We start from the raw sequence: 286,074 nt of genomic DNA, 5'->3' as shown, positions 1-286,074 counted from the left end.
CCCCTTCGGCTTTGCAATGGCCCCAAGGGTCTTCATGAAAGTTTTCACGGTCATGGCAGTTCAGCTGAGGTAACTGGGGCATTCTGTGTTCCCTTACCTGGACGACTGGCTTCTGGTTGCGCCATCCCTCGCCGAGGCTACATCGGTCACCTGTGCTCTCACCGCTCCCGGCATCTGTATCAACAAGGAGAAATCTGTGCTCGTCCCAGTGCAGACAGTCTACTTCACTGGTGCACGCCTGGGTTCTGTGGCAGCTCGGGCCTTTCTCCCGGCAGACCATTTTGACGGCCCTCGTGGCGACCCTATGCTGCAACCTACGTGCCACGGCGCGCTGCAGTCTCTATCTCCTCAGTCACGTGGAGGCCTACACCCACGTGATGCCATATGCCCACCTACACGTGTGCTGTCTACATCTGTGGCTCCTATTAGTCTCCTGACTGCCCCGTCGACCACCTGGATGCCACACTAATTGTCCCACGACCGATCCGTGCCTTCCTCGCCTGGTAGACTGACCCCCTTTGTTACCTCCATCCCAGCCTCCACCCTCACCATGGATGCCACTCTAGTCAGTTGGGTTGCACACTTGGACAGGCATGCCACCCAAGGGGCTTGGACTCCGCGCGAGGCCCACCTGTGGGCCATCAATGTCCTGTAGCTGCTGGCGATCTGCTTGGTCTGCCCCTTCTCCATGCTTGCTAGATTCAGATCCTCTGCGACAATATGACTGCTTTGGTATGCATAAACAGGCAAGGGGGCACCAAGTTCTAGTCACTCTGTGTGGAGTTCGTCCACCTCTGGAACTGCTGTATCTGCCACAATGTCACACTCCACGTGGCGTACCTCCCAGATACGCAGAACTCTCTGGAGGATGTGCTCAGCCGGACCTGGTACCTCCAACACAAATGGGAGCTACATAACCCCAACCTCCCTTCCATTTGCCATGCCTGGGCCCCCTCGCTGGGACCTTTTCACCACTCATGAAAATGGCAAGTTTCCCCTCTACTGCTCCAGGGAAGCAAAGGGGGCATGATTCCTAGAGTGATACTCTCCTCCTTCTGTGGCAGGCCGGTCTCCATTACACATTTTCCCCTCATTCCTCTTCTTCCCCAAGTCCTGCGCAAGATCCACCAAGACCAGGCCCCCTTCCTACTAATAGCGTCGTACTGGCCCCACCAGTTTTGGTTTCCAGACACTCCGTCTATCCCCAGTCCATCTCCCTGCACTGCTGGACCTCCTTACCCAGGACCAGGGCAGAGTGCAGTATCCCAGCCCAGGCTTGCTTCGACTGACGACCTGGTTTTTGGATGGGGCTCGCACGTAGACAACGCTTTTTCTACACCGGTGCAGCACATGCATGCAGCAGACAAACTTCCACACAAGCGTGCTATGCAGCGAAATGGGAGCATTTCACCTCTGGGCACAACGTTATCACCTCGCCCTCGGGGCGGCTCAGTCCAGGAAGGTGGAGACGATCTCCTAGAACTTACCTCCAGCTTCACCCTCAGCTCAGTCCTGGTCCACTTGGCGGTGCTGAGTACCTCCTTCCCACTGGTGGATGGCCACTCACTGTTCATCCACCCGACCACCACCTGATTTCTGAAGTGGCGGCTGAATAGCTTCTCACCGGTCCTTAAACCTACACCACCCTGGGACCTCAATCTTGTACTCCGCCCTCACCAGACCCCGCCCCTCCCCCTTCAAGCCCCTGGTCATGTGCTTCCTCTGCCACTTATCCATGAAGGTCATCTTCCTCTTATCACTTCTGCTAGGTGGGTCAGTAAATTGGTGGCCATGATGGTCAACCCCTTGTATATGGTCTTTCATAAAGACAAGGTCTCCCTAGGCCTTCACTCTATGTTTCTCCCCAAACTGGTCTCAGAGTTTCACCTCAACCAGTCCATCCACCTCCCCGTCTTCCATCTTAAGCTGCATGCCATGCTACACTGGTGGACAGGACCCTGCATTCACTTGACATCCACCACACACTTGTGTTCGACCTCGACAGAACCTGCACCTTTCACACCACTCCACACTTCTTCCTGCTCATTGCAGGGAGCGCTCGGGACCAAGCCCTCTCTTCACAGCGCATATCAAAGTGGGTCTCTACATGCATCAGAGAGTGCTGTGTGTGATCTAACACCCTATCGCCTGGCCAGATTACAGCCCCCTCAACGCGGTCACACGCAACACCTCTGCCTCCCCGGTAGACATCTTCTGGCAACATATGCCAGGCAGCGACATGGCGCCCCATGCATTCCTTCACCGCCCATTATGCTATCGCTCAGGCAACGGCAGAAGATGTGGCCGTGGGTCATGCCATCCTGCACATGGTGATACCTCTTGTGTCCTTGCACCCACCTCCAAACTGATCACTGCTTGATACTCACCCCGTTTGGAATACATATAGGGACCATCACTCGAAGAAGAGGAAGAAGTTACTTACCTGGAACTGGAGGTTCTTCAAGATATGTGGTCCCTATTTGTATTCCAGTATCCACCCCCTCTGATGCAGACCGGGCTGCTCAGCAGTAAGAGGGCGACTGAAGGAGAATTGCCCTGCCTGGCCTCTTATAACCTCACCTGAAGCACGAGGCAACACATGACCCACATGCAGATCAATGGACACTGCTAATGAAAACTTCCAGCTCTGAGCACGTGGCGCATATGCGCACTAGCGTTTGGAATACAAGTAGGGATCACGCTTCTCAAAGAACCTCCAGTTCCAGAGAAGTAACCTCTTCTTTTATTCCAAAAGAAATTCAACCTTTATTATTATTTTTTTAACCATTGAAATATCAGGAATGTTGAGTCTGGTCTTTCCAGCTCTGACTGCTGGGGATTTTTGGGGGTGTCAGATGTGTCTATTTTGCACTTTCTCCACTGTTAACCAAAGAGGTGGAGGTGCTGAATCTTTAATAGAGGCTTCTTTTCTTCCGTCTGTATGTGAGGCATTTGAGTCAAATGGCTTCACAAAAACAGTCTAGATAAAAACTGTCTTCCTCTCAATTATCCAGGTTTCACTTTCTTTATATCTGTGATGTCACAATGCTACCAGTTTTCAAACACTCCATAGAGTCTACCCATAGGAGTCCAGGGTAGACAACACATGAATGGAATGACCCAATGTAAAAAAATAAGCAAGCAAAGAACGCCTGGAGAACACTTTGGGCTTTTTATACATAAGAAGGGAGCAAAACAAATGGTTTCAATTTGCAGGTCACTGTTATCAGCTGCTTTTATCAGGCAGGGTATTGCCCCCTGAACACTACAGAAATACAGATCCCAGTCTGGTAACACTCATGCAAGTAATGTCATTGCAGAATGAGTCGACTCCTCGGAGCAGTGCCTACTTGAGGAATTGCAGGTTTGGGCCCTAGGAGAGCAGATGAGCCCGTTAATAGTTTGTATTGCAAAAGCATCTTTCAGCTGGGAGATCTCAAAGTGCTTTACAAACAATCATTATCCCTCCCAACACCCCGAAGCAGAAGGGGAATGTCCAGCACACTGAGGTTAAGTGACTTGGCAGAGCTACGAACAGAATCCAGGAGTCCCGACTCCGCCAGTCCCCAATATTTGTACAAGGTGGAAGTGTGGCCTAGGAGTTAGAGCCAGCTGCCTCTGGACAGCTGTCGCCGTTACCTGATATCCCAGCTGGGGTTGCACAGATCTGTCATTGGTGCTGGAGCCCCCACCTGTACCCAGGGCAATGCCAGTGAGCAACCCCCTACTCCAAAGGGACTCAGACACAGAGAACAGACTGGATATGGCTCCCTGGAACAAATAACAAAGACATGAGGGTGGGTAATTAACACTAGGAGAGTGAGAGTCTTTGTGTCTCCCTGCCCCGATGGCTGGTCCATGTGGTGTATTGAAAACTGTGCTTAAAATCATAAGCTATCCCTTTCAGAGTAAGGGGTTTCCTGGTCCTGATTGTAGGGGAGGGGGCTGTGTAAGGAAGTAAGCAGTGTGGGTTTTGTTGTGCGTGCACTGTGCAGTCAGTCTGCAAAGAACCCGCCTAGAGCAAAGTAGGGTGACTAGTGCCTCTCTGCCTTAGTGTGGGGGAATCTCCCTCGAATTCATGTTTGGTTTTGCTTACTCTAAGGTTCTGTAGGGTTTCATATGATTTACTGAATGTTTTGCTATGTTTGTTGTTGACGTAAGGTTATGGGGATTCAAATCAAAGATGGAGTGAACATTCAAATTGGCGTTTTCCATGAAGGACAGCAGGGACTCCATATTGGTACCCCATCTTCCTGGACAGTTTTGTCCGAACAGTAACTGACTGTGGGGTGACCAGTTCTAACTGGCTCCACCGCAGAATCTTCGCACCACCTAGGCTATAAATAGACTGCGCAAAACAGACATTCTTGCTGTCCGTTCAGAAGGCAGCCAAGTGCCGTATTGTTTGCGAGGGCGACAGACCAAGATTCATCGGATCCAGACGGCAACATCATCATCTTACCGGCCCCTTACCTGTAGTATCCTGGTTCCTGATCCATCCTCCATCTGTGGGTCCAGGTTCCAGCACCGCCTATCCAGTAACAACTTCCTTGGACTGAGCCTGGCCAGGGACAGCAATTGAAGGTCCTGGATCCAATGATCTCAAGCTGCAAGCAAGGCACTCACCATCATCAACCAGAAGTCATCAGACTGCAGTACAGTATTGGGGGTTTTAATTTTTTATGTTAGGCTGTTACCAAGGGAGGGGTCGTTTGGGGACATGAGCTTCAGGCTCAATCGGGGAAGCAACCACATCTGCGTGTTTATTATTGTTTGGTTTTCCTCTGATATCCCATACTTTGTTATTTATCCCTAATAAACCTGTAGTTTGTTTTCAAAGAATATCTTTCTCTCTCACTTTTATATTTCGCTGCACCACACTGGTGGGAGGTGGGACTGACATTACAGCTCCCCAGGTGATAGACCCTGAGTCCCAGACAAGAACCTGGGCCCTGTAAGCCAGGAGTAGATTCTTCCATTTACATTAGGGAGCAGCCTGCTTTCTCTTTGTTTTTGCTTCTTGTATGTTAACATTCTGGAATTTAAGAACTGAAGTCGTGTTACGTTGCAACCTTCCAGAAAGAATGTTTGAGGCTTTTAATCTACCTTCTCTGTTTTGATGTTGTGAACGTAACCCACAGAAGAGGTTAATGGATCTGTTACTGCCACCAGCTAAGGGGATTTTATCCTTTAACTCAAGCACTAGCAGCTGATGCTTTGAGTGAAGAGAGTCCTGGGGCCAACCCCTGCCTGTGGCCCTTCTGGGGTCAGTTACACGGGTATTTCACATTTACATTATTTCATCCTCCAGGCTTAGAGGGAATGGACTGAATTCCAAATGATGCATTTTAGAGATCATTTTGAAGATCTGTACAAAGAACCTCTGTCTGACCGGACTACTTACTCATTTCCTGGATTGGTCCCCTCACCCACCACTGCAGGTAACTTCATGTCACTTCTGACTTTAAGTGGCTGTAAATAGCAGCTCTCTGCTTTGCCAATGCGTAGTTTGTACATTTTTAAAAATAACACATGCAGAATACCTGACTGTTGCATGTACATAATATATGACTAACTGCACATGAAAATACCATGATTGCACATGGAAACTGGATAATGTTGTGTATGAAAATGCTCTGGATAAGGCTCCTGCAACAGGCTGACTTTTGTGCACCTGCTCTGAGTACAGGGGCTGGAAGAAGGAATTCCCTGTGTGAGCTGGTAGGGGAAAGGATCTGCCCTTAGGCCATGGAGTAGCAGCCCAGCTGCTCTGCAGTCACCTCTGCAGTTTCAGGGCTGTGCTGGCTCAAGCATGTGCTGGCACATCTGAGCAGTTGTGGTTCATAGTCCGTTTCGGTGGAGGTGTGCTTCACAACCACAGGCAGCTGGGACTTTCTGCACAAACTCATGCTTGCTCTTGCCCAGCAGAACCACAGCTGTTCTGTCTTACCCAGGGCCATCCATACCCTCCAAAAGGGCAAGGGCAGGATTTGTCCCTTAGTTATGATAGAGAAGCAGTGGGAGAGAGACAAGCTGCAGAATGCTGAAACTCTTCTGCACTGCATAAGGCCTGCACTAGTGACCTGAGCACAGGTCTGGGAGCCAGGAAGTTTAGGAGTTTTAATCCTGGCATGGCAATCAAATTCCTCTCTCATGTTGGGCACATCACATCATATAGAGCCTTGATTTTACTTGCAGTGCAACCAATGGCAACATTTCCTAGTCATTTTAGTAGGGGTGAGGGCAGGCCCTTAACCTCTATGGCCTTTTCTTCCTGGTCTCTGTAGTGTATAGGAATTGGATCGTATCCTTTTAAATAGCTGTGAGCCCTCTCGTGGTGCTCACTGTGTTCTATGGCTTAGAACGCAGACAGAGCAGCAGCATGTATGTAGCTAAGCCTGGCCTTTTGTGTAAAGTAAGTAGATAGGGTGATTTGGAGTCCCACAGTGCCCACGCAGTTTCTACATATTATTTTCTTGTGCAAGGCGAAAAACACAGACCAGCCTGTAAAACAGGGCCACAGTAATTCTTACCAGCAAGACAAATTAGTGTTTAAAAAGTGTGATTTATTATTAGTTTCCCCTGTATTGGATAGGCAAATGCTGTTAGGAATCAATAAAACTGTCCACAGCCTCCCGGCTGCGGCTGTGTGGTATTTGCACCATAGTGAGGGACTGTTGGCCAATTTAATCAGAGCAAATAGTTTCATGGACACTTTAAAAAAAAAGCACCATGGCTGATGAAAACTCAGCCTGCCCTAATGTCATTGTGTTGTATCCTGCTGATTTGGGGTTGGGGAGGAGAAGGGAAATCGGGGGGCTTCCAAAGAATGAAAGTGACAAACAGCTCTTAAATACTTTCCAAAGCAACCGCTTATCCCCACACTAAGCCTCTCTTTGTTTGGTTTCCTGCCACTGGCCTGAATGAGGATGTAGCACTGCACAATTGGCCTGGCACTATTGGATGCTAACACAAACCTGGCATGAAGAGGAAAGCTGCTCTCCTCCTCTTCATGAAACATTACGGCATGGAGCAGTCCGGCAAAGGAAGTTCCGTCCGGTTTGGGTTTAGTAAAGGACTTTTCAGTGCGGAGGGGAAGTAGCAGATAGAAAAGATGGGCTCTTGGTTAAGGGATTTGCCTGTGATTCAGATAGAGCTGGGTTCAATTCCTGCTCTGGCACAGACTCTCTGTATGCCTGGGGCCAAGTCACTAGGCCCAATGCTCATTGCTAGACACCAGTGGGAGTCAGGCACTTAAATACCTTTGAGCATCTGGGCCTTAATATCTCTGTTCCCTATTGGTCAAACGGGGATGATGTCGCCTTCCTCCCACCCTTTGTCTTGTTTTGGCACCTTTTCAGGGCAGGGACTGCCCCTTACCATGTGTCTGTGCAGCCCCGAGCACAATGGGGCCCTGGACTGGCTTAGGGCCACTAGGTGCTACCGTAATACAAATGATGATGCTAACCCAGGTCTTCTGACTCACAGCCTAGCGCCCCATGTGTGGTTAGTGGCGAGGGCGCTACACTGGAACTCAGGAATTCTTGGTTCTATTCCTGGCGTGGCCAGGGACCTGCTGGGTGAGTTCAGGCATTTCCCTTCTCTGCTTGCCTGCCCTCCATTTGGACCCATGCTACCTCCCACAACTATGAAACTCCAATGCCCCACTGCCCAGAGTCTCTTTAGAGTTGGGTGTCCTTCCTCAGCACCGATTCTAGCCTAACACAAAAGTCATCTCTTGTTCAACCCAGGGGGATTACTTTGTGATGACATCATCATCATCCCAGAGGGTGGAAGAACACACAGGTGGGGAGCAGTGTGAATGTCACAATATAGGGGAGAAGCCCTGGCAGAGAAAGTCTCATGCACCGAAGCTGCTGCTTGTACAGGTATCTTGGCGGGGAGGGGCTGTGCTGTGCCTGTCCCCAGATAGCATGGGGGCAGCTGGCGGGCAGCCCGCATTAGGTATCCCTGTCTGGGGACCCAGCAATATGTCCTGAACTAAATTCTCCACCTGTTAAACTCTCCTGTCTTCCTTTCATCCTGTCGGGTGAGCTGTGTATGTGAGAGAGATGATTTATTAGGCAGAAACTGCCCTGTTCTGCAGCTGGAGGAGCAGGGCCAGCCTGGGAGCCTAGCCATGGGGCTGGCATGAGCAGACAAGGAAGCTTCCCTGTGCCAGGACCCCCCCCCCCATCCCCTCCAGCCTTAAGCAGTACAGCTTTGGCTGGCTGGTGTGTGACTGCTAAGGGGGGGGAAGGAGGGGGGCTTTCCCAGAGCCGATTTGGACAGGGGGAAGAAGGAAAGCTGCCCCATCTGTCTCCCTTTCACCCAGTCCTACAGGTGCCTTCCCCTCCAGCCTCTCACTTGCATGCCACCTTGTTGCCCTCCCCCCCTGCCCCCGGCACATGTGGCTGTGTGTGAAGATGATTGATACCCACCCAGGGCTTTCCTGCTAGAAGAGGCCCCCTGTGGACCTGATCGAAGCAGAGACCACACACCCCAGGCAAGGTAACAGCGTGCCGAGGGGAGGGGGTTAGGGCTCCAGAAGGAACGGGTCTGGTGTCTCTTTAAGAGGCTGATCTCTGGCTTCTCTGCCCTGCTTTGTTTTACACGAAGGCTGGGAGGGGACGGGCTAAGGGGGAAGAGTGTACCACCTCTGCCAGCTCACTCGCCGCATGGCACTTCCCCCAAGGGGGGCACATTAAACGGGAGGCAACCCCGAGGCCAGGAAGGAATGGGAGCGCGAACCCGCAGCCATTGATCTGCTCTCTGCCCCCCGGGAGCCCCATATTTCCGGCCCCCCGGCTCTGTGTGTGTGGGGTGTCCTTTTCCTAATGCACATGTTGGAGCTGGAGGGGCTGGAATAATCCCCGCTGCGGCTGGTGGGTGAAATTGACACAAAAGAGCCTTGGAGGGTGAAACTGAGGCAGGCAGCTGGATTTTTCAGCCATTTCTTGCTGAGCTCTCGGGAGATCTGATCCGTCTCCGATCGATGCAGAGAGAGACTCGCCAGCTGCGGGGGTGGGAAGCCAGTGCGTGTGTGTGGCGGCGTGCGGGGGACGGGCTGTAACCGGGGGCCCCGAACAAAAGGCAAGTCGGGCCACAAAGTAACCTTCCCCCCTCCCTCCTCCCCCGCACGCGCTCTTTGCAACCCAGTCTTGCTGGAGGAGCCAGGCTCTTCGGGAATGCTTTGTGTCTGGCTGCTTTCGCTTTGGGCTCCGCTCGGGAAGGAGGAAAAAAATGGTGCATGATTCAAACCGGGAGAGAGGCGATTTTCTGCTGCCTGGGGGGGAGTGAAAAGCGGAGAGCTGGGGGAACAAGCGATCGGTTTGTGCTTTTGCCCTTCTAGCCTCCCTCCCCCCCATATAAACACTCGTTTCCCCCCCCTGTAGGAAGGGGCGATTCTTGCCCGGCGAGCCATGAACTGAAGCTGCTTCTTGGATTGTTTGTGTTTCAAGTCTTCCAAGCGCCACAAGTGAGCTGCAGATCCCTTGTGTTTGGAAATCTCGCCGCGTTTGGGGAAGGAGGCGGCGGAGGGGCGCTATGGCGTCTGGCTTTTCCAATGGACCCTGCGTCCAGACCGAAGCGGAGGTGGTTCACCTCTGCAGGAGCCTGGAAGTTGGCACCGTGATGACTTTGTTTTACTCTAAGAAATCGCAGAGGCCGGAGAGGAAAACTTTCCAGGTGAAGCTAGAAACCAGGCAGATCACTTGGAGCAGAGGGTCGGAGAAAATAGAAGGAGCGAGTAAGTGGATTCGTCTTTCTGTCCGTCTGTCTGTCTGTCTGTCTTTTTTTAAACAACACTGACCACTGTTGCCTCTGATTCCCCAAACATCTGAATATGAATACGGATTGGCAGTCTTGTGGTGCATGGAGGTGAGGCTGGCCCTGTGACGGGCTGTGTTTTGGCTAAGCGAGGATCTCTGCAAAACAGATGCAGCAGTGGAAGTTTCCCTAAGGCAATTAACTAACCAGTTTATTTTAAAAATCGCCTGACCGTTTTTCTCCTGTTTTCACTACTGGTATGGAAGTGGTAGTGCTACCCAAACCTGGATCTAAAACTGCCACCTACATTTCTACCTCGCTCCAGGTTCGGGCCTCTTGCCCATCCGGAATCACACTTATTCAGTTTTAGTATAAACACTTATTTCTCTCGGAGGAAGAAGTACATCTGTCTTAATCATCTGGTAATTCATCTGTTTTGGCCCATTTTATTTTGTCTCCCTCCCCCACCCCACCTCCTAAAACTTCAAACTGCAAGAGAAAAATAGATTTCCTGTTTCCTCAGGATTCAAAACTAAACGTATTGTTAATCCATCCTTGCTGCTGTAATGTAGTGTATCTAAGTTCTCATGGTCCGAGTACCTGAATGTTTGTGTGTGGGGGGGCGGGGGACGGGATTAAAGTGAAGTTTAAATTTTTGTGTTTTACTTGCGAGAGCAAATGATCCAAAAAGTCTGAAGTCTTTGGAGCTAAATTGGGTTATTTAACCTCCTGACCCACTTTTATCAAGTTGGATCCCCCCCCACACCCTACCATCTTTGATTTGTGTGTTAGTTGTGTGGGAATCACACTCCATGTACATACACACTCCTTTTGTTATCAGTGCCTGCTTACGAGGACAGCAGTCTAGCCACTTAAATGACTCTTAACTGTCTGTAGACCGAATTTTTATCTTAAAGCCATTAATTAGTTGGCTGCTTTGTTTACTCTGGTATTTAAAGTTGTGGACAGAGTTGGTAGGTCCAGCCCTGATTTTGATCACTACAGTGAGGTCAGACCTGAAGCAATGGAGGGCTGGAGAGAGAGATTTCAGTGCCAAATGGGGTGAAGAAATTAACGTTGTGGGTAGTGAGTCTTCTGCTGCTTTTCATTTTCCTTGAGCTTGATAACAATCTGCAAAACAAGAAAGCTTGTCTTGTCAAATAAGCTATTGAGTGACCAGTTTCTCTCTCTCTTGCAGGCACATAAGCAGATGTTGTCACAGCTGGGTGGTGGATTGATGAGTTATAATCCTCTTGTAAACTGTGCTAGCTAAACTGTGACATACTAATATAATTATAGCCAGTAATATTATATGGCTAGTGCTCTGATGTGCATTAGCTTGTAGGGGCTGTAGTCTGGTATGAAGTTGGTTCCAGTAAGAACGGTGCCTGTAGGCTAGGTCTAAAGTCACGGCTGCATTATTTGTATCTGTCCCTGCAATGTTTGTAGTACGAACTGGGCATCAATATTGAATTCTAAAGGAGAGCGGCTCTCTCCTGTCTCCTTCGTGAAACAGCGTGATAATTGATAAGGTATCTGGTTTCTGCTTCCTTGAGACAATTCTGTCTGCAAGCTAACCACCTGCTATTTGATTAGTTTGCATGGCTCATAAGTAAAGAGTGGTGTGTGTTAGTCTTTAGATGGGTGCCGTAAAAATCAGACACTAAATAGCACTCTAGAATGCTGGATATTTATTTGACTTTCATCTTGGTAAATGACTGCAAAAAGTTAGGATAAGGTTGGAGTCTGTGACAAACCCCCTCCCCCATGAAATATTTACTAACAGCACCTCTATATCTGAGGATAGCTAAGCTCTGTAAAACATCTTTACAGAAGGCAACCCAATAGTTTAAACCCCTCTTCTGTTTTTACATGTAGGACCTGAGGCATGAGAGAAGAACACTTCCTTTTTTCCATTTGTTTCCTTTGTGCATTTGACAACACTTTGTGTGTAGTGGGCCTCAGGGTTTGGTCCTGATCTTGCAAGCTGCTTTGTGTAGGCAGACCCATAAGCAGACCTGTTTGCTGGTTCAGGACCTTAGTCAGTTTTCCTTGGCGTTTGATGTGGCTCTTTAACACAAGGACAAGAATGAGAAAAGCATAGGAAATAGTGCACGTAAACCCACAAAGACTAGTAGGGGGCTCAGGTATTGGGGTCAAACCGGAAACTACTTTTAACTTCTTTCCAACTTGCTCAGGGCCCTTTTTAATTAAGTCCTCTAACCCCACGTGAGGCGAGTAAATATTATCCCTATTTTGCAAGAGGAAACAGGGACTGAAACACGCACAGTGACTTACGCAAGGTCTGGTCTGTTTTACACAGATTCTTATATTGCCCTCGTCACCCTATATATTAGCGCCTTCCGATGATGCATCGAGCGTCATGACTAACTTGTACAATGAGTCTGTGACAGACCCAAGGGTTGTCCCAATCGCATGTGTTAGCCACTAGATCACAGTTCCTCCTCGCAGCTTATTGTGATTCTGTCTTGATGCCCAAAACACAGAGGTTTGAAACATTTAATATTGCCACAGGAGTCTTCAGTGGAGCTGCTTTTCCTGCAGGACCAAGGGAGGGCAAGCAGCGCCTGTTCCCGTTTGTTAGGCTAATGCCTTATGAAAGGAGACGAGTCTCTGGAGGGCTGGAGCCCTGCGGCCTCTCCTCGCCAAAAGCGTTAGGGGTGTAAGTGAAATCTAAGCAACACGTTGGCTCTGTAACAGGGAGGGCAGCATGTTAAGATGTATTAGCACAATAAAGGGAGTTGGGCAATAGGTACATCCCCTGATTCCCCTTCTCTGTCACATCCAACATAATCTGCTGCTCTTCACTTTTGAGGCCCTTCACGGCCTATCCCCACCGTACCTATCGTCCCTCGTTCCCTTTCGAGCTGGTGGTGCTTGGCCCACGCTGCCAGCCTCCAGTTATACTTGCAAACAGGCACCTCCGCGCTTTCTCCTGTGCTGCCCCATGCACTTGGGAGGTGCTCTCCATAAACGTTGCAGAGCTCCCTCATTATCCCCCCTCACATCCCTCCTCAAAAATCCCCTTTGCCGTGATGCCTACAGCTCTTTGGGCTGCTGGTGTGCTGAGACCCCTGCCTGTCATGCTGACCAGTATTGGCTCATCCTTTCCTCGTACCCGCACCTGTCGGTATCCATATGTTGTCTCTTATCTCACACTTAGACTGTGAGCGATTTGGGGCAGGGACTGTCTTTTTTTTTTTTTTCCTTTCTCTGTACAGCACCTAGCACAGTGGGGTCCTGATCAATGACTGGGGCTCCTACTGCAATACAAATAATAAATGTTGGGGGTAAGGTTGGTTAATAGAGGTGAGGGAGGGTAGAGTTTAACTGCAACAGTTAGAGCTGATGGTGGGATGTGATTTCCCACTTCAGAGAGAAGACTAGAAAGGGAAGTGTTAGGCGGAAATAGACATGACAGGTTCCTGACTGAAAAGGGCTGAGTTGTTCAGTTCTGTGCAGAGATAGTTCAGGCGGCTGAAGCAATTGTAAAAGAGAGCCAGATGACGTCTTGTTTCAATAGCATCTTCCATCTGGTGCATCACAGGAGGACTTACAGACTCTGCATGTCCAGGGATCGCTGGACTCGCCGCAGAAATGCAGCTTCTCTGGGGTGGAATATGCCAGGCTTTCTGTAGTGCACAGTCACAGTGCTGGGGATCCTTACCTAATTTCACGCTGGAATTTGCAAAGGGGCCCAAGGGAGTTAGGTGCACATCTCCTGTTGACTTTAACACTATGTTACATTTTTCCTTAACTGTGTCCAATGAATTTTTATTTTATTGCCTTGGTCCAGTAGACAGGTTTGTTTGCTTTAAGCAAGTAGGTAAAACAGTGAGGGACTGACTGTCCATGAGAATTCTTCCCCTTCTAATGATAATATGTTATCTAGAGTTTCAAGATCTAGAGTATGTTAAAGTTTCCAGGATTTTTCAGATTTTTGAGGCCCCAATCTTGCAAAGATGTGGGCACTTGATTAAACGCCTACATAGAAGTAATGCCATTGACTTTGAAGAGACTATTCATGTATGAATTTAAGCAGGGGCACAGTAAGTCTTTGAAGGATTGGGGTCCAAGCTAGACCATTTGCTGTTCGATAACAAATTTCCTTCAGCTCCTTTGGGAAAGAAAGAATTTTTAATGGGTCATTCTAAAGTTAAGCGCCTTAATAAGAGTGGCTTGATTTTTTCAGAGTGGCTAAGCACCTGTAGCTCCCATTGCATTCAGTGGCCTCTGAGATTCAGGGCACTTACATTTAGGCACCTAAATATAGAATTATGTGCCTGAAATGTGAAAGGCCTTAATTCCTTTCCCTGTAGACATTTGAGTTTGATAGGTAAAGCTGGGAAACCCCTCCCCACACACACACTCTCCCAGGAACCAAGCTGGGGTGGGTAACAGACAAATGACTTGTAGGAAAGTGGGGGCTCATAACGGTGCTGGGAACTCAGCATGGATGGGAGTGGTGCAAATAGCACAGCTGTATTGTGCTTTTGCTCAGGTCCCATTCTCTCACACCAGGCTGCTGTGTAAGGCTTTCCAGGGGTGGCAGTTTTAGCAGCTTGCTCGTCTTTCCGGCTGGCTCAGCAGCTGACTTTGAGGCCATGACCTCCAGTTAGGAGCGGGCCTTGCACCTTTGGCTGAAGAAAGGGCCTGACCATTGGTGGTCATTCACATATGTAGCACTCTTAGCCCTGGGGTCCTCCCCTAGTACCAGCTGGGTTACATTCTGCCTCCCCAAGCTTCTCTGGTAGTTGTGTTTGTCGCTATTCCTGTTCTGCCCTGAGCTCTGCAGAGTTGTGACACTCTCTTAGTTTTGTTCACCGTAGAGGTGGCGGCATTTCCCTCCTGGTTGAAGTGCTCTTTTAGGGCCCAGTCCTGTGAGGCATTGAGCGTACTTATGGGTGCAGTGTGTTCTCAGTATGTCACAAGAACAGGGCCTGAGTGTGCTTTCAGGTATTCTGAGGCGAATGGCGCTATGTGAACCTGAGCTAGCAGGCCAACACTCTTAAACGTGGTGCCTGGAGTTAGGCTCATAAATCCCTATTTAGTCATATATGTAAAAGTGGCCTGACTTTCAAAGGTGCTCAGCACTCTTACTCAGGTGCCTAAATGTAGTCTGGATTTGATTGCCAATTAACTGGAGACAGCTAACCCGTTTGTAAAGGCTGGAGTGGAGAACTCCGCATGTCTGTGGCTGACCCAAGGCTAAGAATGCACCACAGCCGCGGATGCAGCCTGTCAGCACCCTCTTCCCCAAATTCCATCTGCTTGCCTCCATCATGGACAGACTGGACTTCCCCACATGCCACCTTTTGCACAGTCCTGTGAAACTACATACGGGAGGTTTGGGGAAGGGCGTGCAGGGAGGCTGGAGTCCTGTGGGGGCAGAGTTAAGGCTACTGTGCTAATGGAGAGGTGGATGTCTGGATGGGGAGTAGAGGATACGTATTGCTGGTACCCAAAATTCTTCATTTCCTTGCTTTGTAGGTTTTGCGTTAGATATATTACACAAAGAGCAACCTTAACTGACCCTCAGTTTTGGTGGTGTTAATTGCCCAGGTGTGGGCTTTGTTTAGTTAACCTCTCTGACAAAGAAACAGTTTCTTTCAGGCAGAAAAGGATTTTCAACCAGCTGGGCTCTGAGGAAGAATCTTTTCTGTGTGGGAGGAGCCATTGCTGATCCTGCTGTTAACCGTTCAGTTAGCTCCAGAGAGCTGCCCCTCTTGATGAAGGTCAGAATCCACTGACAGGAGCTGGATCAAACTTCTCAAACAAAAAACCTTTTAATTTGCAAAATGGTGGCTCCCCTTTCCAAAAATGAGAGATTCTGCAAACAGGCCATTTATCAATAAATATTTTTTTCAGCTAAAATAACTCAGCTAGCTCTAGTCATTACCAAACACTGCATTCTCGATGAGCAACTTCACACAAGATCCTGGTAATTATGAAATTGTTCATTCAATCCAGGACAAACTCCTCCACAGCCTCTCAGAGATCATGGTCTATGATAGATCAGCCCTTGATACTTCCTAATAGAGCTGGTCATAAAAAAAATGGTTGTCAGCCCATCGTGGTGTATAAGGCTGTCTGTTACGATGAAGAACTCTTACTTCTTCATTCTTTGTGTTAATCAATGCAGACCCCACAGTACTCCCACCAAGTGCATGTTTTTAGCTAGCTGCCATTTGTAACTTTTTAATCTGTAGGGGCTCCAAAATCATAACTTGGAATGTGAAACTTTAATTTTGTTGGCCATTTTTTAATCAATGAGTTTGTCGTGAAACTCCTTGGAAAATTCAAGGTTTGTTCCGAGATTCAGCTGAATTTGGAGCAGATAAATTTATTTTTCTGTAAAAGAAACAGGATGATCTCCTGCTTTAAGTGTAATGAGACTAGTCCCAAGTGGGTCATATCAGTTTGGGGAGGATCAGTGTCATAGTCTGAGCCCCAGCTGTGTGCAAAACATTACAAGAACTATATACATTTTTGAAATAATGTGACTTTTAGGGGGCCTGTATCTCAGGAGCCCCTTGCTCAAACAAATCCAGATTTAGACCACTAATCCTATCTTGGATCCCCATGAAGAATAGCAATTTTTGAGACAATCTGAGAAAGAATGTAGATTTCGGAGCACTGTTAAACAGCGAGTCTTGGTATTAACCTTGCCCACTGTAAACAGAACCCAGCCTCAACTCAATAATGGCTCCTCCAGAGTGAGAAATATAAACCACCTCCCTTCTCTGTACAGATACTCCACTTTGCTGTTTGTGCAACATGTATCTTATCCCATGCGGTTCATGAAGCTGCTACCAGCTATTTGTCAGATGGCAAAGGTGACAAGGTGCTGCTTTGTTTGTGGTGGGTAACGAAGGCTCACAAAAAAAAGTTTTCAGAGTAACAGCCGTGTTAGTCCGTATTCGCAAAAAGAAAAGGAGTACTTGTGGCACCTTAGAGACTAACCAATTTATTTGAGCATGAGCTTTCGTAAGCTCACGAAAAAAAAGTTTGTTTTTTTTTGGTGGCGGGAGGTTCTGCCTGTCTTTTTACCTTAAGTGTCGAGTGTAAATGATCTGGTCGCCCCTGGTTTTGCTGGAGGTCTCTGATGTTATTATTTGAAGGGGTGAGAGGGGTATTTCCATCTTTACCGAACAGATCTTTTCTCCTTACTGCTTAGTGAGGTGTTTGTGTTTAAATGTGGGTGAGCAAAGAACTCTCGTCTCCTCAAAAGAAAAAAAACAACAACATGGAAACGGTCTGATTAAAAGCTACTTCCCCTCTCAGTCAGATTCCGCTTGCTTGTCTGCTGTGTCCTCATCCTGCTACTTTTTCTTGTCCTCCATCGAGTCTTTCGGGAAGAACAGGCTAGACAAGACTTGTTTTTGAAAAGCCCTTCAAAAACAACCTCCCTCCCGTCCATCTTTCAGGCCTTCTCTAGATACCCTAGAGAGGCCAAGAAGGGACGCAGGCTTTCCTTCTGCGGGTTGCCTTTCAGGGAAGAGAGAGACCTGTGTTACGTGTGCGACCAGCACCGTTGCTCTGCCCACTGCATGCCTGTTCTGTTGGTCTCGTCCCTGGCTCCTGGGTGATTGAGTTATAAAGCGCCAGTTTTAATTTCTAAGCCCTGCTGGCTGAGAAGGGTTGCAGTGGGCCCCGTGCGGCGGGGATCAAAGTCTTATTAGCTGTGCGGTCCCTGTCGCTTTACTTCCAGTTTTCCAGGGCTGATGCAAATAAGATTTATGTTTGTTCGATTCTGCCGTGTGGAAACTTGCAGTCTTGCCTGTCAGATACGTGAACGTGGTAGTAAATGTAACCTGAATGAACTGGGTTTGAAATGCTGGCCTGCCTCTCTCTCTCTCTCTCTTTTGCATTGATTGTTTTAGTAGCTTATGTTTCGGTCGGGAGTTTTGCAGTAGGTTTAGTTTTTACAGTCTTAAACAGTCTTGGATCCCTGCACCAGTCATCTGAGTCACTGTGTGACCTCTTCACTGCTTTGTGCCTTAGCTTCTTCATCTGTAGAATGGGAACAGTAACTCTCTATCTGTGCCAACAGACTGGTGTGGTTACTGAATAACTCTGAAGTGCTTTGAGAACCTCAGGGCGAAGGACAGAGTATACTAATGCCATGTGCCTAGTGGTATTCTTCCTTATATTACTTAACCCTCCCCAAAGGCGGATAAAAAAGCCTCATTGGTATTTTTCAGATGGGAGATGGACGTAGTGAGGAGTGACTTGTCCTCCTCAAGTCTGTGGCAGAGATCTGGAACCCAGAGTACCGAATATGATAGAAAAAACGTGGCCAATGGTCTGTTCTCAAAGCTGCTTGGAACTAATGGAATCTCCAAAATTCTAGGAACAAGAGCTTTGCGGTTGAGGGGAAGAGAGAGGGTTCTTGGGACTCCACAGAAGTATTCCAGTTCATGTCGATTGCTGCAGCGTATTCCTTGCCCTGGGTGAAACAGATGATGTGACCGTTTTACAGAATGAAACACACCATTGGGCAGGGAGACTTGGTGGGGTGGAGGGGAAATCCTTTATGCGGCTGCTGTATCCTTTGGGGTCTCCTGGAGTCGCCAGTAAGAGAGAGACTGAATCTTTTCTCTACACCAGAGAGAAACTATATCAAACAACGTAAAATGGAATTAAAAAAAAATAAATCTCTGCTTTGGCCGCATATGGGTTTTGTTCTCAGCTGTGCTACTTTGTGCTACAGTCGTGTCTGTCCATGCTAAGCAGGATCTGGATAGGTTAGTGCCTGCTAATTCGCAACTGGGAGCAAGTAGCCCTCTGCTCTCCGATCCACAGCCCCAGCACCAGACTGGTGTGGCATTGTGTCAGCTGAGATGTAAAACCTGAGGTCCTGACCACTTGTGGTTGTTAAAGATCCCATTGGCAGAGCAGGTATGTTCTGGCCAAACTCCAGGTTGGCAGTTAATGTCCTGGACATCGATGGTTTCCTGTGGATGCGCTCATGGAATTTCCATTGGCATTCTTCTTTCTCTCCGTTTGCTTAGGGTTGCTGTGTGCCATTGAACAGGTGCTATGTTTTTCCCCTCCTCTCCAAGCCACTCTATGTGCTCCTGGCGCCCGTTAGCTAGCAGCACTGTGATCACGAGCTGCATGGCGATTGCTAGCGGCCACGTGGGATTTTTTTCAAAGCACGCTGAAAACATTGTTAGCAGCCTGGGTTGCAGATGATCGATGTGAGCATGTAACTGGATCTCTCTGTGGCAAAGCAAGACATCACTTAGGCTAAAACTGGGGCATTAGAAATCCTGGTGCCTGTATCATCCAGTCCATAAAACATTGCTGAAGGGAGCCAGGAAACCTGCCTGCCAGATGAATAATCTGATGATACGTGGCTGTTGCCATTCCCCAAACTGTGTGGTAACAAACTCAGGATGCAGTGAAGCCCGTCAGTCAAAGGGAGCATCACAAACCATCTCCTTGCAGAAGTCTGGATTTAATTACAGGTCAAATAAAGCTGCACTGGAGACCCTGGGGATGCAATAAAGCGCTCACGTGGGACAGCGGGGTTGCCTGTAGGACATAGGCTTAGTGCACTTGTCACACTAAGTTTTCACATCTTAGCTCTTTAGAAAGTAAGGCAGGACCTGTTGCAAAGGTCAAACTGGGGGGAGACCCATGGGAGCCTGTCATGTCTGTTGGAGAAGGTGTCTGGCTCTCATTTTGCTGCAGCAGAAAGCATCCGCATGTAAATGAGTTGACCAAACCCTGTTGTCAAACCGAAGGGAAGCAGCATCCTGAGATTGTGTCTTGTCGGGGGGAGGATTTTTCCAAAGGACCCATGAGATTCAGGATTACAAGTCCTATTGGAAGTCAGCAGGGCTCGTGCTCCTCAGTCCTTTCAGTGCTTTTGAACATCTCTCCCTAAAACAAGCTTGGAACATTTAGGGGGAAGCTTTTGTTTATTAAGTAAAAACCTGATCATGCCAGTGTGTGTGTCGAGCGTTCGTGACGTTCTGGAGGAGGACAGGGAAAAAGAGAATGTGTTGGGGGGGCGAGGAGGAGAAGTCGCACATGCACAGACTCTCACGCAGCATGATTTGTACTGGCAAATGAAAAATACTCTCAAAACCCTGTGGCCATCGAAGACCTCCACGCAGATGTGCATGAGTCAATCTTCTTAGCACATCTCTCTGTGTTTGGGATGTCTGTTATCACTTTCTCAACCTTTTGGCTAGGATCACGTGTAGTACCAGTTTAATATCTAAAACGTCCTTTATCTCGTGTCTGTGTCCTGCATTGCATGCAAGTGAAGGCGAAGATCTCATAGTTTCCTCTGTTGCTTCCCTGATTCTGTTCCATGAACATGTTGCCCACAGATGAATTGGCAAGTGGAGCAGGAGCGCTGCTGTGCTGACTAGCTATGCAAAGGATAGAGGCCTCTGAGAGAGGTGCAGGGGGATTGGCCATTCTGAAAAAAAGTATAAGTAGGGCTGGTCAATAATTTTCGATCCAAACTTTTTTTGATGGAAAATTGGGTTTTTGATTAAATGAATTTTTCCGGGACAAGCATTTGTTTCTGCAGAAAGCTTCAAGATTTTGTTGCAAATGTTGTCTTTAGGGTGTCACCAAAAATTAGCAACTTTCTGCAGGGGAAAAAAACATTTTCTGGCCCGCTCTAAGTGGGAACTCAGTCTTCCTTGCATTCCTTATTTGTATAGCTGGGGTGCTGGTGGCTGAACTGCATCAGGATGTGTTTTCTCTCTCTCCTTCTGTCCCTCGAAGTGGCTCTAGAGATCTGGAGTGCCAACTTTGCAACATTTTGTCCTGCTATTGCACATGCAGTGCGTCAAAATAGGAGCGTTCCATTGGCAGAATTCCAGAGGACCGAACTGATCAGTCCATAGTGCGAGGTGGCTTTGCAGAGAGAGATCCGCTCCTGAAAAAGTCCGAGGGTCAGATTCTCGGCTGATGTAAACTGGCACAGCTCTGCCAAAGTCAACATAGCTGTGCAAAAATATATGGCCCGTTGTCTTAATAAACAGTCTTATTTGTGAAAAGGAAAAGTCCACAGTGGATATAAATTGCTTCTCAACCTCCGTATCTGGTAAATGTGTGGTTGGCAGACCTTCAGAGAAGACATGGATGAGTGTTTCAAGTGAACCGAGATTTGTGTAGAACTTCCCCACATTGAAACAGGCCCTAGTTTTTCTCTAGCTCAGTGCTGAGGTTTTTGTGGGTGCAATTATCACTTCATTAAATGAAGCCCCTCCCTCCCCCCCCAATGTGCTTGGCACATAACAGGTAAAAAGACACGCCTCTCTGCTCCACAGAGTTTATTGTCCAAGCCTGCAACTGGGTTTGTGCAGCCAGAACGTTGTGTTCAGATAGAGCTGGCTGGCAAAACTGGGGCCTCGGTGAACAACATTTCCCCGGAGAAGTGGGGGCAGGAAATGGCTTAAATGTGGTTTGCTGATACCTCCCCCACCACTGCACACCAGACACGCTTCTGTTTAATAATAGGTTCAGTTTTTTAAAGTGATTTTTGGTGCTGTGTGGAGACTTGGGGGGACCCTCGTTAATCAAGGCTCTGCCAGTGCCTCTCAGTCTCGCCCCACAGCTGTCTGGACTGTCCCTCACACACAGGCAGACAGATATCTAGTTATCCGCAGAACGTACAAACGCTGCCTCCTCGGTGGGCAGAGCCTCCCCAAACACGTCACCCCCATGTCCCCATCCCTCCTCTGGCTCCCAGCCCGCTGCTGTTCCAGTTTAAGGCCTTGGTCCTGAGCTTCAAAGCCATCAGCAGGGTGAGGAACCCGTTGTGTTTGCGACCGTGTCTCCATCCACTGCAACAGCTGTACTTGTCTCGGGCAGTCTAGCACACACTGCCTGGGGTGGGAGCACAAGGAAGATGCAGATAAAGTGTTCTTAGGCAAGGAGAGTCTGTTGTGGGAGGAGCACAACCTGCCATTGCACCTGGGTCCTGACCTGCTGCAGCCCCATTTATAATCCAGTACCACCCCGTTCCCAGCTCTGTCAGTGGCCTCTGCAGTCCTGACCTGCATCACCCCTTACAGTCCAGTCGTAGGCCTGTGCTAAGAATATCAGTTGTGCTAGAATCTGTGGTGACTTCTGTGCCCTGCCTCTGTGTCCACTAGGGGCTCGGTTTAGAGATGCATCTTCTGTTGTGGTCTGAACAGGGTTTGAGCTGTGGCTGTCGGAAGCTGGAAAGAGGTAACTTGGGTCCTGTTTGCAGGGATTTGAGGGAGAAATCGCTTAGCACTCTGTTTCAGCAGAGCATCTATTTGTGTAAGGGCAGAAAGGAACCAACTACTGCAAAAGTCTGCTTTGGCTTAAAAATAGAAGCTGACCAGCCCGGCTGTACCATAATCTCCTTGGCCTAAATTAAAGGGCACAGTTAGTTGCATCTTAAAGTGGACCCTTCAGATTCGTGGTCACTTCAGTTCCATTAAAGGAAATCAATATTCTCCCACTGGGAGGGATAAAATGTTAAACACCCAGCTGTGTCACATACCTCCCCCACTTCATGTCCAGGCTGTGCAGAGACCAAGCTGTCTTCATCAGTCCCCTTCCCTGGTCTCTGCTCGTCAACACGTCTTGATTTCCAAGCTGATGCAAGCAGGTTTGGTTCCTGTTAAAGGCTATTTAATTTCCCTGCACTTCTCCTCCCTGAAAGGATTTCTCTTGGTCTGGGATTGGCAAGACATCAAGGCAGATTGCTGGGTCACTCTGATCTCAATGGGGAGATACTGGTTAGAGGCCGTTGTTTGAGTGGCTTTTTCCTGTTTACATGCTGGGTGAGGTGCCGGGTGATGATCAAAAGCCATGCGTGTGGTTGTCATGTTCTTCCTCTTCCCCCACTTCTGTGCCCTTGTCCTTTGTTTTCCTTAGGCAATATCTAGTATCAGTTTATCAGTGAATCTTAAAATCTCGGCATTTACTAGGTCACTTGTTTGTGCTGTATCTACTTATAATTGCTCCTCTCCTGTTTCGTACTGTTGCTGTGTTTCTGAGCTGGCCTCCACCTTGGTCTATGACCTTGAGCAAGTCACGCAACTTTCTCTGTGCCTGGTTCCCCCCCTTTAAAATGGACAGGACATTACTACCTCACGAGGATGAGGGGAGGCTTTGTTTGGGAGGTGCTAGGGCACTAGCTCAGGACAGGTGCCACGGTATCTGGGAGAAGCTTCAGTTACTTCAAGGACATAATGGATCAAAGGTTCACATTCTGCCCTCGGATCTTAGTGGCTGCCGCGCTTGTGCGTCTGAGGGCAGAACTCGCCTCTGAATTGTTTTTTCAGCCAATATCTGTTTCACAGGCTTGCTCTAAAGTCTCAGCATCGTTCATTGTATTGATTCTCATGCCTTTGTAGGCTAGATCGGTGGTTCTCAAACCTTGTCCACCTGCAATTTAGAAAACACCCTGGGTTCTTATTGTAACCCACCCCGATTTCACAACCCTCTGTGTCGAGCAAGGATTGGGGTTTTGATAAGGAAGTATGACACTGCTGGTGGTTTTGGAGGGTGAGATGTTGGCTGGAGTATTAAGGGGAGCGTAGCACCCACAAACGCCTCCCTGCCTAGCACGTGGCTCTGGGGACAGTGCCACATTGAGGGGCTGCTCCGCCTTTTGGAGCGCCGCTTCCCTTCCCTTTGACTACAACTGAGCATTGTGCGGGCCGAGGGTGCGGTGAGGTGGGGGATCAGGGCAGAGGGTGGGGGTGAGGAGGTATCAGGCGAGAGAGAGAGCAGGAGTGAGGGGACAAACCCAGAAGCTCCTGTTGGTGCGACCTGGCAGTTTGAGAAGCCCTGGTCGCAGGGGCAGGGGCTGGGAGTCAGGACCCTGACTTGCTGCGTGACCTAGCCAAGTCACGCAGAGGGGCCTGGCGAGCTCAAAATCCAGTTGGTCTCAAAACAAGAATTTAAAAGTAGTTTCAGGCCCTACACCTGTCCCTGAGCCGCTTCTGATCCCAAAGCGTCAGGAGTGTTGGAGTTTGCTCAGTTGCTGTCCATGGCTTGGCAAGATGCCCGTTAAGTGTCAGAATTTATTCCTGTTCTTTACTTACTCTCCTTTCCCCCACTCATTGGACTGTTTTTCCTTTCCTGACTTCTCTCTTTTCTTCCTTATCACCGATCGTCTTCCTGCATCGTGTTCAACGTCTTGCCCTGCCTCTCCCCTTGCAGTACCTGCTCTGGGGACAGACGGATTCATTCTCCCGGGCTATCTCTTTCTGCACTAAATTAATCCCTCCACCCAAAAAAACCCAAAACAAAACGATGAACCAAAATCCTATCCGAGCTGCTTTTAAAGGCACTGATGCCTGGAGCTGCTGTCATGACTTCCTAATTAGTATCACCATGGTCCCAGCATTGACGCCTCTCCCACGCCTTCGACCAGCCCCAAAGTATTTCCGCAGAGGCATAGCTGGCATGCTCCCGATGTCTCTTCTCCCAGTTGTTGAATTGTACAGCCCCATCCCCATCCCGTTAATGCCAAGTGCTGTGTTGCTAGTGGACCGCGGGCCTCTAGCTGTGTGAAGGTGTTACTGTCTGCAGTCTGGTTTCCTGGGCTCTGGAGAGAGCGGTGCCGCTCCTTCGTGTCAGTTCCTGGAATCAAATCTGGTGCTTCGGTTTCTTTTCCCTCCCCACCCCGCTGCCCCTCAGTCCCAACCCCCTTGAATGCTGAGATAAAGAACTGCATCAGAGTCACTCTATTGATCAGTCTTTGTCCTCTGCAGGACCTTTCCGATCTTGTTACCGTCGCACCATCTGCTCTGGAAAATGACGCAGGGCTGCTGGAGGGGTGGCGAGATTGTGGTACTCGCAAATCCTTGGCTGCTGCTTTTCCTCGGTTTTATTTTTTTCCCTCCAAAATGATGATCTTTCTGGGAAAGGAGGAAGGGAGGGGGTCGAGGATGAAGGCTTCAAGTACAGTGCGGAAGAGCTCACCTTGGGCCGCTCGCCTACCCTTCCAGCAGCCCCAGGACTTCTGCTGGATCCCACTTCCATTTAAGTTAGGGAAAGTTTTCACTGCTGACGTGAGTGGCAGCAGGATCAAGCCCGTGCTGCTTATTTATGGTGCCAGATGGACAGTCCCAGAGGACTGAAGTGCTCTGTGCAGCCACAGGATGGCAGGTACCAGTGCAGGCCTCCCTGCATTGCCTTAAACCTGGTCCGGAGGGACTGTCTCCAGGTCCACGTCGGCTCTGGCAAAATTTAGCCCCATCATTCACAATTGGGGCAGTTCCTCTAGTAACGGGAGCGATGAATGCTGTAGCATACACGGGGCTCTTGTCTGGTGCTTTCACCGCTTCCTTGCCCAACTGTGCAAGTCTAGCTGCCAGGGTGGTCAAAATGCCGCTGCCCTTTCTACACTGCAGCTTCCACCGTTGCTGACCCCAGGAGAGCTGCACTAGGGGAGAACGACGATGTGTTTCCCCTAGTGTCGCCAGAGCCTAGAAATGACCGGGCTAATCAGTTCCCGGGTCTCTGCTGAGCTGGGTGAAAGCTGTATCAATGTTCAGCGAGAATTCACTCACTTCTATACTATTTATTTACTAGGAAGCTTTACAAATCCTTGCCATGTAAATATCAGAAACAGAACAGTAACCATTAGGGGCATGCGTGGGGTTGGATGGGGGGAGCGCAAGCAGGGGCATCCCGCAATAATTGGCGGGGGCACAGAGCTCCTCTGCCTCCCTGGGGCCGTGGCAGGGGCCCAGAACGTGCCCCTCCAAAAGCAGTCAAATTTAAATTCCTGCGCACGCCCCTGGTAGCCCTTACAACAGGGAGCTTTTGTGCAAAGAGACCTTACACAGGAATTTTGTCAGCAGGTCTCTCTGTGTATCATATTGCACCTATGTTGTTTCTAGTGATTTTATGAAATTGAGTGAAAGCTCTGATTACATGTATTTAACAGACCAGGCACATCTCTTAAATGTTTTTATTAACAAAGCAAAACTTGCAGGTGTGCTGGGTTATTTTATTTTTTTGCAACGATTCACTCACTTTTTTTAAGCACTGCCACTTTGTCTATGTTTATCCCTCCTCTCGTGTTCACTCACCATGAATTTTCTGGCGGGAGCATTTGTGGAGACAGCAAATCTTAAGCGAGCACTGAAGAGTGTTTGTAGGAGAACAAATTTCAAATACCTCCTTGCCCCAGAAACCTCGCCTTGTACCAGTTCATCCAATCGGGGAATGGAACCATAGCATATGCCTTATTAAGAAGAGCTTGAGTTTCCTGTATGGAGTATTCATGATGACATGCCTCCAAACAAGACTGAGAACTAGTCAGAGAGTAACTTCAAGTAAACACATTAGAGGAAAAATCATCAGATGAACAGGAAAATTTCTTGAATAAATTATTTGCCACAAACTACCTATAGTTCTACTGCTAAGTCTGCCAATTGGCCTCAGTCCTGGTGGTGGGTTTTGTGGAAAGTCTCAATTCTCTCTCATGTCACGTGCACATATATATATACCTATATATATTCCATTTAAATGTAATATTTTCTGTAGTCCCTATACAGCATTTTACATCTTCAAAGTGCTTTAACCCTTCTAGCTTCCCCTTGAGGCAGGTAAACGAGTATTGTCCCAAATGGCGAAACTGAGTAAGGGAAGTGAAGTCAGGTGCTTAAGGACACCAGGTTTTGGTAGAAGAGCTGGGCTTATAACTCGGAGGTCCTGGCTCCTAGTCCTGGTGTCTAGTGCAGCTGTACAAAACAAACTCCAGCCTCTTACAATCTAGGACCCAGGCCCTGCTTGCTTGCTTTTTTAAACGAGGTTTTTAGGGCACTTCCTGGTTTGATGCTTTTTTGTGGTGTGTTTCTATTCCACTAGCACTGAAATGCCCTAGCAAAGACTGAAGGTATGTCATGCTCGGTGCTGAGAGGCAGTCCCCATCTCAAAGAGCTTACATTGTAAAGTAGGCAGGACAGATGGAGATGGGGAGGGGCAGCAGAGGCACCGGGAGGGGATAGTCACCCAGCACGTCAGCAGCAGAGCTAGGACTTAGAGCCCAGGTCCCCTGACTCCCAGGCCGGTGCCATATTCACTAGCTCATGCTGTCTCCCAGCCACTTGGCCCTACTCTCCGAGTCCAGCCGGAAGAGCTACAAAAAGCTGGGTAGTAGATACTGCCACGGGGGGGCGGGGGGGTTCTCCCATCGTGTAGCTCATCCGCTTCCCCAGGAGGCAGCAGCTAGGTCGATGGAAGAATTCTTCCAATGACCTAGTGCTGTCTACATGCGGCCGTAGGTCAGCTTAACGACGCTGCTCAGGGGTGTGAATTATTCACGCCCTTGAGCGATGTGCTTATGCTCTCCTAATTTCCTAGTGTCGACCTGGTCACAGTCTTGGCCTTTTGACCCTGAGACAAGAGTGACGGAAACGCCCAGCTCTCTTCAGAGTAGCTGCCTGTGTGTACGGTCCCTGTCCCTTTACTTCCTTTGCTTCGGGCTTCACATGGGCTTAATGAAAGCTTGTCATCATTCAGGTTCTTGGGTCACCTAGTCACTCAGAGGCAGCCTGATAAGGGTTCGCCTATTAGCCCTGCAGAAAAGCAGGTTATTTGGAAAGGAATTTTGTAAATTTCTCTGTAGGAAAGGAGTGATCGCTGAGGAGGTTCTCTGCCTCCTACCCTCTCCTGGGCCCATGGCACATGCATGCTGATCCAAGCCAGTTCATGGGTGGGGGGGGGGATGCATGGAATTGGACTATAAGACGATCTCCTCTCTCCCGAGCCTCCTGTGAACAGTTCTCTCCCCTTGTACCATGTTATAAACTGGAATGAAAAAGGATCCTCCGCTCTGAGGAGCTGAGTCATGTGGTTTGCAATCGGTAGTCAGCCCCTTCAGAAAAAAATCCCTCCTCCGTCCCTTTCCTGAGTTGCATATCTAACTGGGAACGCTGTCTCTAGGGCTGGACGTGCACTGGGTGAATGCTGTATGTGGGGGCGGGGCACGTGGAGTCAGGGCGAAAGGAGAGGAAGATCCTTTTCTGAGCACCCTCTCCTCCCACTTGAAGCCTTCTCTAAATGCCTGTTGCGTGTGACAGCTGGCTTCGGTTAGCAGGGATCATAAACTGTTTGTCTGTCCTTGCATCACGTGTTTCAGTTTGTTTGACAATGATTTGTGCAGGTGGTGGTGGGGGGACCGAGTGCTGGAGTGTACAAGACACAGAGCACATGAGCCAGAGATGAAGCTGAGGCAGCAACATCTCGAGATTAAGGCAGGAAATAGCAGTACCCACAGCGAAGCCACACGGAGCACCTGATGCGCTTACGGCACGGGGGAGCGTACCCCACGTGCTGCCTACATTGCTCTTCTCACAGCCGGCCTGCACCGCACTTGACAGGGGTTGGGAACAAAGGGCTGGTTCCCAGGTACAGCGTTTCTGCTAGAGGGACGCTGCCATTGCCTGGATATGCAAAACATCGTAGGAGCTTAAAAGTAAAGACCCTGCCCCGTAGACGTCTTTTGTTCTGTACTGCCTGGCAGATATTTATTAGCAAGGGACTCAAGCCTTTGTGTTCAGATCTAGATCCAGACTGGGACATTCCCAGAGTTCAGGGTGAGTGGGGAACTCTGGTGTTCCAGGTTGGTCCCATCTCGAGTATCTTATGATATTTGCATAGCACCTTCCATCCCAAAGGCATATACCTGCACACACTGTGTATGCATCCACTTCTGGGGTGGGGCTAAGAGGACTATAACAGCCATCTAACTGCACACGTCAACCAAATACACTAGCTTAGAGCAAACGCTGATTTGTTTTCTGATGGCTCCATTAATAGAACTCCTACTGGGTACAAATCTGCCGGCCTTATTCATGTTGTGAATGCAAGAAGTCCAAGTGTAATCTATTTATGTACCTGGCATCCCTCATAGTAGTATTAGTGCCACGATTAATGTATTTATCTTCACAATACCTGTGTGATCTTAGGACAGTGGTTTTCAACCTTTTTTCATTTGCGAGCCCCTAAAACATTTCGAATGGAGGTGCGGACCCCTTTGGAAATCTTAGACATAGTCTGCGGAACCCTGGGGCCCACGGACCACAAGTTGAAAGCCACTGAGCTTGGGAAATACTGTGCTCCCTATTTTTACAGATGGAGAATGGAGGCCCAGAGAGATTGTGACTTGCCTAGGGTACTGGAATCCTGCGACAGAGGTGGCAGCTGAACCTGGGTTTCCTGAGTCCCAAAGCAAATGTCTTTACCTGAGTCCGTGCTATCGCTTGTGCATTAAGTTAGAGTGGCAGAATCTGACCGTCCGTTCAGGAGAGCACTCGCGTTACTGGGGACAGTGCTGGGATGGTTATTCAACTGCAGAACAGAAGGGGGAGCTTGTCCATTGCATTGCACTAAAATAGCAGCTTTTCCTTGTTAATTTTTATTTCTCCTTGAAGGGGGAAGGATTGCTGGGTTTGGGGCTTTGCAGACACTAGAATCCAGAGATAACTTCCTCTTAGCGGTATCTCTCACCCAGGAAGAACAAGGATGTGTGGGGCCTCAACTGGGTTACTCTTGCCCCTGTTTAATAAACCAGACAGCTAACAACAGGGGGGCTGGAACAATTTGTATCGTGGGGATGCTGAGAGCAATTGAAGCAAACTGTAAACCCTGTACAGGATGGAAACCACTTGAAACCAGGGGGTGCAGGAGCACCTCCAGCATCTATGGCTAACAATATGGATATGCATGTCCTTGAGAAACTCAATAGCACTGGTGAACCAAAAAATGCTGAAGACTGGTAGGGGAATAGGTGTAGTGCTGGTGAGGAAGCGGTAACCCCAGTGCTTTCTAATCCTCCATCTGCAAGCTATGGATTAATTATTTTTTGAATTAGATCTCTGTTATTCTGGCACTGCCTGATTTACGGTAGAGGAAGGTGCGCAGAGTTTGGAGGCTGAGCTATTGTAGCTTTTAAAACCATGTAAATGTTAGTGGGGGAGACGTGATCCCCATCTTTAAAAATCTGATTCAAAACCTCTCCACTCTGGTTTATAATACGTGCTGAGGTTATTTCTCTCTTTATTTTGAATGAGATGGAAAAGGTAGGTCGTGGTGCCTCATGGCTATTAAAGATCTTACAACACTTTTCTTAAGAGCAGTGATGTTAATTCCAGCATCCTAGCCAAATTCAGAATCAAGTAGTCACTGCCTACCTAAATTCCCTTTGCAGTTACAGTTGGATGTGGTATTCTTTACTTCCTGACCTGGGCCGCTGTTCAGTGTTGCTGTGCACTGTTGAGCATCTTCTGCCTTCTACCCCAGAGGTGGCTGCATGGTGGGTCACTTATGCATAGATAGTACACAGGCTGCAAAGCCCCTGGGAATCTCTGCAGATGGAAGGGGCTATGTCAATGTGAGATGAGGGTAATATAGGGCTCAATACTGCAAGGTACTAAGCACTCTGGCCCAGCCAAGCAAAACATGTAAGCACATGCTTGACTTCAGGTAAACGGTTCCACTGAAGTCATGTGTGGAGTGTTTTCCAGGAGGTGGGTGATTTTGTCTAATGTAAGGAACTGGCGTAAGCTAACTTGATACAAGGACAGATGTGATCAGTTTTAAGTGTCTCCATACAGGGGTTTGAACCTAGCTTTATGATATTGCTCTAAAATCTGATTTTTAGTTCAACTGGTGCATCTTTCATGTATAGACAAGGCCCATATGTCTGACATGTCAGACTTCTAATGAAGCATCACCCAGAAAACTGCAACATTCCCTTTTCCACACACACCCTGTTAACGCTAACTGAGGAGAAACTTACCACTGGGTTAATTATTTGTTCCTCTTATTTCTACCAAAATATATTTCAAACCATACCACATTTTTATTTTCTTTCTCACTTCATGGTCCTTCCCAGGAGATTGTCTTTCAAATCAACCTGTCAAGCTATGGGGAAATTTTAAAATTAACATGCAGTCAGTGCTTTGGTTGAATGTGGGGTGTCCTAAAAGGTTCAGATGTTGTGTACCTGGACATCTTTGTATCATGGAAATTATGTGCCGGTTGGAAGAGTTTTAAATTTGAAATAACTTTAAGGACGATACAGTTTTCTTGCAACCAGAGATTGATTTTAGAAGGGGTACAAGGGGAAGACTGGGATAAGCTAATTCCTTCTAATTAAACCCACTTTAAGTGGTGGGTGATATTTCATAGGTAGGGCCCTTTGTTTTCGGTTTTTATTTTATTTAATTTTCCCCAGGAATTTATCCATGTTTAATACTACAACAGCCAAAAAGGTGCAAATCTGTGCAAAAAAGTTATTAATTTTTCTGGATAAATATTGGGGTTTATTTTGGTGGATGGAAGGACGGGGGGAAAGTGTTCAGTAGATTAATGCTTTGATGAGTGGAAGTCAATGTAGTTTGCTGCAGAACTAAAATAGAACTCAAAACACAATGCCACCTCTGAGTTTAAGAAAACAATATTTCTAATCCCAAATAAAACTTTTCCTTTGAATGAACAGTTTACTGTTGTAGACTTAGAACTATTAGCCTATAAATATTTACATTTAATAATTGGGCCACACCATTTGCAGCACAGACACTCAACTTCATCCTTTTCTCCTGTTTGTTTTTTTTAAACTTTTGAATACTTCCTTGTGTTCTGACACGTAGTCTGAGACAGATTTTCGTTTTCTTCCCGTTTTAGTGTGTCAAAACTTTAAACTGTTATCTGCTAACTGCTTGAAATGTGGGCATGAGATTCATCAGCACGTTCAGATTGGCACTTACTTCAGAGCTTGCATGCCTGCCTCTTTGTTTGTTGTGTGTATCTTCTAAACTAATACACAGCCTTACTTCAACAGGCAGCTTTGCATACGCAGAGACTAACGTATTATCGTAACACATAGAGCTCATGTAATGTATCGTATTTTCCTAATAAAACAAGTGATTTTTTATATATAGAATGATACAGAAGTAGGGTAAAAATTGGGGAAAAAACCCGCATAATACTTTTTAGTAAAACCCGGGATTTTTTCGGTCAAAATTGGTTTAAACTGAAAACGACGGGGCTTATTCGTGGGTGACAGAATTTTGGGTTACAAGTTCAGTGCACAATTATATAACGAGATTGAGTTTGCCAGTTTCTATTCAACCTGTATCCATGATGGATTCTCTCTTTTAGAGATCCATTCCAGTACTGGTCTAATTTGTGCCATCCCAGAGTATCTTTTGAAATGTGGCAGAGCCAGGCCTCCCATCTCAATTTGGTGGTCCAGCCATTCAGTTTTGATTCTTGGTTTCTGATTTGACCATAGGGATCTTTGAATAACTTTTTAAAATTTCTTAAAGCAATGTACTGTCTTATTGTAAATGACCCAAAATATCAATAACTAAAATCCATCCCCCCAAAACAACCCTAAACCCATGTCAATTGAGGCTAAGGAATGATGTCTAAAAACTTGACGGTATAATGGGCTTAGGTAAAGCTGATTTCTCTGTGAGGTCAAATGTTGACTTCTTTATTTAAGTGCTTGCCTGACTCTGAAAAGCCAATCAGTGTAATTATACTGTGGTGTAAAGGTTAACATCATCCAGTTAGTCTGACTTGGAGACAGGAAATCAGTACTTGTGCTCTAGGGATCCTTCCTTATGGGTAGGGCAGCCTAAGCACATATAGTAAAAAAAAGGCAGAGAAGACTAAGGCTATAGGTAGGTGGGGTCCATGAGACTAGCAGAGGCTGACATTAAGCATGGTTGTGGTTTGTTATAACCTGACCACTTCAAAGAAATTTTGTTCACCAGTACACAGACTCCAAATCTGACCTACCCTAATGTGGGATTCTGCCCTGTAAGCTGGCAGCAAAAAATGGTACTGTGGGACTCTCTGCATGTTGTGTCTCATTGAGTCCATGTTGGATTGGCTCAGATGACAAGGTGTTTGTTTTAACATCAAGCTGGGCTCTTTCCATCTCATGAGTGCAAGAAAACTCTCTCTCCAGGGTGCTCATATGGCCCCAATTATCCTAGTATCTGAGCTCCTCATGATCTTTACCACACTTATTCTCACAACACTCCTGGGAGGTAGAACAGTACTATTATCCCCATCTTGCAGATGGGGGACTGAGGCACAGAGAAGCTAAATGACTGGGCCAAGGTCATACAGGAAGTCTGTGGCAGAGCGTGGACTGGAACCCAGGTCTGCTTAGGTTAATGTCTTAACCACTAGACCATTCTTTTTCTCACCTCTCCTGTAATGTCTGTGCTGGGTTACATCTGTGCAGCCCCCTGCATGCTAATGGCTTTGAGTTGGCATTTCGGAGGTCCAGATTGGAAGACAGTGGATTGCACAGGTATAAATGAACATAAGAATGGCCATACTGGGTCAGATCAATGGTCCATCTAGCCCAGTAACCCAGGAACCTGTCTTCCCACAGGGCCAATGCCAGGTACTTCAGAGGGAATGAACAGAACAGGGCAATTATCAAGTGATGCATCCCCTGTTTTCCAGTCCCAGCATCTGGCAGTGAGAGATTTAGGGACACCCAGAGCACGGGGTTGAGTCCCTGACCATCCTGGCTAATAGCCATCAATGGACCTATCCTCCGTAAATTTATCTAATTCTACTTTTAACCAGTTATACTTTTTGATTTGATTAAATTTAAATTTAAATCATGATTTAAATCACTAGTCAGGAAGACTTGATTTAATCATGGATTTCTACATAAAAGTGCATTCTTGTTGGTTGTTATAACCTCAATACATATTCTTTATAACTCAGAGGTAGATGTAGGTTTCATTTTTAGAAGGTACACACTATAAATTTTTAAGTGATTTATTTTGAAAACTTTTCAAATTAGTTTTACAGTTATATCAGAAAATGAATGATTGTTTGGTTATTTCATTTACCAAAGATAATTGAAGCAGATATTTATGAAGTCGTTGGGAGGTGAAGTCCAGTTCAACAGGTTAATCATTAATATTTGGAGGATTTTCTTGCCATGCTGTATTAGAAGGAGAACATCACTAGACAGACATTTAAATTGTTTTATTTAACTAAAACAACAACGTTATGTATTTTGGATTTTTTTCTTCAACAGCAAACACATAATATTTTAACAAAACATGCATATGCATTCTTGAATTTAGTTAAACATTCAAGGTTTTTAAAATCAGGTTTGTTTTTGCTAAAATTGTTTTTAACTAAAATAGTTAAATTAAATGTTTTTTGTTTTTGTTTTTTAAATTAAATCGACTATGTCAGCCAGGTCAACATGAGAAACTTAAAATATTGGCTTCTGCAGCCAACTCAGTCGTCTTCACCTTCATTTTCCTGTTTTTTCATAATCTGGAAAAGAAAAACAAGCTTTCCTGCTTTTTCAGGTCCCAAACGATTTCTCAGTTTGGAATGAAAGAAAGAAAATATTCTTTCTACACTGGCAGAAGAAGCTACTGCTGTTAAAAGTGAGATTATCACTTCAACAGGCTCTGAATCCAAGTGCTTAAGTGACTTCCACCAGTTCACTGGTGTGACTTTCTTTAAAACATCATCAGCAAACATATATGTCTTGAATGGTTCACCCTTAGCTCTGAAGTTTATTATAGTTGGCATTATGGAGGGATGATTGCTGGATGTCCATGTCATAGCCAACTCCTCTTCTTCGGCAGTTAAGGTTTGACCCTGGTACTGAGTATTGAGAATATTTGCAGGAAAATGAGCTGGAGATCATGCTTGTCTCATTAGTTTTTTTAATGGTTGTAATTTAACTCTGTCATTGCATATTTCTCTTTTTAAGATCTCCCTCAGTTCCTTCCAAATTTCAACAGCGTCAGCAATAAAACAGCGATTTCCCTGCATTTTGTGCAAGGCTACGGAAATAGGCTTCAGGGTATTCAGCATGTGTTTCACATTTCCCTTAAGCCCAGTGTCGAGAACTTTGGCTGTGACGGTGCCATCTATTTTTTCACGATTTTGTTCACAAACTGTCATCAGATGAGGCCAGTTCTTGATACAATACTCAAAACAGTCCACTCCTGAGTTCCATCGCACGTCTTGTGGGAGAGTTCGCTTGGTTCCTCCCACTTTTTTCAGAGCAGCTGCTGCAAAGTGGTTGTTACGGAAGTATTTTGCAATTTCAACAACATTAGCCTTTATTTCTGGAACACTGAAGTCTTTGCCTAGGAGTTGCAATAAATGAGCACTGCAACCGTATGTTGTTCGCTTGGGACTCTCTTCACACTCTTCTAAATAGTTTCTTCTCATCTTGGATATATTTGCAGCATTTTCTGTGACCAAGCTGCGTACTAGACATTTGACTTTTTTTCAGTGTTTTATAGCTTTTACTGCTACTTCTTGTAAGTATTCTGCTGTGTGTGCGTTTCCTGATGTATCAATTGTTTCTGTAAGGAAGACATTCCCTTCTTCTGTTGTCATACAAGCACATACAACAGGATCATTGCGGACATTGCTCCACCCATCAAGACTCAGGTTAACAATTTTACCCTCTAGACCTTTTGCACACTGCTCAATTTCTCTTTCATACGCTTCATCCAGCAATTTGCCTGCGACATCTGCTCTGTTGGGTGGACTGTATCCTGGTCTTCATGACTGAACCATGTTAATAAAGTGTGGATTCTCAATCATACGGAAAGCAGAGTTTGTTGCATAAACAAACCGGGCAATTTTTTCATCAATTAACTCTTTTTGTAATCTGCTGGTTCTTATCACAAACTTATTTATGGTTGTTTCTGGATGATGGAGATTTTTTTCCCTTTTTGCTACAGGTGAAATACTGTGGCTATGTGACATACATGGTGTAACTGAAACACTATCATTGGCAGATAACTCTGAAACTATGGAAAATGATGGTGATCTTGAAGGTGGATAGTCTTCAGAATTCTGTATGTTGAGGATGGATTCTCCTAAACAATATAAATCAATACAGTTATTTAATTATTATTACCATACTGCTCATCTAGTATTACTCATTGCATTCGCTGACACTCAGTACTACTTTAAAGGTGAAACTATAAAAGGAAGATCTGCCTATTTCAGCTTTTTATTTTTTATCACAACTGCATCTAAAACGATAGTACCATAGAGTAACAACTATATATTTTGCTCAAACATGAGAATTCAAGAATAGTCCAGAAGGAAGACAGGCAGTCCTTAAGAAAGAAATATGAAATAAAAAAGTTTACCAACCTGAAGATCCTGCATGTTCAGACATGTTCCTTTCATCATCTTCAGCGCTGCTTCCTCCTGAGAAGGAACACTTCTCATGATGTTGTTTCATTTGGGCAACCAGGCCTTGCATTTCTTTGTTGCACTGTTTGCATTTTGCACGCATGCCTGTCTTACCCACAGGTAGAGGAACTTCATTAAAATATTCCCAAACTGGGTCTCTTTTACAGCCTGCTGCCATTATAGGTTTTCCCTTTTAGTGAGAGAATGGTTTGGTAGATCTCAAATCAATGAAGGCTACACTCAGAAAGACCTCAAGACTTCTGGAATATGCTGCTCAAACAGTTTCACTGTTGTTTCTACTGCCTGTCCCTCCCTTCTCATATTTATTTCCAGACTTCTTCTCTTTGTCCAGATCTATTCCGCCCCCAACAATCTTCTATTCATTGAACTTTTTGAAACTTTGCAATTTTAGAGAGAGGTAAGGGATTAACTCTGTGTACACAAATTTGCAGAGGGACAATAGGGTTGAGGTCTGTTATTTCTCACCTCTCTGTATTTTATTTATTTAAAAACATTTTTGCTGTTAACAAGCACGTTATCTCTGGAGACACAAATTCACAGTTTGAGAACTGCAAAATTAAGCATCTTTGATGATATCTCCTAGACTGAGGCCTGAGTCCCATTGGGTAGATAGAAAGATTAACCTAAATAATCTATACAGAAGCCCCTGGAACCCCATAAAATTGAGTCCCTAATCCATGAACTGTTGGAACTTATTTACAAAACTTTTCTTAAACATTATATGCATATATTGTCTCATACTATAGAATTAGAATTTATAATCCCTATTCCATGATGAGATATCTTTGAGCTACAATATAGTATCTTAATTAAAACTATCTTTAGCTAGGTTTTTTCCTCAAAAAGCATTTTATCAAAAAAATCTGATTTAAATAAAAATAAATAAATAATTGATTTCTATCCACCCTGCTTTTGGCATTCACAACATCCCCTGGCAACAAGGTTCACAGGTTGACTGTGCGTTGTGTGAAGAAGTACTTACTTCCTATTGTTTTTTTCTTTCAGCCTGCCGCCTATTAATTTTATTGGGTGACCCCCTGGTTCTCATGTTCTCTGCACCAGTCATGATTTTATAAACCTCTATCTATTCCCCCTTAGTCATCTCTTTTCTAAGATGAACGGTCTCAGTCTTTTTAATCTCTCCTCATATGGAAGCTGTTCTGTACTCCTAATCATTTTAATTGCCTTACTCTGTACTTTTTCTAATTTTAATACTGTGTATCTTTTATGAGATGGGGTGACCAGCGCTGTATGAAGTATTCAAGGCTGAGCGAACCATGGATTTCTTTAGTGTCATTATAATATTTTCTGTCTTATTAACTAATATTCCTAACATTCTGTTAGCTTTTTTGACTGCCATTGTACATTGAGTAGATGTTTTCAGAGAACTATCCACGGTGACTCCAAGATCTCTTTCTTGAGTGGTAACAGCTAATTTAGACCCTCTCATTTTGTATATGTAGTGGGGATTATATTTTCCAGTGTTCATTGCTTTGCATTTATCAACACTGAATTTCATCTGCCATTTTGTTGTCTAGTTACCCAGTTTTGTAAGATCCCTTTGTAACTCTTCAGTCAGCTTTGGACTTAACTATTTTGAGTAACTTAGTATCATCTGCAAAATTTGCCACCTCACTGTTTGTTTACCCCTTTTTCCAGATCGTTTATGAATATGTTGAACAGAACTGGTCCCAGTGCAGATTCCTGGGACCCAGCTATTTACCTCTCTCCACTGTGAAACTGACCATTCATTTGTACACTTTGATTTCTATGTTTTAATCGGTTACTGATTCATGAGAGGACCTTCCCTCTTATCCCATGACTGCTTACTTTGCTTAGGAGCCTTTGGTGTGGGACCTTGTCAAAGACTTTCTGAAAGTCCAAGGACACTATATCCACTGGATCACTCTTGTCCACATGTTTGTTGACACCCTCAAAGAATTCTAATAGATTGCTGTGGCATGATATCCCTTTACAAAAGCCATGTTAACTCTTCCCTAGTATATCATGTTCATCTGCGTCTGATAATTCTGTTCTTTCCTACAGTTTCAACCAGTTTCCCTGGTACTGAAGTTAGGCTTACCTGCCTGTCGGAGGCGATGCATGGGGTGAGGCACCACAAGGTCATGTCTGTCCTGTCCCCACTTCCATCTCCCCCCCCTTCCCCCCCCCCCCCCCCCAGATTTCTGCCTTCCATTTAGCACAGAGGTTTTCAAACTGTGTGGTGGCCGTAGGGGGATGCGCCCCACAGTTTGAAAACGGTCACGTCCTGCCAGGAACTGGTGGGAGCTGCTTGGGTCCCTGGCTCTCTGCACTGTGGGAGCCCGCCTGCCTTGCTTCCCGAGCTGTGCCACCCCTGCATGGCCAGGCGCTCCCCCTGCAGGACGGGGAGCACAGCTCCTAGCTGCACCCCGATGTGCTCTTGCCTCTCCCCCGAAGGAGACGAGCACCAGCTGGCAACGCCCCCTGGAGCTGGCCCCTGCCCACGGAGCCCGTCTGCCACGAGATGCTCCCCGAGGTGCTTGTTAGCTGGTGCTCCTGGCTCCGCTGCGGTTCCTCAACCCAGAGGTGACATGTGGAGTGGTCACATGCCCACCTCAAATCTTTAAATTGTGCCCCCCCGCCCCCTCACTCATCAAGAGTTACTCGTTGTCTCTGCAGCTTGTAATTCCCAGGATCACCTCTTGAGCCCTTTTTAAAAAAATTGGCATTTCATTAGCTATCCTTCGGTCATCTGGTCCAGAGGCTGATTTAAGTGATAGGTTATGTACCATGGTTAGTGGTTCTGCAATTGCATATTTGAGTCCTTCAGAAGTCTTGGGCGAATCTCACCTGGTCCTTATGACTTATTACTGTTAAATGTATCCATTTGTTCCACTACCTCCTGTAATGACACCTCAATCTGGGACAGATCCTCAGATTCATCACCTAAAAAGAATGGCTCAGCTTTGGGAATCTCCCTCACATCCTCCGCCATGAAGACAGATGCAAAGAATTCATTTAGCTTCTCCACAACAGCCTTGTCTTCCTTGAGTGCTGCTTTAGCACCTTGATCGTCCAGTGGTCCCACTGATTGTTTGGCAGGCTTCCAGCTTCTGATGTACTTAAAAAAAATTTTTTTTCTGTTAGTTTTTGTGTCTTTTGCTAGCTGCTCTTCAAATTACACTAGGTGCTGTTGGCATTAGCATGCCATAAACATCTTGTTGCTGAGGACATGAGAAGGGAGGAAATTAAGATTCTGGAAACCTTTGTGGAATTAAGAAAACATCATCACCCATCTCTGTGAAGCTAAACTTGCCCTGATCCACCCAGCACAAGGTTCCAGGACAAGCTGTGGACCTGACTTACAAGGAAAGCTTCAGGAACAAATATAAATGCTGTACGAACTGTAAAGAGAGAGCTTTCAACCAGCCCCAAGCAGTGCTTTTTGAGAGCAGTTCCTGGGGAGGGGAGTTTGGATGGATTGTAGGAATTCGACTGGTCCATAGAAGGCTTCAAACTTCTTCCTAGGGGGTCAGGTCAGGTTAGACACGACATGAGGGGGAGCTGATATGGGGCAAAACTCCGAAAGCAAAGTACAGTAGCCAGGTGTCAATGCTGTGGTAAAACACTGATATGCCGTCACCTAGTTTGAGAATTGGACTCTCTCCATGTGAAGAGACAATGGGCACTACTTCACATCTCCATTCACGGATAGAGAGCTTCTTAAGACCTCAGTCAAAGTTAAGGACCCCTGGATGGGCTTTACTGACGTCAGCGACAAAGACACTGACTCTGCTGTGCTGGCATGGTTGGGCCAAGCTACTTGGAGACTCGTGTTGGCTCCTGCTGAAGTGGGAGCCAGCCATGCGCAGCTGAGTGGAATTCAGAAAACCACCAGTGTGCATCAATCCTTGGTCACCATCTGCGTGTGGCTCACTCTGCTGCTCCCAAGGAGGCTAGAGACTCAAGGGGAGGACATTGTGGTTACTCAGCCACCAGCAGGTGATTTGGCTTCCTTCTCTGCCTCCTCCCTCTTTACTGATCAGTGCCCTGGGACATTGGCTGCAGGCTCTTTTGAGGCCAGTTTTACATAGGAAACCAGCACCAAAGGTTTAGAAACTCATGATGACTGCAGTCTGCCATCACTTTGATCCGAGGTAAATTTGGGTTCCCAAGCCTGGTGGGTAACTGTGTGTGTCTGAGTGGATCATCTCTCTGGTAGTGTGATGCGGGGCCTTGGCGCTTTCCATGCTGCGCAAAACGAAGAAGCCAAGGTCTCTGCCCCAGCATATCTACAGTGTAATCCAGCCAAAGTGTGTGTGAGGGGCCAGTCAAATTTATGTAAACATACTTGCTAATTTACATATATTTGACTATTCTTGGCCTGTTGGAAAACAAAGGGTGTGTTTAAAATAAATTTTCCCCATCTTCAGGCGCAGATGGTCTGTCCTGCCCCTGCAGCAAGGTCAGGGGCAGCTCTCTCCACTTTCTTCAGGGGACATGAGCCTCTCTTGTCCTCTGGAGTTCACCAGCACTCCACTCCTGGAGCTGCCCCACATCTGCCTTCAGCTCTGTTCCTCCTCCTCTGAGATCTGAGCCCCCTTTTCCCTGTCTCATCTTGCCACCCAGCTCTCTGCTCCCCTCTTTCCTCTTGGCTGACCCCTCTCCCATGGATGCTGATTGACATATGACTAATGCCTGTCAATATTTTAAAGACCAGAATCATCCATTACCTGGCTGAAAGAGACTCTGGACAACGGGCATCTCAAAAGAAGTCAATCTTCCTGGACAGGACCCATTGCTCTCTTCCTCCTCTGCCTGGTGCAGCGTCATGGTCATAGTTGTGGCAGCCAGCAGTCAGATCTTGGAGCAGGCCTGAGAAAACCACCCGCCTCCCCACAGTCTGAGTTTAGGCAGGTTTGCCTGCAGTTTGCCCTGCTGCGTGCTGTTCTGATGAGCAAAGGGGTGACTGCTGCTTCCTGGGGCAGGATGTTGTTAAAGTCAGTACCCCGACCTGCTTGCCAGAATGGAAGAAGTTGGGAGGTGGCGTAAGCAGGTAAGCTGTGCCTGGAGTGGCACTTGAGAGGCTAAGCAAAGCTGGGGTGAATCTAGTATTAGGCTTTCCATCCTTGAACATGTTCCCCAGAGTTGTTCCCTGTTCCAGAATCACTGGAAAGTGTCCAGATGGCACCAGTCTGGCTAGCTTCTGTTTTCTGTTTCAATCCCCTCCACCAGTCCAGGTGTACGCTGCCGCCCCCCCTTCCCTCCCCCAGCACAATCCTCCGACCCAACCACCCTCTTCCAGTTAATAAAGCTGCAGGACTCGTTCTGCTCATCCCAAGAATGCAGGTGCTAACAAGGCTTAGTGAAAGTGTAAACAAACCCAAGCGTGAGGGATCAATAACCTCTGGCCAACGCATTCCTTCTGGAAAACAGGCTCAAGCTTGCAGTCTGCGGAGAGGCTCTGGGCTTCCTGTTTCCCTTCAGGGTGGGTGACTGGTGTGTGTTTGTTTATTTGTGGCTCTTGTGAACTGAGGTGGGAGCGGATGGGGTTTATTTTATTGTCAGATGGGATGTGACAGTCACTGCTAGGGGTGGGAGGGACAGAGGAGGGCAAAATCCTTGGGCTGGAGGATTCTCCTTGGGGGAGAACCGAGGCATGAATGTAAGGGGCTGCGGGAAGCACTGAGCATTCTTGCCCTCTATCTGTTGATATGTATGGGGCTGATGAAGCTTAGATATGGACAGGAAAGTAACCCCTAAGTCATGTCGGCATCTTCCCTCTTTGGGAGGATACAGAAGGTTTGGGTGGATGGATGCTTATCAAATGGAAAGGAGACAGAATCATTCAGGAAAGCGTCTTGGATGTTCCTTCACGTGTGCACTTGTTCTCCGAGGAGTATCTTCCTCGCAGCGTGTGACGGGCCCAGGGAAGTTCTTGAGCTGCTAGGGGTGGCGGATGAGTAGAGCCCTGAAAAGTGGGTACTCTGCTGCTGCATGGTACAAAAGAAGCTGCTGAGAAGGGAGAAGAGAAGTTGTATGTGCCAAGCCCCACAGCCTGTTCCCGCGTTCTCTCCAGGTGCACATGCAGGAGTGTCTGTGCGGTTGAGAGAGGGCAGAACAGGCAGCAGTGAGCAGCTCTACACTCGGGGCTAGCAGTCCTCACACTGCTCCCTCGTGGGAGCAGAGAGAGACCAGTTTGTGCCGTGAAATCAGTTACTCCCAGAAGAGTGGGTGCTTGGGTTTCTGAGAAGCTTCTGGTTTGATTGGCTGTTCTCCCAAAGCGTTATATTTGCATGAATGCAAGTGTCAGGTTTGCACTGAGACCCCGGCTTTCTCCGCACTGACAGAGGCGTGGGGTTTTGTTTTGTTTTGTTTAAAGTGAAGTAATTAACGCAGGATAGTTATCTCGCTGCAAAATCTGAATGGAGACAAAGCAGTTGTTGTGTTTTACTGCAAGGCCTATAGGTGAGGTCAGCATGATACTGGCTGTCTGGGTTGACCTGCTCTAGTTTATCACACAATGCAACTGTGATTTGTCTCCACTCTGTTTTTAGAGCAGGACAGCTAATGCGCATTGGTGATCCCATGGTAAAAACTGACCTTTTCAGCCAGTGAAGACCAAGCTGCTGAGTTTCTTCTAGCCACATCCTGTAGTTAAAGTCCTTCGCAGGAATTGCCTGTAGCCCTTCACTGTGGCTCTCTTAAGCCACGCTGGACCATTACTGTGCAATGCTGCAGTATTGAGATGACCAGATGTCCTGATTCGATAGGGACAGTCCCAATTTTTGGGGCTTTTTCTTATATAGGCACCTATTACCTCTCACACCCTGTCCTGATTTTTTACACTTGCTATCTGGACACCCTATGCGGTGTCATCTTGAAAATGGATAAAACCCTGTAAAGAGCCCAGTAAAATACATTGAGCTGAACTCTCCAGGGAGTTACTTCTGATTTGAAATTAGTGTGACTGAGAGCAGAGGTTGGCTCCTTGCGCATTAAGTACTGCGTCAGGGGGTGGACGGAAGAATGAACAATATAGAGAGCTTTTAGGCAAACCATATCTTCGCTGCTGCTCTTCAATACAAGGAAGGCCCCCCATGTTTTAAGGAAGAGGCCCTGAATGGAATTCCCCTTGTATTGCAGACTGTGGGTGGTGATGACATTGGTAGGTAGACACATGGAAACAGTGTGTTTGGAAGAATTATTTTTGGAGCTGTTAGTCCATTTGATTTATATATATATATGAAGTTTGGTGCTCTGTGTCGACTCAGTTGACAGTGCTGTTGGGATTCTTGTGACTAGACCAAGATGGTGGGTCTACTTTGGCTGAAAAGGAGGTGGGAAGAGAAGTGTTACAAAGAGCTTCGTACAGTCCTGAGTGGGAGAACTGATCCCCTGCCACTCTCTGGGAACTGGCAGGAAGGCGAAGGTTGTGGGCTGGGGAGTCGTTAACAGTTCTTACTACAGGCTAGCTGTGTCCTATGACAAACAGGAGGCACACGGCGGTGTACGCCAATCAACTTCAAAGCGGTATCTAGCCCTGTCAAAAATATGGGTTCTTCCAAGACAGCTGGGACGGATGGCAACCCTAAATGGTTGAATCAGCAGTTGGGGGATCAGTCGCACCCTTCTTCCTTTGGGGTGTTTCACTGAAATGTGCGTGCATGTATAGGCGTGCAGTGACAAATGGATCCAAGTGGTGGCCTCTATTTCCAATCTTGTTTTAATGATATTTATAATCCACTCCACCGGTAACAGATGAAGAGTCACTCCCAAGTTACTTGAGTTGCAGTTAGCAAGGTGTTCCTTGCCGTGGTTTGATACATGGTCAGGAGTGAGCACGCTTGTTTGCTGTTCAGCCCAGAGCCTTCCATCGGTGCTGCTGTTGGCTGGCGTGTCAGATTTCCACCCAGCTAAATAAACTGCTCGAAAATGAAGGGACATGTTACTCCCCTGTCTGTGCAGCGAGTGGAGTTTCACCAGGGTAGAATTACAGCCCACGTTTGCTGTAAGCTGTATTCTGAATTGCTTGGAAACATCGGGTGTCTAGAAAATGTGACTCACAAATGTCATTATTTGGTTCCCCTGAGGATTAAAGAAACACTTTTCCAGGAAGCAACTGGTTCTTGTTTTCCGAGGGTAATCAAAATCCTTTCCCAGAATCTGCTTTGGGGAGGACAGGCAGTGAGGTGTCCCCTTGTCATTCAGATCCAGCCAGTCTATCTCCATTTACAGTGAACTTAAATAGGGCACAACTTAAATAGGTCACATCGAATTTGAAACCTCGCCACCCTTTTCCTTGTTCTAGATGCTGCCTTAAAGCGAGATCACTTGTCTGGGTGTGTTGAGAGGACCGTAGCTGGGATGTTCTGGCCCTCCATTCAGTGTTGGGACGCCTCCTGGCTTGCACTGTGTCCCAGCAGCATGACGCTGGGGCAGCCGAGTCTGAGGTGGTGAGGATTTCCACAGCCGTAAGCCTGTTCTTGTGCCCCAATCAGTCTGATCCTGCAGGCTGTTGGCATTCATTATAGCTGTGTGCTGTCTTCACGCTGATATGGTTTGGGCATTCAGGTTCTGACGGAAGTTTAACATGCCCCATTCCGCTGCTGCCTTTCCGCTGGACCCTTTGCCTGGGGGAAACAGGCTGACGTACCAGCTGTTCATAACCTGAGATGAATGATCATATATGACAAATATAAGAGCTGTACCGTGAGATTCCTGGTGCGAGCATCTGAAGTCTGCCCATGTCTCGGGTCCAGCCACAGCAAGTGGGATTCCACTAAATTATCGAAGGTTTATAATGATGAGCCCCCAGATCCAAGAAATAGCTGTTGTCAGTCATGCTGGTGATTTTGGTGATGTGGGAATCTGTTATTTTGTCAACGGGCTGTGAGAGGGCCATGATTTTCAGTCACTGCCACCTTCATCTAGGGTTGCTTCCTTCTTAGATTTGTCGTGTTGTACAGTCATCTCCATGTCCCATAATGATACTCTTGTGTCTGCCCCAGAGCAAAGTTGAGATTTTCTGTGTGAGCCAGATCCAAAGCCTGTTGAACTTATGTAGCAAGTGAAGGTTAGACCCTATAAAAATTGGGACAGGTGGTCACCCTGTATCCTCCTTCCATCTCCCTCCTCACCTGATCCTAATCAGGGGCTTGTATTTCTTTAAATGCTTCATGACAAGGATTTCAGTTAGGGGTTTGTTTTCGGTGGTTGAAATGATCTCCAGAGATTTTTGCTTTTTGTACTTTTTAAAAAATATTTGCTCTCTGGTAGCTGCTGAGCAGTAAAATACGAGAGTTTTCCTGTTGGGTTGTGGGGAGGGTTCCTTTCTGGAAGCAGGACAGACCTTGGATTCAGTGAAACCTCTCTCTGGTTCTGGAGGGAATAAGCCACAATTAGAACGCGGAAGGTTTTGTTTTGTTGGTTCCTACATTGTACTTTTCCTGTGGCCTGTTGAGTGCCGTCCAGATGTGTTTGGTATTCAGCCGTATCTGGCTGGGGGAGGGCCAGGGAAATGTGCTGGTGTTGCATTATTGTAGACAGTGGCTCTGGCAAGCTGAGCTTGCAGCTTTGCAGATGTATACAAACGTGGAGACTGCACTTGGGCACCTGGCACCACCCGGGGAGGCAAAGGCAGCGATTCCTATTCCTAACTCGACTCGCTAGGGAATCCATGCAAGGGAGGCATGGACAGAAGTGGCCTGTGTGATCTATTTTGGGTGGGAATGGTTGTAGGGAAGAGTGAAAGGGACACTGGCCGGTAGTTTAAACCAAAGAATATGATGGTTCTAAAAACAGCCCCTAATTAGGAGAGGAACAGATTCTAAATACATGGCGGCTCCAAGGCTATGGAACTTTGTTAAACTGGACTTGATTAAACTGAACTACAGGTTTTATGACAGGTTTCAGAGGAGCAGCCGTGTTAGTCTGTATCCGCAGAAAGAAAAGGAGGACTTGTGGCACCTTAGAGACTAACCCATTTATTTGAGCATAAGCTTTCGTGAGCTACAGCTCACTTCATCGGATGCATTCAGTGGAAAATGTATTTTCTTTTTACAGGTTTTATGTTTATTTCCATAATTTCAGGGGAGGAAAAACCTTATTTATACTATTATTATTATTTATTATTTGTTTGTTCTCTTGAAAAAAAACCTACAGCCCTAAATAGTAAAATGATTCTAAGATGCAGTTAAACTTGGGGGAGGGGGCCAAACTGTTTGAAAATGTGACAATGAAGTGTTCAGGAACTCCAAATAATCTTAACTCTGCCCCTGTATCCCACTGCTCTTGTATATTATCCATATCTGGCAGATGAGGAATGCTAATGATTGAGTACGGCAATTTGACAAGGCTTCACATTGGTTGTGTAACGGACACAAATAGTTCTGTATCTTTTGCGGGTGAAAGTGCCATTCATTGTGTGCCACATTCATTCTACTCTGTCTGGAAGAGCTAAGGTGCTCATGTGTCCCAGTTTGGTGAGTGATATACTTACAGTTAGGTTTGTGGTCACTGTTGCTAGAGTGGATGGGATCAAAGTGGTTGGCTATAGAGGCTGGGCTGTAAGACTTACAGTGTTAATTACCCTCCCCTTCATGTAACACATGGATTCTCAAATTGGGTGGTGGTGGGGGGGGTGTCACGTTATGATCACGTTCCCTTTTTTATGGCCAGGCTTGAGGAGGAGGGTCCCAAAACACTTTTCTGTTGTAACACGAGGTCACTGCATAGAAAGGTTGAGAACCACTTACAATGTGTGGAATAGTGATACTTGTAGAGGTGCCGGGGATGGCAATAGATGTGGCTTTTCAACTTCCGTTGAAATGATGGCTCTGGACTGTGTGTGTGTGTGTGTGTGTGTGTCTCTATATATATATTAGTCAGTAAGAGAAAATCGTGATAAGATCTTGACTCTATTTGGAAAGGTTTTGGTGTACGTGTAGGGTAAGGGCCGAGACGTTAGCCTAGCAATCTTGGGAAGGGGCTGAGAACTGGAGGAGAAAAACAGACTGTGGTCCAGTAGGAATTGTCTGTAGTGGGCAATCGGTGCAGAGGATGGTATGTCAAGTATCAAATGGCGTAGCAGAAGGTTGCAGCTTTCATGGCAAAGCATTGTGGCAAAGCATATATGCAGGGTAGACTGTGTCGGACATTTTGGCAGGGATTTGGAAGCCGCGTGAAGGCCCGTTTGCAGTAATTTACCCCTGCGTTTCCATCCAAACGTAACTTGAAAAGTAAATTTCAACCTGGCTTTGCTTTCACATTTTTAAAAAAGGTCTAAGAATCTCCCTGTCCCGCAAATTATAGATTTGAACTTTAAAACTGCAGCTTAACTAAACTGGGTGGGAGGGTGTTTGAGAATTTGGGAGTGTGGGAGTTTCTCGAGAATTTTCCTCTCGATGAGTGTAATACATGATCAGTGACACCTTGGTGTATATGTTTGATCTGCCTGGATTTTGATTCGTGTATTAAACTATGTCCAGTTCAGATCTTTTTGACCCTCTTCCATACTGTCAGTTCACGAGCAGGCTTGCTAAAGTTCACAGCTGCGTGATGAACTCTAACAGAGTATGAGCAACCAGGGTTTATAAACCCAGTGGCATTCTCAAAGTGTAGAAAGTGTTGTCCCGACTATGTCCAAAGCTAACCCACCAGACTTCACAGCAATAGCCAAAGGCACCATCCTTGTTGATTTCAGCGGAGTAAGCCAAGTTTAGAGATTCTAGGCCAAACCATGTTTGATGGATGACCTGAATGAGGAGGGGGTTGTGGGGAAAGAGAGTTGTAAAACATTTAAAAGTACAACCTCAAGTAGCCCCTGCATGAACAGAGCTGGTGGATCTCAATCCAGTAAGAAGGGATCTCCCCACAGAAATTTCCACCACCACAGCTGACCCTAGCTGAGAGTCTCTTAGCTGAGAAACCAAGGACTGAACAAGTCCCGGACATTGCAATGTCCTCTCAACCCCTTCGAGGGCAGGGCTAAGGTGCACAGCTGGGGTGAGAGGAAGCTTGCACTCAGCCGCTGGTGCTGGCTCTGCAAGGCTCTGTAACCCCCGTGAATGATAACAAGCCTCTTGAGGGGAGAGGCAGGTCAGGATAAGAACAAGGAAGGGGGTTAAAATAACTAGGGGCCAAACGCTCCCTGTGCCAGGCTTGGAGTAGGAGGTAATGCCGGGGTTGTTGGGAGGAGTCCTCCTTTGCCACTTCTCCAGGCTGTGGAGCAGCAGTGGAATGGCTCCGAGTCTGCTACCTGTAGTGCTGAAGCTGAGCTAGGCCCAGCTGCTGTTGCTCCCTGGCTCTGTAGGATCCGCCAGTCCCCACCTCACTGTGCGGAGGTGTAAAAGAAAACTGGTGAAACACAGACACTCCTGTTGCACAGGATCATTAAATTGCCCCCACACCACCATTCCTGCCTTGGCTCCTTGTCCTTCCACAGAATGGAGCGGGATTTACTGCAGGTGAAGCAATGATGAATGGTTTTATAAAGCAGCCTCCGCATCCCTGCCCTTCGACTTATCCAGGCAAATGCAGTTTAGGTCATGTCTGGGTTTTCAAAGAGTTAGGTGCCCAACTCCCTTAGGCCTTGTCTAGCACCAACAGCGTGTAATGGCTGCTAATGTCACCTGTGTACCCAGACCCTTGGATAATGATAGTCACGTTATCGGTGCCCTTCCCTGGGCCTTCTCTAGTGACTAAGGGATCCTGGGGGCTTTCCAACAGCCATGACGCCAATGAAAAGTGCAAGCCGCAGGGTTACCTAGAGAGGGCAGCCTACCTTCACAAGCCTAGGGATAGCATGTATCTGTACAGCTTCAGAACACTGAGTGGCCATTTACTAAGGAATCCTCCAGACACCTTTGTGAGCTGGCTAGGATTAATCACAGCCAGTTTTGCAGAAGGGAAAGCTGAAGTGAAGTGATTTGGCTGAGGTCATGCAGGAATCAGTGGCAGAGCAGAGAAATTCAACTTCAGCCTCTCCAGTCCTAGGCTAATGCCTAACAATTGGGCATGCTCTCCTCTCCCCTGTTCCCTCCTTCATTGGTGTGTTTGAGAACTCAGATACCCCATGGCTGTTCTGCTACATTTTCAGTCCTCTCATTCCCTTTTCCTTCCTCTTTTCTCCCCAGTCGATATTCGTGAAATCCAAGAGATTCGTCCAGGAAATAATTCCCGAGATTTTGACCGATACCAGGAGGATCCCTCTTTCCGGTCAGACCCGTCTCACTGCTTCGTCGTCCTCTATGGAATGGAGTTCAGGCTGAAAACTCTCAGCCTGCAAGGTGGGCAGTCCCTTCCATTAGCTTTGGATTTGCAGGGTCATTTTGATTGCATGCTCCTCAGGGCAGGGACTATAGTTTACCTGTGTGTTTTAGCATGCCCAGTTCTGCCCATCTGTCAACACAGTATCCAAGCTTTGGGGATACTTAAATATTAAATGAAGATGATGAGGGTGCTTGAATGCCACTAACTTCAAATATTCTTTTCACCTTTCTTATTGCTTGTTTACTGGAGCCAGTTGCACCAATTTAACTTAAGATCAGTGCCAAAGGCAGTGTAGGTGTTCTCATTTTGGTTTAAGGGTGGCTTGTTTCAGATTAGCATAGGTCAGTTAGGAGCAGGTTTAAACTCAAACTGAGACAAGCCACTCCAAACAGCTTCCAGCAGTGCTTTCGCTATATTGGTTCACAAACCAATGTAAGTTCAATCGGTGCACCTTTCTCCTGTAGACAAGCCTTGGTGGGCAGCCGTACTGGCTTCTGCATGTGCAAGACAATTGTGCCTTCTACACAACGATTGCCAGAACACACAGGGAGAGAGATGTTATTTTCTAGCTTCAAAGAGGATACAGCAAACAATGGGGAGGTTAAAAAGAAATCCACGCACATTCTAAAAATAGCTGTCGCTTACGTCTCCAGAGCAGCTGAAATGTCGCTCCTTGAAAACAAACAGGCCCCAAAAAACACCCAAGGCCTCGTCAGCGAGGTGGCTTAGAACGCCGAGCATGGAGGTGAATAGGAACTGGCTAGTCGTGTGTATTGAGAGAGATGCGGGCGAGAGCTTAGTAGTGAGAGCTGATGGCTGGAGACAATCTCACGGGGAGAACTGCTGTCTGAGGGAGACGTTACGGGGCGCTGTAGAGGCTCGGAGATCAGCAAGGTGGGAGTTACTGACAATGCAGGGAAGGGATGGGCCCAAGAGGGGAGAACAGATAGCAGTGCTGTATTTTTTTTATATTCGGCAATGGATGGTGAAGCAGGGGTTGACACGGATCCACCTTGTGGTGATGTTTAGGCCCCTGGCCTGGCTGGATCCACTTCCTCGTGCCATGCTGCAGCTGTGCCGGGGCTTCCTCCGTGGAAGCCAGGGTCAGTGCGGCTGCCTCGTATCTTCACGGACCCTGTTCTTTATTTTCACAGCCACATCCGAGGATGAAGTCAACATGTGGATCAAAGGGTTAAACTGGCTGGTGGGGGATACTCTCAGGGCCTCCACCCCTCTGCAAATCGAAAGGTAAGGCAAGCCTCAGGGAGGTGAGGGGCTAATGACAGCAAGGCGGGCACAGGGCAGGCAGCCGCTCTGCTGCTTTGGTCCAGTTTATCCTCGGAGCCCTTCTCCGCCAATGCACTTCAGTCCTCGCCCTCCTCCCTTTTTCTGTGGCTCCAGACACCATGGTCTGCACCAAGACGGCTGTCTGTCCTGCCCTGCCCTGCAGCATCCCAGCAACCCCACCCCGCTCTGGCAAAGCATCCGCATCCTCAGTGGCAGCATCGCCTTTTCCAGGCACGCTTTTGTGCTGAGTCAATTGTGTGGGAGCTTCTGGGAGCTGAGTAAGGAGCCGCTTAGAGCTTAGGCTGAGAGAGGCCCTCCTCATTCCACTTGTGATCTACAAAGGGTTTGAGCCCAGAACTCCCTAAGTGAAAGGTTTCATTGCATTGACCTGCTGTGGTACGTGATCTTCCACTCGCTCCATGATCAGGATGCGCCTGATCCTGCCTGCCAGTAGGAGTGCTGGGTGCATAAAAAATGTCAGAACACAGGTCTGCAGTGAGAAACTAACCTGCTTCCCCCGGGTGCAGCCAGGCATTCTGATGGGAGTTGGGGGATGACACCAAAGGGAGTTGAGGACAGTTCAGTACCTGGCAGAATTAGGCCTGGAGAGAGTGTTTGATACGGAGCAATCAAGATTTATGAAGTAAAACGACTGTGTGTGTGTGTTTCCTTTCAGGTGGCTCCGGAAGCAGTTCTACTCACTGGATCGCAACCGAGAAGACAGGTAAGGAGAGAGGAGCTCTCGTTTGCACAGATTTATGTATTTAGAAAAGTTGGGCCTGTTTTACTCAGTGCTCAAGTCTCAAAATTGAAGATGTCTCAGGTGCTCCTCACTGGGCATAAACTGTGAAATGCATTTAGAAACCAAACGTATAATAAGGGCATTTGCGCACCTCCTCCTGGTGCTGTCCCTCCTTCTAAAGATCAAAACTAAGAGCTTGGCTACAGAAACATTTAGTTGGTGTCAAGCTGGGGTGTAAATGTACCTTGCACTAGCCTGCCGTGCACTAACTGTCCATGTGGATCTTGCTGAAAGTGCATTAACAATTCCTTAGTGAGCTTTGATCTACCCTGCTTCGGCATGGGACTAGCTCAAAGCTCACTAAGGAATTGTGAATGCATGAGCAGGATCCACAGGGACCATTCATTTCAAGGCAGGCTAGTGTGGGGTTGATTCACACCCCAGTTCATCGCAAATGAAATATTGGTGTAGACAAGCCTTGCAACTCTTACTCTGGTGAGCAATTCTGTTGAAGTTCATGGGGCTTGCTGATCTGAGTGAAGCTTGCTCATCTGAGCTAGGTTTGTAGAATCAGACTCCTAACTTGTAACACTGACAGCATATGGGCTTAGTGTATTGGTGTTTCCCTCTGACTTTTAAAGGGCTTTGTCAGTTTTAGCTGAAGTCCAAAGCGTAGGCTGTGTGGAGTTTTTTAAGAGGCTTTCTATACCCTAATAGGAGTCTAAATCTTTTCATGGTTATTTGAAATACTCCATGTAAACAGTTTTTGTTTTCTATTGACCCTGTGGAACTCCTTGCCAGAGGATGTTGTGAAGGCCAAGACCATAACAGGGTTAAAAAAAGAACTAGATTAAATTCATGGAGGATAGATCCATCAATGGCTATTAGCGAGGATGGGCAGGAATGGTTTCCCTAGCCTCTGTTTGCCAGAAGCTGGGAATGAGCTACAGGGGATGGATCACTAGATGGTTACCTGTTCTGTTCATTCCCTCTGGGGACCTGGCACTGGCAGAAGACAGGATATTGGGCTAGACGGACCTTTTATCTGACCCGTAGGGCCATTCTTATGGCCCGTTCCCTGCAGTTAGGAATGCAAAACACCAGGGCATTGGGGTCTTCTGGGAGCCAGCAAGGGAAACTGAGCCATGGAGCCCCAATTGTCTCTGCTCAAAGAACCACACCACACGAAGCAATATACAGTAGCAAGAGCCCAGTAGGTACTAAAACATTTTATTTTTGTTACTCTCCCCGCCTCTCAGCCCCCATCACCCCTTTGTTTCTCACCCACTTGGCTTGTCTTTTAGACTGTGAGCTCTTTGGGGCACGGACTGCGCCATTGACAGTGTGTTTGTGCTGGTCCCCTCCTGGTTGAGGTCTTTTGGTGGGACTCCCTCCTCGCCCTCCCCTACCGTGAGGAGGGCTGATCTGAGGTCTGGGCACCCTGTAAGCCCTGCTGGGATTTCAGTGGTGTGTAGATCTGTGCACAAAGGTGAATTTCGCCGAGTGAGAGGAGCTTTGCCCTCTGAACTCCGCCACTGCTGACATGAGTTTAAATGGGTACAGTGTTCTTTTTCAGTCTGCCCTCCACACGAGAGTCAGCAGCCATCTCCTCTTAGGGCACTGTTCCCTGCCTCCTTTCATTTTCTGTGACACGGTTCTCCTTAGTGATGTTAACAGAGCACATTAACCTTTCGCTATTGATTTTTTTAAAGTGCCTTTCCCCTCAAGATGTGAAACATTCATCCATTACCGCTGAACAGTGAGAGAAGTGGTGCGGGGGAAGGCTGCGGAGGCATTGCTCATGCAGCAATGTGTGTCCTCACATTACAATAAGAAACCTGCCGGACTCCATCTGTCAAGGGTTGTATCTGCCCCGTTTATTTATCTAGACATTAATGCCATGCTTATTGCCATGGTGATTGAGCACCTGGTGGGATTAAATATCCCAAAGGATCTCCTGTTTGTCCTTTTGCCGTTCTGCTCATTGTGTTGTATTGCGGGAAGGCCAGCGAGTTCCACGTTCCACCCTGAGGCTTGTTACTCTAATCCCTGAGGGAAGCCACTGCCACACTCATGGCACAGCAGTCGGGGAATTTCTCTCCCCTGCTCGTGAGCTTTGCTCTTGCTCCGTGGCATGAGGCTGTCCTGGGGTTGTCACAGGTGTGTTTGTGTCATGGTGGGGTATCGCAGGCCATTTGCACGGAAGGCCTTGAATACCAGAACAACCCTTGACTCTGCATTTAGTGGGAAACCAGTGGTATGAACAGGTGCCGTGGGGGCATCCGTCGTCCTCTGACATTTCACGTCCCCTGCTGATCTGTGCCCTGCCAGGGGAGGGCCTGCCACCTCTGTCATTATTGCCCACTCTCCCTTCTGCAGTCTGTGAACCTGGTTTTCAGCTGTAGCTCATTATGACCCAGTGCTAGCTCTGGGCAGAAACAGGCCTCTGAACTCAAGCAGCATGGGCATAATCAAAGCTGGCCAAAATACAGGGCAGAGTATGTATAAGAGAGGGAGGGGAGTGCTTCATGTTGCTTGGATCCAGACGGACTTGTGTCCGTGTCTCATGGCATGGTGAGAGGGTTGCCTCGTCCATGCTGAATGTGCCACTTAGAGGACTGGAGAGATGATTAATGCTTGTGCAGCAGAGAGGAACAGAAGTGTTGTCTTCAATATATTCCAGCAGCGCTAATGCACTTAATGGACCTCTGTAATTGTTACTTGTTTTTTAAATATTTTAAAACTCTGTTTTCCGGTTTCCACTGCTCCTTGTGTGTTCTTGGGGTGGGGGGAGCAAAGATGCAACTGATTGGCTCATTTAAACAGAGTCCTTGTTAAAGTGAGGGCTAATGGGGTTTCTCTTTGTATGAGATGGTAAGAGCCAAATTACCAGGCTCAGGCCTCCAAATCTAAATGCTATATCTTTTGCATGTTTAGCTGGCCCTCTGTGTGTGAAAATTGGATGTTTGGGTGTTCAGCAGTTCAATCTGCAGATGAAAAACAGGTGCAGAAGTGGAGGTACAGATTTGGAGGCTAGATTAAAGAGAGATGAAAACATGGCCCTTATTTCAATGGATCCAGTCACACACACACAGCAGCTTTAAAGAGACCATCAGATAAAATGTGGTGTAAAATTTAGATTCTGTGTATTTACGTGTGCGTACTTGTACACACACACACACCCTGACCCCTCCCTCCACCCAGAAACCACCCGAACAGAACATGAATTCTTTCCGTATCTAAATCCAGAAGACACGTTGCTATCATTCTTTAAATATATAATCTCTCCATGGCATTTGAAATAAAATTAAGAAAATAAACTTTCTCCTTCAGTGTTTGCCAGTGGTAGCATCAGGCAAGTCACTAGAGCCTTCAAATGAAATTGACTAAAAGCAAAATGTGACAGTGACCAGTCTCCTTCTGTTGTCCAAGTTGTGAGAGGTGCAAAATGTTAAGCCAGGAGCATAAAGAGTGAAAGTAAATAAGATTTTAGTTCCTTCTGTTTTATAACAGTCTTACATACTTTTGGTAAATTAGTTGCAGAAGTTGTGGGGAGTTAAAAAGTATGGGGTGAAATCCTGGCCCCAGTGGGGAGTTGTAACATTGGTTTCAATGGAGCTGGGATTTCATCCATGGTTTTGAAGCTGGCAATGGCTTTTAAAAAGGGAGCAGTGAGCTGTGTTTTTAAAATAATGTTCTTTAAAAATCAGTAACAAACCAACTATCCATTGTAGCAGGTTCTTGGAAGCTGGAAAATAACATCCCCATCCCCACCACTTACTAGAGACCCTGACCTTTGAACAGGCATGTATTTAGTCACATACACGTGGGCAGTCCTGTTGGCTTCAACGAGGCTACTTGCATGTATACAGTTAAGCAGGTGTGTAACCAATTGCACGTGCAGGACCTAGTTTTATACCAACACTTTTAAAACCAATTGTGTGTATATGATCGGCCCGTCCCACCTCAACCCTCAGTTGCAGGTGCTGTAGGACAAACCCCCAAGTCTACAAGGTGTGTGCATCCCACAAATATACACACGCGCAATGGCTGTTCAGGGGTTATTTGGTCACTGTTTTTGGTAAGCGGGGGAGGATGTTAGTTTTTTTCCCTAAATACAGTCCAGAAAACAACGCTTTGCCTGTGCCTATGAAAAATTGCTCCTTTGGGGCGAAATTACAGTGTCAGGTTACAGAAACGTTTGGGATGGGTGTTTCAAGTTTTGCTCTGATTGCACCTATGTATAAATACCTTAAAAAGCCTAAAACTCAGGTCAGTTTATTTTCTATGTATTGAGATTTAAAATGATAAAAAAACACCTGTCCAAGGCTCTAGGCACCTTAACATAATTAATAATGCAATACATAAAATCCATATATAAGCTGTTTCCTCCTGCCGCAATCTGTGAGTGGAAAGCTGGGCACCTCTCTTATTGTGGTGTGGTGTCCTTTTTTCCTCTTATACCATCGCAGCTGGGCTGACCGCTTTAGTGCTGCCAACACCCACCCCGGGTCTGTGCTGCAAACCCGCCCTCCTCTGTTGTCATCTGCTCCTGCTAATGTTTCATTGGAACACTGCTGTCTCAGTAGTCTTGAAGATGTAGCAGAATGCTGCAGTGAACCAGCTAAACAAAAACCTTGAGTGGAAACCTCCTCTCTTGGGGAGAAGATGCTACCCTTGCAGGCTTCCCTTTCCCCATCAGTCATGTCCCTCCTCTTCTGGGGGTAGGGTTAATCCTTTTCTGTTTTCTCTCCCACGTCGGAAAGCAGTAACCTGGCAGACATAGGGCTCTTGGCTCACCCAGTGAGGTCTGGAAATAATAAATAGATAATTACTGGGTTCCATTTCCTGACCTAATCACTGGAGCCTGAGCATCAAACTGCAGGCCCTTAAGACTGGTCGTCTGTGAGCTGCATCTCTGGAGTGTAGCTGAAAAGGGGTTTTAACTGGATTAAATCAACCCTTTCCTGTTATACTACCAAGGGACTCTCTGCATTCCTCTGCCTGGTGAGTAGATCAGCACCAGCATGTTGCCAGGAGCAGACAGGTTCTCTGCCAGCAAATCATAATCTGAAACTGACTTGCTTGGGCTTTGTGAGTCAGCATTTGGCTGATCACAAATCTGAGAGAATTATTAGATGGGTGGGGGTTCCCCTCTGAATGTCAGTCTGCACTGGCTGCTGTGCATGGAGACTGTGTGGGCATGTTAGCTAATTAGCTGGGTGGCTGTTATGCATTGAGCAGGGCACACTGGGTATCACATTTCCATCTCCAGAGCCCGTACATATGCTCGCAAGCAGCCCTGGAGCCAGTGAGGAAACAGGGATAGCACCAACCTCTTGTTGATCCCCAAGGCGTGCTGGCTTGGAGATCTGACTCTCCTGCCCTCTCTGCATACTGGGGGTCCCTACTCCTTGCACAGGTTTTTCCCAACATAGGGGGCAATCTATACAATTCAAGCTGTGCATCTGTCTCACTGAACTGGTCATTTCCAAGTCCCAATGACTGCAGGAGGTGGGTGGGCAGGGGCCAGCCATGGCTTCCAAGCCCCAGTTTTAAAGGAACCAGTTTGGCTGTCTGTAGGTGGGCTCAGACTTCTGGCTTGTTTCCCAGAGCTGTTTGCCTTCGCTCCCAAGGACCTCACCCAGGCTGGCTTGCACAAGGATCTGAGAGCGGGCTGAGTGCTGTAGCACCAAGTCCACAGGTGATCTAGTGACTGATGACTAGTGCTCGGGGGCGGGGGAATGAGGTTGATAAGTATCTTGTGACACAGTCCTTACCGTGTCAGTTTATCATCCCTGACTTGTGGGGCAAGATGGCTGGGTTCTTCCCTGGGCTCTGAGAATGGCCTGCTCAGAGAATTAGAGTTTGTTACATAGGCATGTGAACTGGTTCCAAGCTGCCATGGATTATAACAGGCTGGGTTCATGCTCAGTGTGCTGTGTCTCTTGTCCTCCCTCTCTCTGTGAGCTCTTTGGGAGTCTCTGGCTATGCAGAGGTCCCTCGTGGCAGCGAGAAATTTCTGCTAAGTTCTCCATTGGCAGGGTGTACGGTGGGTGGGTGTGAAATGTATGTGTGTGTATATATATATATATATATATATAGTGGGGAGGGAATGGAAAGCAAACACATACACACATCTGTTTCTCATGCATGCATCATGGAAAATTAGAGTGGGGAGGCTGGAAAAAGACAGACTGTGCCAGTTAGAGCAAATATTTAAAGATATATGAAGAGCTTGTCTCCGCCTCTGACTGGTAGGTTTCAGATCTTATCTCTTTCCCAAGTAAGAGAGCTGCCTGGCTCAGTGCCTGTGGTACAGTAATTGGATAATCTTTCGTCTTTCCCATGTGGGTGTATTTATTGTATATGAAAGTGAGGGTGTAAGAGCCCTGTCTAGAGTCCCGCATGGTAGGAGCTGGTGCTCTGAAAGTGTCCCCAGAACAGCTCTGCCAATTTACCTGGCAGTCCTGTAACATGACCTGCTTTTCCCATCCCCATGGTGCTTCGCTGATGCATCTCACTTGTGACCACAGCACTTCCTGTTGCTCCGGTCCTGAATGCCTACTCAGGCTCTGTCCCTGCCCCTTCATCCTCAACTGCTGTGTCCCTTACTGGTCCAGCCCTGGGCCCCACAAACCCAGATCTGCCCCTCAGAACTGACCCACTCAATCCCAGGTGCTTCCAGCCTTTCGCTTCGCTTTAGAAATGAAGTGGTGTCTTGTTGGAAGAGAGAGACAGGATGCCCCCTGTGAGCAAGAGCCAGGTTCATGTCCCCTTGTGAGCTGGAATCCTTGTTTCTAGCGGTGAAGGCTAATGCACTGGCCTGGTGTGCCACAGCTACCTAGGGATAGGTTTTCTCTTACACGCATCCCATCCCATGCACACACCCCTTCATAAGCCCCAAGCCTCACCTCTGGCGGGACTGAGATCAGTATTGAATGCACAAAGTGCACATCGTATATTAGCATGAATGGGGAGCGACAGGTTGGGGCCCACCTTCCTTGTGGTCTGTCCTGTAATCTCATGGCTTCGAGTCATGACTGTAGCTTGTGAGAGCTGCTTCCTGCAACCTTCCCCCTTAGGTGTTCTGCTGGCTGTCGGTGATGGTCCCATTCCTCCCCTCTTCCTCTTTTGTTCTGAGTGAGGCCAGCTGATTGTTCCTGTCTCTTGGACCTAGGATGCCGCAAGCATGTGACATGATGGGTGGGCAGGGAGTTCCTGGTGAGAGGGCTGTGATGCTTGTGGAGGAAGCTCTGCAGGGAAAGTCACTCCCTGGCTGTAGCAATGTGGTTCAACACTGAGTTGGTGGCAAGGATTCCCCTAGCACAAGCCGTGCCCTTTTGCCAGGTGTCCGGTTTTCGACTGGAACACCCAGTCGAAAAGAGACCCTGGCGGCTCCGGTCAGCACTGCTGACCGGCCGTTAAAAGTCCAATCTGCGGTGTAGTGGGGCTAAGGCAGGCTCCCTGCAGCTCCCGGAAGCAGCGGCATGTCCCTTCTCCAGCTCTTAAGCATAGGGGCAGCCAGGAGGGTCTGCACATTGCCCCTGTCTCTAGTGCCAGCTCTGCAGCTCCCATTGGCTGGGAACTGCGGACAATGGGAGCTGCGGGGGGCAGTGCCTGTGGATGGGGCAGCGTGCAGAGCTGCTTGGCCGTGCCTCTGCCTAGGAGCCGGAGCGGGGACATGCTGCTGCTGTTTCCGGGAGCTTCCTCAGGTAAGTGCCGCGCAGAGCCTGCACCCCTGACCCTCTCCCACGCCCCAACCTTCTGCCCTGAGCCCCATTCCTCTCTATGAAATCCTCAGTCCCAGCCCAGAGCCCCCTGCTCCAGCCCTGGTCCCCCTTCTGCCCTCCAAACCGTTTGGTCCCAGACTGGAGCCTGCACCCCAAACCCCTCATCCCTAGCCCCACCCCAGAGCCCACACCCCCAGCCAGAGCCCTGATCCCCCTGCCCAGCCCTAGTCCCCCTCCTGCCCTCCGAACTCCTCAGTCCCGGTCCAGAGCCCCCTCCTGCACCCCAGAGCCCTCACCCCCTTCCGCATCCCAGCTCACTGCCTCAGCCCGGATCCCCCTTCTGCACCCTGAACTCCTCCTTTCTGACCCCACCCTGGAGCCCACAACCCCTCCTGGAGCCCTCCCTGCCCCCCACTCCAACCCCCAGAGCCAGCCTGGTGAAAATGAGCAAGTGAGTGAGGGTGGGGAGAGGGATGGGGGGATGGAGTGAGCAGGGGCAGGGCCTTGGAGAAGGGGCAGGGGCGCAGCAAGGGCGTTTGGTTTTGTGCGAGTAGAAAGTTGGCAACCCTACGTGCCTTGCTCTGCACAGGGCAGGCAGGAGAGGCGGAGGAGATGGATTAGCACCTTGCCATGCTCAACAGTGACCCCTGCGGCCACTTTAAGGATCTGCATCAATAGTCTTGAAAGGGTATCCTGACTAGACCTTGGCCACAATGCAGAGCCTCAAAGATGGACAGCTGCGAAACACGGGGGATCCCCAGAGGGGAACAGAGAGGGCCCGCTGCTTCCCGCAGAGGGGATGGCAGTGAAGGTAAAAACAGCTGACAAACAAATAGCGGGATGATGACACAGGAACAATCTCCCTTGTCTCTCCCCCCCACCATCCTGTGGCTCCTCTATTGTGATTCATTTCCTGTGGCTGATCCCAAAATAGGAGTCGCAGGTGGCATTGATCCAGCCACTGTGCGTGCTCCATCCTCCAGTGTTTGGAACTGCGCTCCCTTGGAATCCCTTCCCTGTCTGACCTCCGTGCTACCACCTTGGATGCCCGCTGAATCCCGGTCCTCCTGAGGCCCTGGTAGCTGTGTTTCGGGCATGTGGGCCTTCTCTCTGGCTTGCCCAAGACCTTGTATAGCTCCATTAAATATGTTTGTTCCCCATCTTTGTCGCACTGTCTTTCCAGAGGAAGCTGGATTTGTGCCGTTACCAGTGCTTAATTTGTGCCGGAGCTGAGGCCCAGCACCTCTGGGCTTGGCAGTTCGTAGCCCCAGCACCTCTGGGCTTGCCATGTCAGTTATGAAAGTAAAAAAATTGCTTAAGTACCTGCACCTAATTGCTTGAGCCCTGGCACTTCTTTCATTACAAATTAAGCACTGGCCATTAGGAATAACTTCTTCCTGGTAGGGGAGGTGATCTTATTGTTTCAGCTTTCTGGGTGACTCCGTGTCGCTGGCTCTGCAGGTTATTTTGCTGCTCGAAGGGGGAGGGTGGGGAGGGCTGGGGCCGTGTGTTGGGCCTGTTGCCTTTTTCTGCAGAATGATCTGACTCTCGTTCTCTGTTCCCTGAACAGAAGTGTGTCCTCCCCACGGTGTAGACGGCTCTCAGGTTAGCATCGCTTCGGGGCTGGTGCTGAAGGACGCCTGCGAACAAGACACACTGGCTTCCCTTCTGGGTTCCTGGCAGACATGAACTGTCTTTGCACATCACTGTTCTGTGGGCGTCCATGCCTGGTCTCCCCCAGACCACCAGAGTTTCCTTGCTGGTAGTGTCATCAGACTCAGCAGGAAAACGATACCAAACTGTGTCCTGGCAGTTCCCGCTTGTGCTGTTCACGACGCCCACTTGGGCCGTCTGTCTCTCTAGGGTTGCCACAGAGTCTAGTGTCTTCCCCCTTGGGGATCTCCTGGGTTTCAGTGGGAGGTCTGATTCATCGCACTGTGACTTTGCATTGCCTGAAGGACAAATACTGAATGCCAGCTTTTTTTTTTTTTCTTTTTGGCTGAGGCACGTAGGTTGTTCCTGGAGTAGCTGCATGGGCAGTTGTAGGCCCAAGCCCTTCCTTGTGTGGGACTGACATTGACCTAGGCGGGAGTGTGGTGCATGGCTGGCTTGCTGATGCCAAGCCTACCTGTTGGTACATGCTCTTGACTCGTAGGCCAAAGCCTTCCCAACTCATTTCACTGGGCTGTTTCCGCCAACTCTCAGCCAGTCTAGTCCTTAGTCTCTGTTAAGCACTAGGCCACTGCCCCATCAGAATCGGAAGGCATGGTGATCCAGACCGACTGAAGCCACCATAACCTGCCCATCTGTATCATTACCCTGATAGCCCCATGCGATGAAATTTAATAGTGTACGGTTATGCACTTAGGGGATAACAACAAGAATTTTTGCTATAACCTTGGGACTTATCAGTTGGAAATGGCAGAGGAGGAGAAAGACCTGAGTGTGTTGGTCAATCACAGGATGACTGTGAGCCACCTGTGTGACATGTTTGCGAAAAAGGCTAAGGCAGTCCTGGGGTGCATCAGGTGAGGTATTCCAGTGGAGATAGGGAAGCATTAAGTACCTTTGTACAAGGCACTGGTGTGACCTCATTTGGAATGCTGTGTGCAGTTCTGGTCTCCCCTGTTTAAGAAGGTTGAATTCATACTGGACAGGTACAGAGAAGGGATACTAGGATGATCTGAGGTTTGGAGAACCTACCATATGAAAGGAGACTTAAATAGCTTGGCTTGTTTAGTCTAACAAAACGAAGGCTGGAGGGAGATATGGTTGTTCTCTATAAACACATGAGAGAGATAAACACCAGGGAGGGAGAGGAGTTAAAATTAAGGGCCAATGTTGGCACAGAAAAGAACAAATGAGTATAAATCGGCCATCAACAAGTTGAGGCTTGAAATTAGATGAAGGTTTCTAACCGTCAGAGGAGTGAAGTTCTGGAACAGCCTTCCAAGGGGAGTAGTGGGGGCAAAAAACCCTAACATAAGAACAGCCATATTGGGTCAAACCAAAGGTGCGTCTAGCCCAGTATCCTGTCTTCTGACAGTGGCCAATGCCAGGTGCCCCAGAGGGAATGAACAGAACAGGTAATTATCAAGTGATCCATCCGCTGTCGCCCATTCCCAGCTTCTGGCAAACAGAGGCGAGGGACACCATCCCTGCCCATCTTGGCTAATAGCCGTTGATGGACCTATCCTCCATGAACTTATTTAGTTCTTTTTTGAACCCTGTAATAGTCTTGGCTTTCACAACATACTCTGGCAAGGAGTTCCACAGGTTGATTGTGCGTTATCTGGAGAAATATTTCCTTTTGTTTGTTTTAAACCTGCTGCCTATTAATTTCATTTGGTGAGCCCTAGTTCTTGTGTTATGAGAAGGAGTAAATAACTTCCTTATCTACTTTCTCCACACCAGTCATGATTTTATAGACCTCTACAATATCCCCCCTTAATCATCTTTTTTCCAAGCTGAAAAGTCCAAGTCTTATTAATCTCTCTTCATACTGAAGCTGTTCCATACCCCTAATCATTTTTGTTGCCCTTTTCTGAACCTTTTCCAATTCCAATGTATCTTTTCTTGAGATGGGGGGACCACATCTGCACGCAGTATTCAAGATGTGGGCGTACCATGGATTTATATAGGGGCAATACGATATTTTCTGTCTTATTATCTATCCCTTTCTTAATGATTCCCAACATTCTGTTAGCTTTTTTGACTGCCACTGCACACTGAGTGGATGTTTTCAGAGAACTATCCACAGTAACTCCATGATCTCTGTCTTGAGTGGCAACAGCTAATTTAGATCCCATCATTTTATATGTAAACTTCTTTCAAGACTGATAAGTTTATGGAGGGGATGGTATGTTGAGGTTGTCTACAATGGCTCATCCGTGATTGCTGTTAGCAAATATCTCCAATGCCCAGACATGAGACACTATTCAAGGAGGACTCCGAGTTATTATAGAGAATTCTTTCCCAGGTGTCTGGCTGGTGGGTCTCACCCACTGCTCCAAGACTAGCTGCCATATTTGGGGTTGGGAAGGAATTTTCCTACAGGTCAGATTGACAGAGACCTGGGGGTTATTCACCTTCTTCTGCAGTCTGGGGCAAGGGTCACTTGCTGGTTTGAATTTGAGTAAATGGTGGATTCTCTGTAGCTTGAAGTCTTTAAATTATGTTGTGAGGATGTCAGTAACGCAGCCAGAGGTTATGGGCCTGTTACAGGAGTGGGTGGGTGAGGTTCTGTGGTCTGCGATGTGCAGGAGATCAGACTAGATGATTGTGATGTTCCCTTCTGGCCTTCAAGTCTCTGAGTAGCTCCAGGTAATTCAAATCTAGGGAACAATACAGACTCCTGTAATGGCCCCTTCAGTACTGTATATCCCGTTTCGAGCTTTAGGGGCTCACTGCACTGTGTGGGCATGAAAGCTTATATGGCTAAGGATCTCCTCTTTAATCTACCCTGAGGACCCTCCCTGGCTTCCTGCCAGGCAGGGCTAGATGCCCATCTGTTCTGTGTTTGATGGTTGATGCCAGCTTGGGGTATTTTGGATGGTTACTTCTCCTTGCTCCCCTGCGAAAACATTCTGCTTTCTGGACAGAGCATTGCGGTTTGGGGGTTGGGTTCTTCAGTCCATGAAAGCAGAGTTGCTAACTGTGTGTGTTCCCCTCCTTCCTCTGCTGAGCTAGGATTTCAGCTAAGGATTTGAAAAACATGCTGTCCCAGGTCAACTACCGAGTCCCAAACATGCGGTTCCTGCGGGAGAGATTAACGGTGAGTGCTCAGGCTTTACCCTGACCGGTCACAATCCCTCTCCCCATCCCCACTCTAAACCCAAGGATCCAGAGGCTGGTGTGTAGCGAGGCGATAAAGGGTCTGTTGCCTTGCTAGGCACCTGTCTCTGGACCCACGGCAGCCTTTTGCCTGGTTTTAAACCAGTCCCACCTGTGACTATAAAGCTGTGCATGTCTGAGTGCCAGGCTTCCCAGCCCGTTCTTACCCTCTTGCAGTGAATGAAATGGTGCCAAATCCCCGTTCATGCCACTCCCTGGCCTCTATGTGGCCAGCTTGATTTTCTGTCCCATCCTCCTTATGCCCCTCCTCACCAGCTGGTGTTTATGGCTTTCTGACCTTTCCCATGTTTTTGTTGTCCCTGCTCCCTGAGATGCTCCCATGCTCAGAGGTGGGGGTGCACATACCCATGCCGCCTGTCGCACATCCTGTCCTGGCTGAACCGAGCTCTGAACCGAGGAGAAGAGAAGTTCAGCCCAGCAGGCTGCTGCCTGACCCTGCAGCCTTGTGCAAACACTGAGCTGATCCGGCAGCTGGCTGCGTCAGGTCACCATAGAACCAGGGATGGCCGGGTCGTGGGCAACTCGCAAACATGCTGCCTCAGTGAGGGCAGGGCAATGATCATCTGGAATGATGGAGCTTTATCCCCCCCTGTGCAATGGTCACTGAGGCCCTGCAGACTCTGCCACCCATGCGATTGGCAGGCAGTTCTAAACGATGCCACTTGAGGATCTCGAAAGACATGTGAAATTTGTTACACCTCACAAGACCACTGTGAAATAAGCCCGCATGAACCCCATTTTGTAGATAGAGAGCTGGGGCATGGAGAGGTGAAAGTGACTTACCTGCAGCTGCAAGAAGTCGGTGGCAGAGACGGAATAGAACCCAGGAGTTCTGCGATCTCAGCCCCCTACCCTAGTCACAAGATTCTCCTGCTCTTTAGTGCATGGCTGGTGTGTGAAGACTCTATTTATTTCTCACTCACCAGGGCCTGGCTGGGGTTTGAATTTCCTGTGAAGACTGCTGCTTCCCTCCCTGTAGCCTCCTGCCCGGAAGCAGCAGTGCGGAATAGGTTGCTTTTACTGCACAGAACTCTTTGCTTTGCAGATCTCCCGGCACCCACAGGGAGCAGAATATGTCTGAGTTTCCTCCTGCTCCAGCTTGTAAGCTGTGGGGGAGGGTGTAAGCTTGGAGGCAGAGTGTCTGGCATGCTGCTACAGTGGCAGGCATATTCTGCATCAGTCAGAGTTCACACCCTTTGCCTTCTGCAGGCAGAGGTATCGGTGAGACCCAGCCTTAGTGATGCTTGCCGGCAGAAACCCAGATCTGGGTGATAGGTTTCTGAAACATGTTTCTAGACCCTGTGTGGTGCCGCGGTGGCCCTCCTGGTTGCAGCACATGCACAAAAGGGCAGCGGGCATGGTTGGGCAAAATGTTCACCTTGCCCTCCCTGCAGGGACCACTTGCCCCTGCAGCAAGCCCCAGCGATGGGAGGGCTGTCCAGGCCATGAAGAGCATGGTGTCGCGTGTGATCACAGCTGCTGTCCTATTTCTGCTCCTCTTGGCTGCAGGATGTGGAGCAGAGGAATGGGGATATAACGTACAGCCAGTTCGCCCAGCTTTACCGAAGCCTGATGTACGACGCCCAGAAAACGGTGAGATGGCTCAAGTTCTCTGTGCTGGGGGTGCCCGGGAGGGGCAGAAACTTGCCAGCCGTGAGAGGAGATGGTTTGGAGTGACTTGGTAAAGGGAGCGATTGGCGTTTCTGGTACTTCACATACATACATGAACTCGTCTGCCCAGGACGTGTCTGTCCTGCATGCTTCCACCCTTTTCTCCCTCTCTCCTTCACTATGGGAGCATTCCTTGCCTTGCATCTTTCTCCTTCCCCTGGCCACTGATACAGCCGCCTGAGTGGGGCAAGGGAATGTTTCCCTTCCAGTGCCGAACTACCCTGCGGATGTTCCCCTTATTATGGCTTCAGGATTCATGCGTTTGCACTTCTGCTCCCTCCTCCCTATCATTTTTAACACGTTGCCCCTCTAGCCCAGGGGCGGGCAAACTTTTTGGCCTGAGGGCTGCATCAGATTTTGGAAATTGTATGGAGGGCCGGTTAGGGGAGGGGGTCAGGGCCTGGCCCCCACCTCCTATCTGTCCCTCCTGCCCCATCCAAACCCCCTGTTCCCTGACAGCCCCCCCGGGACCCCTGCCCCATTCACTCCTCCCCATCCAACCCCCACTGTTCCCTGACAGCCCCCCCTCCCCCAGGACACCTGCCCCATCCAACCCCCCCATTCCCTGACAGCCCTGCCCCATCCAACTCCCGTTGACCGGCCCTGGACCCCCGCCCCTAACTGCCCCCCGCCACCCCATCCAACCCCTCCTCTCATTCCTGACTGCCCCCCCTGGGACCCCTGCCCCATCCAACCACCCCTTCTCCCTGTCCCCTGATTGCCGCCAGGACCCCTGCCCCTGCCTGCCCCTTGCCGCCCCATCCAACCCCCCCTCCTTCCTGACTGCCCCCCAGGGACCCCTGCCCCCATTCAACCCCCTGTTCCTGCCCCGAAACCCTATCTACACCCCCACCCTCTGACCACCACCCCGAACTCCCCTGCCCTCGATCCACCCCCCCCCCCGCTCCCTGCCCCCTCACCGCGCTTGGCTATTCCGGCGGCACTAGTGCCCCTGCGCAGCTCAGGGCACCGGGGCAGGCCGGGCTCTGCAGCTGCGCTGCCCCAGGAGCTCGCAGCCCCGCCGCCCGGAGCACTGCGCCAGTGGTGGAGCGAGGGGCCGGAGGACAGCCTCCCGGGGCAGGAGCTCAGGGGCCGGGCAGGAGGGTCCCGTGGGCCGGATGTGGCCCTCGGGGCCATACTTTGCCCACCTCTGCTCTAGCCCCTCTGGCCAACGTTCCCCTGTGCTTTGTGTACGCTAGCCACATCATGAGGCTGGTTGCAACTATCAGAGCGCCCCTGGAGGTTGGGATTCTGGCCCATTTCAGTGCACAGGGAGGGGTCGGGGGAGAGCAACGTCAGTAGGGAAGGGAAAGAAGGCACATTTGGAGGTTAGCTGGCAGTGACTCCCCCCCACTTCACGCTGTGTGAGTGATTACCATGGATTGCCAGACAGTTGGCAAATCTGGAATCAATGAATCAAGTGTTTCATGGCATAGCCTTCACCTGCTGCACATCCGGATTATTCCCTTGAGGCTGTTAAGCGAAGTGATGTGCCCAGAGCTCTGGGATTTGTCTTTTTTGGAGGTTCTATCATCCTCCAACCATGTTTTTTCTCCCATTCAAATACGAATGGGACGATCAGACCCATCCTTGGCCCTTCCAAAGCTCAGAGGTTGATAACTTATCACTTCAGTGTGATTAGCTTGTAGGTTCCTGTTCTCTCTCCTGCTGATGAGATCAGAGCATTGTGGGCTAGTCTGTGGGCCTTAGCTGTGTCGGAAGGACATTTAACAAAGCTGGGCAGATCCTGGTGAGAGACTGGGTCCAGCGGCTGCACTTAATCATTGCACTTGGTTCCAGAGGTAGGATGGAGCAAGGAAGACCATTGTTCAGCTATACCTCTAAGATGGAGGGGCAGTGTATGGGAGGCCCTCACGCCTGGGGTGTCCTTGGCGGCCTGGTACAGCAATGCATTTGTGTGTCTGCCTCAGTTTCCTCTAGTGGGCTTCAGTGAGTCCAGTGAAGCTCATGTATGTTGAGCAGTGCCCTGTCAGGGGTGTAGTTTATTTAACTCAAAGGTGGCACGTTATACAAATAGGCCCCCACCCCAGCTTTTCTAGCTGGAGGGGAGAGGGGCTGAGTTAATCATGATTCATCAACCCACTTATGTCCAGCTCCCTTACCAGCAAGGTCCCATTGGCCTCAGAGCTTCTTCTGGAGCCAGGGCCTCTCATCATCAGCTGGAGAAGGGTGTCTCCTCTTGGGTCGGAGTCCCCACAGAGATCAAACTGGGATTACCCTTCCTTGGAACAGCCTGTAATCCCTAAGATCTAGGACTTCTGTTGCTCACTGGTGAAGTGCTTCCATGGGCAGGTTCCGCCAACACACGGCATTCGTAGCACTTCCCTTTCGGAGCCTCTCCCACCTAGCATCATGATTCCTTTCCCAGTGAGCCTCCTCCCCAGGCTCCCCGGAGAAGCTCTCCCCTTGGGAGCTTTCCTTCTGTATTGTGGAGAATTGTTCCTCTCCCCAGGAGCCCCTGGTCTCTAGCTCACCTTGACTGGGAGAAGCTGCCATTTATCAGGCCCAGGCACTTTCCTGTCTAAGTAATTGCCTCCCCGTTTCTCAGTGAGTTAATTAGTCCCAGGTGAACCTGAATTGCCTCCTTGTCCTTTATCAGAGGGGTAGCCGTGTTAGTCTGGATCTGTAAAAGTGGCAAAGAGTCCTGTGGCACCTTCTAGACTAACAGCATTGGAGTATAAGCTTTTGTGGGTGAATACCCACTTCGTCGGATGCATGTAGGCTCCTTGTCCTTGTGGAGCCTGTCAAAGGTAGGCTGAGCCCCTGCCCTCTTACTCCAGTCATCAACACGCAGCGAGGCTGGTTCCCCACCAATTTGCCCCTTGTGTTTCAGGCCTGGATCAAAGAGAATGTAAAATGCTCCTAAACCCAAATTCTCCACTGACTCACTTTGTACTGGTGTAAATGATGGCACAAGGCGCAGGACAGCAGTGAACAAGCCCAGTTACTCTGCGCTAACGGTGAGATTGTCCCGGGAACATTGGGATGTCTGCCTAATTGACAGGGGTGTGCGCCTAGTACAGGAGGGAGCCTGTATGTGCAGAAGGAGAGACAGACCTTTTCACCTTGAGTAGCTCTGCTTAGCGCAGGCTTTCCTCTGAAGCACTGTGGACCCGAATTCAACTGGTGAAGGTCAGCAAAGGATCCCAGGTTCCAGGGCCATGCATGTACCCACAGTATTAGCCCTGCTGCATTTGCGGTCTAGTCTTGTAAAGAAGTTGACGTGTGTGTTTCTTCTGTTGCAGATGGAGCTCCCGTTCCTGGAAAGGTAAATGCCTCTCTCACTTTGGGCATGGGGGGTGGAAGGCTATTTCCTTACACTTTCAGTGTGCATGGGTGTTGGCAGTTGTGTGGGAGCATGAGCCGTCCTGTGCGCACCTTGCTCATCAGAGAGGATTCTGCTCATGCTTACGCATGTTCTAAACCAGCATCTCTGTTGTGGAACCACTGGGGTCAGGAGGTGAGTATTGGAGACTCTCGCCTCTAGCTCACCAGAGACAATCCAGCCCAGGTCACTAGCAACCAAAAGTTGTCACCCTCTGACGGCTGTTTGTTTGGTCTGTGTGAACTAAGTTTGGTCTTGATCCAGTTCCTAGGGGACAACTGCCCACATCTCAAAAGCTGTCCCCACAATTGACGCTAACCAGCTGCAATGTTGACAATCTCATCAGAGAGGCCAAGGACTGTGTGGGCCACTGGTAAGGCCCTTTGTTTTCAGTTTTTATTTTATTTAATTTTTCCTGGGAATTTGTCAGTGTTTATTACCACAACAACAAAAACAGGTGAAAATCAGTGCAAAAAACTGTCAATTTTTCTGGGTAAATATCAGGGTTTATTTTGGTGGACGGAAGGACTGGGGGAAAAAATATTCAGTAGATTAATGCTTTGATGAGTGGAATTCAATGTGGTTTGCTGCAGAACTAAAACAGAACTCAAAACACAATGCCACCTCTGTGTTTAAGAAAACAATATCTCTCTAATCCCCAAATAGAACTTTTCCTTTGAATGAACAGTTTACTGTTGTAGACTTAGAACTATTAGCCTATAAATATTTACATTTAATAATTGGGCCACACCATTTGCAGTGCAGACACTCAACTTTGTCCTTTTCTCCTGTTTTTTTTTTTTTAACTTTTGAATACTTTCTTGTGTTCTGAAACGTAGTCTGAGACAGATTTTCATTTTCCAGAGACAGATTTTCATTTTCCTCACATTTTAGCGTGTCAAAACTTTAAACCGTTATCTGCTAACAGCTTGAAATGTGTACGTTGTGGGCGTGAGATTCATCAGCACGTTCAGATGGGCACACACTTCAGAGCTTGCGTGCCTGCCTGTTTGTTTAGTGTGTGTATCTTCTAGACTAATACACAGCCTTACTTCAACAGGCAGCTTTGCATCATACACACAGACTAATGTATTATTGTAATACATATAGTTCATGTAATGTATTGTATTTTCCTAATAAAACACATTATTTTATGTATATTTGGACGATACAAAAGTAGGGTGAAAATCAGAAAAAAATGAATAATACTTTTTGTAAAACCCGGGAATTTTTCGGTCAAAATCGGTTTAAACTGAAAACGAAGGGGCTTAGCCATTGGTAACTAAAGCCCCTCTGACCCTTAGAGGTCATCCCATCCAGATGGTGCTTGAGGTACATTGGCAAACCATGCCCTCACTTGCCCATGTGCTGTGGCTAAGCAGAAGTTCAATGCAATTGTGGAAGCTGGAGGTGGAAAAACCTACCAGCTCAGTGAGTCACTGTCCTAGAAGCCAGTGCAGGATTTCTAGCATCTTGTCTAGTCTAGTTCTGCTAGTCCTACGTACTGTCCTGATGCCTCTAGTATGTTTCACTCAGAGGAAGTTCTTGATAGTGAGCCAACATTTTTCTTGACTTTATCACATCACCCCTCGTTCTGCCCCCCGCCTCTCTAACAGTTCCTCTCCCTCCTTGATGTTTATATCCTTCATCTGTTTGTAGGCTGTTACCATGCCTTGTCCTTAGTTATCCCTTAGCCGTGCTCTTTTAATCTTTTCTTACAAGTCAAGCCCGCTAGCTCCTTGATTAATTTTGTTGCTCTTCTCTGGCCTGCCACTCTCTTGGTGCTGTATTGCTTGTAACATGGTGCCCCAGGCAAATGCAGTGTCCAGGCGCAGGTGGCTCAAGCTGGGGAGAGGAGCGCTTGTCTCTTTGTTTCCTGACATGATTCTGTTGTGTGTGCACCACCAAAATTGTCTCTCTTCTTGGTGCTGGGGTGGCAGTGGGGGTTGCTGTGTTGCTCTCTGCGGGATGTTGTGTGTTACTTGCATGTGCCATCCTGATCTATAATGGCTTCCTGCCTCCGATGGATCCCAGAGACCCTTCAGCAAAGCAATGAGATCACTGATTATGGATTCTCTCTGTGTCCTTCCCCCCCAGGTGTGGGGAGAGACTTGAGCACTCCAAGGTGTCCCTGCTGGAGTTCCAGAAGTTCTTACTGGAGTATCAGATGGTGAGCTCCCCAAAGGTCAAGCCAGAGAGGAGAAAGGGGACTCCACTCTCCCCTGATACGGCCAATCTGTAGGGAGCCAGTGTCCAAAGGATGACTCTGATCTGGTAGTGCTGAGTGCTCGGGTAACGGCGCGCTCTGCCCCTGAGGCTTCTGGGAGCACAATGCTTCCTGTCAGGAACGGCAGGCTGATTAAGGAAGAGCACTGACCATCTTAAGAAGGCATCTCACCTGGCCATCCTGGTCTGGGAACAGGGGAAAGTAGTGGGGGCAGATCCTAGTCAAATACTTGGGGAACGTGGAGGTTCCGTGATGGAGGTGGGGTGGGGAGAAGAGGGTTTGGTCTGGTCCCTTAGATCATGACTGTTAGATCAGTCCAAAGGGTTAAGGTAGCAGAAGCAGTGCTTGTCTCTACCTGTCTGCTCAGGAGAGTGGTTGTGACGGCCAGCAGAGTCTGACAGGCAATTGATTGATTTTTATCGCTGACTTTTCTTTTTAAAGTGCATCTTCTAAAGCAGAAAGCTAACGCATGTGCTGTGTATTTTGCAGACTGTGCAACCTCTCTCTATTTAGGTTCATAAATGGCACCCACCACTGTACTATTGCCCTCATTAATGCAATCGTGCAAATTAGACTTCATGCTCAGGGGCCCTGGCAGTTAGAGCACACACTGGAGAACCTAGCTGACTGCAGTAGCCATGTACCGGCATTGTTGATGCAGGTTGTAACTCCAGTGAGAATACTGAATATTTCATAGCATGGAGCTCCCCCCTTGCAGCAACCCCGTGTGTGCCTTCCTGGCTGACCTAATGAAAGATGCTGATGTGCCAGGAGAGAAATTGACAAAAAGGAGCCAGGTTGGCTTCTGTTGCCTGGCACCTCCCTCCACAACCTGGGTCTGTCTGGGTGGGGAGCGTTTTTCAGTAGCAGAGGACAGCATGAGCAGACAGGAATATATCTGAAATCATAAAAATCATAAGATCTAATTAACAATGGGGAGAGTTTCTTGGGTTGAGTTCGCTATTAGTTTACTTGATTCGTATTAACAATTCAATTCCCAGTCCTGGATCCTTTTCCTTTGAGACCCCTTTTTAATTTAAATCAGCAAATTAAATGAACTCAATGTGCTTTTTAAATGGAAGCTTCTGAAAATGTTCATTTCACACAAAGCAAAACTCTTCCTCCCCGTCCCTGTGTTTGCAGGAACTCTGGGCTACAGACACCCTCCAGGTTCAGGAGTTCATGTTTAACTTTCTGAGAGACCCACTGAGAGAGATTGAAGAGCCTTATTTCTCTCTGGATGAGGTGAGGCTCCGAGGAAACTATTGGTATTAAAAATGGGGTTGAGGGGGACTCAGAATAAGGTATGGGGCAGCTCAGTCAGTTGATCTAGTGTTCTTCATAGGGAGTGTGCCCTAACCTTTATCATGTGTAATGCTGCTTGAAGGGTCTGAGTTTCTCTTACATAGCATTGCTGTATGTGGTCATCCCGATGAATAGTTAGCACTCGATTGTCACCATGTTGCATGAGAGAATTTAAATGCCCCAATTCCCTGTGATTGGGACCAAACATTGGGCATTTGAACTTCCCACCAGAATGCTCCATGGGGCTCTGTCTGGTTGTGCTGACCTTGCAAGGTTAGGAAGACCCTTTGGGGTAGAGAATTATTTGTTTAATTGAATTATTTGGTGATTATTAATAATAATCATGCCACATAATATAGTCTATTAGTTGACAGAGATTAAATAAGGTGTTATGTCCCTTGCTGTGTGTAGATATGTTTAAAGTCCCACAGCACTGAGACCTTAAACAATCAACTCCCATCCCCGTCTGCCCATTAATTTCACTGGGGTTAGAGCAGGCCCTTTATCACTTTGCTGCCACTGGAGTCAATGGGCAGACTGCCATTGGCTTCACTGGGGCCAGGTATGGCCTGCACTGCATTAGGAACTGTCCCGGCCCTTGTGACTACGTGGGCTGAGGGTGGGGATGATCTGGCTTGCGTCTGCATCTGCGTCAGTTACAAGCCATGAAGTAAAATCCTTATTGTCCTTTGACGTCTTTTTGTTCCTTCTTGGGCAGATTCTCACCTTCCTCTTCTCCAAAGAGAACAGCATCTGGAACTCGCAGCTGGACGCAGTGTGCGCGGAGAACATGAACAACCCCCTCTCCCATTACTGGATCTCCTCCTCACATAACACGTAAGGACGGGGGAGAGGAGTCTCTCCCCAGCCCTCATGCGTCCATGCTTGCAGGCCTCCCGCTCCATTACGCAGTACTGAAATTCTCCCTTTCGTGCCAACCCCTGTGGCATGACGATTCCCTGGGTGTTTCAGTCTGTGGCCCTGTTCGTCAGAGACACCTCCCCAGTACTCCAGGCCTCCCCACTGCTAGATTCCGGTGGTGTTTCGTTCTGTGCATGGGCAGGAGCACCTCTGCGCTGGCTGCAGTCTGAGAGCATGGGCTGTTGTCCTATTGCTTTATTTACCATCCGCATTATCGACCTCCCCCGCCTCTCCAATGGGTTATAAGAAAAAGCCTGCAAGGGTGAGATCGACTGCTTGAAATGCTGCGGTGTGGAAAACCCTCTTAGAACCATGGAAACGGAACGTCCTCCTGCTGGCAAATGCTGATGGTGCTTTGTGTGGCTCACGGAGTGGAAGGCAGCTTGGGTTTGCTTCCCCGTCTGTTCAGTCACAGGTGCCATCAGCAGGAAAGGGCACAGCTCTGCAGACTGAGTTTGCAGCCCAGCAGGACTGAGGGTGGGTAGATCTGAACCATTCCTGTGGGTAGCACGAGAGACGGGATGGGTAGAAGAGGACAGTGTCTCTGTCGTATTCTAGCAGCACGAAGCCAGGTTGTGGCTTGCACCGGTCCTGCTCACTCCTATGATGTCCCATGCAGAGCTCTCCGTGTTCTCTTCCGTGGTGAATTACTTTATTTTGATGGCGTGTTTCTTTTGCGTGGAAGGTACCTGACGGGGGATCAGTTCTCCAGTGAGTCCTCCTTGGAAGCCTACGCGCGCTGCCTGCGTATGGGATGCCGCTGCATTGAGTGTGAGTACCTAGCAGGGGTTGGCTCCTGTTTTTCAGCACTGGCCATGAATTTTGTGCTGCCCTCATCTGAGGCCCGTGGTTCTTTTTGTGAAATGGGGCCTGCTGTGCCGTGAGTGAGCCAGCGCCTTTAGAAAGTGTGTGCCCTCGGGGGCTGTCCCGTGGGCCGTTTTTGGCAGGCATGGCCCCATCTTTCTATCCTGCTCCACGCCATGCCTGGCCTGTGGGTCACAGCCCACCCCTCTTTCCTGGGACCAAATAGCAACAGTGGGGATAGAGCTACCACCCACCTGAACCTTGTCCTAATGCCACAGCCTGGCACTCTGGGGCAGATTTTTAAAGGCATATAGGCTCCTAACTCCCTTTGGCAGTCAGTGGGAGTTAGGCACCTCCCTGCCTTTACCAGTCTGGCCTGTCATCTCTTCACATGCTTATGCTGTATTCCAGAAGGCAGCCTGCTGCAGTGGTTAGAACAGGGGAGTGGGAGGCAGAGTTCATTTTAAAAAACCCAATTGTATTTTCACAACAAATGTTAACAAAGCTGTTTCTTTTGGAATTTTTCACAGAAAATTCCGCATTTTTCTTTTAATTGAAATTTTTTTTCTAAATGAAACTGTTTTCAGTGAGGATCTTGATTGTCAGCAAATCGAACATTTAGTGAAAATTACACTTGTTTCTATGGAATATATTTTGATTTCAACCAAACCATTTTTAACTCAAAGATCTTCAGTCGAAAAATTTCAAGCAGCTCCATCAGGTGACCTGAAGTCTAATCTCCCTCCGACACTGACTGGCTGTGTGAGTGGGGGCAAGTCACATCATGGCTCCATGCCTCAGTTTCCCCATCTGTAAGATGAAGAGATTCACTTTCTTGGTTGTTATGAGACTCAGTCCATGGAAGTAGATAGAGAGCTATGAGATCTTTGCATGGAAGGTGCCACTGAAATGCTGTTAGCACTGTTATTGTCCTGGCATGCTGCATTTTGACACTCTTGCAATACCCGGCATAATGCTATGGTTGCATGTGCCCTCGCACTGAAAGGGTTAAGGAGATTTTGTTTGTTGAACCGTCTTGTACTTGTTAAAGTCATTGTTTTCTCAGAAAGATCCTTGATTTTCACCTCTCTCCTTTTCCCATCCAACATTGATTCCCCTGCAGAGCTAGCTTGGTTTGACCCGTTTTGCGCTGACGTCTTGTTTGCATCACTGAGTTTGGTTAAGTTTCCCATTGGGTTCTGTTTTAGTGGATTGCTGGGATGGCCCTGATGGGATGCCCGTGATTTACCATGGACACACCTTAACCACCAAAATCAAATTCTCTGACGTCTTGATGACCATCAAGGAACATGCCTTCATGACCTCTGAGTAAGTAGAACAGGTGTACAAAAGGCAGAATCTTCATGGGTCTGATCCTGATTCAACTAGGGTGAAACTCATGTTTGTGCAAAGGACACACCTGAAGCCTCCAAGCAGGGTTAAGTGAGCGTGAAGTGACCCATGCAGGCCTTTTGCTCCTCCTTCCCCCCCACCCCCCCAATGTGTTTAATTTGTTAGGTGCTGGGGCTCAAGCAATTTTTTTACTTTCATAACTGATGTGCCAAGCCTAGAGATGCTAAGGCTCAGCCCTGGCAAGCCCTGGCACAAATTAAGCACTGTTGCCCCCACTGCACAAGGGTGATTTCACCCGTAAAGAATGTCCTCATTTGGTCAACGTCTTGGGAGTTCTGTCCCTGGCTGTCTCATGGGATCACTTTGTGATGCTGAGCATGGTATTTATGCCTGAATTTTCAAATGTCAGTTAACTTTGGGTGCCCAACTGGAGACACTTTTGGTCCAGGTACTCAGAGGAGCTGTGAGCTCCCAGCTCTGGCTGAAGTCCGTAGGATTTATAAGTGCTTGGCATGCTCTAAATCTGGCGGGGGAGTGTTAACTGAGCACCTAGAATTAGTAACACTTCTGAAAATGTAGGGCCTAACTTCTCTCTAGGTTTGAACTTGCTGACTCTACTTGATAAGTCTGACTAGTGTCCTTGCTGATAAACAGGGCTCCTAGAAATCCATTTGCCATGGAAAAACACAGAAAAGCACAGAATTTGCGTTTTTACAGAGACTCTTTTTAGTTTTTTCATTTTGTGAAAGAGTAAAAACATATATTAACCATTGACTAAATCAGGGTCTCAAGCATGCGGCCTGCCAAGTAGCCTGCCCCCAGCCTACCTCCAGGCCAGGGGTGGGCAAACTAGAGCCCACGGGCCGCATCCGGCCCATGGGATTGCCCCCTGTGGCCCTGCAAGCCCCACGCCGCTCCCGGAAGCGGCCAGCACAACTATGTCCCTGCGGCCCGGGGAGGGATGGGGGGGCAGAAGGCTTCATGCGTTGCCATGGCTTCCAGGCACTGCCCCCTGCATCTCCCATTGGCTGGGAACGGGGAACCGTGGCCAATGGGAGCTTTGGGGGAGGTACCTGGAGGAGCGGCAACACAGCACACAGAGCCCTGTGGCCACCTCCCCCCGCCCCTGCCGGGCCGCAGGGATATGGTTCCAGCCCCTTCCTGGAGCGGAGCGGCGCAGGGGCCAGGGCAGGCAGGGAGCCTGCCCTGGCCCCGGTGTGCACTGCTGCCACCCCAGAGTCCGAACCCCTCCTGCACCCCAACCCCATGCTCTGAGCCCCCTCCTGCACCCTGAACCCCTCCTGCACCCCGCACCCCAACCCCCTGCCGCACCCTGCACCCCTCCTGCACCCTCCTGCATGCACCCTCCTGCATGTAGCAAGGCTGTAGATTACATTAGAAGGCAGACAGTTGTAGAGCACCTGGAAAGCAGGAAACATAAACTGAATGAAAAGAAACGAAAACAAGATGCTGAAACAGCAGGGCCACTAATAGCAGTAAAGAAACAATGCACTGTGTCTGGATCATTGTATTAATTGTATTTTATTATAATGATTGATGGCACTGGTAGACTTCGAACTTGCTTAAAAGTTGTAAACATGTCAATAAAATGTTGTGTTCAACTGATACCTATGTATATTGTGGCTAAGGAAACTAAAGTTTAGAGTTACATTTTTAATTGTGGAAAAATGCGGAGTTTTATGGTTTTTATTGGAGAATTTTGTTTTTTTATCACTGAAAACTAGGATCTCTGCAGATGAATGTGTCCACTGTGCAGGGACTAAATGTAATTTCTCTGGTAGCCTGGGATTTTCTGGGACAAGTGATGCTTATAGCCTTAGTTAGTGTCCTCTGATGTTGCAGCCAAGGGCTTATTTTCCCCTTTGTACTCATCATGTACAACTTTGTTCCGTGATGGTTTTTGTGTGACCCTCATGCACACATGGACAGTACACCAATGATCAGACACTGAAGTTCTTCTTGCTAAACTGGTACAGCAACAACTCTGACTATGGGCTCCTGTCCTACCAATGGCACAGATGTGATTGTTTCTCCACAAGAGGGCCCTGGTCAGCAGGAGGCACCAAAGAGCCTGCTTGTGTTGTGTATTATAAATACATTCACCATATTGGTAGTCTGTTTGGTTCCTACATGAAAGTCATTGTCCTTCTCTGTGTTGGTGGGGAGGAAAATTTTTGTTAGCTTAAACTCAACTGGGCAGCATCCTGCAGTTTTTTGGTAGGTGTCTCTGTTCCCGCTCTCAGCCCAGTCCTGAATTGCAGTGTACAGACGGACTCTACTGGGCCAAGGGGCAGAAAACTTCTGTTCATCTTGCTGGGGATTAGAGTGAAATCTATAATGTCCAGGGGATGAAAAGGAAGCTGAAACCAGACTGTGTGGAGAGTAACTTGTAGAGTTGTCTAGTTGGCAACTAGGAAATTCCTGCAAGTTGGTGCTAGTAGTTAATGCATGCAGTTACAGAATGTTGACCGTCCCCTGGTCACCACTCTGTTATTTAACCCCTTTGTTCCCTCCTGCTTTTCCACCTACCAGATATCCCGTCATCCTGTCCATTGAAGATCATTGCAGTATTGCACAGCAGAGGAACATGGCTCAGAATTTTAAGAAGGTTTTTGGGGACATGCTCTTGACCAAGCCGGTGGATATATCTGCTGACGGGCTCCCCTCTCCGAACCAGCTGAAGAGGAAGATTCTCATTAAGGTAAAATTTTCCTTGTGGCTGGTATCTCAAATGCAAAGGAAAGTAGGGGATGGGGGTGGGATCAAAGGCACGCTTACCTAGGCATTGGAAGGGCTCATCAGTGATTTGAACCTTAAAGGGACAGTGCATGTTGATTTTATTTGGGCCCATTTCCCAAGAAGGTTGGATTAGATTGGTTTTTCCTAGAGGCGCTAGAAAAGATCCAATCTGGATCCAGATACTAATTTCCCCAAAGTTCAGGGTGCTTTGGATTCAGGAGTTTTTTTTCCCCCTTGTCTCCAATGATCTGGTATTTGTACCGTGGGTCTCCTTGATCTGCTTCACTGTCTGGTTACCATGGCACCTTGCGCTGGCAGAGAATGCTTTCTACTCCGCTGGAAATGCAGGATGCTCTAAGGTGGGGAGGGGGCATGAAACTGAAAACTAAACAGAATCGGGGAGAGCCTCTAACTCCTCTATCTTATTGCCCCCTGGAGGCCACCCGGGAAATGGATAGAGACTGTTGTTTTTAAATATCCTGTGGGACTGAATTAGGGAATTCAGATCCCTGCTCTGAAATTCAAGTAACCTCCAGACAGAATCTCCTTCTGTAGTTTTTTGGAGTCATTTCTTTAGAACCTCAGTGGTTTAATTCTAACCCACTGGTGAGTGTGTGTTACAGATCTCCAGGGGTGCTAAGCCACAGAGGAATCTACAGAGCTTTAGAACTGGCTGTGGCCAGCTCATGTTTTAAGGTCTGGAGGGTCTCTGGTTCAATCCCTGGCATGTTGGCCAAGATGGTACTGTCACATAATCTCTATTATAGATTCTAAAGGACTCTTCCCAGAGCCACCATACATCTGGTAGGGACTGAGACTGGAAACTCTTAGGGACAAGGCCTGGTTTTGCTATGTGTTTGTGGAGCCCCTAGCACAATGGAGTTCTGGTCTATGACTGAGTCTCCTTGGCACCACCGCAGTACAAAGTGCCCAGTGGGGTTTTTGACATCACTGAATTTCTTGACCCTTCTCTGCAGCGTGGAGGGAGACCTTTTATCCATAATTATGATCTAGAGAAGGGGTGAGCAAACTTTTTGGCCCAAGGGCCACATCGGCATTGCGAAACTGTATGGCGGGCTGGGTAGGGAAGCCTGTGCCCCGCCAAAGAGCCTGGTTCCCCCCCCCCCCCCAGAACCTCCGAGCCATCCAACGCTCCTTGTCCCCTGACCACCCCCTCCCGGGACCCCAGCCCCTAACCACCCCGGGGACCCCACCCCTTATCCAACCGCCCCGACCCCTGACTGCCCTGACCCCTATCCACACCCCCACCCCTAACTGCCCCCCAGGACCCCACCCCCTATCCAACCCCCACTGCTCCCTGTCCCCTGACTGCCCTGAACCCTATCCACACCCCCACCCCTATCCAATGCCCCCTCTCCCCTGGCTGCCCCCCTTCCCAGAACCTCCCCCATCCAACCGCCCCCTGCTCCCTGTCCCCTGACTGCCCCCCAGGACCCGTTGCCCCTTATCATTACCTCCCCCCTTACCATGCTGCTCAGAGCAGCAAAGCCTCTTCACCTGGCCAGAGCCAGCCACGTTGCCTGGCAGGAGCAGTGAGCCAGAGCGCTGGTGTCGCGTCACGCTGAGGCTGCAGGGGAGGGGGACAGTGTGGGAGGGGCCGGGAGCTCAGGGGCTGGGCAGGACGGTCCTGCAGGCTGTAGTTTGCCCGCCTCTGATCTAGAGGGTACCCCTGGCAATAGAGCTGAAGAACGTTAAGGTCGCTCAGATCGGGGCATAAACAGGTGAACAATGTCTCTTCTGGGGCCGCTGCTTCCTCTAGGGTATTTGATCCAAGTGTCTCATTCTGCAGCACAAGAAGCTGGCGGAGGGCAGTGCTTATGAAGAGTTGCCAACATCTGTAATGTATTCGGAGAACGATATCAGCAACTCCATAAAGAACGGGATCCTCTACCTGGAAGATCCCATCAATCATGTATGTTTCTTTCTGCGGCTGCCACCTCATCCACTTCCTTCAGGTTACTTAGAGATTGTTTGCTGGGGATGATCAGCCAATCTGAGCTTGTAAACTAATGATAACTCTGCTGGGAAAATCATTAGCATGTGCATGGTAGGGAACCATCCTGCCTGGGTTTTCTCACTCCTCTGATTATGTGACACTGAATGTGCCTCATTTAATAGATCAGGTTCCATTACTGCAGTGAGTTATAAATTAAGTCCAGAATTTTCAGACCTGGGTGCATCTAAATCCATATTCAGGAACCTGACTAAACAGCCTGATTCTTATGGGTCTGAGCACTTCTGTTGTTTCAGTTTTACTGTGTGCTTTTGACGGCCTTTTCTCCAGTCAGTTTCCCTGGTTTTTTGTATAGATCTTTCACACGCATGTTTTGAAAAGGAGGGAAGTGCAAGGGTGAAACAACAGGAATTGCCTGGGTGACTCCGGGTCTAGTGTGGAACCTGAATCTACTCTGAACGTTGGTTTTTTAACTAGATTTCCAGTTGACCGTATCCCGTTAAAGTGTGCTGGGGAGTTCTCAGTCTGATCCCGCATGAGCATCAGTTTGCATCACCAAGCTACCCACGCTTTGATGCTGTTGTTGCTCAAGAGTATCTCTTGAGCTGAATTAGCAGGGTGTAGTTGAGCTGGTGGTGTCTTGGAAGCTTGTCTGGCTTGTACCTTTTATCAGTGCCATTGATCATTGTCTTACATGAGCCTTAAAATTCACCAATCACCTTCCCTCACTACCCCCCCAACCCCACCAACTACAGGGCTGAAAATCCATCCAAAGGTATAAGGTCTGCTGGGTGCTGTTTGGATGAATTCCCTGTACAGATCTTTCTTTTTCCCTACAGGAATGGAATCCGCACTACTTTGTCCTGACCAGCAGCAAGATCTATTACTCTGAGGAGACGACCGGCCACCAGGGAAATGAGGATGAAGAGGAACCAAAGGAGGTGAGGGAGATGCTTTCAAAGGGGTTGCCTATGCTCAGAGCCCCTAGAAAACCTCCATTTCATGGACTGCCCAGAAGTCGTGAAATTAGCCCAATACCGTGACTTTTCCGGCAGCAGGGAAGTGGAAGCGGAAGCAGGCAGCCACACAGCCCGGTCTCGTGCTCGGTGCGGCGCGTAGTGCATGGCAGCGTCATGTCGGAGTAGCTGTGCAAGGGAGGACTCAGCGGTTGGTTTCACGAGAGGCACAGTTGCCAGTGCAACCACCGCCGCTTGGCACACAAGCAGCCGTGGCCTCGGCAGGCATCCACACGTGCCGATCTCACGCTCGGTGCAGCTCGTAGCCTTCGTTCCACGCTGCAGCATTGCAGGCTACTGTGCCTCGGAAAAACCCAGCCCTGGAGCCCGCCCACGCCGAAACTGCTGCTCCAACATGACACTGCCCTGTGCTCTGAACAACACCAAGCAAGAGATCAGATGCCCGCTTCTGCATCCCCACTGTTGGAAATATCGCAGCAGTGCGGGGGCGACTCAGGGGCTGTGCAAGTTCTGTGAAATTGACTGCTTTACCCATGATGCTACCATGAATTTCTCCCCTCCCCCCGCCCCCCCAAAAAATGTCCTTGATTTTCTCAGGGCCTTGCGTATACTAAGTGGCCTGATTGTCTGAGAAGCTGATCTGAGCATTGATTTTAGCAGTGCTCAGAACCTCTGAAAATCAGGCTATTGCTTTACCCCTCTGTGCCTCAGTTTCCCTATCTGTACAATGAGGTTAATGACGTTTATGCAACCCTGGGGATGGTCTGGGCCCTGGGACATTCTACGCTGAACAGTTATGGATGTAAATAACTGGAGTCCCAAGGGATTTATTTTAGTGGGAAGGGGAAGGGAGTTCAAACACTCATGGTCCATAGCTGAAGGCCCTCTGCCTCTGAGAACAGCAGGCCCCTTCCACAGTGGGCTCAGCTGAAGTGCTGGTGCTCAGTGAAGTGGGAGATGTATCTCTGCCCCCTGCCAGGTGAGCAACAGCACTGAACTTCACTCTACTGAGAAGTGGTTTCATGGCAAGCTGGGGGCCGGGCGTGATGGGCGCCACATAGCAGAGAGGCTGCTGATGGAGTACTGCATAGAGACAGGTGCCCCTGACGGGTCTTTCCTAGTACGAGAGAGTGAAACCTTCGTAGGAGACTACACCCTCTCTTTCTGGTAAGGATTTGCAGCGCCTTTCACCAGCTCTGAAGTAGCCTTAATCCGTGATCCCTTATCAGTACCTCTAACTTCTGTGTCAAGATTCCTGGGTTCAATTCCTTCTCTGCCACTGATGTGCAGTGTAACCTGAAGCAAGTTACTTGACTTCTCAGGGCCTCAGTTTCTCTACCTGGGATGCAAAAATGGAAATCCAGAGTAGAACTTGTGGTTATTTTGTCTCTGTATTTGGCACTGGTACGACTCCTTCTGGAATACTGTGTCCATTCTGGTGTCCACAATTCAAGAAGGATGTTGATAAATTGGAGAAGGTTCAGAAAAGAGCCCTGAGAATTATTAGAGGATTCGAAAACATGCCTTATAGTGAGCGACTCCAGGAGCTCAATCTGCTTACCTTAACAAGGAAGGTTAAGAGGTGACTTGATCACAGTCTTGAAGTACCTACTTGGGGAGCAGGCATTTAATAATGGACTCTCCAGTCCAGCAGAGGAAGGTCTAACACGATCCACTATCTGGAAGTTGAAGCTAGACAAATTCAGACTGGAAATAAGGTGTAAGTTTTTAACAGTGAGAGTAACTAACCACTTGGAACAGTTTACCAAGGGTGGTGGTAGATTCTCCATCACTGGCAATTTTTAAATCAAACTGGATGTTTTTCTAAAAGATCTGCACTAGGAATTATGGTGAGGCAGATCTCTGGCCTGTGCGATACATAAATTACAATTATGAATAACGTGCCCCAGAAGATGATCCTTCCTAACTCAGGTAGTAAGCCATCGGCTTATGTCTTTAAGCATGTTGGATTTCCTCTTCCATGTGCTGCTGACCTCTTTGGTATGGGTGTACATTGATCACGCCTTTGTCCTGTTTAATGTAATCCCTGGACCAAGGTGGGCCATGCATCCTAGATTTCTTTACTGCTGGTGTCCAGTTTAGCTGGGCCATAGTCTTACAGAAATGACCAGCTAGCGATTAGCTTGAGCCAGTCACATGATGGCATCTTGCCCAATCAGTTTGCATTAGGGAATGGCTCTCTCCCTGTCTGCCCAGAGTCCTCACTCAGGTTGGATGCTGGGGCAGGCAGTCAAGAGCAAGCGTCTCTCTCTCTCCTTGTTCTGACCCAGGCGCAATGGGAAAGTGCAGCATTGCCGCATCCATTCCCGGCAGGATGCCGGCAGCCCCAAGTTCTTCCTGACCGACAACCTGGTGTTCGACAGCCTCTATGACCTCATCACCCATTACCAGCAGGTGCCTCTGAGGTGCAACGAGTTCGAGATGAAGCTGACTGAGCCGGTGCCGCAGACCAACGCCCACGAGAGCAAAGAGTGAGCGCAGAGGGGCTGGGGGAGTTCCTAACCACGTGGCTGCTCGGTGATCTCCTAGCGCGCTCCCCTCTCCACTTCACTTTGGCCCTGTTGTGCCCCCCCCCGGTGCTGGAGCATGAGGCAGTGCTCTGCGTGGTATCTGCAGCCTGCTATCCTGCCCTTCTGACCCTGAGCCATGTGGCATTTGGGGGTAGAGGGCAGGGATGATGCTTTGTAGGATGCCTCCCGCTTGCCACGGTTACCGGACCGATCTGTCCTACTTCTGTGCTCCTTTCATCCCCAGGCTGTCTCTGCTGAGGGGGTGAGATGGCCCTTAATCACTACAGATACTGTCCCTCTCTCCACCTCCTGTCCGTGTCACGCGCTCCCACGTGAACAGAGAAACCGCCACCAGTGGATTTGGTTACATTGCGTCATGAGAGGGACCTCGCCCTAGATTGATTCTGGGGCTCAGTCGGATGTGTCTGGGACACGAGCACTCACTCACGTCATGGTGTCTTTACCCAAAGGTGGTACCACGCCAACCTCACCCGGGCCCAGGCCGAGCACATGCTGATGAGGGTGTCACGGGACGGAGCCTTCCTAGTGCGCAAGAGGAGCGAGCCCAACTCCTATGCGATCTCGTTCCGGTAAGCTCCCGGGCTGGAAAGTGGGCGTGCGCATCTGTGCGCTCGTGGATGCATCCGTCCGTCTGTCTCATGGGGAAGGTTTTGTTTATGCCCTGGCCTTCAGCACTCAGGACTGATGCTGCTATGAGAGGGTTGTGTTGCTTTGGGTTTGGCTTGGGAATCTCCACCGCGACGCACCGTTTGCTCTCTCAAGCGCCTTCACTTTTCCTCTGTGTGGCCCCTTCCTTGCGCCCCTCCCTCGGCGTGTCGCCAGGTGTGGGGGAAATCCTCGCCCGCTCGTGCTTAGTGCACTATAAACCCCTTTAAATTGCCGGCGAGTTTGCATTAAGGGAGCCGTTTGTCTGGTCAGGGAGGTGTTCCTGCCGAAAGTTGAGCCCATGCAGATCCTCCGAGATATTCAGGTGCCTACTTCCCATTGATTTCAGTGGGAGACAGGTGCCTAACTGTCTTTTGAGGATCTGCACCGTAGTTCCTCTGCATTTGCTGTGATGAAGCGCTGCATTTGATAAGGGCCGTCAGGGTCCCTGTGTCCCTAATAGCTGTGCTAGTTCATGCAGACGGTTGGGCCACTGGATTCTGCAGCACCAAGCAGGGGAGGCCCAAATCCCTTCCCTCTGTCCCAATAGCCATTCCTGCTCAACCCTCACCTTGCAGGGAAGAAGAACCAGGCCTGCTGGCGCAGCGTTTAGACACAGGTGGCTCACGAAGCTGCCCTGTTCTGGGGATGTTCACCCCAGTTGCCTGCCATGTCGGGGGGTGGTTCTCCAGCTCTTGTCCCTGTGTTGTCTCATTAACGGGTGCAGCCTTCAGGATCGGTGGGATCATGCTTTAACTATCAGGGGGTTTCATAGTGGCTCGGCTTCATTGCAAGCTTTAGACACATCCCTGAGTTTGTGTCACCCTCTTCTGACCTGTGGTGGTGCTGCATATGCCATTCTAGTGCTTCGCTCAGATCTCCCCTCGCTCAGGGAGATGGGCATCTAGCTCCACAGCGATTCCTGGGTGGTCTGGGGTGGCTCGCCTCTTCCCTCACTACTGGTGCTAGTGTTCTCTGCTCAGCAGTGCTGCTGGGTAGTCAGGGTGGCCCCAGGCATGGATGGAAGGGGTGAGGGTTGGGCTGGGGATCTCATTCTCCCAAGTGGCTGCCTGGGAAGGGGGTTTCTCTGGCTGTTTGCCAAGCAGCGTTTCCGGTCGTCTCGGCCTGGCAGGGCGGAAGGGAAGATCAAGCACTGCCGAGTGCTGCAGGAGGGCCAGACCGTGCTCCTGGGCAACTCCGAGTTCGACAGCCTGGTGGATCTGATCAGCTACTACGAGAAGCACCCGCTGTACCGCAAGATGAAGCTGAGGTACCCCATCAACGAGGAGACACTGGAGAAGATTGGGACGGCGGTGAGCGCGAGGCAGGCCTGCTAACGGGTCAGGGGAGGAAGGGACTCAGCCCATCTGGAGCGAGGGCTTGGCTCTGATGGCCTGGTCTGGAGCCATTTGCCTGCCTCTGGCCATATGGAGGTTGAGCGAGTGTGTGGTACCTGCACAGCCAAATTAGCAAGAGGACCTGGGATCCCCCCACCCTATACCTTGGGTACGCACAGCCTGATGTGCAGCCCCAGAGCTCTCGTGGGCTTCAGCGAGGTTTGTGGGTGCTCAGCACCTCAGACCCTCTGGTCAGCACGTGAGTTTAGACAGGGTCTGTTTCCTACGCGCCAGAGCCCTTCTGCACCTCTAGCGTCTGTGGCCCTTTTCCGTGGTAGTAGCAAGAAAAGGGGCTAGTTCTCCCCGCAGCAGATGCTTGGTTTCAAGTGACAGCGTATGTGCTTTTGTTTTATAGGAGCCAGACTATGGAGCCCTTTATGAAGGACGCCATCCGGGATTCTACGTAGAGGCCAATCCCATGCCAACCTTCAAGGTATTCTCTTGCTGTTTGTCTTTACAGGTCGATTTTAATGGCCTGCTTGCCCAGCTCTGCCCCTGGGGCTTTCAGGCTTGCCCCACCATCCAGCTCTGCTCTTGGGCTCCCCCTCACCCCCAGTTCTGCCCCCCATCTCCCATCACTGCCATTCTGCTTGCTCCTGGGGCTGCCCCCGCTGCCAGAGGCCAGACCTTTGCTGAGGGGAAAAGAGGAGTTTCTGGTGGCTGGAAGGCTGGGCTGCGTGAAGACGCTTTGGAGGACCTGACCCACTGCCCTGCTGTCAGGAACCTCCTTCTCCTCCATCCCCAACGCCTGCTGCCTAGACAGGAGTCCGTGCTGCTGTGCCTGGTTCCTGGCCCCTCTGTTGCTCTCAGAGAGGGGGAGGGGGAGGGCGGGGGTGTTCCTGGCTTCGTCCCAGCCCGTCGCTAGAGTGCGTGTGTGTGGGTTTGGTCCAGTTCTAAGGTCGGGTCTGTTATTGTATCGCCGAGAAAGTCGGCCGAGCGTGGTTCCCTCAGCGCGCGTCCCCGTGGCATCTCATGGGTCTCTTCATCTGTCCTGCAGCCTTCGTGCAAAAGTGCAATGTGATCAAATAGCCCCCGGCGGCAGCGCTGGCTCCGGGGACTGCAGTGCTTTTGGCCCTCCCTGTGTTTCAGAGGGCTGCCTCTGAGATCTCCGGGAGGGCACTTCAGTCCCCACCAGTCGAGCTCCCAAGAGAGGGCAGAATCTGCTTTTCTCCTGGTGATCAGAACAGGGTGCCTGGGTTCAAATGATCTGCTCTGACTCCCCCTGCTGGCAGCTTCTGGAGGGGCATGATCTCCCACTGGCTGTTGTTGCATATTGTGGATTCCACTTCATAACAGTCCTGATGTTCATATTAGCAACTTCCAGTTAATGGCAACATTTTGGCTGGGAACCTCATTATTAATGGGGTTCGAATATTGGCAACAGGCATGCCGCTTACTAGCAACTTTGTTTCTTTTTAAGAAAAGCCCTGGCTGCAGACAGGGAAGGAATTGCTGGAATGCGCCTTCTCTGTCTGCAGCCCTTGAAACCGGCCTGCACACAGGGACTGCACAGGAGGTGAGGGGCTGGGTGGCAGGGCAGTAGCTGGAAGGGGGCTGCAGCCCAGTTGCCGGGACTGCATGGTCTGTCTATGCTCTTCAGGCTGCACCTTGCTGGGGGACTGCATGCAGGGAAGGAAGTGCTGGGACTAGCAGAGCCCCAGCCTCTGGAGAGCTCAGGAAGAGGTACGGTGCAGCCTAACGGCCCCCCAGTGCCCCCCTTCCTGCTGCTGTCCTGCCAGCAGGCAGGGCTGCAGCCAGGAAAGGCACCTCCCAGCATTTCCTTCCCTGGCTCCTGCCTCATGCACCTGCCTTCCGCTCATTAGCAACTGCCAGATAATGGCAACTTTTTGTGGGCAACCCAGGGGGATGCTAATAAGTGGAATCTCCTGTATTTCTTTTCATGGGGTTCCTAGCAGTAAGAGGAAAGAAACAAACCACACGTTGGGTTCCTGTTTTGTTTCTTTTTTTAAAATCTGTGTGCGAGTTTGTATCATTTGTGTCTCGTCTGCAAAGCACAGTTGCAAGGGCTGAGTGCAAACTGCATTATTATGTGCGTTGTGGGCCACTGCCTGTCTGACCATTTGACCGTGTAAATGTCCATTTGCACGTGATGTCTCCTGATCTGATTGTGCAGGGAGACTAAGTGCCCAATTGCGAACAAGCCGTGTAGAAAACCAAGGCCAAGCTGTGACCTGTATCTGTCATTGCTTAGTCCAATAGCACCATCAAGCAGGGCAGGGCAGCTATATTTCCTTTACTCACCTCTCTAGCAGCCAGGCACAGGAATGACAGAGAAACAAAATGCAACACCAAACCAGCAAGAGAGAAACTAGGGAAAATCAATGGCTCTTGCATTTGTGACGGCTGCCATCTTGGCCAGCACACCAGGGGTAGAACCAGGGTCCTCCAGAGCTCAAAGCTGCTACAGCTTGAGCTAAGGAACCCAGGTTCCCTAACAGATGTGTAGCCTCTATAGACAGGTACAGCTAGGTACCAGTAACACACTCTCAGCAGTGGGTTGCACATTGTCCTGTGATGGTTGCTAGATCCTGGCTCTTGGTGGGTGCCCTTAGGCGAGCGAGCCCTGCTTGTGGAGTGGTTGTGCGTAGGTTCTTTGTTACCCCATGATCATACCTGCCATGGCAAGTGGAAGGTGAGCACTTGAAGGAAGGAGGCCTCATGCTGGCCTTGGTGTCAGCTGCCCAGCCTCATGCCTGGTGGCCCTCTGTTGTTTTTGCAGTGCGCTGTCAAGGCCCTGTTCGACTACAAGGCACAGCGGGAAGACGAGCTAACCTTCTTGAAGAACGCCATCATCCAGAACGTGGAGAAGCAGGAAGGAGGCTGGTGAGTGACCGCTGTGTCTGCCCCTGGTGGATGCCAGAGGATGAGCTTGGTGACCTTGCACCCATCCTAGCAGTTGGGTCCCAAAAGCCAGCAGCCTCAAAGGAGAAGCCAGGGGTCTGCCAGGGTCATGGAGATGGTTGCAAAGGAGGGAGCATTGCTGCTGTCCTGTCCTTGTCCTGTAGATGAGCAAAGGACGCTGGTCTCTAGGACTGTCCATCTGGCCCCAGCACTCAAACCCTTCCTACTTTGGAGGGGCACGTGGGGCTGGAGAAGAAGTGAGTGAAATTGAGCGGAAGGCCACAGTAAATGTGGCGGTGGAAGGGGGTTGGGAGGGACGGGCCCATGAGCCTGGACAAGTGCCTCGCTGTGAAATGGCTGCCTGTCAGTGGAGTAAACTCCACCGCCGCCCATCAGCTTATAACGAGCCATTCAAAATACAGTCCACGGAAGTTGTTACATAGACCCTTTTGGAGGGCCATGGGTGTCCCTCTGTGCCCGATGCCAGCAGGGCTCACACAGGGGTGTGGTGAGAGGGGCCAGGTTCTGCCAACGCTGTTGGGGCCATACAGCCGCTCCAGGAGCTGGGCCCTTCCCAATGTGGAGCCTCCTTAGGTTTGTGTTCTTCTGAGATCCCAGGAGCTCCGGGGTGGCTCCCTGGGGCCACTGGGGACTGTTCTGACAGGGGCTGCACCTTTGTCTCTCCCAGGTGGAGAGGCGATTATGGGGGCAAAAAGCAGCTGTGGTTTCCTTCCAACTACGTGGAGGAACTAGCCAGCCCCGGTGGCCAGGAGCCTGACAGGGAGGTGAGCGCGTTTCCAAGTGCCTGGGAAGGGATGGCGGCGGTGCCTGCGGGAAAGTGGCTGTGTCTGAGCCAGAGGGCAGTGCTGTCCTCCAAGCTGCTGGGACACGTGCCCCATGCTCAGGGCTGGGGTGCTAGGGTGGCTCTGGGATCGGGGGGCAGGCTTGCTGCTGCACTAGTCAGCTCTGACATGCCGGCCTGTGATGCATTCCCAGCAGCAGCTAGATGAGAACAGCCCCCTGGGAGTCCTGCTCGGAGGCACCCTGGATGTGCCATCCTGCCAGATAGGTAAGCACTGGGGTGGGGGTGGGGATGGCAGCTTTCTCATTCGCACCCAGGCACGGATCTTGCAGGGAGCTCCCTGGTGTGAAGGGGCCTGGTTTCCCTCTCCGCCCACAGCAGCCCCAGTGCCTGGAGCCCAGTGCCTCCCCTCCCCTCCTGTCCCACCCTGCATCCTCTGGACATCTGGGGCACAGGTCTTGTCTGGAGGCTTGGGGAATCTCCTGCTTTGAGCTCAGGAGCAGCGCTCAGCAATGGACTCCGGGGTGGCGTGAGCCTGCTCCCCCAACTCTGGGCAGTGAGACCAGGAATCAAGCCCAAGCCTCCCCTAGATCACTGGCCCATTTCTCTCCCCGCAGCTGCTGCCTCATCTCTGGTCATCATAAACCTGGAGGCCAGCGGATTGGGTGCAGCTTGGGGCCTGGCCATAGGAAATCCACCCGGCACTTGTTCCTTCCCCTCCCCTCACTAATCGCAGTTCAGAGCGCAGAGGATTTGGCTGCGTGAGCGGTTGTGACCTTTCCCTTCCCTCCCTCTCCCATCACAGCCATCCGCCCCGAGGGGAAGAACAACCGCACCTTCGTCTTCTCCATCAGCAAGGCGTCCATGTCGCGCCTGTCCATGGACGTGGCGGCTGACACGCACGAGGACTTGCTGGACTGGGTGAAGAAGATCCGGGAGGCAGCCCAGACTGCCGACGCCAGGGTGAGTCTGGAGAGCCACTTTGCCCTGCAGGGCCCTAGCATCCTTGGGGATGGACGCCAGGCCCTCCTGGAGCTGGCTGTCATGGGAACAGCGGGGAGCATTCCTTTCCCCAGAGGGCTGTTCTAGGAGGCCAGGCTGGTCACAGAGAGGTAAAGATGGCTAGTTCTCTGGCGGGTGGAGGCAGGCCAGGGAGAGCCCTACAGTGTGGGGTGGAGGTAGGGCGGAGGCAGCTTGTAGTCATGAATTTTCATAGTGATTGAGGGGCACAAGCCCCACTGAAGGTCACTAGGACTTGTGCTCCTAAGTCATGTCAGGGGCTTTTGAAGTCTCCCTGCCCGCCCCGCAAAGGCTTTCAGGGACCATGGTGTTTCCTAGTGCAGAGCCCAGCAGCCTCTGGTCAGGGTGACTAGTGATCCGGTGACCCGTGCTAGCTCTGCAGCCAGGGTCACCGCTGGGCAAGTGCTGCCATTACTGTAGGAGCCTTGGTGACTTTGTCTCTCTCTCCTGGCAGCTCTCTGAAGGGAAGATGATGGAGAGGAGGAAGAAGATCGCTCTGGAGCTATCGGAACTTGTCATCTACTGCCGGCCTGTTCCCTTCGATGAAGAGAGTAAGTGCGGGTGCTGGTGCACAGCAGACAGGCTGCAGGTGCATTGTAACCCCACACAATGCCCCCTAGCACAACCTGGCCTGACTGCCTGTCAGAGGTGGGCTGAGATGCTGGGTGCAGAACCCATTCGATTTAAGCAGAGGTTTGGGGTTCAAGGCCAGACTGGAAATAATTTGCGGTCAAGCTCCTAAGATTCCAAGCCCCAGGTGATGGAAATCTCCCACAGCCAGCCGTTCTCGAGAGATTTCAGCCACCTGCCAACGGGATCTGGCCCAGAACCAAAGCCACCACAGTGGGTTCGGATCTAGAGATTCACGCCAGGCTGTCAAAGCCGCCCGGTGGATATTGAGACACAGAGCTCCCCTCAGAATTAATGGTGGCTCTGGCAATCTCAGCTGTCTGCCCCTGTGCCCGCACGCCCTGAGGAATAGCAGGTGGAGGGCTCTGGAGGATGCCCAGAAGCTTCTCAGATCTAGATCAGGGTTAGAGGAGGGAAGAGCTGTGTGGCCACAGATTGCCCAAGGGAGAGCCAGGGGAGGGCCAGGAGAGTGTCTAGAGCACGGGCTGGAGGAGAGGGGCAGTGGTCCAGGGGCTGGGCGTGGATTTGGACACTTCTCCAAGCCGCCGCCCCCCCTCTCCGCCACATCAACTGCAGGGTATTTGTTAGTCACACACTGAAGAGGCCTGTGTCAGGGAGTCAGCTTGCAGGTGGGAAAGGGAATGCCAACCCTGGTGGTCTCCTGGAGGTGGGAGCAGCTCACCCAGCCTTGTCCAGGGGCGATGGAGCTCCTGCATGATGAATGACTGCTCCGTGTCTCCTGGCAGAGATCGGCACAGAAAGGGCCTGTTACAGGGACATGTCGTCCTTCCCCGAGACCAAGGCGGAGAAGTATGTCAACAAGATCAAAGGCAAGAAGTTCCTGCAGTACAACCGGCTGCAGCTCTCCCGCATCTACCCCAAGGGCCAGCGCCTTGACTCCTCCAACTACGACCCCCTGCCCATGTGGATCTGTGGAAGCCAGCTGGTGGCGCTCAACTTCCAGACCCCAGGTAAGAGCTGCCTGCCAGGAGGAAGAAGAGGAGGGGGGCAGGGGGCATAGCTTGGGTGCCACACAGAGCTCCCAGTTAAAGGTGCCCTGCCAAACCCCGCTCCCTGAGGAGTCGCAGCCTGATCCCTATGTCGAAGGTCAGTCCCACCCAGCCACTTGCCCTTCCCATAAGCGCTTCAGGACACACAGGGTCACTAGCATGCGACGCCACCTGCGATCGCTGACACCTGAGTAGAAGAGTGGGATAGATGAGACTCCGTTTGCAGCCTGTCTGACCCATTCCCTCCTGCAGGCAGAGGGACTTCATTCCTCCCGGGGGCAGAGAACGCTCTGCGGCGATCACCTCCCTCTCTAGCACAGCCTGCGATTCTGGTGTTCAGTCCCAGGCCCCACATTACTGGGGGGAGACTGACCCCCTGCATAGGGAACAGCAACAGAACAGCAGAGGACTGCAGGAACAGACCAATGGGGAGAGAGAGAATGAATGAGGGCCTGCGTTGCAATGCGTGCAGGGGGGATGGAAGCCTATAGGTATTTAGGGGGTGGGGGGGATCCTCTAGGGCAATGGTTCTCAACCTTTTTTCATTTGCAGGCCCCTAAAAAATTTCAAATGGAAGTGCTGCCCTTTGGAAACCTTAGATATCATCTGTGGACCCCCAGGGGTCTACAGCCCACAGGTTGGGAACCACTGCTCTAGGGTGCTACAAGAGGGGATACCCAGTAGTAACAGGATGGAGTTAAACAGGGGAAACTGGACATCGGGGCAAACAGCGTATGATGTACCACGCTGTAGAAGGGAAGAGGTGGAGGAGCTCCCTGGCTTGGGACACTGAAGCCTAGGCTGGGTGACATGTCATTCAGTGCCCTGTAGGGACAGAGCCTATCCTGGTGCTGGGGCAATGAACTGTGCACTCCAATAACTTCTCTGATTGTGACTGCCAGTCCGTGTTGAAGTGATCACTCCCTGCCTGTCTTTCTCAGACAAGCCCATGCAGATGAACCAGGCCCTGTTCATGTCCGGCGGCCAGTGTGGGTACGTGTTGCAGCCGGCCAACATGCGGGACGACCTCTTCGACCCCTTTGACAAGAGCACGGTGCGCGGGCTGGAGCCGCTCTCGGTCTCCATCGAGGTTTGTACTGGCCTGCGGCCCTGCCATTACCTGGTTACTTTTCCCCTTATGAAGGGAATGGCTGTCCCTGCTGCGATCCCCAGAGTGTTGTGTGGGGGGAGTAGAGGACATCTGCCAACAGCTCTGTTCCTGGTTTGGCTGAGCCCTTGCTGGAGGTGAGGGGCCTGGCTGGAGGTGACTGGAGGTGAGGGGCTGACTGGAGGTGAGGGGCCTGGCTGACTGCGTGGGAGAGGCATGTGGAATCAGTCCTTTTAATCCTACCTGGGGATACTGGTAGAGAATTATGTTCCTCCCCTATGCCTGTCATCCTCTGGCCTCTTCTCACTCAGATTGTCACGTGCTCTTTATTGGGGAGGCTTTGTCCTGGCCCCGTTAATACCTGCGTGATTTGGATTTGGGCAGCAACTCTTGAGCCAGAACCAAGCCCAGATGCAGTATGCTGCCTTGAGTCTAGTGACAGGGTCTGCTTGGAAGCATAAGAGAGAAGAGAGAAACACCCCCTGGAACTGCCAGGGAGGAGCAGAGGAGAAAAATGACCATCTTCTGTCACCAGCAGGTGGTGCTCTGCCCCTGCAGGACCACAGACTCCTAGGGCAGCTGCTGTCCAATCACCAGTGTGATTCCGGCTTCAATTAGAAGCGTATGTGAGGGAGGGAAAATGCATGCACGCACACACGACTTGTCGCCAGAGTGATGCTCTCACAGGTGGTTCATTAAGGTTGACTAAAAACACCATGACCCCTTGCTCCAGGCCTGCGAAAATTGTAGGGCAAGACATGAACCGATTCCCCAGATATAAAGATCTTTCCCAAGCAACCCAAAGCAAGCTTTCCCCTTCCCCTCAGTTAAAGCCCCCCCGGGAGCCTGAGGAAGTAAACTAGCTTTGCAGTGCGACCTGAAGGTTAACAAAGATCAAGAGAGGCCCGCAGGGCTCAGCTGGTCTCTACAGCCAGGATATTGCCCAGGGGAGAGAGAGGCAGCTTCCCAGAGAGCAGGGACTCAGAGAATTTGGGGCTAAATCCCAGCTGCCTTTCAGCGAAGTGTTGCAGGTTGGTATCGTTATCCCCATTTTAGGTGGGGAAATTGAGGCACGGAGCGGCAATTGTTAACTCACTGGCCCAGCTACTCCCTGGGGTGCGTCTGAGGCCCAGCAGGGATCAAACATGTTGGGGGTAAGAGGTGGTACCCATTGCGCTTTCTCAGGCTTTTCATGGTAGTGAGAGGATTCCCCTTGGGGCTTAAGAAAAGCTGGGTCCTGGAAGGTTTGATGCCCAAAAGATTTACCGGGCCTACTGTCCCTCAGAGCCAGTGAGAGATCTATCCACAGGGAACGTGGGATCACCTCAGGCATGGCTTTCCCCTATGGTATCCCTCCCTGAGTCTTGCCTGAGCTGCTGATGGCCTATTAAGGGGTAAAGGCATCTGACACTGTGCCCTTTGTCCTTAAGCATTTAGCTATAATAATATTACATCATTCCCGAGCAAAGACCCCCTGATGTCATGTGGGGTCTAAAAGGAATTCCCCTTCCTGGAGGATAGTTACTGCTGTACATAGCAGGTGCACTGGGGAAAGGTTGCCTTCAATTGTAGCATCTGCTGTACCGGTAAGGCAGGATGGCCTCCCCAGTGAGGGGGCCTTGGTCATCCACGCCAAGATAGTGGTTCTGAACTGGCTAATAAGGGATAAAACCTTGCAGTCGAATGAAAAAGGAAGGAAGTGTGGGTTCCATGAATGGGGCTGGGAGGCGAGACATTTGGGTTGTATCCTTGGCTCTCTGCATGACATTAACCCTTGGGCCACATTCTCCACAGTGTGTGTAACAGGGTTATCTTCTGGACCAGAAATAGGGCTGATCCTGCTGTTCAGGGATGTTATATTCAGTAAAGTTTGCTGTGATCCTGAGCGAGATGTGCAAGGGAACAGAGTTGTTCTCGCCCCACTCCACATCAGTCCATTTATTCCTACCCCTCCACATCAGACAGTCGTACTGTGCCCCTCTCCCTGTGGGTTGGAGCCAGGGCCGCTCCACTGGTGAACCCCCAAGGTTTCCCCAGGTTGCTGTCTTTCTGCCCCAATACTAAGCACCCCTAGGAGATTGAATGGCCTATATTAGATGTCAGAAGAGTACTCAAAATCTTCCTCAAGCACATGGAGCCATATCGGAGGTCCACAGCACTTTTCATCTTGTATCATTGTCAAAGGGAAGGAGGCCTCTAACTCCTCCACAACAAAAAAGCATCAAGGCATCTATTGTCGAAGCCGATAGAGCCTCTGGAGTGAGTCCACCAGACAGCATTAGAGCCCACTCCCTGAGGGGTTCAGTGACCTCTTGGCAGAAGATCTGGTTCTTCACATAAAGAAATCTGTCAGGCAGCTAGTGACAATCAGCATTCACAAAACACTCAAGGGTGATGTCCTTTCTTCTTCGGATGCAGCTTTGGGAGCAGGGTACTTCTGAATGTGCATCCCCAGTAGTAATCCAGGCTCAGCGCACGGTTTTAATCCTCCTCCCACCCTGGGGTTGAGAACTACTTAGCATATCCCGCAGTATAGAGTGTTGAACGGGGGTGAGGGAGAAGAGAGGAAAAATTTCTTCTTACCTGTGAATTTGCCTTCTAATACCTTCCCTATTTGACAGTCTGGCTCACCTGGAGAAGGATTCACTTCTAGAATTGAAGTTACTGCTTCTATCCTCTGTTTTCCCACATTAGCATGGAACATGTGTGTTTGCATTAGGGAATATTGGTCTATTCCCTAGGGCTCTGTTACAGGTTCCCATGTTGGGCGACATAGTGGTATATGTAGTTAATAATGTTCAGCTTTGGAAGCTGTCATTCTGGGGTTCTGCAGAGGGTGGTCCTGCCTTTGGGCTGGCTGTCAATCTTTGTTCTGCTTGCAGGGGGAGGGGGAGCACCCTGCAGTACAGATTGTCAGACACAGTGGGTGTAAGACAATTCACAGGTCAGAAGGCGATTTTCCATTCTCCTCATTACCTCAAATTCTTTCTTTCTTTTTCTAGATCCTTGGGGCACGACATCTTCCCAAAAACGGGAGGGGGATCGTTTGCCCGTTTGTGGAGGTCGAGATGTCTGGAGCGGAGTACGACAATGCCAAACAGAAGACGGAGATCGTGGGTGAGTACCCGGGTTGGCTCTCCCAATAGAGCTGAGGGCACAAAACAATCTCGGGTGCAGTTTGTGCCTGCGAAAAGGGAGCCCCTGATAGAATGTGCTTCTCCCTGTTTGTAAACGGTTTCCCTTCCCATTGACCCTGGTGTGTGATCTGACACTTGGGCATGCATCTTCACTGGGGGAAGATAGTGTGTTAGCGAATACGAGGGAAATTCCTCTTGAAGACCCAGCACTTTGTAGTTTTAACAGGAGTTAGGCTAGGCTTCTCCACAGTCTGTACATCGACCTGCCGCTCTTCACCAGGATCTTGCCTCGTGTTAGCTGCCTCTGCCTCCCTCCTCCACACACACACTTTACTGCGGCTCTCACCTTTTGAGCCTGTAGGCATGGGGCCAGCGAGAGGCTTAGGAAGCCTCGTGTTCATGCTAAACATTCGTCCTGAATATACTGTGGGCGCCGTTTGATGTGGTGAGCAGCGTTGCACACCCTGCAGATAGCTCAAAGCTTCACTGAGCCAAGCAGGGGCTCTGTTCCGGTACTGCCTGGTGTGAGCTCAGTGCTATTGGGGGACATGTCAATGTGAGAAGCACATTTCCACCTGCAAACACCACAGTTCCTGTAGAGACCAAGACTGTAAATGAAAGAAGCTAGCAAACCTGCCCTCCCCCTCCTCCCCCCCCCAACACACACACAATTTCTCTGTTATTTCAATGTGTTTCCTCTGTATTGAGAGCACTTCGGGGATAGCCATTTTCATGGTTTTCCCCTCTATAGACAGCTGGGATGAAATTCACCACGAGTCACTTGCCCCTCTGGCTGAAAAGATCCAAAGAAACCTCCATCAGAGGAGCAGAAACCCTTATCTGTGTTCCCTTTGAAGGGATAACTTTTAATTCTAGTACTTGCTATTTAAAGGGGGGGAAGGGCACTGTCAGAAAATGAATATCTATTTTTAAAGGGGCCGACATTAAAAAATTCCAGTTGACATTGTCCCTTCAAAGAGTGTAACCCATGCCACACTGCAGGTGCTTGTTCCCCTGAGGGAAGCGTTAGGAGAATTCTTCCTCGCCTCAAAGCATGCTGGGCTGCTCGGAGACTCTTTGAATGATTTGCCATTTGTTTGAAATGCCAGCTAATGTAGAACTGAGGGTGACTGGCAAGTTTGCTGGACTCAGTCACACGCCAAGGCACAGTGGCAGGGTTTTGAACTTCGTGCCATACCGTCGAAGGAGGTGTGAAGAAATGTTTGTTTAACCGTTACAGCGGGGGAGTGGGTGTCCACTGTCCTGGGTTCACTCCCTGTTGCACCATGGACTTGAGGTGTGAAATGGAGCAAGTCACTTGAGCTGTCTGTGCCTCAGTTTCCCTCTCTGAGGTTTATAAACGCTGAACTGCCTGACTGAGCAGAATGATTAATGAATGCTTGTAAATAGCTTTGAGAACCTCTGGTCTGCTGCTGGCTACTTTCTTTTGAGGCGCTCCACAAGCAAAGGTGACTCTGGTCGCTGTTTCTTATGTTTTGATTTTGTGTCCTGAATACACAGTAGGCTAACTGCAAGGCCAGCTAGAAAGGAAAGCTGTATTGTGGTAGCACCTAGAAGTCTCAGTTATAGGCCAGGACCCTGTTGCGCTAGGTGCTGTACAAACAGAGCTCAAAGCCCAGAGCTCCTGGACAATTGTTGTTAGATCTGTATGTGCCAAAGGAAACAAGATTTCTGGAAGGTAGCAGTTTCCAGGGTTCACTCCAGACACTAAATGAGCCAAACTTCAAGTATATTTTTCTGAGAAATCAAACAGGGAGAAGCGTGGGGACAAAGTGAATGTTGGGGCTGGTTTTTGATTGATTGATTGATTGTGCTTTTAAATAGCGGACAATGGCCTGAACCCATTCTGGCCCCAGAAGCTCTTCAATTTCCAGGTCAGCAATCCCGACTTCGCCTTCCTGCGCTTCGTGGTGTATGAGGAGGACATGTTCAGTGACGAGAATTTCTTGGCACAGGCCACATTCCCAGTGAAAGGCTTGAAGACCGGTAAAGTTGTGTGTCTCCACGCGTGTGTGTGTCCTTCCTGCTGTCACGCAGACTTTGTGGCGGAAGGACCTGTCTCAGGGTGGGTCGGCAGCATGGCAGAAAACAGTGCTCACATCCCCTCTGATCTGCCCCTCTGTCCCTAAGTCCCCTGGTCACCTTCTGGGGATGGCGTAGGCCAACGGCCCTTGCTCCAGGTCCATCAACTTACCCTCTTCCTGGGTTGCGTCCAAACCCTCCTACATAGGAAATCACTAGGATTCTGCTGCACGTGGGATGCACCCAACAGACTGAGCTTTGCTCCCCTAGCCTCCTAACTGCAGAGCCATGCATATTGTGTGGAGGGCTCCGCTGGTGCCCTGCTCCCTTTAGGGATGTATCAGTTATTTGGTTTCTGGGTTCAGGAGGGCACTGGGGGAAGGGTGAGGCCTGTATCCCTTCAATTTACTTCTGAGCACGTGGCCTTGGTGCAACAAGCACCCGTTGTTGCCTTGGGTCATGCTCACAGGGCTTGAAATGGGGAAGAGCTTTTCAGATAGTAGGCAGCTTTTTAATCCAGCAGGAAAATGCCTAATGAGATCCACTGCCTGGAAGCTGAAGCTAGGCACAGTCAAACTAGAAATAAGGTGGACATTTAACAGAGGTATTCACCCATTGGAACCATGTGGCTAGGGACATGGTAGACTCTCCATCCCTTACAATCTTTAAATCCAGATGGGATGTCTTTCTAAAAGGGATGCTGTAACTCAGACAGAAGTGATGGGCTTGATGCAGGACATATAGGGTGAGAGCCTCTGGTCTGTACTATGCAGGTCACACTAGAAGGTCAGACCAGTCCCTTCTGGCCCTAAAATTGATGAATTTCACCTCCTATGCCGAGGGGCCAGCATGAAGTCTGTACACCACTCAAGCTTCCTTGACAGCCTCAACCTAAGGATTAAGTGGGCACAGACGTAGTGCTGGCTCCTCTGCACAGGGGTGTGTAAGAAATGCCCCATCTGCTTTGTGCTGATTAGAGCAAGCAGATGTGTGCCCGGTAGGGAGTGGCCGTGTGCATGAGGCTTTGCTTGTGCTGTGCATGGCCCCTGTTAGCCAGCCCTTCCCTGGGCTTCCCACAGTAACGGTTGTGCTCTCTTTGTATCAGGGTACAGAGCTGTGCCGTTGAAGAACAACTACAGCGAGAAGCTGGAGTTGGCCTCCCTGCTTGTTAAAATAGAGATCTTCCCTGGCAAGGTAAGGCTGGTCCACTTGAATATTGTCCTTCTCCGCAACACAAGAGAGCAGATACACCGATGGGCTTAGAAACCGAAGGTTGGCTGGTCCAGAAGGCTTTGAGCTCCCCTGATGACTAAGGGTATGTCTGCAGTGCAATGAGAGATGTGACTGCAGCACAAGGAGACGTACCCGAGCTAGCTTTGATCTAGCGAAACCGCAGCAGCACGGATGTACAAGGCCACCCTGCACCCTCAAGCAGCTCATCACCTCTTCACTGCTGTCGTCGCCTGGGCGAGCGAGATCAAAGCTAGCTCGGGTTTGTCTGCCCATGCTGCACTCGCGCCTCGGACTGCAGTGTACACACACTCTAAGTGAGACTGTGATTCCTTGTTTCCTCACCACTTCACTACTCGTACTTCCCATCTGCTATTGTACAGCCTGAGCGTCTCATCTCAACAGATCTCCCTTCTAAGCCGGGGTACGTCTGGTCCGTGCTTGGAGGAGAGACCTCTGTTGAACAGCTTGGCGCTCCAGGAAGCAGGGTGGCACTGCCTGCTGTGAGTCAGCACTGACTCGCCCTCTGTGCTGGAGATGCGATCTCCTGGGTGGCTCTTAAGGATGGGGCCCCGACCTCTTGGCGCTGGTTAAAGAGTCCACGGCTTTCTCTGCCACGCCCACTGCACAGCGGCACAAGCGGGGTTTTGAATGGCCTCCTCCATCCTAAAGACTCAAGAGGTGTAGTTCTTTAGCCCAGAACATCCCCTTCGTCTCTCACAGCAAACCAGCTTGATTCTTCCAAGCTGGTCCCTGTGTGAAACCCACCACACAGCTGGGAATAACTGGCAGCCCCTGCTCAGGAGACAAGCATGGCACATCGTGGACCCCTCTGCCCTGAGGGGCATTGCCTGAGCTGGGTTTATCCTAATGGGGGGAGGCAGGGGTGAACAGAGCTCTGGGGATGAAGCTTGAATGCACCTCCCTGTGCTGCACTTGATTTTCACTGGATCCTCCACTCTAAACCTCCCGTCTGACCAGGTATAGTTCTAGCTTCCAGGCCCAGGAGCCCCGCTGGCTTCTAAACTTATTCCCTCTAGGGCAGGGAAGAGGGAGAGAGGCTGGTATCTCATCTCCATTGGGCTGGTTCATGTAGTTCTGCCATGCACAAGTTTTGCCTGAAGGGTTGGTAATTCCCTTTCTAGCAGAAGGTCTTTTAAAAAACAAAATCTTGCCCTAAGGCCAGTGTTTGTCTGTTAAAATTGGGGCAGATGTCTAAAGAGCATCAGCACACCATTGCATGCGCATTTGCACATCTGACTTGGTCACACCATCTTCATGCTTGCACAACTACACAGACAGTTGTGGTTCCTTGCAGCACTGTTACCCTGGTAGAGAATGTGCGTGCAGTCCCAGTGCTGTGCTTTAAAAATCACTTCCCCTTGTTTCTGATTCAAGCAGGAAAATGGAGAAATTAACCTCTTCGGTGCCTCGGCCCTCCGAGAACGGACAGGAGACCCTTCAAGTCAGCTCCTGACAAACCGAGCCCGGGAAGGGTCCTTCGACGCTCGCTACCAACAGCCATTTGAGGATTTCCGGGAGCAGCTAGCAGACCATTTTGACAGCCGAGAGCGAAGGTAATGCAGTGGAGTTTTGGAAAGGGACTTGTTCTCTCTACCTTGAGCTCCTACAATGTAAACCAAGCATGGCCTTGGATCCAAGCTACCCTTGATTTTAATCAGTGCAGCTTCTATTGCCTAGTTGTCAGTTTTCCGTATTGTCTCCCTGTGATGCTGTCTGAATGTAAGCGCCCTGATCTCGACAGCCCATGGAGAAAGTTACCAGGAGTCCAGTGCGAACCAGGGAGGCGTTTGGTTTAGTGGCAGAGCTAAGACAGGGGACATCCTACCATTCATGGAGAGGCACCGGAGCCTGTTGTCATAATGTAGGTCCTGTGTCAGGGCTGTTGCAGCAAAGTCCCCACCTGCCCAGCGGGCAGTGCGGCTTCTCTGCCCACGCTGGTGCGTCAGGTACCTGCAAAGTGCCTGTATTTCATATTGAAGGGTGGAGGAGCGAGGTTCATCTGCAGAGTCCTGGCCTGCAGGATAGGTGTGTATCTCACAGGTTGCCATTCAGCCTCTTGGGCAGGAAGGAAGCCCTCATGCTATTTAACAGTAAGCGAGGAGTAGCTGGGGCTCTCAGGGCTGGCTATACTCCAGCTCTGCCAGGCTTCCTGTCACAGAGTCGGGTTACCAGGCTCCTGGCTGGGAGCTGAGAACCTTGAAAGCTCTGAGAGTCCTGGCTTAACCTGAGTCTCTGAGGGCTCCTTTCCATAAAGCTGGGAGCCTGGAATTCCTGGGACTGGCGTACAGGGTTTGGGGAAGCCCAGCCATGCAGACTGCCCTCAGGCTGGAGACCTCAGGGCTTCCAGACTCCCGGCTCGGGCTGCCCCGCTTAGGAGTCACACAGCCCATGCAGCCTCCTGGGCCAGGAGTCTGGAAGCCGAGGTCCTTGGCCAGTCCACATTATGGGGCTGCACCAGAGCAACAGACCCTGGGAGCCCCAGCAGCAGCTCTGTAAAAGGGATATTGAGTGACTAGCAGCCATGAAACTGACAAGAATGTCAGTTTCATGTTTCATTTGGGAACCAGAAGGTTTTGGTGTTTCTGAAACAAAATTTTCTGTTTGCCAAGAAACTTCAGCAAATTGGGTTTCATTCAGCGTCAGAGCCCACATTTCAAACACCTGAAATGTCTCTCAAACCCCAAAACACACACTTCTGCCAGCTCTATCGAACAATTCTGAGACAGACCATAAGGGCTTGACAGACCATAAGGGCTTAGCAGCCCAGCCTGTGGCCCAGCGCTGGAGCCGGGTGACCTTGCAATGACTGGGGTTATGAGTAGTGCACAGTTGCTTAAGGTCGCTGCCACAGAATTCATCTCAAGCCCCTCCCCTTTCCTCTCTTCCCCTCAGGGTACTGCGAAGGACCAGGGTGAATGGGGACAACCGGCTCTAGCCCAACTTCGCCTGCTGAAAAGCACCTCTAGTGCTTGTGATTATCACGGAACGCTGTGAACTGGTTTCTATGGAAACGTCACTGCTTTGGCCTACTTTCAGGCAGCTTTTCCAGTTTCTCTGCTGGTGTGTGTTTGAGTGGAGAAATTAAAAAAACCCCACCACCCAACCACCTCCTACTACTACGCCCATAATGAAGTGTATTAATGTGTATAGCCTGTCAGCTATTAAGGCTGGAGACAAAACTGTGTCTATAATCAAACAAACTCACTTTGAGCCTATGTCCTGAGAAATCTAGATCCCAGCCCTGCTCAGAAGCCGGTAGGGAAGCTTTTTACAGCATTAACTCAATGTAAATGTTTCCCACTCCCTTGAGGGACCTGCCTCTTCTCCCTCCTTTTACATGCCCCCATAGGGAGGTACTTTCTAAGAACCAGGCAGGATGCACCTCAGTCCTATTGTTGTTGTATCAAAGTACCTGTATAGCCTCTGCCTCTGGGTCCAGTAGTGAAACTCAAAGTTTACAAGGCCCCTCTAGCTTTAAATTACAATAAAAAAGTCAGTGTTAAGTGTGTAACGTCTCCACTTTCTCGAGGTTTGCCCTAGCTGCCGAGTTCATGCTCCACTGCAGAAGAGCACCTTGCGGGCTAGTGGCCACTCTTCAGTGCGTTTCACGCCAGCAGCTAGCTGTGGTTTTTGCGGGCAGTCTCTTTCACGCCTTCAGGCAGACCCTGGAGCTCGCTCTCTCTCTCTCTCTCTCTGCCCTCATGTTGCCTTGTAAACAGTTCAGGCATGAGGTCTGAAGTACTGTGGGTTCTCGCTCTCTGTCATCCAAACAGCACACCAGGTAGGGAATGTGCGCTGCGGAGGCCCTGCGGGAGCATTTCCAACTGACCATGTAGCAAGAAAATGGAGTTCAGAAAGCTGAGGCTCACCAGAGAAGCTACACAAGATACTGAGCCAAATGCAGCCCTGCTGGCAGCAGGTGCAGCTCCACAGAAGTTTCTTCCTACTTGCCATGCAGCCACCAGTCTGGTGGTTTCTGGCAGTGCTGCCTCTAAAGGAACACTCCAGGCTGCTGAAACTCACGTGACTGAGTAGCTCTGGTTTAGGTTAGGAGCTAGCAGTTGCAAATTCTGCTTTGACTGGTGGCTTCTCCAGCTGAGATTAAGACAAGTTGTTGCCACCCTTATTTTGGAGGTGGCAAAGCTTTGTCTGTTCTTTTAGAGTGAGAGGAAGAACAACTCTGGCTGAGCGCTTGCATGATCTGCAGAGTGAATGTGTCCTTTTCCGAACACAGCTGCTCCAGGGCTAGTGATAAATGGCTACTCAATTGCACAACAGGAACTCGTACCTGCTCTCTAGGCTGGTGCCTGAAAGATAGGTTATTCCAGCCTTCTAAAGGGACTGTATTTATCATGGGGGTGGAATGACAAGGCAGGATAACAGACCATGCTACAGCCCCTGAGGCAGGCTGTATGCTCCACTGCAGTGCACTATATTGTGTTTGACTCTTGACTGGTGTTACTTAAGAGCCATACTCCCCACTCAGCCTGAGGATTGTGTTCAGGTCACTCTTTTAAAGACCAGAATGTCCAATAAAAGTCCTCAACTTACTTTTTCCTCATTGTGTTTTGTGCAGAGGGGGCTGGATAGGGAGAATTGGCAAAGCAAACAATATGCCCTGGTATGTTCTTATAACAAGGAGCACATGTGCAGACAAATAGCTGAAACAGTGATAAACAGTCAGGGAGAACGTAGCACAAGACACCTAGGAAGGCTGCAGAGGAATATGGATCCTGCAAAGCCTGGACCAGGCTGCTTGAGGAAATTCTGTCGTGCTGTTTTCCAGGGGGATGGAAGAGTGCACGATGCGTAAGTTATTTGATTCCGTGGACCAATGCAGTAGGAAGCCCAGACAGTCCTTGAGCATTTGAGACCCTCCCATGCGCCCTAGGAACCATCACTTTCTTTTAAGTCTATGTGGGGGAGTCTAGCAGCATTGCTGCTGGGCGTTGGGCACTGCCAGGGTGTGTCTTCATGCTCTGTTGGGCAAACTGCACTCTCGGGAGTAGCCAGGCTCACTGGAAGGGGGATGACATCAGTACTGAAGGCCACACAGACCCTGGTGTCTCAATGAAAGCTTGTTTTTTAAAAAGAGGAGAAGGGTTAGGAGATTGTGATGTACAAATTCTGGCAAATCAAATGCATCTTCCACAGTAGCCATGATGCACAGCACTGGCCCATACTACCTTAATGCCCTGTGTTTCAGGACCCGTTGCTTGTGGGAACAGAGTGGTGATTGGAAGGCAGTCAGACTGAATGCTGTTAGCTGGGGTGATCCTAACTGGTACATCAGTGTGAACTAAAATCCAGACACCCCTCTCCTGCCTTCAAGGCTGTCCCTGTCCATATGCTCTCTGGAAGCTGATTTACATTCAGCCATCAAGTCTCTGGCTTTGGTGACACAATGGGGCAGCAGATCGAAAGTCATGGCTGCTTTTATATTTAAGTGGAGTTTTTATTGATTTAAATCTGGAAGTGCGTGTGTCAGATACAGAGGACTGAGGCGACCTTGCTTAGGGATGGTCTGGCGCAGCCAAATCCCCGTGGACTTCAAAGGGTTGTCTGTCCTAGAGGCTTACCTTTGAGAAGTGTGCTTCCCCCTTCAGGACACAGCTGCCATTCCACCAGGCACGCTCTCCCTGTTAGACTCCGCGTGCTGAAAGCTGGGCAGTACGTCTCACCACGCCCAAACAACTGGCTTTGAAAAGAGAGTTGTGACGAAGAGCCGCTGTGCAGGAGCTCTTGGCAAAGCACAAGGTAACATGCCTGGCCCTTTAATCCCACCGTTCCAACTGATACAGACATCACCACGCCGCTCCTGTTCGTATTTTATGCTCTTTATTTAGGAACAACTGAAAAGGTCTCATTTCATCTCACCAAACTGTACAAGCAAGCTCCCCTCCCCCACCCCCCTCACCCCCCTCCACATATACAAAAGTAAGGGAAACTTGTGGTTCACTTCTCAGAAGTGGCATTGTGGGAGCTCTCACCCTCAGAATAAGAGCATGTAAAGTCCATCGCAGGGGCAAGCGACCCTAGCACTAGTAATAACTATAGCCCACAGTCACAGTCAGCTTCTGTTTTTCTCTTTAAAACCTTCACCAAAAGTTAAAAACCACCTTCTCACACAGGTGCCATGTTAACCCTCCTAATTGTGGTCTTAAAAAAAATCCAAAATAACTTCCCCCTCCCCCATACAAAGACGACGACGGCCAAGCCTGTTCGCTGTCCCTAGCCACAAGGCCACCCTTATGAAAGGTCCCATTGCAGCTCCAATTCTAGTTTGCTTTGGATAAATCCACACAGAATCCCAGGTCACTCAGCATCAGGAGGATTTTAAACAAGACACCATCTGTGATTGTGTGGTCTGATGAGAAGCAGTGTGTTCCCAAAGCCTGACGTTTAGTGCCATGCTACCTATGTGGGGTGAAAAATTCCTGACAAAATTCCTAACAAAAATAATCAGATGGGGGCTGAGCAAAAGTGCAACTTTATCAAGCAGATTTCTACCCAGCTCTCTTCACTGGCACCAGCGAACAGCATATGGGTAATGCCATCCATCTACCAGGCCAGGACAGGTTTCCTTAAGGCCAGCCTTCAAATGAGTGACCAAGTGGAGTGGTACGTTCTTTGCTGAAATGAGGGACAGGTGTAAGAGATCCCTGCTGCATCTCGAAGAGTTCCGTTAATTTGTTTTCCTGTTTGTTTTCAAGCTTTTGTGGCACTAGTCTGAAATTCCTGGCAGATCCCATTGCCAGTAATGGACACAGCAGGAACTACCCTGGCAAAGAGAGTGACTGAATCCCCTTTTCATGCTGGCAGCTTCAACTGATGCTTATGTGTTTGTTTTGTAATCAGCTGAGAAATTAAAATTGATGCTAAGTTCCATTCCGGAGGTTAGGTCAATAGGGTTGCCTGTCTTAGGGACTGGTTTCAAACATTTAAAACACAGTTTCACTGTGAAGTAGAGAGAGAGGAGTTTAACGGTGTCACTGTAACTATGAGTACTACCATGCGAAGGCACAGTATTCTCATCTCTCACATGCTGATCTGTGCCAAGCTCTGAAAAACATCTTATCATCTGAACTACCCCCAGCCTCAAAATTTCATTTTCTGTTCAGGCTCTCTGATCAATGGCTCCAGCTTTATTTGGGGAAAAGGTTTTTAAAGTTTCCAATCATCAAGAATTGCTGCTCTATGAGGAAAAACGAAACTGCTATTCAGCCTTCCAGATCCTCCTCCTGAATTTATAGGTCAAGTGCTGACACCGACAGCAAATACAAGAGAATATGGTGTCTTGTCACTGTCCCGCTCACTGCAAGTCATGCCATCACATAAGGGTCGTTAAACTAGATATCCAACCTGACTATTTAGTTTCATACCACAGCTGCCATTGTGCCCTGCCTTTGCTGATTGATTCTCATGCTGTGAACCATTTGTCTTGGCAAAGGACACATAAAGGCCGCTGTAGAAGGGACAGACCATTCTGCTTTAAATAACTGAAACATCAGGTGCAAGTTCTCTGCAGATCGCTGCATTATAGCAAGGCTAAGCAAACATGGAGAGTCATAGGGCTGTGTCCATCCCGCTGTGCCATGTTTGGAACTCAGCTTAATTTAGGGGCCTGATTTTCAGAATTGCTGAGTGCCCACAGCTCTAGCTGAAGTCCAATGGGAACTGTGAATACTCAGTATCTTTGAAAATTGGGCATTAGTTGTACAGCCTTCCCTCTCCAGCTATTTTATACCAGGGGCATCACTATGGTATCCCCTAATTTTACCCTTTGTTCCCCGTTTTCCATGATTTGGCAATCCCCAGCCTTTCCAGCCTGTATTAGCCCCCCAAAAAGCAATCCGATAGGGCACATTCTCTCCTGTTCCAGTCCTTGCCGTGCTGTGCAGCAAGTGGTCAGCAGGGGAGAGAAAGCAACTATGCTCTGTACCACCACCTAGCGGTGCTAAGTCTGATTCAAACACTTCACTTTAAGAGTTACAGGGGTGTAGCTTGCGGAGTATATTTCCAATTCATGATCACATACCAAAATTGTTAACACAATCACCTGTTAGGCTGGATACCTGCAGGTAACTGTCAAATGCAGGCAGCTGCAAATGCCTTCTGTACATGAACCACTAACTAACCAAGCCACCATCCCAATGACTCCCTTGTGAAACTGGAACTAGGAACTAAGTTGAGGAACCAGGTATAATTAAATTTTATACTGTTTAAAAAAAAATAAATCCAGGATGCTAGCCAAAAATCAGAGCTTTGTCTAGCAGATCACTGCTCTTACTAACTAGCAAGCCAATTCTATTCCTAGAATCAGGAAAACTTACGATTCTTTTTAAAAATGAGACATGAATGGATATTAATCTGGATAGCAGGTTACTAAGCGCTTGAGTTTCTGGTTTTAAGCTAGCCCGCCTCCTATACAGAAGTCTAATATTCATAAGAAGGAAGCAACAACATAAGACTGAAGATAAAAGGATTTTTACAGCTGTGCAACCATCAAGTCCGAGTGAACATAGGCTCACTTTTAGCTGAGGGAGTTGGAGAAATTAGTTTTTAAAGATGTCCTCTCCTAATAAGTAAATGCTAGCTCACCCCTCCATCTACTCAATTCTCTCCTTGTATCTAGTCTAAGTGACAACTATTGTTGGTTAGAGGATGATAATAGTTAATACTGTCTAGGTGCAAAATTGTGACAGCATTTCCTGCAACACCAGGTGCAGAAGTGCGGCTGATGTGACTGTCAAACCACTTCACAGTGACCAAGAGCTGGTCCGCAATTGTTTCCGTTTCAGACGCACGCACACTTCTAATGTCCTGCACTAAACCCTACGTATTTTGGTATTAGCACCTACTTCATGTCAACCTATTTAACAGAGGCGTTAGATGAACCATGGATGACAATAGCTCTCCCTTCTTTATAACAAACCCTTTTGGAAATACCAACTAAAAATGTGTTGATAATAAACACGTGGGAGATTAAAAAAAAAGGAACCAGGTTTCTTTTGGTGGCTGGTGCTGAAGCTTTATCCTAGACCCATTTTCTCATTACCACCTTCACCATGCCTGGAGAGGTGCAATTCCAATCACCGGAATGCCTGCCTCGAGAGAACTCAGGCTGCAGGGAAGCATATTTGAAAATTCCTCTAACGAAAAGGGACTAAATAGCCTGATGTCTTTACACATCTACAAACGAGCATTTAGCAGCATTAACCCTTCAAGGCTGGGTTTTCTGGGTACACCATGGCCAAAATCCCTTCAGCTGACGAGACTTTTCCTTTTGTTTTCTGGGCTACTGTGGGACTAAAATCCAGCTGCAAAAAATTTCAGCCAGTGCCTGGAAAGAAAGATTTTAGAGACCCATTCACAGGGTGATGATTGAACATTTCCTTCAGGGGCCTGGAGATGGCTCTTTCTAAGTGTACGCCAACAAAGTCACCTTGAAGGGGCAAACTGTGTTTCCAACATATTTATATAGCACTCGGTAAAGTGTACCTTTTGAATGTACATCTTATGCAGTAAAGAATCAATTGCGCATTTGAACAGTACATGTGCATAGTTAAATACTCTTGCATGTATATAGACACTAGAGAGTAAATGACTTACCTGTATTTGTTCTCTTTAGTTAACGCTGTACATACAGCCATACTCTTGGGTCACCAGATTCCCAGCAGTAGCATCAAGAGTATGCCTTAGTTCTAGATGTTTCTAGATCTTCTCCCTCCCCGTCCCCTGATGATTCAGGGTACACAAGATGACAGTTGCAGGGACTATGTAAACGGAGGCTCCAGCAGCCATTGTCGACTAGACATCTCAGCTCATCAGAGCAAGAATGTAGGGGCTCAGCCATGCAAATGTTGAGATCACACCATTGAGAGGCTGGTTATTGTTGCTGGTATGCCTCTAACAAAGGTTTAGCGAGACCTGTACAGTTGCAAGGTTGTCTTCTGCATAAGGAGAAATGCTACTCTATCAGCATGGTTCTCTTAACTGACACAGACTGAACTAACAGGCGTAGGTGTCCCACTAGAGTCCTTTCATTCCCAAAAGATACTATGATTAAAGAGAGCTACTCATCTTAATTACTGAATAGTAAGGCCTTCTAAATAAGGGCCTGAGGAAAGGGGAACGCTATTCAAGAAGATGACTTAAGGTAGAAATAAAACGCTACCTTTGGAAGAGATGCTGGAAGAGATTTAAAAATACCAGCATCTCTTTAGAAACTTACACTGGATCAAGTCACTTAGAGCTTGAAACTCACCCATTTAATAAATATCTCCTACCACTGAGAACAAGGCCTTCCACGTTATGAAAACTTACACTACAATCAAAAATAATAAAGAAGCTGCTTTAAAGCAGTAATGGCCCAAGACATTCTAGACATATACAGATTCAAAAGGTATATGATTAAGTGAGCACTTAATATACCAGATAACTAAATATTAGTTTGCAACATATTTATATTCTCGTTCACAAAAAGACAGGACTACAGTTGGAGAACTAAGGAAGGTGACCTGGACCAATAAAGATAGGTTAATAGAATTAGCACAGTGGGACAAGACTAATTCAACTAGTGTAACAAGCAAGCTTCCTGTCTATGAAACTGGTTGCCTGCCTAATAGAGTCCTACTAGACAATGATGGCTTGAAACATTAGCAGAAAGCCAAATGTTTGTCTGTATTTGTTCTCTGAAGAACAGTTTGTTCTCTATAAACAATGAAAGGGATTCTAGAGCAGGATGGAAACATTAAGTGCTAGTTCTCAGTAATTAACGTGAGGCTTGGAGAGTAATGGGCTGTGGTACATTCCATCTCCTATCGTAAAAGAAATAAAATTACTCCAGCCTGCAGGGGGACAGATTACATCCAACTCTTTCTCCTGACCTTTGCTGGATCCCGACCCCCACTGGATATTGGAGAGTGTACAATAGCTTATTCCACCCCCATCCCCAGGGAAAGAAACCTACACCCACCCCACTGAATTCATCCTGTTCTTGATAACGAAGACTGGCATGTTGCTTCTCAGATCTTCTCCTCTCTTGCTCTGACACACATACTCTCACTCATGATGGTAGCCACCACTCCCTGATCTAGGGACCCAAGAGTCGGGGACATATGCAACACTGCCAACCGTTAGAGAACAAACACATTACAAACAGCTGAAGATAAAAATGTATTGTGCCATGATAGTCCATTTCTATGCAAAAAATACATCTATACAATCAATGTCCAAAATTAATTATGCTTGTCGAGGCGGCTGTCTGCATGTCAATAGCTGGTTCCATTATCTATATATGAATATGAAATCTGGAAGTTTATCCACTGGAAAGGAAACAACAGCATCCTACATCACAAGAGTGAGAAGATCTTACTGATGCCCTACTCTGGCCAACTGGTGTGTAAAATTCTAGATTAGGCTGCAGAGGACACTGTGCAAAGAGCCCGATTCTCTTGCTCTCCCTTTCTGATGTGCTGTACTGAAAGGTCTCATTACGGCAGTGTTTTTACACCACTCCCTGCTACTGAGATTCGTCTCAGGCCTATGGATTTACAATCTCCCCAAATGTAATCGCAGATCCTTCGGAGCAGGCAGTTTAAGGTCAATCTGTTTCTGAAAGACACAACATACACAAGCGTCAGAATACACGTTGCATGCTTACAAAATTGTCACGTAACGCTGGGGCCTCTTCTGCTGGAAGATCTTTCTTTGAGCATCAGCTGGTTGCATCATAAAATGAAGCTACAGAACAGGATCCTGCTGTGAGGAGGAAGGAACAGGGCTGGCGTGAAGGCTAGCAATTGCATGGGGGCAGGAAGGAAGCAGTAGCTACACCCAGGCAGCTGTGGCTCTTGGCAGGATGCCACCTCCTATGGCAGAAGTTTGTTGTAGCTAAGCGAGTCCTCCTCTGGACCACCCTGTTCTAGGGATCTAACAAGATGGAGGCTGGCCCCATAGGTGCTGGAACTGGGGGTGCTGCAGCACCCCCTGGCTTGAAGTGGTTTCCATTATATACAGGGTTTACAGTTTGGTCTAATGGCTCTCAGCACCTAAGTTCCCTCTAAGCTGCGCAGCCACCTATTAAGCCCCGCTCAGGGCTGCAGCGAGGAGAGGCGCCTCTGCCCATCGGCCCAAGCATGGACCTACCCCGGACGTGCTGTGGCCAGGGGAGAGGCACCCCTCCCTCAGCCCAGCCCAGACCCCCTGGAGCTGCCGCAACCAGAGGGAGGCACCTCTCCCCCAGCCAGAGCTGCTGGGGTGAGTCCTCTCTCCCCACCGTGGTCCCTGGGCTGTGTGCACCCCAAACCCCTCCCCAGCCCCACCTCAGAGCCAGCACCCCCCGCACCCCAACCCTTTGCCCCAATCCTGAGCCTCCTCCCGCATCCCGAAGCCTCCAGCCCCACCCCAGAGCCTGGACTCCTAGCCGGAGCCCTCACCCCCTGCACCCAGCCTGAGCCCCCTCCCACATTCTGAACCCCTCGGCCCCACCCCACCACATGAATTGTGTTATGTGCACCAACATGAAGGTGATGTGTCTTCACTGCAGGGGAAAGTCGATCTAAGCTATGCAGTTTGAGTTATGTAACAGCGTAACTCAAGTCGACATAGCTTAGATCTACTTGCTACAGGGTCCACACTAAGCAGTATCGACGGGAGATGCTTTCCTGTCAACTCCCCTGACTTGTCTCGATCCGGAGGAGTACAGGAGTCGACAGGAGAGCGATCAGCGGTCGATTCAGCGGGTCTTCACTAGACCTGCTAAATTGACCGTTGATCCTCCGGTAAGTGTAGACAAGCCCACATCAGCCTCTCAATCAGCACAAGAGCAGGGTCCCTTTAAAAACCCAACCCTCATCCAGAAATTGTGTTTAAAAAAAATTTGGAGGTGTGAAGCCACTAAAGATTGGAACTTAATTCTTTAAAGGCCTCTAAACTTAGCACAGTTGTGTGGCAGGCAGGAGCCTGGCTTCAACTTGATCTGCTGGGCCTCAGTCCTTTAGCGAGGTTTAGCACAGAAAACTATCCAGCTGCCGAGGCTCCTCAAGGAGATGGCTGGGGCTCTGCTGGGAGAGGAAGGAGATTGCATCCTCACCCACTCTGCCAACTCTCCCAACTCCCAGATTACCTTTTCCAAGAATCCATGTTGGGCTCAGAAGCAACCCTGTTTTCCAGGAGGAGTCCTGGATGGGGTGTTAGGGTAGCCAATGCCATCTCAACACAGTGCCATTGGAAACCCCGCCCCCTAGTGCTCTTCTCTCAGGGCAGTGTCCGACTTTCACACGGGCGCGTCTCACCGTGCTCTATATACTTTGTGCTTACAGTGTTTTCCATGCACAGATCTTAAGGCAATGTACAAAGGGTGTGTGTGGAGGCAGGATGGGATGGGCCCAAGGTCACACAGCTGAGAAATAAACAGAAGCCAGGCCTCCAGCCTCCGAGTCAGTCGCCCTATGTAAAATACACCATAGCAAGCAATCCTCTCCTGGCTGGAGGAGGATGGACTAGATTCCCTGCTTGGTTTTATCCCTGCCTAACTTCTGTGATAGGGTTCTATGTCCCAGCAGCGCTGGGTCTGAACTCTGGGAGCTAAATAAAACACAAGCATGACTAGAGGGGTAGCAAGGGTTGCACCCTGTGCCCCCACTGCCCCCGACTTTCTTTTATGAATCAGTTTAACCATAACCATGCCCTGGCTTTTTTCACCCCCTCCAGATCAGCGCTGCCACCAAGTAAATCCGTAACAATAAATCTTGGGCATTAAACCCCACAAGTGTCAACTGCTAGTCAGTCAATGTTCAGTGTCATTCTGACTTCTCTTCTTGGTGCTGGAATGAGCCTATTTACAACAGGTAAGCTATGCAAAGCAGCCAAAACATCAATCAGTTTCTTACCAAGCTGAACTGCAGGTTGCTGGCTACATGAATCAAAGGGTTCTGAATGGCCTTCCTGGCCACTGGGCTCCCAAGATTCACTATTCTCCGACACCTCCGAACAGGCATCACATGTCCCTTTTTGGCTTCCTGCTTGTTCGCCCGTGCTCGAGTATTGATCTTCGCTTCCCGTGTCAGACACAACCCGGGTCTCCTCATCTGCCTTTACAGCAAACCACACCCTAACCTGCTGTGCATTCAGCTGAGTTCTCTCGCACAAACGCTGAAGGTCATCTTCATGCAGCATCTTGTGCTTTTTGTAACAGTCCTCTAGGATCTCTTTGCTGGCTGGGCTGATCGCCACTAAACCTGGAGGGAAGATACCCCGCCGGTAGTTCTCATACCATTTCAGCTGGCCATTTTTTAAACCGTACCGGCTATCCCCAAACCAGCGAATTATCTCAGCCCGGGGCAGGCCTGTCTGAGCGACTATGGTGTCATATTCTTGATTTGTTGGTCGCTGTGTCTTTACAAACATTTGTTTAAGCAAATGCCGCTGTTGGGCTGTTTTTTTAAAGTTCAGTTTGGTTTTTGCGGGGGTAGGTGGCCTGCTAGAACAGTTGTCCCCTTGATCATTTGCACCTACCTCTGGCAATTCATTTTTGCCATTTGACTCAGTCACTCTGAGCTTCTTCAGATTGATTTTAATAGGACTAACTTTCCGCTCCAGTGAAGTTTGATTGCCGCTTGGGGTATCTAATAAACCATTTTCACCTGAGACCCTCAGTTCATCTGAGGAGTCTTCTTCTTCTCCACAATTATTTTCAGCATTCTCCTCCTCTTGCTGGACCATTTCTTCTGCTTTTTTATTTTCCTCCAATACCCTTTTTTTCCTCCTCTCTGAAAACCAGCTATCAATTTCTCTCCTGGTCATTTTTGTTTCACTCCTCAAACGGTCCACTTCTTCCTCTGGAGGAAAAGAATTTTGTGCAAAACTGCCTTCCAAAGCCTTGAGCTGCTCTGGTGCTCTCTCTTTGTATTTCGTTGGGGTGAAGTCGGGCGTTTGATGCCAGGACTGTCGCCTTGTTTGGTGATGAGCCACAGGCATCGCAGCTGTCGTAGAGGTTAAGTCAATCTCCTTTGGTGACACAGTGAAGGTGATGTCCGGCATGGAGTCAATAATTATTGTATTATCTCCAGCAAACATGGTTCTACTGCCTTTCATATTCCTGAAATGATATCTCCTATCACTAAACCACTTTCGAACCTCCCTAGTAGTAAGGCCTGTAATTTTGGTCAGACGCTCAACTTCAGCATGGCCAGGGAACTGATTCCTGCAGAAGCTGCCTTTCAGTGCAGACAGCTGCTCGTGGGACTTCTTATTTTTGTAGATGCTGGGATCCATGAAAGCTTGTGATGATATGCTCGGGCACGCAGTCAGCAGAGACTGAGCTGTGTTGACCACCTTCACAGTTGATGCGCTGCTCGAACACACATTGTTGTGTTGCGTAACGGGTTGGAGCTTGGGAATAGATGTCACTGCTAAGGTGAGAGATGAGCTGTTTCCTTTTAATCCATTTGTCATTATTGGCTGAGTAACGAGTAACCCTCCTGTTCCTTCTGGTTGCCCGACCACGTGACCAGGTAGAGTTGCCTGAATGAGATGCTGGACGTTGCTGGCATTTGCAACGAGAGGTGTATTTAAAACTGTGATAGTGGGCTGCGGTACAGACTGAATAACCGTGTTGAACATTTTTTTCCGTGCATCTTCTATCTCCTCTGGAGACCAGCTGATGCCTTGTTTCAACCTCTGAGCTGTAAACCAGATCTTAAGTTGCTCTTCTGGGTACTTGGTCACGACAGTCAAATAGCAAAGCTCAGCTTTTGTAGGGTAGGGAAACTTATGGAAAGAGTTTTTCAGGAAGCTGTTGGAGTCCATGGCTGCATTGTACGTGGGAATGCTGCTCAGAGGAATCATCACTTTAGGAAGGGATTTGGACGTGGGTAGGTCCTGGTGCAGCTGCGGCTGCTGCTGCAATGACACAAGTTGTGCAACACCTGCCTGCAAAACAGGCACGTTTCCCAATATGGAGCCATTGACTATGTGAGATGATTTTGCTGAGCTGGCCGTTGACTGGCTGGCTGGCAAAGACCCGTTGGTGAATGAATGGTCACCATCTTTCATTGCCAATTCATTACCCGGCTGATTTGATACATTCTCCTTCAGCATGTGAATTTTTTTGGCCTCGGGCTTACCTTTCATTATCTTCATAATGGGAGTTTTGGTGATGATGATTTCAGCTTGACCATCTACCCCCTCCTCACAGAAATCTCCTGGAAGGTCTTGGTTGCTGGTGGCGTCAGAGATACTTTGTTCCACTGTCGTATGATTATCCTGCTTAGCCACATTCCAGAGGAAGCTAGTTTCACCACCGTGGCACTCTGCATTGTGATGCAAAAGCCCTTTGTGGCTTTGTGCCAGAAAACTGCACTCAACACATACAAAGGAGGGGTCTTTGCTGAAGTCTACGTGCTCAGAATCCATGTGTCCAAAGAAATGATTAACATCTTGAGATCCAAAATCGCAATACTTACACAAGTAAGTATCAGCATCCATCATACTGCGATGCCCATTAGACAACGTTGCATTATTACTGCTATTGTTAATAACAGCGTCACCAGCTGCCGGAGGTTCAGGAGACACGTGCTGTTGAGCTCCTTCATGATCATCTTCCACAGCATCTGAGTCCATCTCCTGCAGCACAATTGTTTTTATCGGTATCATGCAAGGAGTTGTGGATTTTCTTTTGCTGGCCATCGCTGCAACCAATCCAGGTAATTAATGCTTTAAAAAATAAAGCACTGTTCTTTGCAAGTGTTCTGCACTCTAGATTCCAGCAAATCCATGCTGTCCAAAGGAATATTTTTCAAATGTTGACAAATGTTTACATTTGCCATTGAACCTGAGGAAGAGACGAGAGAAGAGTTACTAAGCTTTGCATTAGACATAACAGATACGCTTTACATTCTGATTGTAATTGTTCTGGTACTTTAATTGCTTCACAAGATAAATCATTTCAATATTTAACTGAAAACGTTTGGAAGCTGGTGATAGTGAGTTTGATTGTTTTGCTTTTTGTCCAAACGATTGTGCAAAAGGGAGAATTAGATATGTGAGCCATACACAGTCATAATATTGAGATACTGGGCCACAGATGGGTGACTTTTGGGCTTGGACATTGGGCTGTGTCTGGCTGCTTATTGTTTACTTGCCCACACAGTGTAATTCATGTGCCAGCTTCCATTATGGCCCAAATCACCACTATTTCTTCATACAGGCTCCTCTCCTGACTCTGCCCTATCAACCTCTAGCAAGAACAGGAGCCCATGAAAGCAGGTAATTGTAAGCAGGGAACTACACTGTGCACTAAGTCCAGAGGGGGCCTTGCACGTGGAAATTTCAGATGCAGGGCTGAGCAGAGGGGTAGGGCTACAGTCATAGTGTTGCACTTTGGCTGTCCTTGCAGTAGTTCACAAAATCTGTACAGAATTTGTTAGTGTCTTGTGTTGCTTTTTTTCTCTGGCATGGTCTTCACAGGATCTGTTTAGTCTTCAGCTAGAGTTGCAAGGGAAGATGGCTCACCAAGAGAGCAACTGAAGTGGACACACTTATCTCTTAGATTCCCTCTCCCACGGCACCCATGAATGCCGCACTGTTGTAGCTTTAAAGGTTCAGACACCTCTATTTAAAGGCTTCTAGGTGTTCTTGGGGGAAGTGCAAGGCCTCCACAGCACATGGCCGTTTTCCTGGGTGCAGGCGATCACGGAAAGGAAAGAGATGTCACCTCAGCATTTTTATTTTTTTTTTTAAATCTTACTGTGTGTTGTCTTTTCTTCACAAGTTATAGTAATTCTAGATCAAGATAATATTCTGCTGAAGGCTAGGGCTGGACAGGTCTTTAGGCACAATCTTGTCTCTTATCTGGTGCAGTCTGCAATAGGCACACTGGATGCTCCATGCCTGAGCTCACCTGCCAACGGCAGTAAAATGGTCTACGGTAGCTGGCATCATGGATAATTTGCCAAAACGGATCCAGATGAGAAGGGGGGTAGCAAATCTGAAACAGCCCATTTCTGCTCTTACCCCTCTCCAATCTGTTACCTACAGCACTTCTCTCATCAACAACACTTAAGTCACTTATTTGAATTTCAAAAGCTTCTACATGGATTATAATATCCATTCCTTTCAAGGGAAAATATAGATTTTTGCATACAAGAATAAAATAGTATTTTCCAGATTGCACAGTCACTTGGAAATATATGGCCATCCATAGGCACGTGCCGATGATGCTTGAACCCTGGCTTTGCCCCAGGCCCCGCGCCCACTCCCCTAAGGTTCCACCTCTGCCCCTCCCTGCCCCCGTTCCACCCTACCGCGCTTCTTCCTGCCCAGTTCTGTCCCCTCCCCCGAGCACACCGTGTCCTCGCTCCTCCCCCCTCTCTCCCAGCCTCCTGCACGCCATGAAACAGCTGATTGTGGTGGGTGGTAGGCGCTGACCTGCGAGGCCCACCGGCAGGCAGGAGGTGCTTGGGGGGTAGGGGGTGGGGAGGAGCTGATGGGGGGCTGCTGGTAGGTACTCAGCACCCACCATTTATTGCCCATGGGTGCTCCAGCCCCGGAGCACCCATGGAGTCAGTGCCTGACCCATAGTACCTACTACACAGAGATTTTGTGCCAGACTTTACCAAGATTTACAGTAACACAGAGATATTTATAAAAACACTAATTAAAGTGGATCTTGAAAACTGACTTATCCTATTAGAAGATCCAGGTAAGTAATTACTGTCAGTTATAAGCAATGTGAACTGGCAGTCTACCAGCTTTCTTATCAGATTTTCTGTGCTGATGTCATGCACAGAAACATGGGGATCAGGTGAATAATTTTCTTAGTGCTTATGCAAAACCTGCTTTTACTTTTCTTTTTCTTTTTTAATTGCTTCAGATATGGATGACGAAGGATTCTAATTTAAAGTCCAGATGATGAACTAGAATTTAACTTCCGCAAGTTCATCAAAAATAAGTAATCTCCACACCTTTGGAAAAATAAGATAACTATATAACAGAGTCTGGATGTTCAGTCCTATCCTGAGCAACACTCATGCACAATTTAAAACACTCTGATAAGAAACTTGTGGGCTGGTTTGAGATTACAAAATAGTACTGAAATACCGTTAGTGAGTATTAAACTTGGCACCAAGTTTTTTGCTCTGCAAAAGCTGGAGGAAAAGCTGGAATTCCAAAAGACATGATGGATGCTGTGATCTTGATTTTCTGTAGTGTGAATTTTATATTATCAATACCTGTTTCAATACCACCTTTTGGGGATGCCCTTTCCCTGTGGAAAGGAGCAGCAAGTGATTTATTAGCACTAGTGAGCAGAATACTTAAATAAACAAGAGTTTTACTATTCAGCAAAGACTTGAATCCAATCACCACCTACTCCCAATCCTAATTTCTGATGTCTCATAATTTGACACGTGAGGGGTTGGGATGACCTTTCTAAATCAAGTCAATTAGGAATGTCAACAAAAACAGCCACAAAACTATAAAAAGATAACATGTTGAGTCACAAAAACAACTGTGAAAATGAGCCTTCTTACTGCCCAGATCTGCTCTTTGTCTAGCTACTCACTTTGCTGCATGAAGTTTTCATTATTTCTTACTCCTCTTTGGCTCTGCGGGGCCAATTCAGCTGTGGGAGACAGATCTGGAGTCTTTGCAAGTTTGTGCATCTTCAGCAGAATTATTAACAGAGTTCTAGTTACAGAATCTCTATTATTGGAGATTATGCAAGAGCCAGAAAGATCCCAGGTCATGTTTGCAGAGTTGGCAGATAGATAAAAATCACCTTTTTAATTATCAGCTGAGTAAATTTGATACAGAGCGATTGAAACAAACAAAGACTTTCATTGTGCCATTTTACAGTCACCTTTCAGAGCAGGTAATCATCACTGTTTTGCTAAAACTGAATTGCTTGACCCACCTGCAGAGGAATCAATAGCGCTGCTTGATGCTGGGTACTTAATTTATAAAGTGTCTGTACGTACGTCAGCATTTTACCCAAGCAATCATTGCTAGGATCACAGCTGAGGACACAACTAGATTTTGGGTGTCATAACAGTCATGTTTTGGTTCAGACAAATATTAATATAAGACTACAGGGTGTAAATTTAGCTTGAAATTAAGGATGATGTTATTTGACTAGACAAATATAATCAAGTATACTGTAAGTCGATTTCCCTTCCATAGAACAATTTACATAAAATTCAATCAAGACAAGTGCCAAGCACTACACTTAGGATGGAAAAATCAAATGCACAACTACAAAATGGGGAATAACTGGCTAGGTGGTCGTGCTGCTGAAAAGGATCTGGGGGTTCTCGTGTATCATAATTTGAAAATGAGTCAACATGTGATACAGTTGCAAAAAAGCCTAATATCATTCTGGGCTGTATTAACGGGAGTGTTGTACGGAAGACATGGGATGTAATTGGAGCGCTGTGTCCCATTCTGGGTGCCACACCACACTTTAAGAAAGACGTGGATAAATTGGAGAGAGTCCAGGAAAGGGCAATACAAAGTTTAGAAAACTTTCTTTTTTTGAGGAAAAGTTTTTAAAAACTGGACATGTTTAGTCTTGAGAAAAGAAGACTGAGGGGAGGGAGGACCTGATAAGTCTTAAGATATGTTTATGGGCTGTTAGAAAGAGGATGGTGATCAATCTTTCTCCAATGTCCACTGAGGATGAGCAAGAAGTAATGAGCTTAATCTGTAGCAAAGATGATTTAGGTTCGATATTAAGAAAAACTTGCTAACTCTGATTGTTAAGCTCTGGAACAGGCTTCCAAGGACGGTTGTGGATTCCCCATCACTGGAGGTTTTTAAGAACGGGTTAGACAAACACCTGTTAGGGATAGTCTCTGTTTACTTGGTCCTGACTCAGCACAAGGGGCTGGACTAGTTGACCTCTGAAGATCCCTTCAAGCCCTACATTTCTAGAATAACCACACTAGACTTAATTCAGCTTCTCAGATGCAACTGTATTGACTACATCAAAATATTAAGAGCATGGTTGTGGTTGCTGTGCATTTTTTAGAATCTGCTAATAATCTTGTGTGCATTTCCAGTGTCATAGGTAAATGGGGTATCCTACAGATTCTATCATTAGACTAGGCAAACTTTATTTTTCAAATGTGTTGGTTAATGTAACAGTGAATCAACCACGGTTAAAAAATCAGTACAAACACAGAACTTACCTTTCTACCACTTTGGATGTTTCAGGCTGAGTCATGCATTCAAATGGGATCTTTGTTTCCCATATACTACCCTGCAGCAGACTGGCCTGTTGATGGAAAGTAGCAATGAAACGTTAGCTGAATGAAGTACCAGCACCAGAGTTACAAAGGTAATGAAACAATGACTTCGACTTCCATAAAGGTTGACAATTGATGATTAATCTACTCCTACGTAATACATACGTAAGTAAGGGAGCACAAGCCACTGCTTAACCTCCCAAGTACTTAAACGCTTTTCCTTTGAACAGTTTTAATTAGTTTTCCTTTAAACACAATTCTCCAGGGTGAAACTGGCCCAGAACAGTCAAATTCACACCACATCAATTATTCTTGTACCAGAGCGGATGATACAGTAGGGTAATCACTGCTTGTCTGCATAGTGTGTTTGTACCAATTCAATTACAGTAGAACCTCAGAGTTATGAACACCTCGGGAATGGGGGTTGTTCATAACTCTGAACAAAACACGGTGGTGGTTCTTTCAAAAGTTTACAGCTGAACACTGACTTTATCCAGCTTTGGAACTTTATTATGCAGAAGAAAAATGCTGCTTTCCCTTTATTTTTTTAGTAGTTTACTTTTAACACAGAACTGTGCTGTATTTGCGTTTTGCGGGGGGGTTATCTCTGCTGCTGCCTGATTCGTACTTCCAGTTCCAAATGAGGAGTGTGGTTCACCGGTCAGTTTGTGACAATGGTGAATCGTAACTCTGAGGTTCCACTGGATCTCAATTTCAAAACTGACAGTTAAAAATTGGTACAACCCCTGCAGTATAAAGGTGCTTCTATTGGGAAAGTTTGCTACCTCTGTATAAGCACTTTTATATTGGTATAACTCCATCCACACTAGGGAATTGCCCAGACTTTTCACTGTACTGGTTTCTAAATGCATATAGTGAAATTGCTATCAACATTGTGCGTAGATTGCGAATAGAGGAAAATCTACTCAGCAAGTTGTTCTTGGCTTTGCTTAATTTTTGGCCAGGTCGTTTCAGCCCCACGTTCTGGCGGCAGTGGGTTACACCAGCAATGTATCATCAGCTCACACACAGGCAGACTTCACAAGATGAGCTGTTCAGTAGCCTCGTATCGTGGCAACGAACTGATGCTCAGGTTTGGTGCAGCAGGGTGGTGTGGTAAGAAGACGGCATTTTAAAATTCTCAACCCCTAGGATCTAAACAATAGCAATTATGTAAATATCTGTATTAACTTTAACGATCACTTGAAAAAACAGTACTGCTGCTCTAAGCCTCACTGCTTTCTTCCATTCTCTCTGTCACGCACAAACAACCCACTACATTGTCGTCTTATTATTTTGCTAGCTTTTTGCATGTTCGTGTCCTTGTTTACAAGGAAAATGACGTCTAAAGACCAATTATAAACTGTGTTTTACAACTTCGGAGAGCTTACTTTTATACAGATTAACAAAAGAAGGTTTAAAAGGTTTCAAAATATGCACTGGTGGGTCTGAACTTTCCGCTTTTCTCGGCTCAGCTGGATTTAACTGGTTTGGTTTTAAATGTTTCAGTGAATTAATGAGTTAGGCTGTTAATGCAAAACATTCATCCCACACAATGCCAAGTTCCTCAATTAGAAGATTAATTTGTGACCTTCTGCAAACCTTGCCCAGAAACGAAAAGTTAATGCACACCATAACTAAATGTGGGAGCTATTATCTTACTGCTGGAATCCAGAAGGTGGTAAGACAATCACTGCATTCCCACCACAGACCTCCCAACAGTCCCCGGTTTCACAGGACTGTCCTGCTTCAACCCCAAAACCTCTTGTCCCAGCTGAAGGGAACATTTCCCACAATCAAGGCCACCGGTGGGGTACAGTTTCCCTAGGGCCGCCATTTGAAAGAGCCCTCCAAACTGAGTGGCATTGTGACTTGGTGCAAGGGTTGCACTGTCACTCAGGCTTGGCCCGGCTGCCCCTGTCTTCATCTACAGAGAGGCAGATGGGACAAACCGGTGTGGGGTCACATCCTGCTTTAGCCACTTGAAATGTTGAGAGCTGTGGAGTTAAGTGACAATATGTACTTAAAAAAAAAAAAAAAGATAATACACACAGGTATCTTCTTTTTAGAGTACTGTGATTTGGACACAGAAACTTGCTCTGAAATTTGACATAACTCAGTCTGAGCACAAATGTTGCATTAAAAAAAATAATAATAATTAATGGTTTTCCTGACGCTTTATGGGCTTGTTAGCTACTTTCTCAAGGCCAGGCTTACTCTTTCTGTCTTAAGAACAGAAGTACTTGTGGCACCTTAGAGACCAACAAATTTATTAGAGCATAAGCTTTCGAAAGCTTATGCTCTAATAAATTTGTGAGTCTCTAAGGTGCCACAAGTCCTCCTGTTCTTTTTGCGGATACAGACTAACATGGCTGCTACTCTGAAATCTTTCTGTCTTGTTCAAAACCAAACACACGATTGGTTCTTTAATAATAAATAATAATCATCATCATCATCACTATTATTACTATCACAATAGTAATCATCACTATTAAATCACATGAATAAAGGACTGCTGGGATCAGCCAGCAAACATTCCAACCCTGGTGTGTATCCAGACCTAATCGATAGGTTACCCAGGTGTTACTAAAATGAAATGTTTTATGGAAATACTACCACTTTAAGAAGCAAGTTTGTCCAGGCATACCCACATCAGTTAAACATTGGCCTTTGGTCTCACAACATGCTCCAGAGGTGTGCAGATAACCTGGCATAATGGCTGTATGTTACGGCTAACTATTTCAGTCCATCAAATAGAGACTGACCTCCTTTACTTAGGCACTCCGTGGGGCGAGAGAGGGAGCGCAAGTGCACATGTGCCACAGAGCTGGCATCCCACATGCAGAGCAGCTGAGCAGGTTCCAGGATCTCTTCTCTACAGTTAGTCATTAACATTTGTTTTGCATTTGCAACCAGCCCATGACAAATCATGTAGGAGGTCACTAGTCAGATTAATTATCCTCCTCGCTGCCAGTGCACTCACCATTCAGCTGAGCGGGAGCAGGGCTGGTGAAGACTATTGAATTTCCAGACAGATAAGTGATGGAAGGATAAAGTTAAGGCCTGGTCTAAGGTCTAAGCTGCTCCAGTTTAACTCATCAGTTTTTAAACTCTGTGTAAAGCAGGCCTACAACAGATATGGAGAAACATCAGAGTTAACACCCAGTGAGGTGAGTGGAGGCATTTCACACCTCGGGGTGAGTCCTGAGACTTCCTGTTGTCTGTAGCCACAGGTGTGTGTGATGGTGGGGGGATCTTCTTTAGCTGAACCCGTATGGTTCTATAGGTGCAGATGAAGAGGCAGGATTTGGTGAGCCTGGGAAGTGAATATGTACCACTCTTGAATATTTTAGCACTTAGCTTCCTGCACAGCAAGGATGTTCAAACCCTGAGATGAGTGGAAATCACCTGCTCCTGCACACTGGGCTGTGAAGCCTGAGTAGTAGGTGACAGAATTCTTCCTTCCCTCCGAAGGCCCAGACATAGAGCCAGGAATCTGGGCTTTCGGCAGTGCACGGGGGAAGGCGACTCTGAATGGGATCACACTTGGAAGGTTATCTTCACAACCACAAGCACTAGACATATTGCTATTTTAGAGCTGAAGGTTCTGCAGAAGCTGGTAGGCAAGACCTCATGCACTGTCCAACTTAGCACAGGTCATGGACATTCTGTGTCAAGCCTTGTTTGGAATTCTGGATTATCTTTATCTAGGGCCTGTACCTGTTTGCCACCTACTATTAAGAGGGAAGTAAAGGAGTGTGGGGGAGAACTAGGTCAAGGCTGACATTGCTCTGCAACCCAGAGTCTATGCCCTGAGAACAGAGTCCTGTAACATAAAGAGGTCAGAGAACATTTAATTCAAGATCTGTTTAACCCTCTGAGGGACAGCTAATTACATGAATGTCTGATCAGCAACATTTCCTCTGACAAAGCATGCCTACTTCATTGTGCTAACATCACATCCACCCAAGACAAACCAGCAGGGCAATAACAGCTTGTTTGTATCTTCTTATCTTGCATTATAAACACACCCTAGGTTCTCCGCAGTTTCAAGCAACATCACACAAGTCAACATTTGTGCTAAGGAATAAACAAACAATTTTTCTTTATGCCCAGTGTTCAGGGTGCTTTGTAATTTAAGCCTGGCTTTGAAAATGCATGTCCACTTTACAGGCAGTGGAAAATGGTTGACTGAATCATCATATTCATTCTCTATTAGTTGGCAGAATAGAGTAGAATAGAGCTATTCTCATTTGGACAGGTTGAACAAAGCCATTCGTTTACATTTTGGTCCATCTAAGCGCAACTGTATTTGGTCATGTAAAACAAGTGTTTAAGAGGAATCCTCTGTTACTGTGCAATCATTTTTGTTTACCCATTTCAAGCTGCTTTTATTATTACGCCATCATCAGCTTATGAACAGCAGTGTGTGACTGTGATCAGGTCCCTCCAAAAATGTCAACAACTTGTTAGTGTCTTTGTTAGTTGTGAAGAAACTTATACTCTGCATTAACACTGCGGATTATCTTCTGTTTTTCAGAGGAGCATGCAACCAAGAGAGACTACGGGCTAGAAAGAGGTAGCTGTAACAGAATGCAATTATAGTATAAAAATAGGTCACTGGGATAATATAACCTTTAGACTACTGGCAACATGCCACTGTTTGAGCCTGTCTGCCTGCCATATTTCCATAGAATGTCAGTATTAACAAAACAAAACAAGCATCCTCCTCAAGTTTGCATGCTTCTGTTTGAACATTAATTCATTCACTCCTTTTATTTTTTTTCCCCTCATTTGTATGAGCTAAGTACAGAATAAGTTAAATGCTACACACACTTCACATACCATTGGACCTCTTCAGAGAAGGTCTATTGCACATGGGCTTCATTATAGGTTAGCTTATAATTGTTCTTATCTTCGTAAGGCATGAGAAAGTCTGACAAGGCAGCAACACAGTCTATTAAAAGTGGCACCAGCACTCCAACAAGTGTATGTTGACACACTCATCAGTGCCCCAGAAGTTGATGAACACACCTAGACCTGTTTGTCAAAACAAGGTTGACTCCTAAGGTGATGGAAATGGGGACTGTTCTCAATAATCCCTGTACTGGAATTGTTAAGTATCCAGAATTCAAGAATACAAAATTTGACTGTAATACCATTGGTTCCCCAACCTTTTCATTTACAAACCACTCCACATGAGAAATATTGTCCCATGGACTCGCCTCCATGCTCAACTCCAATCCCCACACTGTTGGATTCCCAGAACAGTTCATTCTGGGGAGCACCAGGAAGGCTCCTAGAGATGACTAGTCGGCTAAGGACTACAGTCTGAGAACCACTGCCACCAGTGTGAGACACCAGATGATGTTTCTCATACAGGCTCAAGAAATACATCAGTTCATCTCCTTGCAGGCCGTCACCCGTGGCAGCACTATCACTATGAATACCATTAAGTGGGCCGGTGCTATACAAAATAGTATTTGAACGCCGCAAGATGCTAAAGCTTATAAATCCACCGGAGCTCTGATTTCTGGCACTTGAACTTACTGCACATGGCTTACTTTTGTTTGTATACCATAGAGTTGTATTTTAATCTAGGATAATACAGTATAACACTGTGCTCACAGCTTGCTTAATGTACAGCCATTTCTAGCCCAGGTTGCTTAGAGCTCATAATCAGGTATCAGAGCTTAATGGCTCACAAATAATTTGGTATGTAATACAATTTCAGCTTCGCAGAGTCAGCTCTCTCTATAATATCCTAGCAGTTTAATATTACTGCACAGTCCTATCTGTGAAAAAAGACACGTTAAACCCAATGGTCCCTAACTCATTTTCACTCACGGAGCGTTGTACACTATACTCAACAGTAGAACCACCACTCACCAAGCCAAGAGGGGGGCATCTAAACACTGATTCCTTGGCGGCTGGCAAAGAGCTCAGAAAGGATTTTTTCAGCTCTCAAAGAAGCATGTTGAGATCAGATTGATCTTAGTCATTTTTTTGGATTTCTGGTACCATCACTTGGATCTTTTAAGAGGCAGAGAAATGTTGGGCAGCAGATGCTGCGGAAGGCCGGTTGGCCAATCACAGATGTACGCACTATATGGCCACTGAGCACATGAAGGGCATCAATTTTGCTTTTTGACTGTGCTATGCCTCTGTACAATAAGGACTCAGCATCGTCAAAGTCTCCAGGCACTACTGTAATATTAATGTCGAACAATACTGGGATCAGCTTTTACACCAGCAATGACTGCATTCAAGAAACATGCCAATGAAACCACGTTAGGACTGGCAGAGCCCTCCCACTGAGGCCCCAACTCTGCTTCAGACATATGTTGATCACAAGCTGCCAAGTGGCTGCATAAGGCATGGAGGAGAGGTAATTCCAAGAAAGTCATTGTGCGGAACAAAGAATTATAAGGTCCAAATTTTTAAAGGGTAAGTACCAGGTTGTTACATTTAGTACTTACGCATGCTACACAGAAACTGATGAGTTTACTTTCTGCAGTGCAGACTGTTCCCTAATACAGCTCTGTATCCCCTTCCCAAAAGTGTTTCTGGATTACTTTATTTATTTTGCACTTTTGCAATATGCCAGCACTAGCTTAGTATCCACTAGTATGTCCTAATTTACTGTTACTGCAGCTGAAAAGCCAACTGCAAACATTGAAGCTATGAATTTTTCTCCCCCAGAGCCTTGCTTAAAGAACACTCTTCTGTAGCTTCAATATGGTTGATCTCTTTTGCAACTTTTTTTTTTAAAAATATGCTAGTTTATGGCAATGTGTTTTCTGCACTGAACTGGGTCATTCTTTCAGTTGAACAAACTGTTCCATGTTGAGGAAGGAGTTGGCTGTATTTTAACAAAGGATTTTTCCCTTCTGACAGTGTGTTGCAAAAGACCCAAAGTCAGTTCAGAGCCAAGTTACAAAAGGTCAGACGAGGATAGTCAAGCAATGGGTGTCGTTCCTGTGTGTCATAAACCGGTAAAGGAAATGGGGGGGAGAAAAATGCATGAAATTTTGACCTGAAATAATATGTCTAACTAGTTATCAACGCAGAATGGGCTTTTAACCAGAAATACACCTGTGCGCCTAAAAGTGCACTGTTTCTATTTTAGAAGACCAGGCTTGTTAGAGTTTGAGGCAAATTAACGCCCATGTCTTCATAGTCACCCATCACCCGTGTGTGTGAATAAGACCAAGACAGACGGACTTTTAAGTTCTACTGGTAAAAAGAAAAGGCAGCCCTATGCTTTTTCCTGAAGCTATTCTAAAGTGCTACTGCTTTCAGTCAGCCACATGAGCCTTCACAAGGCAAAACATTCTCACTAGTTGCTATTCAAACAGCACAAAGCCTGAGGAAATGGCTTTTGTCACGGGAAGCCTGTGGAAGTTGTTGTGCTGAAACTACCGCAACACCCACAACTTGTGGGGAGGTTTGTGGAGCGGCACATTGTCCTGCAATGTATGCAGGGGCTCGCCTGCCTGGCTGCTCTACCTGCCCAACTACCTCCAAATACACAGGTCAAACACAGAGGTTAACTGGAGCCTTGCATGGGCCATGAGGGTAAATTTCACCAATGATACAATGGCTTTTTTTTCAGTTGTGAATTATGAGCGGCCAAGTGGTGGAAAAGCAGCGCTCTGTGGGACACTGGCAATGTGGGAGCTCAAAGGATGGAACAAAGCTAATTTCCTACCTGCTCTATAATAATACAGATCTCTAGTGCCTAAACCTCAAGCACCTCTTGTACATTTTCTTCTGATTTCTAAGCCGTTGTTAAGGAAAGCTGGAAACTGATTTGCCCTCTCCTCCACTGGGCTCCTACATGGCAAATGTCACAAATGAGATCACGGCTGGAGCAAATCGGGTGCAGTTTTCTGTCCATGTTCATTATTATTTATTATTTGTAGGTACCCTATTCATTGACCCATTGTGCTAGGTGCTGTGTAAACAGAATAAGACCACCATCCCTGGATTTCCATTTGTTATCAATGGGATCTGCATTGGCTGCATGCTAGCAGTTAAGGTCTTGGGGTAGAAAGTGGCAGGTGTTTAATAACGTTCAATAATGCTACACAACAGCGGAGGACAGGAAGTGAAGAATACTGCATCCAGCTGAAACTGTGGAGGGAAATTAGGGACATAGTGCAATTCTATAACTGTAATTTTGTCCCAATATCATGAATGAACATGCCTACTCTTAAAGAGTTTTGTTGAGTGTCTTAAATGGTCAAGATCCTGGACTTGAGACTCAGATGAATGAAAACTTCAGCAGGGTAGGGCCAGGTTTTCAAGTGCTCAATTGGAACTAGATTTTCAAATAAGCTCCACTTCCATTTAAGCACCTGACTAAGGGCTGGATTTCTAAAAGTGCTTGGCATCCAGCTGTTCCCATTGCAAGGTCACAATATCTAAAGATCTCGGCACGCAAAAGGCTAAGCAATTTTCAAATCTGGCCATTTATTCAGGTATCTAAATAGGAGCTCAGCACTTTGGGGAAATCTGGCCCCAATTGGGACTGCTGAATTTTTTGGAAAATCTTGCCTACATTGTCTAACATTAGGTTGTTGCATTGGTTCATCAGTGACTCTCTGAAGAGTGCCACTCTCTGAATCACCCACACCACTTCCTGCAACACTCATGTGGACCTTTGAGATCTCCCATTCATGACTGAGTTGGCCAGATCCTACTTTCTGTGCTTGTCGTCCCAACAGATCTCACAAGAACATATGAAGGCCTCGCTGAAGACCAATCACTAATTATTCTGACTTTATATCCTGATCAGCTGACAGTGGATTTTTTAATTGGGACAGCATTCAAGAGAAACTAGACTGTGAATTTTTTCTACCTCTTTAACAGTGAGCCTATATTTCTTTGAAAGTTGATATTAAGGAGCAAATGGATCTAGATTTTCATTTGAAATTCCAACAGGTGAAACCTTGGATCCAGCAGCACTGGAGCCAAGAGGACTCAATTTCTGCTTCACTTTTCTTTTGAAAACTGTTTCTCATTTAAAATATATTTGTTGATCCACTGTAATTTGGACAGTACACTGTGGATAGAACAGAGCTTGAGAATTATTGACACTGTGAACCTTGCTTGACAGAATTCCACTCTTTCTCTGGCAGTTTAGAATGACACTTTGAATGTATTATCCTTACACAGGAGATTCAATTATTTTTTATTAAGATCGATCTCTCTCTCTCTCCTAGAGATCAGCTGTGAGATAAAAGCAATCCAGTTATTTGCTGCTTGAAATGAAAAAACTTTCCTTAATATCAAGACATTTCAGTTAGTTGAAAGTAGTAGGCATCCTTCAGTCTCGAGAGACCATGGGGATGTGCCCCTGAGAGGTAAAGAATTTACTCAGTTGGTTTTATGGCAGCCACAAACGTGGCTGGAGAGATCCACTCGAGAGAGTCAATCTCTGCCGTATCTGTCACATTTAAAGGCCACGTTTTGACCCTTTGGGCTCTGTTTTCTGTGAGCTCTTTTCTCCTCTGCTAAGCTAGACGGCTTCCTCTTGTAACTCCGGACACCTTTGTTAAGCTCGTTTCCAAAGGCTGCAGTCCTGAGGGAGATCTTCCCAGTTGTCCACATCCATTTCTTTGAGGTCTCGCTTGCACAAATCCTTGAAACGCAATTTTGGACGTCCTTTGGGTCTTTTTCCAGATGCCAGTTCACCATAGAGAATGTCCTTTGGGATGCGCCCATCATCCATTTGGCACACATGCCCAAGCCAACGGAGGCGTCTCTGTTTGAGGAGTGTTTGCATGCTGGGTATACTGACCCGCTTGAACACCTCAGTGTTGGTGACTCTGTCCCGCCAGGAGATTTGACCAAGGCAACACATAGGAAAGCTGTTGAGCCTCTTTTCCTGATGAGACAATAAGGTCCATGTCTCGCTCCCATACAAAAGTGTGCTGATAACACATGTACAATACACACAGATCTTTGTGTGTTCTGTCAGTTTTGTTGTCCTCCCATACCCTCTTGTTCAGTCTAGATCTTGTTGTGGCGGCTTTTCTGATGTGGATGTTGAGTCAGGTCAGGCTATGCCTGCTACCGTAATGAGAGTAGATGGTACTACCTGTGGCTCATCAAACCCACTGCCTTGTGGGTAGACCGGGACGGTGTAAGGCTAAGGGAGCAACCCCTGACAGAAAATCCCCACTGCCTTGTAGTTTAAAGGAACTAAGCAAATGGCACAGTCTTTCTCGTCACCCCAGGTGATTTGATAGGCCTCTTCCATGTGTAACTGCTGGGATTTCACCTCATCTAAAAATGACTTAGCAGGAAATCAGAGAGACTAAGCAGAACAACTACTGAAAGCCAAGGAAAGCAGGACTCTTGCCCTAGTATTCTCTAACACCTAGCTACTGTGGGTTGATATGGCCAGTAACTGTGTGTGTGTGGGGCAGGGGGAGGGTTAGCCTTTGTGGCGTCACAATCCTTTAATATTAAATATTCAGCCAGTTTCAAGTAATTTCCAAACAAAACTCTACCAAGGGTGCTTTCAGCTACTACAGTCCTTGCCAGGGGGTTCTCTATGGCCTGTCTGAAGAAAACCGTACAGTGGAGGGGGTCTTCCTTATGGACTGTTATGAACACCAGTAAGTAAAGGCGAAGTAGCTAAAGTAGATGTTTTACTGGCTGGTTTGCAACCTTCACAATGTGGGAGTACGGGAGATCACGCCCTATGGCTTGTTCAATATTTGAGCTCTCTGCTGAGACTCAGAAGGTGGTGTTCCTTCCTGTAAGGACAGGAGCTCACGAAGCCGTTTCAATAGCTGTTTGATGGAAATATCTTTTGGTAGCTACATGGGGTGGACAAGGGAGACTTTAAAGAGCTGTGACAGCCCATTTAAAAGGGTTTTGTTTTTCCGAATAGAGGTCTCCCTGTAAACCTTACTTCAAACTATTGATGTCGTAATTAAACCTGTGGATCAGGATAATGCCTTAATATGGAGAATTTCATTTTAAGAATTCCAGGCACACTGGAAGAATTGCTTCCCAGTCACTGATTAGCGTGCACACCCGTGAACTGCCAACAATCTACTAACCTCCACTTTGTATTCAAAGCTTTATACAATCGAGTATGTTATTTTAATACCTTTCAGACACCAGTTTGGGGATCTTAGAGTGCAATGTGAAAGAATTAAAATACAAATAACACCATATTATCCAATTTTGCTATATCCCTGAATATGTTTAAGGTATTAGATGGCGTTAATATTACAATTTCCCCTTCCACTAGTGACACACATTCAAAGCTCCAAGTCAAATCTTAATATGACCTGGCAAAACCAAAAATGTAGGAAAAAGTAATAAAGGAAATTACTATCATTATGCAAGTCAAAATTCATAGAATTTCTATGAAGTTACACATTACAGACTGGATTCATCATGTTAAAATAACTCCTGAAGAGGAATTAAGTATTGCCCAATTACTGTCAGATTTTATAGACTCTAGTTTCAGGGGTTTTTCTATATGTTTCAAAACTAATGTACAGATTGTCATCAAATTATGGAAATACCAGGATTTTTTTTTTTACATTTACCTGAATGCAAAGGTAAATCTATAAAATTACCTTAAAGAAAAAAAGAGTAAACACTTTATATCGATATATCTAAAAGTATATCCTAAACTAGTTTATTTCTCTCCTTTACCTCTTTACCCCTGTATGAAAAAATGACGTTTACTCACCTGTAACCAGAGGGGTTTTTTTGTTGTTTTTTTTTTTAAGATAACCTCTTAGCGTTCCCACTCTTGGGATGCACCAATCCTGCAGGTTGGCAGGTGCCTTCGTCTGACAACTAGGCCCACACAGAAGCCACTTGACAAAGAAATAAGGGTTACTTACCTGTAACTGCAGTTCTCCGAGAGGTGCCTCTGTGTATTCCCACGTGCGGGCCCAAGGTGCCTGCTGAGCTGCACTGACCCAAGGGTGGGAATGTGCAGAGGCCACTCGAACGAGAACAAAAGTTTTCCATCAGCTCTCTGCTAGGCAGGTGAAATCTGCGTCAGTTACAGGTTCTACTTCCTTTGAATCTTTTGGGGAATGGGTATGCAGTAACTTACATTTTGGCTACAATGTAATTTACAAAGTCTATCCAGTAATTTCATCTTTCAGAAAGCCAGATGAATCATTCTAAGACAGAATCAAGAAATTATCTGGGTCCACAATATGCCTGGAATCCTTGTCCCTCTAGAGCAGTGGTTCCCAAACTTGGTTCACGGCTTGTTCAGGGTAAGCCCCTGGCGGGCCACGAGATGCTTTTGTTTACCTGGAGCGTCTGCAGGTATAGCCACTTGCAGCTCCCAGTGGCCGCGGTTCGCCGTTCCTGGCCAATGGGAGCTGCGGGAAGCGGTGGCCAAGTTTGGGAACCACTTCTCCAGAGAGAAAACTAATTAGTCTGCTAATAGTTGTGGTTATCTACCCAAATCAGATGTCCTGAAAGGTCACTTGCAAAGGCATGCGGGAGGATAGAAGCAGAGAATGGGTTTATCCCAATTTTGTTTTTTTACGATGCATAAAGAAGGTCTGAATGCTGGGTTTTACTGAAAGTCTGTAGTGGTGGTGTTGGTCCCAGGATATAAGAGACACAAGGTAGCTGAGGTAATATCTTTTATTGGACCAACTTCTGTTGGGGGAAGAGACCGGCTTTTGAGCAGATTGTTTTGTAAGTTAGACTAGATTGACTGGAGAACTACTAGGCCTATGACAATGTCACCAGTAGGAAAGAAGTGAACCTGAAGTGCAGGGGCGGCCAACCTGTGGCTCCGGAGCACACTGCTCAACCCCCTGCTCTGCCCCAGGCCCTGTCCCCATTCCACCCCTTCCCACAAGGCCCCTGCCCCTTCCCCCAAGCCTGCCATGCCCTCGCTCCTCCCCCTCCCCCACAGAGCCTCCTGTGCATGCTAAACAGCTGATTGCGGCAGGTGGAAGGCGCTGTGGGGCTGGAGGGCAGGCACTGATGGGGGACTGCTGATGTATTACTGTGGCTCTCTGGCAATATACATTGGTAAATTCAGGCTCAGGTTGGCCACCCCTGCTCAAGTGAGAGAGAAATGGATTTTTATCCACTGTTTAAACTTTTGATTCGTTTTGGTCTTGTTATAACCTATTTAACTAAAATTCATGGGAGAAAAACTTTATTAGGAGTCCCACATTCCATACCCTTCAATTAAGAGTTGAAAAGGAATTATTCCTCATTTATAACACTGTAAGCAAGAGGCCAACCTGGCCATGTTTCTTCTCATCTGATGTAACTAAGGTATTAGCTCGTCTCTCTTCATTTTAGATTATCCCTTCAGCTCATGGCAGGCCATAAGACTATCCCTTATTTCTCCAGAATGTAGTGAGGCTACCGTTCATTTAGCCAGTCTAAATCACTCCATGTTATCAATCGTGCGTATCGTGCAGTACAGATGATTTGTTGTGTGTAGCTTAATTGACAGCTAACAGCATGATAAACTAAACTCCAGCAGGATTCTGCACAGGAGAGCATGCTGGAAAAGTGCGTATGTGGTGTCAGCATGCAGCCCACAAAATAAAGGAATTCAAAAAACTGGTAATGGACTTATGGAGCCTTTCTTCTCCAGGTCACCAGTTCAAATCCAACCCAGGTTAGCCAAAATCAAAGGAGGAACCTATGGGAAGGGAGTAAGTCTGATGCCTAGAATACATTTGTCCACGACTGCATGAAACCCGGCACCGTTACAGTTGTCAGTCATAGGCTATGTCTACCCTGTCCACCTTACAATGGCACAGCTGTGCCGTTGTAAGGTGTGATGTGTAGCTGCTCTTTATTGTCAGGAGAGAGCTCTCCCGGCAACAAAATGAAACCACCTCCAACGAGGGGTGGTAGATTCATCGCCAGGAGCGTGGCTCCCACCGCCAAAGCACTGTCCACACCGGAGTGTTTTGTCATTAAAACTTTTGTCATTTGGGGAGGGTGTTTTTTCACACCCCCTGAGTGACAAAAGTGATCGTGTAGACATAGCCTTAGAAAGAGGCCAAGGTGCTGTAGTGTTAACTAGCATGACAGCACAGGGAAAGCTTACTGCTGCTGCCCATCCTGTGAATAAGGAACACATGGCAGCCGCCATGGCTAAGAATCCACCACTTTAACCTGCGGTAAATGAATGAGAGAGAGAGAGAGACATGGTAACAATGTAAATAAATCAGGGTGTTACTAAGGTTTGCAAGGACAGGTTACATTCCCAGTTATGCTGTCGCAACCTAACTATGCTACTATTTTATTCTAAATCTGCTTTAAGTCTGAAACCCTGAAGTATAAAATTATTTAGCTACTGGCAGATTTGCTGAGCTGCCAAAATCCACTCAGCATCTGGGGCCAAGGGAGGAAAAACCAATCCAAGCAGTTGCTTTCTTCTAGTTTGGAGAGGCAAGAAGAGAGCGTGGAAGCATCTTAATGAAACAGCACCAAAGTGACAGCCTGTCAAGTGGGATAAAGCATAGGAGGGTAAGAATTCCCCTCTATACAGAAGCCTGCAATGGGGTTGCTGTAATCACCTGTAGGGAAAAGATTAAGTGGATGCCTGTCTACAATATCAGGGGGGAGAAATAGCAAGTCTGCAGGGCTCATCTCTGATCAACTCAAACACTCAAGATAGCTTCAATTCATAGCAAAGCTCTTCAGTGTAATACTCTTAAGATCAACCAGGCAAATCCTAAATCAAGCAGATCAGTCAAGTGGCCAATGTGAGGCAGGATAGCCAAGATCATCATAGAAGAGAGAGGCTTCCAGCAAGACTTCACTTAATGCATAATCTTGTAAACACCACCTTGCATTGGTAATTGGAAAGTAGCTCGGGAAATTCTGCCTCCCAAATCCCTATACCCAGGGTAATACGCAGAGCCCTGAGGCAATCTGCTTCTACACTGAAAGGATTTGGGAGTCACTAGCCACAAGCCTCTAAATTTAGAGCCTGCTGCTCTATTCTGTAACTGTCATCCCCTTCCCCACCCCCATGCTAAAGCTGGACAAATCTATCTCAGCAGCATTCTGAAACTGCCAAGTATGATTGGTGAAGTGGTGCCAACCAAACTGAAGACACCCTGATCTTCATCTCTTTGATTACAGAAGTTTCTGCTCTAAGCAATGGTATCACAAAATCCCTGGGCAGACGAGCTGGAAAGAGATTTCATTTCCCAGCACTGAAAAAGTTTAGTTGTCCCAAGTCTGTGCCTTACTTTCAATTGCTTTTATCATTTTAAGATACAGTAAACATCAGTTCACTTACAGCCAATGCAGACTGTGCAAAGACGTGCAAAACCAGCAAAGTAAGGAGGCGTCTATGTTAGAGAAATTGTTGGCAGCTTCCCTTTTGTTTTCAAGGCAATTTCCACTAACCACTCCCACCCCACTTTCAGTCAACTTCTAGGCCCAATCTACGCTACCGAGTTAGGTCAATGTAAGAAAAATAATTTTTCTAGAAACTCTCCTTGCGTGGCATCCCCCATGTGATTTTGGATGCTCTCATTCAGAGGTGAAGTGGCCTTAGTTTACCATAGCTCAGTCTTTCTTAAAGGCCCCTTCACTTCTGAATGAGAGCAAAAGCACCATAGGAAAGCAGCAGAATAAACCCCAGAAAGAATATGCTTTGTGCAGGTAAGTGCAGGAGAGAGCATCATTTCATCTTGGCTGTACCACACATAGGTATTTCTCCTGCCATCTGCAATCTACTTAGAGGCCACTCAGGAGTCCAGCCACTAAATTTAAAACTTAAGGAGGAGTCTAATAAACTGCCAAATGCTTCTCCATTTGAGTATGTGGGGCACTCAGCACATTTTGCTATGGGTGTGTGTTGTGGGTCTGGATGGTAGGAGGGTAGACAATTTACAAGTCATCTTCAAAATGATTCAAATTCCTCCACATAATTTTTCCAGTGAGAATAGAACAGAGCTACACAAAAAAAACCAAAAGCCTTAATGCCCCTTACATACACACTCTCTTCAACAAGTTTTGGCCCAAAGAAGCATCCTTTGCCTTCCATCTAAGGTATTTATATGGCACCTGTTACCATATCATCTGAGCGCCTTGCAATTTGAAATATAGTTGTTATTCTTACCAGGGCAGTGCTATTATCCCTGTTTCACAGGTGGGGAACTGAGGCACAGAGAGACTAAGTGACTCGGCCAAGGTCACATGGGAAGTCTATGGCACAGCAGACAATTGAACCCAGGCCTCCCAAGTTCCCTAGAGAATGGATCTTCCTTCCGATAGAAATATCAGAGGGAATTATATTCATCCTCAGTTTCCACATCAAAGTACTAAGTAACAAAAAGAGTATCCCAAACTACACAGGTATGGACTAAATTATCAGAATTTTTCTCCTGTCCAGCCTAATGTGCCAGTAATGGTGTTCTAGTCAAAATGTTTCTTTCAAAAAAAAATCAATTGCAATGTTATTGGTGTGACAATATGAACAACTTCTTTGGTACAGCAGACAGAAGAAATGCAAAAGCATGTACAAGGGGGCTGGAACAATTTGTGTAATGGGGGTGCTGAGAGACATTGAACCAAATTGCAAACCCTGTACAGGATGGAAACCACTTCAAATTCCAGCTCCTATGAGCACTTGTAAAACTTTAGATCACGGTGGGAGATGAGCAGGGTATTGTTTTGTTTTGGAGGGTTGCCTCTTCTAAGCAAGAACACGATAGAACAGTTCATAAGTTTAATCTTGGCATTATATCTTCATTTATAGATATGTACATTCAGAGAAGCACTAAAGAGAATATGACCATGTCAATAGCAGGCCAGACTTCAATAACCGTGCATCTCACTGGCCATTTGCACATACCTTTATCTTGAACGTACGCGTAACTATGGTATTGACAAGCACAAACTACGTGTGTAAACATACTAACAGAGTTGTCAGGGAAAAAATTTGATAAATACAGTTTATTCTTGACCTTTTAGCCCCTAAAGGAAGCTTGTCTGTAAGCTGGAACCACTGAGTTATGAAGAAGCAAGCACTAAGGCTCCAAACGGTACCCTTTTCCATTCATGGAAATTAGAGATGGAAACCTCTACTAAAAGGCTGCTGACTACAGAGGGACATTACAAACTCAGGGAGGATCTTCAGGACTCCTGCATGGTGGATGAGTTACAACAGATGACACTGGGTGTTTAAAAAAAGGTCACAACAGCTGAAGATGACCCAACCATTTCTGCGAACATCTTTAGGATACAGGTAATTTTGTAAATGATAGAAGTGCTGGGCAATAGATTTAGAAAAACCCATATAAGACATCATTGTGTATTAGGATAATATAGGATACATGGTGAAAAGTCAAAATAACCAAGTTGGGTCTTGCCAAGAAACTTCTGCAGTGTTTAAATCGCCAGTGGCCTAGCATTTTACTAATTATTTTTTTCATGTTTTGTATAAGCTATTTAATTTGTCAGCTTGCTGCTACCCACGTATCTCAAGCAGATGCTTCAAAAGGTAACTAAAATGTCTGCTTTTGGTGGTGTGCATTGCAAGGGAAATCTCACCTATGTTGCTAGTTGGGAAAACCCTAGAGTACTATGGACACACACATTGTGTGTGTAAGCTTGAGGACAGACAAAAAGAGGAAAATACTGAACACCTTGTGGTCCGTTCTGGGAAGAGCTTTGCAGTTTTAAGGAGCTAGTTCTGGCCACCTGTTCAACAGGCGATGAATTTATTCTGCATTGTTTCAATCCCATCATCTTTTTAAAGGTCACCAAGATTAATTATTATTTTTTAGAAAAAGCAAAATGTAGTCTCCAATAAGATTGTATTTTTAAAAATGGTTTTCTTTTCTAGTTGATAAGTGTGTGGCCAGTGCATTCTCAACCAAAGCAAAATGCTGGTTCTGTCCTTTATTCCTGGCAAAACACCATTCCAAAGCAGCTGCCTAACTAATAGAATACTGGTAATTTTGGTTAGCAGCCTTTAGTCAGGGCTTTCAGTCTGAGGATCCAATTACACACTATGAAAGTATCACATGATTTGAACATCAGATGTCATATTTTAATTCTGACCCCACAGTTTGATAAGGATGAATATAGGTCATCCCATCATAAGAGCTAGCTCAACAACTTCCACAGATATGCCTCAAATGGGGCATGAGTAATCCGACTGAACCGGTAACCATAGGCCTACTACTACATTGCCTGAGGACCAAGCTGTAAGATGTAGCACTAGAAAAGAAACCCCAAATCAAATGTTATCAACTCCCCCTTATTATTTCTGTTACAGTAGCACCTAGAAGACCAGGGCTTGCATTGTGCTAGGTGCTGTATAGACACGGTGTGAGAGCCAATCCTTCTCCCAAAGAACCTACACTGTAAATAGAAAAGACTGATGGGAGTGGGGAAGGACAGGAAAGAGAGGGATGAAGTGACTTGACAAGGTCACAAAGCAGAGTCAGTGGCAGAATTAGAATCCACATCTCCTGACTCCCAATCCAACAGCCCATCTATTAGACCACACTACCTCTCACTCCCTATTAATTTGCCTGTAGATTACAACATCATAATGGCTTTTAAATACTTCAGTTTCAGCTCAGGCATCACTTTGCTTGGGCACAGGCATCATCACACTGAACAATCCCATTCTGTTAATACACCCCTCTGGAATGTTTGGCCCTTTAAAATGGGCAGGTCTCACCAGCAGTGCTGGCCACATCAGTGGGTGGCCCAATATGAGAAATCAGATTAACAGTAGAGAAAGCACAATTAAAAGAAATGGAATGCATATGCCCAGCTCAGTTCCTTTCACTCTTTAATACAGGTGTTGGAAGTAGGGACTGAGCAAGACTGCCAAACTGAATTTTATCCTAAATTATTATTTTCTAGTTCGAGTTATCTCAGAGCCAAGCTATGCACTTTTAAACTCTATTCCTAGGAACAGGTGTTGAGAACTAAGGTTCGCCCAAGATGTTTTCCCATGACTTCAATAAATCCTGCAGACATTGTGGGCTTTCTGCACAGAAACTATTTAAATAGGGTGGGGAAGAATCAGCTCATACAAAACACAAATAAACATGTTTCGCATTTGTGATCTAAGAAAAAACTGTAAAGCAGGCTGAATGCATATTAACACCCATGCTAGCATAATCCTTTGAAAACAGAAAGGAAATTTTTATAAACTATTACTTTTTGTGAAAAATAACAGAGTTCTAAGAGCACGGATACCAATAGTTTATTTCCTTAAAGCTTCTTAATGCAATATCAGAAACCCACCATGTGGCAAAGCAGGCTTGTCATCAGGCAGCGAGGATGACATGTTCCTACAATACCTCTGAGCTGTCTTTATGAATAAATGCTTAAGTAACTAACAATGTTGTTTCAGAGTAGCAGCCGTGTTAGTCTATATTCGCAAAAAGAACAGGAGGACTTGTGGCACCTTAGAGACTAACAAATTTATTTGAGCATAAGCTGTTGTGAGCTACAGCCATGCATCCAATGAAGTGAGCTGTAGCTCATGGAAGCTTATGCTCAAATAGATTTGTTAGTCTCTAAGGTGCCACAAGTAACAATGTTGTGTTCTGCAAACGTAACACAAAGAGAGCCACTTGGCTCACCTGAACTCTTTACACACAAGTCATCCAACTAGATTTTTCATTATTCAGTGGAGAATACCAGGAGATGTACACATGGTTTAAAAATGTGTCTGATAGGTGCCACCCCAAACAATTCGCCACCACAACCAGAATTAATAATGGCAGTGTTAAGCTGCAAAGGAATGTTATCCCATGACTATTGCCAGCTCTGCTGTTTATAAGGTAGGACAATTCAAAGTATGTACATGAGGGTACCAAAGTTCACTGAATTTGCAGGATTACTAGTGTAAGGTGTTTGGGGATTTGATACACACACAGTGGGTCAAAAAGCTAGTAGTCTTCAGTCAGACAAACTCTAAGAGGACTGAGTAAGGGTTGCAGGTGCATCCCAATGTATCATCCACTAAAATCATTGAATACTACAGGGCCAATTATTTATCTTTAGGGAGAGAAATTGTTAACAGTCTAGTTTTAGTACACAACAGGGAGCGTGTCAGGAAAGCAATAGGTTCAATAACAATATCAGCCCACCTGCAATGCTCCTAACAAGGAAATATCTTCCTAAAATGGCATGTGGGCTATCCATCCTGACTGGGTGGTGAAGGACAGATAGGGTGGAAACTTTCACAGAATTTCAAAATCCCCAACTGTGGTAAGAGGTGGTTATTTGTTGCATGAATGAGTTTAGGGTGAACAAGTCAGGCTGCTGGCTTACATTTGCTCATAAGACGTTTAACAATAAATTTAACGGATTCTGATTTTGTGAATCGGAGGGATTCTGCTTTGCTTCGACACAAGACTGTTCTCTAAAGCTCTGCAATACTGAGACAGAAAACAGAGTGCAATTATTGGCTCAGGCCTCTTATCTGGAGATTAGCAAAAGGGGCACATGCATTGCTTTTCTGCAACCCCTTTGGCCAAATACAGGTAGGAGCAGTGGTGATAGATTCAAAGACTTTAAGGCCGGAAGGGACCATCATGATCATCTAGTTTGACCTCTTGCACACTGCAGGCCCCAGACCCTCATCCTCTCCTGCAATAGGCCCATAACCTCTGGCTGAATTACTGAAGTCCTCAAATCTTGATTTAAAGACTTAAAGTGAGGGCTGCCGTAGTATAAGCTCAAGGGATATTTTCTGAGGTGGGGTTGGGCAGAGAATGGGAGAGAGGGGAGTGATAAGTAAGTGGTTGTGTTAAAATCATCCCATAGAGGACCCTCCAACACTCCCCACATACATATTTAGATCCCACTCTATGCCCTTGCTGGTGATGCAGAATCTGCACTCAGCTGCCTGCAGCCCCAGTGCCAAGAAGGATTCATGAAAAACACAGCCGAATGACATGGATGTATTTGAAGCTGACTTTGTCCTGTCAATAGATACAAATTTAGGGGCAAAGCCTTTCCTCAGGGGTCCCTTGAGAGCATAACCAGCGTGGCTGCACAGGGGCTCTGGCCCCTGGGTGGAGGGCAGCACAGCATTCCCTTGCCGAGTACTCACGTGCAGGCCACAGGAGACGCATGCAGCGCTTCATGAAAAGGCAGGAAGGGGAGTGCAGTGTCCCCTCCCCCCCTACCCGGGCGCCTATACCTCAATAAAAGACTGTGGCTGGCCCAGGTCAGCTGACTCAGGCTGCGGTGCTAAAAACTGCAGTGTAGATGTTCGGGCTCAGGCTGGAGGCTGGCCACTGAAACCCCACGAAGGGGAAGCTTGGCCTCCAGCCTGAGGCTGAACGCCTACACTGCTATTGTTAGCCACGCATCCCGAACCCCAAGAGCCCGAGTCAATTGACCCAGGCTGTGAGACTCGACGCCGCAGGTGTCTTATTGCAGTGTAGACGAACCCAAATGTTTCAGTCACTGGGCTACATTAGCTACCAAGAGAGCGTCTCCCAGCAACTCTATGGCCTGGAAGTCGGACTCATTCTCCCTCTGCCTTTCAGCATCCTTCTTGCCAGGACCTCAGAATGGGTGCTCAGGCCAGTGACTGGGCTCTTTATTTGATCTTTAGTTATTAAATAAAACAGGTATTTTAGTATCTCATTCAATCACGCATTCAGAATATATAGGTACCCTCTAAAATTAACACAGAGCTACTCAGTTTTCACTATAAATGCAAGAAAAGGGATGTAGATTGAAATATGGCATGTTTCTCTGTTCAGACCAACCCTATGCATTCACACGTTTTTTTATGTTACGTGTTTATACATAGAAACTATAAAATACCAAAACTGCTACTTACCTGTAAAATGTATTGCTTTCCAGCTCTTCCTCCTTACTTGTACGCATTGTTCAAGTGGCAGCAGTCCCTTCAGCTGCAGTCAAGATTCAGGGCTCTAAGAAACAAGAGAAAATGTCACCCCAAAATTTACTACTGTGGTTCCAAAGGGAAATATGACCTTTCTATAAATAATGATACAAATACAAACTGGCCTGGAGTTTGAGTTGATTGCACAAGTCACCACACATTCACAATGCCTTCTGCCCATATATAGAATAAATTTGTTAGTCTCTAAGGTGCCACAAGTCCTCCTTTTCTTTTTATATAGACTATAGTAAATCCTCAGGAAAGTACCCAGTAATGTCTCCTCCAATTTCTCGTTTAATTAGAAAGGAGACCCATTTATTTAAAGTTAGTTTAATAAAATGGATTAGTTTCTGAGCACTCAGCTAGGTACCAAGATCTTCAGAACTGCATACGGCAAGATGAATATGCACCATAAAATGAAAATGCAGCAGCTACAACAACACTAGTTATCTGTAGCTGTTCAGCTGGTTTCTCAAAGTAGCTGAGAACTATCAAGATTAACTAGCCAGGAACATGTTTAAAGTGGCGATCGCAGCAGCCTAACCAACAGGGCTGCAGCCTGCAGCTATATATAAACCTGCTGTTTTACTTTTAGCTTTGTGCTCTCTCTCCCTGCTCCATTTTCCTCAGCTGCTGTCCAGTCTCATACACTCCCTGCCATAAACAGCGAAGTCAGCCCAAGATATTTCATAATTTGTAAACATATCCTTATGGAGGGATAAATGACCAAGAAGAGGTCTGGAACTAAATTCAGAGACAGATAAAATTATATGTAAAAACTCTCCTGGAAAAAGGTGTGCTAAAAGTCATACCAGGATAGGAAATCAGAAGACCATACTAGATTTTCCAGGAAGGAAAATTCACACTTGCTAATTGCTTCTTGCTAAAGCTTGGGGGTGGGGGAACTGTCAGTAGCCTCACTAGCTGCCTAGAGCTTAACATATCTCTTGCAACCTCCAATAGAAAGCCCCAACAAAGCAGTCTCACTGCAATCCAAAGCACCTCTGTCTTCTGCATCAGGCAGCTGTTCCCAGCCACAAGTCCCTTGCCAAATGTCTGCTGTTTATTAGGCCGCTTCTTTCAGGTTAGGATCTGCTGAAGATAAGCAGCTCTCTGAACTACTTCATTTTGGTCAGAGAAATGTATTCAATGAAATATAAAAGCCATTTTTCCATCAAGACGACCAGTGCAGAAATGTGTGTAAAGTGGTGGTGGAGCAGATTTCCCTTTTATTGAATGTTAGAAGCTTCCTCTAGCTCCCCCACATTACCAAAACCGGACATCACACTAATACAGTTAGAAACAAACAGGAGCCAAATTATCTATACAGATCTGGGAAGAGTTCAAAGAGGTGATCATTCAGGCCCTATATGTGCCAGCAGGGTTAGATGGTTTGTGGATTTTTAAGCATATTAATTATCCATACTATTCACAAAACAACATGGAATCGGACATCTCCCTTTCAATAACATGGAGTCACTTACTGGGTCTTAGTCATTTGATAGCATATCAATGACATTTTTCAATTTAAATACAGAACGATGTATTGTGGAATTAAAAAAAGCTTACCATTTCTTCAAGGGTATTAAGCAGCACACACAAACATACTCTACACTTTTCCCTTTATCAACAGCAACTTCCGTTCCTGCTCTTAAAAGAAAAATGACTTCTCTGCTGTAGTTATTCTCTTTAAAGCCTGTTTGATACCACTATTCCTGTGATCGCATGACTCCGACTTGGAAGTTACTTTCACTATATCTAAGGCCTCCTCTCCACCCACGCCAACTCACAGGGTTCGGATGACTGTTTGGTAACTATAACAGCAAAGAGCAGTTTGTGATGTCATAGAAACCTTTATGAAGGCACATCAGTTTCCTGGGCTGTACTTTCATGGGCCAGATTTTTTCGAAGGTATGTGTGCACATGCATTCAGTGGTTTTCAACCAGGGGTAGGCATACCCCTGGGGTTATGCAGAGATCTTCCAGGGGGTACATCAACTCATCTAGATATTTGCCTAGTTTTACAACAGGCTACATAAAAATCATTAGCGAAGTCAGTACAAACTAAAATTTCATACAGACTGACTTGTGCATACTGCTCTATATATTACATATTGAAATGTAAGTACAATATTTATATTCCAATCAATTTCTTTTATAATTATGTGGTAAAAAGAAGAAAGTAAGCAATTTTTGAGCAATAGTGTGCTGAGACACTTTTGAATTTTTATGTCTGATTTTGTAAGCAAGTAATGTTTAAGTGAGGTGAAACCTGGGGGTACACAAGACAAATCAGATTCCTGAAAGGGGTACAGGAGTCTGGAAAGGTTGAGAGCCACTGCATTAGTGCATAGATCGTGACCTGTGCACACAAAAATGGACATGCATTTTGGAAGTCTATCCCTGTATTTGACAGGTCACAAGAGTAACAGAACAAGGGACGGGGGGAAAGTTTAATGAAAAGTTTAATGCCAGGAAAAGTTTAATGAATAATAAGAGACAAACAGTAGAGTGCTGATCAAGTGCTTTTTATTCTAGTAGCCTGCATAAAGATCTTGTAACAACAAGCACAGGGTTGAAAGTCTTATAGGCAGCTTATCTGTAATTCTTTCTGTGATAGTAGCAATTAGATAGATCCATAGTTTTCATAGATCCAAGCTCATCTTTACAATTATTCACTGTCCATTTATTTCAGAGTAGCAGCCGTGTTAGTCTGTATTCGCAAAAAGAAAAGGAGTACTTGTGGCACCTTAGAGACTAACAAATTTATTTGAGCATAAGCTTTCATCGGATGCATCCGATCGAAAGCTTATGCTCAAATAAATTTGTTAGTCTCTAAGGTGCCACAAGTACTCCTTTTCTTTGTGTCCATTTATTGTACAGAATATCAATAGCAGTCTCGGTCCAATTCACCTGTAGACAATAACCATATAGCCAAGATTTTAAGAAGTGACTCGTGATTTTGAATGCCTGGATTTCTGGGTGCTCAAATTAAGAAAAGGGACCACATATGCAGAGAGTCGGTGTTTAGCATTTTCTGAAAATAAGGTACCTTTTAAGGTGCCTCAATTTGGGGGCATCAAAAATTTGAAGCCCCCCAAATCACTAGTCACTTTTGTAATGGCTAGATGCAGCTTTTCAAATATGGCAGTGTGAACCCTTACCCAGCATGCTTATAAACCAATACAGGCCAGTTCTTGACAGGAATACAGAACCCAAGGTCAAAAAAGGGGGGAGCTTTGCTGCTGCTGTGACAGCTAAACACCCTCTTGGAGAGTCTGGGCTAAAACTGCAGGCATGGGAGAAGTGTGTGTGAGAATGAGAATGACCAACAGTGAAACTGTCCACAAAAAGTATCGTCAAACGGACAAAGATGACTGTTAATGACTAAACTCTTTCAGAGAGAGGAATCTTAGGGGTTCCTTGTAATAATACATATTCAAAATTTTCCAGTTTACTGTGACTCTTTATATTAGTGATTTCCAGAGAAGCCGTATTACATACTAAGGATATTCCCCAAATTGCCAGCACCACCTATCTTTTCTGCTCTTCCAACTAACCACAACCTCCTCAAGAAAGCAGCAAAGCTGAGCAGATGTTTGATACATGAAAACTAAGTAATTACATATAGAACACTTTCACGAAAGGGGAGAGATGAACCGATTCCTAAACATTTCATCCAAAGCTTCAGTCATCTGTCCTAACACCTGTCATCCTGCTTCCAGGCATCAGTTTCATTTCAGTATTTTCTTGGATGGCTGTCAGTAAGCCACATGTTTTCGTATTACTGCATAGGGCACAGGGACTGCTCAGCACAAAGCCTACTTAAGGGAAATGTAGTTGGAGCGGATACTTTGTATGCATACTAGGGAAGGTAGCACAATAACAACTTCTCCAAGCCTCTCTCTGCAGGAGGTCAAGCAGCTAAAGAGGGAAGTGACACTTGTGGAAGGAAACAATTTAACTATCTGATGACCTCCAAGAGGGGTTCTCAAAATGTGTTACTTTCTTCCAGCTGAGTAACAGCTCCAGGGCTGTGAAGAAGCTACTCCTCTGATCAAGCACTCTGGCAACAGTCCTCCTACTTCAAAAAGGGAACTACATGAATGCCTTCTATAGTACAGCTGAGGGAATCACCTAGGCTCACTCGCTGGGCTGCTCCCTCTCCTGTGCTTCCTAATGTCTGTAATAATGGGGTGTGCGGGGGTGTTTAAAAGTTCTCGTCAGCCTACTCCAAGGCAGTAATTTGTGGTGGCTCCTATTAATTACCTGGAAATGATTGTCTTGAACTAAGTTCTGCTGTTTATTATGCCTCTTGAGTTGATTGACATTCACACCTTCCATGCCAACAATAACAGCAGTTCCACAATGTCAGTTCCATTTCAGTGAGACCAAGGGGACAAAGGATTTCATTTATCTACACATTTCTAGCAAAGGAAAAATTTTCAGATACGGGTGCCTAAAGTTAGGCATACAAGTGGCTTGATTTTCAGAGGTGCTGGGTACCTGTAGCCCCCATTCATTTCAAAGGGATCTGTTCTGAAAAATCAAGCCACTTATACCGGGGTGCCTAAATACAAATGTAGGTCCTGAACTTTAGATACCCACTCTGGAAACATTAGTCCACGCAGTTAAGTCCCTGTAATCTTGCACTTTTAAAACATACCTAGGTGCAATCTGTAGCCAGCTAGCTAAAACTCACATTTAAATATTGAGCATTATGTTTTTAATGGTCTCAAAAGAACAGTGAGCAAGAACAATAATGTAGGCCTTTTAAAAATTTTGTATTGTTTCTCATTTTTCATTTTGGTAAGGGCGGTGATGAGTGAAAGGTGGCAAGGGACAAGCATCCTTAAACCATTTTAATCATGGTGTCAATGGTATTAGGTGCTCTTTCCGTAGAAATTCCTGCTCAGGTGCACAAAGGCTGCACTGAGATAGGTATGCAGCCAAGGAGAGGTTCTCTTTCTTGAGGTACTGGCAGGAATTATGAGGATTTTCTGTCTTGTTCTAAGACAAGCAGGGATCATCTGGTCTGCTCTTGCCTCTGAGGTACAGAGTGTGCAGTTGATGGCATAATGCATTTTTTGTACAAAGCTGGTTTCTCGCTGGCATTGCTCACAACTGGTTTCCTGCAAACCCAAAGAATGCGTAGGGAGCAGCGATGTGGTACATACCCCAGGCTGGAACTAACATTGCTGGTGAGAGCTCAATTAAGGCGCCTGGAGGCTGGGCCAGGCCCAACTGTTGATGAAGCCCAGCTGAGGGAGATGCTGAGTGGTGTGAGCATAACAGGAGGAAGCCTAGATGAGATGGGACTGCTGGGAGCAAAGGGAAGAACTCTCCAGTCCCTCTTGGTTGTCAGAGAGTGGAGGAAAGGCCTAGAGAGAGGCAGGAATATGGAGAGCCTAGGAAAGGCCTGTGGGAAAGGGCCTGAAGGAAGGTCAAGGGAGGCAGCAGGTGGTAGATACTCACCACAAGGTCCCAGAACTGGAACCCAGCAGAGAGGGAAAGCCTGGGCTCTCCTACTTGCCACTAGGAAAGAAGATGCAGAAACACCCTGATACAAGGGGGAGGAGGGCGAATGAGTTTGGAGCCAGGCCTCTAGGGAGAAAACCCTGGGAGGTGCTGCTCTGCCCAAGAGCAGAAGGATAATCCTGCAGAGCCTGGGATGGGGCGAAGAGTCTGTAGAGCAGTGAGCCATTGGGGCAAAGAGTTATGTTTATTTGAGTTGAGTTTATTGTCCTTTGTTTATCCTGGAAGAGGTTGGAGTAAACATGACGTGGCTCGAGGCCTGAGCCATGAAACAAGGCTGATCAGCAGAGGGGCCAGAGCAGCAATCAGCAGGGGGTGAGAGGAAAAACTGCTATGCCAAGCCCAGCCACAAGAGGGCACATCTGGGGTGAGTCAACTTCTATAGAGGCACTGTTTGAATTCTGTTTGCCTATGCTTTCTAGGCTTGTTCAATAACTATGTATTTCTCAGCCATTCTGTGTAAAGGCTCATCTCTCCAGAGGCACATTTGTTTGCCAGAAACTGGGAATGAGCGACAGGGGATGGATCACTTGATGATTACCTGTTCTGTTCATTCCCTCTGGGGCACCTGGCATTGGACACTGTCAGAAGGCAGGATACTGGGCTAGATGGACCTTTGGTCTGACCCAGTATGGCCGTTCTTAAGTTCTTAAATATTGAAGTCAGAACTACTCTCTAGGTGATCTAGGGAGACTATCCTGAGTTAAAATTCCAGTTCATATCTTACACAGAGCTGGGAATTCACCCTCTTTAGTAATTGTTAGGAAAGGCAGCTACTGTAGAAAGAACATCCTCAAATGCACTGGATTTCTCATTTCTAACCCAAGTCTCCATATGATTTAGTGTTCTGAACAGACTGTTCCATCAAGGCATAATGGAATAGATTCATTAAACTTCATGGACATTAAATTGCATTTTGGAACTGAGGAACATGAAATAGTTCCAGTCAGTACCCATTTCTGCAGGAATGAGACTGCAGACTTACAAAAGATTTTAGTGACTACATATACTAAATTATCTCAAGCTTCCTGTGGAGAGAAAATAGCCCTCTTGTGCGGCAGAACCCCAGAGTTTCTGTGGACACACACTCTGGAGGGGACCTTTCCTCAGCTTCCACTACTGAACCAATCCAGATTCATGGAGGATGTTTTCTTTCAACCAGCTAATGGAACCAGACATATAGTTTATTTTCAAGCAACATCCTCAACCCCCAGGTACTTAGGCTCACTATTTGTCCCAGAGGGGCCAAATCATGCTCATCTTACTGACTTACAGGAATACTCATCTAAGGCAAAGGGTGGTTGGTTTGTTTTTCAAACACACCCAGGTAACTTTAGAGCACATGTCTCACTGAAAGTCAATGGAACTTGAGCTCTCAAGTCACTCAGGTGCTTTGGAAAGTCTTACCCAGATAGGAATGCTCACTACAGTTCAGATCCTTCCTACTAATTTTTGCCATGGAGGGACTATACTATGCAGAAAACATGCTCAGAGCAGCCAAGCACTTGTTGTAAGAAGGGGGAGATAAGCCTAAACTGTACCATTCCTTCCTCCCACCCATCCTATATGTATTCAGCATGTTTGGGGCTCTGGGAGTTTATAGGTGGACATGTTTAGGTGGGGATGGGGAGTGTGAAGTCGGGGGCCTCTTTCCCAGGCAAACATGCAGGAAAATATTTGCACTTAGGGGCAGCATTATCTGCATAATTCTTGATCCATGCAACCCGATCTCCTCAGGGGACGGGGCTGCATGGGAAGAGGGGAAGAACTCTGCAGTCCCTTTCTGGGAGGGTAAGGCAGCTTTAGATGGAGCAAGGCTACAAGGGAAATGGGAAGTTATTGAACAGCCAGAAACACAGTGCTTCTCACGGTGAAACATACAAGGTATCTGCAGGACAGAGTGGAGGGGGCCCCATATGCCCCATAACTGCAGTCTACAACACAAGCAAACTAAATCCACAGCTAGTGCATCTTGGATATGTTTGTATCTGAGAAGTTCTTGGCTTGGGGAAAAAACTAATGCAAGTTCTGGGACTGACTTCGCTTTCATAATTCTCCCAATAACGAACATAGACATTCTGAAAAACAAACCAGGCAGTGTTTCCGCCAACATGATTCTGAACCTGAGAGCACATCCTGCACATACCCTGGGGGTGCAGCCATTGCTACCCATGCGCTTGGCTGACGAAAACAACTGGGAACAAATATTTATTGTGACTGCTGGGAGATAACATTTCAGAAAAGTGGGAAGAAGAAAATCAAAGAGAGCCATTCCTGAGAACTCTGCGCTCTGGCAGTTCAATACCTTCTGCGCACAAGACGGTATGCTGCAGTGAACTGGCCCCAGCTAGGTTGCAGTTAAATTTCAATGGAGTGCTTTTCTGTCTTGTTTAGACTGCAGGAATTCTTTTAGCAAACTCTCGTGACACATAAAATAACATTAAGATCAAAAGCAAAAAATCCTAAGACAGGTTTCCCCCATTCCCTGAGAAAAGTGAGGGTGGGGAGGAACCAACCCAATTTATTCCCCAGGCTTCAACTCAACAGGAAGAAATCAACTGACCACAAGAAAGGGTGCTACGAGAGCACAGGCAAAACCTCGAAACTCTTGTGTTTCAGGCTCTGAGTGCACTGTAGCAGATATGACTAATAACCTAATAGATTCCCTTACAGGATCAGCTTCTTCCACAGACCATTTCCTATCTTTACTTAAGACTCCAAGCTCTTTGGGACAGGAACTCTCTTTCTGCTAGTGTATGAACAGTGCTTAGCCCAAAAGGGCCCTGATCAATCTACAGGTGTTCCTGCAATACAGATAATCCTGTCTAACACTAAACTCTCCATGCTCATTGACTTCAGCTTTGAAATTGTGCTTAGTTAAAGCTACGTGATCATATTTCTGTATGTCGTGTTTGCTAACTTAATGGTTACAAAAACCAAGCCACACTTACAATTTTCACAGCATCTTTTAAGCTAATTAAGAAGGGATGTTGTCAACTTGAAATCTGGGCAATTTCCAAATGAGTTTTATGTGATACACCAGCTGCCAAATTTTTATGGCATGAGTCACATTTACTGCTGCTGTGTGTCTTAAAAAACAACCAAAAAACAGGCAAACAACATGGGAAACTGACTAACTATCCACTGAGAACAGTGCAACTGACTATACAAAGTGCTACCAACTGCACAAAAATGAAATATAGAGCAAAATGCTTCTCTCTGTGCCTTTCAGTTATAGTAAAATTAGGTGTAACAATAGTAGGTAAAGATTTCAGATGTCAGTACAATTTTTAAGCAGACAGTGTCTTTAAATTTTGTCATTAGAGATGCTATCTGAAAACAAAGCATTTTTGATAGTGTGTGGAGGGGGAAAGGTTCTAGTTTTCAAGTTTCTGCTGTTTAAAAGCATATTGCTTCCCAAATCAAAAGCAGCTCAACTGAACAGTTAAAGGAAAGACGGACTCAAACCAGAACACAAATAAGAGCTATGTGCACCATAAGCCCCTCTGTCCCCAGTTTACATATCCTTTGTTGTTCCAGCAATCCCTTTGACACTTGGAAATTCCATCACCTCTTTCTTACTTGAAGTGTAATGGATGAACTGACCTGCCTTTGATGTGGAAATCTCAGAGCAAGCCAGTTTTCTCTTAACATTAGTATTAGCTGGTTTCAGAGTAACAGCCGTGTTAGTCTGTATTCGCAAAAAGAAAAGGAGTACTTGTGGCACCTTAGAGACTAACCAATTTATTTGAGCATGAGCTTTCGTGAGCTACAGCTCACTTCATCGGATGCATACCGTGGAAACTGCAGCAGACTTTATATACACACAGAGATCATGAAACAATACCTCCTCCCACCCCACTGTCCTGCTGGTAATAGCTTATCTAAAGTAATCATCAGGTTAGGCCATTTCCAGCACAAATCCAGGTTTTCTCACCCTCCACCCCCCCACACAAATTCACTCAAATTAGTATTAGCTGCTGCTCCTTTACCCACCCTCGAAATTATTAGTTGTGTCCTGATCCCATCCCTTAAAGGGATGCAGTTTGGTAGCTTATATCTAAGACTTATGTTCTATAGAGAAAATAAATATTCCAGGATTAGTTTATGAGAATTTAAGCATTCCCCTGCTGCAAAACTTGAAGCATGGTCGCATGTGCTACTGCAAGGGACCCTAAAAGCAAAACTAGTTAGAAACCAAAGGGAAACTTAGCAAACTTCATGTTAGGGACACATTAAAATATATTTGCAAAATATGTCTTCACAGGACAACATTCCTTTATAAAAGGACTTAATCTGTGAATCCTGTAATGTGATAAAAGACTTATTCAGTAGGCTTGATATTCCAGTGGCATTGCCGTGTTGCCAACTCTTGAGATTTTTATCACAGGCTTCACAATGTTTGGTGGGTTTCTTAAAGTTCCAGCTTCTGAAGTTGTGAGAGTCTCCTCTTTCATTTAAAAAAATAAGTGAGTTTTGAGCCCTCGTGATTGTGACTCATGGTTTTTGAATGCATGGGATTGCCCATGCTCTGAATCTCAATCACAGAAGTAACCACAGAACTTCTTAATAACCCATATGGTTTACAGCGGGGGTAGGCAACCTATGGCACGCGTGCTGAAGGCGGCATGCGAGCTGATTTTCAGTGGCACTCACACTGCCCGGGTCTTGGCCACCGGTCCGGGGGGCTCTGCATTTTAATTTAATTTTAAATGAAGCTTCTTAAACATTTTAAAAACCTCATTTACTTGACATTCACTGATAGTTTAGTTATAGATTATGGACTTATAAAAAGAGACCTTCTAAAAACATTCAAATGTATTACTGGCATGTGAAACCGTAAATCAGAATGAATAAATGACGACTCGGCACACCACTTCTGCAAAGTTGCCGATCCCTGGTTTATACACTTTTTTTTTTTTTTCCTCCAGGCCGGTGCAGTTCTCCTCTAATTCAGCACAACACCTAAGCAAGTGCTTTAACTATAAGCATCTGAGCCGTTCCATTGAAATCACTAGGACTGAAAGAACACTCAACAGCTCTGCTGAATAGAGATGAGATTATTCATGTCCTGGTACAAACATGTTTAAGTGCTTTGCTGAACTGGACCTCAGTGTTCCTACTTGGAGAAAGAGGGGAGAAACTGTCCAGTAGTTAGGGCTCTCAATCCTTACTGTATCTAGCCTCCCAACACCCCTGTGAGGCAGTGCAGCGGTATGATCCCCATTGTGCAGATGGGAAAACTGAGGCACAGAGCAGCTAAGTGGCTTGCCTGACATCACACAGGAAGTCTGTGGCTGAGCAGGGAAAACGTAAAATGGGGATAATCACGCTTACCGACCTCACAGCGATGCTGCGAGGATTAACACATTAATGACTGTAAGGCAGTCCAGTACCTCTGAAAGATAGAAAGCTAAGACGTTACACCTTCAGAATGTACACAGAATGAATTCACAACACGAATCCTGAAGAACAGATTGCCAGTGAGTCTGGATTTTCCAGCACTCTTCATTGAAATGTGTTGTGAGTCAAGATACTATACTTCAATCTGCATCTTTCTTATTTATATGGAATCTGTCCAGATAGGCAGGCCCAAAACGTGATCTGTTCCTTGTCCTTCACCCCAAACTTTCTCTTCCAAATCCATCTAGTTTATGTATGTGCTTTTCACCCCAAAACAACTGCTTTAATTCTGTTCTTGTTTTTCTTCCATGCTAGAAATATGATGACACTATCAAACCACAGTGTGCATCCATGACAGAGGGGGGAAAATAGTTCAGCAATGAACCAATTTCAGTGCAAAACTCCCATGGGATGGTAATAAACTTGAGGAAACCAATTTAAATTGAAGGGAAAGAAACAACTTGCCATTGTCAGCACTCCTAACTCAAAGCATTCATAAACCATGAGTTGGGCCCCCAAACTCACGAGACTGGATTACGTCATGAGATTTTTAAAAATAAAGTGGGGGGGGGAGTTATTTGCCTTACCCTTTTTAAGCCTTTAGGGTTCATGTTTTCAAGCTTTTCTTTTTTCTTTTTCTTTTTTAAGAAAGTAAGTTTCTAGCCCTCATAGAGAATAGGAATCACATGGCTGTAAGAAACAGGAACTGGGGCTTCATGGACAGCATCAAGTATTGCAAGGTTTGTGATACCATGGCGAGAGTTGGCAACAATGCAAGATCATTTTCAAACCTTTTGCATAATTTAAAACTAGTTCAATTACGGCCTCCGCCAAAGCCTGTGTCAATCGGAGTCTTTCCACTGACATCCATGGCTTTTGGATCAAACCCTTCATTTCTATTAAATGTCTGGCTAAACCCCTAAAATAGTGGGAGGGGGATGTTACAAAACACCAAGAGAATCTATTAATAGTGTAAATACGCTGCTGTGTACCCCCGTGGCCACCTTCGATTCTAAATCTGCTTCATTGAGTCCCCACAAACAAATATCAATATTCTCTCTGGTCTTATGGCTAGTTCATACCTGATCTAGGCACCTAAGGAATCAGTAAGCTATAATTAGAGACTTGTTGCAAAAGATTTTTGAGGTGCGTGCCCACAAAAGTACAAAAAGTAAAGGAGACTTTTTTGCAAGGTACTTGTAGTACACATAAAGAAAAGGAGTACTTGTGGCACCTTAGAGACTAACCAATTTGTTTGAGCACAAGCTTTCGTGAGCTACAGCTCACTTCATCGGATGCATACTGTGGAAACTGCAGAAGACATTATATACACAGAGACCATGAAACAATACCTCCGCCCACCCCACTCTCCTGCTGGTAATAGCTTATCTAAAGTGATCACTCTCCTTACAATAAGAAAAGGAGTACTTGTGGCACCTTAGAGACTAACCAATTTATTAAATTGGTTAGTCTCTAAGGTGCCACAAGTACTCCTTTTCTTTTTGCGAATACAGACTAACACGGCTGTTACTCTGAAACCTCTCCTTACAATGTGTATGATAATCAAATTGGGCCATTTCCAGCACAAATCCAGGGTTTCTCACCCTCCGCCCCCCCACACACAAACTCACTCTCCTGCTGGTAATAGCCCATCCAAAGTGACCACTCTCTTTACAATGTGCATGATAATCAAGGTGGGCCATTTCCAGCACAAATCTAGGTTTTCTCACCCCCCCCCCCTTTTTTTTTTTCCAAAAACCACACACACAAACTCACTCTCCTGCTGGTAATAGCTCATCCAAACTGACCACTCTCCTTACAATGTGTATGATAATCAAGGTGGGCCATTTCCAGCACAAATCCAAGTTTAACCAGAACGTCTGGGGGGAGGGGGGTAGGAAAAAACAAGGGGAAATAGGCTACCTTGCATAATGACTTAGCCACTCCCAGTCTCTATTTAAGCCTAAATTAATAGTATCCAATTTGCAAATGAATTCCAATTCAGCAGTTTCTCGCTGGAGTCTGGATTTGAAGTTTTTTTGTTTTAAGATAGCGACCTTCGTGTCTGTAATTGCGTGACCAGAGAGATTGAAGTGTTCTCCGACTGATTTATGAATGTTATAATTCTTGACATCTGATTTGTGTCCATTTATTCTTTTACGTAGAGACTGTCCAGTTTCTATGGGCTATTACCAGCAGGAGAGTGAGTTTGTGGGGGGGGGGGGGGGGCGGAGGGTGAGAAAACCTGGATTTGTGCTGGAAATGGCCCCACTTGATTATCATACACATTGTAAGGAGAGTGATCACTTTAGATAAGCTATTACCAGCAGGAGAGTGGGGTGGGAGGAGGTATTGTTTCATGGTCTCTGTGTATATACTGTTTTCTGCAGTTTCCACAGTATGCATCCGATGAAGTGAGCTGTAGCTCACGAAAGCTTATGCTCAAATAAATTGGTTAGTCTCTAAGGTGCCACAAGTACTCCTTTTCTTTTTGCGAATACAGACTAACACGGCTGTTACTCTGAAACCTGTAGTACACACAGTGACAGCAGCTTGCTTTATGGGCTTTTTCGTTTGTTTTTTTTATAAAAGCCACTTTGTTTACTCACGTCAATTGACCTTTCTTGTTTGCGCTCTCTCTCTGTCTCTCATTCGAAAGTATTTTCAGCTTCTGATTTACCTGGTTTTTTTGTTTGTTTTAAGGCGGGGTTTAAAATCAGTTTAAAAAACAAAACCAAACCCTAAGCTTTATTCAGTTTATAGGAAGATTAACAACTAAATCTTTTTTTTTCCTTTACTGGAATTCTTTTTCAGTGCAGGATGTGCACATTCCTTTGTTACTGAAGGGCTGTTGACATTATTATTTATTTTTAGAAAATCAAAGTATTTGCAGGGGAGGGGAGAGAGGAGACTCAAACAATGCCAGGGCTTCTTTGAGTCAATTACTAACATAAGTAAAAGCATGAAAAGAAAATAGCGGAGTGACCTGCTCCCAAGTCTGTCTATATATATATTTTTAAATCATTTGGATGAAAATATTGGCCTGGAAGTCTAAATTTTTAAAATAAGATACCGCAAAGCATAAAGACAGGCCTGACTTTTTTGACAAAGGTTAACAATATTAGCAATTCACACTGCTCTAAATCTTTGGGAGGCAGTATGGCCTAGAGGGTAGAGCACTGGACTGGGACTCTGGAGAGTTGGTTTCTATTCCCAGCTCTGCCACAGGCCTGCTGGATGACCTTGGGCAAGCCACTGCACTTTTGTGCCTCAGTTTTCCATCCATACAATGAGGATAACAACTGACACTTTGGTAAAGTGCTTTGACATCAATAGATGAAAACCTCTGTGTAAGAACTAGGTTATTGTGATTATAACAATTTTATATTGTGACACAAGTCCCATTTTCATCACCCCAAATGTGTACATAACTTTAGTCATGTGAGTAGTTTCATTGCCTTCAATGGGACCACTCATCTGCCTAAAGTTACACACATCCTTAAACATTTTCAGGATCAGGGCCTAAATACATGACCCACCTCCCTCATCCTACTCCTCCCCAAATTAAAAACATTCTTTTGGGCCTCATAACTGTTGTGACATATCATAACTTAGCAAACCTTAAGTTTAATATTTGAAACTGAATCAAGTGCCCCAAAACCAGAACCACAACTGAGCATTCAGTATTAGCATCTAAGCTGCCATTTATGTTTTGCTAATTATTTCTATATTTGGAAGAAAACTCAGAGTCAGATCACTACTTTACTTGTTTAGGCAGCAAGCGGAACTGCTTCCAAGAGGTGAGAGAATTCTAGTTCTCTGCAAGCATTTCATTTGGACTTATGAACCTGAGCATTCAAGCAAGCAGCAGACAGGAGTCCACAGTCAGCCAGGTTTTGAATTGCTGTATTTGGGGCACATCACCATTCACAGAATATCAGGGTTGGAAGGGACCTCAGGAGGTCATCTAGTCCAACCCCCTGCTCAAAGCAGGACCAATCCCCAACTAAATCATCCCAGCCAGGGCTTTGTCAAGCCTGACCTTAAAAACTTCTAAGGAAGTTTACATTATTGATACCACAAACTGGAGAGATGATTCATATCATCTGCAGCCTGTAAGGGTCAGATTTTCAAGAGTGGCTGAAAACTCTCATTGATATCAACAGGAGTCAGCCACCCTTGGAATGCCTCTCTAAAAATACTGATGTGGGTTTTTTTGTTAATCACTACAAGTCTGCCAAGTATCTAAAGCTAAATGCTATCTTATGCTTCAGGCTTTCAAATAACAGGGAGACAGTGTTAAATAACCACTAACACATTCCCGTGAACTTCATAAATTTGCATACTGTACTTAAAGGACCATTAATTTAAGTGTATCTTGGTTATATTTACACCCAATTATCTTGATAGCGGCCATACCAGGAAATCATCATGCATCCGATGAAGTGAGCTGTAGCTCACGAAAGCTTACGCTCAGATAAAGTTGTTAGTCTCTAAGGTGCCACAAGTCCTCCTTTTCTTCATACCAGGAAAGGAAGTACAGGAGAAAATAGACACTGAAGCTAAAAAGGGTTTTGATACAAGAGTATTATGTTGGGTCCTTTACACACAGCTCCACAAGCACCGCTTCTCCTAGGAGGTGTTCCATTTAACTTACTTCCTCTGACAGTTGGGCTGCTAAGAATGTAGCTGTTTGGCTACAAAGTTTTGATAGCCATTAACAAAAATATTTTAAGTCTAAATTCCAGTTTAAAACCATTTCTTTCCCGGAAATACTGATATGCTAAACATCCCATTTTCCACCATCCTACCTCATTAAATTTCTAAAGCCAGCTTCAAAGAAAGCTTGAACACAGATCATTAAAAAAACCACACAAAAAAACCCAACCACCTTATTACCAGGACCAGATTGTTTTTAAACAATGTGTCACTTTATTCTATTTGTTTACTTTTTCCATTTCAATCAGCTCAACAGTTTTGTTTTTGTTTCTAGCAAGTTCATATACAAATAAGTGCAGCAGCATTTAAAAAAAAAATATTTTTTTTTTGGAGGGATCCACAACACTGCAGGGGAACATTTTAACTAAAAGCAATCTCCACGTCTGTCCCAACACCACCTCTTCCCTGAAGGAAGGGAAAAAAGGCACTGACATTTTAAAATGCCACATGACCTTTTTATATTTTCTTCCGAGTTTTGGAACTCTAGCCCACTGACAAATTGAAAAGCAGCAGAAACTCACGTGCAAAGCAGCATTTCTCAGTGGTAAGAGGAGGAAGAACAATAAATAAACACCTTGCATGTCCTTTCAAAAATATCTTTATAGTTTATACCTCTAGTGTGTGGCACATCCTCTTGCCTCTTATACTAGTTTTGTCCTTTTCCATTTGTCCTTTTCCATTTCCAAGACTTATTTCTCTCTTAAAGGCAAACCTCCTCCCCTATGGAAATAAGTAACCATTTTCAAAACAAGAGATTCAACTATTGTAAAATCTCAGCTACTGAACTAGGTACACGGACTTTCTTGGGGAGCGTGTGCAGGCAAGTGATGAAAGCAAGTACAGCCTGCCCTGTTTCTGTAAGCCCTTAGCAGCTCTGGTCTTGTGAGTTAGAAGGGAATTAAACTGAATTGAGTTTGCAGTTTCAGTGCCCTGCCCCAGGAAGGGCGATGACTGGGAGCAGAGGGACAAGACAACACACAATGCCATCACCAGCAGTAACCAGAGTTTATTTTGCTCAAGACCTTGTCAGCTAAGATTTGTTAAGAGTAATGCAGGAGGCATCCCACAGAAAGTGGGAGGAACATAAAAGGCAAAAACCATATTGACATATAAGCCTCAATACTGCACAAACAATTAATAGTTACACGGTGCTTTGCCTTGCCAAAGCATGTGTCTAGACACCAGCCTTGCTGACAACAGATTTCTAAGGCCTTGTCTACACTGGCCGCTTTACAGCACCGCAACTTTTGTCTCTCAGGGGGGTGAAAAACACCCCCCTGAGTGCTGAAAGTTTCAGCGCTGTAACATAGTAGTATAGACAGTGCTACGGCACCGGTAGCTACTCCCCTGGTGGGGATGGGGTTTTTTTATAGCTCCCAGAGCTGGTGCCGCGACAACACAGCCACGTTAAAGCACTGCTGCGACAGCTAGTGAAGACGTGCCCTAAGCATACACTAGATTTTCATGCTTGCTCTGCAGCATCAATTTACCACTTGGTAGACCCCACAAAACGAAGGGCCAATTTTTACCCACTTCTTCCACCAGTTTTAAACGGACATCCAACTTCAAAAAGCCTCAAATTCCAAGGACAATCAGACAGGAAAGTTTTCAGCGTTCCCTTTTAGCTTGTGTTCTCTAGAAAGAATTGTTAACACGTGGAGGAGTAAATCTGAAGTAAACCCAGTGACAGAGTTTTAGGATCTTCCCCAGCGGAAGTTATCTAACCAGTTTGCACCTGCAGACCTCTCATTCATTATAGCACAGTCAATGCATCTAAGTTTAGGGTACCTTACCATTAGGGTACAAAAATGTTCTGAACAATGGAACTAGGTAAACTAATAGCCTTACCCCTGTGCAAAACCAAGTCTTACCCGAGACCCCACCATAATAATCAGGTTCTCTTTGCTCATTCATTAAGCAGAAGTTTAGTCTCAAAATGCATAACACATAAGCACACCTTGTCTCAATTGTCGGCCCGCACTGAGCAGAGAGAACAGCAAGCTCCTTGAGTGTCAGTTCCCATCCATTCCACAGAAAATGTGTGTGGAATACAGGAACAAAACTACTAGGGCAAGCTATGATTCACAAATGGGGTCTAGATGGGCATTAGCATGTGTGAAGCATTGACACAGGGGAGGAGGGATAGCTCAGTGGTTTGAGCATTGGCCTGCTAAACCCAGGGTTGTGAGCTCAACCCTTGAGGGTGGCCATTTAGGGATATGGGGCAAAAATTGGTTGGATGATTTAATTGGGGATGGGTCCTACTTTGAGCAGGGGGTTAGAGTAGATGATCTCCTGAGGTCCCTTCCAAGCCTGATATTCTATGACACTAAAGCCTGGTACAGTTCAACAAAAACGCAGAGGTCTCTGCCTCAAGGACCATACAGTCTAATAAATCAAGATACACAGAGGACCCCAGAACAGGTTTTTAAATAAATCAAGGTGGAGTTGGCACTATAACTTCCCGGGGCTTACGACTAGCACTGTGTGCTAAGATTAGTTACTCCTAACTAACTCTATCAAGTGTCTTACAACTACAACACCCACCTGCTGAAGTGAGGAAACAGACTGACAGAGCCAGAAGGGTACCCAGAAGTCACCTACTAAAGGACAGGCCCAACAAAGAAAGCAACAGATCGCCACTAGCCATCACCTTCAGCCCCCAACTAAAACCTCTCCAGCGCATCATCAAGGATCTACCACCTATCCTGAAGGACAATCCCTCACTCTCACAGATCTTGGGAGACAGGCCAGTCCTTGCTTACAGAGAGCCCCCCAACCTGAAGCAAATACTCACCAGCAACCACACAACAAAACCACTCACCCAGGAACCTATCCTTGAAACAAAACCCGCTTCCAACTCCGTCCACATATCTACTCAGGGGACACCATCCTAGGACCCAATCACATCAGCCGCACTATCAGAGGCTCGTTCACCTGCACATCTACCAATGTGATAGATGCCATCATGTGCCAGCAATGCCCCTCTGCCATGTACGTTGGCCAAACCGGACAGTCTCTACGTAAAAGAATAAATGAACACAAGTCAGAGGTCAGGAATTATAACATTGAAAAAACCAGTCGGAGAACACTTCAGTCTCCCCGGTCACACGATTACAGACCTAAAAGTGGCAATACTACAACAAAAAATCTTCAAACACAGACTCCAGCGAGAGACTGCTGAATCGGAATTCATTTGCAAACTGGACACCATTAACTTAGGCTTGAATAAAGACTGGGAGTGGATGTGTCATGACACAAAGTAAAACTATTTCCCCTTGCTTATTTTTTCCTCCTACTGTTACTCACACCTTCTTGCCAACTGTTGGCAGTGGGCCATCCTGATTATCACTACAAAAGGTTTTTTTCTCCTGCTGATAATAGCTCACCTTAACTGATCACTCTCGTATTTTCCACTGAATGCATCCAATGAAGTGAGCTGTAGCTCACGAAAGCTTATGCTCAAATAAATTTGTTAGTATCTAAGATGCCACAAGTACTCCTCATTCTTTTAACTCTACATAAGTGATTAGTTCTACTGACTTCAATGGGACGACTCACATATATAAAGTGATGCACACATTTACATCTTTGCAGGATTGGGGCTTAGAATACCCACCTTGCATATACATAACTTACTTCCCTACCAGTGAAAGGCAGCCGCTATTCAACAGCGTATCCCACAGCAGTCTTAACTGGGGAGGTAAAGAATACCTCTTCCTTCTGCAGTGCCCATGGATGTTTTTGTTGGGCAAAATACAATTGCAAAAATTGGAACCTGCTGAAGATATCCTGGGGATAACAGCCCTACTTTAAAAAGTGATGTGGAACCAATTAGCTTCAAGTAGTCATGGCCCTGAGTTTACATTGCAGCCAAATGATAGCAGTTCCAGGAGCAGTACAGTGAGTCCTCACACTGTGCTGGGACATCTGAGAGAGTACTGACTCAGAAGGAAGAATGCCACTGAATCCCAAATACTTCCCTCTGCATGTAGGTTTTCCTAAGAATTCTCCCACACGAATAGTAGCCAGGCCTGCCCTCTGCTTAGATGGCAGCTCAAGGTGGCATAGATGCACACAGGGTAATTTTGTTTTTCATAGTAGCTGTGAATACGAAATGAGTCAGTGTTACTATAAAAACTGTAGGTTGATTCATTCTGATTTCTACACAGGAACAGCATGTGTGAGGTTTACACAAAGCAGGGCAAACACTTCTAAACATAGTACTTGTTTCATATCGGTGACAGATCAGAAAAATAGAATGGTGAAGTGTCCGTAAAGAATTTTAGCTCACAATGAAACAAAGAAAAGCATTAAAGCAAAGGCCCCCCCACCCCACCCCCCAATTTGTGGCAGTTACCACATTACACTGAATTTCCTCTTTCCTGCTTTTAGAGAATCATTACAATGCTAAATACCCTTAGCACTGAGTGCAGCCTGTTATTTAAAGCCTCTGTTACATTTCCATGGAACATGGGGGAGGGAGAGCATTGTAACAAGTGGATTTTGGTCTTGATGAATTATTCACGTCCATTTTCTTACACTGATTCCAGCCCAGATGACTGTTCCTTCTGTATCAATGTGATTGAGGTTGTTTTAAATAGTTCTACCTCAGATTAACAAGCAGCCCAAACTAGCATTCTCCTACTTGGAAATAATTTTAAAAAGGGGGAAATTTCAAAAGGGGATCCTAGATTTATGTCTTGATAAAAACAGTATAACTACGTACTGCACGTGCTTCAGGGGGACATGATTTCACACGAATACTCGTGCAATTAGAAATGTGCTTAAAATCAAATTAACGCTCATGTGAAGAAGGAACAAACTCACCTTTCCAATGGGCATGGAAACTCTGTTCCAAGAGACTTTATTGACACACATCTGAATTGTTAACATCTCCAAAATCATTAAAGGTATCAAGTACACGTATTCAAAAGGCTAGGTGAGGTGGTAGAAAGATAATGATGGGAACGAGCTATACTAGTTTAAAGAACAGGAGTACTTGTGGCACTTTAGAGACTAACAAATTTATAAGAGCATAAGCTTTCGTGGGCTACAGCCCACTTCATCGGATGCATAGAATCGAACATATAGTCAGAAGATATATATATATATACATACAGAGAAGGTGGAAGTTGCCATACAAACTGTAAGAGGCTAATTGATTAAGATGAGCTATTATCAGCAGGAGAAAAAAACTTTTGCAGTGATAATCAAGATGGCCCATTTAGACAGTTGACAAGAAGGTGCGAGGATACTTAACATGGGGAAATAGATTCAATATGTGTAATAACCCAGCCACTCTGCACTGATGGCAAGTAAATGTCTGCTTAAATGACACCCCTGACAAGGCACAAATGGCCCATTTGCTATTAACAACAGATAGTCCCTGAGCCAGCAATTGGCTCAGCATGGGAGGTCCTTGGTATTGAGCAATGGGGCTCTGCATCGGTACAAGGTGCCAGCAGGGGATTTGGTAACTTACTCTTCTGACACTGGACCAAGACACCTCAGCTCATTAAATACAACTACATGAAAAAGTGTCCAAGATGTATTGTTTATAACTAGTTTTATACTCAAAATATGCTGCAAAAACAATTAGTGGAGCACTGTGGAAGACCCCTACCAATACCCGTATGCTGAATGGAGTTTGAGAAGGAAATCTAGACACTAGACCAAGCAACAAAAACCTAAACCTTAAATGCTGTTTGTCCAGTTTGAACATCCTTGTTTGTCAAAATTTAAACTGACAAGAGGTTCAAAGCCCTCTTCACAGAAACTTAGATGCTGACTGATTCTTACAAAAAAAATCAAGAGAGCAGAATTAACTTCATAGGGCCATTTGTTTAAATTTTGCTTTCACACACACACACACACACAGTCAATTTATTTGGGTGTTAACCAGGCACTTCACTTTTTGTAAAATAAAAATGTCTCTCAGAGACTACGACGAATTGGCCTCCTGCTCCCACTGCAATACATCATACTGCATCTGAAGAGGCAACATGAAAAGAAAGCACCTGATGCACGTGCGCGCACACACACAAAAGAGCTTTGTCGGTTTGCAGCAGCATTTGGAGTACATGTAGGACGCTCTTCAGAACAATTAGATTGTAATCAGGAAAATGGCTTGTATCCCAATTGCAACGTTGACCCACTGAAATGCATTCAGAACGCTGATGCAAAGACCATGTTCCTATCCTGTCACCCTGACCACACCATGCCACTCTTTGCATCCCTCCACTAGCAAACCTATGTTGTCCACTTATTCACTTTTCAAACAAGCAAAGCATACTTTCGCCCAGGCCACCCTTCACACTTCGGAGGAGCTCCCCATAAACTTCCATATGTTTATCCTGCTTTAAACTCTCCTTTGATGTGATGCTTACAAAAAACTTGACAAAGGTTTGGCTGCTGGTGTGGAGACCAAGGCCCACCATGCTGATTAATATTGTCTCTCTGTTTCCTTGCAAATCCCCATTCCCTCCGACCACCGTCTGTATCCATCCGTTGTCTAATTTTATACTTAGATGGTAAGCTTTTGGGGCAGGGATAGTCTTTTTGCTCTGTGTTTATACAGCAGGTAGTACAACAGGGTCCAGGCCCATGACTGTTGCTCCTAGGTGCTACTGCCATAAAATAAAATAACAGAAATTGAACTGACCTCCTATAACACTGGGATTACACAGAAAAGGTTTGATTTGTGTAGGGTTTTGGCTGGATAAGGGCGAAACACCAAATCAGTTGCAATGTGCAGCCCTAAAGACTTCTGGTTAGAGGGTTTTTGGAGAGGGCTGAGGGTATGCTTCCCCAAATTGTGAAGGGGTGGACAGGAGTCTCTGTAGGTGCCTGGCTGGCTGAGTTCCCGTTGCAATGGTGTCCCTAGCTTTTGTTTGCCAGAAGCTGGGAATGGGGGACAGGGAACGGATCACTTGATAATAACCTGTTCTGTTCATTCCCTCTGGGGCACCTGGCATTGGCCACTGTCTGAAGACAGGATACTGGGCTAGACAGACCTTTGGTCTCACCCAGTAATGCTGCTAGGATTTTATTTACTGTGTTGTGAACTCTGTGAGGGCACCCACAGCCTTGGATAGGTGTTTTTATTATCTTCATCTAAATGAATAAAAGTAGGGAGTATATGAAAAATAAAATGGGGGGATAACTGGGAACACAAGACAGGTTGTCTATAACTAAGGTTTCTAGTTTGCAGTGTGTAATTGTGTAAATCAATGGTTTGATTTTAGTAACATTAGCTTAGCTCTTAGTGTGCTTAGATAGTGCTCTTCTTAGAACTACTGAAAAAAACTGGGACTTGTCCAATAGCCAATGCCTCTGGAGCTCAATCCTCCAAAGCACTGAACACCCTCACTTCCCAGAGACTACAGTCAATCAAGGGCATTCAGCATCTAAGAGAGCTCAGCACCACAAGAGATTGGAACATGTGATGGGGTATACAGACCCCACACTGACCAAGAAGGGGTTAATGAGAGCCTGTGGCCCCAATCAGCCCCACCCCAATGCACCTGTGCAAGGTATCAAGCCTGGAGGGAGGAGCTAAAAAAGGAAATGCCCAGCTCACTCTGGTGGCTGAGTAGGATAGAGAACAGACCTCTTGAGCTAGCCTTATGAAGGAAGGCATGGCTGGGGCTAGAGCCTAATCAAAGACTGCTGAAAGGAAGTGCCTAATTGGAACCTCCCAGACGTCAGACTCTCCCTAGGGCAGGTAGGCCTTATGCAGGACCTTTTGTTCCTCATAACTAGTTGAGCTCCCCTTTGTTCTGAGACCTGCAGAAATGTCTGCCTGTGAAGAGCCTGGCAGACAGGTTTGCTGTGCAAGCCCTGGTAGGAAGCAGAGCAGTGCAGCAGAGGGCCTGAATGAACAGACCTTACAGGGTCCCTGGTGGGAACCCAGAGTAGAATACAGGTTTGGGTTCCCCTAGTGGCCCACCTAAGGTAGTGGTGTGAAGACATTACAGTAGGGGTCGGCAACCTTTCAGAAGTGGTGTGCTGAGACTTCATTTATTCACTCTGATTTAAGGCTTCGTGTGCCAGTATCACATTAATGTTTTTAGAAAGTCTTTCTCTATAAGTCTAGAATATATAGCTATTGTTGTATGTAAAGTAAATAAGGTTTTAAAAATGTTTAAGAAGCTTCATTTAAAATTAAATTAAAATGCAGAGTTTCCCCCAGGCTGGTGGCTGGGACCCAGGCAGAGAGAGTGCCACTGAAAATCGGCACGCAAGCCATAGGTTGCCTACCCCTGCACTAGAGCCGCTGGCTGGAAGGCCCATAAAGGCCAAAGTTGGGCTGAGGATCTGGTGCAATGATGCCAAGCTATTGTCTTTGCTAAAAGGGGTAGGACTAAAAGTGACCTGGCTGGAGGTCCAGGTGACTGGAAGCCACAGAGTACTGCAGGGCCAAAGTGGCTGTCTAAAGTGGGTACCAAAGGAGGAGGAGAGCTGCCACACCCAACCATGAGGGAATGCACCTGCGGAGAGTATGCTTTGCTGCAGACCACTAGTGAGCACAGGAGCTTTTTAGGGCCCAGTAGCCCTTTTGCAGGTATTGCATGCATGCATATGTACACATACACAGATTAGAGACCAACATTTTGCAAATCCAGCAAAAAAAAAAACCACTTAACTTATGAGGGGGAAAAAATCCCACCTATATTCTGTGAATTAACAAGTGATATCATAATTATGCATTAAAAATTATATTTAGAGCTAGTCCCTTTCAAACTGTGTGGATGGTGCCACTCAACCTTAAAAACGCTGATAACACTTCACAGCTGGAGCAATGAAGATGACCAATTACCTCCCCAGGAGAGGGGGGGGGGAAAAAATCTGTCAACAGCCTTAAAAATTATTTTAAAACCTCTGAATTATGGGGCTGCAGTTCCATCATAATGGTTCATGAAAACCTTACACGATTCTGGATCAAGTTACAGACTTGCATTTCAATTGCTTCTTTGTACTATATAAACAAATGCAAAAATACTATGTTCAGGAAACTTTAACGTTATCCAATTAGAATAAAAAGCCTGCAATGAGAGTTGAGGTTCCTATAGCATTAGCAATTCACTTACATTGCACATGCTGTATATTTGATATAAAAATTATTAGCATTATATAGTATGCATACCAGCAAACAGTATTAAACAATATGCTTGACAAGGAAAACAGTAGAAGAAAATGCTACGTAGTCAGTTTCCCATTCAAGCATTAGCACAATGTTGGGATTGCAAACACAGAGGATTGTTTTGTTCAAAGCACTTTCTACTGGAGAGGATTTTAAAAGTTTCCTGGAAGTATTTCTATTGGTCTTAAAGTGTTACAGAGCAGAATATGTATGTGGCTGTTTATAACGTGACCCTGGGTGTCCCTCTAACAGTCTGAAATCAGCTGTGAGTAGACTGAGCCCTTGTATCTAACGGAGCAAGTCAATCAGGGACTGATCTGAGTATTCCTCAAGCAGAAAGAAAAGGGCTAAGAGAGATGGGGGATGTACTTACTTCCCAGTCAGAGCCACCTCCTTTAAGTGACTTCTGCCCTCTAGTCTCAGTGAATTTTCTAATGCTCATTACTTAAATCAAAACTATCCTCCCTCAGACACTGCTCTATATTAAGGACTATATTTATATGCCAAGTTCCACCAGTTAAACTTCAGCCATCTCAGATGTAGCCCTGTCCAAAAATATATTATTAGAACTTCTTAAAATCCCCCCCACACACGCACACTCTCCACTCAAAGGTAGCTGGAAGGCTTTTCCCCAAATTTTCCCCAAAACATTCATCTTTGCAGAGAGCTCAAACATGAAAAAAATTTTATACCCACAGATGAAACTTTTGGGAAGTTGAGTGCAACTACATGGATGAAGCAATAATGGAAACATTTGCAACCTTAACACTATCGAGTGCTTTCAAGCAAATGCTAAAATACATAAGAGGCCTGTATATAGCTTGTGGGATATTGTTTAACAACAATGAGGCAAGTAAGAGACATTGGGAAAGCATAATACATACATCAGAAGGTACTTTGAGGAATGTAAACAGTTTCTAAAATTACACTTAAGAATTTTGGTGGAACATAGGGAGGAGGGCAGCAAGTCAAGTGACCAGGAATACATTTAAGGAGGGAGATCAACAGATAATATGCAGCTCAAAGCTGAGAGGAGAGCAAAGAAGCCAAGGTTTTCTGTGTGTGTGTGTGTATGTATGTATGTATATAAAATATATGCTAGATGAAAACAAACCAAAACTATAATTACACCTTGAGGAACTGGTGACAAACAAGCCACTGTAGCTTTACTCTCATTTTGTAATCACTAGCCCCTCTCAAGTCACTGCCTTATGTATACTCGAGCTACATCACATGATGATCAAATAATAATGATGATCAAACAAAGGTGAGAGATGTCTTTTGTTTTTTTGGTTAAATGAAAAAACAGGTTATTTTGGGAAAAATGCTAACATACCCACCCAGACCACCCCTCAGCCTGGCAAAAGAAGAATATACTGCAGGCCTTACACCTGGCCAAAGGAAAGCTCTGTCAGTCCAGCAGGGGAAGCTGAATGGCCCTCAGGGACGGCCCAGGCATCAGCCCTTACACTACTGCTAGCCCAAGCAGCCCATGATGGCACACTGTGGGAGCAAGAGAAGGAAGATAATGTTACAGACATACTAAGGTCCTGCTCCTGCATCCTTATTCTCATGAATAGTCCCTTGGTGATATTTCACATGCAGAAGGGTTGCAAAATCAGATCCTAAAGATGGGGGTGGTGGGGAAAGGGGTTAAGGGAAAAATACACAGAGGTGGAAAACAAAGGCTAAGTGAAATGTTTGAGGAAATTGAGTTTCCAAAAAAAACCAAAACCACCCACCATAAAAGCCGTAAGTTTGTGTGTATGATTTTGAACAGCTGAAAAATTAGAATGACAGTAAGAAACATGGGAAACATTATTCCAGCTCCTGCCCGCTGCTTGCATAAGTTCCACAGACTCTGCATAGCTGTTTATTTCCATATCCACCAGGCTGCATCTAAACTTTAAAGCAAGAATCTATGGTCCCAGTTGTATTGGAATGGGAAATAATAACCTGATGCCCAGAGAAAGGGGACAACGTCCCTAGCTCTCATTGAATATAGCAGGAGTTACAGGGTGTTCATGACCTCTCAGGATCTGGCCTCCAGTTTGCAAATGATGTAACCTGTGCGGCTGAGGCTAAGAACTGGAGAGGTACATGCTGATTTATTTTTGCAACAGAGTAAACAGTGCTGAAACAAAAATGCAATAGCAACACCCACTTTGCTCCTACCCACAGAGGTGGATCAGGATTCCAAGGCAGCATGGGTGTCAATATAGCCGTATAATGATAAAGTGGCACAACGTGCATTTAGAACAGACTGAAAGTTTCTGTCTTCCCCTCCTGAGCTACGCATCAAATGTTGCACAATACATCCACGTCACAGATCCAACCTAGTTAATATAGTTATCATTAAATTGCAGTTCTCTTCTACGGTAAATACAGTGTTCTCTTTAATTCCTTTGCTTCTGTCAGTGGTGGCTCTGAATTTTTCCTCCTCCACGTCTTTTTAAAAACAAATTAATTGAGACTAAGATGTTCCAGCTAGTGAGGTAAACTTTTGGCTCTTTTATATCCATGGAGAATAGCCCATCAAAGTTTCTTAGGACACTATGATCTTTGGTTTGGGATTGTGTGGAAATAGGAGGTGGTCAGGGAGAAAGTTTACTTGGTGTTGTAACAACCCTGAACTACGGCAATAATCCTGCAGTGGCAGAAATGAGAGAGAAAGAGGAGCTAAAACACAGACATCTTTTTTCCAGCTGGGATTAGAAATGGAAAACCTCACTGTAAAGAGCTTGTTGAAAAACTTCAAGCAAACTACACAACAGCCCCTCCCATGCTCAGAACTGCAGTGTGTGTTTTAAAAGGCCAGCGTAAATCTGTGCAGTCACTTCTCAGAAATGTTAACCAGCCAAAGAAAAGTGATGCAAGACCCCAACCCTCCACACTTTCCATCCAGGCTCCACACCTGATTTACTCAAATGCACTGGATGCCCAGTATCCTCTACAGCCAGCTGCCTGGCGGGAGGAGGCTTGAAGCCCCCAGCAACTCACTAGACACACACTACAAATGTGACTAACTCAGAGGACCCAATTACTAGTTGGCTCCAGTTGGTAGCACAGACAGGACTTTAACCTAATAATCCAGGGGATTAGATTGGCTAGGAAACAACATTCCAAGAAAGAAATGGTCCTGTGGTTAGGGCTCAGCAGGGAAGATCTGGGTTCTTCTAATCCTGTCTCTGCCACAGATTTCTTGTGTGACAATGGGCAAGTTACTTTGGGCCAGATTTCTGAAGGTATATAGATATCTAAAGATGGATTTGTAGGGGAGTTGTAGGCTTCTGAAAATCTCACTAGAAGACTGCTTGTATCTTTAGACACCAAAATACCTTTGAAAATCTGCCTCAGCACCTCTGTTTTCCTACCTGAAAAAGGGGGATAACATCTCTCTCACAAAGAGGTGTTCCAAGGCTAATTGCATGGGATCACAGCAGCATCAAAGAGTCTACACCTCAATAACTCCATCCATGCTACAAACTGTATGCCATGACCAGATCAGGGATAGCTATAATTTGCTCCCCAACCCTGGTTCTATTTGTAGGTCCTGAAGCAATCTAGAAGTAGACACAAATGGACACTGGGGAAAAAACACAACCTCAAAACAACTCAGCTGCTCAGAGTGCTGGGAAGGGCTAAGGTAGAAGTACCATGGATGTATTTTGTTAATAGACTGGCATTTTCATTTAGTCAATCATCTGATTAAAGCCAGCACCAGTTTACAAAACTGATGTTCTGGACTGATGCTAGGCTGAGACAGGCAGGGGTGAAGGAAGAACACTGCATGGATACACCAAAGCCCACTACACCCCTATGCCAGCTCTGTTCCCAACCTTACCAGTATCATGCTGCACGCTGCTCTTCCCCAACACACACACATGCCAGCCCCTACCCCCTTCTTGGGCCTCAGCCATGCAAATCGCCTGCCAATGTCAAGCAAATACACACTTGTTTGTAAACATCCAAAGCCTCTTTTATTCCTCTCCACCCCCGCACTTTCACCATCCCCTTCCGGGAGCTAGACCACAGCAGGGGGGAGCAGCACGGAGGTGCCTGGGCAGCCCCCAGGAGATCATCTGGGCACCCTTCCCTTCCCCCAAGTGCCTGGGGCTCTCCACGGAGGATGGGAACTCCTACTGAAAGGAGAGTGAAAGAAAAGGGAGGGAGCGAGCAAAGGCAGGAAAGCGAAGACGGTTGGTGGCAAAGAGGGGAGTAGCCAGGGGATGGTCAGCTGGGGAAAAGATTGGGCGGGGGGGTGAGCAAAAAGCGGTGTAGAAGGAACGGGGCAGTCCCCAGGCCAGGTGATGGGGGGGGGCAGGTGAGAGATGAGATGGGGGCAGGAGCTGGGGGTAGGGGTGTGACGAAGGCAATAGCCAGGGGATGGGGGCAGGAGGAGCCGTGAGGAGGGTAGGGGAATGGGGGGGAGGGCAGGGGATGGGGTGAATCGGAGGGCAGGAGCCTGGAAGGAGGGTGGGTCGGGTGGCGGTGGGGCAGGAGCCGGGCGGTGGATCAGGGGGCAGGGTGGGAGGGTGGATCGGGGGGCAGGAGCCGGGAAGGAGGGCAGAGGGGTGGGGTGGATCGGGGGGCAGGAGCCGGGAAGGAGAGCAGAGGGGTGGGGTGGATCGGGGGGCAGGAGCCGGGAAGGAGGGCAGAGGGGTGGGGTGGATCGGGGGGGCAGGAGCCGGGAAGGAGGGCAGAGGGGTGGGGTGGATCGGGGGGGCAGGAGCCGGGAAGGAGGGCAGAGGGGTGGGGTGGATCGGGGGGCAGGAGCCGGGAAGGAGGGCAGAGGGGTGGGGTGGATCGGGGGCGCAGGAGCCGGGAAGGAGGGCAGAGGGGTGGGGTGGATCGGGGGCGCAGGAGCCGGGAAGGAGGGCAGAGGGGTGGGGTGGATCGGGGGCGCAGGAGCCGGGAAGGAGGGCAGAGGGGTGGGGTGGATCGGGGGCGCAGGAGCCGGGAAGGAGGGCAGAGGGGTGAGGTGGATCGGGGGGGCAGGAGCCGGGAAGGAGGGCAGAGGGGTGGGGTGGATCGGGGGGGCAGGAGCCGGGAAGGAGGGCAGAGGGGTGGGGTGGATCGGGGGGGCAGGAGCCGGGAAGGAGGGCAGAGGGGTGGGGTGGATCGGGGGGGCAGGAGCCGGGAAGGAGGGCAGAGGGGTGGGGTGGATCGGGGGGGCAGGAGCCGGGAAGGAGGGCAGAGGGGTGGGGTGGATCGGGGGGCAGGAGCCGGGAAGGGGGGCAGGATGGATGGGGGGGCAGGAGCAGGGGACCCCCGGTGGCCCCGCCCCAGTGCAGACGGGCCGAGCCGCTCGGGACTCACCTCCAGCGGCTCCCCTGCCCGGCTGGCTCGGTGCGAGTGGCAGCAGCGGGCAGCGCTCCCGGCGGCGGAGGCCCGGGCTGTGCCCACGGGGCGGGCGGGGGCGGACGGGACACCCAGCGGAGCTGCCGGGCGGACGCTCCAGCACCAGTCTAAGCGGGGGAGGAGGATAGGGGGCGGGTCCAGCAACATCAATATGCACGGAGGATGGGGTTTGCTCGGGCGGGCGGAGAAGCGCGGGGCGGGCGGGCGCAACACACACGAGGATCAGCGAGAATGAGTAACATTCGGCGGTGAAGGGTGACGTAATCGAATCGGAGTCGGTCCTGCCTCGAGCGCATGCGCAGCTCCTGTGGCGTCGGGGCAGGGTCCCTACATCTCTGGGTTTTTTACGTGCCCCCCCCTTCTTCCCCCCGCTCCCTGCCCTTCTCCTTCCCCCTTTTCTTCTCCCCTCCACTGCCCCCCTCCCGCTCCCCCACTCCTCCCAGGCCTGGCCAGCGCAGCGCCCCACAGCGCGTGGGGTGAGCCCTGCTCCCTGCAGCGCCCCACAGGCGCTGCCCCTGCACCCGCTGCTGTGAGGGCCGGCGGCGGCGAGCAGCGCCCAGGGGGAGCCGAGGGCCACTTCTTGCTCCGCCTCCTCGTGCCTTGCTGGGGCTGGCGTGGGGCCCTTGGCTTCACTGGGACGTCTTGTGTGAGGTGAAGGATTTGGCCCTAGCGCCGGCGCAGCTCCGAAAAGTACAGCAGGGCCCAACCCCCACATAAAGGCCCTGGCGGCGCAGAGAGAACGGGGACCCGGGGGCGTCCCCAGGGCGGGGCCGGCATAAGAACCTGACTGAAGAACAGGGTCCTCCTGATGCTGCCGAGAGTTGCAGCTGGGCACAGGGCAGCGGGACGCTGCACAGGTGTCATGGTACCCGTGGGCATAACCCTGTGCAGGGTGGGGCAGTGGGGCAGACCTGCCTATTCTGTGGTCTGCTTTGTAAGATTAAAATCGTCTCATGGACCCTCCTTCTCCCCCATCCACCCAACTGTTTGGTTCTCAAATTATGTTCTGCAAATCACCAGAATGAACTCTACAGCCTGCTGGTTACCCATGGACTTGAACTTAAGACCCACTCAGCTAATGGCCTGATCCTGCAAACACCCACATGAGAGGTCCCGCTATCGGACTATAAGAGTGAGTAAAATTTCTTACATGCATAATTGTGTGCATGATCGGGGCCTCTTGGGATCCCTTCCATCCTGAAATGCGACTAACTCACTGGAACAATATAACATGCTTTTAACTACTGAATATCTTTTATTTGGCACCCTATCATAAGCCCTGCCCCACTTCAGACCAAAATAACATACCCTGCTTCGTGTATGTGAGTGTGTCTCAAACAAAAATGATACCAATGGACTTTCTGCACCTACGCTGTTCCATTTCAGGGAGGCTTTCCAACAGGATCTGTTTAGCATTCACCTGATTATACAGGTGGAGAGTTTATTTCTATAGCACCCTAACATATGCAGCGGGTTAACAGAAATATAAAAGTGCAAGTCCCTGTCCTGAAAAGCAGAGCATCTTAATCCCTGATCCGGCTTCCCTTGAAATCAATAGCATTGACCTCGGTGAAGCAGGGTCAGGCCCCAACCAAGACAATTTACAGACACAGGGGAATGGGGAAAGGGTTACAATACTTGCTTAAAATTATATTTGATTCCACATCTAATTCCCACTTTTTATTGGTTCCTAGCTCCACATCAAACTGTTTTTTAATCCTAGCTTCTTGTTCTGGAGTGGGGGAAAATGTTAACCCTTGCTTCTTTCCTATTTTATTGTATTTTATTTTTAAATATACATTTGTTAACAGCTCAGTCACTGGGAGGTTCAAACACAGATCACTTTCAGGAGAGAATCCTGAATCTGTAAAAACTCCAAGATGAGGACTATATTAGCTCTTCATGGTCTGTACAATGCTGTGTGCACCCTACTGCTTTTGAAATAATTGTAGAACCTGAGCCTGCATTCAGATCTGTGTGGGTGACACCTTGATCTCATGCTAAGCCCAACGGGACTTGACAGGTCTCTACAAAAACAGGGGTCTTCCTGTGCCGACCCCACTGCAGGATTCAAGCTTTAGGATGAATCCCAGCCCCATTGAAGGCAATGGCAAAATTCTCATTGATTTTAGTGGGACTAGGGTGTCATCCTAGCACAGTGGGTCCTGGCCCAGACCTGGGGCCTAGATGCCACAACAGTACCTCTGGGTAACTTTACTTATGAGAGTAGCCTCATTGGCTTGAATGGGACTGACTACCCATATGAGTAAAGTTATGCACGAGTGTAACTTTGCAGGATCAGGCCTCTAGCAAGCTGCTCTGTGTGCAACAAGGAAGCTCAGTGCAGTCCAAGGGGCTCTGTTGTATTAATTTAGATGGAATAAATGGGCCCAAGGAGTTAAAGGCCCTGGACCCTGGAACTGTTCAACATTAGAGGCTCAGGGTTTGCTATACAGTAGACCTCAGCCTGCTTTACCACCATGGCAAACACACCATTCAAAATCCTTTTAGCCCTTTATTAAAGATACAAGGGGGGGAAAGGCAAACCAGTGAAAGCACCTGAAATGTAACATATTTTAAGAGGCTTTTATTTTAACAACATTTCTTTAGCTGCAGGGCGGTTTTAGAAGGAAAACTCCCTTTGCTTACCATCATTAATATCATCTAAGAGAGTCTTAATTGTTCTTTTTGTGGAGATAAGAAGTTAGTTGAGATGGGCTGGAGACGTCTAGGGTGCTGTTGTTTCTAAAGTCCAGGCCCATTTCCTAGAAGACAAAATGAGACAAACACACAAGAGGAAAGAACAGAACAGCAAAATAGAAAATGCAGCTTCTGTCTTAGGGATTGAGTCTCACTGTCAGCCTCACTGCTGGAAAACAGAGGCACATTAGCCTGCTTCTCACTCCTAGAAGGGAACGCCTGGATAAAGGGCTTGGGTGGAGGGGACTGCTCCCATGGGGCAATTTGTGGGTTGTGTCCTAAGACTGTAAGGTCTTAGGAGCTGTGAGCTGTCATTAGAAGTGCTTGTAAAGCACCTACCATACATTTAGTATAAATAACAATAATAATTAATACTGAGCATACTTTAAAATGTAAATAAAAAATTATAAAACTGTGGCACACATTTTTTTATAAAGCTTTATTTGTTTTAAATTATAGTAAAATCATCCCTGGAACTAGATGCCAGTTTAGTACTAAGGATAAGGGATTCTATAGCTGAATACAGAGCAAATGAGACACCTGTTTTTCTTTTCATAAACCTAATGGGTCAGATTCTGTTCTCAGTTACGCTGGTGTACATATGGCATAACTGTATAAATCTGTGGAGTTCCTGCGATGTACACCGCTATAGCCAAGAGTAGAATTTGATTTGTGTGTCCTTAGGCAAATGAGAAAAATATTATGAACACACTGTCCTTTCAGCCACTTCGGTCTGTTTGGAACATCCGATCAGCGTTGTTGCCAACTTTCCTGATTTTATGGTGCATCTGGTGGTGTGGGTTGTTTTTTTATTTTAGTTTGGTTTGGGGGTGTTTTTATTTGTTTTTAACCTCTGGCTCCCAGAGTCAAGTGAATAAAGATTTTATTTAAAAGAAAGTACATTTCTAGTTCTTGTATTTGTGAAGAATAGCATGAACCGTACCATTGACAAGCCAGAAGGCAACCCCCGCCCCAATTTATTGTTTTTTAAAACAATAAAGATTTGGGGGGGCCTGGCTCATGATTTTTCAACAATTGGAGTTGGCAATACTGGATCCTATTTTATTTGCATATCTCTTAAATACATATTTCCTTGGCAGATCCTTCTCCTCCTCTCACTATTCCAGTCTGACTTGACCTTTCCCAGGAATAGAAAATAAATAATAGTAATAAACTCCCCCACTGTGCTAACTCAAGTGGTTTTGCTGATCCAAAGTATGTGACTGAAGGTCATGGCATGACAAGCCTTTAGAAATTACAACCACCTTTGAACAAACTACCTGTGCTCTGGTTGGTTTCACTTTCGCTGCATGGGAATTTTAACAACTCTGAGCACATTCATTCTTTCCCCCCTCCTATTATGTGCTGAGTCACCTCTTTCAAAAGCCTCTGGAACTCTTTGTTGATCCACTGAAGGAAATCAGAGCCCCTGCGAAGCCAGCTGAGGAGAGACAGGAAACACAGTGCTTTGCCAGGCTTCCCCTGCTGCCTCTCTCTGTGGTTTTAAATGCCTGCTTATCTCTTCTAGGAGGGAGCCCCTTGATAAAGTGCTTGGGAAATCCCTTTCACATCCAAACCTTCCTATCCTGGCTGGGAATTCCCTGTGACTGGCCACAGAGAGGGGGAGGGTGTCACTTACATGAAGCCCATTGCTGCTGTGTTTTCTTTCCCCTCACTTCAGACAGCAGCAATGCGGAAGCAGCAGCCACAGCGGTGAGGCTAATCCAGCCCTCTGGCTCACTCACCCAGCAGCCTTTCCTGAACTGGCCTGGTAGATAGAGGTCAGCTCTGACCTCTATTACGCATCAGATTATCAATTTAGCTAGAGGTGGGCCAAAGAAGGGAAAGCCCCCAGCCCTTCTGAACTATCTGTCCCTGGCTCTGTTTTCCACCCTGTGTTTTCCTGCTATGGAGTAGATTTTCTACGGTTTGTGTTTTTGTTTGCTGAAGTAACATCTTTACTGGCTTCAGAGTAACAGCCGTGTTAGTCTGTATTCGCAAAAAGAAAAGAAGTACTTGTGGCACCTTAGAGACTAACCAATTTATTTGAGCATAAGCTTTCGTGAGCTACAGCTCACTTCATCGGATGCATACTGTGAAAAATACAGAAGATGTTTTTATACACACAGACCATGAAAAAAATGGGTGTTTATCACTACAAAAGGTTTTCTCTCCCCCCACCCCACTCTCCTGTTGGTAATAGCTTATATAAATTGGTTAGTCTCTAAGGTGCCACAAGTACTCCTTTTCTCTTTACTGGCTATGAGACCTTTGTGTGGACGCCATTTCTAGGACTTTTACAAATCAATCACTGTGTCCAGACCAACTCATACATTAAAACTTGCTAGTTAAAGGTACGATCCTGCCCCACTGTTGTCTATGGGAGGTTTGGACATTTTATATGGATAAAGAAAATATCCACAGTTCCAGGATTGAAAGCAACAACAACACAAAAGTTTGGAAGGGATCTAAGCCCCTAAGGCAACCTCTAGCAGAAGGGGCTTCTCCTATGGACAGGCTACTACATATTTGCCACTTCGCCGTTCCTTGCACCTTTCTCTAAGGCATCTGGTACTGACCACTGACAGAAAAGACACTCTGCTAAACTGACAACTGGACTGCTCATTCCTGGCCACTCTTACATTGCTGCTTTCCCCCCAGCAAAGAACCACAACAGAGTTAAATTAAAAGGACTCCCGTAGGTGGGGACTCCCGGAGAGCAGGCAGCCTGTGTACTCTTTGTGTAGTGAGCAGAGTGGCACTGAAATATACCAGAATCCAGCAGGCAGAACACTTCAGGGATCAGAATTCTTTGTAGACATTTCAGTAGCTTGCCCATTTACAAAAATAAATCAGCAGAGCCAGGATAGTGCATGCCCACAAGCCACACCGTGCCACCACTAGGATGTGTGACTGTAGGTTTACCTGCCTTGCCAGTGTCACTTCAAAGGCAGTCAGGAGATTGCAATGGATTGCCAGGATAGTTGGTGAATCAGTGCAAGCCTGTTACGCAACTTTGGCCTAATTCTTCACCGTCAGCATTGAGACCTGGCACCGTGGAGGGCAAATGTTACTACCGCTGGTGTCAGCGAGCAAAGAATTTCATTTGGATTGTTTTACACCCCCTTTGGACAAGGGTAAATGATGACACAAGGTGCTAAGCAGTGGACAGTCAGGCCCCTTCACTTCTCGGGGTTCCTTTCTCTCAGTTTCAGCTTTGTCTCCTCTCCTAACCCTCCCTCCACGTCCATCTGAAACAGCCTTCCATTCCCAACCCAGCCCCTAACGCACACACGCTTTTTCAGAGCCCTCTTTAAAACTCACTCCTTTCACAAGCCTTTCTAGGAACCGACTCAAGCCTTCATTTTCATCTGAGCTTGAATGTAAGCTCCTCCTGGCAGGGGCCACGTTGCCAAAATGACAGGTGCATTCACAGTGCTCTGTATTGTTCATTAGACTGAATCCTTCTGTGTGTTTTGCACCAAGAAAGATTCAGCCGAACCCCCTAGATCAGATTTTCTTTCTTGCCTCTCTGTTCCAAGCCAGCTCAGCACATCCCGCGCAGGCCATTTGGCTCTAGACAAAACATGTTGCTCTGGGTTTGTTTTTAATGAGTTTGGAGGAGCAGTGGGGGAGGGATATTTTCCAGTGTTACGGAACAGTGGGAACAGCTCACCAGGAGAACTTTTGTCTGGAAAGAAAAAAAAACCCGCAATCTCCTTGTGCTCATTTAGCAATTATTTGGGTTCTGAATGTGCAGCTCAGCCCTCAGTTTGCTGGGGTTGGCCAAGTGGGACCATGGGCTCCTTTAGAAAGCATCTTGCCGTCAAAACAAACCCCCTGCCCCTGCAGAAACTACAGACTTTGTTTATTGCTGCATCTGTTTCTAGCCTGCTAGCCTTTCAGTGCCTTCCCACAGTTTCCCCGGACCATCTTTTCATGCCTGTTCCCTGCTTCTGGACCAGAAGTCCCTACCAGTTCATACAGGCTGGTTCAGCGTGAGCCCCACGCTGTCACGCTGCTTTCAGTACCAACAGAGGCTCCTCATCTTGTGCAGTGACAGAACTTCAAAGGGGAAATGTCACAAGTGGGTCTGTTGGGGAGCTCAAAGCCAGGGTCGAACAGTCGGGACAATCCCAGGGAAACAGGAGAGGATCATTTAAGGGGGAGCAGAGAGGAGGCGAGGCTGAGACCACCCTCCACATCTGAAACATCCAAGGAGTTCATCATAAAGTCTCTCCTGACCTCTTAATGCAGCAGCTGTTGTGGAAGGGGCGGGGGAAACAGAACTTCTTTTAAACAGATTGGTTGCATCATTTTCCCTCTCTTGGGTTTGGGAGGCAGAAATGGAGGGAGGCCCCTGTCCTCTCTCCCAGACTTGAGCAGCTCATCTCTGCTCTTCAGGCTCATCAGTGAGAGGCAGTATCCTGATGAGGGACTAATCCCGCTTAGGTGCCAAACTCAATTCAGCCTTCACTCTGGAGCTGCGACCAGCATCTCGACAACAATACTGGTAATTAGTTATTAAATAATTTTTCACTTTCTCTTTGCATTAACCTCATCACTACTTTGTAGCACGGAGCATAAGTGACTAAGTGAACATAAGTAAGCAAGTGACTACAGCAGGAGACTGGCAGCCAGGAGTCCTGGGGTCTGTTCCTGACTCTGCCACCAACTAGCCATGGGACCTTATTCAAGTCACTTCACCTCTCTATGCCCCAGAAACAGCTGGCACAGAGGTGCCTCTTCTGGAAAATGAGGGTATCAGGACTTCTCTACCTTGCAGGGGTGTTGAGAGGCTTAATTCATTCGTATTTATTAAGTGCTTTGGGATTGCTAGATGGGAGATGCTATAGCAGTGTGTTTCTATGTCACAGGCGACCTGCACACTGGCCGGTCTGTGCTGAATGCTCCATAAAGTAGCAGGGTAGAGCGGCTGTCAGTTGATGGTGAGGGCTTTTCGTTTTCAGCTTCCCCACAGTCAAGCAGACTGAGCTTCCCTGGCTACTCCAGCATGTAGTAAATGCTACAGTGTCCAAGCAGCCAGTGAACTCTGTGCTCAGGCCAGGGGAGGTTTGCCAGGACACAACACAGGGCTGCAAATAGTAATTGGTTCTCTTCTACTGTTACTGCTTTAGATACAACCTGGCGGAGAGCACATTGACCTACTGCCTCACTCTGCCACTCTTTACCCGCCACACAGTGTGCCAGGCTGCCACCCTGCCACGCACAGCACAGTGCACTGCCTCATTTGATCATATTCATGCTGCACTGTGCCTCCCTGCCGCTCCCCACAGCATAGCACGCCACGGTCTCACCATTCAGCCCCCCTTCTGCCACCCTGATTATATCACTGTTCCTTGCTCAGCTGTTACTCAGAGCACAGCTTGCCTACCCAAGGCACAATGTATCCTTTCATTCTGCTGCTCCACCCACCTCAGCACGCCCACCCAGTGCAGGCCAGGGCCCAGCATGCTCTTCTGCTTTGCCACTGTGCAGCGTTCTCCTTGGGGAAAAAAACCAGAGAGACCCTTACGGCCAGGGACGTCCTGGAAACTAAACAGCACTTACACCCAGCTGAGTCTTGAAACACAACTGAAAATTTGTCTCTTCCTACATGCATAGGTGCCAACTCCGTAGGTACTTCCCTTCCCTCTGCCAGTGCCTCCCACATGCTGGTGCGTCCCGCCGATCAGTGCCTCCCTCTCTTTCCCAGTACCTCCCACCCACAGCGGATCAGCTGTTTCACGACGTGCAGGAGGCTCTTGGGGCAAGGGGGAGGAGCAAGGGGGCAACGTGTGAGGGGGAGGTGGCGGAATGGGGCAGGGGCGGGAAGAGGCGAGGTGGATGTGGGGACTTGGGGGAAGGGGTGGAGTGGGGGCGGGGCCTGTGGCAGAGCCAGGGGTCGAGCACGCCCTAGCACATTGGAACGTTGGTGTCTGTGCCTACATGGAAATTGTTGTTAATCGAGTCTAAGGCCCGTAGTAACCACTGTGCTCATCTGGTCTGACCTCTTCTAAAACACAGGCCCTGGAACTTTCCCACAATAATCCCTGTTTGAACTAGAGCAGATCTTTTAGAAAAACATCCAGTCGTGATTTTAAAATTGCTGGTGATAGAGAATCCACCACGACCCTTGGTTACTCCTGGGGGAATTCTGCACCACTGCTCATGTGCAGAATTTACATTCCCTGCAGATTTCTTCGCTTCTCCGCAGAAAAATGACTTTCTGATGGGGAAGCAAAGGGAAGCCACAATAACGTTTATGCAGCCCTCCCCAAAGGTATGTTTCAGGTGCCCAGGGCAGCCGGCAGAGAGGTAAATTGCTGTGGGGCAGGACGCAGGACTGGAGAAGACACAGCTGGTGGCTCCTATCCTGCACCTGGCTCAGCTGCTAGTCCTGCCTGGGCAGTGGGGGATGGGACTTCATTTTCCCCCGTACAGCATCCAGGGCCATGTCAGACCCACCCCCAGATTTCTCCCCCGGCTGTAGGAAGCTCTGCAAATTCCCCCCCCGCTTCCTGCACCCATCACACCTCAGCTGCAGGAAGAGTGATCACTTTACAAGGAGCTCCTCCCCCATCCACTCTACCCCTCTGCATCCAGACCCCCTCATACCCAGACACTCCAACCAAGCCTCAGCCCCCACAAAGACCCAGAAAATACCCCCCTCCCAATAGGCCCCCTCCGCCTGCATCTGGACCACCCCAACAAGCCTCCCGCACCTGGATCCCCACCCTACTGACGCTCAACGAGCTGCACATGGGCCCCCACACCCAGACCCCCCCTCCTGCTGAGCCCCAGCCACTGTTACCTGGACTCCCCTGCAGAGTCCCATTACCATTGCACCCAGAACCCCCCCCAACAAGCCCCTGTGCATCCAGATTCCCCCCACACCTGCATCCCCCACTGAGCCGCCCTCACCCAGAATCCTCTCAACCCACATCTGGATCCCCCCACACTAAGCCGCTCCACACTTGGATCCTGCCGTGCTGAGCCTGCCTGCCCACACCTGGTGCACCCAGCATGGAGGGGCAGGGCCCTGGGGTGTTTGTGGGGCAGGCCCGGTCCGTGCTCTGTGTCATGGTTGGGTGCAGCTTCACCGCTGAGTCCCTGTCCCGGTGGGGAGCTGCACAATGATCTTCCACCTCTGGGCAGCCAGTGGCCTGTGCTCCCCAATGCCATGCTGGGGTCTCCACATTTATTTGACAAATAAAATTTGCAGAATTTTAAAATGTGCGCAGAATTTTTAATTTTTTGGCACAGAATGCCCTCAGGAGTACTTGGTAAATTGTTCCAAGGGTTAAAAAAAATGGCTATTTAATGGTTGAATCAGGAGAGAATGCAACATGCAGGATCTCTGCTCAGCGCCTAAACAGCGGAGCAGATTCTTCACATTTGCTGAGCAGGGGTAACACCATCTCTCTTCACTAAATCATTAAATAATTGCAGAAAGGAAGGAGACACTTGTTGATTCTTTAAAAGCCTCCTATCAATCCCTGCCTGGGCTTTTCTACAGAGTGTGCATAGGTCTCTGCTGTATGCACCAGGGGATCCTTTGCTCCTCAGGAGAGGGAATGTGGTCTAGCAGCTCAAGCAGGATGCAAGCAAGGAGGCAGTGTGGTCTAGTGGCTTGAACAGTTGGCTTGGACATGTTACTTGGCTGCTCCAAGCTTTGGTTTGCCCATTTGTAAATTGGTTATAATGGCATCTATCTCTGTAGCTCTAACACACCTGTTACCCTCATGTCCAGGGTGCTAACTCCCTCCCAAGGGTTGCTTCTGGGCTTTAATGCACTGGCAGGCACATGAATGAAACGTGCTCTAGAAAGGCAAAGCAACAGCAGTGCTGGAGTTGCTTCCTTCTGTGGGACTCACACATGCAAGGTGCTAAGCACCCCTTGCTCCCATGGCCAGCAGTAGGAACTGAAGGGGCCTAGACCCTTTACTGTGTCAGATCCATGATTTGGCCTTTGTTGCAAGCGGCACGTTCCTTCGGTCAAATATAGAAGTGCAGGGATGCAGGACGACAGCCAGGAGTCACTAACACTTTCCCCAATGATTCACCCACGAGACCGGCAATATCAGCATGGAAACGGAAGGATATGGACCAGTCTTTCTGAGAGGCGAAGGGGCGCTGTGTCTGCCAGTCTAGGGCAGGGGGCTGCATGCTATAGCTCGCCCAGTGGCCGAGTGCATTAAGTTCATTCAAATCAATGATTTGCAATCAGGTTTCATTGCATTCAGCAGGCCAGACCCTGCTTCTCTTACTCCGAAGCGTAGCCCCCTGGATTTCAACAGGAGTCTGCTCGCTGCGTCAGGCTAGCAGCACACAGGCTAGGTGTCTTGTGAACTCTTGAGCAAACCCAGCCCTAGTTTTTGTAGAGCTGGACGTGGGTACTGTTTTCCCTTAAACTACTATGGTGTGTCATGAAACTAGGGGAGTTTGACTGGCTTTCCTTTTAAGTTTCTTTTGGGTGTCTCGGACGCTGAGCGTTAGGGGGGCTGCAGGCTCGCATAGGCCAAATCAAAGGATGTGTGCACAGACGGACCCCTGTGAACTGCAACGGCCGAGTGTTTTGAACGGTTCTCATACCCATCCTGCAATTTACCACAGGCCAGGCTCAGAGCAGAACCATTGTGGTCTGAAGCCAGCAAGTCTGCGCATCTCCATGGCTCTCCCCCTCTTTTGCTCACCCAAGCAGCAGGAGTTCTGCGTTGAGCTGCTGTGAGCTGGAAGCTGCTTTTACCGGCTCTCGCAGGGGAGTTAGTGAGTGGTGTTTAAATAGCTAGGGAGGCATGTCATGCTGTCCAAAATACACTAGAATGCACTGGCTAAGGTGTATGCATGCGCCTGCCCCTAAAAGATAAAAACCCAGTAATAGTTACTGATAACTAACAGCTTCTCCTTTAGTTCAAGGGGTGTGTTTCATTCAAACCTGTGTTTGGAGCGGGTGGGTTATGGGTTCTGTCCCTAACCGCACATGACTGGGGTGTAGCTGATTGCCATGACCTCTGTATCTCTCCATCCAACCATGCTCTGTAGAGAGTGGTCTTCTGGCTGCTTTGTTCAGAAAAAGCCACCTGTGGACTCAGGTCTCTGAGAGTAAAATATTCCCTTGTGCTGTTCATTCAGATCCCTTCTTTCTGCACTGGAGTGACTGTCATCTTAGCTACCTGTAGTGAGTGGTTCTGGGAGAGCGGCAAAATATCCGGCTCTGGATCTGGAACCGATGCATGGCAGCAAATTCAGTTGGTAGGCTGGCAAGAGACTGTGCAATAATGAACAATCAGCCTTTTCTTTTAAAGCTGTGCCCCACGTTTTCAAACACTCATTCAAATCCTGCTCAGCAAAAAGCAGCCCCCACGTTCCCTGAGAGGAGGGGGGTGGGGAAGGTCAGGTGAGCTGAGACAAGCTTTGTTTTCCTACTGGCATGCTAATGGGCTTGCTGCCGTCTGATGTTTATTGCGTTGCTGGACAGGGTGTGTGTGTTCGTGGACAATAAAAGCCTGTTAGCCAAGTAAATCAGCTGCCTGGGCGTGCTGTTGTCATACCCTTGCCATTATATGGAGAACTACGTCGCTTGGATTCCACCTTAAACTGTACAGAAGTAGCAGCACTTTTCTATTGGAAACCCTGCTTATTACATCCGTCTCTTCAATACATGGCTTTGGAGGGGGTAAACCACAGACTGGGGGAGAGATTCTTTAAGGTGGCCCAGTGAGGCAACTAGGAGCTCAAGTCATGGACCAGGACTCCGTTGTGCTAGGTGATGAACAAACGCAGGGGACTGCCTGTCTGTATACGTGGGCCTCATGATCATTGTAGCCAAGCCCCTCCCTATCATTCACAATGCCAAGATTTTATTTAGCACTGTTCATCAGTAGACCTCAAAGCACTTTACAAGGGAGGTCAGTAGCATTATCCCCCTTGCACAGATGGGTTCACTGAGGCTCAGGGCGGTGCAGTGACTGGCCCAAAGGTCTCCTGAGTCCCAGCCCAGTGCTGTATCTAGTGTACATCACACAGCACAACAGATGAAAGGGGAAATTGCTGACCACACTAACCCCCTCCCATTACAAAAGGGACCAGGGATCTTTAATGTCCATGTGGAGGAGACAGGAGCTCTGTTTATAAGGACTCATGTGAGAGGCTCACACCAAATAAACTGCATGCAATGGACGTGATCTGCCCCAGAAAGGTGCCTGAACTGGGAGGCAGCATGCCGGCCTGTGAGCCTCCCCAGACCTCGCCTGTGATTTCAGCTCGGAATGTCTCTGTGCTCATCAGCCCCATGGGCTATCTGCTACCTCAGCCTGTGGCAGCTCCGACGGGTGCAGGCAGTTTGGCCCCTGTTATTAATCCTGGTAACTATACAAACACCACCCTGGCTATTTTGCAAGACAGTTGCCTCATGTGCAAAGTGCAATATCCTGCCTATGTGTTTGGTTTCCTTGTTTCTCTCTCATCTTGACTCTTGCTTCCTGCTCCCCTGTCTCTGATCTGTGCCCTCCTCCAGGCTATCCCTAATGCTGCTTCTCCAGCCACCTCCCACCCTGCTTAGCTCCCATCTTTGATCCCTTCACGGCCTTTCAGGTTCTTCCTCCATCAGGATCTAGCTACCAGACTCCCTTTCAGTGCGTGCTCTGCCCCACCGGAACTCAGCTTCATGCCTTTTCTGTGGTGCCCCCTGTACCTGGAACATCCTCCCCCCACCCCAAGCCAAATCCCTCCCTTCCCCCATCAAATCCCTCCTTAAAAACAGGGCAGGGCCAGTGGAAAGGGCACCCAACTGGGAACCAGCAGACCTGGCTTCTGACCCCATCTTTGCTAGCACTCCCTATGTGACTTTGGTCAAATCACTTACCCATGCCTCAGCTTCCTCGTCTGTCACATGAGGATCACGATACTTAAAGCAGGTTGAGATCCATAAATGCTAAGTCCTGTTAAACTGCCTTCTTTTGCTTAGCTGTCTGTTACCACCTGTGCTGCATAGCCCAAAGGTATTTAGGCACCTGGCTCCCATTGCCTTCAGTGGGAGCTAGGCACCTAGATACCTTTTGAGAATCTGCATCTATCTGCTTATGTCTCTCTCATTTAGGGCCCCGCACTGCTCCCATTGAAAAGAAGAAGGGCTTTGCCATTAACGTATAGGAAGTAGGATCATCAGACCCTTACTTTGTACACTCTTTTGCACAGGGACCAGGTCTCTGTCAGAGCACTGCAGATGTTAATGGTGCCATAGTGATATGCTATTAATCATTAGAATTCTTTACTGGGGGCTTTATAAAAGACTCAAGCTGCCGTTAATAGAAAACTTTGGTCGCTGTATACACAGGGGTGTTGAAACAATTTCTATAGTGGGGGTGCTGAGAGCTGTTTAAACTGTAGACCCTGTATATAATGGAAATCAATTCAAGCCAGGGTGTGCAGCAGCACCCCTAGTTCCAGCACCTATGTATATACATACAGTCATGAGATGGGAAGATGTTAATTAGGATAGGGCCAGAGTCTTCTCCGTGATGTGCTTGTGCATCTCCTGGGGACTGTCATGGAAGATGCACGTATCTGCTGTGCACAGAATTTGAGTCCGAATTGTGCGGCGTATCTGAAGATGATGAATGGACAGAGACAGAAAGAGATGAAAGGTTTCAGAGTAGCAGCTGTGTTAGTCTGTATCCGCAAAAGGAACAGGAGGACTTGTGGCACCTTAGAGACTAACACATTTATTTGAGCATAAGTTTTCGTGAGCTACAGCTCACTTCATCAGATGCATGCCTCCGATGAAGTGAGCTGTAGCTCACGAAAGCTTATGATCAAATAAATTTGTTAGTCTGTAAGGTGCCACAAGTACTCCTGTTTTTTAAAGAGATGAAAGATTGCCACCTTGCGGTGAAACCCGGGTTATAACCCCAGTGTGTCAGAACTCGGGCAGGGCTGGACAAATCTTGCTGGGTTTCTGTCACATAGCTTTTTTTGACAAGTCGCTTAGCGGGTTTTAGTTCATGTGGTTTCTCCCCCCATGAATTGCACTTTGTTTGGGTTGATTCAAATGCAGCGGCGCTCAGATACCATGCTGATGGGTACAGTATATGAACCCAGAAACGAACAGACTGTTAAATTCAACTCTAATCTTAGGAGTTTCGTTCCTTGTTTCCACAAGGAGTTTCCTTGTGACTCGGCAGGGGCTGAGGGATGTGCTGGCTGCCGCTTCCCGCAGCCCCCATTGGCCTGGAGCAGCGATCGGCCAAACCTGCGGACGTTGCAGGTAAACAAACCAGCCCAGCCTGCCAGCGGCTTTCCCTGACAGGCCACGTGCTGAAGGTAGCCGATCCCTGGCATAGATCATAAAATCCTAATACCTAGCTCTTATATAGCATCTTTCATCGGGTGATGTCCAAGCATTTTACAAAAGAGGTCAGATTCCTAACCCCCCTTTTACAGATGGGGATACTGAGGCACAAAGAGATGCAATGATTTGCCCATGGTCACCCAGCAGGCCAGTGTCCAAACGGAATAGAAGCCAGGTCTCCCAAGTCCCAGTCCAGTGCTCTATCCACTAGGAAATACTGCTTTCCTTTATACAGATAGTGATTTGGGTGGATAGTTCAAGTGGTTTTGACTGCCTATGTCACCATCTGTCCCAGGTTTCACTATTTTCCTTGGGAAATTTGAGACTATCCAGACAGAGCAACAAAGCGTCTTTGGATTTTGACAGAGGGTTTGCTGGGTCTGAAGTGTTCCAGGGGCACTCCCATTCCAAAGAAGAGTAGCCTGCCTCTAACTTCCTCAGGTCACTGAGCCCAGTGCCTGGTGGGCCAGCACTTTGGGAGTTGAGTGAGAACTGTACGCATATTAATACAGTGCAGCCATGGTCATTAAGCTCATTGTCTATGTAATGCATTGTCAACTTTGGATGCCACACTTTAAGAAGCTTCCAGCAGCAGAGATAACACTGCCTCAACTTGAGCCCATGGTCAGTTTCCAAAGAACAGAAGTGAAAGGCTAATACAATGTCCCACGACACCATCTGCTGCAGTGCTTAGGCACCCTGGTTTTATTTAAGTTATGGTCTGCCATTAAGGACTGAATAAAAATGAAGCAAACTGATTTGGCCCTGGAGACTGGCCAAAACCCAGAGCCATTCATCCAAATTTGCAGGGAAAAAGGAACCTATATCCAAACAACACCTGCAAAACCAAAAACCCTTCAACGAAGCTTTACAAACCAAAAGCACCCATTGGATTACCCATCTCTGCAGTCCTTCCCCTCAGTTCGAAGGACTATCTTAGTATTTAGCAGTAACAGCAGACTAGCTCAGCCCTGCAGAGGCTCCCAGCACTTGAATGTGGGAGATTTCAAACCACTATGAGGGAGGGATTAAGGGATAGAGCTTCCAGAAAACTCAGCACTCATAGGGCTCAGTTTTTCAAACAGGTGAGCTCCCAGCACCTTCCATTGTGACCCCAATGGCCAGGATTCTCCACAGAGCTCAGCACCCCACCTTCTAGAAAATCTGCCCACTAATTGAGGTGCCTAAATGGGAGCTGGCTTTTTTGGAAAGTCTAGCCCTAAGCGTATTATTGCAGTGACATTGCAAAATCCTTCTTTGGGTGAGGCACTGCACCTGTCTGCAAATTAATGAAACAGCAAGAAGTCTTCCTACAAATGAGTGACATCTGGCAGGTCTGACAAGTATCTGGAGCCGCCGGAGTATGAGAGAGGAGGAAAATGGGCAGGGCTGAAGGGACCCACAGCTGCAGCCATTCATGTTTGCTGTCAGCTGCCTGGTTCAATGAGGTCCTGTCTCTAGAGCTCCTAAAGCTCTGATAGGCTTAAGGTGAGGCAGATCAGTGATGACCTGACACTGGTTAGGGTGCAGGCTCTGCCCTGGATCAGGTAAGTGGGAAGCAGGAAGTTTCAGGTAAGGCAGTAGAGCTAAGAGAGAAGCAGAAAGAAAATGCCCGTGTGTAGGTAGCAGCCAGCTAGCATTTTAAGAGCGTGTCTGTTTCAAAGTCTAGGAGCAGCCAACTGAAGCTAAGCAGCTGTCAAGGTAGGGGGGGCTAAACAAGTGATCAGATAAAGCTGTATGTTTGGGTAATGCTGCCCTCCTCATCTTGGCAGGATGTAAAAAGAGAAGACTTATAATGTGTGAATATCTTGGGCCAGTGTAACTGATGAGAAAGAAGGAATCTTGCTGTAAAAAGTGTATACAGAATAGCTTGGGGGAGAAGCAACTTTCATAATGCAGTAGCACTTGTACAAAGCATTAATCCCGTGTCCTCAATTTCCCTGGTAGCCAAGGGAAATGATATTGTTTGTCTTTTTTCCCCTACTCCCCTCTTCTAGTTCCCTCTGTGTCAGGCAGTTATAGGAGCTCAAGGTGTGCTAAACTGGGGGCATTCTAGCAAAGTACAGATAGTAGTTGGCTTATCCTGGGAGATCCTTCTAGCTATAAAGCTGGGCTCTTCAATTGCTGTGGCAGAAGTGCTGTGTGACCTGTCTTGTGGCCTTTGGAAAGGGGAAACTTAGTTGCATCCCACATCCTGGTTGCTGAGGTGTTGTCAAGCTGTTCCCTTTTGTTTTTAAGGGTGGGGTTACAAATTAGCCAGGTTTTAGGCCCCCAGATTCTGACTCCTCCCCCTCGCGTATCTATTTATCTTCTGAGTTTGCCTTGGCGTTATTTGGGTGGACCTGACCATGATATATTTTTATTTATTTATTTACACACACCCCTTTACAAAAGCAATTGACTCCTGCCCACTGTGATGGGACTTCCATGCTCAGGGCTGGCCTGAGGATTTTGAGAGGCTAGAAAGAGGAGGACTTTTTATTACTCCCAACAGACTTGCTGAATTCAGTATGAAGCCTGTGGAGAAGATGGGGTGGGGGGGCTAAGGTTGAAAAACACTCACTTCCTACTGCCTCTGAATGTGGGGCTCACAGAGGTCTCTAAGCAGTGTGTGGCATTGCCTGCTGTATGAAGAGATCATCCTGGACACTAGGTCTGAACTTTACCACTCTGATGGGCAGCACCAAACCACTGGTTCTCCGTGATCAAATCTGGGGGGTTGAAATATGACTCCTGAGTCAGTGGTGGTCAGAACTATCATGCTGCGGGGAGAGGCTCCAGTGGTGAATTCCCATTTGGGGCTGTCTCTCTGGGGGTGTGCTGAGGTACCCTGGGTGGTGGGGTGAGCTGGGATAGGAGTGCCTGGCTTAGGGTCAGTGGAAGTAGGGGGCAGATGCTTTCTGCTTTAACTTGGGGTTATTTTTCTGTTTGTAATTGGACTCTCCCCCTCCCACGCACTCCTTTTATTTGTCAACTCAGCTTGTCTGAAAACCCCAGTTAAGCCCTTCACTGCTGAATTACTGTGGGTTGCAACTACAGCTCTTGGGTAGGGGGACCAGATAGCAACTGTGGAAAAAAACAACACAGGGGTGGAGGGTAATAGGTGCCTATATAAGAGCGAGTCCCCAAAAATGGGACTGTCCCTATAAAAACAGGACATCTGGTCACCCACTCTTGAGACTAAAGCAGTTAATGATATTGGCCTCAAAGTGCTTTCTGCCCCCAGCTAATGCCTATAGACAGAGTGGATTTTCTGTGATGCTGTAGGAAATAGCTTGTTTTTTGCAGATCTCATTACAGACAGGTAATCCACTGGATGCTAGCTAGAATCCCTCCTTGCCTCTATACACCCTCCCTGAGGGATCCATTGGATTCAGCTATTGCCTCTGGTGCTGATTCCTAAATTTGCTTCTCTAGCTCCAATCTCCTTCTGGAGCAGAGTTGGCTGCGGGAAGGAGCAAGGAAGAGGTGTGGTTTTGAAAGGGAGGTAACTAGTCTATGCCACCCATTCTCTTCCCTTCCCCCATCCGCAGAGGTTAAGAGTCTGCTATAGCTGCCAATTAGTAAACATAGCTCTTTAGCTCAAGCTGTAGAGGCTACTGAGTTGGCTGGAGAGGTCCAAAGTTCAGTCCCCGGTGATAGCCATTGGCCGTTGTTTTTAGACCTGCTGAGACAAATTCTGCCCCTTGGTTATGCTCCTGTATCTCAAGTGGCTTCACTTCCTTCCAAATCTTCTCACTGCTAATGCTGTGTCCTCTGCCACTAAAGTCTGCAGCCTCTGACCTCCTGACTTGTCCCCTCCATGCAGCCAGGCCCTCATTAGATTGCACTTGTTCAAAATGAAATTGTATTACAGTAGCAGATAGGGGCCCTGACTGGGATTGGAACCTCATTATGCCAGGTGCTGCACACATCCATAGTGTGAGACAGTCCCTGCCCAGAAGAGTACCCAATCTGAACAGACAAGAGAGAATCAGCGTGAGAGGGGAACCAGAAAGATGAAGTGACTTGTCAGAAGTCACACAGCAGCTCATTGGCAGAACAGCGAATAGAACCCAGGTCTCCTAAAACATTTCACCCCGCTCACTCTGGCCACGGGCTGAGAACCACTGGTCTGTCAGCGCACAGCCGTGGCCCCTGTGACGTTCTCAGGGTAGTGACTAGGGTGGGGCAGGAAGGGCACCTGCCCCAGGCACAGAGCCACCAGGGGGAGAGAGTGTAAAAATGGGGCCATGCAGGATCAGGCCCAGCATCAGCACCTTTCCCCTGGCAGGATTGGGCCTGGCAGCATCAGTAGGAGGCCAGAGTGCTCAGTGTGGTCCACCACCCCTCAGGATCATGGGACCAGTGACCCTGGTTGGAGCAGGATCCCCGGTACTAGGACTGCAGTGGCAGGTGGGCTGCACTGCTGAGCTATGTGCAGCCGAGGTAGGAGACCAGCGGGCATGGGGAGGGGGTGCAGCTGGTGCCTGGGGAACAGACTCTAGGTGTGGGGGCGGGGGCGAGTCTCTGGATGGGGTCTAGATACTGGTGCATGGTCCCTGGATGGGGGAGTTGAGGGCTGGGTGCATGCGGGGGGCAGCCCCAGGCTAGGGGGACACCCTGCACCAGGCAGGGCTCCCCATCTTTGCAAGCAGGATTTGCAGACACACTTCCACACTACTGCTGGCAGCGCAGCTGGGCTGAGCGTCTGGAGAGTACAATATGCCATGCCACCCTTTTTGTAAGTTAATTCATTTTAACAGTTAATGTTTTGATGTATTTTGTTAATTTAAAATGCTCTTGGTAGATATTTGCTAGTGTTGAAATGAAAGGTAGTAGATGGATTTGACTTGTATTGCTGTCATATAACAAATACTACACCATTTTTTTGGAGACGTACACTGTGTGTGTGTGTGTGTGTGTGTGTGTGTGGTATAAAAACTGAGAGCCTCATATGCGGCCCACAATGGTAAATAGGTTGAGAACCTCTATTTCAGACAAACAGCTTATTCACCAGAAAACTCAGATTGGCTCTAACAAAACTACTGTATTCAAATTAGATTTAGCTAAATAAATAAAACCTCTTGAAACAACTTATTTTGAGACTTTCAACACACAATGTTTCAAAATTTAGCTAGATTTGGTTTTAAAAACTGTTTTTAAAAATAAAAAAAATTCTGAGTTAAATTAAATGTTTTTTTGGTCCCAAAAACAATTTTTTAAAGCGGTGTTTTTTGGCCAGCGAACTAAAAAATAGCTCCGCTCTGGAGTCTCAGCCCAGTGCACCATCCATTAGCCCACATAGCAGATCTGGTAGCTACTTTTGAGTATTTCCAAAATCATTCTTCCCGTAGTTCAAGATTCCACTCCAAGCTCCTGTTATATCCTGCTTTGAATGCTGCAATCACCTCCATCATGTCTGTTCACTGAATCTCATATCTCTCCTCACCTTTATGCAGCTCCCAGATGCTGTCCCCACCTAACTCTCTTGCCTAGGCTCTGCCCACGCTTCTGTTTTTAATCAGTCCACGTCTGTCTGTGTGCTATGAAAAAGAGAACTGCTGAGTAAGCTGTAAGTTTTGCTGTCTTCTCTCCTGACCCTTCCCCCATCTCCACCCCCTTCATGCACACCTTACTTAGCCCCAACTTTTTACACTATGCTTATGCTTGAGACAACTTCACAAGGGGCATATTTAGAACATATTGGTGGCATACCTAAAGCATGGCTTCCATGTCAAGAGAGAACATGAATGCTGCCTCGAAAGAGAGGCTGACCTAGAGGAAACATTGTGTAGAGCAATAGAGGAAGAAACTGAATCTGTCAACATGACTCTTGGAAGCACAAACAGATTAGCACAAGATCAAAATAAATGGTGAAAACTGGTGGTGCCCTGTGTACCTGAGTGGGTAGGATTATAAGAAGAAAAAAGTATGTAGGTACTTCAGTTCCTTCAAAAGCCAACAGACAATCCGCATAGTTAGGGCCCTGCCAAATTCATGGTCCATTTTGGTCAATTTCACAGTCGTAGGAATTTAGAATAGTAAATTTCATGATTTCAGCTATGTAAATCTGGAATTTCAGTGTTGTAATTGTAAGGGTCCTGACCCAAAAAGGAGTTTGTGTCTTTTGGGGGGGGCGTATTGCAAGGTTATCGTAGGAAGTGTTGCAGTACTGCTTCCTTCCGCTGGAGAGCAGCTCTGAAAGCAGAGCAGCAGTACAGAAGTAAGGGTGGCATGGTCTGGTATTGTCACCCTTACTTCTGCACTGCTACTGTTGGGGCGCTGCCTTCAAAGCAGGGCGCCTGGCCAACAGCTGCCGCTCTTGAGCCACCAGCTCTGAAGGCAGCACAGAAGTAAGGCTGGTAATACCATGACCCCCTCTAAAATAACCTTGTGACCCATGCTCCCAAAACTCTTTTGGGTCAGGACTCCCAATTTGAGAAATGCTGGTTTTCCCCTGTGAAAGCTGTTTAGACTAGGGTAAAAGCACAAAAGACCAGATTTCATGGTCCGTGATGCATCTTTCATGGCTGCAAATTTGGTAGAGCCCTACGCATAGTTGTCAACGTGTTCCACCTAATCTAAACTAGAGCTGTGCTGTGTGGCTTTTGTTTTGTTTTAATATTCTCTGCAGATTCTCCCCTCTCCCCCCCCCCCCCCCTTAACAGAGGGAAAGAACATGGGTTTGGAAATGCTCTGACTTTGCCTCAGGGAAATTGTAGTTTGGGTCAAGCTCCCATTATCCTTTCTAGGCCAAGCTTCCTGGTTGAACTACATCTCCCATGATGCAACATAGTCAACCCTCTTGGGAAATGTAGTCTGGCTGAGAACCCTGGCCCGTGGAGGGGAATGGGCATGTGAGGCAACCAAACTACAACTGCTCCTAGGCACCTTGGCTGCAAGTTTTCAGTGGAAAGCAGACACTTATGGGAATACTCAGGTTAATTGAGAACCCAATTGATGAAAAGCTTTCAGCCAGTCCTAATGAAGAGCTCATGCCTCTCTGATTGTAGCGAACTATACTGCGTCCAGTTCATGCCCTTGGCCCGACAGCCATCTAGAGCATGGACTCTGGACAAGACTTGTTGGGAGCCCAATTTGAGACCCCTTAACAGAGCCTGATTTTCAGAGGGTAGGCACTCTTTCTGAACACTGGGTCTTTAAAGCCATTTCAAGCTGGGCAGCCAGATCAATAGATGCTTTGGAAAATCCTGACTCTCTTAGTGCTTGTATACTATCTGAGTGCCTTGCCATCTTTAATGTGTCTGTTCTGGCAACTCCCCATGGTAAATGGGCAACCACATGGTGAAGAGAAATTGTGAGGCTGTTAGAGGCGTGTGTGTGAGATGGGTGGTGCTAAGTTAGGTGTAGGTGCAGAAGACAAAACACCCACATGAGTATGGACTAGCGGGATTGTACTCCCGCAGCTCCTCCTGCCACCGAGGCTATACTGTTTTTTAGCAAGCTGGCTTGAGTATGCCTACGGGTGCTGCAGTCGCACCTCCTGATTGCTAGGTAGCCTTACCCTTTGTGTCTAGACCAGGAAATTCCCCGTGGGCTGAAAATCACCATCTGGATCCTGACACACCAATAAATATCAAAATGCAGCTCCCCTCAAAAGCCAGCAGCAGAAGGTGCCCCCCCCCCCTCTCTCTGTACCTTTCATAATCTCGCAAAGCGGGGTGAGGAGGGAAGGTCTCCCCCTTGACTTCCAAGAGCTCTGCCCCGGGCTGCTGCTTGGGCTGGATACTGCGTATGGATGAGTTGGGGCACCAGATGTTGATATGTGTTGGTGCTGGGCTTGGTGACTGCTTGCAAGCACTTCCTGCCTCCTGCAGGAGTGCTAAGGAAGTAGCTGGGGTAGTTCAGTGTGGTCCCTCTGGAGGGGGCAGAGGTTCGTATTGCTTCTCTCTACAGCTTGGGGGAGCAGGATGAGCCCCTTAGGGCACAAGCTGGGGAGCAAGGGGGGATGACTGACTGCCTTCCTTATCACAAAAGGACAGACCTGTCTGAACGACCCAGGCTCCGTTTGGGGTGGGGGGGGAGGGGTCCTGAATCTTCCCCTGGCTTTCCCGCCCCCCCCCCCCAGGCTGACCGATCAGGTAGGAATTGGGTCCTGGGATTCACGAAGCAGCCCCCGGTTACCAAGGCTCGCTGGGCCCTAAGGCTGAAGTACACTATCCTGTTATAAATGACCCATGCGTGCTGTGTGGATGTGGTAGCACCCTGTGGGGTTCTGGCAGTGCCAGAGATCTCCTGCCCAGCCCCATGCCTGCTTTTGAACGCTAGCTGCTTCCTTGGAAAGGAGGGGTGACAATCCCCCTCCAGAGTGAAATTCCCTGTGTCCTCAGCCCCATAGCAAACACTCTGGAAGCCTGGAGGAACATGAATATGGTGGCTGGACTGTGTGATGTTTTCCCCCTAGTGGCGGAGCGCAGATGACCAGACCTCTGATGGCTAAGGATTAGTTTACCTGACTGGGAGGGGAGCTGGGTTTTGGCCTGCAGCGTGGGGGTCTCGTCCTGTCTCTCCAAGGCTGTGTGAGACTGAGCCAGTGATTGAGGAGCTGCGGTGAGCTGGCATCTGGCCCTCTAGGGTAAGGCAGAGATAAGGAGTGGTAGCTGAAGGCACACAGTACAAGCTTTCTGGAATGAAGGCGCTGAAAGGCCCTGTAAGCATCCTTGCCATAGTGCCTTGTTAATCATAGGCAGGAGCCTGCTTGGATGAGTTTCTGCTCAGCAGCGCCCTTAAACTTGTGTCCTCTGGAGCTCAGATTAAGTTCCCTCCCCACGGTACCGCCCCGTGCCTGCCAGATACTCCGTGGGTGGAAAGTGGGTTAAACTGAAGGCTCATTTCTTCCTCTGCTACCCCCTTCCCATGACCAAGTAAACATAAAACCCTTTTAGTGTCTTGCAGTCTGAGCCCAGGGTGTGCTCAGGCCGACTGTCCAGTGCACTCCTGGCAGCGCTCACCCATGGGGAAAAATCCAGCTCTGTGCCCCTTTTATGTGCTGTCCTGGGAACCAAGGAGTCTGGCTGGGTGTGAAGCAGAGGACAAAGAGGGAAGGTCAGGTGACTCCTGCCCACTGGCTGGGGCATTGGCTGCGCTGCTGTCAATGAAACAGCACTGGAGAAAGCTGGGCTCAGCAGACTGGTGCACATGGGGGATGGCTCATGACCCTGTCCCAGCACAGCAGAGCTGACAGGCACTGAAGCTTCTGGACCCAGCCAGGACATTTGCTCTGGGATGCACAGCAGCAAAACAAACTGGTAGGATTTTGTTACCCCTTTGGGGTGGGGAGTGCAGGAGGAACATGGGGCTGGGATTGTGGGGTTTGATGTGGATGTCCCTGCTGGACCAATTCGAGGGATGTCTGGCAGCTGGAGCGATATGACTCTGTGTGCAGCATACCAGGAAGGTTGTATCTGTTTTGGGGAAGAGGCAGCATCTGATGGTGTTCAGCTGTCCCCTTCCATCTGGGTAAGGCATCCTTCTCTTTCCCCACAGTGTTTGCTCTCAAGGTCTCTGCTGGCTGCGTTGCGTTGGCTGGCTTGCTGGGTGAATGGGAGGTGGCTTTAAATCCCTCATCTGCAGGATTTGTGAGCTCCTCCTAGCTCTGCCTCCTGGGGTGCCCCTGGGATGAGGGTCACATGCAGAGATGGGATCTGGGGCCTGTATGGCAGCAGGAGGAAACAAGCTGAAATCTTGACCTCTCCTCTGGAGTCTGGTTTCATGCTGCTTCGGGCAGCCATTGGGGGCTGATACAGAGTAACTGGAAGTCCGCTCTCTCTTGGAGCTAATCAGGCTGTGAGTATTATGGCCTCGGCACACTGGCTGTCCTTCCTAGTTCAGAGAGTAAGTGGGATTTGAACCTGGGAAGCTTGTGTAGCAGAGGAGCACTTGCTGCTAAGCTACCAAACTGGCTTTCTGGCTCATGTCCAGAACAACTGTTACCATCCTGCGCAGGCCAGCAGACTAAGATTGTATGCCTGTGTCTTCTAGAGGTAGGGTGGCCTAGTAGCTAGAGCAGAAGGCTAGTAGCCAGGGCTTCTGGGTTCCATTCTGGGGTCTGCCACTTACTCAGCTTAACAAGGCAATGCTTAATCTCTCCCTGCCTCAGTACTTGTTTTCACCTAGCACTGCCAGCTGGGCTCAGCCATCTCATACCAACCTGTTTTCCTCTAACTATTACAGGGGCTTGGTGAATAAGCCTGGAAACCTTTTCCCACCCCTCTCGGTCTCAACCTGTTAGTTTCCCAACAGCTGAGGATGGGGGTGGGGGGGAAGGGAGGTCACTAAGAACACAAGGTCTTAGTTCTAGGAACTGTATCTGTCAGGAGAGATTCCTGTCCCCATCTTATTGTTACCAGAAGAGGTTAATAGAGATGTTGTGGCCTCCACTGCTAGCCCTCTTAATGCAGTTCATGAATGGTGGCCATAGCCTTGGTCTCTGGTCCATGGCTGCATCTACACAGAGAACTGAGCTGGTGAGACAACACGGGTGCTGGTATCAGCCCTGCAGTGTGTCGCCACTCGTTGGGCAGCTGTGCTTGCAGTTTTACTGTGTCTACTTGGGGGCTGTCACATGGCTATTCAGTCTCATTGCCCCAGGGTACCTATCCCATAGGCCCTGTTGCAGCTTCCTGAAGTGGTGGCTCCTGGGAGACTTTGTAAAGCCTTCTGGAAGTCCAGGGAAGCTGTGGAAGAAATCAAACTCCTGTAACTCCCTGGGTACTGACTGTCCCCCTGCCCCCCTCTCAAAATGGAGGCCAGGCTGAATAGCCAGCTCTCATGCCTTGCTTAGCAAGAGGTTTCTGCTGGGATTCCATGTGCTAGCCAGGAGGAGATTGGCTGCCAGTTACACATGAGTTCCTGCCAACTGCTCTGGGGGGCTGCATACAATGTGCCACAGAATCTTGGCATGCCAGTGCATCCCACTTGTATCATCATGAAGTTCCAGCACTTGATGCAAAACTGCAGTGCGTACCATGCAATTTGCAAGGCTCTGTGACATCCTCAGCATCTTGGCAGCCTGCTGTGTGTGGCAAAGAGAGGATTAACCTCCTTTTGGGAATGATAAGATGGAGCATGTGAACTAGAGACATGAAGATTATGGGCCATGCAGGGTTTCCTTGCTAATGAAAACCAAAAGCTGTGTGATTGGGGTGCATGAGTGCCTAATGCAAGTGGCCTTCCAAAGCTGTCTGAGTCCTCCGCCAGCCTGCAACTAAATAGCCCTTAACTTTTCATACTTACAGCACAGTCTAGTCCACTTAATCGGAATGACTGCTTCTCTGGGATCTACCCCCAGGAGCCAAATGATGGTGAATGGCAACGGCTGTTGCTTAACTGGGAAAGTATTAACAATTTCCACTCTAGTGGAGATTCATCTACACCTGTATGTAGTGGCTGTGAAATGGTTCCAAATCAGAAGTGGTTGGGATTTGGCCTTTAATGAGTGTAAAGTGCAGAGACTTCTGTTGTTCAGTATAGTGCTACTCTGGATGTCTTCCACCTCTCTTCCATGGCCTCTTCTAATTTGGACAGCTACGTGCATGGTGCAGAAGGCCATCTGCCAGGGTGTCCCAATAAGAAGATCACGCAGTACAAAGTGACTGCTGGTGACTTCATTATGGGATTAAAGCCCTCTGGGATGGCAAATGCCAATCCATGTAAAAGTGAAATGGCTCATACCGATTAGCATTCAACTGCAAATTAACGCCTGCCATCTGCTTTTGAAGAGTGCAGTGATAGGGTGATAACTGTAACCCATTAATGATAATGACCAAGAATTCTGCAGGGAAACGTGGTGATGCCGGTTTGCATGGTGGCAGACACTCCAGGAGTAGAAAGAATGCATGCGAGCTCAGAGTTGCCAATTGTCACTATTTTATTCCCAGTCTTGTGATATCTGTTGCCTTCTTCAAAACCCTGGCTCCTGGAGATATGTGAGAATCTCGGATTTTTTTTTTTTTTAATAAAGTGTCTAGCCCTCACAGTTGCAGGGAAAGCTTGAAAATGTAACCCTTTAAAGGCTCAAACCAGAAGGTAAACAAGAACCCCTTTTAATTCATGATCTTAGGGTGTGGCTCATGAGTTTTGAATATTTTGTGTTTGGCAGTATGTTGCTTTTCCCCTGCCGAGGTTTCTCTATCTTCCCAAAGAGAGACACCGCACATACTGTGTTCATAAGGGGTATGGTTCACCTTCCACTGAAGTTAACGGGAGTCTTTCCGTTGACTTCAAAGGCAATCCAATGAAGCCTAAATACAGCATGTGCAGATAGGAGTGGGAAGCCAGGTTACAAAGCAACAGCCATGTCAGTCGACCCAGGAATGTCACTTCCCAACAAGCTGAAGGCCACATCCCATGGGGTGGGCTCTCTATTCACCCAGGTGATATTACGTAGCTAAAAAGAGGGCAAAAATCTCTTTGGATCTGCACAGTGGTTCTCTCTTCTGCTGTCGTTACAGTCCTGGGTCTCCCAAAAGAAAAACATAGGATCAGAGCTGAGATCTGCCATGCAGAAGTGAGGAGAATTCTGACCCAAGTAAAAAAGTTCAGCAGAATAGCTGACCTGTAAGTAAGCGGTGGCAGCAAACTCTGTCAATGCTGAGTGGTGGTCCCATGAGACATCCTAATAATTCAAGGAAAGCTTTAACTCTAGTTGGTCTAGTTCTTTTGTGCTGATCACATTAGTGTCAAGGAGCCATGGCTTGGCTTCTGCTAGATCGTATCTCTGTTTTATCACAGAGTAGCACTTCCTTTGCCTTGGGCGTTCATCTATATATCATGTTCCCCTCTACGGGGTGTGCGCATGCCGCTGGCAATGACTCTGGCCTACAAGGAGAGCTCCTGCAGCAGGGAATGGTCTGAAGACCTAGGTGGCAGGGAGGAGACTAGCTTATTCTCTGATGTTAAAGGGTGTGGACAGGGGTTTCTTTTTGACTGATCACAAAGTAGAATGGCACATTTTTCCCCCTTTGGAAACACCTCTCTGGTCTGTAAGCAGTATGGGTGAGTATGGTAGCATGTGGGAACACAGGACTGGGAAGCCAGAAGTCTGGACTCTGATTCTGGCTTTGTCATGGACTCACTGCATGGTCTTGACCAAGCCCCCTTAACCTCTCTGCCTCCCCTTTCCCATTAAATATTATTCCCATTGTATTACTTACCCCATGGGGGTGGGGGGCTGCACAAATGGCTGTGAAGTGAAAGATGATTTCCCTACAGGAGGCACCTGGATGTGCCCTGGGGGTATGAATGGCTGGTTCATTTTGATGGAATCCATGGGCCCAGAGAGTCCAAGGGGTCATCTGTCACTGCACAACACTAAACAGTTAAATATGGTTTGAGGTTTTGAGGGATGAACTGTCTGCTCAGGTGCATGGCAAATACACCATCAGAAAATCTTCTTTTCTTCCTGTGTCTTTTTAAGAAAAGATTTAAGAGGGAAAAACAGTTAAAGCATTTGTAACGTAATAGGCCTTTATTTGAACAATATCCCTCATTGCTAAGGCTATGTTTTAGTCTCAGATATTTTTAGTAAAAGTCATGGACAGGTCATAGTAAACAAAAATTCACGGCCCGTGACCTGTTCATGACTTGTACTAGATACCCCTGCCTAAACCTTGGGTGCTCTTGGGCAGGCGGCAGCCCGGAGGGATCCGCACACTGCCCCTGCCCCAAGCACCTGCTCTGCAGCTCCCATTGACTGGGAGCCATGGCCAATGGGAGCTATGGATGTGGTGCCTGCAGGCAGAGCCAGGATGCAGAGCTCCCTGGCTATGCTTCTGCCTTGGAACATGTTGCTGCTTCTGGGGACCCCCCCTCCATTCCCCCAAAATAAGCACCACCCAGAGCCCTCACCACCTCCCACGCTCCAACCCCCTTCCTCAGCCCTGAGCCCCCTCCCACACCCGAACTCCTGCTGCTGTGAGGAGGGGGCTTAGGCAGCCCCCAGACCAGGCATTGCAGAAGTCGTGGAGGTCCTGGAAAGTCACCAAATTTGTGACCTCCATGCCAGACTTGCAGCCTTACTCATTGCCTTTCCCTTCAGCTGTAGGGCCTTAAAGGGGAAAACCCCCACTGTTTGCTGGTCTTTCAAAGATAGCAATAACTATCCTGGGGTGAGGGAGAAACAGCAGCTGCTGTTTCCTTGAAAACAAAACAGGACACAAACACATAAAAGGAGAGAAAAGAACAGCACAAATAGGAAATACAGCTTCTGTCTCTAGTGCTGACTCTCTCACTTGCAACCTCACCGCTGAAGAAATGCGGGCATGGCACATGGTCCAATCAGCCTCTCTAAGAGCTGGCAAACTTGTACCAGCGTGGGGCTGTTTAGAGCAGTGGTTTTCCACCTGTGATCCGTGGACCTCTGGGGATCTGCAAACTATGCCTAAGATTTCCATTTGAAATGTTTTTAGGGGTCCATAAATGAGAAAAAGTTGAAAACCACTGGTTTAGAGCATAGTTTTTAGCTGCCTCTGGTCATGTGCTCACAGTAATGTTGCAAAAAGGGCAGTCTTGGCCAATCAAGCCAGACTCCTTAATGTAAGGCAAAAAGAGGGGAAAGGAAAGAAATAAGGTGGGAAAAAGAGGACACATTTTGCGGGGAGAGGCAGCAGGGACCCAAGGCTCACATTCCAGGTGTTAAGGATTTATCCAAAACTGGTGTCATTGGTTCCCTCTATGTGGCATGGTCTGGTCAGGACAGTGAAGGCCCAACAGTGTTCTGGGGGATCCCAGCTTCCAGAAAGCAGCAGCCATGTTGAATCTGACCCCTTTCTCCCACCTCTGTGTTATGATCTTCTCTTTTCTCCCCCCCGAATTCTCTCTCTAGAACCTTTAAAAATGGGTTTTGGGCAGCATAGCCCACCCCCTGCACTGTTTGGTTTTGTTTTGGTCTATCAATTAGACCTAATTTCTAAAACAGAAATTCTGGGCCATTAGTTTGTTTCCATTTTCCTTTTGTTTACGAGTTGTAATTTTAACCCCCTCCATAGACCTCCCTTCTTCAGACTAATCCAGTCTTGTGGCTCTAATGCAGGGTTAGGTAAACTTTTTGGCCTGAGATCCACATCTTGGTATGGAAATTGTATGGGGGGGGGGGCATGAATGATCACAAGATTGGGGTGTGGGAGAGGGTGAGGGCTCTGGGGTGGGGCCAGAAATGAGGAGTTCAGGGTGTGGGAGGGGGCTCCAGACTAGGGCGCGGGGAGTGCTCTGGGCTGGGACCAAGGGGCTTGGAGGGCAGGAGGGGATCAGGGTGCAGGCTCTGGGTGGTGCTTACCTCAAGCAGCTCCTGGAAGCAGCGGGCATGTTCCTCCTCTTGTTCCTGTGCAGAGGCGTGGCCAGGCAGCTCTGCATGCTGCCCTGTCCACAGGCGCTGCCTCTGCAGCTCACATTGGCTGCAGTTCCTAGCCAGTGGGAGTTGCAGAGCTGGCGCTTGGGGTGGGGGCAACATACAGAGCCCCCTGGCTGCCCCTAGGCATAAGAGCCAGAGAGGGGAACATGCAGCTGCTTCCGGGAGCTGCGTGGAGCCACTGCACGCGCAGAGTGGGGCAAGCCCCAGACCCCGCTCCCCAGCAGGAGCTCAAGGGCCAGATTAAAATGGCTGAAGGGCCAGATGTGGCCCCCAGAGCATAGTGTGCCCACCCCTGCTCCAATGCTTGCTGACTTTTTATATTTAAAAAATAGGCTTTTGTTGACTCTTCTACCTTGGACAACTTGGTGTCCAGGTCTCTCGCAGCCCCCCTGAGTCTCTCCCCACTTTCCTTGGTTGCAGTGTCAGACCATGAACTATGTGGGACAGCTGGCTGAGACTGTGCTGATCACTGTGAAGGAGCTGTACAAGGGCCTGAACCCAGCCACCCTGACGGGATGCATTGACATCATTGTGGTGAGGCAGCCAGATGGCTCTTTCCGGTGCTCACCTTTCCACGTGCGCTTTGGGAAGCTGGGAGTCCTGCGCTCCAGGGAGAAAGTGGTAAGTGATGCCCTCCAGATGGGGTATGTGCTGTTCGTGCTAGGGAGCACTGGTGTCTACCTGCTTAGGTCCCCTCCTTTCTCCTCCATTCTAGTTCTTCCTGAAACTAAGTTCACGGAGGCTGGCTTGAAGGTGGAGACAGAGAGCCCTGCCATTTGCCTGGGTTGTCTCACAGCCCTGGTGCATTGTGGAATGGTTCGCTTCCCCCTCTCTGAAGCTAGACCATCCTCAGCAGGCAGCTTGGGGGAGAAAGCGTCCCTCACTTACATGTGAGAGGACCTCTGTCCCTCATTTACCAAGTGGTAGGTGGAAGTGAAACAGGCCTGCAGTCAGGGAGGAGTCTTGATGGGGACAGGTAGCCCCATAAGATGGGACACTCTCTCTCCAGTTGCTGGGGGGACGGGACTCACTCACCGGAGACTCCTTTGCCAAGCAGAATTCCATCCTCCTCCAAAAAAACTAGTGTCTGCAGCCCTCCTAGTTTTCAGAGGGTTTGGCATGTGGCTGTGGTGGCATGGAAGGAGGTCCCCAGGGAAAATGTGCTTTGGATGGAACTCCCCTCTTGTCTTGTGTGTGACTTTATTGCCCGGGAACTGCTGGGTGAGGTAGATTTCTATGGATTCCAAGCCCTGTTTTCCCCCTCTTTCCCCCGCCCCGCCCCCGCTTGTCAGGTTGACATAGAAATCAACGGGGAACCAGTGGACCTGCACATGAAGCTGGGAGACAATGGAGAGGCCTTCTTTGTCCAGGAGTCAGAGGAGAATGAGGTAAGCCATGTTCAATAGCTGGGAAGAGGTGAATATACCCCTCTGAGTGCCCTGAAATGGCTCCTGTACCTCTTGTCAGCCAGCTCATTTTTTTTCTGTATCTTCCTGACTTTGTGCCTACTGCGAGAGGGATGGGGAGTGGAAGAGAGAAGGACAAGTAGGCTCAGATTGCTGTTCTACATTGGAGTTGTGCCATTTGCCCTTGCTGGCTGTTGGAGTGTGTGTATAGCACGCTCTCTCTCTCCGGGTGTAATGCATGGAAAGGTCCCTCTGTCAAGGAGCTTATGATGCAATGTAGAGGAGGTCAGAACTGGAGCGTCTCCAGGACCCTGATGAACAGCATAGTGATCAGCCAGCCCCCTTTTTGAGGCTTTATCAATGGTCAGAGCAGAGAGGTGGTCTTGAATCTTGGTGCTTCTGCTGTGCCTGACAATGCGTGGGGTCTTGTGAGGGGGTGTCCATCCTGCTCCAACAACCCCCTTGTGCTGACTTTTGGCTGCTGCTAGATTAGACCGACTGACCTAGAGGTGAAAAGGCTGCATATCCAGTTCCTAGTCCCCTCTGCACCGTTAACTTTTTTTTAAATCTTGATCCCACCTTCTCCTTGCATTTAGCCAAGTTGACTTTGAAAGGAACTTTCCAACAGTCTCTACGGGCCAAGGCTAACAAAGGTGTCCTCGTGTGTATTCCACACATACCAGACCTGAAGGGCTCATCATCACAAAATTGTCATGTCCTTGAATGAAATGTATTGTGTAGATTCTCCCCACAGGGCTGGGGTCAAAGGCTAACAATTGTGCCTCTTCCCACCTGTTATAGGAGACGATCCCCTCCTGTCTGTGCACCTCCCCTATCCCTCTAGAAGAGAGCCCAGATCTCATGGCCGAACCATCCAAGGCATCCACTGTGTCTCAGCTCAGCCTGCTTGGAGAGCCAGAAGAATCGGGCTCTGACACGACATCCCTTCGTAAGAAAAGGCGGCGCAGGAAGAAGCCGAAGCTGAAGGAGGCAGCGGACTCTACTTCGGAAGAGCAGGAAGGGACTGACAGTGAAAGGACTCTCGAGGAAAAGCGCAAGCTGCTGACTGCCTGGTGAGCCCTGCTAGGAGGTTGGATGGGACTCCTTGGGGGTAGTGTGGTCTGGTGGACTGAGGCGAGGAAACCAGAGTCCATCACTGACTCCTGGGTGGCACTCAGCAACTCACTTGCCACCTAATCGCTGTTTCTCTATGTGAAGTGGCGGCAATTTCCACTACCTGCCTCCCAACGGGATGGGGGGTGGTTTGTTAGTAGCTAATGTTACTGCAACACCTTGGGGAAGTGAAGCCTGTAGAAATGCTAAGCCTGTATTCCTTCAGCTTCTGGATACTGATAGTCTTGGGTTAACGTCCTGGCTAGTTCCTTTCTCTGCATGAGGGGGAGGGTGTCACTTTGTAATAGCTCCCAATACTGGTATTTCCATCTTCCACTCTACTTTATTTCTTTCTTCACAGTGATTCAGTTTATTTCTCCTTCACTGACCTCCCAAGTGAGGAAGCTGGGACTGTGCAATCCAAAGAGATCTACCATTATTCTGATGGGGAGCTCGCTCCGTCTCAGAGGTAATAGTCATTTGAAGGTTCCATGAGACAGTGGGGTGTATTGGAGGATGGGGTGACTAGAAAGCCAGCTGGAGCAAGGGAACGGCACTTGGAATATTAAGCTTCCCTGGCCCAGTAAGGGGTGAGTGGAAAGTAGAAGAGCTAGAAGCCCTGAATGGGCCCAGATCCTGTGGGCAGAGCTGAGAAGCAGCAAGAACAAATCTGCATGGGTGGTGGTGGTGGAAACTGGGGCCTGAAGGAGTCTCGGGGCTTGTCCAAACAGTGAACCGGGGTGTGTAAATTCTAGTATGCACTAGTGTGTCCCACACTAAAAGTTCCCAAGTGTGCATTGATGTGGTAATGTTTAAAACAGGCCTACATCAGTGCACACTTGGGAACTTTTAGTGTGTGCCAGCAGAGTCCATGCAAGCTATTTGGTGCATAACATACTGGTGTGAACTAGAATTTACACCTCTCTGGTGCACACTAATGCACCATGTTGACAAGCCTTCAGAAGCAGTGTAGGCCACCAGCTCGGGCCCTGGACTGGGACTTGAGAGACCTTGGTTCTATCCTCAGCTCCACTACTGACCTGCTGTGTGACTTCTGGCAAATCACTTCCAATTTCTCTGCCACTTTCCTCTCCCATCACTTGTCAGTCTTGGCTAGTTAGAATGTAAGCTCTCTGTGGCAGGGACTAGCTCTGTTTGTTCAAGTGGGGCCTTGAAGCCCCTGGTGCTACTGTAATACAAATAATTAATGTAAATGGGTGCTGTGCACGTGGAAAGGGTTCTGCTTGACTTCCTGGTTCTTCTCTGTAGCCTCACTCCAAGCTGTCCATCTTCCCCCAAAAGTGACTCTGAATTGGAGCTCAAACCCTCTGAGCCATCTCTTCTTGGAGCTGAATCCCACATGCAATGGACTTGGGGGAGGCTCCCTCAGGTAGGTAAAGGACAGGGAATGGAGTAAGCAATCTCTAAACAAATTTGCTTTTTGGAAAGACTGGGGGAAATTGGCTTTCTGACCACGTGTCGGTGGGCAGCTGGTGCATGGTCTAGTGAGAGAACATGGCTGTCCCAGGATTCAGGCGGCAGCTTAATTCTTTCAACTCAGGGAAATAGAATCAGTGCCGCAATTGTCTGAAGACATCTGTGCATTCTGCATGGGCTATTCTGGAGCAACGGTCAGGGGGTAGGATGTCTCTCTCTTAAGAGAAGGGCCGGGGGGAGAGGGAGATTTCTTATCTCTAGTACGTCTGACTCACTTGGTCTTGGCCTAATGCAGGGGTTGCCAACCCGTGGTTCCGGAGCCACATGTGGTTCTTCAGAGATTAATATGTGGTTCCTTGCATAGGCGCCAACTCCGGGGCTGGAGCTACAGGTGCCAACTTTCCAGTGTGCTGGGGGGTGCTCACTGCTCAACCCCTGGCTCTGCCCCAGGCCCCAGCCTTACTCCACCCCTTCCCCCGCCCCTTCCCCTGAGTCTGCCGCACCCTTGCTCCTCCTCCAAGCCTCCTGCACACCACAAAACAGTTGATCATGGTGTGCAGGAGGCGTGGGAATGGAGGGTTAAGTGCTGATTGGTGCTGCTGTCAGGGCTGGGGGGGAGACTGACGAGGCAGAGGGGCTGCTGATATGTTACTGTGGCTCTTTGGCCATGCACACTGGCAAATTCTGGCTCCTCCTCAGGCTCAGGTTGGCCACCCCTGGTCTAATGCTTAGTCCCAGCCTTGCTTTTAATATAAATTAAAGTGTAACCCACAGACTGAGAGTCAGAACTGAGTCTATGTAAGTGCCTACGTTCTACGGGATATTGTCCCTGTAGCTTGAACGCTAGATTGGATCCTACAGAATAGCACTAGTCCAGTGCTTCCTTCTCTTGGCTACCCACTGTGGCTGCATCTGCCAGTTCAGGTTTTGTTGGTCGAACCCTCACTAGCCAGAAGAGAACAGCCCAATGAGGCTGGAGGGTATTTACACTTGGGCCAATCAATTGTACACGCATCAAGCCCATGAGGAGGGAGGGATATCCATGGGCAACCTTAATTCTGGCATTTTTTGAGTGCTTAACTATGCAACCTTGAACATTCTCATGTATTGTCTGTGTAATGTGTGCACAACGGCTTGTTCTTGATAACCAGTGGAACTGAGGTCTTTCTTTCTTTGATTATCTGTAGAAGCCTTCTCCATAAGGGCTACTCTATACACACTCCTTGTCCACTACCTAGCTCTGTCTGAAACCAGTATGGTTTAAAGTAGCCCTGCCCGCCCCATTGGGTGATGCAATTATACTGGGATAAAGGTGCTTGGACTAATATAGCTTATTTCAGTAAATATGATAGCTACTTTCCATAGTGCCAGAGTCCTGGGGGAGCAGATGCTTTGGGGTTAGAAGGTACTTGGTGAGCTCCCATCACTGGTGTAAGTTCCACAGAGCATCCACTCGCTCAGTGGCTCTCAACCAGAGGTCCAGGCTCCCCCCCAGGGGGCCACGAGCAGGTTTCAGGGGGTCCCCCAAGCAGGGCTAACATTAGACTCACTGGGGCCTTTGGCAGAAAGCTGCAGCCCTACCGCATGGGGCTGAAGCCCAGGGCCCTGATCCCACCACCCGGGGCTGAAGCTGAAGCTTGAGCAATGTAGCTTCACAGGGGAGAGGGCCTTGTGGCATGAGGCCCTAGGCAGTTGCCCTACTTGCTGCCCCCTAATGCTGGCCCTGACTTTTATATGCAGAAAACCAGTTATTGTGCCACAGGTGGGCCATGGAGTCTTCATAGCGTGTGGGAGGGGGCTCAGAAAGAGAAAGGTAGAGAACCCCTGTGCTAGCTATTGACTCTCTTCTTCATGCACTCCATGCGGATACCATGCCAGTTGAGGCCTAGAAATACACATGGGAGGGAAAGGATGCCATTTGGAGAATTTTTGCCTTTCCTTTTAAAGGGCTGACCCTTTTTGTTTTTACCCCTCCCTCACTAACCCTCTTTCCTCCCACCTCTTAAGGTGAGTAAATTGGAGCGAGTCGAACCAGTCAAGTCCACTATGACCATCACGACGACAGCAACCACCCCAGTGAGCCAGGCGACCCGCTTCCAAGCCATCATGGCAGGTTTGGAAGGAGACTTGAAAACAACAGACTCCTGGGATACGTCCTGTTCCTCCACCACACCTGTAATTAGGCCGACGCCCGTCTTCCAAAATGGGAATGGCCCCCCTGTGCCAAAAGACCAGTTCTCGGCAGAGTCTGCAGCTGCGGTGGGGAGTATGCCAGAGACTGCCCTGCCCCGAGTAGGAGAGCAGGGAGCACAGAAACAGTCAGTGGGAGAGGCTGTGGAAGGAGAAGAGAATGTGGTGAAGAACCAGCAAGTCCTAGAGCTGGATCCCTCTTGTGCGCAGGCAGCCCCAGCCCCAAGACGGGCTGATTCGGAGAGCATGGAACCCAGTGATAGCCCAGGAACCAAACCAGAGAGCCCAAGGAGGCAGGGTGAGCAGCAGGTTGGATGGTGCAGAATGCAGACTGCTATAGTTCTGGTTATGGGGTTAGGCCACCTGGCTTAGAGCTGTGCATGTGATATCCATATCTTCCATCCAGGCCAGCCCCAGGTGTCTCTTCTGAGCATGCACGGGAGGCCCTTGTGCTTTGGGAGTGGGGTGTTCATTCTGCAGCTCCCCTGCCCAATGGTGCCCCAAGCTCCCTGTGATACTCCTGGGAAGGTGAGTGTGCTCTCTGGCTCCCCTGGTGGCAAGCACTCTAATTCATCTCCTCTTCACCAGCTTTGCAAGCTCCAGAGCACCATGCACTTACAACTTCCCTCTTTCAGTTGGCAACCCCCCTCCTGCATCCCAAATACCAGTCCCCTCCCTTATCCCTCAAATATGCCATGTCTGTTGCCTGAGTCGTCCTGGCCTATGCACCTCACTTTGTGCAAGTCCAGCAGGTCTCTGGGTTGCTCTGTCTTCTCTTCCCTTTTGTGGCTGACACTAGCTATGCAGAATTCTTGCTCAGCTGTGTGCCTTGCTGTTCGTCCTTTCCAATATTCAAGGATATTGGGTTTCTAGCATTTAAGTGACACTGAGCCACAGCTTGCTTCTTCTGTGGGATGAATCCAGAGCTACATCAACTGAGATTTAATGAAGCTACTTGGCTTTCCCCCAGCGTAGCAAGGCAAAAATCGAATACGTTGGCATAGGTACAGCAGCTTGGTTTATTGCAAACCCCTCAGAGTAACCCTAACAACCAGGGAGAATTGTTGGACTTATTTCCTTGCTACTGAACTTGGAGGGTGAAAATAGATGCATCAGTTTCCCTTTTTGCCTTATAGTTGGCTTCACATCTAGGTTCTCCTGTACTAGCACTATTCTGTGTCCTGCAGTCTTTGCAACACCATGTTGGTCTAGCTGAAGTGTCTGTTTCAAAGGGAATTTTAAAGTCTTTGGGGGGAAACAGTCTTGGTGCTTCTGTAAGAGACTGATGGATTGGGGAAAATGCTGGTCTCACTGTATGTCTGTCTGTGTTTGAGGCTCCACCAAGAAAAGCCCTCACCTGGGTCCCAGCGACATTTACTTGGAGGACCTCACCAATCTGGACGAGGAGCAGGTGGCCCTTTATTTCCCCAAAAGGTATGGCCTTTGGCTGGCTGGTTTCAGAGCAGGGTCTGGCCACCTTCTTTGGCCCAAGAGGGATTTTGATTCCTTGCAGCCAGAAAAGCTTGTTCTAGTAACTGACTTGGAGGGAGTGAACACTGAAACAATGTGTTGGAGGTAACTGATCCAGATAAACTTACTGCGGTCCTAGATACACTGAGCACAGTTCTGTGCTGTAATATAGATGGGACTGGAGAGCGTTTTTAATGGTCTTTCTAAGTATAATTGATCTCAAGGCAGTCTAGCTTCTACTTTATGCCAGAACTGCACTCATACTACAACATGCATACAGTGTATGCTGTTCACTAACCCAACCCCTCTTTTTCTGGGGTTTGCCTTAATTTTTAAGGATCTCTTATTTTAAGACTGGTCTGTACTTGCAGACTTACACCTTAGGCCCAAGTTTTTTCCTGAGAGGGCTGCTTGGGACTTCTCCCAGCAGGAGATCCTGCTCACTTGTGTTCAGCTGTGGAGACCACCCCTGGTCCCCTAGCCTGGCTGCCAGGGAGAGTCAGCAGAACAGCTCTGCATGGAGTTCCTTCCAACCGCAGCAGGCCATTGAACTCCTGTTGCCTGTTCATATGAATGAAACCTGGTCTCTCAGGTTTGGTTCAGAAATGCACTTCTGGAGGGGAGGAGTGAAACCTGGTCTCACTTGGGTGGCCAGGGTGTATCTGACTTGGTGACTCATGCAGCATTGTCACTGTTTCTTCTGTTGTTGACAGTGATATGGAACCGGGTTCAAAGCCCTTGACTGATCCCAGCAGCCCCAGCCATACCCAGCTGCTGGCTGGTCCTACAGCCGATGGAGGCACCGATAACTTATCTGACCCCGCTCATGACCTGATGCATCCCATCGCGCTGTCCCTTTGTGGGGGTCTCGGGGACAGCAGACAGATCTTGCACCGTAGGTCCAAGCGGAGGGATGAACCTGCTATTAATTTTCAGAGCACACCACTGGGGGTGTTGCCCTTCTCCATGAGCAGAGCTTATTGTGCTGGAACAGCAGTTGGCTCTGCTACAACCAACCCTGCTCCTATTCCCATTCTCCCCTCCTTAGCAGGAACAGTATGTAGCTGTCTAAGAGGAGGTACAGTACAGATAGGGAGCAGATCAGCTGCTGGGCCATGGAAGAGGGGGGGAGTCTGCAGGACCCCTTCAAGTGAATAAGGAGAGGTGGTGCACAACACAGATGTCTGACGGCTTCCAATGAGGAGGTCTAGGCCTCTTATCTTAACAGCAATTAAAAAGCTGCTTATGTCCCCCTCTGGTTCACATAACCTTAATATTCTAGTGAGGGACTGCTCAAGTGCTGGCTTGCTGGTATTTCATCTCTTCCCCATTCTCTTGTTTCTGCTAGACAAGTTTGTGGAGCACATCATCTCTTACCAGGAGTTTGCTGAGAACCCAGAAGTCCTCGATGACCCAAACCTTGTGATACAGATCCACAAGAAGTGAGTAGTCTGCTCTTCTGGCTTGGCTTCTCCTAGTGCTGGTGACTTTTTTAATATATATTCCCCTTGTGCCAAAGAAACCTCTCTGCAAGCATCCACAACTGATGTCCATGGCTGCTATTTGTATTGTAGTACTGTCTAGGCTGGGATATGTGGTGCTTGCTGCCTGCTCTGTGGGACGTAGACCCAAAACCATGGCCTAGCAGTTGAGAGGTTCAAAATGGTGGGGAAACCCTCTGCAGCCAGCATGATCTGAAAATGGCTCTTTGCTGTCCTTGCACCAAATATATACTTGTTCCCTTTCCAGGATATGCTCTGTACTTTGCTTCTGCTTCTGTCCTCTCAACTTGGAAATGGCTCGTGGCTTCCCCTTCACAACTAAGTGCTCTGTTGGCATCTTGCAATTCATCCAGGATGCCCTGGTCACGAGCCACACAACACATGCTACAGCTGGCATGGCTTCATCTTTTTATCCCTGTTTCATTCCTTCCCTGAGGCAGCTGCCACATCTCCCTACTCTCTTCTGCTTGCCTTTACTGACTGGCCTGTTACCAAAGTCCAGTTCTGGTGCATGTGCTTAAAGGGTAGCCAGGTCTCTCCTTCAGAACTCCTTCAGGTCTCTCCAGCCTCCTCACAGAACCCAGAATGCCCATAGTGCTGCTACTTCACTTGCTGTGTTTTTTCCCTTCCCAGGCAGCCTCCCCATGTCTTGCCACCACCTTCCTGAGGCTTTAGCCCTTCACGTGCAATTGCCTTCCTCTACGTCTTGTGTCTTACAGGTACTATAACTGGGCAGTGGCTGCTCCCATGATCCTCTCCTTGCAGGCATTCCAGAAGAACATCCCCAAGGTAAATGGCAGAAACACTACGTTCCTCTGACCCTGCAGAGTCCCTTCCCCTTAGGGGAATTGTATTCCTGTGCTAATAGTATTTATCACCCATGGGTCCCAGGTGCTCTGCCAAGCCTCACAACCTCACTGTGTAGGGAGCAGCTGTAAATGCCCATATGCTATACAGATGGGGGTTGGGGAAAGACTGAGGCTAAATAAATGTGGGGCAAAGTCAGGGGTGGGAGCCAAGAGCTTTGACTCCCAGTCCCCTCCTTCCCTGACCGCAAAAGTGCATCAACCATCCCTCACTCAAACACACAAAGCGCAGATTTGCGCTTTGGTGTAGAAGTGTCCATGCCTACGTGCCACTCTGAGTGCCCAAACATGGCAGTTGAGAAATGGCGCTTTCCCTTGCCCCCTCAACAAGAGGCCAGTTTGGTGATGTCCACCTGGGGACAGGGCTGAGCTAGACACCCCTGACCTCTGGAAGAATTCAGTCTGCTCTGGCCTTTTGTCAGTTGGCCTCAGCTTCCCATAGAGATGGGTTGTGGTGATGAGGATGGGTTGGGGAGGAAGCTGAACTGAGGTAGATGCTGTGAATTTTCCCCTCAGCCCATGTTCAGCGCTTGGGCTGTTGCCATCCTGAGGTAACTGAGCAACTATGCCCTGTGAATGTTCTCCAGTCTAGGGCTCTCTTGGGCTCAGACAGGACTTGCTGTGCAGCAGGAGTTGTCCCTCTCAAACTCTCCCATCTTCACAGAGCACCATTGACCGGCTGGTGAAGGAGAAAATGCCCAAGAAGAGCGGCAGGTGGTGGTTTTCCTGGCGGAGGAGAGACTTGACTGCTGAGGAGGTACATGTGCAGTGGCTGTGACTGAGCAGAGACTGAGTAACTTCTTCCTCCCTCTGCGTTCTCCTGCCCCAGCCAAACCAAACTACAACAAGGCCTTGTAGCTAAGCTGAGGTGGAGACTGGAGGCAGGAACATCTGAAAATAGGGGTCATGTGTCCTTGGCCACTGCGTGGCATCCTCAGAACCCCAATGACGCTGGAAGTTAGTGGCTGTAGTGCATCTGGTGAAGATACATTCTACGCTGAGGGGAGCGATCTCTCCTGTCTGCATAATAAATCCACCTCCATGAGAGGCAGTAGCTATGTTGGCAGGAAAAGCTCTCCTGCAGACACAGCGCAGTCTACACCAGCACATAGGTTGGAGTCACTTACGTCGCTCAAAGGGGTGACTTATTCACACCCCTACGTGACACCAAAGTAAGTGGTGCTATAGACCTGGCCCTAGTGCCTGAGCTGTTAGTGTGGCACAAACTGCTGTAAGAGCATGGAGCTGGGTGGTGTGCCTAGAATTACTCCCACAAATTTGCAGTTAACAAAACTAAAAGGAAATGTGCATGGGGGGGCAGAAAAGGGGCTCTGCAATAGCAGGTGAAGACCACAAGGTATTGGACTGAAATCAAGGTACACACTGGCTCCTTAGGGTAGGAAAGGTAGCCCTCATGGGGGCGTGGGTCTTCATTCTTCCCCTCCCCAACTTGTGTGCCAGAGCTGGGGTTGGGTAAGACTCCCCACCCCACTAGGTGCTGGTGGATTTTGTTGTGAGCCTCTTTCTTTCCCCTCATGGTGAAGAGCTATCTGTACCGCTCTGAAAGCCAGCCAAGCAGGTAGCCTTTACTCCTGGCCTTTGAGCTCCCAACAGGAATCTGTCTAAAGGAGCTAATGGTAGAAATACCTGTGTCCACAGCATGAACCCAGCGCAGGAGAACTGGAGCAGGGCTCTACCCCACAGCGGTAAGCAGTCCTCTCATGCTAGTTATCTGTCTATGGTGGATACTGGACTGGCTCTCTAGTCGGCCCTGTAGTCTCAGCCTATCTTCTCCCTCCTTTTATTAAGTGAATTCCTCTTCCTGATGGCTACCCCTGTGTGTGGGAGTGGTGGGGTCCCCTTCATAGCCTTGAGAGGGAAGAGGGCTGAGGGGTGGGTAATGTTGGGGCATTCAGCTCACCCTTATATCCTGACCCCATACACCTGAAGCTCTGGAGACTCCAGGCCCTATGACAACCCCAGTCAAAGGCCCCGCCTCCCCCCCACGTCACGATGCCGGCCCATCTACCTGAGCAAGGCTGATCATTCTCCTTTTAGAGCCCAGTCATACTTCTCTCCACAGCCTGGTCTCACTCTCTCGGGTACATGGGATTGGGTTTTTCTGTGTGCTAGTAGCTGTGGCTTGAGCCAGGGCTCCTGTTGCTGCTGCAGTGAAACAGCCTCGTTTCTGTCTCTTTCCATGTGGGTGTAGGAGGAAGATGGAGCCTTCATCTAGTGACGAATCCATATCCCCGGTGTCGAGACCTGATGCCACTGTGCAGAAATTTCTGCCCACCTACAAGAAATCCCTGAGGCTCTCTTCAGATCAGATTGTATGTGTGTGTTCCCCACTATCAAGGCTGAAGGGGAGGAGATGGCCCTTCAAATAGGGCCGCCACTACCTAGGAGCATGCTAAAGGGATGATCTACAGCGGAACCCAGATATTAATGCTCCTAAAGGGCTTTAAACATCTTGGTCTAGGCCTAAGATCACCTCAGATCTTGCTAGCTTGAGCAGGGTCAGGTATGGCCACTAGTTGGTTGGGAGACCTTCAAGGAAAATGTAAGTGGAATCCGTTGGTGGGCCCCCTTCCCTCTGGGTCAGCACAGAATCAATGCTCCCTTAGAGTGGTTGGGGGCTCTGGGCTGCAGAAGTATCTCTTGGCTGAGATGTGAAAAAGAGGGTCCTGATCACTGGTGGGTAGAAAGATCCCACAAGGGTGTCTAGACCAAAATCCAACCCTAGTAGTTAGTCTTCATGCCTGAAATTCCCCTGTGGCTTCAACTGGATACAGTTCTCTTCCTGCAAAACCTGCTGTGTATACCGCAGCTTAATGTGTGCTGTTAAACGGCTACTACAGTCTGCCCCCTCAACAGCTGCCTTTCAGAGAGGTTTGACAGGGGGTGTAAAATCGCACAGAACTTCTCCTCCAACTGAATTGTGTTGGGTGGAATACGTGTTCACACAGGTAGTATCGTGTAGGATCCTCTGTGGGGAGAGGTGCTGTGGGAATATCAATGCATTTTCTCCCCTCTCGCTATAGAAGAGACTGAACCTGCAGGATGGCCCCAATGAGGTGGTGTTCAGTGTGACCACTCAGTACCAGGGCACGTGTCGCTGTGAGGCCACCATCTACCTGTGGAATTGGGATGACAAGGTGGTGATCTCCGATATCGATGGGACCATCACCAAGTAAGGGGCCCTCCTCTGTGTTGTCTGCAGGGAGAGCACATGTCATTAAATGCCTTGTGTACATGGCCATGTACACCTGTCCCAGAGGTACCTTAAGCCTACCAATGCCTGGAGGTCTGTTGTCAAACCAGCTGGGAATCACTTAACTTTAAGGGTGTATTTTAACCCTTTCTTCTCCTTCTAGGTCTGATGCTTTGGGTCACATTTTGCCACAGCTGGGAAAAGACTGGACCCACCAGGGCATTGCCAAACTCTACCATAAAATCCACCTGTAGGTATTGAATAAGTTAAAGCTTTAGTCAGGTACCTGGTAGGGGCCTTGCCCAGATGGTCTGAGATGTGGGACTCCAGGATCAGGGTCCTCGTATGGGGAAGAGGCCCATCCTGCATTTAGCTTCTGTCTCTTTCTATGTGGTTCTGTTAAACCTTTTGTCTTCCCCCAGTGCTGCTGGGGGGCAACAAGGAAATGACCAAAGAGGGTGATGGCTCTATCAGTGTGTTTGAACGTGGTCAGCTGAGCTGTCTGGGTCACTGATATGCCAAGCAGCGATGCTGATCCTTTCTGGGAAGGAGAAGCTGCTTTCTGTTTTTCCAAAACATGCCTTCCAGGGGACTCCATTTTCTGTTTTGGAATTCCTCAGTCAGACCATAAATAAGCCTCGCTCGCTTGGGTAGATATCCAAGGAGTTCTCTGGAAATCGTAGGAATTGGCAAGCCAATTCAGAGCAATGGCCCCTTGGCTCAATATCCTGTCTCTGACAATGGCCAAACCCAGCTGGTCCTGGGGAAGAAACCTTGTAGGAGGCAGTTAAGGGATGACCAGCCCACAGGAAAGCTTCCTCTTAATCTCTCATAGCTAGAAGACCATATAACTGTTCATGGAGGTCTGCAAAGCTACAGTGTGCTCTACAACCCGCTTAGTATGGACCTTGCCTCATGGAGCTGAGAGGCTAACTGGGCCAAATGCAGGCCTACGACAGAGGCCTTGCTGAGGAAGATGGTGGGGGAAGGCTTCCTGGAAGAAGAGATTTTGAAGGAGGATTTGGTAGATGGTTGGGAGGCTCAGAAAACATGCTGTGACTTGAGCTGCCTCCTAAGGGGCATTGTGAAAGGACAGCTAGGTAAATGTAGGGGACTGGCTAGCAGATTAGGGATGCGTGTGATGCTGTCTAGAAGGTCACAGTCATCAAATGACTTCGGTGATTTCCACATGTAAAGGGGAGCAATTGGCTCTAAGGCCTCCCTCACCTGTGTTCACCTGAACTGGTAAGTAGCAGGTCTCTTGAGTTGGGACCTGCAAAGGCAACTGTGTTTAAAATGACCTGGAAAATGTTTGTTTGGCTTTAACTAAGCTAAACCTGGTTTAAGATTGTCTTGTGCATCCTGTCAAACACCACAGAGCTCCTGTCACGTTACATCCCAGTGGTGCCCCTTTGGGGGTGGTTTTTCAATTGGCCAGAGTATTCTGATGCTGGTATTTCCTTGTGATCTCTGAGCCACCACTGTGGGGTGCTGTGTACCTGTTGTTGGGTGTACTTGAAGCTGCAATGAGCCTGGCTGACTTGAGACTATTTCCTCTATTGGTGAGCAAGGCACAAAGAGGAAACCGTCTCCCACTCCATGTCTGGAAGGGGTGAGCCCCACTTCACTTGCACACAAGGAGCTGCTGGGATAGGTGAATAACTGAGCCATAGAGGCGGGGAGTTTGCACCCTGCCACTCTTGCCTTTATACCCAGTCTGCTGAATAAGCGAAATCAACAGACACGTGAATCTCCTGGTTGGCCTCACCTGCCTGCAGCTCCCCTCTTGAATCAGCTGCACTCGTGTGCTAAGCTGGGGAGAAACTCCTGGAAGTCAACTAAAACTCCCCTGCACTAAGTTAATATTTACATAACTCCAAAGCAATAACTAGGTATCCGTATGCAGCCAGCTGAGTGGGCTCTTCAAGAGCATGTGCCAAGCTCTGGTTGATGTGCTGGGGGTGGCGGGAAGCTCACTGAATACTGTTAAGTCTGGTTAGAGCAGTAGGTAGCCACTGGGCACCCTCGTGTGCTCCCGTTTTCCCACTGCTGAGTGTTACATCTGGCTTTGCCTTCCCATGCTCTAGCTAGCAGAGGTGCCAAAGGATGATGGGAGGCTGTTCTCCGTGCCTGGGTGGTGCCAGGAAATCACCTGGAAGCCTTCTGGGTTGGCGTGCAGCGCCTGTGTTGGTGAGAGGCTGAGGGCTCTGGGGTGAGTCCATGTCGAGCCACCTCCTGCAGATCTGCCAGAGCACCTCCAGGACCTGAGCTGGCAGAGAGGAGAACCTGCTGCTTGTGTGGCTGCTCTTGGGATGAGCCCACTAATCTCTTCCTATGGAGCCTGGACCCAAGAGCCCTATGTTGAGTGGACAGAGCACCCGAGCCCATGGAGAGCAGCATTGCCAGATGTAATCAGTGGTCCCTTGTGCATGGGGTGGTGGTGGCTGTGCATGCCTGTTGTGGGGTGCAGGGAGCAGGAATTGGGGTTGTTCAGTCTCCAAACCCAGCATGAAGGTCCCACCTCCTTGTGGCAGTGGCGAGGGACATAATGAAGCTGTAGCTTGCTCAGAGACAAGCCTCTGCCTAGTCCTACCTTCTCTGTTCTAGGAATGGCTACAAGTTCCTCTACTGCTCATCCAGGGCCATTGGCATGGCACACATCACCAAAGGATACCTGAAATGGGTCAAAGACCAGGGCTGTGCCCTCCCCAAGGGGCCCATCCTGCTGGCCCCAAGCAGCCTCTTCTCAGCCTTTCACAGGTAGCTCTTCCCTGCCATGTTCTGTTGCCCCCTGGGACAGCTACGCTTGGGTTGGCACCCATGTGACTTTATTTTGGTGGCTCCTCCTTGGCCTTCATTCTGTGGAAAGGCTGGCTCCCCCAGGAGCTGAGGGGGCACCAGCAGCCCCTCAGTGATGGGAGCAGTGTGAGAGCTCAGGTAGAAGCCCTCATGGGCAGGTGCCAGGAACCATGCAAACCTCTCTGCTGCATGACGAAGGTCTCAAAGTCTTTGAAACTCCCAGCGAAACATCTCCCTGGGGGTGTTCAGCCTGTCTCTCTGCTTTAATATCCTCTGCACACACATGCTCTCCCTGCCACCCTGTGTAATGGGACTTGGATGCTGTAATCCACCCATCTCCGTTGCACCTGAGCCCAAACGTGCATTTCACTGCAAGTGTAGCCCTATCCCTGCACAAACAGGCTTTACCCTCATCAGAGGGGCCTGTTGCCTGGGGTTGGGTCTCTTAGCCACTCCTCTCAGGATGCTGGTAATGGCTTTAATACCAAGCAACTCATTAAAGTCTGCAGCATGGTCCTGGCTTTAGAAAGCATCTGGCTCCTCTAGTCTTGCCCCCAGTGGTGTTTGGCACTGTGCTGCTAAGCAGAACTGTGCCTTGTTCTGGGACTTCCCCTTCCCCTGTAATAGGAAGGGTGCGGTGCCCACCTTGCGTCTCCAGCTGTACTTGCTTTGGTTGGCTGATGGCAGTCTCCCCCGGGGGAGAGGGGATGGTGAGTGGGGGTTGGGATCCTTCATGTCTCTATCACCTGTGTAGTCACAGCCTTCCAGATAAGGTAGGGAAAGCGGTAGGATGGTAGGATAGGCCAACTGCTGCCCCTTGACTCTTTGCCTGGGGGATCCTGGAATAAGGGAGTGCAATGAAGTCCTGGCTGTCCTAGGTCCTGGACCAGCCTGGCTCTGACTCCTGACCTGACCTCCCACCCCTCATGTTGCAGGGAGGTGATAGAGAAGAAGCCAGAGATATTCAAAATCGCCTGCTTGACAGACATCCGGAACTTGTTCGGCTCCATGGGGCAGCCCTTCCATGCCGCCTTTGGGAACAGGATCCATGTGAGTTCCATCCTCCGTGCTGGGAGGAAGGGGGAGCAATCCTGAGGGTGGGGGGGCAGTGTTTCCTTGGCTCTAACTGGTCTGGTTGGTCTTTCTTGGGCAGGATGTCGATGCTTACAAGCAAGTGGGGTTGTCAGCATCTCATATATTCACGGTGAACCCAAAGGGGGAACTGATCCGGGAGCTCACCAAGAGCCAGAAATCCACGTAAGCCTACTTGCCTACTGTACTGTCTCTATACCATGGGCTGCCCCTACCACCACCTTCCCCTCCCTCCTTGGCAATCCGGGCTGCTCCTGACCCTCTCTTCCACCCCCTGCCCCCCAGCTCTTCCTAGCCTAGCCTGGACTGTGGGGAAGCTACTGCAGTCTGGCTCCTACATGGCACATATGAAGAAGCTCATACCGATAACATTCTGTGGCAGGTTGCAGGGGCCCTACCTGATCCCTGATGAATGAGGAGTTAATGTCAGCTCTGTGTTCCTCTCCTCTTGCACAGGGGAAGGGTTAGAGGGGTAGCCGCTTGAGGCCGGGGAAGGGAGAAATGCCTCGGAGAAGGTTGGGCTCCACAGTTGGCATCCTAGGAGTGGTTTGAACCCCAGTCTCTTCTTTGCCTGTGTCTAAAAACATGGCTTCTTTCCTTCCTTCCTGTACATGGCTTTCCCTAGGGCAAAGGCCCTTCTGTCTTCAGCTGCCTCCTGTAGAGTTAGTCCACCAGATTTCCTATCGGCACTGGCGCTGTTGTGGTAGCAAGGTTGGGGGGGTGGGTGGGCGGGCCACACTGCCTGCCAGTGAGCAAGAACCTGTGCAGCGTACATGGCATGAGAAGCTAGTGCACTCCATGTCTGAATGGGCCTAGTCGCAATGCACTGTTGGCCGTGGAGTAGTGTGTGTGCCTTGAACACCTTTTGGTGGCTCATGTGCCTGGATGAGGGCTGAGAAGGAGAAACGTGGTCTCGTAATCCTGTATGTTTATCCTTTTCCTCGTAGGTACGAACGGCTGACTGAGCTGGTGGAGCTAATCTTCCCCCCGCTAGGCCAGGGTGTTAATGTTGCCTTGCTGTGGCCAGAGTACAGTCAGTTCTCCTACTGGAGGGCTCCGCTGCCGCTCATTGACATAGAAGATCTTGCCTGACTCACCGGAGAACGGAGACCTGGTGAGGATGGACAACCTGCCAGGCCTCGATGCAGCAGCCACTGCCGCCTCCTGCCTATTCTGCTGCTGCTAGGGAGTTTCATTTAATAAACCCGGACACCTTCTGGACTGTGAACCCCTCTCCAAGGGGCAGTGGTGGGGTTAATCCAGTTTTTGACTTAAAGCTTGTTTGTTCAGTAGAAATTGGATGTGTGTTTTCCTATATACCAGATACATGTTTGAGGTTCTTATAGGTTTGAAATGGCTTGTTGGTTTTAGGGATGGTGGGTGGATCCCCTTGGGGTTGATCTACTGGTGGGTCTTCACTGTGGCTGCTGCTATTTACAATTTTACTGATGGCCCCAGACTGTCTTAATGGCTACCTACCATGTAGCTTTTTGAGGGGAGGGTCCCCCATCCTAATCTACTCAACAGCCAGTGAGAGTTCAGAGCTTGGATCAGCTGAGATGCAGTTTAATTGCTCAATAATGTTGTGTTAGGAGGCTGAAGACTGTCAGGATTAAAGTAGTTGGTCACTAATAGCATTAATACATAGTGCCTTAAAGCCCTGCGTGTCTGTCTCATTCTATAGCTTCTGCTACTGGCTTGTTTTGTGTATCACTCCTGAGCACAGGTGCCACTGAATTGGTAGTAAAATTTTTAGCTCACCAGGAAGTTTGAGCTTACCTAGGGCTTCAGCCAGGAAGCTGAAAACTGGTAAAGAGGTCTCTTCCTGGGTCTCTGACAGGGCCCAGCTATGTCGCCTTTGTAAGACCTTCGAAAATCCCCCATCAACATCTTTAGGTGCTTCAGTATCTCTTGAAAACCTGGCCCTTGGCCTCTGTGTGGCAGTTTGTCCTCAGTGTACAGCTGTGGAATGATGCTGGCCGTCCCTCCCAAAGGGGTTGAGGTTCCATTTAAAGTGCTGCTGATTTTATTCAATGAAATGAGCTATGGGCTCGTTCAACAGGTATGCTGTTCTTGGCCCTTGTGATGTCACTAATGGGAGAAAGGGTCTTCGGGGATTTGCATCCACAGCCTGCTGGATTTGATGAGGCCACTTACTGGTGCTCCCACTCCTCCTCTATGACCTTGTGCTTCTGTGGGAGGATCTCAAAGTGCTTTTCACAATGGAGCCTTCCCAGCACGACTCCTGTTTAACCGAGAGGGAAATTGAGGCAGAAGATGTGACTTACTTAAGGCCAGCTCGTGAGTTGTTGGCAGAGGTGAGAGTAGAACCCAGGAGTTCTGACCTGTGGCCATACTGCAGCCTACTTCAGAAATGTCCTGACCTCACATGTAGGTTGTGGGAAGATGGAAGCTCTCTAACCTCAGCCAAAAAGGTGCATTGGGCACTGTCAGGCTTTCTTCACCCTCTTTCCAACTGTGGCTCACCTGAGGGATGGCTCTCTTCAAAGGGAGCCTCCTGTCTTACTCGTAGAGAGCAAGCGTGGCTTGTTCTAGGTGCCTTTGTCTAATCTACGTAGAAGGAGCTTGACCTCCAAATGGGTTTCAAATCCCCCATTGGCTCTTATCCCTATAATCTAGGGTGGGAAGCTTATGCTGTTTTGCAGCTTTCCACTGTAGGTGCCAGGTGAGACCATGTATTTAATGCCCTGCCTTTGCCCCACTGCAGAACTCAATCCTAGTGCAGCTAGCAGCTAAGCACAAAGTAGGTGCCCTTGTGTCCGTTTAGACCTTACTGTAGACAAAGCCTATTTAAAAAACAAGCAAGCCAAGTTCTTGTGAGCCTTGTGGTCCCTAGAGAGCAGTCACAGCATCAGAACTCAGGTCTTAAAGCCAGAATTTTCACAGGGCTCTGCCTACCCTTGCATCCAGACTTTCCAGAAAGCTCAGGCCCAGTGTGCTCAGCACTCTACAAAATATTCATAATTAGTGTCACAAGGGAGACCTGGCTGAAGTTACTTTAAAAGTCAGTCCCTTATGAGCTTCCCTCTCCCCACCCCCACTTCCAAGCTGAAAGCTGCTCTCGCATACACCTAATTATGAAATAAATAGAAACAAGAGAATACCAAATACTGCAGGCTCCTGTGAGCAAAAACCTCTTTCTAAAGCACATTCTACATGTAACAATTGCTACAGCAATTTTACTAGCATGGACTGAACAAGGCTGCAAATCCTCCCTCCCTCCACACAGCTTCCACCCCTCAAACAACTTGTTCTGGAAAATAACTCGTGTCTCAATCCTGGCTGCCTTGCTCGGTGAGCCAAGCCCTGTGCTTGCACTTCTCTGTTAAGTGTAAGGGAGTCATTTGATACCAGAAACCTCAGCAAGAAGTTTTATTTTTTGTTCTTAGTACAAACAGTCTTTCAGCTTTAACATCTGAACAACTGTACAAAGTTTTTAAAAAAACCAATTCAAAATGGACTTTAATAGGATTTCACAACTGCTCCAGAATCCCCACACCTCCAACAGGGAGCAAAGATGCAGATACAATCAGATTCCTCCTGCAAAAGCAACAAATGCCCATTTAAACACCATGTTACTTAGTTTTAAACTGGAGAGTCCAAGCATAGACCTCTTCAAGTGATTGGCCGGAAAAGAGTTCAAATATAGCACCATTTCTGAGAGAGCAACATGCCTCCCCACCACTTCTCCCCCTGTCCCATCTGAAACTATTCCCCCTCCCCAGTTGTGTTAGCTTTAACATCCTACTTTCCTTCTGACCTCCAGGGAGCTGCTCCCCTCAGCCACTTGCTATTTGAAAATGCAGACTATCACACTGGCTATAGATAAGTTTGATAGTAGGAGATTTATCTTCCTCTTAATTGGTCATGTGGGCCCCATACTACAGGGTCTCCTGCAAAGCTAAGGTGCTCAGGCTTCAGCTTCACCCCAGGTCGGGGGTTCAGGGTTCAGCCTCATGATGGGGCTTTGGCTTTCTGACTGGGGCTCCAGCAAGTCGAACGCTGGCTCTGCTTAGCAGACCCCCTGAAACCTGCTCATGGCCCCCCAGGGGGCCCCAGACCCCTCGTTGAGAACCACTGCTGTAGAGGGCTATCTGTGCTGCTCCATACTTCCACTGTGTAAGTTACTTGTCTGGGCTGAGACAGCTAAAGGGGAAATGCTCTTCCCTCCCAGGCCGGGGGTCGCATTAAAGCTGTATCACATGAGAAAGAACAGCTGGAAACATCCTATGTGGCAAGCTGCTACCATGTGCTTAATGGGGAAATGGAGCAAAGGGGGCGAATTCTTCAGAGCCCAGTTTCAGCCTATGCCTGACACTCTGGTGCAATGGGTTACAGGGAAGAAATGTGGTAATAGGAGGAGAACGGGATGAGAATGAGTGGAAGAGAGCGATGGTGAGGAAAGTCAGGGCCCAGGACTGCGGTGGCAGCTGGTGCAGAGAAGAACTGAAGCAGGCCTAGTGTGAGATTAAATTAGAGCTGTGAAATGGCCCAGACGTGGGAGCAGAGGCCCCTGTCACCTCCTGGTTCCACTGTGAGGTGAATCCCCATTCCTAGCTCACCAGAACCACTCCAGGGATCTGACACTTCACTGAGCCCCTTTGTGCCTCATCCAGCCCAGATGGAAAACTGCGTGAAAAGTGGAGATCTCCCAAAAGCCCAAATGATACTGCTGAGTTGAGCTTCCCTTGATTAATACACCCAACCCCCAGAAGGGTTCTGCTTTCAAAGGCACTGTGAGAGACATCCCCTTACCTTACCTCCGGCCTGCTCTTGATAAAGCAAGTCCCTCCCTAGGGAAGTCACATAGACAAGAAGGCTTTCAGGGGTCCTGTGGTATGTGAAGTGGATGTGATTCCAGTTGCCCACTCCTGTCTGCGTGACCATGGGATAGTGAACATGCACACCCATTGCCCTGTGCAGTCTGGGAATACACAAATCCTATTTCTCCAAATCTAGACCTGGAGCATCTTGGGCAGTAAAGCCATTTATGGGACAAGAGCACCTGCACATATCTACTGCCGCATTATTGCTTAACTCACTCCCTAGGGCTGGGGGGGGCATCATGGCTTAATACCCTGGCTTTTCATCTTTGGAGACCTAGGTTCCAATGTGACTTAGGCAACAAGCAAAGGGTTGTGTCCAATTTGCAGTCCTTGATCTGCAAACACACAGGACCCCCAGCACCCATTGTTCTTATTAAATTCAGGCCTAGTACAGTTCTAAAATGCTCTCCCACAAAATGCCACGCTTAAAATAGTTGAATCTCTAACAGGGCACACTGTATGCTCCATAGCACAACTGGTAAGATGGAGGAAGCTGAACAAAGGCATTGCACTCTGGAGTAGGCAGGAAGGAAGAGGCTTGTGTATAGACATATGTTGTCTTAATGCATATCCCCCTATGATACTTGTCAAAACGGCTGGGTGGGGAATGCGTTTAATTTTAAATTGGCTTAGGCGTTAGTTGTGAGACAGAAACCTGGGTTCAGCTGAATAGAATGGAAGCCATTGTATCGAAAAGGGGAATAAAATTCCCCAAAGTACAGAGGGAATTTTCCCTGTTAAAATCCAAATGTCCCCTGTGGGTGTTGCAAAGGCAGATCCCTGACTATCTCTTTGCCCCAGTGGGTAAGATGCATGTGATCCTTTAGGAACAGAGTTTGTCCATCCTGCCTCACAAATACAGAGTTTTATTCTTTCAGAAGTAATCAATCCTCCAAAATGATTCTGCCTTGAGCTTGGTCCTGAATTGTCATTCCTGGGTCATAGCTACATAACAACCACCCAGCTATGACCAGGCATCTCGCTACATTGTTAGGACTGCTGCTAAGTGACCAGAAGGAAGTCAAGTCCAGTCCAGTTCCGTAATGGCAAAGGGTCGACTTGGGCTGTAGGATTTCACTTTTCTCAGGCAAGAAAAAGAAGTTAAAGAAATGGGAGAAGGGATTATAGCAGCTTTCCATTTATATATATTTTTTTAAAAAAAAAAACCCCATTGCCACAGTAGAGTCTGTGTGATATAAGTTAGTTCTGTTCTTCAAGGGTAAAGAGAGGTGGGTTTCAGTATAGCTAGTGCTGCTTCCCCTCTGAAGCGCCTTGCAAGTGGGTGACCTGTTCAGCCAGCTCTGTCACTTTGGCCTGGCAATCCAGCAAGTTGTCCTTCAGCACAGTTATTTCCTGAGAGTGGGCGGCCAATGTCCCGTTCATATGGTCCATGTAGCCCCACAGGCTGCCTGTGTGCTTCTCCAGCTCATCGCGGATGACGTCCAGGCTCCCCGTCATGGCACCGAGCCCGCCGCACATCTTTTCCACCTGGGCTACGTGGCTGTCAAACTGGGCCACCTCCTTCTGCAAGTCACGTGCGGCATTCTTGCAGTTGCTTAGGTCATTCACGATCCTGGCTTTGAGTCTCTCCAGGTCGCCTTTCAGGTTAAGGACGCGCTTGTTGCTGAAGATGAGCTGCGAGCCTTGGTCGCTGACCTTCTCCTGAATGGAGTGCACCTCGTCCTCTATCTTGCGCTCGTGTTCGTCCAGTGAAGAGTTGACGTGCAGCACGGTGTTGGAGTACTGGGAGACGGAGTCCTTGAGCCCTGTCAGTGACTTGCTCACAGTATTCAGGTTGATCTTGAGCAGGGTGATCTCGCCCTGCAGGGAGCCGGCTGCCTCTTCCTCAATCTGCCTCTGGATCTCCAGGATGGTGGCGTTCAGCTTGCGCAGGAGGTCGTTGTTACTGTCCATTCTGAGCAGCAGATCCTGGTTCTTGCTCTGGCAGTCCTCAATTTCTGTCCGGAAGGTCTCCACATCTCTGGAAGCAGAGGCGCAGCCCAGTAAGCAGGTGTTCTCCAGGGTGGTGAGCTGGCTCTGCAGCACCTCCAGTCTCTCGTCTGTCTGCTTCCTCACGTTGGCAAGCTCTCCCTCCAGCAAGGGCATCACGGCTCCATCCAGGCCTGCTGGGGTGCTGACATTGCTCAGCTCTCCCACAATGGTCATGAACCTGTCCTCCAAGGTCCTCATTTTGTCCTCAAACGAGGTCCTCACACCATCCAACTCTGACCCCACAAGGCCCATCATGCTGTCCTCCAAGCTGGAGCAGCAGCTGCCAGTCTCTCTCTCTGTAGCATTGAGCCTCACCTCCAGGTCCTCGAAGCGCCCTTCAACAAGGCTCCCCAGGGTGACAGTGGAGAACTCACCATTGAGATGCGAGTGCAGGTTCTTCTGGGACTCAGAGATGCTGTGTAGGCCCTTCTCCAGGATGTCCATGCGCTCGGTGAGGTAGTTCAGGTTGCCGCAGCAGCTCTCCACCACCGTCAACCCTTGGATCTGGGTCTCCAGCTGGGAGATCTCCTTCTTGATTTCCAGTTCCTTGCCATCCAAGGTCTGCTGTAACCGCAAGTTGGCAGCTTTCTCCTCCTCACACTGCTGTTGCACCTCCTTGATCCTGAAGTCACATGTGCTCTGGATTTTCACCAGCTTCTTCTCAAAGCCATCCAGCAGCTCTGCTCGCAGGTTGCTCAGCCGGGTGTCCATGTACTCCTCCAACATGTCGATGGAGGTGAGGGGTGATGGCCTAGCTGACTCCAGCAGGTGTTTGATCTGCCCATCATGGTCCAGGACCAGGCCGTGCACCTCATTGAGCAAATCTGTCTTGGTCTTCAGCACATCACTCACCTCGCTCACCTTGGCTAGGATCTCACCCACGGGTGGATAGGTGGCGATGTCTGCTTTGTCAGCCACATCCACAATCCCATCAGGAATGACCCCAAAGCCCACCGTTGAGTCAGGCACACTTGGGCTGTTCATCAGGGACCCGATCATCTTGTTGGTGTCCTCTTGGATGGCCAGACGCAGGTGGTCCCCCAGCCCGCTCACCACGTTGTGCAGGCTGTCGTAGGACTGTGAGAGGCGCCTTACTTCCTCTTCCAGCCGGTCCAGCCTGTCCCCAAAGATGCCAGGTATCTTCCTGCCTACATCAGAGAAGAAACAGAGAGGAAGATGACGACGACTACTACAGCTTTCTCCGCCTTAATTCTGTCTTCCGCCCGTCCTGTTGCTTGCATTCAGCCTTCTGGTATTCAGATGGTTAGCACGGCAAGCAGCCCATCTGGCCTTCCTGGGTATGTCTACACTGCAATTAAAAACCTGTGGCTAGCCTGAGCCACCTGGCTCAGGCTAAGGGACAGCTTAATTGCAGTGTAGATGTTCTGGCTTGGGTTGCAGCTCACCTCACATGGTCCCCGAGCCAATCTGCAACATCTACACTGCAATTAAGCAGCCCCTTAGCCTGAGCCTCATGAGCCTGAGTCAACTGGCATGGGGAAGCCATGTGTTTTTAACTGCAGTGTAGACAAACCCCCTGTGTTCTTATGTCTATACAGCTGCAGGCCATAACTGCAAGGGGATGGGTGGTGAATAGCTGAGGGTCTCTATTCCTCTGCTCCCTTTGTGTAGTAATGACTGTGGCTCTCCGGGCCTGATTTCATGTCTCCCTCTAATACCTGGATCCAGCAAGTATAATCCCTGCTCTTTTCTGATAGTGAATGGGGTAGAAGCCTGTATTTTGGGGGATGATGGGTTCAGTCCCCATTAGAAGTGATGTCTGTATGCGTTTGGCCACGGGTTGGGCTGTGGATAGCTGGAAAGGGCGCCACTGTGGCTTGAGCAGTCTGATGAGGCTGCAAAGCCCAGTGGTCCTGTCCCATCCCACTTGCCTCCAGTAGCTCTATAGAACTGCCTCCTTCCTCTGCACCCTCTTGCTCTGCAGGGCGAACTGGCTGTACAATGTCTGTAAAAATTGTGTATCTGCCACTCCATGGGGCTCCTGCTGCCCTAAGCAGAGACCAACAGTGTGGCTACTCTAGGTATCGGGAGCCTTTTCAGTGCTACCCACTTTAGGGGGGCCCCCAGCCTCTACAGGATGTCTGTACGTACAGATGCTCCAGCTAGGTGTGTTCTGCAGCAGCCTAATGCAAAGTCTATTGTCGTCTCCCATTAATTTCAGTGGGCTTTGACTCAGGCCCTAATTTACCAGCTCTCTTTGTGTTCCCTACAAGGTAAAGTGCGAGCAAGCCTGGCTGTTCAAACCCCAAATCCCTGCCCCATCTCTTGCCTCTTTCCCCCCTGTCTCCAGAAAATTGGAGACACATTGCTCCATGCTTACTTAGCTGTGCAACTTGGTCAGTGATGACCTCCCCCGACCCCTGAGCACATGTTTAGAACACAGACAAGCCCCCAGCACTAGGGAAATCTCCTGATTGTTAGCATTGCAGGTGGGAGCAGCCTTGGAAAAGCAGGGCTGTGTCAAAGAAAGTAGAGGAGCATCTGTTCAGGCCCAGCCCTCTGAAAGGTAAGACGTGCCTCTCTGCTGCCTAAAGAGCTGGGATTCAACTCTTTGGAGTCCTACCTGCCCTGCAAGGAATTTCCTGCCTGGAGGGTGATTTCTGCTGAGCCCTAGTATAACAAAGATGCTCCATTTTTGTGATATGGGAGGAATTTTTTAAAGGGCCGGGACTGTATATTTCAAAACACCCTCTATTAGTTCCTGCTGCCCCTTTTTTGTGGGTACCTTGTAGCCACTCTGCTGCAGAAGTTAGCTCAGCTGGAATGGGCTGCTGGAACCTGTTGAAATACCTTCCATCAATTTGGCCCTAAAACCCAACTTGCCTTATAAACATCTATGAATCCTACAATTCTCTGACTTTGTCTCCAAATGATCCATATTTCAGTGAGAGTGAGAAACCCAGCCCCATGAAATGCTACGGGAGTCCAGCTACAACCAACACTGTGCACAGGTGAAAGGTGCTTTAACAGCCTGGGTGAGGGAAGTTCTCTGATTTAAGGACCAGTACGACTCTGGCAACTGCAGTAATGTAAGTTTCCTCTTGTTGCCCTGTTGTTGTTGTGGCTCAAGCCTGAGCTGGAGAGAATCTTCCTTATGAGTCTACACTACAAAATTAAGTCGATTTGAGTTATGTTGACATATAGCCACTGCAGTAATTAACTTGCGCGTGAGCAGGCCTCTGTCCTGGCTGTCTCTACTGAGAGTGCTAACAACAGGGCTGACTGTGTCATTAGGTTCTGTGAAACCATAACCTGTGGGTGTGAAATCAAAGGCAATGCCGCTCTCCGGAGAGGGCTCCATCACTCACCATAGTGGTTCTTCTTTGGACCTGGAAACGGCTCAGGGTGGATTTGGGGATGGAGAGGAACTCTAGGACCTGGAAACATCTTGTGACCAGGAGGAATCTTAGGGCTGGGGCGCTGGGGCAGAAGGCCTGGTTGATCGGTAGGGCTGTCATGACACCCTTCTCCCATGAGTCCTGGGCAGCACCTCCATGCCAGCTCAGTCACTGTCTTGTAGCCAATCTTGTACTTGGGTCTGTAAAAGGTGCGGTACCTTTTTGGAGATGAGGGAGGGAGGAAGGAAGGAAAGGAGAGCAGTGTTAACGAGCTGAAATCTAGAGCTCTAGCACTTTATAACAGAAGGGGGGCCTGAATCAGCCACCTGTCTTGGCATGCTGGAGATGAATAGTAACTGTTATTGGCATTTCTCTTCCCAGCCCACACACTGTCATGTGTGTGGATCTAGGCCCAGCTGTAACTGCCTACAGGCCGCAACTGAGCTTGCACCATGCACTGTGCAAACACAGCAAGACACAGCTTCCCGCCCTCATGAGCTTACAATCAGGTCAACAAGACATCTATGGATGGAAGGGGGAGAACATGCGAAGGATTGCTTATGCACCTTTCTTTCTTTTCTTTGCTGTGACTCTCACTTACGAAAATCAAAGACCAATAGCAATATAATTTGTATTATTAAACCTAGGTATTGCAGTAGTATCTGGAGGGCAACTGCAAAGGGCCTCATTTTGCTAAAGCTTGCACAAATAGACCGTAAATGACTGCCTCTGTGAGAAAGACAAATCTCCGAGGCATTGGTGGAAATGACTCCCATGTTACAGAATTTTAAAAGAGAAACCTTTTCCAACATTTGTTTGTTAATAACTCCATAGAATTGCATGTGGGAGGGAGATCTCTCCTGTGGAATGTTTCAGGACTGGTCAAATACCTTTCAAAAGACGACTGTATTTTGGAGAACGTTTCTAGAATGGAACATCATTACAATAAACCACCCCTTGCCGTATTTGCTCTAAAATGACTGATTGTTCTTAAGCAGTAGGGGGCAGCAGTGCCCAATATCTGTATTTTCCCTTGTGGGAAGCATTGTGGGTTGGGTGGATGTTGTTGTTTGTTGTTATAACCCTCTGCACCTCACTCACTGCCTGCCACCCAAGACTCTCAAAGTCCTTCACTAATGGGGAGTGATGGAGTGAGCTTTACAATATCCCTGCATGGCAGATTTTACTGCCCCCATTTTACAGAAGGGGAAAGTGGGAGAGAGGCTTAAGAGACACATCCTAGGGCCCCTTAATAATGGGGCAGAAAGCTAACCCTAGAATGCAGAGCTGGGATTTAACAACTGGACTATCCTTCATAGAATATCAGGGTTGGAAGGGACCTCAGGAAGTCATCTAGTCCAACCCCCTGCTCAAAGCAGGACCAATCCCCAACTAAATCATCCCAGCCAGGGCTTTGTCAAGCCTGACCTTAAAAATATCTAAGGAAGGAGATTCCACCACCTCCCTAGGTAACGCATTCCAGTGTTTCACCACCCTCCTAGTGAAAAAGTTTTTCTTGATATCCAACCTAAACCTCCCCCACTGCAACTTGAGACCATTGCTCCTTGTTCTGTCATCAGCTACCACTGAGAACAGTCTAGATCCATCCTCTTTGGAACCCCCTTTTAGGTAGTTGAAAGCAGCTATCAAATGCCCCCTCATTCTTCTCTTCCTCAGACTAAACAATCCCAGTTCCCTCAGCCTCTCCTCATAAGTCATGTGTTCCAGTCCCCTAATCATTTTTGTTGCCCTCCGCTGGACTCCTTCCAGTTTTTCTACATCCTTCTTGTAGTGTGGGGCCCAAAACTGGACACAGTACTCCAGATGAGACCTCACCAATGTCGAATAGAGGGGAATGATCACGTCCCTCGATCTGCTGGCAATACCCCTACTTATACATCCCAAAATGCCATTGGCCTTCTTGGCAACAAGGGCACGCTGTTGACTCATATCCAGCTTCTCGTCCACTGTAACCCCTAGGTCCTTTTCTGCAGAACTGCTGCCGAGCCATTCGGTCCCTAGTCTGTAGCGGTGCATGGGATTCTTCCATCCTAAGTGCAGGACTCTGCACTTGTCCTTGTTGAACCTCATCAGATTTTTTTTGGCCCAGTCCTCTAATTTGTCGAGGGCCCTCTTTATCCTATCCCTACCCTCCAGCGTATCTACCTCTCCTCCCAGTTTAGTGTCTTCCTCTGCCTGTTTCAAACAGCACACCCTCTACCTTAATCCCACCTCATCTTCCCCTCACTCTAGCTTATCAGGGGTGTCGCTAATGGGAATTCAACAGCTATCATTAGGACAGGAGTAAACTACCCCTGCTGCCACCGGCCCCCGCCCCCCGCTCCCCATTTCTCTCTAGGCCTCATCCCTGCTAGAGTTCCAGTGACCTTGTGTGAACTGAGTATGTGGGAACCAATTGGGACAAAATGAAAACAGACCCGAATCTTTGCTCCCAAAGTGAGCTGAACCACTGTTCGAGCTGCTCTGAAAATGGAATTGCTGTTCTGCAGGAAATTCTAATATTTTGAAATTCCTTTGGGTCCGAGTGGGAACAAAAAGTTGAAATTTACCATGGAATGGAAATTCTGATATATTGCACTTTGGAAACATTGCAATCACCAGAACAAAACACTTTGCCACCCTTGAAACCTAATATATTTATATTATATGTAGCAATATAATCATATTAATATAAATGTCAACAAAATTAAGTCAAAACAAGAAAAACTGAGCAAGATGAAACAAAATACTCCATTTTGACTGAAATAGTTTCAGTTTTTTTCTGTTAAGCTTAGTTGAAATCAACATTCCTATGAACCATTTTGATTTTGCAGACAGCATTTTCAAGTGGAAACTGCGACACTGAAAATGTTCAACTCTCTCAAACATTTATTGAGCTGGGCCTCTCAGCTTTCCATCCACCTTGCAAGAACTCTGCATGTGCATTACTGCATGGTATGGGGAATATGCTACCCGGATGTCAAGCACAAAGGCAGGGTCTTCGCCCATTGGGGAGCACCTTATGTTGTTCTAATGCACACAGACGCAGACATGCACTGATACAAGGGATGCTGACATGAATGGCTAAGTGAGGTGCAAGGCATGAACTGACATGCACAGCCTTGGATGCATGTGCACATCTCCTGCACCCCTGCTGTATTCACTTGGATGTGGGTGTCTAAGCTGCATTCATGCCCTAGTACATACACAGGTGGATGTATACTGGCACTGATTTATACGTACATGGCCAAGTACACACTCAGAACCCTGCACCCTTCTCCAAAGGGAGAGCATCATAGGGCTACGGTCACAGGGCTGCTCTAGCTCAGCTGCTCTCAATGTGCTTGGGAAAGGAGGGCTTGTTCTGGTTGTTTTCCGGTGAGTCCCTGGCCACTGGGAAGGGTTTTGCTCAGCGGCCGGTTCCTCCAGCCTCTTTTTGGCCAGCCCGCACGGAATGCCACGCTGCGCAGGAACCTGCCGTGAGCTGCTGTTTGTTCAATTGGCAACAGAAGCGTGGGTCAGAAAGGGGGAGCAGGGGCTGGAAAAACCAGCTCGCTTTTTATTGTTCCTCCATCCAGAAGCCTCCAGGTTCCTATGGTATTTTTTATAGAGTGTTTAAACCTGCCCGGAAATATGGTGGTGCGCAGTAAAAGCCGCTGAGCTCAGCCACTGTCAATAACAACATTGGCACGAGCCATCGCCTTGGCTCTGTGCAGACGTTTGGGCTGCAGCCTGTCGCTCTTGGCAGAGGCGGGGGGTTGTAAGTAGAACTCGGGATGGGGCGAGCAAGGCGTCTGGCGCACGAGGTGCTCCCAGCCTTGCCGCGCTGCCCTCTGGCACCACTCACGCTGAGGAACACACTGCCCTTCTGCAATTAAGAAGCTGCCCTTCTGCAATTAAGAATCCACCCCCCAACTCCCTGAATGCCAGCAACAGGAAGTATTTATTGCAGCTGGATCAACAGGGCCTGGAAAAACTGCCTCTCTCTTGTGTGCAGCATTCCAAGCGCTGTAAAAAGTGCAGCTGGCCAATGCGGCCTCTTTCAGCAAATGCTATGGGTTCACCGTGTGTGTGTTTGAAGAGATGCAACGGGCCAGGGAGCGGGAGCAGGGCAATGTTCAGTGGGGCTGGTTGCCAACTGGCTGGCTAGCTAGCAGATACACTCTGTGCACTGCTGCCCTCTAGTGGGGAGCATTCGAGCAGTGCAACTTTGTCACAGATCCTGCGCCAGGACAAGCGAGACCCTCCTTAGCTCAAGTGGCGGAGGCCGGGCTGAGCTTTTAAAGCTCGGTTCTAGCCCCACTGCTGCAATGGTGCTGTGAGTGTCATTGTGCAGCACGGTGTCAGCTAGGAGGAGCTTTTACACCCGTGTCCAAGTGAGGTGAACTCATGGGTGCTGGAACTAGGGGTGCAGGGGTTGCTGCAGCAACCCCTGGCTTGAAGTGGTTTCCATTAAATACAGGGTTTACAGTTTAGGTCAATGGGTCTCAGCACTCTCACTATAAAAATTTTTCCAGCACCCCTGGGTGAACTCCTGCCAACCCCAGATGCTTGAGAGTGAGTTTGAATAACTATGGATGCATATAAAGAACAGGCTTTCATGTGTGCACTACTGCTTTCCACTGGATGGACTCAAAATGGTGTTCATAGGCCCTATACTACTATCAGCTAGCAGAGATTCTCCTTTCGCTCAAGTGGTAAGTATGGGCCTTATGGAAGCAGGACGGTCTGAGTTTTCCCTCTCCCCAATCTCACAGAAGTCCCACGCAAGCTACAGAATGCAGCATAGTGACAACTGTAAGGTTCCTAGTGGTTATGATATTTGGGAGAGAGGGGGGAAATGTGGGGATTTCCCTGGCTTTGCTGGAATTCATTCATTCTCCTCCTACTCAAGTGACACTACCAAAATCTCTCTGCCAGTGAGCATAGCAAAGGCTGAGAGTCATGGCTCCTGGGTTTTGCTTTAGCCCTGCTGCTGAGATGCCAATCAGGTTTCCAAGAGAACTTGGCACCCAGCATGCACCTGATGTCCTGAGCTCAGTGAAAGACCTTTTCAGGCTTGATTTGCATGGGTGCTGAGCACTCATAGCTTCCCCAGGCTTCAGTGTGAGATGTGGGGGCTCTGATAATCAGATCCTTAACCTCTCTGGGGTAGCTTGCCCATCAGTGAGAGGGGGATGGGATCACAATCCTGCTTAGGTATCAGGCAGTGAGAGGCCAAATTAATGTCCATACAAATCCTTAGCTTCTTGGATGCAGATACTAGCGAAGCAGAAAGGAAATCGTCTTATTCCAGCCGTAGGTTTGCTGAACAGCCAGGGTTTTCCCTTGGACCATTACTAAATGGCAGGGAGTTTAAAAATACTTTCCTGGTACAGGAGACCGGCAGGCTCCCTTTCCATGGTCTACACCTTCTCCCCCCCTGCATTTGAACCCTGGACTTGGGCTGATCAAATTTTTTCAATCAAATTGGATTATTGACAAAATGAAAGTGTTCACCAAAATTGTGTCTTTTCCACAGAAATATTGGACTTATCCTCAAAAAAACAAAAACCAGATAAAAAGCAAACAACTAACTCCTGACAACCAAAATATGCTGCTCCAGTACCTCAGGAGAGTTGTAGTTCAGTTGCCCATTCTTCTCTAGGAAGTTCCCCTCCCAGACTACAACTCCCAGGATGCACTATGACCAGGGAGTCCCATGATGCTCTGCCTCCTCTTCACCATGGTGTATCATGGGAGATGTAGAAAGAAGAGAGAGCCACCTCCTAGAAGAGAATGGAAGCAGAAGGCACTCCGGCAGATGTTCCAAATTGAAATGTTTCTGTAAATTTTCATTAAAAATGTTGGCAAAACCAACATTAATTTTTATTGGAATTTTCTGCTGACCCCCCCGCAGCTAGCTCTCCCCCAGCCATTACAGTGAGGTTGTTTAGAATCCTTGCCAGATGAATTGAGGCAGGTGCTCATGGAGGGGGAACCTATTAGGCCACCTCCATAAAGCATGTGAGTTCATCCAATCTTGACACTGTGGATACAGCTGCGTTGGGCTGCCTTACTCCACGAATGGGACAGAAACTTGATTTAATTCCTGCTGCAGTTTGGTGGGATGGGGCTACTGCATGAGGGCCTGTGGGTAGCAATAGTGCATGACTCACTGGAGACCATCACACCACAGGTGGGCCTCATCCATTCATCCTCTTGGTGGGAGATGGGAAGAGAGAGCAGGTTTGGTCGGAAAGAAGGGTGGGAGATGTGCTGGTGTGTGTGTGTGGGGGGTGTCTCCAAACTGCAAACCCACTACAGGTTTTCTCCAGACTGCAGGGACTGGGCAGGATCAGAGGCTGCCCTTCTGCTCCCTAAGTGGGACAGAGGTCTTGAGTGATCCCTCTGCCACACAACTCTCTCCTGCCCCTTATCTCCGCAGTGGGAGCAGAGTGGTGGTAGGTCTGGGGCATCAGGGCACCCCTCCCCCAAAAAAATAAAATAAAAAGGAAATAAAAAAACTAAGGGTGTCTGCTTTCAGAAATAGTCTGTTTGCTCTTCAAAGCAGTCTAATGCCTGGGCAAGGGACCGGCTCCCTCCATGGGAGCAGCACCATGGGGGAAGGAAAGGGAAAACCCACTGGGCACGTTTGTCTTGCCCCATGAGTCTAGATGGCCCAGGGACCTAGTGGTTAGTGCACTAGGATGGGTGCTGTCGCCAAGGAGACACGGGTTCACTTCTAGGTCATAGTGCAGTGAGCTCCTCCGGTTGCATTCCCTCAGGCTGCTTAAGGAGCAGAAGTAATGGGCTCCAGAGGGAGTCCTGGCTAGTGCTCCTAGGTCAAAAGGATGGGGTCTGTGCTGCCCACCCCCCGTTCCTTGAGTCACTCAGAGATAGCTCTAGGAAATGAGACCAGAGAGCCTCAGGCAATGGCATCAGTGTCCAGTGGTTACCTCAGGGGCTTTGGAGACAGAGGAGCACACTAACTGCCAAACCAGGTCAGCCCAATGGATCCACCTAGTAGCAGTCCAGTATCCTGTCTCCTCCAGTGACCAACAGCAGCTGCCTCAGAGGTAGGTGGAATCTCCCCACCCCCAGACCTTGCAGTGGAGAGTTTTGGCATGTCCTCCCCAAGGAGAGGTTTCTTCCTACCCCAGGCAGGTAGTGGTTGGCTTATGCCCTGAAGCATGAAGGTCAGTATACCTTATCTAATGCAACTATGATTGACTTTACTATCCATAAAAATGTCTAATTCTTTTCTGAGTCTTGCTAGGTTCCTGACTTTAGTGGTGCCTTGTGGCAATGAGTGCCACAGATTTGTAATGCATTGCAAAGAAAAGTATATCCTTTGACTGGTTTTGAATGCCTTGCTTTTCTGTTCTGCTAGCTGTTCTCTGTGCTGTGAAATAGTAAATAGGATGCTCCTAGGAAAAGGTGGGATGGACTAGGTGAAAAGGTGGTTGGCATGCTGGCCTAGGACTCGGAAGACTTGGGTTCTGTTCCTGGCTTGGTTGCTGTCCTTAGACAAGGCATGTCTCCTCTCGGTACCTCAGTTTTCCCATTTGTAAAATGAACCAATCTCCTCTGTATAGTGTTTTGAGATCTATGGATGAAAAGTGCTGTATACGAGCTGGGTATTATTATGATTTATCATTTCTGTATCATTCTATATTTTGTGTACTTCTAACATGTCCACTCAGTTATCTCTCTAAACTAAACCATCCCTATCCTTCCAGTCTCTCCTCATTCAGAAGTCTACTGGCTCTCTCTGCCTGTCTCTGAACTGCCTTCTGTTGCTGCTGTATATTTTGAGATAGGCTGGCCAGAAATGAACACTGTATACAGGGGTCTGTAAATGATTTCACCACTGATTGACTGTGTGATTCTGGGCATGTTGCTTCACCTCCCTATACTATGGTTTCCCATCTGTCAAATGAGGGTATTAATACTCAAACTGAAAGGTCAATGCTTTGAGCTCCTGGGGACGAGCAGCCCCAGCTCGTACCCCATCCACGGAACGTCTTTTTCTGATGCAATTTCCACTACACCCACAAACCCATTGCCTCCCCATCATTAGCGTATGCAGAAAGCCAGATAAGCTTCATCCATGCAGGATGCATGTGGCCCAGCCCTGGGACAGTGGCATGAAAGCAGCACACTTGTATTGCGTATGTGTTACACTAGGGCTAGTGTTCAGTCTAAATGACCATGGGATCCCACCATGCCACTCCCATGGCTATGTCCAACATGTACTCACAGGACTTTCCCGGGGCACTTGGGCCCCCAGCTGCACTTGTGATACTCTGCCTTCACGTAGCTCTCCACCCCATCCTGCAGGGTGCATGTCACATTTCTCTGCACCACATACGCACAGTAGCTCCTGCAGTGGAAACAAAGCAGAACACAGTCAAGCCACTGCCCAGAAACAGCAGCTAGGAATCCCTGAAAAGGGAAGGAGAACGGGGCATTGCTACCAAAGTCCATTTCCAAGGGAGAGACTCAAAAAACCCTCCAGTCCAGAGTTTACCTGCACCTGGCTAGCATTTGCTACTAAGGTCTCTACTAGGGTTAGGCTGCTAGGGGGCTCCCTCCACCTGTTCATTCACTTGGAATAATGAATTAGCTAACACCACTGACCTGGAAAAGTCACAGCAAGAGAGCTCAGAGTGGAGGGGGTCTCCTGGGAAGGAACAGGGATAGATGAATGTCACCTGGATGCCCCAGCCTGGATCCCGTGTTGTACTCGGCCTCTGCATTTGTTAACCTGAAGCATCTTTGTGACCACTCAGGTTTATATCATGCCATGCAAGCATGGTGACAGAGTGCCTGCCTCATGGTGCACTAGGACACATGTAAACCACTGGGGCTTCAATGAGGAGCTGTACTATATAGTAATGATGGACATGTTGGGTCCCAGGCCATGAGGAGCTCCTTCAGCGCAAGCCCTGAGGCTTGACAGCAAGGTACATAACTCTGAGCTTTCTTGATCATGCCTGCACTGTTCCCTTCCTGGGAGTGGTTCAGATGTATGGTTGGGGGCTCTCTGTGCGGATCTCTACCTGAGCTTGCGGGAGCTCCATCTGCCCAGGGCTGGCAGGAATGGGCCATGGATGCTCATTTCATTGTGCCTGAATGTCTTTGCTCAGGCTTTCTCAGGAGATCAGCTTGCAAGATCTCCAGGGCTTTCTAGTTGTCTGTGTCAGCAAGACCACAAGGCTAGTTGCTTCCCCTATATTCTGGTGCTGCTGCTTCCCTTCCTGGCTGTGACTTGGGAGTGAGAACAGGCAAAGCAAGTCAGTCAAACACTTTCAAATGTGTGAGAAGCCCCAGGGTTAGGTGGGTTCTGATTAAATCTGGGCTGGTTCTCCTATCCCTAATACACTATACACATACCCTTCTCTCGTGGGACCCCCACACCAAGGGCTTTCCCCACCCTTCGCTTGAAATAACAACCCCCAGAACAACAACCAAGAAAGGGAGTACATTGCTCTTAGCTCTTCACCCACATGCTGCTGTCTGCGACATGAGTGCTGTCCCAGGCAAACTTAAGGAAGTACAACAGCTGATGTATCTGCACTGGGACAGGGTCTGAGATCTCAGTACCAGCATTTCCCACAAGATGGGCATGAATGAATCCAAGTATCTCTCGCCAGGATCAATGGGATGCAGCTAAATAGCTGCACTTCTCCAGCAAAGCTTGAGAAGTCTGGGTTCAGCTCTTTGGCTTAGAGCTCAGCAACCTTGCAGAAGCTCAGTTCTGCCTCCTTTGTATGTTTACACTCTAGGGTTGGAGCCCTGGGCTGCAAGACAGATCCAGGCTGTCTGCTTCCCCATGCACCTGGCTCTTTCCTTCTCCCCAAGCTCTCAGGAGAGGCTCCCAGAGCACAGGACTCTTCCTGGCTGCTGGCTTCACCATGCACTTAATGGCTAGGCTCCTGAAGCAATGGCTCCTTCTGTCTGCTAAACCACTCTCACAGTGTTGGAGGTGAGTCCCACAGGTCCTCATGTGGTTGCTTCAGATTTCTGCCAGCATCTGCCATTTGCCAGAATAAGCACAGAGCTCTGGTTCCCCTGATCCTGGTTCCAGCAGTGCTCTGAAACCTTGCCTGGAGGTGTAGGCAGGACTGAACCATGTTCCCCACAGCTCTGTCAATGTCCAAAGCTTTAGCATGGCTTGAGAACAGGATTCAACCATAGTTCATCCCACCTACGTTGCCAGGCTAATTCACCTCTTTGCTTTGCTGGGGAACAACTGTATTGCAACCAGGTCCTTCACCATGGTCGTTCCTAGGGTGGAGATAGGGTCTTAGTAACATCTAACGTGGGTTACACTTGGTTCCATGTCCAGTGAATACAGGATCACAGGCTGGCGGGCGGGGGGACCTACTACCTGCCTTATACCCAAGTTAGCGATGGGAACACTTACTGGGCAGCTTGTTCCAGTGGAGTGCAGCATGGCTGTTGACAGTAGGAAAAAGAGGGAGCTTCCTGAATAGCTCATGCTAGGAGTTCTCACAAATGGGAGTTGGAATGGCTGGTGACTGCAAAAAGGTAGGATCCCTAGGCCTCCGCCTGTAAGCACAATGCTTGCACTGAGCAAGCCGCTGGGTGAATCAAAAAGTACCCAGGTTGCTTCTGCCTTGGATGTCCAGTTAGGCAAGTCTGCTTTGACACGTTCTTTTTCTCACGGTGGGAATGTGCTGCCAAGTAACGGAGCCCTTTCAATTAATGTGCAGACTGTAACCAAGTGTAGACGATACGGGAGGTGAGCCAGCCAGAGTGGGGCAGCAAGCACAACACAATCCAACTGGGTGCTGGAGAGAGGGATTGAGGGCAGCAGAGGCAGGCCAGTGGGAAGAGTACAGAGGCAGTGCTAGAACAGAGGGACGCTGAGGCAGTTCCAGCAAACCACTGGGCGGTGGGGAGAAGCAGATGGGGATCTGCTGAGAAGTTCAGAATGCGGGGCAGAGATAGCAGAGAAGTGTAGAGAGGAGAAGGATTAAGGGCACAGGGACACAGCAGATGGCACGGCGGGAGAAGATGAGGGTGTAGGGACAAAGCCAAACACTGAGTTGCATACAGTGGGTCCATGGGATAAAGCAGATGGGGATGAGTGAGCTCATGGGGCTTGGGACACATTGCCTAGAGACAGGGAAAGACAGCTCTTCAAATGTGAAATGGTTTTGTTGTTTGGCTGCTCAGCCCCACGTGAGGAAACTGCTACAATTCTCCAGCCTCCACCTGCACCCTGACCAAAACCAGTAGTGGACCCAAGGAGCTGCTGCCTTGGGACCTGGGAGACCTTCACCTTTTGGTCACACGTGCAGTGAGTTTGAGGGTCTCAGCCTCAATCTTAAGGCACCCTTCTAGACACATCCCAGAACATCATATTATTCAGGCAGCAGCGGCAGGGTCTACTTAGGAGAGGAGAAGGGCTAACACAGCAGGGGCTGTCTGCCTGGAGCGAAGAAGCCCAAGTCTGGAACAACAGGGGGAAGCCAGTCAGGACTGGTGCATTGGTTAGAGAGGGGTGTGTAGCTTCCCCAGCCCTGTTTGCACTGTGCTGGGCTACAGTTAGTATTATCAGCACCTTGTTTTTATGAGTGTGAAACTCATGCCAAAGTAAAGAGATTAGGGATTTGGATTCTGCCCAGCACAGGCCATGCTCTGAGCTCCCTAGAAAATGAAGGGAAGAGACAATCCAGCTCTCCCATTGAATGGATCAAGGCTGAGTTTTCATGGATTCTGAAGCCAGAGGGACCAGCGTGACCAGCTAGGCTGACCTCCTGCATAGCACAGGCCAGAGAACTCCCCCAGAGAATTGTCCTTCTCTGCAATTCAACCCTTCCCAGGACTCAATAGGTGGGCAGGCTGGTGCGGGAAGAGAGGATGGGGAGGGGGGCTGAGCAGGTGTCTAGGGAGAAGTTGATATTGGCTCCCCAACTCCTCTGCCGAGTAGCCCCACTATACAGAGCCTGAGTAGCAGAAGCAAAGCATCTTCCTCCTCTGTATGGCCCCCTCTCTGGAAGGACAGGGCAGGGGGTGCAGGGTGGGGTGCCAGGGAGGGATGGCACTGGGTTAGTGCACAACACTGGCCCATTCTGGCTTGGAGCTGGAGACATTTCCCACCAGTGGATGCCAATGGGCTGCAGCAGTTAATGGGACAGAGGGTATTATAAATAGGAGGGGCTGGGGGAAGGAGAGAGAGAGCAGCACTGGGGGGACATGGCAAGCCAAAGAGTCCATGGAGCGCTGCCAGCGCAAGAGACGCTCTGGAGATGACCGCTAAGGCACGCAAGTCTCCCAAAGAGCCCCTCGCTAGCCTCCAGTTCCGGCTCTCGCAGGAGGCGGGTGCCCCAGGAAAGGAAGCTGGGGAGACCGGCTGACTGACCGCCCTTTCTACCCCTCAGCCCCAGAAGCACGTGGCAAACCCCGCCTCACTGCCGCTAGGAGCCAAGGCAGGCAGCCACCGATGGTACAAATTGCTGGCCAGTAGCTAGCGCGGTACACGGTGATGACTATGCTGGCTCTATCCCTGGTAGCCACCTGTGGCTAGCAGCGTTAGCGCTTCAGCCTGAGCTTTTAACAGCGGCAGCTGGGAAAAGTTACCGGGGTTTTGGGAACCTCTGGCTGGCACTGCCAGCATCGACCTCTCCTTTCCAATAATTTCTTTATTCGTCTGAGTTCTGCCATAACCCCACATCGGTCCTTTTTTCACGGGGAGAGAGAGCTCTGGAGCAAATGAAGGAGAGGGGAGGAGGGGAGTTACATTTTTAATCCCGTTCCCCTCTCCCCACCCCGCCCCGCCTTTCTGCCTGAGCATTACAGATTCAATACAGAAATACATGCGCTTCCCACCCGCCGCTCCGGTTCGGTAACTGGGCGCCCAGCTCAGACACCTTTGAGCGAATGTACTGAATCTAGCTCCGATTGCCTTTCCATTGCCTTCGCTTCCACACGGCCCCCCCCCCCATGAAGCGGATCAGGCGTGAAATCGAGCAGCCTGCGTTCTCTAGTCAATTCAACGGGGAAAGAGACAGAGCTGAAAAGGAAGAGGAGACAGCGAGGAGCCACACTTACTTGTGCTTCCCCATGGGCTTCCCGGGGCTGAGCTGCGGGCTAGATCCTGAGGTATAAAGATTGTATCGGTTACTGTAAGAGACAGGGGCGGGGTGGTGGTAATAGGTCCCTTTGGCATCCGTCGGGGAAACCAACGTCCCCAGGCAGAGGTAGGAGAAAACCCAGAAGAGAGAGTTTCCGCTTGTCCTGCTCATGTTCTTTCCGCCCATCCGAGGAGGGAGAGAGCGGGGGAGCTCGGCAGCTAGCTCTGTAACCTTTTCTCCTCCTTGCCACTGAGGATCCGATGCGAGGCTCTGCTGCTCGGCTTGGGAAATGCAGAGGATCCGGCAGCGCAGGGGGAAGCTGCAAGGACGGGTTTTCTTACCCTCTCCAGGGGGGTGGGGGAGTAGGAAATCCTATAAATAGACAGGGCGAGGGCAGCAAAGGTGAAGGAGAGCGCCCCTGTCCCTCTGCCCGCTGGAGAGGCAGAGGCTGCCGCTGCTGTCCGCTCCACCTCTCCCTGGCTCTCTTTTGTACCCTACTTGCCGTTCCCCTGCTGCTGTCTCCTCACCAGCCCCAGCTCCACGAGGGCAGGGGGAAAGGCGGGTCCATCTCCCTGGATTAGCATAATCTTCCACCCATCCCCTCCTCCAGGCCCTTGGAATGCTCCCCCCAGCCAGAGAGGGAGCGAGCCCCCCCACCGGGCAGCATCACACAAGAGGTTAAAAAAAAGGGGGGAGAGAAGCAGGGAGGGGAGAGAAAGATGCAGTAGGTGGGCAGAGAGGGAGGGACAGGAGAGAAGGAGACAAAAGCAGGGATGGGAGTTGGGGGGATGGGGAGGAAGTTTAGGGGATGGGGACGTTATAGAAGTGTCCCTTTCACTCTCCAGCTCAAATCCTTTTTGGAGCAGGCCCTTCAGGAGTTGGAAATCCCAGCTGCCCATGGTTCTCTCAGGGACCCATCCCTCCTGGAGAGTCACCTGAAGAAAAAGAAGGGGGTGGATGGGGGGCGGGGAGGAGAGCCATTGGCCAGAATGAAAGGCCCTTTATGGGGTCTCAGCTCTTCACTCCTGGCGAGGTGAGGAACCATCTGAGCAATGCCAGCAATGAGCTAAGTTCCCGTGCTGGCCTCCAATGGCAAATCATGTCAGTTTTTCATCAGCAATAATCATTTAGAAGAAAGCAATCGCCTGTGGCGGGGGGAAGAAAAGAGAAACAGTTCAACTGACTTCAGTTTCAGTCCCAAAGCTGGCCCATTGCTTTTTCCACATCCCCTTCACACACACTCCCCCCCCCATATATATACCAATGTGGCAGGTGCATCTCCACATCTCTGGTGGTGCCTGGATAGTTTATGGTGTTTCTATGTTGCCCCTGATTTTCGTGCTACAGTTGGCAGATTCCTGTGGCCGTGGACCACAGGGCTGAGGGTGGGAGATGACCCTCCAAATCATGGTAACCAAGTGTGGCATAAATCTGGATTTTGAACTTTTAAGAGGGGGTAGGCAGCTGAGTTTTGAAACAGGTTACACCCATTTTTATAGCTTGCTAGGTGTAAACCCACGACTTTTGATAGGAACCGGCAACTAATAACTCTATTATTCTGTTACTCTGAAACCTGTCAATTATTCTAGTCTCCTTGCTTATTCTCAAAGGTGCTCAGATACCATGGTGAGGGGTGTGGCGTATGAACCTGAATAGGATAAAACAGACTCTATGATTGATGCTCCAGGTGAGATGGATGAAATATTCTAAATTCATCTCAGCACCCGTAAACATCATGCAACCAAGTACATTTTCCCATGGGAGGGTTTCTATCATTTTTTTCCAAGCACCCTACTGTTCCTGTCTCTGTCCTGTGCTTTGCAGGAATACATTCATTTCACCAACCCTTTCTGCTTCCTGAACCCACTGTCCTCATGTGAGACTTGTCAGGGACCGTGGGCTAACCTCCCTGAAATCCAATCTGTGTGGATCATTGTCCAAACACTGAGCTGCTTACTGCACAATAATACAATCTATGAAACCCTGTGTTACTTGTAGCTTTCCCAGCTGTGTGTACTGTTGGCAATGTGATCCATTCAAGCAGAGTAACTTTCCTGGGGGTGGCTAGGGAGAGGATGGGTAGGGAGACCAGAGGAACTCATCTCTTATGCACATAGAAACTCTTTCCCTGAAGCCTTTAATATGTAGATCAAGGATGGACACTGGCTGGACAACAACACCCCTGCCGTCCAGCAGAGGTCACTCCATGTTACTGGAAAGGTGAGCCTGTGAGATTCCAAAACCAGTGGTGACGGATGCAATAGTGTCATATAACAAACAAGTAGTACAGCCAAAGGCTGGCCATGCCTCACCTGCTGCCTGTGGGATATTTACATATACAGAATAAACCCATCTTCAATTCTTCCCTCAGCATCACTGTACCAGGCATAGGCTGAGCCAGCCAAGGAAAAATGACAGTGAGCCAAACAATGCATCCTTCTAATTCTCTGTGGAAAAGTGGGAAGCAGCCTGGAAACACCAGCAGTCAGGGGGACAAAACACCGGTGTGAATGTTCTGGGAGAGAAGCACCAAGACACAGAATGGGGACAAACAGGTGATATTTATGGGTAAAAGGAGACTTTAGTTAGATCAGAGATTAATACAAAACTGTTGGCAGCAGAAGAAAATACCGATGGGCAGGACTGTGAGAGAGGAGGAAATGCATGTGACAAATCCATGTGTCCTCTTGAACTGCCGTTTACACTGGATTCCATAGTCACCTTCACTCATGCTGCTCTGTTACGTTGCTGCAAGCTGTTAAGCAGTTGCCAGGTTCCACCCCTGACGTGGCTGCCTTGTGATTCCTATATAATAACTTGGCAATAGATGAGGTGATGATACTTATCTGTTTGCTACTTTTCAAATGCTCTTGGAGCTCTTGTAGGATGGACGCGCTATAGAAATGGCATTAAAACAAACAAAAATCCATTAAAGTTGAATGGCTAAGTGCTCAAAAGCCAAAGTTAAGAGTCACATTTGCACACACAGCCTTATCTCTGTCCCCTTGTGTGTCTGCATTATGGGAGGGTCATTAATATCAGCATGCTGCACATGTGTACTTAAGGGGTTAGGAAAAAAAGCCTGATCTTACTGTATTCTTTGAGAAACAGTTTGTGATGTAATTAAAGACTGTATCCTTAATGCATATCCAGGACAGGGGAGAGTTAACATTGCTTTTGTAACCTTAACATTGCATTTTTTGACTTTTGGGTGCTTAACTGTGCAACCTTAAGCCGCAACCATGCAACTGGCTCTGCACAGATACAGGGCTCTACCAGCATGGAACCAGGTTTAGGACTAAGGCCCTAGTGAACTAATAACTAATAACTCAGTTTGCTAAATGGAATTTCCTAGGTTTTTGGGTTTTTTTAAAGAAAAGGATAGACTAAAGAGATTCCTTAATATGGAACTAATGTAGAACTGTGCAGCAATTGCCTTCTACCAGATGCCAAATCTATGCTCAAAGATGTTAAGTGGAGAAAATACTGAGCTTTGTTATCCCTCCACGTCCAAGTGGTGAAACCAATGGGAATTACAGGTGCTCTGCAATATCTGGGTACTTGTACTTAGCTGCCTAAACTTTGGGCAGACAAGTTTGAGACTGTTGGCTCTCATCTTTTCACAGGCATTCCTTTGTGAAGGCTGCTTTTTGTCCTTTGGTTAAGAATACCTGGGCTCATTTTGGGGCCCTTTGTTTAAGATCAAAACTTGATTATCAATGACAGGTAATAATAACAGTAATCAGGTATCAGAGTAACAGCCGTGTTAGTCTGTATTCGCAAAAAGAAAAGGAGTACTTGTGGCACCTTAGAGACTAACCAATTTATTTGAGCATGAGCTTTCGTGAGCTACAGCTCACTTCATCCGATGAATGCATCCGATGAAGTGAGCTGTAGCTCACGAAAGCTCATGCTCAAATAAATTGGTTAGTCTCTAAGGTGCCACAAGTACTCCTTTTCTTTTTACTAATCAGATAGTATCAATTTAACATCTGCAGTGTCCTCTGTCTGGGGACCAGGTTCTGAGCTGGTGGAGGGTTGGAGTCAGTGATCTCGAAGGTCTTTTCCATCTCTAACCATTGTAATCCTATGAACTGGCTTATTCCTAGAACAGTTCAGTGTATGGATAAGATGATGATTTTTCCATTTGGAGCACGGGAAGTTTATTTAACATGGTTAGTTTCAATTACTGCAAAGACCATTTCTGGAAGCAGGGTGCCTTGAGTTTCAGGGTACTATTAACCAGTATTATTTAAATGGATTCACTTTAACATTTTGCAGAAGTATATAGCAAGCTAGGTGCTCTTCCCAAGGTACTAGAAGGTTCATATATTAGGATCCTCATTAAATCCTCCACTCCACCTAGGTCACCTCTTCAGTAAAGGTGTCCTACTTGCTTTGCATAGGAAGGGTCCCCAAAGACTTTATACCTTCATACCTTCATATGAGGTATATGAGATATCTTCTGCTTTGCATCTGGCTCACTATCCCCAGAATTTGGTTACAGGCCCCAGCAAATGTAGGTCCTTCGATTTGTTCCATATATATAGGGCTGGCCTTGCAGTGGGTGAATAGAAGGGCTAACTCTCCCTGTTAAGGGACCAGCTGAGGTTTGTTCAAAGAAGGAAGACTAGAAGGAGTGGGGAATGGGGGAAGGAGGGAGAGAAGCGGAAATATTAACCAAGATACCACTGGGGTACAGAAGTGTTAAATCAATCACCAAAGACCAACCAGCTGCAATGGGTCAACGTAACTACAGATTTACAACAAGCTGTTCTTCTTCTCTCTTTTCTCTCCAGATGGAGGGTTGGGTGAGCCACCTACAGGCTAATTTCACAAGTGGCTGACACCAAACAGTGACCGGTTGTGCCTTGCATGGTTTTTAATTAGCACCTGCATGGCCTCATCAGCTGAATAATTGTCTCCATTCATGGGTCAACAAGCCAACAGCCTCTGACCTCCCATTCCCACCTGAGTAAAAGGTTTTGTGTGCACGTATGGTGGAAGAGAGAGTCTCAGTGCAATTAATTTATTTGCCTGGGCCATCGTGTTCTTCCTCAGACCAATGCTGTGCCAGGACTAGCAAAATGCTCCTCCAGTCCAGGGGCCCCACACATTTTTTCAATACTCCTCATTCCTGCCCTGAAGCTGCCTGTGCCATTCTAGCCCTGGGCCCTCCAACAGCTCAGTCAATGCACCTCATTCCTATCCCGTTGCACCCCCAGCTGTTCCACTCCAGCTCAGGTAGTCATGCGTTCTGCAAATCTGCATTGACACACAGCAGCCTTTGGTGTTGCTGCCTGGGGTTTTCACACACCCTAGTCAATGCATCTTCTTGCTGGCCTTCACCCACCAGCCCACTCTTAGGCTCCCGTGCAGCTCTGCCAATACTTCTCATTCTTGGACCTCTGCTATTCTGGTTCGAGGCTGCCACATAACTCTGCCAATGCCCTTCAATCCTGACCAGCTGCAGCTCCCTGCTGCTCTCACATAGCTGGGCCTATGCTCCTTGTTCCTGACCTGCAACACTCCCTGGTATTCCAGGTCTGGAGCATCCCTGAAGCTCTGCTGTTGCTCCTCAGTCTTGCCCTGCAGCACTGGCCTCCACTGTGCTCTGATATTCCATTCCTGGGTCACTCTGTTCCCTAGGCAGATGCTGACGATGGCGGTGAGCTATGATACATGGTAGTTTTCTGATGTGGACAGCTGTTCTCTGTACCAGAGTAGAAGGTGAACACCCCCTTTTGAGAGCTCTCCGGCTTGACCTGACAAGGCAGAAAAGAAGAGAAAATATCATTTCTCTCCCTTGCCGCTCATGCACTCATCCTCCCATGCTTTTCTCTTGTGCCCCACATCAGGGCCACTCTGTCTCTCACCTTCCCCTGACCTCTCTTCCTGCCCCTGTCCTACTCTGTGCTCTCTACCTTCCCCTCCCTCTTGACCCCTTTATTGCTCCCAGGAATTTAAATATCCTTGCTGGTGCTGTCAATTTGTTCTCTCCCGTCCATCAGTCTCCTCTGTTCAGAGATTGAGAGGAGGGGCTGTTTCCAGTGATGCCAAGACAGAGAGCCAGAAGCTACCAGATGTAGCCTAATGGCAATGAGAGCCAGTGTAGAAAGTCTAATAAAATATGACTCTGCCCTGCAATGTACACGTATAGTTTTGCATATAAAAAATCACTGTCTTAGTGCCATTAACTTTCTTGGGGGTTGAAGGTGCTCAGGATTTCACTCTAAGTTTGGGAATTTGTGAGAGTCTGCGGGAGGATGTGAACTGATGATCCAAAAGAATAGAGATTTTCTGTATGACTCAGATGGTGAGCCTGGGTCAAGGAAGTGCAACAGATTTGAGTGTCCACATCAGCTCTACAGTGGGAGGTGAGGGAGCTGAGAGCCAGGTGTATTAGTATTTATGGTTTGTTTCTGGTAGCATTCACAAAGAGTTAGGTACTTTTTAAGAGAGAAGAAGGCTTGGTACTCAGTTGTGTTGTTACCTAGGTGGGCAACGCAGCAAAACTGATGGCTCCAAAATGCTCAGGGATGGTAGGACAGGGTGAAAATGTGGTCCTGAGGTTACGGTGCTTGACTGGAACCCAGGACACTTGGGTTCACTTCCTGATTCTGCCCTGACTTCCTGTGTGACTTGGGCAGCTCACTTGATCTCTTAGTTCCCCATTTTTTTTCTCCCCTACTTTATCTTATCTATTTAGGTAGTCAGCTCTTTGGGGCAGGGACTGCCTCCCACTATATGTTTGTACAGAGCTGGGTACAATGGAGTCTGGGTCTCAGTTTACAGTGATGTTAATAAGGTGCTCTGTTACCACAGTGATTACATAATACAGACAGAAGGACAGAACAGTGAAGGTGACAAGAAACAATCTGCTTGGTGGTATTTCATCTCATGTCCATGGCATAGTCCATACTCTTGAACTCTCTCATCTCAACCTGAATCTGCTCAGAGGAAGATGTATTCTAAGGAAGCCTATCAGGATGGCAGGGCAAGAGTAGAGATGATTTTACAGGTAGATTCTCCCTTACGCAAGTTATGCTCACCGAAGCAGGCAATGCCATGAGTTTGAGCTCGCAGAGTTTCCTTGGTGTTCTCCCTCCATTGGGAATCAGGTGTGTTTTGCTTCCAGCAGAATGGGTGGGTGGGTGGAGCTGGTCACCAAGATCAGAGACCAGGTCTATCTGCCAGAGGTCCTCTATCCGGTCCTGGCTCCCAACATCCCCGTGGTGTCATGGCCTCCAGACACTGTGCTCCCATGGGTTCCTCAACTGGCTGCTGTCTGGTGTGTTTCACCGGGCAGTATAAGACATAAATTGATGCTGACAGGTTTAAAGTTCCACATAACCCATTGGGCAAAGTTTCATCATGTTTGTAACAGCCTCACTTGCGTGGTGGTGGGTTTATCCAAGGAAACAGGCTTCTCTGGTGGGCTGGATGTGCGTTTGATGCTCTAGTTGCAAGAGCAGTGAAAGAGTTAAAAATGTGAGCACAAGGGGGCCCCCGCTATATGTTCCTTTGAATAGACATCCAGCCCCGCTTCCAGGAATGTAAATGTACTGTCATCCCCACAGGCTGAACAGCTGGACGCCATGAGTGCCCAGCGCAGAACATTTGCTTTGTGTCATTCGCAAAAACCCTCCATGGACGGTATTTGAGTTTGTCCAGAAGTCTGGGTGCAGGGAAGCAGGGGCTCAGGGAAGAGAACAAGCCTTTCTTTGTGAGAAAATGCAGCTACTTGAAGTGCTCGGACAGTCTTATCTCTGGCTTCGAAACCCGCTCTCTGTGATTGTTTGTCAAGATTAGCTGCACATCGCAGAAGGGATGGAGCCCTTCCAAATCCATGTGCAAATCTACTCTCTGTTCTCAAGGCCATTCACAAAACACCAGATCATCATCAGCAATAGCAAGCAACACATTGAATGAAAGGGATGTGAAGGCGAAAAATCACAGACACGGAGATACTGGGTTGGGGGATTCGAAAGGGTCATTTGCAGGTTAACTTAGCTCTAAATCAGGGGGATGATACACAGGACATTTCATTGTGGTACCCATTAATATCCTTAATCCAGAGTACCACAAAGGAAGGCTTTAAAACAAGGTTGAGAGAGAGGAAGTTACTCCTTGACAAGTGGGAAGTTCTTTGCACAGTGGCTGGGCAGCATGCTGGAAAGAGCATCCTTCAATCACATAGAAATCCTGGGCAAGGCCAGAGGGGAGCTGAGGTTGGAAGTACAGAGGGGGCAGATGGAGAAAGTGGGTGGATCCAATCCCTGATAGATGCAATATTGCAAGCCTGTGAGGACAATTTTGAGTTGGATTCAGGGATTTATTGGAAATGAAGATTGAGGATGGAGGTTTCACGATGGAGGACTCTGAAGATTGTGGCATGTGGAAGTTTCCTGGTCTGGCGGCAGCATTGAAAAATCTCTGGTGTTCAGGGCGGCTGTGCAAGAAAGCACTACAATAGTCATGTGTTTAAGGCCAGTAAAAGGATTCAGAGGGAGCAGACTGAAGTTAAGGATGAATTCTGGCCTTGTTCTAGAAATGGCAGATTGCAACAATGGAGTGGTGGGAAGGGAAAAAATGGACCCCAAGACTTCTGCTGTTGGACAGCAAAGATAAAGACTGGGTTAAGGAGTTAGTGATAATGGAGCTAGAGAACTTTGTACCCAGACAAAGAAATTTGATGCATTTGTGAGTCACAAGTTCTGGTTGCCCAGGAGCACACAGAGGATAAATATCAGAGAGTCATGTCAAAAAGATGCAGAGCTGGTGGGATATCTGAGTGCAGCAGGATCTATCAAGCCATCTCAGCCCACCGCTGGAGCTGTCGGCACCCTAGCACCCCCTGCTTAAGGAAAAGCCACTTGGGCTGGGTTACCAACGAGGTTTAGTCCTTCAGAGGCCTAGGGGGGCCAGGAAGTGACACTGACCAATTGGGAACCAGCAGACCAGTTAAGAAGGCCTGCATGCTTCGAAACTGAGGACAGTCCAGTGCTGGGCTGGGTGAGGAGCTCCTCAGTACTAGTCCAGAATTGTAGAGCCAGGTGGGGCTCTGCTTCAACATTGCAACTAAGCAGTCAACTTCTTGGTCTGTTGTTAGATTAAAGGGGCAGGGAGCTAACTTTTGAGTTGATAATTGTTAACCATTTAGAGACTGATGCTAAGCTCCTGGCATGAGCTGTTCTGCTCTGGGTGGGCTCTGACACTGAGGCTGAGCCTAGCAATGAGTTATCCCAGAAAGAGTAGATAGCTGGAGGAGAGAACTGCAAAGATGGAGCCTTGAGACCATAGTAGAGAGGGTAAAGAGAAGGTATAAGGCCTCCTACAGATAGTGAGCAGAGAAGTAGTTAGCAAGTGAAGAAGGCTCATTCTTAGGAGTAAGTTGACTGCAGAAGTTTTGAGCCAGACATAGGAAGTCCCAGTGGAGATGGAGAGGTTGATAATGTGAAAGCAGGGAGGCAAGAGGAGGTTGGAGAGGACTGGCTCAGGGTATTCTTTTAAGCAATTGTTCTTAACAATAATAATACCTAGCTCTTATACAGTGCTTTCCATCAGTAGCTCTCAAAGTGCTTTACAATGGAGGCCAGTATCATTATTGCCATTTAGCAATAGGAAACTGAGGCACGGAGAGGTGCAGGAACTTGCCCAAGATCACCTAGTAAGCCAGTGGCAGAGCTAGGACTAGAACCCCTGAGTGCTGGTCCAGCGCACTGTCCACTAGCCAGTGATAGCTTTTATGGAAGAGGGAAATGAGAGAAGGCCAGGTGAGTGTGAGGTTGCAGGGGGATCAGCGGAAAATGAAATAGCTGGGCTTGTGGCAGCAATGAAGTGAAGGATCTTTTCAATTTTCAGAAGGACTCTGCCGCAGCCAGACCACACAGATTCAGTAATCCCTATCACACGCCAGCAGAGGGGATTGTAGGAGTAATTACACTAACTGTCTAACTGTACTCAGGGCATCAAGGGCGGTATTGTCTGACTTCTTAGCCAGGTGTTCCAGAAGTGGGCACACATGCACATGGTATATGAACCTGACACATCTCCTGGATTCACTGTGTGCCACTCAAACTCCACCTATCTCCTGTGATCCCATAGGGTGCCCCCTTGTTTTAACCGGGCTTGCAAATCCCCAGTTTCCTATCTAATGCCCCCTGCAGTGTGAACCAGGTGGGAATACTGCTCTCTCACAAGGGGTAGGCAAGAGGGTCAGGAAACAGATACGTCAGCCTGGACAGTGCAGCAGCATGCATGTACTCCTGATAACGATCACGCTCAGCTGGCCTGTAGGAGTGGGAACTGGGAAGAAATTCCCTACAGGGAAGGGGCCTCCTATGCAGTATAACTCTCATCCTAACAATCAAAGATAGGCAGCAAAGTTCTGATCTGGATCAATATCTGAACTCCCCCAATGCTGGGTTGTGGGGAGGTCTGGGGATTTAGTCTATTATTAATATTGGGGCCAGATGAGCTTCCTAAAATGTTATGGACATTTGGACCCACATGGTTGGCTTCGATCCTGTTCTATTAAACAAATATCTGTAGCAACGTGAGTGTGCAGCCTCGATCATTCAGGCAATGGCTCTGCAAGACCTGCATGGATAGAAACCGTGATCTCTTCTGGGTCCCGCTAATTACCTGGTTAAACCAAACATCAGCCTTCTCTGCAACCAGGTGCAATGCTGGTGGGGACTTAGACAGACCCACTCTCTGTTCTGTGTCTCCAGCCAGTCCCTTACCGTACGAGCTGCGAAGGGGCTGCCCTCCAGCAGGAAAAGATGATGTCATCGGCTAGAGAAATAATTCAATCATTTCCACATCATTTAAATAGTTCAACCCCTTTCTCAGCACTTGCAGTTCAAACACTTCTTTTCATTTCTCCTGTGCAAATGTTTTTGTCTAGGGATTGTCTCACCAGCACAGGAAATGAAGTTTCAATGTTCATGGTGAAATTACCCACTGGCATTTGGTTAAAAACAACAACATAACCCTGTTCACCTTCCCTTACCTCTCCCCCACTTCTCCCTCCCCAAAGTCTGGGCACATCCTCTGCAAAGCATGGATTTAAACAGGTGGCCTCATGTTTCTGTGTTTCAGGGAGCTCCTTTTCTTTTTTTTTTTTTTTTTTTTTGCTGGGGCTCTCTAAGCATGCAAATAAAATAAAAATAGTCATGAAGAGGTTCAAACTTGAAATGTTACCAACATTTCTCCAGTTGCTATTCCAACACAAAGAGCCACATTCATCCCTGGTGTCAATACACTGGCGTCAGTGGAGGTTTGTCCAGGCCAGTGGAGTTACCTGAGGTTTGCATTTGGCTCGATATGTTTACATTACAAAAGAGTTGTTTTTCAGGCACTCATGAATCATGAGCAATTTGCCTTTAATGCAGGGGTATATGAAGAGTCCATTCCTGACGAGGACAGAAATCCAGTTTCTCTCTTCCTAGGGAACAAACATACCATTTGTTTCAGGAGGGCATGGCAAGTCTCTTCTACTTCTCCTCCACCTAAGGCTTGTTTCCATAGTCCGTTCCGTGGCTGCATGGAGGTACCATTCATAGTCTGCTGCTCTTTCTCCTTCCAGGGGCTCTACCCAGCATCCATTCTAAAGCCATGTCTACACTACAAGGACTACAGCAGCATGGCTACAGTGCCCTAGCTATGCTGGCATCACCCTGAAGTGTAGACCCAGACTACAGCAATGGAAGGGGTTTCCATCACTGTGGGTACACCATCTCCCCAAGCTACAGAAGCGAGGCTGATGGAAGCAGTCTGACCTAGGTGTGTCTGCATAGAGGGCTAGGTCAGCATAGCTATGGGGCTCAGCGGAGTGGACCCGAGTGCCGTAGCTATGTTGACCTAAGTTTTAAGTGTAGACCAGGCCTAGGTGTGCACAGGAATCCATTTCAAGAACTGTGACAACACCTCTGTTGGCTGATGTACAGATTTTATTCCTTGTGGATACAGAAGTCCCCTTCCAGTTCTTCTCACCCCAGGATTTGCATCCTATTGTACATTTCTATCGGGCAGGGAGTTGATGATCCATCTCTTCTGTGATATGGGGCCTTTGTTTGCTAGTGCCCACTTGCATCAGGATGGGGAGCTACATCAATCTGACTCCATCCCCCTTATGCCTCCATACCCAGTTCTGAGTTTGTCAAGACCAGGTTATGACCCAGTCCTGTGGCTGGGTTATTAATAGTTTCTTCCCCTTTCAGGGTAATGGAGAGTCAGAAGTCCCATGGCTCTAGTGGAGGCTAGATAGCCCTAAATCTCCTGGGTTTAGAACCACCTTCTCCAGAGCTCTTGGCTGAAGTGGGTAGGGGAACCCTGGCCCAGCCACTACAGTGGGTTGCAACTCAGGGCCCTTATTTGGAACTCAGGAGCCAGAACCAACCCTTCTGAGTCCCTCGCTGCTGCCTGAGCTACTTCCTACCTGTCCACCTCTGTCAGCTTCCCTAGACTCCTGCCCTGCTTCTCCCTCTTTGAAGTGCTGGCTTCTCTGGCAGCTCCTCCCCAGTCTGCTGGAGGGATGTCTCTCTTCAATCCCTCTGCCTCTCTGGCAGCTTCCTGTCTCCTCAGGAGTTCTCCCTCTAACTGAGGGCCTTAGTCTTTTATCTTGCCCAGTTGCTTCCCTTCCTAAATAAGTGCTTCCCAGTTACTCGGTGAGTTAATGACTGCCAGGAGAACCTGAGCTGCTTCATTCCCCCTTGTGGAGTCTCTCAGAGGTAGCCTGGGCCCCTGACCCCTTCTGAGTGCCAGGTACCCTCTGATATCTTCCTAAGTCTGAATGGCGTAACAGATCACGGGACTCCTTTACTAGCCTGACACTAAGGATGAGTTCATTAGTTTACACCTTGCACCAGGGAGACTCGCAGGGAAATCCTGGACGAGAGTTTTATGCCCAGGCAGAGTGGATTCTGGCTGCACCTCCAACTGATGGCGGCAACCCAGAAGCTTAGCAGTAAAAATTCCATTCAGTGACTTCATTGCTGTGCATGGTGGAAGAAAAACATTGTGAGAGTGGAACGAAAATACTTTTTTGTTGGGTTCTCTGGAAAGTTGTGTTGAAGGATGTTGGTATAAATGGCCTTTTTATTGATTTTTTTTTTTTAAAGAAAAATCTCGAATGCTGAGGCTGAGTTGATCAGAAGTCTGACCTTTGTGTTTTCTCCCATGCTGCCTCGCACACCTGGGTGTAGCTCCCCTTAAACATCTGAAAAACTAACTCATTATCCTCCTTCAAAACTCTCCTTTGCCATGATGCCTACAAAAATCTTGACAACGGTTATGCTGCCTATCATGTTGACCAGTATTGTCTCATTGTTTCCTTTTACTCGCCTGCCTATCTGTATCCATCTAATAACTAAAACAATAATGTCAATACATGCAGGGAACCCAGGTTATCTGAGGTGAGCTCAGTAGGAGAGATGGGCCCTGAGGTAAAAAGTCTAAAATCATGTTCATGCCCAGCGTTTATGGGTGATTAGATCTGGGGCTGGGGCTCAATCTAAGAGCCAGTTGTGGTGGTCAGATATGAATGAGAGTGAAAGTTATCATTTCCTTTTTAGTTCCTGTTCCATCCCAACCTTCTGCTTTGTTTTGGCAGAAAGGGAGACATGTTTTTTAGCACCTCTCTGACTGTTGTGTTTGGTTTGTCTCTTTGACTCAAGTGAGGGTCTCCTCTCCCTAGCACTGATACCTCAGCCATATCGATGTCACAGTCATCATTTACATCCACACATGGTGGCTGTTCTGCATGGACTTCACAGTCATAAACTCAGGATCTTTTGCTCAAAAGATGCTGATCCGTGGCACTTGAGCTAATGGGAAATCTCCCTGAAGGGAGTTACACTAGCGCCATAAGCCTTTTGATGAATCAGCTGCTTGCAGGCACACTTGAGCTGAGCTGAGTTCCTGCCTGGCTTTTGGTAGCAATGTGTGCATTAGCCAGTGTTTGCGGCTTTCCTTTCACTTCACTCATTCAAATCATTAGCCACGAAATGGCCAGACCTGCCCAACCTCAGACTGTTGACCTGAGACACAGGCTCTCCAGCCTCCAGTATCACAGGACTTTCGGTGGTGCCAGGCGGTTGTTGAGAGCTGCATGTAAAAAGTTACACACATGCACACACCAACACAAAGTAAACAATTGTGGACAACAAGAAGTTGTATTGGGCTTACAAAACCCAAAGATAATGCTGCATATTCTTGAGCGCCATCTACTGGCACTTTATATATTAACAGGTTTCAGAGTAGCAGCCGTGTTAGTCTGTGTTCGTAAAAAGAAAAGGAGTACTTGTGGCACCTTAGAGACTAACAAATTTATTAGAGCATAAGCTTTCGTGAGCTCACGAAAGCTTATGCTCTAATAAATTTGTTAGTCTCTAAGGTGCCACAAGTACTCCTTTTCTTTTTACTTATATATTAACTAACCATGTACATAGACCTTAACCTCTCTCCTTTACAGAGCAGTCCTGTAATCATTTTTACAGGGGAAAATAATGAAAGCAATGACTCCTGGACCAGCGGACAGCAAAGACAACAGTTCTTCAGCCCATCGTTGACCACGTCACTTCAAGTATGGGATGAGTTCTTTTCAGGCTATCATCATTAATTAATACTTAATAATAAATTTATTTGAAGAATTTACTTTTTTAAAATAGCAAAGAGGAGGCCCAATGAACAGGGTCAGTAGAGGAAGGCAAGCTGAGGTTTTCCCTATATAGGCAGGTCTGGTGCTGCGGGAGTGAGCACTCAGATTCCGCGGTGATGCATAAGGAGTGTGTGTAAATTACACAGTGGTAAATGGCAGTAAATCTAGGTAAGTCTGTGCTGGTCTAACATACACACATGCTGAGGGGTGAGGAAGGAAGTGTAAGCAACACTTAGTTGGGCTCCTTCCAGGCTTACTTAGACTCCCCTCTGAATCAGGCCCTCATGGCTGATTGTTGGCTTTGTTGGCTCCTCTCGGCAAGCAGCTGTTCCTGTGGGTTCTGCATCTGTTTTTAGCCTTCCACAATGTTTCTCTAATTCCTCTTTACACTGCACACTAATACATACTCTCTGAAGTTCTATGGACCCACCACAAAAAAAAAAAAAAAATAGGAGAATTTGATATTTCCCCCTGAGCAAAATAGCTTATATTAAATCTTGGAGAATTTCCTGAACTTTCAAGGAATTTCCTGATCTTAGGAATCTGCCAAAACTTGGAATCTGCCTCAGTTTGTCTGTGAATATTTTGCAGAGCATACAGTGCAGCATTTTTTCACCTGACCTTTGCAGGGAGGAGATAGAGGATCAAAATGCCAGGCAGGGAAAGCCTCTTGTTGGCTCTGATATGAGCATCAGCGTGTGTCAGTAAATAGCACTAGGACATTTCACTAGAGTTTTTCATCTATTTATTTTAAGAACAAGGAGACGTTAGCAAGGTTAAACACCGAGGATTTGAACCTCCGCACCAGCTCTGCTCTATGCCCATATCACACATCAGCCATTGAGCTAATGTGGTGAGCAGGGACAGTCAGATACTCAAAATCTTCTAGTGCAGAACATCCCTCCATCCTCCATCAATGGTAACAATATTCTCAGAGGCTTTCTCTGCTCTCTTAAAAATTAATCCTGTGCTGTAAAGGGCAGTCACTGTGATCCTAAGCAAAACTGGGTGGGGAATGGTTTTCCTGTCCCATGAGAGTTTTAGAGAGTTTGATTTTTTTCCCCCTTCCTGAATCAGGATAAAAAGTTAGACTTTGTAAACCAATAGTCCAAATAATATTTCAGATCAGGTCAACAGAAACATTTCATTTTGATGTAAACCTGTTTTATTTTCTTAGTATAAATTAACTAAAATTTCAAAATGAAAAATCTTTTTGAACCAAAAAATTAAACTTTTCATTTACAAAATGTTGAAATGGGATGTTTTGACAGTTTCTAAAACTTGTGGGGTTTTTTTTTTTGTTTTGAATCGGGAGAATCATCAAGCCCAACCCTTTCCTGCAAATAGTTTCAGTTTCAATGAATCAGCATTTTTCAATGCAAAAAGTTTTGTCAAGGAATTCCCACCCATCTCTAGTCCTAAGGCCATTGAAGGTCTTTCTGCTCGCTCCAGTGGGCTATGGCTCAGGCCTGTGGGCCTACATTGTACAAACAATGTCAGATTTTCCAAATAGCTCAACGATCAGCATGCTGAGCTATTCTGAAAGTCTTAGGGTGAAATCTTGGCCCCATTGCTGTCAATGGGAGCTTTGTTAGTTGGTCCAACATTTCATCCTTCGTTTCTAGGGTCAGGACCTCAATGTAATCCTCCCAGCTGTGCTACTGACTTGTCATTTAATGGTGGAGAAGTCGCGTCACCTCTGCCTCAGTTTACCCACCTATAAAGTGGGGACAATAATACCCCCCCGGTAGCGGTACTGTGAGGCTTGACTGATCAGTGTGTGCAAAGTACTTTGGAAAGCCTTTGGGAATGAGAGGCACTTCATAAATTTGATCACTTAGCATTCCCTGCCAGTGATTTGGGCTCCCTGGTCCTCTCCCCCTTCCTTTAATGAGGACACCAGGAATGCTTTGAAAGGGAGGGAAGGAAAACCAGCATGAACACATGTGGCAGGCAGGGGGAAATTGCTGCTGTAAAGTAAGCAGCAAGCTTTAAAGAAGTGTTTGTCTCCAGTTTGTTTAGTTATCCTCTAGGTAATTTTACAGCTGAGAAGGCCAGGCCATTCAGGCAGTGAACAAAACAATATCCCCAGTGTTCCAGCAGCTCTTACTACTCCAGGTTCTCAACTGGGCTGGGCGGGAAGGGGAGTGGAGGGGCAGAGAAGTTTCTTTTATAAAGAAAGACAAACATAGCCAGAATGCCACAGAGGACGTCCTGTGATTAAGACATTGCTTCCAAGCGTCAAGTCACTCGGCTGTCAACTCAAATAAACTTCTGGGTTCAGCTGGGCGGGGGAAGTTGCTGGAGAAAGCCTGGTGACATTAAGTTCCATTGCCCTTTGGAAAAGCCCTTGATTTCCATTAGATGTGCTGAATTGTTGGGTTAGGTTCCGCCTCTACGACCTGCTCTGGCTAGGCAGAGCATACGTTAGCTGCACTACCCCTGGGGAAGGCCTAGAAGGTACTGTGCCTCAGAGACACCCCTCCAAAGGACCCCTTGCTCCCTCCGTGCCCCGGGCAGCAGTTGTTTGTTGCTGGCCCAGGCACATGGTGGGATAGAAGCTAAAACTGTGTCCATTCCCCACCCTGCTCTGCTCAGTCGCCGCTTTGGGGTGAGTGCACAGCAGCTCTTTGCTCCTACAGCTGCAGGCCTGAGGCCTAGGCAGCCATCACTGCCAACCCCAAGCATGAGACGGGCCTCAAAATCACAAGACCAGCTTAGAATTAATGAGTTTTTAAACAAACTAATACATTTGCGGCTCATTTTGTTTGGTTCCTGGTTTCTGAGCCTTTAGCCTGCACTCAGGTCAAGTGTTTAAGCTTTCCTCCACAACCATGAGAGCTAGAAACCTTTTATTTTAACTGCAAGTTGAGATTCTCACCTGTCCACATGACTCCAAGAGGCTTTAAGAAAAACCTCAAATACTGTGAGACTCACATAAAATTGTGAGAGCTGGCAACACTGGTAAGTCATGCAGGGGGGTTTACATCTCTTTACTCTCCTACATATTCAAATCACAATCTAGACCCAGGGTTTCTTTTGCTTGTTTCCATTCAGCTTAATAACCTCCCCTTTAGCATAGGTGGGGAAAGGTGAGAGGAGCATGTCTCCCGCAGTTTATCACTTACCCATAGGCTGTCTGTCTCAATGCAGCCACAGGACTCTAGGGTGACATTCTGGCCCCAATGGCAAGGGTCCCATTGACTTCTGTGGAGCCAGGTTTTCACTTCTGGATTGTCATGCACATGAGGTGGGATAGTGCAGACTGAACTGAAATTCTTGGGGCTTAATTTTTTTTTCATACTACATGCAAATAACTCACATTAGCTTGTAGCAGTCATTTCTGAGAGCTGTCGTCGTCATTCCTTGGCGCTAGCTTGCAAAAGAACACCAATATATTACACAGACATGGAGAGAAAAATACTTGCTCCCTGTATACATGAAATTGCTCCAATGTAATGTAAAGATCTGTCACATTATATGTGGCATCTGTGCAATTGGCCCGATTTCATAAAAAATTCTATATATTGTATATTTATAAACTGTGAGATGTACCATTTTTCCTGTTTACTTTTCGGTTGAATTCCTTGCTCATGGAAATGAGAGACAGATCCCAGTGGCTAGACACAACCATTGTGTAGAGAGGCACTGTACAAACTGTCCCAGAAAGTTCTGCCAAGTGCCAAGCCACATCAGTTCTGATCTGTAACACCTCCCCCAGTCACTGGCTATTTTCAGTCATGGCCTTCTCAGCTAAGGAGAAACAGTGAAATATTGCAACATGAGGTGGTGCTTTTGCGATACACACAAATATCCAAAATGTCCACCAGAGACTAGAGTGAGACCACAACAGTCATTTTGCCTTGGGATGGAGCATGGATTTGGACCCAGGCCAGCCAAGGTAGATGTAGAGGAGTAAGAACAGTCCTTTCAGACTAGGCCTGGATCTCTGGTAACAGACTGGACAAACTTCTATACGTTCCCCAGCTAACAGAATCGCTAGGGCCCTCTCCCTGACTGGCATTCATTAAGACTTCCTCACAGCACACTGTGACACTCTGTGGATTCCGTCTGTACTATTTATGAATTCGGTGTGAGACGATGAACTCTCTGTACGTATCTTTACCAAACTGCAAGCTCCATTTTGAATGTGCAGCTTGATTATTTTCTCTGCGGTCTCTTGGCCTCCATGTTGGACTGAAATTCCAGCAGGGGCACTGGAAGGCCCTAACAATAGAGAGTGGTTAAACTTTGAGGACCAGCTGCCTAAATGACAAAGGGATGGCTGCTACCCCCGCCCCAGGGCAAACCAGATTTTCAAGCCTGAACTCCAGGAGGGAGGGAACTAAGCAATGGATCGCCTGATGAGAGACCATAGTCATCTGTGGAGCCTGAACAGAGAGAGATTTGACAGACGGGGACTGGGCCTGGAAGGCTATAAAAAGGGCAGAAACTGCTGTATTTGCTGTCCCGCTTTGGACAGTTTTCTCCAGCTTAGCAGGAGAGAGAAGCAACCCATCATGCAGGAGCCTGCCTACCTACCTGAACACAGAAGGTCCCCAAGGCCTCTCAAGGGAAGGGTGAGCGAGTGAGGGGCACTGCTATTACGATGTTTGCTAAATCACTTTGCATCTAAAATGACCTAGCTTTTATACTTAGTAACAATTTTAGGTGTTTTCATGGTACAAGATGAGGGTTAGAAGTCAGGGCTCCTGAGTTCTATTCCTTGTTCTGCTGCCTCTGATCACAAGGCCTTGAACAAGTCATTTATAATAACTGCTTTGCTTTGCTTGTGTTTACCCCACTGTAAGGCCAGTGTATCAATACGTATGTAAAAGACTCATGTAAGGGTTCATGGATTAAAGTTTGTAGAGTCCTTGAAGATCATGAGTTGAAGGTGCAGTATATGTGCAAACTGCTGCTGTTATTGTTCTCTGGAGATGAACTAACACAGGCCACCTAGACTGCTCTGTATTGAACAGAAATGAAATCAATAGATGCCCAGATCTTGCTGTGGATATGGTCAGAAACCTCACCAAAAAGGGCCAATATCAGCAGGAGACCGGGGTTAGTGTGTTTGTAAGAAAAGAAAGAAAGAAAGAAAGAAAGAAAGAAAGAAAAAAGGTTTTAAGAGTTGAAGATGAAACCTGAAACTTGTTTTATTGCTACTCAGAATCCACATGTGATGAGATCTACAATCCATGTGGGCTTGGGAGAGGCAGAAAGGTAACTGAGTCAGTCTGGATCTCCAGGATCCCCCCACTCTAGACCTCAGCTGCGTAGCCAACCACATCACACCCAGGTTTCACTTGTTTGGTACATGCTGAAACAGGCTGAGTCTCCATGCTGAATGCAACCATCAGGCATGGATCATGGAACCAGCAGGAGTTTTTGCTTTACATATCATTGGGTAATTTATGGGCTCCCTGCTGCCCAAAGAGCTACTGCCAGCAAATGCCAGCACAGCATTGCTAGATTTGTGGCCTGCAGCTTGATGGTCTTCTCTCAAGGAGCTTCTCCAAACAAGTATGGGGCCTTGGCTCGTTTGCTGGGCTGTGAAGATTTCATATGTAGAATTTTGAGGGATCTGACTCCATCTTCTAGGTTTCACTGTGCTCTGCTGCGTGACACCCCTCCAGGGAGCACAGTGGCTACTAATGTCCCTAAGCCCAGAGAAATAAAGCAAGGATTTGGTTCATTCCAGAATGTACACATGCATACAACAAGGGACACCCACACCCATTCCTAGAGACACCCCAAAGGATGCACCCTCCCCAGGGGCATGCACAGACACCTATAGACACATCAATGGGCACCCACACATATAGAAACCCCTCGCCATAGGGCACCCAAACATGCGCACACACGTAGACACACCAAGGAGACGGTGCGTGCACACTCACACACAGACAAACCAGTGGGCGGCACTGATGCATAGAGACACCTTGGCACCCACATGTATGGGCACCCCTAAAGGGCACCTGTGCACATGCTGCACGCCCACAGGCCCCCCCATCGGGCACACCAGCTTGGACATACACACCAGAGAGAACACGCATGCTCCCGTATAGACAAACCAATGGGCGTGCACAGGCACACATTGACACACCAGGGGATTCACAGACACACAGACACACCAAAGGACGCATGCACACATGCCAACAGATGCCCATACGGACACTGACATATGCAGATGTTCTCTCTCTCTCTCTTTCTCTGCAGTTAAACAAAAGCCAAGCACTGCTTTTCTTTATAGCTATCTCCTTTCCCATACAGTGTAAACACTAACTCTGTCAACACACCTTCTGATGTGTTTTTAACCCTGGGGAGAATCACTTGGGGAAGTTTTGGTAGTGCTATAACATCTTCCCCTACAGGCTGCAGACCCCAACCCAGCCTCAACAGATGCCCTTCCCAAATCCTACTGTGCTACTACGAGCAAATTTTCCTTTTTAGGAGATCTACTCAGGCTTGAATGGATTAGATTTTAAATGGTAAATGTCAGTAATAGTCAATTTCTCCTTGCAAAGCAGAAAGCGACAAAACACAATTTGCATTGCTAAGAGCCAGAATTTATAGAGTGGGTCCGTTAGAAGCATGTGTCTGGGCAAGGGCCTCAGCTGGTGTGAACTGGCAAAGCTCCACTGAATTCAATGGAACTGCGCAGATTACACCAGGTGGAGATCTGGACCAATATATTTTGCTCCTGAAATTTCCACTGTCAGTTCTGTTTTGGCCTATCTAAGGAGACCAGACTAGGTAATCATATTGGCCTTACAGTCTATTAAATCTGTGAATAGTCTGTTTACTGTCAATTCTATTCATACCATCAGTTCTTGTTGTATCTTATTTACTGTCAATTGCAATTATGCTGCCAATAATATTTATAGCTTATTTATAGTGGATTCTATATGTACTGACAGTTAAGTGACTCTTCTGTTTTGCAAGTGGTTAACAAAAACTGTTACTCAGACATTATGGTTTATTTCTGAAGCTCTGATTTTTTAAAAATATATCCTGCTGATGCAAACTTTTTAAACAATAACAATTGGGGAAAATGGACATAAATCTTGGCATTCTCTATTGAAATTCATTTTAAAAGAAATACCCTCTGTCCCCCCAAAACACACAGTTGAATCCTTCCAAGCCTGAATATCTATGCATCAATAGGTCCCTGGTCTATGCTGGGGCCTATAAGTGGTACAGTAATAAATACATAATAATTAGAACTGCTCAGAAATTTTCCATCAAAAGTATTTTTAATGCCAAAAATGTCTCTTTTCTAAAAGCGGATTTTTCTGGAAATTTTATGCTTTGAAATTTTGAAACCAAAAAATGTTCAATAAAAAACAAAAAGAAAAAGAAAACAAAGCTGACTTGTCTCAACCCCAAAACAGATTTTTTTAAAAATCAGGAAAAAATGCATGAAAAAGTTGGAATTTTTTTCCAATTCTTTAGAATTTTTTGTGGAAAATATTGTTTCCATTTTCCAGCTAATCATAATGATAATCTTGGTATGATGAAATTTTCCTGTGGAGCTAAATTTTCCCCAGCCAGCCCTTTGCCCCTTCCTAATGGAATATGTGAGAAGCATGTGGGCCTGGTTCTGCACCTGGGCCAGTTATTTATGTCAGTGCAAAGTGGGGGTAACACACTCCCATCCAATTTTTGTAGCATTCTGCACTCAATTTACACAAATGTCTATGACTACGCAAGTTGCAAGGCACTGAGGAATCAGGCCCTAAGTCTCCAAAATGACAGTCTAGTGGAGACCTGATCTTAAACAGTGGATGTTTCACAGCTAGTGGTTACACATAACTTTGAGGGCTGCAGGATGTACAATGATTTTGGTAACTACACCCATGAGCCAACAGCTCGCCTGCTGTCTTCCAAGGGCCTGAGCCTGTGCCCATTAACTTCAAAGGCAACACTGCCATTGATATCAGCGGTGCAGGATCAGACCTCAAAACCAGAGGAGCAGCTAGGCTCCTCAGGGCTTGTTCTAGCAGTGGCTACTCCAGGCTGGAACTGAGGTGCACTGACTCCTGCAAGTGCTATGAGTCCCTCACTATTAGAATGCAGCGCTGGTCCCAGGATATCAGCGAGACAAGGTAGGTGAGGTAATATCTTTTATTGGACCAATGTTATTTCCTCACCCTACCTTGTCCCTCACTAGTATAATAACAATGCATGATATTTAGCGTTCATATGGCACGTTTCATCTGAGGATCTCAAAGCACATTGCAAAGGCGAGCGAGTCTTGTTATCACCATTTTGCAGAGAGGGAGCAGAGCTGAAGAAGGTTTAAGTGACTGGCCCACGGTCAGACTAATGAACCAACAGCAGAGCTGGGAATGAAACTACTGCTCTACACCACTAGACCACAAGTTATCGGCCTGAGGGTCATGACCCCAACAGGCTTCAAGGGGCCATGCTCAGACTATTTTTCATTCTGGCTAGATGGGAGAGAGCCCTGAAGCTGTCTTCTGTTGTGACGTGGGGTCACTCCCGACACAGAATAGGCAGAGGAGAGCCATGGCATGAGACAGACTGCGTCTTTGTGGTTTAGGCTGCCAGCGGTGTGGGGCACCACCAATCACTGGCATGGGATGTGGTGACAAAGTTCTGGTTTGCTGAGGGGCAGCTATAGTTCTTGAGGGGAGCAAGCAACGGCATGACCATGGCTATTGTGCCACAGCCAGCCAAAAATGAATATTAAAGCAAGAGTCGGTGGAAATCCTGGATTCTAGACACAGTTGTTTCATTTGTTGCCAAAAGACTGAAAAGAAGGCAAGACAGAGAGAAAGAAAATTGTAATTGGGCATTCTCTTAATCCTTTTCTCAGCCTCTGAATGACCCATAAAGGATTGTCAGACTGGAACAGACCAATGGTCCGTCCATCCCTGTCTTCCCTCGCCACTGGTACTGTACAAGCCCCAGGATGCACTTCATTGTGCATGCCACATGCTGCTCCCTTTCTTGTTGTTGCTCCATTTGATACAATCTATGGATATTCTGACTTCGTAGTTCATTCTGTGGAGCCTGTGGAAGGAGAACTGGGACATATGGGGGTTGGGGAAGATAACAAAAGAAGTCATGGAAAGGGGGAAACTTGGTGTTACCTTTGCTGCTCAACTGCCATAGCTCGAAGAGAGCTGCCAGGAACATTTCCCCTCCTCTTCCCTGCCGATAGGACACAGAGGAAGGATGGTCTTGTGGCTGAGGCACTGGACTGTGATCAAGGAGACCTGGGGTTGATTCCTGGCTTTACTACAACACTCTGCATGACCTTGGGCAAGTCACTCCAGGCTTCAGTTCCCCATCCCCAAAATGGGGATAAATCAATTAATGTGTGTGAGCTGCCCAGATGATGGGGGTCATGTAACTGCCTAGATAGACTGAGGTTCTGGGAGAAAGATGTCTTCCCAGCTCATTAGGCTCCTATAGGCTTTCTTCATTCAGGGCCTCAGCTTTGTGTAGAAGACCCTAGGCTTCCCTGTTCTCTTGCACTATAACTGTCACTTGAGGGCACACTCTCCTGTGCAATTTGGGCAGCAGGGTTCTCAGGCTTGGCAAGAAGGGAGTCACTCCTCAGGAGGAAACCTAACTTAGCCTAAAAGGGGAGCTGCAAGTCAGTACTGAGGTGACTTGTTAGGCTTATGGGCTGTAATTGCTGGGATTGCCTCTGGAGCCTTTTTTAAAAAATGACAGGTTTGTGTCACATTAGCTATCCTCCGGTCATCTGGTACAGAAGCTGATTTAAATGATAGGCTACATACCACAATTAGTGAACTTCCTTATGTAGCCTACTGGTCAGCATGTGTTGTGTCCCCCTCTGTGCCTGACCCAAAGAGCATGTGAGTCTGTTACAGCCCCCAGCTGGCTCTTTAGCTCAAGCTGCGGAGACTCCAGTGTTCAGCTCTGGAGATCCCTGTTTCAGACCTTAGTATATTGACCAAGATGATGGCCATGACACTGACACAATAATGACAGCTACTCCACACACGTGGTACCTTCCCTCACTATGGTTGACTCTAGCTTTATCAACTGTCCTCAGTCCCACAAGCACTAAGGTTCATCTCTCTCCTCCCCTCAGGTCAGCAGGGATGCCTGCTTCAGAAATGTCTTCGGGGAGGAACTAATTTCCAGAGGGGCTGGGGGAAGGACCTTGCTTGACTCTTCACATATAATGGTTACCAGCAAAGAAGCAGCAAACTTTACTCGATAAACAGGCTATGTTGTCTGTGGTCCCAGTCTCCCTCTTTTTCCTACCACGAACCCCTCCCTTCAGTTAAGGATATTGTCCCTGATCTGTGGACTCTGATGATGGGTAATAAATCCCTTGATATGGGATTCAAACTTTGTTTTTATTTGTTTTATCAGAGGGATATTATTAGGACCTGGAGGAGTTGGGGTGGGGCGGTAAGGAGTGAGTGCTTGTGGCCAGAGTGGGGTGGGCATGGAGGAGAAAGTGGCAGTTGCTCTGAAAGCTGGCATATACTAGTAGTAGTGGATGGCTGATCTCCTGTATGGTTTGTAAATGCAAACCCACCCTCTGGAGCAACTGAGGGGAGGCTGGGTGGGAGACAGCAGAGCTTCCATGTCCTCCTTCAATGCACGTTTAGGAAAAGCATCTCAGAGACTCGCTTGCATTGTGGCAACATCTGGTTTGCAACCATCTGTCAAATATTCTGGAGATTTTTTTTTAATAACCAGATATTTATGAACTGGATCTGAAAGCTGGGAGGAAGGGGGGGCAAGGAAAAATCTTTCATTTTCTTCAAAGCCAGGATATACATTTTTCCAAGGAGCCTTTCAAACAACATTGACCCCAGCAGCCCTTTTGAGTGGTGCCCCCCACCCCCTTTGCCTCCCCTGAACGCTGGCACTTAAGTGCATGCCTGCTCATTCTCCTGCATTTTCCGAGTAGTCAGCCCCTGCTTGGTTAAGTATTTTAATAAACAAGAAGAAACCCACAGCAAATGCAAAATCAATCACTCTGTTCTCCTGTGAAACTGGATCTATTTCCTGGGATTACATGCAGCACCTTAAAGAAAATATTTACAGAATTTATATTCACATCCCGTTTGCCCTCTTCTCATGGGGCTCTCTCTTCCCCTCTCTCTTCAACTCTCCCCCCTCCCTTTAGCCTTTACCCCAAGTCCTGGTACAATACGCTCCTTTGTGAGAGAAACAGTGTTTACTCTTGATCTAGGGTGGCAGTGCGGGGAACGTATATGAAAAGGTCTGCCTCTCTTTCCCCCCACCTCTCTGTCCCTTTGCTGCACTTGGCATTACAGTGGCTTCTTGAAGGCAGAATAAGGAGGAATTCCATCAAGAATTTGAAGTCCTACGGGCCAGAGGAGGGTTAGAATATGCAATAAATATTCATGCTGTAAAGAGAAGAAAAAAGAAAATATTTTAGGGAGCACCATATTCTAGGGCCCACCACTTTTGATCTTAAATTAGGAGGGTGTTGCAAATTGTCCACAAACAACAGCTGAGGTTTACAATTCAAGCAGGACATGTTGGGTTTAGGATGGAGACCAGTTCCCAGCTCTGTGTTGGTCTCAGCCTGGATGAGACAAGACCTGTGTGTGGTGTGGAGGAACAGGAATCAAACAGAAACCCCGTGAGCAGAGAAGAGGATTTAGGATACCAGCGGTATAGCCATTAGGGTTTGAGAGAGCCAGCATGTGGCTGGATTTACTGGGATACTTGCTAGGATGCTGATGCTTTAGTGTTTAAATGCAGGACTTTCTCATCACAACCTTCCACTATTTTGGTTGCATTTCCTTATCAGAAGCCAAGATTTCTCCTGCTGCTTCTTGCTGGGAAGACTTCCAGTAGAAAAAGAGATAATCTACGGGGTCAAAACTAGCGGCAGAGCACTGAATGGTGTGGCAAGGTTCTGAAAAGGAATCAAATGGGCAAGGCACTTCTGACCACTCCTCCCACTTCAGTTTATCTTGAAATAGTTATAACTGATTATAGGGTTAGGAATATTTTAAAAAATCTAAACATTTCTCTATTCATCACTGTCGCTGACAAATTGCAAGCAAAGGAGAGGCTGTTAATGTGGGGCTAGTTTTGTGCTCCTCTGCTCCCTCTGCTGGTCCTATAAGAACAAGCACTTCCCAGGCTCTGCTGAAATCAATGTGCCATGCAAAACATTAAGTGACTGAGGGTGTCAGGCTCTGTAGCTCTTTCCCATTGAAACTGTTGGATCTGAGCCATATATTCAAAGTCTTTCATCTGTCTTACTTGTGTGAAAACAGCAAGCATGGCTTTCAAGAGAGGGTGCCTAGCAGCAAGAATTCCCCAGGGCCCATATAGCCGAGAATCAAACATCTGAGATAGGCCAAGGGCATCTCACCTCACTTCCAACACCTGTTAAAAAGGGCCTGATTAAAGTCAACAAGAATCTTTGCATTGACTGCAGTGGGCGTAGGTCGGACCCCTAAGAAGGGCAGGTAAGCTAACTCAGGTTTTTAGATACTGTGGTGATGAGCACGGATAGAGAGCAAGAGATTGGTGCAGATGGGAATGGATAAAGTTTCATACAGATCTCATATTTCCTACCATTCTCATCTCCTGAAGACCCCAAAATCCAAATATAGCAAATAAATTGGTATCTTACTTCTAGAGAAAAAATTGCACAGTATTAACCACTGCTACCAAAAGAACACCTCTTTTGTTTGCAATGTCAGGGATAAGTGTTCTGGTCTTGATCCCTCTGTGACATTAGAGTAGTGTGTATTGAAGGAGGTCACAATAGGTTGTTCCCTCCGTCCTCAAATGAAAAATCAAAAAGCAGTCTCAGGTTGACTAAATACAAAAAACTGTTCTTAGCCCTCTCTCACACACACACACACCCAAACTAAAGCAGGGCATTATGGTAGCAGAGCCATGTGCACAAATACTTTGTGCAGAAGGAAAATGACTTTAAAAGCAACTACACAGGAAAAAACATTCAATAGGACTCTTGTTAAATCAAATTCGCTGACTGGTCCTTAACTAAAAGGGGGAATTCTGCATGGCAATCTCTACCATGTTCCTTCCCCACACTCCAGACATGCATTCAAACAGCTCACTGGAAGCCATTTATTTTAAAAATTGAAAATGGGAATGTGATGGAGTGTCCACCCCATACCAAGGCCTGAATGGGTAAAACAGGCCAATTAACTTATTGGCTGCACCTGGAAGGGAGCCAAGGCCTGATAAGGCCTAATGGCTGATAAAGCCCAGCTGAAGGAGGAGCTGGGCTAGGCTTATAAAGAGAGGAAGTTGGTGGTAAGAAAGAGACCATAAGAAAGAGCTCAATAGTCATGCTGGGGGTGGCTAGGTATCAGGCACTGCTCTAGGGGAGCCTAGGCCCTGGGAGTCTGTCTAGGGATATAGACTCTGGTAAGAAGTTGAGAGGGGGAAGTAGCTATGGGGATTAGAGGGGGGGCCGGAAGAAAGGTAGGAAAGAGCCAAGGGAAACAACAATCAGGTTGGCACTTGAGCAGACTGTGATCGCTAGGTATACATTCCCTAGGCTGGAGCCCAGAGTAGTAGGTGGGCCTAGGTTCCCCTCCTGGGAGAGTGGCCCAAACTGGGCAGTGGCTCAGAAGACTGCCTGAGGCAGTTTGTCCAGTGGGACTGAAGAGCTGAGTCACACCGATGGAGTAACCTGAGTGAGAGCTCATAGGGTGAGCAACAGAAGGAGGGGGTGTCAGAGGGGTGGGGAGTTAATCCACAGATGAGCTATAAGAGGGTGTGCCAGCAGTGAGTAGCAAAACCTGTAACCAGGAAGAAGAGCGATAGCAGCAGCCTCCTGCCTACTATGTCGGTACGAGAGCGTCTCGGGGCGGGGAGGTTCGGGAGGGGGGGGGCGGGTATTTTCCCCTCCCCTTGCTTGTCTTTACCTCACACCTCTCCAGAGGCCTGAGGGAAGGTGAAAAGAGTGTAAAGGTCAGATAGGGATCTCTGTTCCACTGGTGTGAATCTGGAGCAGGTTTTCTATTACCCTGTCTTTATTTAGTCACTTGTTCTCACTTTGCACTGGTGTAATGACCTGACACAAGGTGCAGGGAAAGGGAGAGTCTGTCCTAGTGATCTCAGTAGTGTTGCTCTGAATTTCTGCTGGGAGCAGAATTTGGACCAATGCCAAAATATATACTTCGTGCTGTCTGGAAACTCAAGCAAAGAGTTGTGATTGCTTTTGCAAAGCAGAACTAACAAGGAAATAAATATAATTACATCTGACCTGCTGCAGCCTCAGTGTTCATCAGTCCCTGTCATTTCCAAGGGTGAAGCAAGTGGGAGGTGGAGGCAGGGCATTCTTGGTGACCTTTGCCCCTGAAGTTTGTTCCTAAGTATCTGTGAAATAGATCAAAGCCCAACTCAGGCCATGTTTAGAATTTGTTACAAACCATATCCTGGCTTTGCACCTACTGTGGACTCTAGGTTAACTGCCAGGGATCCCACTGGCACATTTTTCCTCTGGCTCTATCCTTTTAAGTCATGCTGCAGCTGACCAGGAGTGTCTGTGTATCACAGTCTAGTTGCTCCTCGTGCTTGGTAATTGTTACTTGAAATTAAGTCAACTGCAGTTAACAAGAGCTCTGTGCCCTCATCACTTCTAAGAATCTGGCCACTTACTATTTAGGTATCTAAATATGAAGTTAGGGGTCTAAGATAGTGAGGCCAAAGTTTTCCTTTTTTGTGCCTATGTTTACCCAAATATATAACATACATCTACTTCACAGGGCTTGATGATTGTAAAACACTGGGAGACCCAGATGCCAGGCAACCTAGAAATGCCAAGCTTCATTTTAGTGGCTGGACTAAGAATTTTTCCCTTCTTTTGAAAGCTGTGAAACTCAGATGCAATCTGGAGTGCGTATTACATGAACAATAACAAAACCAACCAACCTGTTACTCTTCCTTGGGATGTACCTGACCCCTGTCTAGATAGGGTCAGAGAATCCTCAGGGGAAGTCAGGCTGGACACCAGGCATTGAGCGGGACTCGGACACCCTGAACTTCAGTGCAGAATCTCTGTGCTGGGTGCTATGTGTTGATAGGCAGCACTCTGCTTGCTGTTACAAGTTTGTGTGGATTCCTACAATTGTTTATGACTGCTCTTCGTTCATTGACTGCACCTCCCATCTGGCAGCACTGGGAGACACAGCACACTGTTCTGTGCATGCCGTAATAAGACCATTAGGGTCACATCCTGAGGCCCCCACGCCTGGGGAACGATTTTGTAACCTGATCTGTTTGTTTTCTATAGTGTTACCTTTCTCTTTTTTTTTTTTTTTTGTCCCACTCCCAAATAACCCTGTCCCGGCTACTGCATTATTACACTAGGAGTTCTTCACGTGTGTACCCTTGCCTCCTTAGAAGCCTGAGTGCAGCATGTATTGAAATTGTCCTCGGTGACACTTATCCTTGCTCCAGCTGAAAACACAACTCTGACACCCCTGTCTGGTTACACCAGCCCTAGTTACCATTAAACAGGTGATGCCCAAATCAAATCAGCAGCCCCTTGGTCTACACAGACCCTTTCACACATCAATTAGTGGCCGAAGATTGCCCATGGGTGTAGGGAGGGACGTAGGAATAATTGTATCATGAGGTTCTAGAAACTTGAGTTCTGCTCTGAAGCTGTATGATATCACAGAACTCCCAAAATGAATGATCTCTTAAACTGCTGCAGCCAGCCCTGCTGGCTTTCTTCAACTCAATAATGGAGATAGCCAAAACCCCATTGAAATTCAGGGGGAAGTCTTCTTGTAGGACCTTGATATCACTAGAAAGCTGTGCTGTGCAGGTGTGATGGCAACAAGCCTGCTGCATGAAAATAACTAATCACATCTGAGAGGCTTAGTGGAATCTCCACAGATCTGGCAACCAGCACCCCAGCTCTGCCACTCATGTGCTGTGTGACCTGCATGCTGCTTCCCTCTGCCTCGGTTTCCCCACTTCTGACATGGGGTTCATAATCTTCTCTCAGGGATGCTGGAAGGAGTGCTTCCATTTGTAATGTGCAGTGGAAGTGATGAATCCTGAGTGCAGTTTGATGGTATGAGTTAGGTCTGCTTCAGCAAAGCTCTGTTGGTGTCCAGCTGCAGCCATAGAAGTATTGGAGAAACACTCCTTGTGAAATAGCAAATCAAAAAGCTGCACAGGTAGGGGCTTACCCCAGTAGCGTGGAAGGGGAGGGCAGCAGCAGGACTACACATTGCTACACAGGGCTCCTGACTTGGCCCAAGTTGGGAGCTAGATCTGAACTTCTCTCCTGTTTATGGGTGATTCAGATTTGGGGGGATTGCTTGGCTCCATCTGTTTATACAGTGGAGGTTCTACTGTGACCTTCACTATACACAGCCTGCTGCATTCCTCCAAGGGCATCCAACCCATCAGGATGTCAGTGCTCAAACCCCACATAACCCTAAAGTACGTTTGCACTGGCTTTCAAATAAAGGTTTTTGTCTTGCATCCCTTAGCTGAAGGCCAGTACAAAAACCCTAAGTCCGTCTGAGCTAACCAGCCTGGGGACAGCCAGCCAGCTGTTTATCTGGCCCTCATTTATCTGACCACCCTAGAGAACATGACCGGGGTTTGGGTAAGAGGGGTTTGGATATGTGAGGTTGCGATAAACTGGATAATTAAGGTTGTACTCCAGCTGTTTGGATGGGCTACTTTACAGGGACTCTGGCAAAGCAAGAGAGTGAGCTGTCCGTCATTGAGTCAGCATATATGAATAAAGCACATAACACAGGCTGCCTTTCACTATCACACAGCAGAGCCAATAAATGCACATGCAGCTCTTGATTTCATCAGGCCCCTGGAATACACGCATGGATTTAGTCATCAGCATTCTCCTGTGTGGTATGGCTATCTGACGAATCACTTGGGGTTTTCAATGGGAAAATATGATACTTAATTCATAAACGAGGCATCCTTCTGTCCCCTGAAAGACAGATTGCATGAGGTTGTTTTTTACTGTGGTGGTCACGTTTATGGCTTTGAATACATGAGAGATCCAGAGCCACGGAGCCAAACACTTGGGGGTGTTTGGAAGGCTGGGCTACAGAACCACGTCCAGGTCAGACACCTATCCCTACAATGGGCTGAACCAGAACTATGGAGCAGATGCCTACCCTTAGAAACTGATCTGAGCCATCCCCATGTTTGAGTGTAAATTTTTTGGATCACTCCTATCTCTGTACTGGATGGAAACCAAACCCTGAATCTGAATTCCCATCCAGGCTTTAAGAAAGGCTGGATCTAGGCCCATCTCTAATTGCTGATTAGTTTATGGAACCGCTGTTTGTTTGGTTAGGTACCTATATGTTTCAGAACCATCCTGGGAGGAAAAGTTTCCCCACAAACCTTGGGCCAGATCAAACTCCCCAGATCCCCACATGTGTCCTCTTCACAGGCAGATTTTCAACCTCCACCTCCCATGGCATTTTCCCCACCTAAGGTACTGCAAAGGGTGCTCTATGGGGTCAGGATCTGTAGACTCCCTCAATCTCTCCCTCTTCTTGGGTTGAACTGTTGAAGTGAGGACTCCCTACGCAGGGGAATCTGACACAGGAGCAGCAGTTTCTGGGTCTCCCAGTCTTGATCTATTTTAGCAATTGCTTATGGATAGAGGGGACTGTTGTGATAATTGGGCCTACACATTTACCTTAGCTGTGAGCTCAACTGTAAAAAGTGAATGAAAGTTCATAAAATGTGACAATAGCCTACAATAAATGTTGATCAGGGAAAAGGTGTAAAGGTGAAACAGACTGAATTAGTCCGAACAAAAAGGCCTACTAACATAACTCAAGGACTGTGTTAAGATCATGCTTGGTAAACAAGAGAAGCATGGAACCAGAAACTAATAAACCAAAATTGGTGTATTGGAAACTGGGCCTAGTTGGCAGACAAAATATGGGGATGGGCTATTTGCCCATTGCTCCCTTTTGGGCTCCTTAAAAAGAAACTTTGGAAAGGCAAAGGCTGCTATGATGCTGGCACACTGAAAGATGAGGGAAGAGGAAGGAGTGAGCTTCACCATCATGGCTGCCACTTTCACTGTCTCCTAGGACCCTGGACCTTCTTCATCCTAATCCTGAAAGATGTCCTGACCAGACCAGAGAGGGAGCCAGCTTCACTGGTGTCAGCTAAATCCCAAACATCACCTGGGATGTGACTTTGTCATCTCCCATGCTTCATGCGTTCTTTTCCTTCCCCCTGTATTACTTCTCTTTCCTAGCCCTCTCCTTTTTCTTCTGTCTGATAAGTTTGCCAAGTCTGTGTGGGTGATAAGATTTTGTGCTGTGTCTGTGGTTCACCAGCAGTGAGGTTGCAAGTGAGTCAACATCAGAGGAACAGAAACTGTATTTTTTCTCCCCTTGTTCTTTTCTCTCCTCATTTTGTGTGTTCTTGCTTTGTCTTCTAAGAAACAAGATCAGACTTTAACAACAACAGCAGCAGCCCATCTTAACTAACTTCTCTTTTCCCTCCGAAAAAGATACTTATTACCATCTAAGAGACTGACAAACATCTTTTTTCTCCCCTTCTAAAGATTCTCTCCAGTGAGCGAGAGAGAGAACAAGGGATGTTGTTAAAAAGAGAGCCTTATTTAATACTTTATATATTTTTCCTTCTTTTCTATATCTTTCATAAGAGGCTAAAAGGACTTTTAGTGGTATATTCATCATGGTACTAAGCAGGCTTTGGTCTCTGTGTACTAAACCCTGAACCTTGGTTAAAACTGCTAAATGTTGGACAGTTTCAGGGTCATGTTAACACCTTTGACTCTCTGGCCCCTTTATTCCATCTAAATAATACAACAGGGCCTGGGGCTAGTCGTGGGTGGCCCTGCATTGGATGGGGGTAGGAGCAGATGAGGCAGAGAAGGGAGTGCAGCTTGCAACTGTGCTACCTGTTTGTCTGAGCCCTCTCCATGTGGCGAATCCTCCTACGTGGTCTCAGGGTCAGCTGTAGCTAGCACAGGGCTTGAGGGCTCCGCATCTCACTCTACAAGCGTCTGCTCGCCAATGGAAGAACCGAAGATGAACTCTGCCAGGAGGTATAATGGGATTTTCCTCCCTTCTTTGCTACAGGAGAGGCAATCTGCCAATGACTGGCAATGCTCTGTACTGCTTTATGGGAGCCCTAGATTTGACTCTCAGCCCATGGACAAGGAATGCCTTCTGTCCATTGCTCATCACTAAAGATGGATGGAAAACAGTTTATCTTTCTGAGGAAATTTCTAGGACATTTTTTTAAATGGCTTTGTCTACATTTTCCACAGAAATTTATTTTTTTTTTCAGTGGAAATTTGAATCTTGGAAAACGTCAGCCACAAACAAAATAGTTTGGGTTTTGGATGAAATATTTTGGGTTTGGGGTGTTTGTTTTTTGACCAAAAAAACAAACAAAAATAAACCAAAAAACCCCCACAGAAAGCAGACCCTTTCTGGGGGACAGGAGGAGAGAATTTGTTGAGTGGGAAACTCAATTTTCCGTCAAAACTGATTTTTGAGGGAAAATTTGTGACCAGCCCTACTCAACGCTGACCTCTGTCCAGTTAAAGAAGGTACTAATTGTCCCTAAGTGGGGGTCCAGCTCTCTGCATCTGGAAGGATGAAGGCCATGGGGAGAGGGAACGAGTTAAAGTGTGGAAGAATCCCAGGGCTCCTCCTGGCCTCTAGGATGGGAGGAGGATTAAGAGCTCTGGACTCTATATTGCATTTTTCTGTTCCCTTTTTTTTTTTTTGTGGTAATATTTGATGGCTGTAAAAGGGATGGGGAGGAATCTGGAAACCTAACTGCATCAATTGCTGTTATTTCTGTCTATCCCTTCAGAGCCTGGCTTTCTCCTCACCAGATGGACTGGCTTAAAGAACCTCCAGTTACAGAGAGGGTTCCCCAGGGCAGGAGAGGCTGCCCTCTTTTCATTTGCCATGTCGAATTTTGCTCACACTGAGAAGCAATCACACTTATTAAGCCAGGTAATAGCCGTGTGGGCTCTGCAGGCCGCAGCTCAGGGAGATGCCGATCCCTTATTTGCCTTGGCAAATGAAAACATATACATGCGTTAATTTGAAATGGTTGGGAAATTTTGCTCAGAGCTGCTGTGGGAAGTGCTTGGGCCGGCCAGAGGCAATGTGTGTATAAGGTGGTGGAAGTTAGTCCCCTGGGTCAGATCCGGGTATGATAGAATTAAAATAGCAGCTCCTGCATCTGGTACAGGGGATATGTCCAAGCAAAGAGGATGTGTCCAGGCTGTGCCTTCCTCCAGCAATCTCCAGCTATTGGAATGGCATCTTGGGGCCAAAGGCAGTTAGGAGCAAGTTAGAGAAGCCCTGATGCTACTCTAACTTATTCTGAGGGCTACTCCTGTCCTGGCTGGCCCCAAGGCAGCTTGGAGGCAGCCCAGGATTGGGGGCCTCCTGCTCCTTCACACTTAATAAACTCCCTTAGACCTGCTTATGCCCGCTCTATGGATGTGCCAGAGTCTGAGTGGATGCAACCTATCCCAAAGACCTGAGTGGCATGCCCCCTTGCTGGGAAGGCTATCCCTGTCCCCAGAGCTCTGATTGGCTAACAGATGGGCCACAGGGAGGAGCTGGCCACCCCCACAAGGTTAAAGAGCTGACAGGAAATTGCACCCCCACTTCCTCCTGCCAGTTGGAGGATGGCTGGGATGCACCTAGGAGCAAGACCACGTAGCAGGAGCATGTGCTGCTTCTGCTGTAGGGACACAGCAGGATCCAGTGGTGCCCAGGGAGCAGCCTGAGCATGTGATGTCCCCGGGAGTGGGCACCGGGAGGTGCCTTAATCTGGGACCCAAGGGCCAAGGCTGGAGGGACAGTTGAGACTGTTTTCAACTGATGGAGTCAGAGCTCCTTTAAGCCTCTTGGGTGTATATCGTACTCCCATTGACTCCTCTTCAATGGCATCCAGGCTTGTTTGTGCTAATAAAGGCACTGAGCTGCATGTATGCACTGGAGGGATTCCTGGGCAAATTCCTGACACCCCCTAAACTCCACCCCCCAAGTGTGTAGGAGTTTGGAATAACCTAGCGGACAGGGGTGTTCCCATCATGGCTGGAAGAAGGTAGGAAGATGCAAATTATAGTATTCCCCAGTCTGCTTTAATTCTGTCCACTTACACCGTATTCTGGCTTCTTGGCGTAACACTACAGAGCTGTTGACTTCCTTAGACATTGGGAGAGGGGGTATCAGTTGTTCTGAGGGAACCAAACACATCCACATGGTGACTCCATTGACTTCAGTGGTATTAGAGCACAGATGAATTTGGCCAAGAGAGTCTCAGTGAATAGGAGTCAGAGTTAGAGCCCCTTACACTGTGTTACACATCACCTCTACATTTGGCCCTACAAGTCTAAGGGAGTCTGGGTTGCCGAGGGGACTGGGGGAAAGTGTAAGTTACACCAACAGGCTATGCCCTCTAGGCTTCTCTCTGAATATAGCCCTTTGAGTTTGGTTGCTGCCAAAGTCCGCCCTGGAATTACTTTCCACAACAGCATTTCATTTCTCTCTTTCCTTAGCTAATGATCAAGTAAGTAAATTCATGCAGTGATTGGCTTTGTCACTGGTTGTTTGCGCCCCTGTTAATCAGTCATGATGCACTTCCCTCTGAGGAAATGAGAGAGGAAAAATAAACCCAATTTGCTGACAGCCAGTAACGCCCGTCTCTTTGTGAAAGAGGAAGAATGACCACTGAATGAGCCCTCAGGTTGTCAGTCCTAGAAAGAGACATTTTACATGCACAAGACCATTAGGCCAGTCCATCCCCTGTTAATACAGAATTCCCCCAGGTGTATATGGTGGGCAGAATATGTTCGCCTATTTGGTGGGGAGCTGACATAGTATTCTACCTCGCCTTACCATGTGGAGCGGATTAGAGAACTGCCCTTGAGAGGACACTCAGACATTCCCATCACTGAGACAGAGAGCTTTGCATGACATTGATGAAGTGTTCAGAAGAGTGAGCCCTTAAGCAGCGATAGACTGATGCCAAAATGGTAGGTCCGAATTTTAATCACCCTGAAGATCTGGAGGGGCCAGATCTGGGATTTAGTTTGGGTCCAGCCCAGCTCCAAGCATCCAGCCCGTGAACCCTAGTTTAGGGAGGAATGAATTGAGAACAGTTGTCCGGAGGCTCTTGTCATCTCTTGCAGAATCTTCAGAAGAGATGAGCAGAGAAATGTTCTGCTGCAGCACACGGCCTGGGCACATTCAGCACCTAAGAGATATCTCTTTAGAAATCAAAAGGGTGTTGCAGAAGTCCTGTTCTGCCTGGCTCCCAGCATCCCCCATCTTCCCGCTCCTATTTCCCTTCCCTGCCCGCCATGGGCTACAAGCAGTAGCAGTTCATGGAAAGACAGAGCGCAGATTCATATCGCTCTTGAAGTGAGGAAGGACTGCTGTGTTCAGCGCCATATACAAGAAAAATATGTCTGGTTTCATATGCCCAAGAGAGCAGCCTTGAATCTTCAGTGGTGCAGCAATCAATAAATTACTGTTTGGATAATGCTCTTCACCACCACTGCATAAATCAAGTCCTGCTTTCCCCCTTTGGCTTCAGTTTTATGGGCAGCTCCAATATTCGTGATGGTTATAAAACTTTATCCTCTTACTGAAGGGCCTCCCAGATTATTTGTCATTTGGAATTTTCTTTCTTTTTGTATTTCCCCCACTCCATAATTAGCTGGTCCCAAAGCCTGGAAGCAGGGGACACAAATAACCATCCTGCCTTCAGGCTATCTTTGCTAATGCTCACAGGGTCATTGGTATTTCCTAGGATGAAATATGAAGGGGGGATAATAAATGCTAGTTTCCATATTGGTGAGACAGGATTCAATCAACCATGGATGGGGTGAAAGACCATGTAATATATTCTTCTGGAGGCCTTTCGACACAATCTCCCTTATCTTCTTTCTTTCTTTCTTTCTTTCTTTCTTTCTTTCTTTCTTTCTTTCACATTCCCTCTTTTCTTCTCTCTTTCTCCCTCTTTCTTGTTTTTTCCAGTATCCTTTTTCCCTATGACCACTTCATCTCCCTAGCTGCCATCAATATTATTTTCTTCCCAGCCACAGAGGGCAAGTAAGGAGCATGCGGCTAACCCTTTCTCATAGGTCTAAACATAGCCTTGTTAAAAGGGGATAATTACTGGGGTCTAATTAACCCTGGTGTAAAATCAAAGTGAATGGAGCCCCACGGAGACTTTCAGCTGTGCAGACCATGAAGCCTACGCTGTGTGGTAAACAACTGCAGCTCCAACGCTTGTCAGTTCACTGCACTCAGTGGAAAGTTAACTCCTCCTTGAAACAGAAATATTGTCTTTGAGGTTGATTTATATCTCCCAGAATCAGCAGAGGCTGTTGTGGTTTTTTCTTTTCTTTTTCACAGATTCTTTCCACAGGCAGAATTTTCTTGGCTTCTCTCTGGATGTCAGCCTGCTACATTGGGAATGGAGGAGATTCATAATGCTTCGGAGGGGATACCTCGTGATGACAACAATAGTAACACTTTCACACAGAGAGCAGTATTTTTTCAGCCGCAGATCTCTCAGAGCTTTGCAATGGTGGATGAACACCACTAACCCCATTTACAGGTGACAGCGAGCAGAGAAATGCTTTGCCAAGTGAGTCCATGGCCTCACCAGAAGCAGAACCCAGGTGCGCCATTTTGATAAGCATTTCTCTCTTAGAGGCAGCCATCCTGGGAAAGCGAAGAATGAGTTTCATGGAGTCGCCCCATACACCTTTTCATCTTTAGCAATGGGATCACTTTGATAACGCCTGAATCCCACTTAATAACAGGTGCCATGGACCTGTACATTAAAATGCTCCCCAAATAGGATTAGGAGCTGTAACTGATGAATACAAACTATAGGTGAGCTTGTAGCCCATTTTAGCCAACTCACAGGGGCCTAAGGGAGAGTAAGAGACCGCCATCCTCACTTCCCTGTGCTGCCTTCCTGCACATCCTTGCAGGGGCAGGAGGGTAAGCAGAGGCTGCACCTCTGTTCTCCTTTGATTTTGTCCTCACCATCTCACAACCAGCACAGTGCTGCCAGCATGCCTGGGGATGTAGAAATCAGCCACCGGTCCGGGTCAGTAGCAGAGGATTACTCCCTGGGTGGAGCAAAGAGGGACTCGTACCTATCTAAGCCTCTCTGAGACATGATTCCTTCCTTGCTCTGGTCCTGGCAGGCGGCACAACTGCATGCCACTGTTTATACAGGGCTCGTTGTATAAGGAGCACCTAGCCCTAAGTACATTGGTATCCCTTTGGGCATTGAAATAAAGTCCATGTCAGTGCTGGGATGAAATATGGTAGCTGCTTAACAGCACCCAACGGGGGAGGAAACAAGGAAATGGGGAGAGAGGGAATGAAAAATACCTCATCCAGTTTAAATTGCAGTGGAGCTCTAGGGAACCAGACTGTGGTTACCCACATGGGGAACTAGGCAGGACATCCCCATCTTTGTAGAAAGATCTGTGGAATCTTCGGACGCCAAACACAAGTGGTTGAAACCTTGTTGTTTGCATGACAGTACTACAGCTGCAGTGCAGAGACTTGCTTCTGTCTTCCTGGAAAGCAAAGCTTAAATGGTGACCTTTGCTCTGCTGCATTCCTGGGTATTGTGGGAGGGCAAGGTGGTGCTGCTGTAGAGCTGAGCCCTTTCAGGACAGAGCCATTCCCCATGGTGGGCTGAAAAGAATGGCTCTATAACGTGTCCCCTGAACTCTCACTTCCGTGGATCGCACCTTTGGCAGATCGCACTCAGGATAAAAGAGGAGATGGCTTCCCCGGGGCCTCTTGGAAGGTGAGTCATGCTCCACATTATTAGTGCATTGCCTCATCTGCTGGGGTCAGAGGCAAAGGGTAAGAGGCCAGCTTGGCTGCATGGGTGATGAACATATGGGAGATTAGAGCCAAAAGCTTGAAACACCCTTTTCCTACGCTCTATTCTTAATATGTGTGTAAGGTTTATTAGCCAGCAAGCTACCTGCTGCAGTTCCACTGGCCTCCTAATTTTAGCTGTTCCTTAATGCTTTATGGTGTGACCTCCTTCTCATTTGTTGTGGTGTGCATGATGTGCCAGTTACATGACCTTATGGGCTTTGGGACTCAGCTAGGGTGCTTCATGGAACATTTTCAGTGCTTATTGTGAACAGCTTGTCCTTGTTTGTTTGCAAAACATGCCCTTATGACTCCAATGCCAATAGCGGGTAGACTTATATATGCAGTACTTTGCCTGATCTTTGGTTGTGGTTGATGGGCCAATTGACTACTCTTGCGTGTCTAGCTTCTGTCTGTCTAGGGGTACGTCTACACAGCAATCCAGAGGCATGACTACAGCACGTGTAGCCATACCTGAGCTAGCAGTGAAGCCGCAGCAGCAGCGGTTAACGACCCAAGTGCAATCCCGTCCAGGAGCCTGTGTACATAGTTGGGCAACTAGTTTGTGCCGCTGAAGATACACTGCTATTTTTAGTAAGCTAGCTCAGGTGTGCCTACATTTGCTTCATCTGTGCTTCCCAACTGCCGTGTAGACATCCCCTAGGTACTTTTATAGGATCATAGAAATGTAGTGCTGGAAGGGACCTCAAGGCATCATCTAGTCCAGCCCCCTGTACTGAGGTAGGACCAAGTATACCATCCCTAACAGATGTTTGTGTAACCTGTCCTTAAAAATCTTCAATGGCAGGAATTCCACAATCTCCCTGGGAGGCCTCATCCAGTGCTTAACTATCCTTACAGATAGATAGTTTTTCCTAGTGTCTAACCTAAATCTCCCTTGCTGCAAATTAAGCCCATTACTTCTTGTCTGACCTTCGGTGGACATGGAGAAAAATTGATCCCTTCTTTTGGACTCTCAAATTTGTCCACATATTTCTTAAAGTGTGGCATGCAGAACTGGACACAGCGCTCCAGCTGAGACCCCAACATTGCCGACTAGAGTGGGACAATTACCTCCCATGTCTTCCATATGACACTCTTGTTAACACACCCCAGAATATTAGTCTTCTTTGCAACTGCCTCATATTGTTGACTCAGATTCAATTTGTGATCTATTATAACCCCCACATCCTTCTCAGCAGTACTACTCCTAGCCAGTTATTCCCTATTTTATATTTGTGCATTTGATTTTTTTCCCTCCCAAGTCTAGTACTTTGCAAATGTGTTGATTGATTATTTTTCTGTTTATTTCAGACCATTCTCCAACATGGGCCTTATCACCATAATAGCTGAGTGCCTCAAAATCATTAATGGATTTTATCCTCTCAGGACTCCTGTAAGGTAGGGAAGCACTATACCTATTTTACAATGGGGTACCTGAGGCACAAGGTAGATTAAGTGATTTCTCCACGGTTGCACAGGAAGTCTATATCTGAGGCAGGAACTGAATCGGGCTCTCCAGAGTCCCTGTCTAGTGTCTATCAACCCACTATACTTCCTATCCTGCTCCTGGGGAAATACTTGTTCTCATTAGTGCCCAACAGAAGATGTTGTTTCTGTATAGGCATATTCAGAATGGTGGGGAACAGGTGGTGGTGGTGGAACTAGAAATCAAATACATCAGATAAACTGAATAGCAGAAATTCCTGCAGCCATAATAAAGCATCTAATAAACCTCTGCAGGTCAACCCACAGACACTCCCACAATCTCTTCCAGCCTCACTGAGAATGAAACCAATGCCCAAGTGTTATCCATTTGACTTGGCCAGTCATGGACAGCTCCAGTAATTCAATCTGAAACACCAAGACTCATGTTGCTTTATCCGTTCATTCACTGAACTCTGCCCATGGCTTCATGATGAGATAAACTGTCTATTTGAAGGATTTGGTTGTGACCTAAGCCCATGAGTTCTGGATCGACTTTAGGCTTCTCTGAATAGAGCAGCTTTACAATCACTGAGTTGAAGGCATTTTGATTGCTTCCAGGATTACAGCCCTGTGTGTTTATTCTTTGAGCAAGGACGACTTCATAACTCAGGGACTCCCTTCAGTTCCTGACAATGTATACATATTGCAATCTTATAAGAATAATTACCATATCCAATGATATTTTACTCTTGTCTTGCCAACATAAACAACTCACTGGACCTACCAAATTGCATTGGGTCATCCAGAATAATTAGGCTCGCATGCTCCATTTATTACCTTGAAAATCCTTTCCCCTTACTTCTTTTTAAATGTAATATGTTTAAATGAAAACCAGATACAGCTCAGAAGGAATTTGAAATATGAAGCTGAGTGTGGAATAAGCAGTGAAAAGGTCCCCCGCTAATAGGAAAAGCTGAGCCATTCGGGGGCTATGGAATAAAGGAGGGTCAGGCATGAGCTGCCACATGGGGCTTAGTTTGGGTTGAGTCTCTGCAGACAGTCTCGTGTTGAAGGAAATAGAATAAGTAATTGAGGAGGTAGTTTAAAATGACATCTCAGTCGGATACACTGAGGAATGCATTTGGGGTCTATCGCTGCCTGCGCTGGCATTTTAGAAGATCCTGTATGCTTTCCCTTTAGGTGGTTTTGAGCCTCTAGTCAGGCTGTGAAGCACAAACCAGAGTGGCTTCCATAGCGTGCAACAAAGTGACTTTAAGGGGCTTTAGCACAGGATGCAG

At 47.8% G+C, this 286,074-nt stretch overlaps 4 protein-coding genes across 7 annotated transcripts; 2 read left to right on the top strand and 2 right to left on the bottom strand.

The window, feature by feature from the left end:
• The first annotated feature begins 9,433 nt into the window (after positions 1 to 9,433).
• Positions 9,434 to 104,147, top strand: PLCG1 (phospholipase C gamma 1). 2 transcript variants are annotated; one of them, XM_077832305.1, is made up of 32 exons: positions 9,434 to 9,748; positions 49,125 to 49,277; positions 50,415 to 50,508; positions 51,224 to 51,271; positions 63,712 to 63,796; positions 65,386 to 65,469; positions 68,814 to 68,836; positions 70,991 to 71,063; positions 72,264 to 72,365; positions 73,144 to 73,262; positions 74,032 to 74,117; positions 75,359 to 75,479; positions 78,057 to 78,225; positions 80,074 to 80,196; positions 81,078 to 81,179; positions 82,195 to 82,382; positions 83,507 to 83,707; positions 84,217 to 84,336; positions 85,545 to 85,725; positions 86,165 to 86,242; positions 88,550 to 88,653; positions 89,360 to 89,456; positions 89,671 to 89,740; positions 90,279 to 90,436; positions 90,948 to 91,044; positions 91,870 to 92,094; positions 93,075 to 93,223; positions 96,244 to 96,358; positions 98,224 to 98,385; positions 99,527 to 99,615; positions 101,053 to 101,228; positions 102,568 to 104,147. In XM_077832305.1, exons 1-32 carry the CDS (start codon positions 9,547 to 9,549, stop codon positions 102,608 to 102,610), a joined length of 3,837 nt encoding a protein of 1,278 aa, XP_077688431.1. In that variant the 5' UTR covers positions 9,434 to 9,546; the 3' UTR covers positions 102,611 to 104,147. The 2 variants fall into 2 exon arrangements, with proteins under 2 accessions (XP_077688431.1, XP_077688430.1); XM_077832304.1 differs by having other exon boundaries at positions 101,050 to 101,228.
• Positions 104,148 to 109,924: 5,777 nt separating this feature from the next.
• ZHX3 (zinc fingers and homeoboxes 3) lies at positions 109,925 to 173,039 on the bottom strand. Its single transcript, XM_077832196.1, has 5 exons — positions 172,934 to 173,039; positions 142,747 to 142,840; positions 120,867 to 120,952; positions 113,571 to 116,512; positions 109,925 to 111,291 (listed from the first exon to the last, which is right to left on the bottom strand). Exons 4-5 carry the CDS (start codon positions 116,365 to 116,367, stop codon positions 111,281 to 111,283), a joined length of 2,808 nt encoding a protein of 935 aa, XP_077688322.1. The 5' UTR covers positions 116,368 to 116,512; positions 120,867 to 120,952; positions 142,747 to 142,840; positions 172,934 to 173,039; the 3' UTR covers positions 109,925 to 111,280.
• A 391-nt stretch (positions 173,040 to 173,430) lies between these two features.
• LPIN3 (lipin 3) lies at positions 173,431 to 222,115 on the top strand. The gene is made up of 20 exons (XM_077832202.1): positions 173,431 to 174,107; positions 203,800 to 204,000; positions 204,672 to 204,767; positions 205,587 to 205,858; positions 206,260 to 206,367; positions 207,168 to 207,288; positions 209,343 to 209,823; positions 210,860 to 210,959; positions 211,709 to 211,890; positions 212,344 to 212,437; positions 213,217 to 213,286; positions 214,028 to 214,120; positions 215,023 to 215,069; positions 215,576 to 215,696; positions 216,408 to 216,556; positions 216,741 to 216,827; positions 219,185 to 219,337; positions 220,312 to 220,426; positions 220,530 to 220,633; positions 221,416 to 222,115. The coding sequence occupies exons 2-20, from the start codon at positions 203,809 to 203,811 to the stop codon at positions 221,558 to 221,560; spliced, it is 2,730 nt and encodes a 909-aa protein (XP_077688328.1). The 5' UTR covers positions 173,431 to 174,107; positions 203,800 to 203,808; the 3' UTR covers positions 221,561 to 222,115.
• A 1,729-nt stretch (positions 222,116 to 223,844) lies between these two features.
• EMILIN3 (elastin microfibril interfacer 3) lies at positions 223,845 to 244,263 on the bottom strand. 3 transcript variants are annotated; one of them, XR_013347747.1, is made up of 5 exons: positions 243,732 to 244,263; positions 238,909 to 239,031; positions 230,637 to 230,884; positions 225,245 to 228,455; positions 223,845 to 224,029 (listed from the first exon to the last, which is right to left on the bottom strand). XR_013347747.1 is itself a non-coding variant. In XM_077831906.1 (5 exons), exons 4-5 carry the CDS (start codon positions 230,800 to 230,802, stop codon positions 226,561 to 226,563), a joined length of 2,061 nt encoding a protein of 686 aa, XP_077688032.1. In that variant the 5' UTR covers positions 230,803 to 230,884; positions 238,909 to 239,031; positions 241,078 to 241,351; positions 243,732 to 243,845; the 3' UTR covers positions 223,845 to 226,560. The 3 variants fall into 3 exon arrangements, 2 of the variants coding, with proteins under 2 accessions (XP_077688032.1, XP_077688031.1); XM_077831906.1 differs by adding an exon at positions 241,078 to 241,351 and having other exon boundaries at positions 223,845 to 228,455; positions 243,732 to 243,845; XM_077831905.1 differs by having other exon boundaries at positions 223,845 to 228,455.
• Between the last annotated feature and the right edge of the window lie 41,811 nt (positions 244,264 to 286,074).

The sequence above is a fragment of the Eretmochelys imbricata genome, chromosome 13 (genome assembly GCF_965152235.1).
Source record: "Eretmochelys imbricata isolate rEreImb1 chromosome 13, rEreImb1.hap1, whole genome shotgun sequence".
Lineage (NCBI taxonomy): Eukaryota > Metazoa > Chordata > Testudines > Cheloniidae > Eretmochelys > Eretmochelys imbricata.
The sequence above is the reverse complement of the archived record's forward strand: the minus strand, read 5'-3'. Positions and strand labels throughout refer to the sequence as shown.

Excerpts from the sequence above, each read along its gene's own strand:
- PLCG1 (XM_077832304.1), top strand. The coding sequence starts at position 9,547 with ATGGCGTCTGGCTTTTCCAATGGACCCTGCGTCCAGACCGAAGCGGAG. Across the intron at positions 84,337-85,544 it reads TCCTATGCGATCTCGTTCCG|GGCGGAAGGGAAGATCAAGC; the intron begins GTAAGCTCCCGG and ends TCGGCCTGGCAG. Across the intron at positions 96,359-98,223 it reads ACAGAAGACGGAGATCGTGG|CGGACAATGGCCTGAACCCA; the intron begins GTGAGTACCCGG and ends GCTTTTAAATAG.
- LPIN3 (XM_077832202.1), top strand. The coding sequence starts at position 203,809 with ATGAACTATGTGGGACAGCTGGCTGAGACTGTGCTGATCACTGTGAAG. Across the intron at positions 205,859-206,259 it reads CGCAAGCTGCTGACTGCCTG|TGATTCAGTTTATTTCTCCT; the intron begins GTGAGCCCTGCT and ends CTTTCTTCACAG. Across the intron at positions 207,289-209,342 it reads CTTGGGGGAGGCTCCCTCAG|GTGAGTAAATTGGAGCGAGT; the intron begins GTAGGTAAAGGA and ends CCACCTCTTAAG.
- ZHX3 (XM_077832196.1), bottom strand. The coding sequence starts at position 116,367 with ATGGCCAGCAAAAGAAAATCCACAACTCCTTGCATGATACCGATAAAA.
- EMILIN3 (XM_077831905.1), bottom strand. The coding sequence starts at position 243,940 with ATGGGCGGAAAGAACATGAGCAGGACAAGCGGAAACTCTCTCTTCTGG. Across the intron at positions 230,885-238,908 it reads AAGTGCCCCGGGAAAGTCCT|GTACCGCACCTTTTACAGAC; the intron begins GTGAGTACATGT and ends ATCTCCAAAAAG. Across the intron at positions 228,456-230,636 it reads TCCAAAGAAGAACCACTATG|GCAGGAAGATACCTGGCATC; the intron begins GTGAGTGATGGA and ends TCTCTGATGTAG.